The sequence below is a fragment of the Lepidochelys olivacea genome, assembly GCF_965140295.1.
Source record: "Lepidochelys olivacea isolate rLepOli2 genome assembly, chromosome: 2".
In the NCBI taxonomy this organism is placed as follows: domain Eukaryota; kingdom Metazoa; phylum Chordata; order Testudines; family Cheloniidae; genus Lepidochelys; species Lepidochelys olivacea.
The window spans coordinates 229,004,559-229,292,916 of record NC_140412.1 but is presented as its reverse complement, the minus strand read 5'-3'; the positions used below and the strand labels follow the sequence as shown (position 1 = coordinate 229,292,916).

Below are 288,358 nucleotides of genomic sequence, written 5' to 3'. Positions count from 1 at the left end.
TTTAGTCCCATCTATAGAAGAGAAGGAACTATTTGCTAACTTGCATATAAATGGCTAGAGTACTGCATTTTTTTGGTGGGAGACAGCTGCTTTTCATTTCAAATTTTGTAAGCAAGCTATTTTTGTTTGGTCGAGCCTGGTCTATGTATTTGAGGACTTTCCATTGCCGAGGTTTTTTACCCTAACTTGTAGAGGTCTAGATAAGGGGAAGGAGGGAAGCAAGGCAAACTCTGCCATTAAATGGACTGGCATTTTTTCTGGAGTTGTTCTATGAGGAGCTACAGCAGACTAGTGTTTCCCAGGATGCAGCTGCTGAGCTTGATTACAGCTAATACAATAGAAGGTGAACTTGGTTTGTCTCAGTACAAGAGACCTGACACCAGCTGAGGGTCTCAGAAGAAGAGTAGGGCCAGAATGGAGTTGCCTAGAGAAGTAGAACCAGAGCTGAGTTTGTCCTGAGATGAGCCTGGATAACCTCAAGGTGCTCATAACTTTCTCCAGAAACTTATCAGGAACCTTATGTCACCATAGTACCAACTCAGTGATGCAGTTTCTGGGGGAGTGTTTATATTCAGAGTCTGACATTTTGATATTTTTATTTGATCATGTTTGATAAATTATATTTTTTTATTAACCACACAGAGTTGTTTCAGAAAAACTTCGCTCTATGTATGGAATGGGTAAGAAGGAGAGATAATATTACTCCTTACAGTGTGTACAGTATATCAGAATTTGGTCTAGAGCAGGAAAATCTGTAATTAAGAGTTCAACATAGACCATGGGGGGGGTGAACGTTTCCCCCCTACATCCAAAATCCACTTGGTGCACGGCAGTAAGGACTGGAGGAGGAGGGGGGAATGACGACGACTGTCAGGGAGCTAGGTATGGTTCATTAATTTTGTAGGCTGCACTGCACCATGCTAGACCCCAGTGAGAGCATCCTAGGGGCCAATCTAACTTTTGACAGCAATCTATAGTACTTAAGGGACCTGTGACAGGGTGCTAGGCAAAGGGTTGCTGATTCAGCCCTCTCTCACGCCAGCTCCCATTTAGCAGGATAGATCTGAACTGGCTGGAGATTGCCTCCCAATTAGGGCCTGTTTGTTACAGCTGCCGCCTAATTAGCATGTGGCTGTATAAAAGCCTCAGGGGAAGGAAACCAAGGTGGGAGCAGAAAGAAAGGGAAAAGGTGGGGAGTGGAAGCAGGGAGGTAGTGCTTCCCGCCTGCCTGTAGATGGTGAAGGGCGAACTGTACATGGCGAAATGGTGGTGGGAACAAGACTGTAAATAAACTGCACCTGTGGTTACTAACCCCAGGGTCTCAGAATGACTTTGTGAACTTAGAAAAGGCAGGAGCCAAGGGGGCCCTGCTGCGCTCTGCTACAGGACACGCACCATTTGAGGATTGACAGAGCAGAACTCCAATTCCCCACTGCTTCCTACACCTCTTTCCCTCCACCAGTATATTCCCTTGTCCTAGGAGATGACTGGTTCAGATGCCAGTACTGCCAGTTTTATACTAGCTGAGAGCTCCTTCCTGCCAAGGGAATTCTTAGCTGACCAACTACAGTCAAAATCCTAGTAGATTGCCTGAGCACTAAGGAGTTTGATCAAACATAAGAATCTGGCCTTTGATGTTTCTACCCTTCCCATCCAAGCATTATAGGCTTCTTCCTGCTCACTGGAAAATGGGTTTTCCCCAGATCAGCCAGATGATATCCAAAACATAATTATCTCATACCCACTCACCGCTATACATCTCCCTCAGCTGCAATATATGTTCCCAAGTGAGAACATACAGGTTTGGGGATGAATAGATCAATGGTGAAGCTCTTTGTGAAGATGAAAGAAGGCGTTTGCTTTGACAGCCTAGACAGTCATTCATGAGGTGACTGAATTGTTACATTAAAACCTGGGACTGGCCCCTCTACGCTGTAGTAATACAACATATTCCCATGTTCAGGATCCATGTTGGAGACTAAAGATGGTAGGCATGTTTCCAGCTGAACACTTTTTCCTGTGAGAAACACTGGTTCGACCTAAATGAGTATTCCAGGGGAACATACAGATTTCATCAAAATTTTCAGTGGAACCTTAACATTCAGCCAACGTTTGTATTAAAAATGTGTTTCACGCCAGTATTCATGCTTTTATATAAAAAAATGTTCCACATTTGAGCCATTAGTCAAAAGACTTTGACGCACTGCATAAATAGGATGGAGGAGCAATGCTGGGTTTTATTTATAAATAATGTCAATCTTACATCAACATTCTTTATAAGGGAAAGTATCTTTAAAAATCTGCATATTTGGGGCTTTATCTCCTAAAACATGAATGTGTCTGGTTATTATAAGCTTGCAGTCATAAATACAGAACAGAGAGCTCAGGAACTGGTGTGAGCAATAAAGAATTCAGTTACTGAAACAATCCATTCCTTTGGAAATGTATGTAATAATTAGATGACTGAACTGTTTTATATAAGCAGTAAGGCTGCAGGAAGAATTTTAACTACGTAGGAAATTACAGTTTTTCTTTTACAGTCACTCTGTGTTGGGGATCCTTGCTTTGTTCCACAAAGCAATAAAAGAAAAGATTTAAAACACAGGATTTTAATCAATATTTTTATTTAAACATGAAACATAAACCTAAAGAGCTTGAGTTTTACAGGGATGTATTGTAGCTGGAAGATGTGGAGTCTAACACACACACAAACCACCTTCCTTTAAAAATTAAATTTCATCTTACAATTTCCACCTGCTTGTTGGAAAAAAAAGCAAACTGTGTTAAGATCCCGGCTCCGAGGCTCGGTGGCCAAAGACCTTTCACCAGGAAGTGGTGCATTTAACACCTCTCAGAGAAGATTTCCAGCTCCCTCATTGTAAACTATTAGGGGATTGACACTGAAATGACTCTGAATCTCTGAAAGTGAAATTCACTTCACCTGCATGAAGTCACGATCACTGAGCTTTAAACATGTAAAAAATGCAGCAGTGGGAGGGCCGGGGAGGTCAAATCTACTCTACAACTGTGGTGTCAGGCCCGGAGTTTCTGCACAGTCCCCTCCCCTTCCTGCAGCTGCTACTTCTCCAGATTATTGACTGGAATAGCAACTGCAGTCCCTCAACACAACTTGCATGAAAAGCTAGGGCCTCTGTATGCTTTTCCCCCCATCAGCCTACTCCTAATTCAACCCTGCTTGCTGGCCTGCGCAGGGCTGACACAAGGCATCCCACTGAGCAGCTGCTTCTGGAGGCCTAGTCACTAAGCCTCAGTGCTTGCTCCCCGCACCCCCCACCCCCAAAAAAATTAACATTTAGGCCCTAATCCTGCATCACAGAAATCAGTGAGAGCTTTGTCATTGAGTTCAAAAAGTGTTAGATCAGAGCTTTAATTTCTAGGTCAGAATTCATGTGAACGACAGCCCCTCAAGGTGGCAAGAAGAAGAGAGATGCTTACATAGAGCCATAATCATGCTAACCCCCCTTTCCTGGGGTTTGGCAGTGGGGATTGCTCAAATGAAGACCTGAGATTTTAACACAGTTAAACTTTAGAATGTACATTTTATTGGTGCACATTTTCCCACTGTCAAAGGAATGTTATCAAATGACAATGTTTTCAAAACACCAGGGGTTAAATTTTAGGCTTGTCTACCTTGATGGGTTTTATAAATGTTGGATCAAGATTTTATGCTCAAAAAGTACATCTTTTTTTAAGTGTCAGATTCCATTTGCAATTTTTAAACATTTAAGTCCTATTGAAATCAGTGTCAAAAATCCCTCTGCCAGGGTGTTGCCCTTATTCAGGATGAGCAACTATAGGCAATAGAGGCCTACACTGGGCTGTTACATAATTTGAAATAATTTGGGGAAGCTTCAAAATTTTTGTAAGCGGAGGGTATATTTTAACACACAATAATTGTAACAATTAAATGGCACGTTCTTAATGTGACATTAAAGCTGCATAAAATAAAAAAGTCAGGAAATGCTTAAACCTAAGCTTCCAGCAGATTCATTAACTCATTCAGCCACATTGCACAGAACTCGTTATCTAGTCCAAGGGTGGCCAACCTGTGGCTCTGGAGCCCCATGCGGCTCTTCAGAAGTTAATATGCGGCTCCTTGTACAGGCACCGACTCCGGGGCTGGAGCTGCCAACTTTCCAGTGTGCCGGGGGCTGCTCACTGCTCAACCTCTGGCTCTGCCACAGGCCCTGCCCCCGCTCCACCACTTCCCACTCCCTCCCCCGAGCCTGTCATGCCCTCGCTGCTCCCTCTCCACATCCCCAGAGCCTCCTGCACACCACGAAACATCTGATCGGGAGGTGTGGAGAGGAAGGGGGAGGTGCTGCTCAGTGGGGCTGCCAGTGGGCGGGAGGCACTGGGAGAGGAGGGCGGGGAGCTGATCGGGGGCTGCTGGCTACTGTGGCTCTTTGGCAATGTACATTGGTAAATTCTAGCTCCTTCTCAGGCTCAAGTTGGCCACCCCTGGTCTAGTCCTTTTTTTCCCTTGTTAAAGTCTGCTGGCTGTGCCATATTTAATGGTATATAGAAGCTCTTTAAGATCCCAGATCATTCATAATAATAAATTGTAGGCTTAAAATTAGACAGGTAAATAGTTGTAAAGATGTTCTCCTTTACTTACCAGATAAGATCTAAATTCAAGTTCTTCTGTTTTCTTTATCCAGATACACCTGATGTGAGAAACATCAAAAGTAATTGAAAGAGTATTGCCTCCTGCTCCAAACGTTAGTGACATCAGGTACTGTCAGAGAAATGATTAATCCTCAACTCTGGACTTGGCACTTAAAATATTTCTCAGTCCTACTTTAACAGCTCCATGATATTCTGGGTTTCCATGGAACTCTTCATCACTATGCTGTTCACGTGCAGTTTAATAGAAGCCAAAAGTCAGCTCCCAAAGTCAATATTATGAGGAATGTATGCGACTTTTGCACTAAGAAGAGCACTTCCTGCTCTGCTTCCCAAACGCAATCTACGGTTCAAAGACAATTTTAGTAAATACATTTGTGTGCACTTTCTAGCTGGATTCTTGACATTTAAACTTTGACACGATAGCCTCCAGACAAAGTTCAAGCAGTTGATGTGCAGCCGATTCATGAGTCCCTGGAATCTTTACAGAGAAAGCCAGGATTTTTTTCTTACGTATTAGATTTCAGTCTCAGGGCCATGATTTCCTCTCATACAGCCTTGTTTTCTACTTAGTTTTACTGCACAAGTTTCTATTAGCTTGGAGCTTTCATACAACCTTGCCCCCAAAATGTGGAAATCTGATGACTTAATTCTTCAAACATCAATACAAGAGTATATGTGCACGCACACACGTGCTAGCTAGCAACATGCCTGTGGTGTTTTTTCCCATTACAAATGCTATATTTTAAGGTTTTGAAGTGGTGTGGGAACCTAAAAATTCAGTGAGGTCCTGATCCAAACCTTTGGATCAGGCCTTTAGAACAGAACGCTGGCATGCAAATACTGTGTACAACAGCAAACTTATATAACTATAACTATAACTATATATATATATATATTAAATACTAAAATCTTTGTGGTTTTCTTTTGAAGAGGGGGCACAAATCATCTCAGGTGACCTGTTTTAAAAAGTTTTTAAATGCACACGTCTACTACATATTGCTGATATTTGTCAAATGAGATTTTTTTTAAAAGGTGATAATTAACCACTAATAACTGATGATTGTTGTCTACAAGCACAAAAGGGACATGGTCAAGGCTATGAATGATGGCAATATGTCGAAGCTAATTAGCCCCAAATTTGAGCTGTGTATATCCCTTGCCTGCCTTGTTTCTGAGAGGAAGGATAGTTCAGTGGCTAAACCAATAGCCTAGGATTTAGACAGCCTGGATTCATGTTCCTGTGTGACTTTAACCAAGTCATTTCCAATCTATCCCTCAGTTCCCCATCTGTAAAAAAGGGAAGATAATGCTTTCTGTATTAGGGTTTTATACTGCTACTCATAACCACATAAAATCAGTGGCAACTTTCCTACCTCACAGGGGTGTTGTGATGATAAACATACTAAAGATTGTGAGGCACTAGGATACTATGGTACTGGGGACCATATGAGTACCTAAGATAGATATATCTTCACATAGAACCCTCCCAGCTGTTGATGGGAGAACAATGTTTAGATCCAGGGCCCTATACTTACTGTAATTAATAACACTGATGTGTTCCAGTGCTCTTCACACAATGAATAATAATTGTGTGCCCATTTTATAAACATTTCTATGGCACTTATTATATGAATATCAGTGCTGTAATGTGTTACTAATTTAGCTACAGCTAATCAGGGGAAAGATCTTGGAGTCATCGTGGATAGTTCTCTGAAGACGTCCACGCAGTATGCAGCGGCAGTCAAAAAAACAAATGGGATGTTAAGAATCATTTAAAAAGGGATAGAGAATAAGATGGAGAATATCTTATTGCCCTTATATAAATCCATGGTACGCCCACATCTGGAATACTGCGTACAGATGTGGTCCCCTCATCTCAAAAAAGATATACTGGCATTAGAAAAGGTTCAGAAAAGGGCAACTAAAATGATTAGGGATTTGGAATGGGTCCCATATGAGGAGAGATTAAAGAGGCTAGGACTTTTCAACTTGGAAAAGAGGAGACTTAGGGGGGATATGATCGAGCAGTGTTTCCCTAACTTGGGACGCCGCCTGTTCAGGGAAAGCCCCTGGTGGGCCGGGCCGGTTTGTTTACCTGCCGCGTCCGCAGGTTTGGCCGATCGCGGCTCCCACTGGCTGCGGTTCGCCGCTGCAGGGACGTACCAGCCACCGCTTCCTGCAACCGCCATTGACCTGTAATGGCAAACAGCGGCCAGTGGGAGCTGCGATCAGCCGAACTGGTGGACGCGGCAGATAAATAAACTGGCCGGGCTCGCCAGGGGCTTTCCCTGAACAAGTGGTGTCCCAAGTTTGGGAAACACTGTGATAGAGGTATATAAAATCATGAGTGGTGTGGAGAAAGTGAATAAGGAAAAGTTATTTACTTGTTCCCATAATATAAGAACTAGGGGCCACCAAATGAAATTAATGGGTAGCAGGTTTAAAACAAATAAAAGGAAGTTCTTCTTCACTCAGCACACAGTCAACCTGTGGAACTCCTTGCCTGAAGCTAAGACTATAACAGGATTTAAAAGAGAACTGGATAAATTCATGGAGGTTAAGTCCATTAATGGCTATTAGCCAGGATGGATAAGGAATGGTGTCCCTAGCCTCTGTTTGTCAGAGGGTGGAGATGGATGGCAGGAGAGAGATCACTAGATCATTACCTGTTAAGTTCACTCCCTCTGGGGCACCTGGCATTGGCCACTGTTGGTAGACAGGATACTGGGCTGGATGGACCTTTGGTCTGACCCAGTATGGCCGTTCTTATGTTCTAGGCACTGTGGGATTATTTAAGAATTGAAATTCAGCTTTACATTGAAACTTCTTGCTAGACCACTAACGTGGGTCTTTTGTAGCTTAATTTCTTTGGGTTTTATTATTGCAATTAAATATAAGTTAACACAGCAAAAGAATGGGAGGGCAAATTTTCAGCATGTTGTGAATATGTACCATACTGCAGAAGTTTCAAATGAATTCATGATGAGATATACCCCCAGGGCTAAAATGCTTACAAACAATAGAGTGAGTCACAGGATCACTGTGAAGTAGTTTAGGCCCAATACTTAGATTGTGTAAAGAGAAAATTACAAACCCAGTGTTTAGAAATGTTTTCTTTTCTTTCTGAATTTCCATACCATGTAATATTGTAGTTGACCATCCATGCTGTTCTTTCTAGGCATTTATAACTTGCTCACTATAGTTGTATCTGAACATGTTAATTTTGACAATGTAATTTTGTAGTAACATTTTTTCTTAAACTACCATTTAAAAATAGATAATACTTTGGGGTGGAATTTTAAAGAGCACTTAAGTAATTTAGGAGCACATGTCCCATTGGAAGCAAGTGAAACTTCAACTCCTAAGCCACCTAGGCACTTCTGAAAAATCACACTCATAATCCATCGATCACTAGTCACTTAAGGCCTGATCCTGCACAAGTGGACTGAATTAATTGGCACTACACCCATGTGCTAGAATTCACCCAAAGGGATTCATTTCAGCAGGTCCTAAATCATCAGTCTGTTAAGATAATGATTGTTCATATAAAACTAAATGCAGGGAGACCTGCAGGGGGCCAAAATAATATGGCAGCCTGAGCTCTGAGGTGATAGCAAAGTACTTTGACTCCACTGACCCCACTAAACCTACTAAACTCACCCCACCCTCACCACCAGCCAGAAAAAAGCACAGAATTGCAGAGGATATATTCTCCAAAAATCCACAAATTTAACGAGATTCATAGTTCCAAAGTCAGAAGATGCCAAGGAGCTGCCGGGGCTGCCGCCTAAGGGATGGTCTGAACTCTCAGCCTCTGAGAAGCTCCCCCACAGAAGGCCCTAGAAGGGGAGAACCTGACAGGGGGGCCACCAAGTTGGGCAGAGCACACCCTGACAGCGCGCCTGCCTTGCCAGAGGATCCGGTCACTGAGGAAGACAGTGCCATGCCTCAGGCAGATGGGGGGAGCGCTAGCTGGGACGCAGCGATGAACTTTTGCCGAGACCAGAGAGATGACCCCACGTGGAGACATATGTATGAGCAACTGGCCTGCATGGACAGGGTCCTGGTAGATGTTCAGCAGGCCGACCAGTGGCCGTGATTTGAGCTCACACAGGATCTACTCTACCAGGTCAAACCCGCAAACCATGGTCCCAGCTAGTGGTCCCATGGTGTCAGAGATGGGCCATGTTGAACTTGGCCCACAGCATCCCAGCGGCCAGCCACCTGGGTCTGGAGAAAACCCTAGCTTGAATTTTATCCCGTTTCTGCTGGCCCAGCATGCACTGAGACCCTGAAGATTACTGTGCCTCCTGCCCTGAGTGCCAGCTGGTGGCACTGCCTGGAGTACCAAGAGCTGCCACGGTCCCTCTCCCAGTAATAGGTATGCCCTTTGAACGGGTAGCTATGGACTTTGTGGCCCCCCTCACAAAGAGAGCCGCCAGATTGTGGTATATCCTCATGATGTTGGACTATGCAACCATCACCTGAGGTCATCACCCTGAGGAGTGCTACAGCCTGGACTGTAGCCTCCAAAATCCTAATGATCTTCACTTGGGTGGGCCTGTCCTGGGACATCCTCAGGGAGCAGGGCACAAACTTTACCTTCCGGCTATTCCAGGAGGTTTGCAACCTTGTCGAGATCAAGAGGCTGAGAACATCCATGTACCATCCCCAGACAGATAGATTGGTTGAGAGGTTCAACTGGACCCTAATGAGCATGCTCTGGAAGTTTCCCCCGAAGGAACTCCGCCACTGGGACCAACTTCTCCCTCCCCTATTGCTGGCTATTCGGGAAGTGCTGCAGGCATCCACGAAATTTTTTCCATTCCAGCTCCTTTATGGCCGTCAACCTTCAGGGGTGCTGGACCTGGTGGTAGAGACATGGGAGCAGACCCCACTCCGGGCTGAGGGAATACTCCAGTATGTTTTACAGCTGTGAGAATGCCTAACAAAGACCGGGACCCTTGTGAAGGAGAATCTTCAAACTGCCCAGTGGGCCCAAGAACAAGGGTACTACCCGGTCACCCATGAGTGGATCTTTGAACCAGGGGATTAAGTGCTTCTCCTGCTCCCCTCTGCCAAATCCAAGCTGTTAGCCCGCTGGCAGGGTCCATATGAGATACTCTCCTGGACGGGCCACATCAATTATGAGATTTGACAGCCACACAGCTGGAAAAAGTGACAGATTTATCTTGTTAATCTGCTGAAGCCCTGGCATGAGCAGGAAGGTTTATTGATCACCCCATAACCCCCTCCCCAAGCCAGAGCTGGAACCACAGGTGCCTTTAGAAGCAGAACCCAAAACCCCACAGGTTGGGGATAACCTCTCAGAGGAGCAACTAAAACAGGCCTTCCCCAAGACTTCCATGGCCTTCCCCAAGACTCCCAGACAGACTACCCAGATGTACCACACCATCATCACCAATCCTGGAGAGTAGTATGGAGTGAGTGGCAGAGCCCTATTGTTCTTGTCCCACGCCAGACAGTACCTGCAGATTTTGTATCGACTTCTGGAGGGTCAATGCAATATCCCGGTTTGATGCAGATCTGATGCCCAGAGTAGACAGGCTACTCGACCAGCTGGGGGAAGGCTACTCGACCAGTATATCATGACTTTTGATTTGACCAAAGGGTACTGGAAGATCCTGCCAGAGGCCCAGTCAAAGGAAAAGGAAACCCAATCAGATTCTTCTTCAAGAAACGCATTTTTAGGAGGCGCAAGTTGTGGGCATGAAAAGTAGTTCGTTTCAGCAGACCTTTTTTTGTTTCAACCAAAGAAAAGAAGAGGAGTGGAAATAACATTTGCTAAATATGTACCTTTTCAGATTAAAGACCAAATAAGTATCAGGAGGGATGTTTTATTTTATTTTATTCAATTGCTGGATTATTAATAACAGTGCACGCTGTGTATGCGCCCAAGAAAAAGCAAAGAAAAAAATTTTTATAGGACTTCTTTAAAATAATGCATGACTTTGAGGAAGGGGAAATTATACTTGGAGGATATTTCAATTGCACATTCACTTCTTATGGGAACAGATCTGACAAAAAAGACAAGGCACAGGGAAGCAGGTACAGCATTGACTTCTCTGCGCCAACAAATCAGTCTCTCAGACTGGCAGAAAGAATTGCACCCAGGGATTACACATTTTAGTCACATCCTCATCATTTATGAGACCAGATTTAATGTTACTGTCTAGATCTTTAATGAAGAAGACAAGATCTGCAAAAATTGACACTATTGCAAGGTCAGATCATGCACCAGTGGAAGTAACATTTGATAGCTGTGTTCTGAGTCCCAAAGATCACTTTATTGGAAAACGAACGGCTTGCTTCTGCCAGACAAAGATCACACTGCAACAATTAAGGACATTTGTTCAATGCTTTCAAATAAATGAGGAAAACAATATACAAAGAGGCCCTCTCTAGGAGGCTGGTAAAGCAGTAATTAAGGACTAGTTGATAAGCAGAGCTTCTTGGCTGAAAAAAAAAAGAACTCCGGGGGAAAAAAATATAACTGAAACAGGAGCTACAAAGCAGACATTTTATGACAAAGGAAATAAATGTGGTAAGCTGCTGACTTGAAAGCTTAAAGGAAGTCAAGAGCAATGTATTATTCCACTAGTTAAAAACAATCAGAAAAGGATAGTTCCACACCCTAATGGGATAATATTATTATATATTATATTAATATAATATTTATAATGTTTATTATAAAACCTCTATACCTCAGATTCTCAAAGCTCTGAAGTCATTCAAAAATATCTGGAAATATCAGGCTTGCCAAAGATAAACAAAATTGATAAAGAAACTTCAGGTAAATAAGTTACAAAAGAAAAAGGGCAAAGGCTATTATGAAAAGTGGTAAAACTCCAGAACCTGATAGCTTTCCAGCTGAATTTTACAAAGTATTTACAGAGGTAAATCCTTGAAGTGGTGCCTTCAATGCCATTCTAATGAGGAGGAAATGCCACAATTTATGAAAAAAGCTATTTGTTTTTTTCCCTAAAGCTGAAAATGACTTTTTTCTTTATTCAGCTCGTATAGATTCATATCACCGCTGAATTATGACAAAGATTTGAGCAAAAATACTAGCTTGCCAATTGCAGTCCATGATATCAGTTTATATAAACCCAGAACAAAGTGGATTCATTAAAGATATACAATTGTCAGACAATATTCGAAGAGTAAGTGGAAGCATCCATAATGCCAGATAAAAAAAATATAGATTTCTTTTATCACTTGGTGCAGAGAAAGCTTGATAGGACAGTGCCACTTTGTTTCAAGTCCTGTCCCCTGTGGAGATTGGCCTCTGTCATAAATACAAAGGGAAGGGTAAACTCCTTTAAAATCCCTCCTGGCCAGAGGAAAAACCCTTTCACCTGTAAAGGGTTAAGAAGCTAGGCTAGCCTCGCTGGCACCAGACCAAAACAACTAATGAGGAGACAAGATACTTTCAAAGCTGGAGGGGGGAGAAACAAAGGCTCTCTCTGTCTGTGTGATGGTTTTGCCAGGAACAGAAAGGAATGGAGTCTTAGAACTTAGTAAGTAATCTAGCTAGATATGCATTAGATTCTGTTTGTTTAAATGGCTGAGAAAATAAGCTGTGCTGAATGGAATGGATATTCCTGTTTTTGTGTCTTTTTGTAACTTAAGGTTTTGCCTAGAGGGATTCTCTATGTTTTGAATCTAATTACCCTGTAAGGTATTTACCATCCTGATTTTACAGAGGTGATTCTTTTACTTTTTCTTCTATTAAAATTCTTCTTTTAAGAACCTGATTGCTTTTTCATTGTTCTTAAGATCCAAGGGTTTGGGTCTGTGTTCACCTTTGCAAATTGGTGAGGATTTTTATCAAGCCTTCCCCAGGAAGGGGGGTGTAGGGTTTGGGGAGGATTTGGGGGGGAAAGACATTTCTAAGCGGGCTCTTTCCTGGTTATATATTTGTTAGACGCTTGGTGGTGGCAGCAGTAAAGTCCAAGGGCAAAAGGTAAAATAGTTTGTACCTTGGGGAAGTTTTAACCTAAGCTGGTAAAAATAAGCTGAGGGGGTTTTCATGCATGTCCCCACATCTGAACCCTAGAGTTCAGAGTGGGGAAGGAACCTTGACAGCCTCCAATTCCTTAAATGAATAACTGCTCTTTCCACCAGTCCCAAAGACGGTATGGGGTTAAATCTCTCCTGTTTGAATTAGAGAGGGACTAGGCAGGGATCTCCATTGACTCCTTTACTTTTTGCCATGGCCATGGCACCTTTTGCACAGAGGATAAGAACAATGAATCTATCACAGGAATAAAAGTTGCAGGACCACATCAAAAATATATGTTTATGCAGAGAATGCCATACTATTTGTATCTAAAACAATTATTTCTCTAATGTTAGTATCTAAAGAAATCCATGAGTGTAGGAAAGCATCTGGATTTAAAGGAAACTATGCCAAATCTTAAATGCTAGCTATAAATTTACTAGACTCTGAGAAGTCATTCCTCCAGAAAACATTTTGGGTACAAATGGGCAACAAATTCCATGAGTTATCGGGGAATTCAAATCTCAAACAACCTAGAAGAGTGCTATGATTTAAATATCAAGTTCCTACTTCAGCAAATGAAAAAAAGATCAGGATCGTGGGGAGAAGTATGCAATTTCTTGGTTAGGAAGCATAGTGATGATCAAAATGAACATTTTTGCCAAGGATATCTTTCTTGTTTCAAAATCTTCCTGTAATCATCCAAGATAAAACCCTAGCAGGACTACAGAAGATGTTAGACTTTATATGGAATAAGAAGAGACCAAGAGTGAGTGCAGATACTTTGAACAAAAAAATTATGTTAAGTGTGAACATTACTAGGCTACCATGGATTAATACATAACAATAAAAATCATACCCTGCAGAAATTTATACACATCTCTTAGCAAAGGTTTGGGATAGAACTAGAGATAAAATAAGTTCTTGTCCCTTGACAATGACACCCATTGCAAACGATCCTGATAATTACCTGAATCACAAAGCTTTAGAGACTGGGAAAATCATGGAATACAAATGGCTGGCCAGTTATTCAGCAGAGAAAGTTTTCTAACTTATTTAGAAATCAAAACTAACTTTAACTGGCCCATTCACTCATGATACCAATACTTTCAAGTTAGGCTTTATGTTTATCATCTTTCTAGAAAAGCTATTTTATACAGAAAGCTAACGTTAGACAGCTGCAGTGGCACAGTGGGAGTTCTGTTGGAGGAGAAGGTATTTACTAACAGGACTTAGGTGAGAAGGCAATGACAGATACAGAGGCAGCAGTGGTCTTGACCCAAGCAGTGGAAGAGACAATGAAGATGATTGGATGTGGAATCTGTGGCATGTACATTATCCTAAAGGTGGTGCCTGAAAAGAGTTTCATCTGCATGAAGTGCCACCTGATAGAGCTGATCGAAGAAAAGATCTGAGGATTGGAGATACAGGTGGAAACTCTGGTTGAGTTTAGAAGGGGGTTCAAGCGGATGATGGAGCAAAGACATGAGGAGGCTGAAGGGAAAAGCTCAGACTTGCAGACGGAAGCAGGACCAAAGAATTCTGAGGGTGAGGAAAGTGGACAGTGGAATCATGTGATTAAGAGAACCAGGCAGAGGAAAAGACACACTAGTGAAGGAGAAATAGAGCTCAGAAACAGGTTTGCGGAGTTGGAAAATGAAGAGGGGGCACACCTGATGGTCACTGAAGGTGAGAGGGCAAGGAAGAAGAGAAGAGCAGCTAGTCCTATAGGAAGAAGGGAAGAGTCAATGGAGATAACAACACCAAATATGAGCCCCAGGAAGATACGGAATGGGTTGCAGAGGATTGCAAGGGACAATAGAAATCGAGAGGACTTGCAGCCAGAGGGAACAGGGGATAGACCGGAAAATTGCACCATCACCAGGAAAAGGCAGGTCTATGTGACTGTGGACTCCTTACTGAGAAGAATAGACAGGCCTGTAACCAGAGCTGATCCAGAGAACAGAAGGGTGTGCTGTCTGCTAGGTGCTAAGATACGGGATGTGGACCTGAGGCTGAAGAGGATCCTAACGGGAGCGGGAAAGAATCCACTGATTGTCCTTCATGTGGGAACAAATGATACGGCTAGATTCTTGCTGGAACGTATCAAGGGAGACTATGCCAGACTGGGGAAGATGCTTAAGGAAGTGGAGGATCAGGTGATCTTCAGTGGGATTCTGCCTGTTCCTAGAAAAGGGCAACAAAGGTGTGACAAGATTATGATGATCAACAGATGGCTCAGGCAGTAGTGCTATAAGGAGGGCTTTGGGATGTATGGCCACTGGGAAGCATTCATGGACAGAGGACTGTTCTCTCAGGATGGACTTCACCTGAGTAGGGAGGGAAATAGACTTCTAGGATGGAGGCTGGCACAACTGATTAAGAGAGCTTTAAATTAGAAATCTGGGGGAGATGGTTGGGAGATGTCCAGGTAATCTCCACGCTGGATTTTAACATTCAGAGGGAAGAAAACGAAGCAAGAAAGGATACAGCCGTGGGCAGAAGAATGGACACAGGGAGGAAAGATAGTGTAGATACTGGTCTAATAGGTGATACTGGCAGTAGAATGTCTGTGCCTAATCAGGCAAAGAATATGAGAGAAGCCAAACAGCAAAAATTAAGATGTTTGTACACCAATGCAAGGAGCGTAGGTAAAAAAAATGGAGGAACTAGAGCTATTGGTGCAGGAAGTGAAACCAGATATTATAGGGGTAACAGAAACATGGTGGAATAGTTGTCACGACTGGAGTACAGGTATTGAAGGGTATGTGCTGTTTAGGAAAGACAGAAATAAAGGCAAAGGTGGTGGAGTAGCATTGCATATCAATGATGAGGTAGACTGTAAAAAAATAAGAAGTGGTAGAATGGGTAAGACAGAGTCTGTCTGGGCAAAAATCACATTGGGAAAGAAAGCTACTACAGCCTCCTCTGGGGTAGTGCTTGGGGTGTGCTATAGACTGCCGGGATCCAATCTGGATATGGAGAAAGACCTCTTTTAATGAAGTAAATACTAATGGGAATTGTGTGATCATGGGAGACTTTAACTTCCCAGATATAGACTGGAGGACAAGTGCTAGTAATAATAATAGGGCTCAGATTTTCCTGGATGCAATAGCTGATGGATTCCTTCACCAAGTAGTTGCTGAACTAACAAGAGGGGATGCCATTTTACATTTGGTTTTGGTGAGTAGTGAGGACCTCATAAAAGAAATGGTTGTAGGGGACAACCTTGGTTCGAGCAATCGTGAGCTAATTCAGTTCAAACTAAATGGAAGGATAAACAAAAATAGACCTGTGACTAGGATTTTTGATTTCAAAAGGGCTAACTTTCAAAAATTAAGGAAATTAGTTAGGGCAGTGGATTGGACTGAAGAACTTGTGGATCTAACGGCAGAGAAGACCTGGAATTACTTCAAGTCAAGGTTACAGAAACTATCAGAAGCCTGCATCCCAAGAAAGGGGAAAAAATTCATAGGCAGGAGCTGTAGACCACCCTGGATGAGCAAGCATCTCAGAGAGGTGATTAAGAAAAAGCAGAAAGCCTAAAAGGAGTGGAAGATGGGAGGGATCAGCAAGGAAAGCTACCTTATTGTGGTCAGAACATGTAGGAATAAAGTGAGAAAGGCCAAAAGCCATGTAGAGTTGGACCTTGCAAAGGGAATTAAAACCAATAGTAAAAGGTTCTAGAGCCATATAAATAAGAAGAAAACAAAGAAAGAAGAAGTGGGACCGCTAAACACTGAGGATGGAGTGGAGGTTAAGGATAATTTAGGCATGGCCAAATATCTAAACAAATACTTTGCCTCAGTCTTTAATGAGGCTAATACGGAGCTTAGGAATAATGGTAGGATGACAAATGGGAATTAGGATATGGAGGTAAATATTACCACATCCGAGACAGAAGCCAAATGCAACTAAATTGGGGGGCCCGGATAATCTTCATCCAAGAATATTAAAGGAACTGGCACATGAAATTGTAAGCCCATTAGCAAAAAAATTTAATGAATCTGTAAACTCAGGGGTTGTACCATGTGCCTGGAGAAGTGCTAACATAGGTCCTATTTTTAAGAAAGGGGAAAAAAAGTGATCCGGGTAACTACAGGCCTGTTAGTTTGACATCTGTAGTATGCAAGGTCTTGGAAAAAATTTTGAAGGAGAAAGTAGTTAAGGACATTGAGGTCAATGGCAATTGGGACAAAATACAACGTGGTTTTACAAAAGGTAGTTCATGCCAAACCAACCCAATCTCCTTCTTTGAGAAGGTAACAGATTTTTTAGACAAAGGAAACGCAGTGGATAGTGAGTTTGTGTGTGTGGTTTTTGGGAGGGGGGTGAGGGGGTGAGAGAACCTGGATTTGTGCAGGAAATGGCCCAACTTGATTATCATGCACATTGTGTAGAGAGTTGTCACTTTGGATGGGCTATTACCAGCAGGAGAGTGAATTTGTGTGGGGGGGTGGAGGGTGAGAAAACCTGGATTTGTGCTGGAAGTGGCCCAACTTGATGATCACTTTAGATAAGCTATTACCAGCAGGACAGTGGGGTGGGAGGAGGTATTGTTTCATATTCTCTGTGTGTATATAAAGTCTGCTGCAGTTTCCACGCTATGCATCCGATGAAGTGAGCTGTAGCTCACGAAAGCTCATGCTCAAATAAATTGGTTAGTCTCTAAGGTGCCACAAGTACTCCTTTTCTTTTTGCAAATACAGACTAACACGGCTGTTACTCTGAAAGCAGTGGATCTAATTTACCTCAATTTCAGTAAGGCATTTGATACGGTTCCACATGGGGAATTACTAGCTAAATTGGAAAAGATGGGGATCAATATGAAAACTGAAAGGTGGATAAGGAACTGGTTAAAGGGGAGACTACAATGGGTCATACTGAAAGGTGAGCTGTCAGGCTGGAAGGAAGTTACTAGTGGAGTTCCTCAGGGATCGGTTTTGGGACCAATCTTATTTAATCTTTTTATTACTGACCTTGGCATAAAATGTGGGAATGTGCTAATAAAGTTTGTGGATGAAATGAAGTTGGGAGGTATTGCCAATACAGAGAGGGACCGGGATATCATACAGGAAGCTCTGGATGACCTTGTAAACTGGAGTAATAGTAATAGGATGAAATTTAATAGTGAAAAGTGCAAGGTCATGCATTTAGGGATTAATAACAAGAATTTTTGTTATAAACTGGGGACGCATCACTTGGAAGTAAGAGAGGAGGAGAAGGACCTCGGAGTATTGGTTGATCACAGGATGACTATGAGCCGCCAATGTGATATGGCTGTGAAAAAAGCTAAGGCGGTCTTGGGATGCATCAGGCAAGATATTTCCAGTAGAGATAAGTGTTAGTACCGTTATACAAGGCACTGGAGAGACCTCATCTGGAATACTGTGTGCAGTTCTGATCTACCATGTTTAAGAAGGATGAATTCAAACAGGTACAGAGATGGACTACTAGGATGATCCGAGAAATGGAAAACCTGTCTTATGAAAGGAGACTCAAAGAGCTTGGCTTGTTTAGCCTAACCAAAAGAAGGCTGAGAGGAGATATGATTGCTCTCTATAAATATATCAGAGGGATAAATACCAGGGAGAGAGAGGAATTATTTAAGCTCAGTACCAATGTGGACACAAGAACAAAAGGATATAAACTGGCCATCAGGAAGTTTAGATTTGAAATTAGACAAAGGTTTCTAACCATCAGAGGAGTGAAGTTCTGGAATAGCCTTCCAAAGGGAGCAGTGGAGGCAAAAGACATATCTGGCTTCAAGATTAAGCTTGATAAGTTTATGGAGGGGATGTTATGATGGGATAGCCTAATTTTGGCAATTAATTAATCTTTGACTATTACCAGTAAATATGCCCAATGGCCTGGGATGGGACACTAGATAGGGTGGGATCTGAGTTACTACAGAGAATTCTTTCCTGGGTGTCTGGCTGGTGAGTCTTGCCCACATGCTCAGGGTTTAGCTGATCGCCATATTTGGGGTCGGGAAGGAATTTTCCTCCAGGGCAGATTGGCAGAGGCCCTGTGGGTTTTTTGCCTTCCTCTGCAGCGTGGGGTACAGGTCACTTGCTGGAGGATTCTCTGCACCCTGAATTCTTTAAACCATGAGTTGAGGACTTCAATAGCTCAGACATAGGTCAGAGGTTTGTTACAGGAGAGGGTGGATGAGATTCTGTGGCCTGCGTTTTGCAGGAGGTCAGACTAGATGATCATAATGGTCCTTCTGACCTTAAAGTCTATGAGTCCATGAGTCTACATTCAAGTTAGGCATTATGTTTGTCATCTTTCTAGAAAAGCTATTTTATACAGAAAGCTAACATTAGTAGAAGTGATTGTGTCCAGTCAATTAGTAAATGAAACAATAACTAATTTTTATCAGTCTTTACAGACAACTTTCTTAACAAAAAAAGTCTATATATGAGCTACTAGGAAAAGATTATCCCAGAAGATTGGGGTTTGATCTGGAAAAGCAGATCAGCAATTTCAGTCTGTAGTGCAATTAAAGAAATGTTTTTAAGATACTGTTTCAATGGTACCTCACACAAATCATGTTAAAAATACAGAGAGAAGTTGAGCCAAAGCTCTAGTGTGATGCTGTGATGTAGATGTGTTAGACTCAGTTAACCCTGGAACAAGTAAGAATAAAAATGACCTGACCAATACAGTCATGTCAGTTGGTGTGCTGGGGTGATCTTTTTTTTAAATGCTGATGTTTTTATACTAGCAAAAGCCCTACTGTAGACTCAGTTATAAAGATGCTTCTGCTGGTATAGCTTACTTTGTTTGGTTCAATAGGTACAAGCTATACTGGCAAGAGCCCTCTTTTGCCAGAATAAGCTGTATGTACACTAGGAGGGTTTTGCTGGCATAGCTGAAACCTTTCCTAGCATAGACAAGGCCTAACAATTTCTTCAGCAACAGAATGACCATGAATTTCTCTGATCTCAAAAGCACCTTATGCAAGTTTTAAAGTCCCACTGATACTTCTTGGGAACAGATCCACTATGAAGGCAGCCCAAAAGGCAAATGTTCCCAGCTCTTTGAAGCACATTATTCTAATCCCAAAAGCAGAACTTCAGAAAACTGGCCTATGCAGAATGTGCTTGAACTTAAACTGCAAATTCCGGTACCTCTTTTCTGATTTGTCTACCCCATTCACAGCTCTCTTTGTAAATAGGTGTTCTATTTGGAGCCAGCATAGAAGGACATGCAGACACAGAGGAGCTCATTTAAGCACAGCTAGCTGCAGCAGAAATCTTTATTATTCTGGCAGCAAAACTGAAAACAACATGAAAGTGATGCTTTGCACTGGGGATGGGGGAGTGCTCAAACATTTAAAGGGATAGGTCAGCACAATAAGATTAGTGGTAAAACAAAGATTTAAAGGGGCAGGAGAGGCAGGGAATCAGATAAATGTGGCTGTGTCCAGGTCCATAAATATCACACTGAAGTTTATTCCAGAAATAAAAGATGTAAAAATTGAAATTAGTTTTGGAGTGAAACTGAAGCCAAACTAATATCTAAGAAAAGAATAATATTTATATTTTCTTCAAAATATCCCCAGTAGGAAGGTATCTCATATAAAAGAAACCACTAATTTCAGCAGAATGTCAAAGCACATCTAAAGACCAAAATAGGTGCTCCCTCTCTTGGCAAGAAATAGGTATTGATAAAATCCTGGCTAAAATACAATAAAACAGATTCCCTTCTGCAAAGCTCAGCCAGTGGTAATGTAAGACATACACAAAAGGGAGTGCTATGATCTCACATTGATAACTAAAGTTTTCACAATGGTTGAAGTATTTGGAACCTCACCCATTCCCCTTCCCCCAGTTTTTGCCTGAGGTTATACTTTCTCGATGCTCCCTACCCTGGCTGGGTGGGGTTGTTGTAGTATAGGGGCAGACAATTTAGTTTGAGCGCCATTTCATACAAACCACTGAGTCTCTGTCTGCACTGCATTACAGGTGTCTGCCATAAATTTATGCTTTGATTATTGCCTAAATATAAAATGGTTCAAAGTTCTAGGAATATGTGGTTACAGAAAATAAGTTGCAGTTTGTTGTTTTACTCTGTTAAGCCAGGCCTTTAATACTAGATGAAGGAGCAGAAAAGCTTAAACCATGTGACTTACTGTTAGGCTATTGAATCAAGTTGTCCAGCCATGTTAAACTGTGTTTGAGACATTTTAGCTTAAGTTCTGTTTCATACAAACCCCTAACTCACTCTCTGCTCTGCATTACAGGTGTTCGTACTGTCTGAAGTCATAAAGACTCCTATGCCTTCTGTCATAAATATAAAGAGAAGGGTAAACACCTTTAAAATCCCTCCTGGCCAGAGGAAAAACCCTTTCACCTGTAAAGGGTTAAGAAGCTAAGACAACTTCGCTGGCACCTGACCAAAAGGACCAATGAGGAGACAAGCTATTTTCAAAGCTGGAGGGGGGAGAAACAAAGGCTCTCTCTGTCTGTGTGATGCTTTTGCTGGGAACAGAAAAGGAATGGAGTCTTAGAACTTAGTAAGTAATCTAGCTAGATATGCGTTAGATTCTGTTTTGTTTAAATGGCTGATAAAATAGCGGTGCTGAATGGAATGGATATTCCTGTTTTTGTGTCTTTTTGTAACTTAAGGTTTTGCCTAGAGGGATTCTCTATGCTTTGAATCTGATTACCCTGTAAGGTATTTACCATCCTGATTTTACAGAGGTGATTCTTTTATTTTTTTTCTTTAATTATTCTTCTTTTAAGAACCTGATTGCTTTTTCATTGTTCTTAAGATCCAAGGGTTTGGGTCTGTGTTCACCTATGCAAATTGGTGAAGATTTTTATCAAGCCTTCCCCAGGAAAGGGGGTGTAGGGTTTGGGCAGGATTTTGGGGGGAGAGACATTTCCAAGTGTGCTCTTTTCCGGTTATATATCTGTTAGATGCTTGGTGGTGGCAGCAATAAAGTCCAAGAGCAAAAGGTAAAATAGTTTGTACCTTGGGGAAGTTTTAACCTAAGCTGGTAAAAATAAGCTGAGGGGGTTTTCATGCAGGTCCCCACATCTGTACCCTAGAGTTCAGAGCGGGGAAGGAACCTTGACACCTTCAATGAACAGAATTTGTGTTGCAAGTGTCACAGTAACTGTACGTCTGGCATCATGCACTAAGGGTTTGGCTACACTTGCGAGTTTCCGCGCAATAAAGGATCCCCGGGTGCACTAGCTCACCACCCACCCACACTGGCAAGGCACGTAGAACGCTCTGACTCCACGGCTACAGCACTGCTGGTACTCCACCTTGGCGAGTGGAATAACGTTTGCTGTGCCCTCGCTGGAGCGCCGCTGTGCCAGTGTGAACAAGGTGTTGGTTTACTGCGCTCTGATCAGCCTCCAGAAAAGTCCCATAATCCCCTTAAGTCAAGTAGCCACTCTTGTCATTGTTTGGAATTGGCTGTAGGAATGCGGAAATGCCCTTTGAAAGCTCCGTTTCTGACAGCCGGCTGCTTATCTGCTCCGAGTCAAAGCAACCATTAGTGTGGAATGCTGTGTGTGAGAGAGAGAGGCGGGGGGTAGCAAACTTGAATTAAACATGAAGGAGGTATCCTTAGTCCTGCTATGTGAAGTGGCATCGTCTAGTCACAAACAAAGGTTTGTCAGGAGCAATTTTATTTTATGAAGCATCAGAGAGCCAGTTTGTGGATTATCTCCAATTCCTTTCCCTCAAAACCAAACCAAACATACATGCACAAAGACCAGGCAGAGTAATAGGTAACATGCAAGCCAGCTGGAAGGGGAACATAAAAGGAAGTCCAGAAAATGTTTCTATGCTAAATTAAGGTATGTTTTTTAAATAACATTTTCCTCCTTCATTTAGAAATCCTCTTAAACCAAATTTTGCTGACTTTGAAAGAAAAGAGCAAGGCTTTCTATTTGTGTAAATACTTAAGCAGAAAAAATGCTTCACAGGGGAAAAAAGATTGTCATAGAAATCATAAATCTTTAAGAAACTTCTATATTGTACCGTGGTTAGAATGTTAAGTACCACCTGAGAATCTATAGGTCTCATTCTTCATCCCTACAGCTTTGCAGGCAAATTTCCCACCAATGTCAAAGTGTAAGGATTTTTTCCTTCTTCATAATGTTGGCTTCACTGAGCCACACTGTAGCAGTTGTATCTGGCCCCAAAGCTACAAAACTTTATTTTAAGCAGTGCTTGACAACTAAGGGATTGCACATCCTACTGACCAAGTGTATTAATCCCATACATAATTAATCATACATAATTAATCTGCACGGGAATCCCTCAGTGCTAAGCCCAGTCTATTCCCCACAACAGCTTCATGCAGTTGGTTGCAGTACAGTTTTCTCTAGAACCTTTATTCCTTCAACATTTTGCAGAGCGTGCCATAAATGACACAAAGCATTCAGCTCCGGGGAAACTCAGTGCCATCATTGGATCTGTGAGAGCCTCTTTCCAGCTGGAGCTGCACTCAGTTCTGTGAAACAATGATTCCATACCATTGAGCTGCTGCTCCTTCTAGAGAGCTTGACACTGGGAATGACTCAAGTCATCCCTTCACAGAAGACAGCCAGGGCAGATTTTCACAGGTGGTCTGGTTGTTAGGTACTTCCTGAACAGATAGCGGGGAATTGATCCTGCCTGTTCTGCTCCTGGCAGGCACCAAATAATATCAAAGCAGACAGTCAGAGTCAGGTCACCATGACTGGCCATTTTCAAGTACTGCTTTAAAAGATTTTATAGCCATGTAGCTAGGCACAGAGCTCCTACCGTGTGGCTCTGTGATGACCATAAGTTCAGCAAACAAGTATTACCATAACTTCCTCAGTTGGACAGCATCCCATACAAAAGAAACTACTAGTTTCAGGTGAACTGCAAAATGCAACTACTGAATCTGATAAGCATTTGCCCACCTGGACAAGAGACAAAGATAAACTTTATTAGAGACTTGATAAAATCCCAGTCTTGCCATCAGTGGGTGTATGGACTGCAGGCTCAGGCCTTATTATATAGTAGGTCTATAGCAGGGGTTTTCAATGTTTTTTAACTGGGAGAACAAAACCAGCCACTTTTTTCCCTTCTCTGCCCTGGTCTACACTAGGAGGGGGATTGATCTAAGTTACTCAACTTCAGCTACGTGAAGAACATAGCTGAAGTCAATGTACTTAGATCGACTTACTGTGGTGTCTTTACTGTGGTGAGTCGACTGCTGCCACTCCCCCATCGACTCTGCCTGCACCTCTCGCGGAGGTGGAGTACAGGTGTCGACAGGAGAGCACTCGGGGACATTTTATCGCGTCTAGATTAGACGCGATAAATCGATCCCTGCTCGATCGATTGCTGCCCGCCGATCCGGCGGGTGGTGAAGACATATCCTTTGTGCTGCTACAGCCAAGGGGGCCTCAAATGCCATCATACATAATGTTATGTATGTTAATTTAGTTAAAGTTTAATGTGACATATGTTGCCAAAGTAAACTTTTGCATTAAATGCATGTGTGTGATAATTTCATATTTTAACATACATCAGACTTTAAATTATAGATTCTTATTGAAACTTCCATGACTTGTGCTTTTCCCAATGCTATGCACTCTAATGTATCAAGTCACCACACAGGTATTTACATTTAGAAGGTTTTCTTCACTTTCAGCTGGGCTAGACTTTTTTTTTCATAGAAATTGTTGTGATCCCATGAAAAGGCCCAGCTTACCTAGGGCTCATGACACCAAGATGTAGAACCACTGGGCTATACGAATAATATACTATTATTAAGGAAGCACTGTCACAAACAATGGTTAAATTGTCTTTTTAATTACATTGGGTGATGAAACAACTATATTAAATAACTTAACTACTCACCCAGCTTTACTGGACAAAGTGCTATTAAGGAGATTAATTTCTGCCTTGAATTTTATTCAGCCAGAGAAATGCTTTCTCATTGACACATTAATAGAGCAAAATCAATTCCTTCTGGCCAGTCAGAGGTGAACTGTTGAATTCCTTTGTGTTTTAACATTATCCAGTTTTTAATATTTGAAAATATTTAACTAAATTGATTTGGTTTTCTCTGTTCTTTTTACCTATTAATTTGTTTCTTTATAAAGCTGCACAGATTTTTGTAAGACATAATACACAGGAACTCTGCTCAGCAAAAGACTGTTTTTATGGCTCTGTTTTCTCTGTTCAGTCCCATGAAGAAAGTGATATCAATGCGCCAGTTTTTTATGACACAAGTGGGAGAATATCAGGATGCATTCACATAGGCATTGCCCTCAAAAATGTCAAATTCTCAAGTTAAGCTTACTGACCAATAAATTATTGCCTTTCAAATCCAAAATGATGAGCATGGGAATTCCTCCTTATATTACCTCTTTAAACAAATATTTCCTGCATTTTCTGCGGGGCATAAAAAATTAGAGTGGAGAAAAAAAATGTGTGTTTTAGGTCACAGTAAGTGAAACATATATAAGATCCTTTTATGAGGCCACTAGCCTTGGGATACTTTTCTTCTCAGTTCCAGGATGCAGTTCTAGCTGACACCATTGAGGGGCAGAAACCATCTGGAAACAGAATTGAGACACACGAAGATGAGCCATAATTTTTCTGGAATGTATGGGGCACCTCTACACCCGTGACTGTACACATGTCCATGCTTGAGTTTGTGCCATAACCCTCCTATTCTCCACACCTAAATTCCAAAAGCATGTGTTGGAAGGCAAGCAGACGATGAGTAAGCTGGCATGCCTGAGGGGTGTGAGTAAGTACATGCCTCAGGCTGTGGCATGGCTTGGTACCCGTGCCAGTTTGCAGTGTGGATGGAGTAAAAGGTAGCAGTGAGTGGGGCTGACTACATTAGAACACTTTCTGTTGCATTGTTATAATCAATACAGGTGAGTACAACTCCTACTCTGAGAGCAGCCACCTGGCCCACCCAGTCACATCTGGGTGAAGATCAATGTGTTGTTGGAGTAAACTGTTATCCATGATGTCTCCTGGAGCGGCAGGCAGGTACACCTGTACTGTGATATGTCACAGAGTCTGGAGCAGGCAGACAGCAGACTCCGGCGCAGTGCCAGGAACGCATAAAGCACCCAAGGCTCTTGGACCAGAGGGCAAAAGATACCAAGAGTCACTCCAGGAGGACTCGTACATGCCCCTTCTACAGGAGTGCGACTGGGTGCTGTCAGGGACTCCCAGTACAGAGGCTGAAGTGGTTCATAATCCCCTCCTCAACCCTATCTTGTCTGATGGGATGCTGATGAGGGCTAGGGTGAGAAGGCAGCAGGGACCATAGAGGATGCCCCAGAAGACAAGGAGCATGTGATTCTGCACCTCAATGTGAAGGAGCTGGCTGAGGAAGCCCCCTGACAAACATGAGGAGGACCCTGAGCCATGGCAGGAACCAAAACCAGAGGCTGGTAGGTTACAATAGACCCCCCCACACACACACCCTCCCCTCCAATATCTCCTCTTGCTCTGAAGCTGCAGTCCTGATTTTACATCCCAAGGCATATGAAGTATTGTGTACTAACTCTTCCTCTGTGGGTAATATGCCATGCATTGCTATGGCTATATTTGAACTGCAATGCTGAAGCTACGGCACTGTCATGCCACATCCTCCTAAATTCCTCCAACTTCCCCCTCCCCCATCCAACTCTCACTTTGCTCCATCCTGAAATGCTCCCCAAACAAGACATGGCTATAAATCAATGGTTTTATTGATTTCTGATGAACCATTATTATGCATTTAGCTAAAGCTAGGTCTTAAAAACAGATTATTAATGAAAAATTATTGTGTCCCCATGTCTGTGCATTTCTCAGCCAGCAGTCAGGCAGAGATGGTCCCCATACAAACAGGATCCACGCAGAATGGAAGGAGGATTGGGGTGAAGGGAAGATTAGGTCCGGGAGGGGAACGCCTTGGCTGTCTGAGGAAGAGTTAGTCACAGCAATCATTCTCCTTTGGAAGATTACAAAAATGTTTACTGTCTCTGTCCCTGATGTCTGGCCTCTCTTTGCCTCAAGCTATGCAGTACAAGTTGGGGAAAACCGGTGTGAGAAGGTGGTCTGGTGGTTGGATAAACAGTGTGATGCCCCTTGGCAGTGGCAAGGTGAGGACCTTGTGGTGCTGATCTAAAACTTTAGGGAACCAAATAAAGTTGTGGTCTGTCTCTGTCTTTTCCTGTCTGTTTTACTGTTGTTAGGTGGGCAAAAGCACGATGTTCTGGTGATGCCAGAGAGAGGCAGGGGTGTGGGGTGGGGAGATTGTGGTTTGCAGCTCCCTTTGCACAGGAACGCTCTACGTTATCTGAGCATATAGTCAGTTTCCGGTGCAATTGTCTCCCAGTCTTGTAAGCATATTTCAGCAAATTTCTGGTGTAGCAGAAAACTCCAGCTGGAGCTTAAGATTCAACAGCAGTGCAAAACTACATGGTCCATCAGCCCGGCCCAGGGAAGTTAATGATCCAACCAGAGGACCAAATTTAGTGATGAGTCATGGTCACATGCCACCTGAGGCACATTGCACATATGCTAAGAAGAAGCTAACCAAACACCTCCATTCAGCAATTTGTAGAGAGGTGACCATTAGCAGAGACATTTCTCTGGCATCAATTGACAGATCTCCTCCACAGGACTGGAATGGCACTTCTTTTTTTCCATTCTGGTACCTTGAAAACCACTGTTTTCACCAAATGGTGGCTAGCCTTTAAAGAAGACATTTCAAACTGGTAACATAGCTCCAGGAAGAAACTGCTGCCTCCTCCTACCTCACCTTGAGACACTATGGACAGTTTACATTTTTTAAAACATGAGGGTTGGGGGGTTTGCTTTTGTAACCATTAGAAGCCTCTGCTCCTTCCTCATGGCTGCAAAAGCTGCCTGAGAACCACAGATAGTCTAATCGATGCATTCCTAGAATGCTGAAAAGTATCAAAATTGTGGCCTTCTACAACAAGGTTATGTTATGTGAGGAGATTCTCAGCTTCTTCAAAAGGAAAAAATATAGATATAATGCTCCTCTTCTCTTGGAATTGGCAGGACCCTCAGCTCCTAAGAGGGAAACCGTTTCACCAAGAGGGCAGTAGCAGCATCCTAGAGACAGGAGAGGCAGATGGAGAAGGACCCTGGAGAGCTGCTCATAGGGATGGACAGGAAAACCCAGGAGCAGTTTAAATTCCTCAAGGCATGGGAGGAGCGGGTTCTTCAGCAGGAAAAGACATTGGTGAACCGGTTCCTGGAGTAGGAGGCACGCCTTAGGGAATGGGAGTGTTTCCTAATGGAGAGGCACATTGAATTGGTGGCTGAACAAGTTTGAGGTCAGCCTGGGCTGAGGCCACCGAACCTGTCCATGAAACACCATGACCCTCGTCCTTCTGCTGCCATCTAGGGTGCTGCTAAGCCGGAAGATCCTCTTTCAAGGAATGCCCAAGTGACTGGGAGGAGAACAGGGAGCCTCTAGAGACTCCCAGGACCTCACCCTCCACCAGCATCTGGAAACCTCTCATAGAGGGACCCACCCAAGTATCCAGGAGGAGAACGATGAACCTGCCAGAGTCCCAGAGCCCCAGCAAGAGCCTGCCACAGGAGAAGTCCCCAGTTTTCCCCAAGAATGATTTTCCCCCTTCATTTCCCACCTTATCAGGAGGAATCATAGAATCATAGGTTCTACATCTTGGTGTCATGAGCCCTAGGTAAGCTGGGCCTTTTCATGGGATCAAGGTCACAGGAGGACAAGGACACGGGTGCAGAGACAGTAACATTTGGCCAGTGTTCACAGTTGCATTCCCTTAATATTTTGAAGATTTTTGGTTGACCTTTCTTTTTAAAGATATTTCAATTACATGTTCCATCTAGTACTTTTCATAAATGTTATCATTTCCTTGACCTGTGTGTGGCTCCTTCATCCTGAATGTGATGAACTGAAGATGTTTTCACATTCTGGATTGAGCCCCACAATACGCAGCACATGAAAGTGAATGGTGTATAACTGTGTGGTGCTATGATCTTCCAAACACCTTTCTGTCTGTCCCTCCCCCACCACCTACCAAGTTCAGAAATATATGAAGTCCCAAGGATACATGGTAGGGATGGGGAAAGTGCCATTAATGTTACATGCTAACAGAAAGCAAACTACTAGTTTTCAATGCAATGGAACTCTACAACACCGAAAAGAGGTAGATGATCTTCTTTAAGGCTTAGTTCACTTGCATAAAATTGAAACAGTACAGGCAATGACAGCATCTGCCACTATTCTGTGCACAAATGGCCCTTCCTTCCTCCTCCCCGCCCTCTGAAGCCTTAATCACGTTCAACCATAGTAGGGATTAGTGCCTTTAGGACTGCTGACAATTAATGGTTAAAAGGAAAAAGAGCTGCATACCCCCCACACAAACAAATCTTCATAAGGTCGTTAACAGAGACTGAGTACACCCGATAACAGGTTTGTAAACAAGTGTGAATAGTGAACTCAAAAAAGTGTTACAACTCAGCCACCACTTTCCACGGCACAAACCCCACCCTAAGGAGATAACCTAGTGGAGGTCCCCTGTCATAATTGTCTTTAATGTGTGCAATGTCACAGGAACAAGTGGCTAATGACCTTTGGCAACCTGGGAGCAAAACCCTCCCAAAGCTATGTTGCCTCACAAATATGTGCCAATGTTCCCTTGTGTTCATTTCCGCAGCTGCACAAGGTGTGGTGTCCCTCACATAGGCAGATGTTGTCCTATTCCTCACTGTGATTCCAAGATGTGTTCAGATAGGACAGCCCTGGATGGGTTCCAGCTGCCTGTACAGAGTTTGTGAGCCAGACTTGTCCTGAGTCCACTTAGAACGGAAGTACTCCGCTTAACCCTCACATAAATTATGCAGTGCACAGCAGGCTACAATTATGCAAATGGTATTTACCACATTGGTATCAAGACAGGTGCATAAGCAGTTCCAATGAGTCTACCAAGCACACGCTCCACAACCATTCTGCAGCTACTGGCCTTGTGACTGAATTCCCTTTTTCCAGGGTCATTGCTATCAGAGTACAGTTTCATGAGCTAAGTCAGGAGTGGGTATGCGGGGTCCCCCAAAATTACTGTTGGTACAGACACACTGTACAAAACAATGTAGTTTCTGTGGGGGGGGAAGTCCCTTCTTCCCCTTTTAGGTACAATTCTGATCTCCTTAGCACTGTTAAAACCTGCAGGACTGGAACATGAAACTATAGGTGTCTGCGTCACTACAGGAGGCTTAGTTTGGGCTCCCACAGGAGGATCCTGTGAGGCTGGGCTTGGCAGGAAGTACCACCCAGCAAGACCTGAGTGGTGGCCCCTCACTGCCCACTGATTGGCCAGTACCAGTACTTAAACCCAGAAGCCATAAAGGGGAGCTGTCTGAGCAACCACACAGACTGCCTGCCTGTCTCTACTCCAGACTGAGTTTGCATAAGACCCTAGACTCTGGCTTCCAGCCATGGTTTGTCCTTGACTGCAGTATTTGATTGCTGTCTGTAACCTGGTGCCTGATCCTGATCTCCTGATAACCTGACCCTGCCTGCCTCCCAGTTCATGCTCTGACCTTCCAGTAACCTGACCCTGCCAGCCTCCTGTTGCCTGATTCTTGGTCTGCCCACTGGCCCATCTCAGACGCTGACCTCCTGCTACCTGACTCCCATTCTGACCACTAGGTGTGACCACCCACATCTCGGTCATGACAAGCACCGTGGTGTGATGAACCTTTCAATGTTTCATGTTTGTATTCATAAATCTGCCTCTGTAGTCCATTAAGCCTTGCAGATGGCCTTCATGAACAGTAACCTTTCTGGTTCACATACTCGATTGCCCCTTGTGATGTGCAAAGTATTGGGCCATGGGTGCTGTTGATGGTCCCTGCAGTTTGGAAACCCCATCCTTTCAAACCCACTATTATTTCTGGAAAATATGGTATAGCAACCATCCATGGGTAGATCAGTGTTGATTGCCTCACAAACCTGCACAACCACAACCACAACAGTGGACTTTCTAACCCCAACGTGGGTTGCAATAAACCAATAGCTGTCTGCTGTTGCCGTCTTCTACAGAGCAATAGCAACTCACTCTGACCCAGCATGGCTTCCCTGAATCAAGTGAGCTGGTGCTAAAGGTGTGGTGCAAGGTCCTCACACAGCTCCATGAAGATCTACTTCCACATTCTCAAGCCATTACTAGTCATAGCCACCGCCCCCTCACCCCCACCAGGGGCTGCAGAGACGTGCCAGCAGCCAGCCACTTCCAGGAGCGGCATGGGGCCACAGCATGCAGGCAGCCTGCCTGAGCCCTGCTGCGCCGGTGCCCCCCCTTAGCCCAGGGCCCTGGGCTGCAGCCCCTAAAGACCATAGCTGTACATATGTAAAGAGAGGGTATTATAATAACCACAATGTGGGAGGGAGAGGAATTGTAACAAAAATATCTGAATATGAATGAAGATAACAATAATACAGAACAACCAATATATTAGCGCACAGAGAAAGATACTGTCTTATGAGTACACTGGAGCTCCCAGTGCAGTTCTGTTCCTCTGACGCTAATTTCTTAGCATCACAAGCTGAAACTAGGGTGCAGTAGAAGATTCTTGCTCTCAGGTTCCTGTATCCATTTAAATGATGGGTCCAACAAGTTGATTTATGCTTTTTCTGGCCTCATTGATAGCCAGGTTTCATGTCTGGGCCCAATTGGAATGACTATCTTGGCTTTGTTTGTGTACATGCATACAATCCCTACTGAGTGTGATTAAACTCTCTATGTACCCACTGTACTCCTACACATCCAGCCAACTGGGTAGCATAGTTGAAACTTTTGCTTATCTCTCAGAAGTTGTATAATTTATCCCATAATCAGAGATGAAAACCTATTCAATTGAAAAGCTATATGGAGGAAGGAGTGACGGAGATAAGTTGGTATCCTGGAACACACCCACACTGGAAAATTGTTATTTCTAAATCAAAACACCTGGTATCCAGAATTTGCAAGCTGAACAGAACGCTACTGGAGGTCTGAAAATAGTACAAGAACACGATTACATCGTAGAAAGAATTTTCCAGCTAAAATGGAATTCCATTCTTTGTAACATGCACAATTGGACTCTGAAAAAAGCTCTTCTGGATGCACTTGAGGGCAACCAAACGTCATAAAAGCAAAGGCACGTCAATGCATCTTCTCTGAGACTGCCCTAAAATCCAACCCTTATGACAGAGGTATCTACTAGAACTGCTTTAGTTTTACACAGGTATCCAGGTTCTTTCCATGGGAAAGTCCATCAATGGGAGCAGAAGCCCACGTCACCAAGGTCTATGCACCCCACACACACACACACACTTCACCAGGGGCTATGCACTGGCAGGTACAGCCTGTGGCAAGATTCGCTGGGGAAGGAGCTGGAGTAGGAAGGGTGGGCAATTGACCAGATCAGCTCTCTTCACCAGCAGGGCTCCTCTAGTGTTAAGATTTAAACATGTTTGTTTATTACATTAAAATATTCTAAACATCTGAAAGCTTGGACATATTTATTTTGTAACACCATCCTTAACTCTGCCCTCCATGCCCCAATCATTCTTCACAGGTTAGAACTTTTAAGGTCAAGCCACAGACCCCTATTATCCCAGAGAAAACTCTACATAGTGGCCTGTGCACAGCTAACATACCTGCTAACTGGAGATCAGATCTGTCCTGTATAGATCTGTCAGATCTGTATAGACCAGAGATCACAATATTTCATATATTACCCTCACCACATGAGCTACAGAAGACCCTTCTATAGTCCTTCAACTCCTCTATTAACTGGAAAGCCAACTCTGCTCTATTCTGTTGCCCAGTGTTGGTCAGAGACCATCACACTCCAAATATAGTCCCCAAAGAGCAACATTGTCCATATTTGCTATGAATATATCAGGCACAGACCCCTAATGTCATAAAGTTCTCTCTGCACTTGATATAGGGTGACAGGGTGTAAATTTCACCTATGCTCATGCATGAATCAGAGCTTGCAGTATGGATGGGTGAGCAGCCTTTCCAGGACTGCTGTTCCCTCTCCCACACAGATGGAGGAGGTGTGGGTGAAACCTTAGCTCCACTCCCACCTTCACCCAAAGGTACCAAACAGTACAGCTGAATCAACAAAGAGGTGGAAATAAGCTGGAAAGTAAGAAGGTTACAATCATTTCTGCGATTTGTCATCTGTATTTGTTTCTAAACTCCCTGCTTGACACTGCCATTTCACTTTGTACACTGAAAACAGCAAGAGTAAAAGGGTTTATTATATTTTATTTTTCACAATGTAGAAAAATGGGGGAGAAAAAAGGGAAGAACAAATAAAGTTTCCTGGTGCTCTAGAAAAGCCAAAGGAAATAATAGACATTTTTACAGTTATCCAAAGGAAGTAAATATGAAGCATTTCTGACTTAACTTGTGCAATAGGTTTTTAATGCACCAGAAATCTCAAGGATGGTTATTCACCATCAGTATAAATAAAGACAGAAACCAAATTCAGATATATACCTTGCCTCATTCAATTGAATGCTCTGAAAGTACACCATCACCATCTACTGTTCAGTGGGCTGAACTACTAGCAGAGGCCCCAGTTCAAGAAGGTGCTTTGGTAGTGCTTGACTTCAATGAAACTACTTACAGCCTTAAAGTTATGCAAATGTTTAAGTACCATCCCATATTGGGCCAGATTTACCCACATGTTGAATGTGTTTAAAAAGAGTGGTTCAGGGTAGCTATAGAGGACAGCAAAACACCTAGACTCACTAATAATTATCTTTCCTACTATCACATTTTTATTATTATGAAACTAGAAAACTTCATTATTTAAGTTCATCAGATGAAGTTGAGCTATCCCAGGAAATTAATAGATACAGGTTATTCAAATAACATTTTGCATACACATTACAAGTTATTCAAAACTTGTGATAATAGATTCTTTAAGAAAGAAACCCTGGTTAACATTACAGCTAGAAGATTTAAAAATGGGTTCTCAATTGTTAAGTAATAAAAACCCGGTCCAAAAATTTTTGTGTATAAAAGTATTGAAAGAATTTAGCTGTTAGAGGTAGAGTGTACCAACCACTGACCGGGTCAGTAGGGGTTAATGAGAGCCTGGGGCCTCAATCAGCCTTACCCTGCTACAGCTGCCCTAGGTGTCAAGCCTGTAGGGAGGAGTTAAAAGAGCTGAATCTGGCTCAGCTGGGGAGTGGCCAGGAAGGACAGTAGTTTGTTAATTCTTTGTGAGAGAAACCTGGCTGGAGCCAGGGAGTTGAGTTGGGCTACTGACAGACAGAGTTTCTCAGAAGGAAGATAGGCCTGCTTCAGGGAGCCCAAGGCAGTTGGGAAGGAAAGCTGGAGGAAGTAAATCTGCCCTGTATTCTCTATGGAGGTGTCTGCAGGGAGCAGGAAGGCTCCTGCTGAGTCAGGGACTGTCCTGTAGCAGAACCAGCTAGGTGACCAAATGTGCTGAGGAGCTTGGTGGTGACAGTGAACCTGGGGAGGAGGCTTGGCAGTAGCAGGGCTGACATGCTGTGAGCCTGGAAAGTGGCTGTGGCAAAGGCTCAAGACACAGCAAGGTAGGAAGTGGCCTAAGGATGCAGAAAGGGGTCTGTGTAGTTGGGTGTTGGCTGCTTATTAAGGGTCCCTGCACTAGAACCTTGTAGAGAGGGAAGGCTTAGGCTTCCCCCTTCTGCCCACTGAGGAAGGGGGTATAGAAATCCCCTGACAAGGGGTAAGGCCTTTTTAAATCCCTGAGAGCAAGGGTAAAGATGAGTGAGTTTGGAATTGAACTCAAGGCCCAATGGAAGGTCAACAGACTGTTAATTTGTTGGACTATTGGCTTACCCGAGAAAGGGGGAGAGATTAAGTAGGCTTGGAAGGATTTGATTTTAATCAATGACCTGTTGGTAAATGTCAGTTTCACCTAACACACTAAAATTGGTCTCAAAAAAATCTGTTGGTAACAATGTGACTGCAGGGATCAGGCATCGCCAGCCCTGGGGCAGCACAGGGAGCCCTCTATAGCCCTGTTGCAGTGGGAGGGAAGGAGAGCTCAGGTCAGTGACAGCAGCGCTGCAGAGGACTCCCTGTGCTGTCTCAGGGCCAGTGGACACCTGATCCCTCACAGGAACAATCTGCAGAGGGAGGCAATGGCCATTGTGGAAGGGCAGACCCCCAGCCAGCACGGTGAGGAAGGTGAGCCCCCGGCCACAGGGGAGGTCATTCCCTGCTGAATGGCTCTATCTCTAGGCAGGAATGGATCAGCAGTAGCATGATCTCCCCTGTGGCCAAGGGCTTGTTGTCTTCCTTACAGTCCTGGCTGAGGAGGGGTCTCTGCTCCACCAGGATAACTGTGGACTCCCCCGCACATTGTGCCCTGTGTCTTAGGCAACACAGGGAGCCCCCCTGCTGTCAGTACTACCGTAACATTAACCTCAATCCTACCCCCCACAGCTATAAAAACATAAAAATAGTCCATTTTTATTGTTAAGATATTTTTCCTCCAATTTTTGACTTCTGCCTAGCCTAACTCCATGTGACAGCCCTCCAGCTGGATCCCAGGAAGAAGCAGGACCAGAGTAGCTGTCAGCAGGTGCTGCCAAAGAACGAGGGCCTGTAATGTCATCCCCAGCCACAAGGAGGTGTGCGAGCTGGTGAGTCGCTTATTTAACTTAATCATTTAAGTGTGTATAAAACAAAAGTATATGTAATTTAGTTCAATGTTCCTGTATGTCGGTAGGTGTTAGGAGGATGGCTGATTTGGCAGTTAGAGCTAATTACATTTTGTTGAATTTGACCATATGAATAGTAAATCCTTTAATAGGCCATTTTCGTAGATATAAGGGGCTAAGTATATACATGATGCAACTTTATTTATTTAAATGGATTAATTGGGCCTGTAATCTTTATACGGTAGAATTGCTCAGGGGTTTTTGTTTACTTTTGAAATACACGTGAAATATTTAGATTGGCTCTTTTGGCTTTGGTTGAGAATTAACTCATCTACGCTTCCGTTCATGGGAAATTATTAATAAGAATGATACTGATGCTAAAAGCTTCGCACTGCTCTGCTAACTCTTCCTATTTCATGGAACACTTTGGGCCTTACTCTGATCTCAGTTGCACTGGAGCAAATCAGGGTAACTCCAGTGAAGTTATACTGGTTTAAAACTGGTACCGGAGGGATTAAAATCAAGCCTGCTGGGTATGATTGTGTGTTGCTCTGTAACTTCTACTGTCACTTACACCCAAGTAAACTGGGTGTAAAAAGCTATTGGATTGGAATGGTAGCATTTTACATGTACTTTGTATTAGTGTAAATGACAGCCCAAGGTGCAATACAACAGGGAATCAGGCCTGCAGTCATCCTGTCCTACTCAGGTCTCCCTAGCCTCGTTTTCAGGCTGCCTTTTATGCCTGTAATAGCCTCCCTGATCCATGTATCTTTTCTCTGTGTGCATGTATGTGTTTTAGAATATGCTAAGAAAACTATGTCAAACCTCAACAATACACAGGACCAAATTCTCCTAGTGTAAACTGACACAGTTCCCTTGACGCTAATGAAGCTATGCCATTTTACACCAGCAGATAATTCTGGCCCACGCTCTATTCATATGTCTTTGTTCATCCATTCCTCTCCCCCTACTGTGCTTGTGCATTGTCTAAGTTAGATTGTGAGGGCCAGGAATGTAGTAGTATTTTATTTGCCTTTGAGTACTGTGAACACCTCTGGGCCTGTAGATACAATAAATAATTACTTACTACCTTTTGAACAAACAAGCAGATACAAAGCAACCCACTTGTTCTGTCTTTGAATACAACCAGGAAACTTTACAAGTGTTTGCCACAGGAGGGCTCTCCTAAAGTGTCCTAAATTCAATAAGGAAATCAAACTGAATAAAGACCACATACAGCAGTTTAAAACAAACTTGACCCCTACCTGGTTTGTACCAAAAGCATATGCAACACTTATTGGAAAAAACTACAGAAGAATGACCATACTAGATCAGACAATTGGTCCATCTAACCCACTGTCTTCTGACAGTGGAGAGGCCAGATGCTTGAATAGCATGAATAAATCATGGCAATTTTGAGTGATCCTTCCCCTATTGTCCAGTTCCAGCTTCTGACAGTTGGAGGTTTAGGGACACCAGGAGCATGGGATTGTGTCCATGACCATCTTGGCTAATAGACATTGAAGCCATGAGCCTACTGGAGCCATTCCACCATAAACCCAGTTATGCTTTTGGCCTTGGCAACATCCCCAGGCAAGGAGTTCCACAGGTGTGTAAGGTACTTTCTTTTGTTTGTTTTAAACCTGCTGCCTATTAATTTCACTGGATGAACCCTGGTTCTTATGTTTAGGTGAAGGAGTAAATAACACTTCCCTATTCACTTTCTCCACACCATTAATAATATTAGAGACCTCTAACATATCCCTTCTTAGTTCTTTTTTTCTAAGTTGACTAGGTCCATTCTTTTACTCAAATCTGTTTCATACTGCTAATTTTAGTTGCCATTATCTTTTCCATTTTAACATATCCTTTTTGAGATGGGTCAAGCAAAACTGCATGCAGTATTCAAGGTGTGGATATACCAAGGATTTACATAGTGGTATTATGATATTTTCTGTTTTATTGTCAATCCCTTTCCTAATGGTTTCTAGCATTCTGTTAGCTTTTTTTAGACTGTTGCTGCACATTAAGCAGATGTTTTCAGAGAACTATCCACAATGACTCCAAGATCTTTCTTGAGTGGTAACTGCTAATTTAGACCCCACCATTTTGTATGTATAATTGGGATTATGTTTTCCAATGGACATTACTTTTCACTTATCAACATTGAATTTCATCTACCATTTTGTTGCCCAATCACTCAGACAAGATCCCTTTGTAACTCTTCACGCTTTCTTGAGCAATTTTGTATCTTCTGCAAATTTTGCTAACTCACTGTTCACCCGCTTTTCTAGATCATTTATGAATATGTTGAACAGCACAGGTTCCAAACAGATCCTTGGGGGACACCACTATTTACTTCTCTTTATTGTTTAAAACAGACCATTTATTCCTACCCTTTGTTTCCTATATTTTAACCAGTTAAACTACCAATGCATGAAAGGACCGTCCCTCTTCTCCCGTGATCACTTAGTTGCTTAAGAGAATTTTGCAAGGGACCTTGTCAAAGGCTTTCTGAACATCCAAGTACATTATATGGACTGGATCACCCTTTGTCAATGAACATGTGAACATCTCAAAGAATTCTAATAGATTAGTGAGGCATGATTTCTCTTTACAAAAGTCATGTTGATCTTCCCCCAACATAGTGTTCATCTATGTGTCTGATAATTCTGTTCTTTACTATAGTTTTAATCTATTTGCCTGGTCCTAAAACTAGGCAATCCTGGCAATTGCAGGCCAATAAGCCACAGGAGCCTTGTTTAAAAATCAGCGCTACATGGCTAATTTAATTTAAGTGATAGGTACTTACCACAGCTAATAGTTCTGCAATTTCATATTTGAGTTCCTTCCAAACTTGGGGCGGGAGGGGGAGAATACCATCTGATTCTGGTCACTTATTACTGATTAATATATCAATTTGTTCCAAAACCTCTTCTACTGACACCTCAGTCTGAGACAGTTCCTCAGATTTGTCACCTAAAAGGGATGGCTCAGATGTGGAGATTGCCCCCATATCCTCTACAGTGAAGACAATGCAGAGAATTCAGTTAGCTTCTCTACGACAGTTTTGTCTTCTATGAGTGCTCCCTTAGTGCCTCGATTGTCCAGTGACCCCACTGACTGTTTGGCAGACTGCCTGCTTGTGATGTACTTACAAAAACTAACCATTTTTTTCTTTAGTTGGTTGCTCATCAAACTTTCTTGGCCCGCCTTATACTTGACTTGGCAGAGTTTCTGCTCCTTTCTATTTTCCACACTAGACTATGACTTCCAATTTTTAATCAATGCCTTTTTGTCTTCAACGGTCTCTCTTTACTTTGGTGTTTTAGCAATGGTCACATTTTTTGGTCCTCTTTCTGTTTTGTTCACTCTATTCTGTTTTATTTCTTGAAAAGTTTCTTCTGGACTTAAAAATATAAACTATAAAAATCATCTGACCTCCTACATAACACAGGGCATATACTTTTACCCAGTTACTCCTGTTTTGTTTAAATGATTTCTCTAAATGCGGAGTGGCAATAGCTGGCTCATCCTTACACAAAGCAAGTTTCTGAAGCATGCCACTAATGAATAATTAGATTCAGTTAATTCTCTCTCATATTTCTTAAAATTTAAATATTTCCCAGTTTCCTAGAGTCAAATTTTTCTCTTTACTCATTTTGTATGCAACACTTTGCCTGACTTTTTTCAGAGGTGCTGAAGTCCTGCAACTTGATGCTGCAGCTCCTCAACAACCTGAAAGTCGGATAATGTCTCAGTCTGGCCAGAGGAAAAAACGGGTGCACACACAATTAGTGCACACTCTGAAAATGTGGCTGTAGCTCCTTTGGGAGCTGTCTGAGCCAGTATCATACTAACATAAGCTCCCTGGTAACCTCACCAAATATTGAGCTTTTACTGGCACCTCAGAGGAGTCTGACCAGGTTGTTGTGACTCATATACAAATACCCTTGTCTGATCATGCCTCTCACAGTAGACCGTGTCAGCATTATAGTGTACACAAAATAAGTTCATATCCTGCCCCGGCTTCTAAAAAGCAATTTAAAATTAATCATGCTCAATTTGCTGTGACAGTCCTTATTGCCTTTTATAAAACACATTGCAGTAGATTCATTTTAGTTGTCAGGTATGGTGAAACACAGTGTGTTCGTGGAAAACATGAACCTATCTGTTTCAGTGGTTGTATCATAGTTGCACTGTAATCAGTTTGGCAATGGCAACATTTTTGGTGAGGAATAAGTACAGTACTGGGATTGAGTCAGATAGCAGCCTGCATTATGGTGCCTTCATACAGCTCCAGCTGTGTACAGGGACTATAAAGGAACAGAGCAGCCCCTGAAGCAATTTCTGCAGTGCAGGGGCAGCACAGAGCTCATATATATTGTGGTTGTAGTTGAGAATGCTTAGTGACCACTCCTAGGTATAGTCCAAGGAGAGGAGGGTATGTATAACACTGTGACTTAAAAAACAAAACAAAACCTGTGGCATTATGTCTCAGAGCCCAGGTCAGCTGAGTTGGGCTCATGGGGCTAAAAATTGCAGTGTAGACATCCAGTAATGGGCTAGAGCCCAAGCTTTGAGACCCGCCCCCGTAGGAGTCTCAGAACCTGGGCCCCAGCCCAAGGCTGAATGTCTACACTGCAATTTTATAGCCCTGCAGACTGAGCCAGCTGACCTTGGCCAGACACAGCCATGCTGCTGGTCTTTTAGGCTATGTGTATACTGCATTAAGAATCTGGGGAAATAGGAAATAAAATGAGTCTTGCGTTCACTCCATCCATGGTGTGCTGGGTCTGTGGAATTTCTACAGTATACACCCTTCCATGTCTGTTGGATTCCGCTTGGCCTAGTCTTCATTAGGGAAAAAAACCTTTCCCTAGGTTTTCCCCATAGTGTTTACTTTGATCTGTTAGTGTGTTTAAAAACTCCAAACTTCCTTGTCTTCACTAGGATTTTGCCATGTGTTAGTTACCATGAGGTGAGAGCATAGGACTTTTCCCCCTAGTGTAAGAGCATGCTGGGAACAGCCACAAAGTGGGAATGGCTGGAGTGCTGGGTTGTGGAGCAAGCCACTGAAAGTAGGAGGGGAGGTTGCTGGAGGTTAGAGCAGATCCCCTATGCTGGCTTTCAGAGTGGTCCAGAGCCCAGTAACATAACAGTGATTTAAAATTACTTTTGCCCCACGTCTCCTGGGTTGTGCCTTCTGAGAGTCCCGAAAACTTCAGAAAAATAAACCAACTTCACGTCATATTTAGGCTCAGTTCTGATGAACAGCCTTAGCCACTGCTAAACTAGCAACTACCCTATTCTGTTTGTCATTATATCCTATTTCAGTATGTTTCTCTCATTTGTTACTTCAGCTCCATCCCTCTCAGCTGACTGTTAATTCAGGCACAACCCTAACATCTGTGCTTGCCACTCTTTCAGATAAACCAAATAAAAATGGGAAAAGCTGATTCTCAAGTAAGATCTGAAACAACCATTTCCACATCTTTTTATTTTCACATAAAGCAAAATGTCAGCTCCTTTGGCATGTCTGAAACAAGCCGTGCAGATGTCGGGTCTAGTTAGCAGTCAGTTACAGGTTCTGTATTCATGCTTCAGCCAGTATAATAAACTTTACATGAGGCACAGTGCAAACTTACAATGAGAATTATTGCAAAACAGGAGAAACATTGGCCATATCTGAATGCTTTATGCAAACACAAGAATGTAACTGAGAAAACCAGAACAGGTGTAGAGGGCTGTGTCTGCATTTCTAATGAATAAAAGGGAATGTAACAAGAGCTATGCAAACCCTGACCTATGTTCCCAATGGCAAATATATTTATGTATTTGCTAGGATGGTAATCAGCTTATTGGCTGAATCTAGCATCAAAGCAAAACTTTAGTCTCATTACATTCAGGAAAAATTAGCAACTGACAGTAAACCATAATTTCTATTGTCTAAAGAAAAGTAGTGTTGCCACCCATTCAGAAATTGAGATTCAGAGGGCAAAAATTTTGAAAGTGCATTTTGAGGTGTTTGCCTTCTGACTTCCTTGAATGCGGACATCTCCCTGGTTGCTAGGTGGGGGAACTCAATTTCTTCTCTCCTAAACCCCAGAGGAGAGAGTGTCATTCTCTCCCTTTTCCATCATCCTCCTTCCCCATATTCTCAGCCCCTCCCTGCCCAGTCTACTGCCCCTTCATATTTTAACTTGAGCTCTCCTTCACTTTTCCATCTGTCTTAGGTATCCCTCTCTGCTTCCCCCACCTTTTCTTTTCCACTGCCCAGCCCACTTCACCCACACACACATCTCCTTGTTTTCTTAACATTTTCACTATGCTATATATGGAGAACAGAGGGCTATCATCTTCACTGAGGGTAGCCTTGCTTCTGTCCCACTGAAAACAATAGAAGACAACTTCCATCTTTACTACCAGCACCTTTACTTCCATCTGAAAAGGTTGTAAGGCGCTACAATCATCTTAAGGGACTTTTGGTCACCTTAAAAGTAATGAGACAGGGCAGTGATTGTGAACAAGGGCAAGAGTGTATGAGATAAAAGCAGGAGATCACGAGCCACTTCATTAAAAAAAAAAAATTCTCAGTAACAGTAATGAGAACTGACAATTCAGTAAAAGTATTTATAAGGAGGTGTGAGAACGTAGCAGTTTCTTCTGAGCTGTTTCCATGTATTGATGCTGCAAATAAGGGGATTTTTTTTGTATTGTCTGTCAAAGCACAATTTTGTAGCAAGCTCTGGATGAACTTGGAACTACATATCGCAAGAGCATTTGAGTTTAGTGACAGTAAAAAAAAATCCCTTGAAAAATGCATCAACTTAATTGTGGTGGGAGTGGTGCTGTTTAACACTAGCTGATTTGAAAAGCTGGGCTCTAGGGAACTGAGAAACTTGTTGCACTGGCTGGCACAGCTGTAGCTATCTAAGATATTACTCAGCCATGATGGGATGTGTGAGGTAATCAGAGATTCAGCAGAGCAGTCATGTGAGTAGAATATCAATAATTGCCTAGAGACTTATTTCAGATAGTGATAAGACAGTCCAGAAAATTAATTCCAGAAGGAACAGATACTGCAACTAATGGCTGTATAACATGGTAAAACTAACTGAAGAAATGTTTAACAATTCCAGTTATGGTGCACCTTGTCAGAGACCCAGACTGGAAGGTTTTATCTTCCGACAGTGTTCTCTTCACAATGTGATTACATGGCCTTGTAAATTGTAAATTACCACATAAATGTGGATTGTTTTTCAGGTGCTATGTAATTGTTTCAGAATCTAAAGGTTTTTTTTAAAAGATAGTCTCTAGCTCTTATGAAGAAAACCTTAGAAAGGTGAACCAAATGTAAACCAATGCAGTAAATCAGTAGATCACTTGAAACAACACGCAAGAGAGGGCCACAGGATTGCCTCCCTCTTCTACTGATGGAACCATCTGCCTTTTGGCTAGGCTAAGAGGAAAAAGGATGAGACAGGAAGGCAGAGGAGAGGAGGCTGCAGTGCTCAAGATCAAGTGACCAACTTGAGAGATGGGAACTTGGATTTTAGCACATCAAGGAATGGAAGGATTTTAGGGATATTATGAAGGATGAAGTGACAGGACTTAGAAGGAGCCTATATATGGGGAGAAGAAAAGAAGGGGGGCAAAGAAGACACTGACTTTCTGAGCCTAGGTGACCCAATAATGGGGAGCTATCAGCAATGACAGAGGAGGGAGACATGGGAAAGGGTTCTGAAGGAAAAGTGAGAAGGTGAGATTTCAACATTGTTGCATTTGAGATGGAGGTGGGCCATCAGGAAGAGCTGTCAGAGGAAGACTCAAAGCTGGGAGGCTGAACAGAGAAAGGGGGAGAGCAGGGGCAGAGGGTAGACGTTGGTTAATGATTGGCATAGAAGGGGTAGCTGAAATCGTGGGAGCTGATGAGGTCTCCCAGAACAGAGAGATAAGGAGAACACAGAGGGATGCAGAAAGGTGAACCAATGAAAGATGACCTGGTTGAAAATTATACAAAATTTTCACACGTTTTGAAATTTCAGTGACAAGCTTTGCTGAGAAATTTTTAGAAACTTCCCATGAACAATTTTTGCTAGCTTTTGACCAGCTTACAGTGCTCCTTTTTTCCCAGAAAAGGCTTTTTCATTACACACTTGGGGGGGGGGTCTGCCTTTTGTTTGTTTGTTGATTCTGATCAGCTCTAATGATGAGGGACCGATCAGTGAGTTAGTAGGAGAAACGGAGTTCCAGATCTTCAGGAAGAAGTGGTTGGTGGAATCAATAGGGCTGGTAGCAGATGAAGGAGACTAGAGTAGAGACCCTTAGACATAGCCAAAAGGAGGTCGCTAGTGAAAAAGATTTCAGTAGAGCAAAGAGGCGAGAACCCAGAGAGGACTAAAAAGAGTTGGAGGACAGGAAGCAACGTAGCCGCCATTAGATGTTAGGGACCAACAAGAAGGGGGGTGGGGAGAGATGATATATGGTAGATCGCTGGGATGGTTCAAAGGAGTGTTTCTTAAGGTAGGGATTCAAGAGCTAGCTTGTATTCTAAGGGGGCAAGTCCTTTGTTTTTGCAATCCGTTTCAGCTTCACATTAAAATTTACTTTTGAAAAGTGACCAAGCTATTAGTGCCCATTTGCTATCACTTCTCCTGGTACAAGGTGAATTTTGTATCTTGTGGTCTGCCTTTAGTAGCACTTTTAATCATGTGAGAAACTCAAACTCTGCTGAATATCACTCATGGTGGGCCCATGTGATTGGCTGAGCTGCCACAAGGCTTTTGAATCTACTATTGTCTCCATCGAGTGTCAGACCATTGCTCCTAGTCATCCTTCCCCACAGTACTCCGGAGGTCCTTGCCCTATGGTTTTGAATATTGGATGTGATATAAACAAGTATTGGGAGAGGAAAATGAAATGCTGTTGGGCAACAGAGTGCAGTTTTTATGGTGGCTTTCCTTGATGTTTTTCTAGTTTGCAATGGTCCCTACTGTTGATATGCACTATAAAGCTAGTGGTGTCAACTTGTATCTTTTATCTTGAGTCTTGCAATATTTTGTTTTTCTTAAATCCCCAGCTCCTGAAGTCACATGACTACATAAGAATCTCAGCTGTCCTTTAAAAAAGTTTCAGCCTTCATGATTACAGAGAAAAACTTTAAAACATGAACCCTAAAACTCAAAACCAAGAATTGCAAACAACTTTCCCTAACCCAAAATGTATTTTTTTTAAAACCTCTCGTTTGGGGGGCCTGACTTATGATTTTTTGGGTGTTTAGGTAGTCAATGTGAAATAGTAAATGAATTAGAAACCTCAGTGGGGTTAGGATCCTTTATTTTCTTTGATTTATTGATTCTATGGCGTTACATTTTCAAGTATGCAAGGGCAGCCTTTAAAAGCAGGACATGCTAAGTGTGTTTACAGTATAAAAGTGCTCTAGTCTGAGGACTGCAATAAGAACTAGAGTGGGAGTCACCTGATTCTAAAATGAATCAGAACTGCAATGCTGATACTTTATTACTGACTCAAAGCACCAGCAGTCAAGTCCTGTCTGTATTCCTGTCAGTGCACTATAAGTTTTGGTTATGTTAGGTTTTGTTTTGTTCTGTTCAGTTAAATCAAAAGCACCCGAGCCTAGCATAATTTAGTTATAGTTCTTTTCTTGCTAGAAAACCATATGTACATCCACACTGAACTCCCTATTTTCCCTCGGTACCTTGTATAAACTCTTAGTTTATAAATTAATAGATCAATAATCCTGATTTAAGTAGAAGCCTCTCTTTTAGGGAGAGACTTCCACCTGCTCCACATTTTAGTACTTTTTGTCTTAATTCAGTAGACACAAACTGGAAGTATTAATATTTATCCCTGGAAACGATAGCTTAGAATTTGAATACCTAGGGTAGACTCTCTACAACTAGACTCAAATCTCAACAGGGTCAATCCAACCCCTTCTTCTTTCAAAGTAGATAAACTCTCATTCAGTTACCTGTATGAGGGTCCTTAAGAAGAAGCCTTAAAAGCAAAGAGCTAGACTCTATCTGGAAATTGAAGGTTTCATGGCAACTTTCATAACACTTAGTTTTTGCTACAGTGTTTTTGAGCAAAAATTCCTTTCCTACCTCTATGAAGAGTGTTGTGCACTGGTTGGCTTTCACTGTCTACCTCAGAGTGGTTGTGTTTAAGTATGTGTCTTATTTTTAAGCACTTTGAGATCTCTAGGATAATAGGTGGTTATATAAGTGTTAAAGTAGTCCCAAACATGGCTGCAGCAAGTTTTGCATCCAGGCTCAACATGATTATAAAGAAATCTATAGTCATGTTCAGAAACTATCACTGTTCTGTTAGCAAAACTTCTGCTCTCACCTACAAGAGACAGCACTAAATAGCTTTCACCATCTTCTCACAAAAAGGTAAATGCATCATAATCAGAATATTGCTGATACAGTTTGCTGGGGACATGGCTGTCATAAATATAAAGGGAAGGGTAAACCCCTTTGAAATCCCTCCTGGCCAGGGGAAAGCTCCTCTCACCTGTAAAGGGTTAAGAAGCTAAAGGTAACCTCGCTGGCACCTGACCAAAATGACCAATGAGGAGACAAGATACTTTCAAAAGCTGGGAGGAGGGAGAGAAACAAAGGGTCTGTGTCTGTCTGTAGTCGTCTTGGCCGGGGATAGACCAGGAATGGAGTCTTAGAACTTTTAGTAAGTAATCTAGCTAGGTATGTGTTAGATTATGATTTCTTTAAATGGCTGAGAAAAGAATGGTGCTGAATAGAATAACTATTTCTGTCTGTGTATCTTTTTTGTAACTTAAGGTTTTGCCTAGAGGGGTTCTCTATGTTTTTGAATCTAATTACCCTGTAAGATATCTACCATCCTGATTTTACAGGGGGGATTTCTTTATTTCTATTTACTTCTATTTTTTATTAAAAGTCTTCTTGTAAAACACTGAATGCTTTTTCATTGTTCTCAGATCCAAGGGTTTGGGTCTGTGGTCACCTATGCAAATTGGTGAGGCTTTTTACCAAACCTTGTCCAGGAAGTGGGGTGCAAGGTTTTGGGAAGTATTTTGGGGGGAAGGACGCGTCCAAACAGCTCTTCCCCAGTAACCAGTATTAGTTTGGTGGTGGTAGCGGCCAGTCCAAGGATAACGGGGGTAATATTTTGTACCTTGGGGAAGTTTTGACCTAAGCTGGTAAAGATAAGCTTAGGAGGTTTTTCATGCAGGTCCCCACATCTGTACCCTAGAGTTCAGAGTGGGGGAGGAACCGTGACAATGGCAAAGTAATGATCAGGACTGTATAGAAAGACATTGTGGTCTTTTCAATGGATTTTGTGCACAATCTTTCACAGGTGCAGGAATGTGCTCAGTGTGGAAGCCAATAACTATGCAAGAAATGATGCAAGTGCTTCAAGGCCAATCTCAAATGCACTGTGCTGTACTACTAATCAGCAAGGTAGGACAGCAACTTGCTTGTAGGTATGTTTATATTACAATTATTTGCATTTTTGGTTCCCTGTGTTCACTAGTTGTAACAGAGTTTAAGGCAGTATGGGTTTGGCGCTGATTACACAGAGCTTTGATGTGGCCTGATAATATTATGCCCGTATAGGTGGAGGTTGGGGGAAATGGATAGGAATGAATTGGGCTGAATAAAAGTTCCGTGTTTGGGGGTTTTTTTGAGTGATGTCCCTATGGGTGCTCCGTTCTAGGTGCAGCAGCACCCCCTGTGCCTGGGATTTGAGCTCTTCATCAGCAGTGCCTATTAGACCACACGTGCACACCTCCCACTTCTTGCGCTGTAAGCGGGATGTGTATATATAGTGCTGTGCAGTCTGACCGCCCACAAGTTCCTTCTCTACCACCTTTGGTCTGAGAGGGAATCTGCAGGAGAGCCTGCTTCTCCCTTTACCTTACTAGATAGTGACTTACCTATTTTTCATGTAGTATTGCTGCTTTTTCTTTCCTCTATCTAAAGAAAAACTCACTTTTTTTTGTGTTTTCACTCTACCTTTACTGTTTATTCCACAGCATAGGTTAATTTTCTACCTGTACAGAACTAAATCTCTTAGAAAATAACCATGTCTATTTCTTCACTGACTGAAAGATCCAAAGGTGCAGCCATCTCTAAGCAGTGCCTTTCCAAGTGGATCTCACAGTGTAGACACCTGACCTACCAACTCCACAATCAACAACTTCCTATTGTAATTAGAGCACATTCCACATGCTCACTTTCCACCTCCATTGCTTTTCTCAGTGTTCCCATCACTGACATTTGCAAAGCGGCCACATGGGTATCGGCAGATACTTGCCCATTGCTACTGCCCTAGCATCTGCAGTAAATGCCGCTCTGAAGCACTAGCCTTCCAGTCAGGGGCACCACTTTAAGTCCCCTACAGTGGACCACCCATAGGGACATCCCTCAAAGAAGAGAAGGTTACTCGCCCTGTTCAGTAACTGAGGCTCTTTGAGATGTGTGCCCCTCTATGGGTGTTCCACTACCTGACCTCCTCCCCCCTGCTTTGGAGCTGACAGTAAGCTCTGCCGCAGAGAAGAAACAGAGGGATGGTTGAACCACGCAGCATCATATATACATCCCACTCACAGCTCAAGATGGGGAGGTGCGCATGTGTGGTTCAATGGGCACGGCTGATGATCCCTGATCCCAGGCTCGGAGGGCATTGTCACTCCTACAGTGGAGCACCCATAGGGGGACACCTCTTGAAGGGTGAGTAACCATCTCTTTTGAATGCCACAACCTGAAAACTATGTTGAAACCATTCATGCTCAAAATGTTTGATAGACCCCAGAACGTTCGTAATAGACTCAAACTAAAAATGTTCATTATAGACATCCAAGCATGTTTTGAAGATGCATATACAAAACTCTTCAACAGAAGTAAATTTTATACTTTTCCAAATTTAGCACTAGGCTGTTCTGGCTTTTTCTTAATAATGTGTTTATTTCACTTTTTGTTTAATCTAGGAGGAAATCTTCTCTCCAGGGCTCAGGCTGAATAACTAGGATGGGCTCTGGGGAATTCCATGTGGGGAGTATAAAGTACTGCCAGGTTGGAATGGGAGAGGAGCTATTCCACAGCCACCTTTCCAGACTCCGCTTCTGTGGCCCTGCTTCCCCTTCTGAAGGGTGGAAGGGACAGAGGTTCCTCATGGTGGCAGCTCATTTTGCTTTGCCTCTTGAACCCCCTGCATGAGAGCATAGGTGATTGGTAACTGCTGTTGGGGGGTCACAATGGTAGGACCCCCCTCACTACCACAGTCAACTTCCTGGTGACTGCAAAGGCACCTGCCAGAAACACCCACTTTACCACAGTGCCCCCCTGACCATGGCACACTGGGCAGGAACCCATGTCGCTCACCCTTAAGGCCAGCTCTGCCAGGGTCAGTCCTACGGAAAATGGTGCCCCGGGCAAACTTGCATTTTGGCCTTGATCCCCACTGTCCCTCCAATCCTCTCTGGCTTCCCACTGCCTTCCCTGGCCTCTCTACCCATTGTTGCTGGTTCCCGCTGCCGCTCCTGGCTCCCCGCTGCCTCCCTGGACTCTAGGGTTGCCAGGCATCTGGTTTTCAACCAGAACGCTCAGTCAAAAAGGGACCCTGGCAGTTCTGGTCAGCACTGCCAAGTGAGCTGTTAAAATTTTGGTCAGTGGTGCAGTGCGGACCTGGTGCTGAGGCAGGCTCCCTGCCTACCCTAGCTCTGCACGGCTCTCAGAAGTGGGAGCCAGCTGAGGACACTCAATCAGCGTGAACTACAAACAGAACAGGGCGGACAAACACCAAAAGCTGGTGGATATTTCAATACTTAGATTTACCAAGCCAGCAGAAGACAGCTTCTATAGTACCTCACTGGTTACTCAGAAGTCCAAATAATGCAGTTCCCTTAAAGTACCCAGCCTCAGGCATCCATCCAGACACACATGTCAAACCTATGATGATAAATTCTGAAAATCTTCTTTTATCATATAAAAGAAAAGGTTCTCCTGATCCCAAAGGACCAAGCCCCAGACCCAGGTCAAATGATAACTCAGATCTTACCCAAAATACATGCTTATAGTCAATTCTTATCAATGAAACTAAAATTTATTCAAAAAGAAAAGTGTTGGTTAAAAGATCAAGATACATAATTCTTGAATTCAATTCTTGAAGTTCAGATAAATAGCGGAGATGAGCTTGTAGTTGCTCAGTCTTCTACAAATAGTCCATAGGTTATAGTCCAATGTCCATATTCAGGGTGACTCCAATCAGTGACTGGGGATCTCAATCCTTATGGCTCAAGGTTTTCCCCTTCTTGAAACCCAAAACAGATCTGAGATGAAGAAGGATCATGTCCCAGGGTTTTTATACATTTCCAGCAGCCTTTTGGCCTGAGAAAACAATAGGCTTAACTTTCCTTCTCCTAAACATCATGGCAATTAGCACAGGATAATTTATCCATTAAACGGTTCAGATACAGGTTACCACAACCTTCAAAGAGACAGAGACAATAATACTATTTCACTCAAGTGTCTTCATAAATGTTAATATTCCTTTTTTGATCTGTGAATCAAAGCTATAGTAATAGACAAGACTTGTTTGCTTACATCACAAGACCTGAGCAAACATCTACCCTTCTAGCTCTAACAATGCAGGCTGCATTTCAAAGCTCTATTCATTTACAACTCTTCCTAACCAGTTTCTAAAGTTTGGCCATGGGTCAGGTCAGTCTGAGTTAATTAACTCTTTCTGGCCCGGTCACCTTTCAATAAGATATTACACTCATCACATCACATGCCCCTTCTTCGGAAGTGGAAACACCCCCCTGTTCTACTGTATGTGGAACTCCACAATTATGAAGTTTCAATTTTCTCTTGAATAACTACAACAGTGGCCTAGGGGTTGGCAGACTACATCTAAAATTTCCAGAGGGGTCTACATCTCCATTAGAACTTCTTTAGGTGTCCACAAATGGAAAAAAGGTTGGAAAAACTACTGAATTACAGAATGCAAGGGGTGTGTGTGTGTGTGTGTGTGTGTGTGTGTGTACATGTACACACACACACCTCCCAGGATATGAATTGAGCCCTTACCCAGTGGTATGGTGCACTGTTACCCCTCCGAAGATGCTGCCTTGTCAGTGACTCAGCATTTTTTTAAACTGTTTCTAACTGTTAGAGTGGCAAAGAAAAGCTTGTAAAAATGACCTGACTGTAACTGTTGCAGCAATGATCACCTGAATTTGAATTTTAAAACAGATCTGAGGAGTGTGACTTGCCCCATTCATCTCAAAGGGTATTAACTTGGAGGCCAATCATACCTAAATGTCAGTGTACAACACTATTTTCCCCTGCTATTTCCTTTCTTCCATGCTTGGATGAGGAGGGGAGAGGAAGAATCATATGATGAAGAGCTACAGAGTCTATGGAATGACAGAGCAATTTGGTGCCAAGGATGGGTGGATGTGAGATTACCACTGCATTTTTTTTATTTAGTCAAGAGGCCAAACTCAAATTGCCTAGCACAGTCTGTATGTGTACAAAAATGAGGAAACTAGTTAAGCCAAAATTAAAATGTACAGTCACAAGTGAAATGCCTGCAAACTGCATGGAAACATTTTTAAAACACAATGCAGCTCAAATTAAATGTATACCCTAAATTAAAAAACATAGTAAGAGGACCAAAAATGTGCCACCATGGCTAAACAACAACATAAAAGAAGCAGTTAGCGGCAAAAAGACATCCTCTAAAAATTGGAAGTTAAAAGAGAAAGGACCACAAACTCTGGCAAGTCAAGTTTAAAATTATAATTAAGCAAGCCAAAAAGAGAATTTGAAGAGCAACTAGCAAAAGATGGAAATACTAGTAGCAAAAAATCCTGAAGTACAGCAGAGGCAGGAAGACTTCCAAACAATCCGTGGGGCCACTGGACGATCGAGATGCTAAAGGAGCACTCAAAGACAATAAGGTTATTGCAGAGAAACTGAATTCTTTGCATTGGTCTTTGCAGCTGAGGATGTGAGATTTTCAAACCTGAGCCAGTCTTTTTGGGTGACAAAGGTGAGGAACTGTCCCAGACTGAGGTGTCATTAGAGGAGGTTTTGGAACACACAGATCGATTTAACAGTAATAAATCACCAGGACCAGATGGTATTTCCCCCAAGAGTTCTTAACTCTAATAGGAAACTGCAGAACTACTATCTGTGGTATGTAACCTTTCACTTAAATCGGCTTCTATGCCAGATGCCTGGAGGATAGCTAATGTGGCACCAATTTTTTAAAACAGGCTCTCATGGTGATCCTGCCACTTACAGGCCAGTAAGCCTAATTGAATACCAGACAAATTGACTGAAACTATAGTAAAGAACAGAATTATCTGACACAAATGAACTTGATTTGTGGGGGAAGAGTCAACATGGCTGGTGAGGCATGATTTTCCTTTACAAAAATCTCCAAGAATTCTTGGGGTGTCAACAAATATGTGGACAAGAGTGATCCAGTGTATATGGTATTTTTTTGGACTTTCAGAAAGCCTTTGACAAGGTCCCTCACCAAAGGCTCATAAGCAAAATAAGCAGTCAGGGGATAAGAGGGACGGTCTTCTCATGGAACAGTAACTGCATATAAGACAGGAAACAAAGGATGGGAATAAATGGTCCGTTTTCACAATGGAGAGACACAGATACTGATGCCCCCCAGGGACCTGAACTGGGACCAGTGCTGTTCAACATATTTATAAATGATCTGGAAAAAGAGGTAAACAGCAAGGTGGCAAAATTTGCAGCTGATACAAAATTACTCAAGATAACTCAAAGCTGATTGCAAAGAGTTACAAAGGGAACTCACCAAACTGGGTGACTGGGCAACAAAATGGGAGATGAAATTCAATGGTGATAAATGCAAAGTAATGCACATTAGAAAACATGATCCCAATTATACATCCAAAATAATGGGACTTAATTAGCTGTTACCACTCAAAGATCTTGGAGTCATTGATCAGCTGTTACCACTCAAAGATCTTGGAGTCATTGATCAGATATTTTCACAGAATTATCCACAATGTGCACTGGTAGTCCAAAAAGCTAACAATGTTAGGAACCATTAGGAAAGGGATAGATAATAAGACAGAAAATATCATAATGCTACTATATAAAATCATGATATGCCCACAGCTTGAATACTGCATGCAGTTCTGGTCACCCCATCTCAAAAAAGATATATTAGAACTGGAAAAGATGCAGAGAAGGGCAACAAAGATGATTAGGGCAGTGGTTCTCAACCTTTCCAGACTACTGTACCCCTTTCAGGAGGCTGATTTGTCTTGTGTACCCCCAAGTTTCACCTCACTTAAAAACTACTTGCTTCCAAATTCGACATAAATACAAAAGTGTCACAGCATACTATTACTGAAAAATTGCTTACTTTCTCATTTTTACCATATAATTATAAAATAAATCAATTGGAATATAAATATTGTATTTACATTTCAGTGTACCGTATATAGAGCAGTATAAACAAATCATTGTCTGTGTATGAAATTTTAGTTTGTCCTGACTTTGCTAGTGCTTTTTATATAGCCTGTTGTAAAACTAGGCAAATATCTGGATGAGTTTATGTACCTACTGGAAGACCTCTGCATACCCCACATACCCCTGCCTGGATTAGGGATATGGAACAGCTTCCATATGAGGACAGATTAAAAAGACTGGGACTTTTCATCTTGGAAAAGAGACAACTAAGAGGGGATAGACTAGAGGTCTATAAAACCATCTACGGTGTGGAGAAAGTGAATAAGGAAGTGTTATTTACTCTTTTGCATAACATAAGAAATAATATATTAGGTGACCCCTAACACGCAGCAGGTTTAAAAGAAAAGGAAGTACTTCACACAAATGCATGGTCAACCTGTAGAACTCATTGCCAGGGGCTATTGAAAGGCCAAAATTATAACGGCATTCAAAAAAGTAGATGATAAATTCATGGAGACTTGATCAATCATGACTATAAGCTAAGGTGGCCAGGGATGCAACCCCATGCTCTGGGTGACTCTAGCATCTGCCTGCCAGAAGCTGGGAATGGATGACAGGGGATAGATCACTCGTATTGCCTGTTCTGCTCATGCCTTCTGAGGCACCTGGCATTGGTCACTGCTAAAAGACAGGATACTGGATTAGATCGGCCACTGACCTGACTCAGTATGGCCCTTCTTATGCTCTAATCCTAGTCCTGGTCTACGCTGGGGGGTGGAATCGATCTAAGTTACACAACTTCAGGTACATGAATAACGTAGCTGAAGTCGACGTACTTAGATCTACTCACCGCAGTGTCTTCACTGCGGTGAGCCAACAGCTTACACTCCCCCATCGACTCTGCCTGCGCCTCTTGCTCCGGTGGAGTACCAGAGTCGACAGGAGAGCGGTCAGTGGTCAATTTATCACATCTTCACTAGACACGATTTATCGACCCCCACTGGATAGATCGCTGCACGTCGATCCTGCGGGTAACGTAGACAAGCCCTTAGTGAGGGGTACCTAAGCCCAGGGAGGCCAGTGGAGCCCAGAGAGCATCTGCTTTGAAAATCTACTCAGAACGGCATCTCATTTTAGTGGGGTGGAGCTTAGAAAAATATCAACACACACTTTTCCAGTTTGGCCGCTTGATGATATAAACTAATACAACAAACCATAGTTTAAAAACAATAGCTAGAAAACAGACATTTACAGACAAGCTGTTATTCCCATTGTGTTTAATTATTTCATGAAGTGGTGGTAAATGATGACAGCATTCAGGTGTATCATTTCTGGGAAGATGCACTGCATATTTTCAGGACTTTTCCTGGCAAATGAAAGGGATTGCATTTCTCTGGCTGAAAGCAAACAAAAAGCCATGATTTTTGCATCCCTTCATCGATACATGAGTCTCCTTACTGCCTTATCTCCAATGCAACAATAAATAAATTTCTTAACTCCAGTTAGCTAACTTGAAGAAATATCCTAGTAAAAACAAGGGGGGAGCCTAGTTCTTAACCTGACTTACTAACTCATATGAAAACTACAAAGCACCTTGTCTTCACACAGATTTTATCTCAAGTTGGTTAACTCAAGTTAGCGGATTCAAGTTAAAAACACTTCTCTTGTCAGAGTGAAGACAAAACTTTGTAGTTAAGTAAGAGCACTGCAGGTTGCTATTTATACAGGGCAAAACTTGATGGAAAAATCTAATTCTGTACAGACCTATTCACCTTATAATTACTGTTGTATGTAATATTAAGTGTCCAATTCAAAGAAAAACAGTAGAATTCTCACTTTTTTTGTTGAAAAAGCAAAGTACAGCAAGTCAGACTTTTGTAAAGTTTTATGTGCCTTTAGAAATGTATGAATAAGGAAGTATCTTTTGTTTAAGCTATATAACTTCTGCATAAAAGGTTAGCAAATGAAATACAGCCAGAAGTTGGGTCCTGAAAAATCTGGTTTATTTACAATTAATGAAGCAGAACAGTCTTCAACAGAACAGTTTTGTTTTCACACAAACACAGACAAAATAAGAGCCCACATGATGGATCTTCCTATGCTATTTATAGCATAAGTGCTGGACGAGAACCAATTCACCATCATATTGCTTTTTCAGGCTTATCTGTTATGTGGCTCCAAACATCTGATGCCAATAGTGCTAGTTGAAGATAATTAGCTGTCAATTCTCACAATCTCTGTCTTGTTACAGTTCTATCTATATATTTTTATTTCTATGAGGCACAAAAAAGGAAGCATGACTTTTGGCCAGTGTTTCAAGTTGCTTTGGTGGGATTTTGCCTTATTTATTATTAAAGGTGGCTACAAACGTTTTCTTGATGTAATGCAGAAATAGGAAATTTGATTCCTTAGTTTCAGAGTAACAGCCGTATTAGTCTGTATTCGCAAAAAGAAAAGGAGTACTTGTGGCACCTTAGAGACTAGCCAATTTATTTGAGCATAAGCTTTCGTGAGCTACAGCTCACTTCATCGGATGCATACTGTGGAAAGTGTAGAAGATCTTTTTATATACACACAAAGCATGAAAAAATACCTCCTCCCACCCCACTCTCCTGCTGGTAATAGCTTATCTAAAGTGATCACTCTCCTTACAATGTGTATGATAATCAAGGTGGGCCATTTCCAGCACAAATCCAGGGTTTAACAAGAACGTCGGGGGGGGGGGGGGTAGGAAAAAACAAGGGGAAATAGGTTATTTTGCATAATGACTTAGCCACTTTCAGTCTCTATTCAAGCCTAAGTTAATTGTATCCAATTTGCAAATGAATTCCAATTCAACAGTTTCTCGCTGGAGTCTGGATTTGAAGTTTTTTTGTTGTAATATAGCAACTTTCATGTCTGTAATCGTGTGACAAGAGAGATTGAAGTGTTCTCCGCCTGGTTTATGAATGTTATAATTCTTGACATCTGATTTGTATCCATTTATTCCTTTACGTAGAGACTGTCCAGTTTGACCAATGTACATGGCAGAGGGGCATTGCTGGCACATGATGGCATATATCACATTGGTAGATGTGCAGGTGAACGAGCCTCTGATAGTGTGGCTGATGTTATTAGGCCCTGTGATGGTGTCCCCTGAATAGATATGTGGGCACAGTTGGCAACGGGCTTTGTTGCAAGGATAGGTTCCTGGGTTAGTGGTTCTGTTGTGTGGTATGTGGTTGCTGGTGAGTATTTGCTTCAGGTTGGGGGGCTGTCTGTAGGCAAGGACTGGCCTGTCTCCCAAGATTTGTGAGAGTGTTGGGTCATCCTTCAGGATAGGTTGTAGATCCTTAATAATGCATTGGAGGGGTTTTAGTTGGGGGCTGAAGGTGACGGCTAGTGGCGTTCTGTTATTTTCTTTGTTAGGCCTGTCCTGTAATAGGTGACTTCTGGGAACTCTTCCGGCTCTATCAGTCTCTTTCTTCACTTCCACAGGTGGGTATTGTAGTTGTAAGAATGCTTGATAGAGATCTTGTAGGTGTTTGTCTCTGTCTGAGGGGTTGGAGCAAATGCGGTTGTATTGCAGAGCTTGGCTGGAGACGATGGATCATGTGGTGTGGTCAGGGTGAAAGCTGGAGGCATGTAGGTAGGAATAGCGGTCGGTAGGTTTCCGGTATAGGGTGGTGTTTATGTGACCATTGTTTATTAGCACTGTAGTGTCCAGGAAGTGGATCTCTTGTGTGGACTGGACCAGGCTGAGGTTGATGGTGGGATGGAAATTGTTGAAATCATGGTGGAATTCCTCAAGGGCTTCTTTTCCATGGGTCCAGATGATGAAGATGTCATCAATATAGCGCAAGTAGAGTAGGGGCATTTAGGGGACGAGAGCTGAGGAAGCGTTGTTCTAAGTCAGCCATAAAAATGTTGGCATACTGTGGGGCCATGCGGGTACCCATAGCAGTGCCGCTGATCTGAAGTGCCCCCCCCCCCCCAGACGTTCTTGTTAAACCCTGGATTTGTGCTGGAAATGGCCCACTTTTATTATCATGCACATTGTAAGGAGAGTGATCACTTTAGATAAGCTATTACCAGCAGGAGAGTGGGGTGGGAGGAGGTATTTTTTCATGCTTTGTGTATATAAAAAGATCTTCTACACTTTCCACAGTATGCATCCAATGAGGTGAGCTGTAGCTCATGAAAGCTTATGCTCAAATAAATTGGTTAGTCTCTAAGGTGCCACAAGGATTCCTTAGTTGTTACAGATAGCCAAACATGCTGGACCAGAACTGAAGTAGCATATCTATAACATGATTATTTTTATTTGTTGCTTAGATTGATAGCTGTAAATTACTGAACATGCATGCATGGATTAGCACCCTTTTTGATTATATTAAAAATACACAGGCATGGAAAGGATAACTTTTACACAGCATATAGAGCTCCGAAAGCATTATTTTAAAATGTCAGTAATGCTTTGAATATTTTAGCTATTGATGTCTAAAATATATAAAATTAAAGATCTACAGTTGGACTGTAGTCAGGAAAAATGTACTGTATTTTGCTTTAGTTTTCCTCACTGACTAAAATATCCATTGTACTAGTTTAACTCCATTGACATCAGTTGAATTACTCCTGATTCACATAGAGGTAAAGGATGACAGAACCAAGCCCTCAAAATAGACTATAAAGTAGCACTGTGTCACTGCCTCTTGACCATTGTCTCTTGTAAGGTGCAAAACTCTTGACTACAGAAAAGCAGACCCTAAAACAGGGTATGAAGTTCTTCTCTGGCATGATTCCCTTGACTCTTGTGGATTCCAACTCTAGCTATGTGTTCTATCTTAACTAGAAGTTCATGCAGGGATTACTGAGTGAAATTTGTTGTGTTACACCTGAGGTTAGAATTGATTATCCTGACAATTCTTTCTTGCCTCAAAATCTGAGCTGGATTGTCTCCATGTATCTGCTACTATGGGTTCTTGGGGGGTTGGGGGGGTTGGTTTGTTTTGTTTTTTGTTTTTGTTTAAACAAAAAAGTCTTCCAGGGAGAGAGAGAGGAGGAGGGAGAAGACAGGAGTCCAATACCATACTTAAATACTTGATATGCAGCCTGTTTGTTTTTGTTAATCAAGTTTTCTTTACTATTAGGCTACACATGGACTGCACTGCAGAGAGCTGAATAATTTCAAGCAATTAACATTTACCACATGGCACCAAACTCAGAAAATTGATTTAAAATCAATTGAAGAAAAGACTCTTGAAGGGAAATGAGAAGTATGTTGCATTGCAAAACCACCGTTAAAAGTTTCTGGAAGACACGATCTTCAGAAAAATTTTGAAGAGGAACACTCCACAGTCTCTTACTACTAAGGAAAAGTAGTTCTGAACTGAAACTGAATACAGCTTCCTAAACGTAATAATATAATACACTGCATTTATAGCACTTTTTGTCTAAGCATAGTTTGAACAATAAATTGAGCTTCACCACACCACTGTGGGGTATTAACCTAGGGTTGCCAACTTTCTAATCAGACAAAACCAAACACCTCTGCTCTGAGGCAGAGGCCCTGCCCCTGCTCGCTCCATCCCGCCTCTCTCTCTCGCGTGCTCTCTCCCACCCTCACTCTTTCAGCAGAATGGGGCAGGGAGTTGGGGGGGGTGGGGGGGTGGGCTCTGGGGTGGGGCTGGGAGTGAGGGGTTTGGGGTGTCATGGGACTCTGGGCTGGGGTAGAGGCTTGGGGTGCAGAAAGGACTGTGGGGTTCCTGTTTGGTACTTTCCCCTCTCCCTGCACTTCCTGGGTTTCCCAGGAAGTGTCCACTAGGTCTCTGCAGCCCCATGGCACATGGGCAGCCAAGGAGGCGCCACATACTGCACTGCTCCTGCAGCTCCCCTTGGTCACAGTTCCCAGCCAATGGGAGCTGTGGAACTGGCACTGGGGGCGGGGGCAGCACCCGGAGCCTCCCTGGCCGTCCATGCACCTAGGGGGCCGCAAGGACCTGATGGCTGCTTCTGGGAGCCGTGTGGAGCTAGGGTAGGCAGGGAGCCTACCTTAGCCCCAGGGCCCTGCTGTGCCACCCACTGGACTTCTAATGGCCTGGTTGGCAGGTGTTCTGGTTGAAAACTGGATGCCTGGCAACCGTATATTGACCTTTCACAGGTATATAACCTTACATATAGGTAAACTGAATCAACTACTACTTAAGGCAGGGGTGGGCAAACTATGGCCCACCAGCTGTTTTAATCCGGCCCTCTAGCTTCCACTGGGGAGTGGGGTCTGGGTCTTGCCTCCATCTGCCCTTCCAGCTGGGGAGCAGGGTCAGAGGCCGTGCCATGCAGCTCCCGGAAGCAGCGGCATATCCCCCCTCTGGCTCCTGCCCTGTAGAGACAGCCAGGGGCCTCCACTCTGCAAACTGCCCCCGCCACAAGTGCTGCTCCTGTAGCTCCCGTTGGCCAGGAACGACAGCCAGTGGGAGCTGCAGGGGCGGTGCCTGCGGACAGGACAGTGTGCACAGCTGCTGGGCTGCACCTCGGCGTAGGAGCCATAGGGGGGACGTGCTGCTGCTTCTGGGAGGCGCTTGAGGTAAGTGTCACCTGGAGCCTGCACCCCTGAGCCCTGCTCTGCGCCCCAACCTCCTGCCCCAGCCCTGATCCCCTTCCTGCTCTCCAAACCCCTCGTTCCCAGCCCAGAGCACCCTCCTGCATCCCAAAACTCTCATCCCCAGCCCCACCAGAGAACCTGCACCCCCCGCTGGAGCCCTCACCCCTTGTTGTTCAGTGTGGGGTTTGTACACAGAGGCCTATGAGTGTATATGCTAGAAGCTCTCCTTCCCTAGCAGACCTGTACAAGGATGTCTCATATTAAGTCTGTCAATGGTAGGGAAGCAGATGCCAAAAAGGGGGTGGGCAAAAGGAGATGTTAGAGTCATGGCTTGGTACCCCCTTCACAGTGGCCCAGGGAGAAGGGCTGACATGTCAAGGGAAGCCCTTAAGGATGGATCCTGGAAGAAGTCTCAGGAGATACTCTGCCTGCCTTAGGCATAATCTCCTCAATGCTCCTCTTGTAGCCTCCTACATAGAACAGTGATGAAATGTTACTAGCTAGTCCTAAGTGACTTATCTAGGTCATACATTGAGTTTATGGCAGAAGTGGGTACAGAATCAAGGCCTCCTCTCTCCAAGGCCTGTGCTTTAACTGCTAGATGCTCCTGTTCATTAACAGTTTTATGGTGACATTTTTAGACAATTTCACACAAAGTTCAAACAGAACAGCTCAGGGGTCTGCCCCACAAACATAACAGAAGTAAATATTACATAAAAGGAGCAGGAGCAAAACTGACTCTCACTGAGCATTAAGGAGACCCAGTTGCTTGGGACTTGGGTTACAAGAAGCCATTTAAGGGTATTTTGTGTGACTTATCATATTTGATGTCTGTTCTTCGATCATCACATTCTTGTTTTCCTGCTGGATTGCAGATGGGAATGAGGAAAGATCTAATAATACTAGTCTTGAGCCAGTGGACAAGAAACAAGCATCACACAGGATGCATTTTTGTATCTATAAAGGGAAAAAAAAAGGGGGGGGGGGAGGTCCAAATACAGTGAGTGAGTGGAGAGTGGCTGGCAGGTAAATGCTCTAGCTCTTGGAGGTTGAGGGTGGGTGATAGGAGCTTTGCACGAACTCGCAAGCAGTAATATGTCTCGAAGGAGGATGAGCTCCTCGGGCGAAAGGGCTGGCAAAGCCGGGCTCCAGGCCTGTCGGACGCGTCTCCCCTGCCACAGGTTGCCCTGTTACTCTTTCTGGCAGCGCCCCGCTCTGTGCTAGGCATCTCCTGCTTTTCTGCTGGGGCGATGCGGGGCTGGCTGCCGCGGGCTGGCCTGCAGGTGGAGCCCCCTCCCGGCTCTGCGCGGCTGCTGAAGCGGGGCAGAAAGGGTTAATAGCCCGGCTGCCTCAGCCTTTGGGGACCCCTCACACAAATAAATAAATAAGCAGCGCCCTGCCGCCCCCTCCCGCTTTGCGAGGCGCCGGCCGCGGGGACGCAGCGGCGGGGCCAGGATGCGGCAGGGGATAGCAGGGGGGGCCGCAGCCGCTCTCGCCGCAGCGAAAGGCAACATGGAGGGAGGCGCGGAGCGGGCCAGCCCCTGATGCGGCGCTTTCTCCGCCTCCTCCGGGCAGCGGCGAGTCCCTTCCTCCCTCCCGGCGGTTGCGGCGGCGGCGGCGGGTGGAAATGAGCAGGTCGGCGGCGCTTCTCCTCTGCCTGCTGGGCTGCAACGTGTGGAAGGCGGTGACCAAAACCCTGGGGGCGCCCGGCGCCGCTCGAGGTGGGTGCGGGCCGGGCGCGCTTTGTGCTGCCGGGGGAGGGTCTCCAGGGGGGCCGCATTGTGTTGGGGGCGCTGCCCGGGCAGGCGCGGCCGGAGCCCCGCTCCCCCTCTCAGCGCTGCGGCCGCCGGCACCGCTCCGGGGGCTGTTGTTAAGAGCAGGGGCTGCTGGCCAGGCCCGCCTGCTCCCCTTGGCTCGCCCCCCCCCCCCCGAGCCCCGGCAGGTCCTGTCTGGCGCTGGCTGCTGAGCGCCCCGCTCCCCCGCCCCCCCCGACGCAGCGGTGATGGGCGGCTTCGTAAAACCTCGCTCGCCTGGGGCTGGCCGCCTTGCGCCTACCCCCTCCCTTGGCGAGCCCCGCTTGAGGCTGTTGTGTGGCGCCCCCCTCCCCCGCTCTTGCAGGTACCGCTTGGCGCTGGTTACCGTGCAGCCTCCCTCCGCTCGGCAGGTCCCGCTCGGTGCTTTCCCCTCTCCCTGCACGTCTGGCCGGGGGCTCATTGCACCCCTGTAAGCCCCACGTGCGGTCGCCTGCGTTGACCGTGGCTTCAGGTCCTGTTCCGTGACCCAGGCGGGAGGCCCTGGAGCAGCCCCCAAAAGTTTCCTGTCTCTTCCTGGCTGTATTCCGCGGGGGGAGCGCACTGCTGGCTTGGTGTTGCTGACCATCCTGTCTCTTCGCCTGCGCCTTTTGTTTGGAGAGGTGGCCAGTCCGACTCCCCATCCTTACTGCATGTCATACAAGCAGCGTGCCCCTTGCTAGCAATGCATGTGGCACTTCTGTTTGGGCGGGGGGGGGGGAGTGTTCTATTTTAACTTAGGAAAAATCTGCTTTAAATGACTGTCACACCTTTCCCCCAGCTGATTTCACAGCAATATAATCATGGACTTTAGAACCAATACCAGCCTCTTCAAAGGAAAGAATGGACAGCAGTGGGCAACTATTTTGGCATCTAAATTAACTTCGTGGTCCTTTTCACTTAATTTGAGCCCTTTCTACCTGAGTAGGATGGCTCTGCAGTAATCTTATAGTTACTTCCCTCATGTGATGTGGTTTCATCAGCAAAATGTGTCTGTACTGTAAAAATGTGACACTGCGAAGGAGATACTGTAGGTGGGAGATACTCAATCACAGATTAGTCATGCTTCCACACTGCATTTCTACCCTTTATTATTGCAGTAGTGTTCAGTTTCTCTCCAGGCTTCATTCTGCATAGCTCAGAAAGGGATCGTACATCTTGGCTTCTGGGAGCTCATAGGTATGTTAAACAGCAGAAAATGTAGCTTGCTGGTGGTAAATAGTTTGCTACAAGAGAATATATTTGCAGACTGGTTAGTATTTGCCTATTAGTTAACCTTGTGAAATAGCTAAGTATCAATGTCATTTCGTGTGGGAGAGGTTCTCTCCCCCGCCCCCCTTTAGCCTTCAGGAGAGCAGGTTAATTATATCCTTCCATAACAACTAAGGTGGATATGCAATACATCAGGGATACAATTGTACCCTATTTCCTCCCACATTCTCTGCCCCCCCTTTTCTATGTCTTTAAGGGTCAGTAGTCTCTAAGTGCCCCCCCCTTTTTTATACAAACAAAAATGACATTTAGGTTCTTAGAGGTCATTCTGTTTTTAATAAATTCTTTTGTTCTTTGATTCCCAATCATCATTTCTACAACATCCAGTAAAATACAAACTATAGTCCTGTGGTCTGATACTGAGTGATCAAAATTTTGGTATCTTGTTGCAAAATCTACTGTGTTAACAAGATCTTTTTTAACAAGATTGGAAAAGGGGCAGAGGATTTGACTTTGAAACTTGAGATTTCTTATTTCAAATCAACTATCAACTATTCTGCTAAACTTTGTGTTTGGGGCACTTGCAAAACACAGAATTTATACTGAATTAGTTCACAGATATGTCAACAAAAATATACACATCCTTTGAAGGTGACATTTGACAACAGAATTTGATTTTTATTTTGGTATATAATCAGTATAGTGATAAGGAGAATATTTACTGATTTCTGTCAAAATTCTTGATATGTTGGTGAAATTACAGTGCAGTTTGACTTTTTTTTTTTTCTTCATTCACTGTCAGCTCTTTTTAGAGGCAGCTCTTTCTAACTCATAGCAACTGGAAAAGTAATGGCTGTAGCAACAATATAACTTGATTTATTAAATTTATTTTTATGTAAATCATGAGGAAAGACAGGGAGTTGGCCATTATACAGTATCTATACTCAGGACTGTTTTTAAACTTGATAGTTTGACCTTTTTATTGCTTGCGGATATGTCATTCTTGAGTGAGCAGAGAATATTGATGTATGATGAATAAAATGATCAAATTCTGTCTTCAGTATTTGAACATCTGAGGTTTACTGATGTAGAGTAGACCGCTTTCTGGGCTTTCACTACTATTTTTCAGTTTTCCCCTCTATTCTAAGCTATCTATATGCATGCTTTGGAAGATAGACATGTGGAGGTTCATTTTAGTATTAAAAAGTATCCAGTTTAGCTCAGGTAAGTAGTGACCACAAGTTTTTCTGGAAGCTTATGAATTTGTGGTCATAGTAAAGTCTAGAGAATAGGTAGCTAAATCCCCCAAATAACCATTGCAGTTGATACTAATTGGGATTCCTTATTGGTAGACTCAAAATTGAAGGCAAGTGTTTGAATGGTTATGAAGACTGAAGTTACGCCCGCCCCTCTCTCCCCCACCCCCACTTCAGCACTTGTGTTGGTACTTCTAGGTCAAGGTTGAGGCATACTGGGATCAGGGGTTAGAAATCTTTGCAATTGTCCATGTTGTGTCTCTTGTGTGGATGAGGTATAAGATTGGTTTGGGAAGGATTAGAGAGGACCACAAACTGGATTGGATCAGGTTGGTGAAGAGAATGTAAAGTCCGGAACAGGAAGCAAGGAAAACGTTGACAGTGAGATACAACTAGACAGTTGAATAATTTTTGAAAGAGAAATGATGGATATCCCATCAATTGCAGTATTTAAATTGTAATTGGACAAAACACTAGAAAACTCTGTAGAGAATAGTTCTTGTTGATAGGGTTGGAGTAGATGAGATTTGATTAGATTCTTCTATATTCCTATAATCAGACTGGCTATGTGGAATTTGAACTTTGTGCCATATGAATGTGGGGTTATAGCTGGCACCTTTGTTAAGGAAGCGGTGAAGAGAGAATACAGCTCCAAAAAAAATCTCATGATTTGATATTTTTCCTCCTCCTCTGGCACCAGCTCTAGCCCCAAATATGAATGGCACCAAGTTCAAATTCTGCTCAGCCAGGCTGATTCCACAATTCAATGAATATGAAAGGTACTGATAATTAAGCTTCATCGTTTACACCCCATTAAAAAAATTGGGTAACATTGGCACTTGAGTTGTTTCAGTATGTCTGGCTCAGCATGTAAATGGATGGATGCAATGTTGCCTCTGAAGATGTGCCTCTGAACCACAAGGATTAGAAAATATTTTAAGAAATCCCCTAACTTCTGGAGTATACAGCGAAATCCGCACAGACGCTAGTTTTGTTTATTTTATGAATGTTGAGGCTTGGTGTCCCTGCGGATGAGGTAATTGTGAGCTCATTTAGATAAATTTAAGAATTAGTAGGATTATAAGTTTTCACCCTCTCCAAACTCTACTGCTTAAAATTGAATCAATATTTCAAATGAGGACTTAATTTCAGGTTTTAAATAAAACTATAAATGTCAGCTATTCTTCTATTTGAACATTTGTTGAAAGAATACTAACACTAACGTAAGCCAGTGTCATAAAGATAAACCAAACTACTTTGGCCTTATGTGCACTGGAAATTGTGTTGAAGAATCTAAATAAAACATAGGGCAATTTCCGATCATGTGAACCGATGTCTTCCAAATTTAGGAGGTTTGCCAGGCTTCTCAGTAGTAATTCATTTAAGCATTGCAGGAAGGACAGTACAAATCTGTGGAGACTTAGCAAGATCTGTTTAATTTCTGCAGGAATTTTTTTTATTTTTCTAGTTGGTGCATCCTATTTTAACAATGTGGGGCCATTCTAAATACTAGGTTTTTTTAAGATGAGATGCCATGGCTGCTCGAGGATCATGTTTTAGAGATATTCCAGACAATCTCTAATGGCACTGCAGGAGTCCAGCATGTTTTATGTGACATGATAGATGCTATTTATAATTTTTAAGGTAGTAGCAAACGTCTCATTTGTTCAGAATATTTCACTACAGTACTTAACCTGTTCAAAATCTGCAACCTTATTGGAATTGCTTCCAGTTGATGGAGGGAGTCACAGGATGTGTGCTAAGTATCTCCCCCTCACCCCCCATGATTATTAGTTGGATGTTTCTAGCATGACAGTAAGGAAAGGTAGACAGACAAGGTGGTGAGGTTGAGGTAATATCTTGTACTGGACCTATTTCTGTTGGTGCGAGACAAATTTTCGAGCTAAACAGAGCATACAGCAAGGAAAGGGTTAATAGTTGGGATTTAAATGGCCTTAATTAGCCTTCACAGTATCAGCTCACTTGGATAAATGGTGGTGGGGAAATCTGACACTTTTTGGTGCTGTTGTTTGTTTTTTACTGACTGGCTGCAGACTTGGACAACATTACATTAATTCACACTGTGCAAGCTAATGTCACAACTGTAAGGGCTTGGTAGTTCATGAACATGATTACTCTGAAGAATATGGTTAAAGCAACTGAGAAACCCTGAATTCTTGTTTTTATTGGGTTTTTCTGTTTGTTGTTTTTTTGGTGAGCCATTTCCCCAAACGGTCTGTTTTAACCTGGACAATAGGTAATGTTAGGGGGTGAGAAGTGCAACTAAGGACACTAACACTTTTTGCAATGCAGATTTTGGCCTCCACATTTGGACCATATCTACTTAATGAGCTACTAATTACTAAAAAAAACAGCCTCCGCCCCTCCTGCTAGTAATAGCTCGTTTTAAGTGATCACTCTCCTCACAGTGTGCATGATAAACACCCATTTTTTCGTGTTCTGTGTGTATATAAATCTCCTCACTGTATTTTCCACTGAATGCATCCGATGAAGTGAGCTGTAGCTCACGAAAGCTCATGCTCAAATAAATTGGTTAGTCTCTAAGGTGCCACAAGTACTCCTTTTCTTTTTGCGAATACAGACTAACACAGCTGCTACTCTGAAAGGAGTACTTGTGGCACTTTAGAGATTAACAAATTTATTTGAGCATAAGCTTCTGTGGGCTACAGCCCACTTCATTGGATGCATAGAATGGAACGGCACAGGAGCTAGCAAACAGAGCTGTAAACAGGGGAGTTTGAGTGGGAGTTCTGTTGGAGGAGAAGGTATTTGTATTTGGCTTTGTATTTGTAGTATTTGTACGTGTAGAGGCTTGTAGGGGCTTCGTGCTGGGAGAGAAGCTGAGCCCTGATTAGGAGGCGGGGCTTCTCTGACTAGGGGTCCTAAAAGGTAGCCAGCCAGTCAGGCAGCGGCACAGGAGCTAGCCAACAGAGCTGTAAACAGGGGCGTTTGAATGGGAATTTGTCTTGTGGTGCTTGTTTGGGGTTTGTTTGTGCTGTGGGTGGTGGTGTTTTGGTGGTGTTTGTGTTTCCCAGATTAACAGGGTTTAGGTGGGAAGGCTATGACAGATACAGAGGCAGCAGTGGGAGTGACCCATGTAGTGGAAGACGCAATGAAGATGACTGGATGTGGAAGCTGTGGTATGTACATGATCCTGGAGGGAGTACCTGGTAAAAGTTTTGTCTGTATGAAATGCCGTCTGATAGAGCTGATGGAGGAAAAGATGCAGGTGGAAAGTCTGGTTGAGTTTAGGAAGGGGTTTGAGCAGATTATGAGCAAAGATATGAGGTATCTGGAGGGAAAAGCTCAGACTTGCAGATGAAAGCAGGACTGGGGAATTCTGAGGGGAGACTGGGTGAGGAAAGTGGTCAGTGGAAACATGTGACTAAAAGAACCAGGCAGAGGAAAAGACGGGCTAGTGAAGGAGAAATAGAGCTCAAGAATAGGTTTGCAGAGTTGGAAAATGAAGAAGGGGCTCAGGTAATCACTGAAGATGGAAGGGCAAGGAAGAAGAGAAGAGCGGCTAGTCCTATAGGAAAAGGGGAAGAGTTAATGGAGACTACACCAAATATGAGCCCCAGGAGGATACAGGATGGGTTGAAGAGGATTACAAGGGAGAATAGGAATGGAAAGAACTTATAGCCAGAGGGAACAGGGGATAGACTGGAGAATAGCACCGTCACCAGGAAAAGGCAGGTCTATATGATCGGGGACTCTTTACTAAGAGGAATAGACAGGCCTGTAACCAGAGCTGATCCAGAGAATAGGAGGGTGTGCTGTCTTCCAGGTGCTAAGATACGGGATGTAGATGGGATGTAGAAAAGGATCCTAAAGGGAGCAGGAAAGAATCCCTTAATTATCCTTCATGTGGGAACAAATGATTCGGCTAGATTCTTGCTGGAAAGTATTAAGGAAGACTATGCTAGGCTGGAGAAGACGCTAAAGGAAATTGAGGATCAGGTGATCTTTAGTGGGATTTTGCCTGTTCCTAGAGAAGGGCAACAAAGGTGAAAAGATTATGACTGTCAACAGATGGCTTAGCCAGTGGTGCTATAAGGAGGGCTTTGGGATGTATGGCCACTGGGAAGCATTCATGGACAGAGAACAGATCTCTCGGGATGCACTTCATCTGAGTAGGGAAGGAAATAGACTTCTAGGATGGAGGCTGGCGCAACTGATTAAGAGAGCTTTAAACTAGGAATCTGGGGGAGGTGGTTGGGAGATGTCCAGATGATCTCCATGCTGGATTTTAGCATTGAGAGGAAAGAAAACGAAGTAAGAGAGGATACAGCTGTGGGTAGGAGAATGTATATAAGGAGGAAGGGCAGTGTAGATACCAGTCTAAAAGGTTATACTGGCTGTAGAATGACTGTGCCTAATCGGGTACAGAATGTGAGTGAGGCCAAACAGCAAAAATTAAGATGTTTGTACACCAATGCGAGGAGCCCAGGTAACAGAATGGAGGAACTAGAGCTACTGGTGCAGGAAGTGAAACCAGATATTATAGGGGTAACAGAAACATGGTGGGATAGTCGTCATGACTGGACTACAGGTATTGAAGGGTATGTGCTGTTTAGGAAAGACCGAAAGAAAGGTAAAGTTGGTGGAGTAGCATTGTATATCAATGATGAGGTAGAATGTAAATAAATAAGAAGCGATGGAATGGATAAGACAGAGTCTGTCTGGGCAAAAATTACATTGGGGAAGAAAGCTATTAGAGCCTCCCCTGGGATAGTGCTTGGGGTATGCTATAGACCGCTGGGATCTAATTTGGATATGGATAGAGCCCTTTTTCATGTTTTTAATAAAGTAAATAGTAATGGAAACTGCGTGATCATGGGAGACTTGAACTTCCCAGATACAGACTGGAGGACGAGTGCTAGTAATAATAATAGGGCTCAGATTTTCCTAGATGCGATAGCTGATGGATTCCTTCAGCAAGTAGTAGCTGAACCGACTAGAGGGGATGCCATTTTAGATTTGGTTTTCGTGAGTAGTGAGGACCTCACAGAAGAAATGGTTGTAGGGGATAATCTTGACTCAAGTGATCATGAGCTAATTCAGTTCAAATTGAACGGAAGGATTAACAAAAATAAATCTGCAGCTAGGGTTTTTGATTTCAAAAGGGCTGACTTTCAAACATTAAGGAAATTAGTTAGGGCAGTGGATTGGACTGAAGAATTTATGGATCTAAAGGTAGAGGAGGCCTGGGATTATTTTAAATCAAAGCTGCAGAAGCTATCAGAAGCCTGCATCCCAAGAAAGGGGAAAAATTCATAGGCAGGAGCTGTAGACCATGCTGGATGAGCAAGCATCTCAGGGAGGTGATTAAGAAAAAAGCAGAAAGCATACAGGGAGTGGAAGAAAGGAGGGATCAGCAAGGAAAGCTATCTTACTGAGGTCAGAACATGTAGAGATAAAGTGAGACAGGCTAAAAGTCAGGTAGAGTTGGACCTTGCAAAGGGAATTAAAACCAATAGTAAAAGGTTCTATAGCCACATAAATAAGAAGAAAACAAAGAAAGAAGAAGTGGGACCGCTAAACACTGAGGATGGAGTGGAGGTCAAGGATAATCTAGGCATGGCCCAATATTTAAACAAATACTTTGCCTCAGTCCTTAATAAGACTAAAGAGGATCTTAGGGATAATGGTAGCATGACAAATGGGAATGAGGATATGGAGGTAGATATTACCATATCAGAGGTAGAAGTGAAACTCAAACAGCTTAATGGGACTAAATCGGGGGGGCCCAGATAATCTTCATCCAAGAATATTAAAGGAATTGGCACATGAAATTGCAAGCCCATTAGCAAGACTTTTTAATGAATCTGTAAACTCAGGGGTTGTACCGTCTGACTGGAGAATTGCTAACATAGTTCCTATTTTTAAGAAAGGGAAAAAACGTGATCCGGGTAACTACAGGCCTGTTAGTTTGACATCTGTAGTATGCAAGGTCTTGGAAAAAATTTTGAAGGAGAAGATAGTTAAGGACATTGAAGTCAATAGTAAATGGGACAAAATACAACATGGTTTTACAAAAGGCAAATTGTGCCAATCCAACCTGATCTCCTTCTTTGAGAAAGTAACAGATTTTTTAGACAAAGGAAACGCAATGGATCTAATTTACCTAGATTTCAGTGAGGCGTTTGATACCGTGCCACATAGGGAATTATTAGTTAAATTGGATAAGATGGGGATCAATAGGAAAATTGAAAGGTGGATAAGGAATTGGTTAAAGGGAAGACTACAACAGGTCCTACTGAAAGGTGAACTGTCGGGCTGGAGGGAGGTTACCAGTGGAGTTCCTCAAGGATCGGTTTTGGGACCTTAAATCTTATTTAATCTTTTTATTACTGACTTTGTCACAAAAAGTGGGAGTGTGCTAATAAAGTTTGCGGATGATACAAAGCTGGGAGGTATTGCCAATTTAGAGAAGGACAGGGATATCCTACAGGAGGATCTGGATGACCTTGTAAACTGGACTAATAGTAATAGGATGAAATTTAATAGTGAGAAGTGTAAGGTCATGCATTTAGGGATTAATATAACAAGAATATTAGTTATAAACTGGGGATGTGTCAATTAGAAGTAACGGAGGAGGAGAAGGACCTTGGAGTATTGGTTGATCATAGGATGACTATGAACCGCCAATGTGATATGACCGTGAAAAAAGCTAATGCGGTCTTGGGATGCATCAGGAGAGGTATTTCCAGTAGGGATAAGGAGGTTTTAGTACTGTTCTACAAGGCATTGGTGAGGCCTCATCTGGAATACTGTGTGCAGTTCTGGTCTCCCATGTTTAAGAAGGATGAATTCAAACTGGAACAGGTACAGAGAGGGGCTACTAGGATGATCTGAGGAATGGAAAACTTGTCTTATGAAAGGAGACTCAAGGAGCTTGGCTTGTTTAGCCTAACTAAAAGAAGGTTGAGGGGAGATATGATTGCTCTCTATAAATATATCAGAGGGATAAATATCGGAGAGGGAGAGGAATTATTTAAGCTCAATACCAATGTGGACACAAGAACAAATGGATATAAACTGGCCACCAGGAAATTTAGACTTGAAATTAGACGAAGGTTTTTAACCATCAGAGGAGTGAAGTTTTGGAATAGCCTTCCAAGGGAAGCAGTGGGGGCAAAAGATCTATCTGGCTTTAAGATTAAACTCGATAAGTTTATGGAGGAGATGGTATGATGGGTTAACATGGTTTTGGTAATTAAATATTCATGGTAAATAGGCCCAATGGCCTGTGATGGGATATTAGATGGGGTGGGATCTGAGTTACCCAGGAAAGAATTTTCTGTAGTATCTGGCTGATGAATCTTGCCCATATGCTCAGGGTTTAGCTGATCGCCATATTTGGGGTTGGGAAGGAATTTTCTTCCAGGGCAGATGGGAAGAGGCCCTGGAGGTTTTTCACCTTCCTCTGTAGTATGGGGCACGGGTCACTTGCTGGAGGATTCTCTGCTTCTTGAAGTCTTTAAACCACGATTTGAGGACTTCAATAGCTCAGACATAGGTGAGAGGTTTTTTGCAGGAGTGGGTGGGTGAAGTTCTGTGGCCTGTGTTGTGCAGGAGGTCAGACTAGATGATCATAGTGGTCCTTCTGACCTAAATATCTATGAATTTATGAACAAGTAGTAAGAAGATATATATACACAAACACAGAGAACATGAAAAAGTGGAGTAAGAGGCTAATTAATTAAGATGAGCTGTTATCAGCAGGAGAAAAAACAACTTTTGTAGTGATAATCAAGATGGCCCATTTAGACAGTTGACAAGAAGGTTTGAGCATACTTAACATGGGGAAATAGATTCAATATGTGTAATGATCCAGCCACTCCCAGTCTCTATTAAAATCCAAGTTAATAGTATCTAGTTTGCATATTAATTCAAGCTCAGCAGTTTCTCGTTGGAGTCTATTTTTGAAGCTTTTTTGTTGCAAAATTGCCACCTTTAAGTCTATTACTGAGTGGCTACAGAGGTTGAAGTGTTCTCCTTCGGGTTTTTGAATGTTATGATTCCTGATGTCAGATTTGAGTCCATTTATTCTTTTGCATAGAGACTGTCCGGTTTGGCCAATGTACATGGCAGAGGGGCATTGCCTGCACATGATGGCATATATCACATTGGTAGATGTGCAGGTGAACGAGCCCCTGATGGCGTGGCTAATGTGATTAGGTCCTATGATGGTGTCACTTGAATAAATACGTGGACAGAGTTGGCATTGGGCTTTATTGCAAGGATAGGTTCCTGGGTTAGTGATTCTGTTGTGTGGTGTGTGGTTGCTGGTGAGTATTTGCTTCAGGTTGGGGGGCTGTCTGTAAGCGAGGACTGGTCTGTCTCCCAAGATCTGTAAGAGTGAGGGATCATTTTTCAGGATAGGTTGTAAATCTTTGATTATGCGCTGGAGAGGTTTTAGTTAGGGACTGAAGGTGACAGCTAGTGGCGTTCTGTTATTTTCTTTGTTGGGCCTGTCCTGTCCCATGGTAGGTGACTTCTGGGTCCAGACAATGAAGATGTCATCAATGTAGCACAAGTAGAGTAGGGGCATTAGGGGACGAGAGCTGAGGAAGCGTTGTTCTAAGTCAGCCATAAAAATGTTGGCATACTGGATTGGTCTAGGCTGAGGTTGATGGTGGGATGAAAATTGTTGAAATCATGGTGGAATCCCTCAAGGGTGGCTTTTTCATGGGTCCAGTGCTGTCAGTACAGTGCTGTTGTCATCATGAATAAGTTGGAATATGAACAAGAGGCTGCTAGGCAGCTCTCTAACTCCACATTCTGCAGGCCATTATCCTGGGCCAGATCCCACTGAGGATTACCAAAAGAAACAACACCATCTGCTCAAGAAACTCCCTGAAAAAGCACAGGAATAGATGTGCCACATGCCTAGAACCTTGACCAGGGTATTTTATCTGCTTCCCAAGATCCATAAACCTGGGAATCCTGGACGCCCCATCATCTCAGGCAGTGGCACCCTAACAGCAGGATTGTCTGACTATGTGGACTCTCCCCTTAGGCCCTACGCTACCAGCACTCCCAGCTATCTTCAAGACACCACTGACTTCCTGAGGAAACTACAATCCATCAGTGATCTTCCAGAAAACACCCTCCTGGCCACTATGGATGTAGAAGCCCTCTACACCAACATTACACAAGCTATCAGGAACAGTATCTCCGACAATGTCATGGCAAACCTGGCAAAATGTGACTGACCTTTGACTTTGTCCTCACCCACAACTATTTCACGTTTGGGGACAGTACATACCTTCAAGTCAGCGCCACTGCTATGGGTACCCGCATGGCCCCACACTATGCCAACATTTTTATGGCTGACTTAGAACAACGCTTCCTTAGGTCTTGTCCCCTAATGCCCCTACTCTACTTGCGCTACATTGATGACATCTTCATCATCTGGACCCATGGAAAAGAAGCCCTTGAGGAATTCCACCGTGACTTCAACAATTTCCATCCCACCATCAACCTCAGCCTAGACTAATCCACACAAGCGGCCCATTTCCTGGACCCTACTGTGCTAATAAGCGATGGTCACATAAACACCACCCTATACTGGAAACCTACTGACCGCTATACTTACCTACATGCCTCCAGCTTCCATCCAGGACACACCACATGATCCATTGTCTACTGCCAAGCTCTACGATACAACTGCATTTGCTCCAATCCCTCAGACAGAGACAAACACCTACAAGATCTCTATCAAGCATTCTTAAAACTACAATACCCACCTGCTGAAGTGAAAAAAACAGATTGACAGTGCCAGAAGAGTACCCAGAAGTCACTTATTACAGGACAGGCCCAACAAAGAAGAAAACAGAACGCCACTAGTTGTCACCTTCAGTCCCCAACTAAAATCTCTCCAGCGCATCATCAAAGATTTACAACCTATCCTGAAAAATGATCCCTCACTCTCACAGATCTTGGGAGACAGACCAGTCCTTGCTTACAGACAGCCCCCCAACTGAAGCAAATACTCTCCAGCAACCTCACACCACACAACAAAAACACTAACCCAGGAATCTATCCTTGCAACAAAGCCCGATGCCAACTGTGTCCGCATATTTATTCAAGTGATACCATCATAGGACCTAATCCTATTAGCCACGCCATCAGGGGCTCGTTCACCTGCACATCTACCAATGTGATATATGCCATCATTTGCCAGCAATGCCCCTCTTCCATGTACATTGGCCAAACCGGACAGTCTCTATGCAAAAGAATAAATGGACTCAAATCTGACATCAGGAATCATAACATTCAAAAACCCGAAGGAGAACACTTCAACCTCTGTAGCCACTCAGTAATAGACTTAAAGGTGGCAATTTTGCAACAAAAAAGCTTCAAAAATAGACTCCAATGAGAAACTGCTGAGCTTGAATTAATATGCAAACTAGATACCATTAACTTGGATTTTAATAGAGACTGGGAGCGGCTGGGTCATTACACATATTGAATCTATTTCCCCATGTTAAGTATGCTCAAACCTTCTTGTCAACTGTCTAAATGGGCCATCTTGATTATCACTAAAAAGTTTTTTTTTCTCCTGCTGATAACAGCTCATCTTAATTAGCCTCTTACTCTACTTTTTCATGTTTTCTCTGTGTGTGTGTGTGTGTGTGTGTATATATATATATACACACATCTTCCTATATGTTCCATTCTATGCATCCGATGAAGTGGGCTGTAGCCCACGAAAGCTTATGCTCAAATAAATTTGTTAGTCTCTAAGGTGCCACAAGTACTTCTGTTCTTTTTGATACAGACTAACATGGCTGCTACTCTGAAACCTACTAATTACTAGCATCCTTCAAACACAAACGTTTACCTTAGTGAGACTGTCAGGCTACTCACATGTAATTCAGGACTTTATCTAGGTAACTCTAAGGCCAAAATGTGTAGCTTTATTTTTATTTAAAAAAACATAGTGTTAGCTAACATATGGTAAAATCCTAGTGCGGATAAGGCAGTTGCAGTTTTCACACAGGCCAAAGTAAATCCTAGGCTTGCCCCCAGTATGTACTTCAACCTGCTAACACATGTGAAAACTACAAACTGTCTTGTTCATACTAAGAGTTAATCAGTGTTAACTGCCATTAACCAACAGATGGCGTAAATGCCCCCCTCCACACACTCACACTCACACTCACACTCACACTCACACTCACACTCACACTCACACTCACACTCTCACACTCACTTTTTTCCTGTTGGGATGCATCCTAAGGCAGGGGTCTGGAGCCCCATGCGGCTCTTCAGAAGTTAATATGCGGCTCCTTGTACAGGCACCGACTCCGGGGCTGGAGCTGCAGGTGCCAACTTTCCAATGTGCCGGGGGGTGCTCACTGCTCAACCCCTGACTCTGCCACAGGCCCTGCCCCCACTCCACCCCTTCCCACCCCCTCTCCTGAGCCTGCAGTGCCTTCACTCCTCCGCTCTCCCCCCGCAGAGCCTCTTGCACGCCACGAAACAGCTGATCCAAAGGTGCAGGGAAGGAAGGAGAGGCGCTGATCGGCTAAGCTGCCGGTGGGTGGGAGGTGCTGGGAGCGGGGTCGGGGAGCTGATGGGCTGCTGATGTATTACTGTGGCTCTTTGGCAATCTACATTGGTAAATTCTGGCTCCTTCTCAGGCTCAGGTTGTTCACCCCTGCCCTAAGGGGTGAGACTAGAACATGGTTCTTGGAATTTGTGGGACAAAGGACTGCCTTCTTTGCCAATTGCTGGCTAAATGGACAGCTTTGAACATAATCTAACTTACCGGAGAACACTATGTTTATTTGATAGGTTCCCAGTAAAAGCAGCTCTAGCATGTGCATGTCACCTTCCCTCAACCTCCCAGGGTAGAGGGGTGGGTGGGGGTGTGTGTGTGTATTGGAGAGAGGAGGTTTGTGCTGATCATGTTTGTTGCAAAACTGAAATATGCAGGACTTTTTGTGAAATTTCAAGGAGCCTTGTGCGTCAATGAATGCCTACTCATGTTTCTTAGGCATCAATGAGAGTAGGCACCTGTGCATCAAGGAGAGAGAGGTTTTACTATTGCAAGGTCTGTGCTAGGAAATTAGGTCAGTGTGTAACTTCGTCACTCAGGGATGTGAAAAATCCATGCTCCTGAGCAATGCAGTTAAACTGACCTAACCCCGGAGTAGACAGCATTAAGTTGACAGGAGAATTCTTCCATTGGCATAGCTACCACCTCCTGGGGAGGTGGAGTACCTATGCCAGTGAGAGAAGCCCTCCCATCAGCATAGGTAGATTCTTCACTGAAGCACTACAGCGGGCACAGGTGCAGTGTTTTAAGGGCCTTAGAGTTACCTGTATATAATAATGAGTCTGACATTAGTAATGTAGTGACATGAATAATAGTTAGCTGTGCTTATCGTTATACTGTCTATTGTTGCTTAAACCGTACAAAGGAGTCCATCCTCTCTATAACCAGGGGGAGGTGAGCATTCCCATAGCCAAGCCCTGCTCACAATTATCATGGAGTCTCCAGGAATTAAAGATTAATCTTGAACTAAAGATTATGTCGTGTGATGAAACCACCAGGAATACGTTCAACCAAAATTGGCAACCCTAGTTTCAGCTCACGTTACAACAGAGCCTGGGTTTCTTTCTCTCTCTCACATACACAAAATCAGTTGGCTGGGCCAGGCTTAAAACCCCTCTAAACCTGGGTCAGAAACTTGTAAGAGCCCAGCTAACTGCACAGAATAGACATACACCCAGATGTTAAAGTAAGGGGCTGTGGTGTGGAGCAGAAATTGTCCTCTGCTAGAAACAAAGCTGAACTGTCCCTGAGTTAGGTAAACAGTGATGGCTCCCTCTTGTTTCAATTTACTTTAATCGTTGTCTGCTTGCAATAGAATAAGGTCCTCTTTTGTTTCACATTTAAATGTATATATTAAAATTGCAACAAGTATTTCTCAAATGATGATTTGAATACTTTCTTGGCAATAGAAAAACTACAATGAATAAAGGTAACTTTTATGTACAAAACTTCCTTGGATCAACAGTTTTGCCCAGCCCGTCCAATTTACACCCATATCCGAGATACCAGAACTAAGGATAGTTGTGTGACAAACTGATGAATGTTAGGCAAAATAACTCGTTAATGAGGATGCCAGACACTTAACAATTTGTATATTTGTTTTGCATCAAGTAGTTTTTGTTACACAACTATAGTCCTGTTTTACCTAGTCAGGTTTTGCTAACATGGTATTGCAGTCTGGCCCTGTCTTTGTGAAGCTGGATATCCCGAATAACATCCATAAAATAAACTATGAAGTGTCAAAGATGTGAAGGCTTTCTACTGGTCAGGCTTGCAATTCATTAGGCTAAGCTACCTTGCCAAAGAGCCTGAACCAGGAGGATAACTTTTTTTTTCTTATGGCACTGTTTGCATGTCTAATGGTTCCTTGTTCATTTATACATAAATGTAAGGAAAGGCTTGGTGAAACAAGGCAGGGATTTGTGGAGCTATTTGGGCTTCTCCTCATGATTAATGAGGGTAGTTATACTGGTATTTATTCCTTTATGCTGGTACAACTACATCCACCCTAGGAGATTGCATCCCTTTAATTAAATTGTTGTGTAGACCACTTCTTAGTTGTCTTCCCCGTGTCCCCAAAATCTCCAGAAATGTTTTAAAGGAAATGGTCTATTTTGAAGAAGAAAATGGAGAAGGAATCAGAAGGGCAATACTGAGCAGCATAGTATTAACTACTGCATCAGAATATATTCCTCAAGAAGGTTCTGAGTGCTACTCCTGTTGACTGACATGAGCAACACTTTCTAGGGTGCACTAGTGTTGCTTGAGGTGGGCAAGTACTGTCTGGAAAATAAATGGGTTCAGGAGCTCTGGGGAGACCAGTGGTGCTGCAGGCTTTGAGACAGACAATGGAAAGTAAACACAGCTAAACAGTAGAAAAAACTCTTTATTCTTCACACTGTGTTCAGGGAAAAGGGGTGGCACAAACTCAAGATTGCTGTGGCAGTTGCTCTTTGCTCTACTGTAAATTATTCCCCTGGCAAGTTATGAAACTGAGTGGCACACTGTTCTGGACAAATCCTACACCAGCTTTAAAAGCTATTTGTGGTAATACTGATGAAAGCCACTGTGAAGTAATGTGGCATACTTGCCGCTGCCACTTCACTGTTAATACCCAGCTGTTTCCATACCAGAGCTTTTGTTTTGTTTTGGGCACGCATCTGGGTTTAGTGTCTTCTATTTTCTGTGATTTGCCAATCCTCATAGGTGAGAAACAGAGCTGCTGGAACAGAAATTGAATAAGCAATATGAACAATTGCAAAATTTAGCTCTTCACATTGAGGGAGATTTTTTTCAAAAGTGTGAATGGCAGTTAGGTACCAAATTCCCACAAAGTCAGTGGGTGCCTAACTGCCATTTGTACCTTTTGAAATCTGCCCCATCATGCTACGTTAATTTCCATCAAAAGTTAGCTCTCTCACAGTGGTGTGCAAGAAAATGTGTTCCTTTCTTTAGGATACCACTATGAACAAACATTGACTAGTGGCAGTTACTGTAGCTGACTTATTCCAAGTAAATACTATTGTTTGGGATCAAGATAAAAAGGATAAAATATTCTTGCGTTAAACTGACTGTAGTTTTAAGCACTAATCCCAACCTCTACTTTTTGCTCCCGGCTATTAGTTTAGCCACAATTGGAATATTTAACTCTTTTTTGAAAAAGTAAAAAATCAGACAGTGAGTAAAGAGGATTTGAAGTATTAAAGATCACTTTGAAAGCAATTAACTTTTCTAGAATACTGACTAGATAAGGACCTCCTTCTGCAAGTCACATATGAAAAGCCACCTGCTCCCTGAAATTTACTCAATAACATCCATGTGCCACTCTTTCTTAAATTGTTGTTAGATTGTGATCTCCCTGGAGTAAGGATATTGGTTTTGTCTAGAAATGTCACTTGTTAGATGTAATGTGTAGTTAGTGCTGTAATAAAACAGTTTTGCATTATAACACTACTAAATTTTATGAATATTCTATAACTTGCTTTGAGAAAGAGGGCATGGGCCATATAATTTTTTCTCATATTTCTCATGCAAGGGATGTTAGGAGCAGAAATCTTGCTTTTTTGAGGCCAAAGTCTGTTAGTGGAGGGGGGGTGAAGGCAATGTGACATCGCCCACTTGCCCTTCTGCACAGTAAGGTTTCTGAGTTTTTAACATCACCCACTTGCCCTTCTGCACAGTAAGGTTTCTGAGTTTTTATAGGGCCATACAGCATCCCTTGAGAAGCTAGTGAGTATTTTCATGAGTAAGTTAATGCACACACTTGAGTGAACTACTATATTCCTTCATAAATTCATCTGTATGGGGAAGAGTGTGGGGAGTGAGCCAAGCAAAGGTGGGATAGGTCATGGCAGCAAAGGCCCTTGAGGAGTTATGGAGAGGAATGGGGAGCCTTTGCTATACCATGGGTGGTATGGGCCTGAGATAAATGAGGAAATCCTATGTCTTTCAAGGCATCTGTGGGTTAGGAGTGTCCCATCCATTGCCCACTCTGAATGGGCAAACACTATACCCAGTCTCGGTGTGGTGGAGACTTCCAAGCCTCAAGTCCTTAGATTGTTCTGCCCAATGAGATGCTTTTCTGCAGCACATGCAATGCATGCCTAAAAGGTGTGTGTGAGAGGAGGGCAGTTTCAGAGACACAATATGCTTTATAAGGTTGTGATGAAGCAGAGAAACTGCCAGCCAGCACATGAAGTGTTAAAGAGAGCCTTTGGGCACAGGTAATCCCCTCCCTCCTCTCATCTTATACCTGCAGTTAATGCCAGGTGTGGAGGGGGAAGAAAAGGAGAGAGCCAGGCTCAAATTGGGGCTATCTGGCAAAGGGGCAGGAGCTAGTCGCCTCTATAACTGAGGGGAAGGATCACTAACTTGCCTGCCAAGGCAGCCACATGGAAGGAACCACTGTCTCCCCAGCCACGGGAGACTGTGGAGGAGACCTAGGAACCTCTGGCACTGTGGGCGACTGAATGGGCAAAGCCCAGGGACAGTGTGGGGCTTGACCTCACCAAAACTTTCAGCTGCCCCGCCCAAAGGAGCCTGGGACTGTGACAAGGCCCTGCTCAAGACCAACAAGAGGACCCTAGTGGAAGCAAGCTGCCCAACTAAATGGACTATCTGGGCCACGCCCAAACTGAACAGACACTGGTAGGAAGGGGCCCATGGCAATGGATTTAGACCAGGACTGGATTAACCCATAGGCTAATAAGGCTATAGCCTTAGGCCCGTCCACGTTTAGGCCCTACGTTAGGCCCTAATTTTTAGGCCCTATGTAGGCCCTTCTTCCATATTGAAGTAACAGCTGAGGAATGGTAGTGGGGCCACTGGAAATTTTCTGTCTCATTAGATATTGCTTTGAACGAATTAATCCATCAAGATTGTGAATTCAATTTACGATGGTTGTGATTTTGTCTTTGTGAGCTAAGTAAGTGTGTGTGGGCCCAAACAATATTAAACTTTGTACACAGTATGCCCACATTGGAAAATAGAAACCATGTCAAAGAAAGGAGGCTGGCAGAAATTGAAGGAGGCCAAAGAAAGACGGCAAAGACCAAATGTAGTGCTGAAAGGTACTCTTCTCTCCTAATGTTTTTTTCCTTCTACTAAGTCTGGTGGTGAGGAAGTCCAGACGAATACCAGCCCAAGTGAACCTGCTGTGCCTGCGCCTGATGAAAAGGAGCAGCCTCCTGCGGCTTCTCTAGCTGCAGTCTCGACCCACTCCTCTGAAGACTTTCCCAGTGATAGTAATACAAAAATATCCTCCTCCAATGATCCAGGCGAGTGGGACATGACTTCTCAAGATCTTATTGCATATTGAACTGAGAGAGGCCCACAGAAATGCCAGAATCTAGATGCTGATTTTTCATTGACTAAGCAAAAGTACACCAATCAGAATAGTTATCTGACCAAAGCAGTGTTTGAATATGTGAAGCCTAACAAACAGATTGGCAAGCAAGTTGTACTGTTTTTATTGCTGCCTGTTTTCTGATACCAAAAAGTGGGCAATGTTCTGCAAAGCCTTTGGTGATTGGAAGAATACTGCATACATTACCAATCATAAATGGGTGAGCAGCATACATTGTCAGTTAGCAGCTACCATGCCCCAAAGAAAGTTAGTGGCAGAATTGATACCCAAATGGAAAACTAGTTTTTTGGAAGCTCATGCTTATTGGAAGAACGTTCTCAGACGCGTAGTTGAAACCAGTTTTTCTTGCTGAGTGTGGTCTGCCATTCTGTTGCTCAGTCGAGACTGCTGAATCGAAACAGAGTGGCAATTACTATGGCGTTCTAGAGCTATTTGCTAAGTTCAACCCTTTCTTAGCTCAGCACATCAATAAACACACAAATCGTGGAAAAGGGCATACATCATATGATATCTATTAAAGACTATTTGTGATGAATTCATTGCACTGCTGGCAAAGAAGACCCTATCAGCCATTGTAGGTGAGATCAAAGATGTGGGATATTTTTCAGTGTCCGTTGATTCAACACCAGATGTGTCACGTGTAGATTAGCTGACTGTCATCTTGCATTATGTGCTACCCAGCGGACCAGTTGAGCATTTCACAACCTTCATAAACATCACCAACCATACAGGGGAGAAACTTGCCTCGTACCTGCTCAATTTCCTCACCAAAAACGGGATTGACTTCAGCCTTTGTTGTGGCCAAACCTATGACAATACAAGTAATATGAGTGGCAAATATTCAGGGATGCAGCAAAAATAAGAGTGCAATGCTTTGGTTGATTACATACCATGTGCTGCACCCTCACTTAACCTTGTTGGCCAGTCTGCCTTGGATTGTTGTGTTGAAGCAGTTTCTTTTTTTGGATTTGTCCAAGAATTGTACAGTTGTTTTTTTTTCTCTGCATCAACCAGTTGTTGGATGATTCTTAGAGATTCACTACCAAAGGAATGCTCAGTGCCCAAATCACTCTTAGGGACATGGAGTGCTAATGCTGAAGCTGTGAATGCAGTTGTTCTGGGATACCCAACGTCCTTGAAGCACTAGAGAGCATCAAGGATGATGAATCTCAAAAATCAGCACAAGAAAAGATGCGAAGATCCTATGATCCTGTGATGCAATGCACACTTTGGAAGCTGGTATTTTGTGTGAGGTCTGGAATGATATACTTGAGCCATTCAGACAAATCCAGCTTAGGTGCAGTCTAAGATTGCAAAGTGCTCAAATTGACCTTTCCACTGCTGTAAACCTACTGAGGAGTCTTGGAACTGTTCTTCAAGAAGTGCATGATAGTTTTGATGAGTATGCAATTCAGGGGCTCCAAGGACTGCTAACCATGAATATAAGTCAGCCAAATAAAAGACAGAAAACATGCGACAATGCAACTGCCCCCTCATTCAGTGACAAGGAGGCCTTCAGGAGTTAATATCTTCATCTCAATCATCGACAAACTGAAAAGTTCAATAGAACATCAGATCAAGACTTACAAAAATATCGTCAAAACCTTTAGCGTACTTACAGATTTTTTGCCTAACATTTCAAGTTCCAAAATCAGTGGAGGTATCAAACGTGTGTCAGAAGTACCCAGATGATCTCCCAGTAGATTTTACTAAAGAATTTCTTCAATTTGTTGAATTCACATCACTCTCAGATATAGAGAGAAAAGATGATGAAAGCAGATCTATTTGGATGTACCAAGTTACCAATGAATCCAATGTGATAGAATGTTTTCCCAAATGTTGAAAATGCATTATGGCTGTATTTGTCACTAAGATCACTAACTGTGGTAGAGAACATTCCTTCTCTCTTCTAATAAGGGTAAAAAATGTCCTCCGATCCGCCATGACTCAAGAGCATCTCAGTGCTTTGTCCCTCTGAGCATTGAGAATGAAATCATCAGGTCTTTGAATTACGATGACATCATTCATGACTCTTTTTTTCCCCTAGCTTTAGCTGTGGCAACGTATTTGAAGAATTGAGTGTAATGAGAGTAGAATACATTTGTTAATTTTACATAAATTATTATGTAAATATGTATGTAGATGTTTGACTTCATAATTTTTTTTGCAATATGTAATTCATACTTGAGCCCTTCCTGCCTATTAGCCTTAGGCCCCTCATAACCTTAATCCGGCCCTGATTTAGACTCCCGGCCAGGAGGGTGATCCCTGTTCATGGTCTGACAAACACAGCACCCTGGGCTGGGACCCAGTACAGAAGGAGGGCCTGGGTCCATCTACCTGCCCCGCACCTTAAAGATTGAGACCTTGCAACCAAGCATGGGAGTGAAAGCCACATGCTCTAACTATTAGGCTGTCCAGCCTTCCAGGCTGCCTGTTACAAAGAAATATGGTGCTAAAATACCTAGTTACAGCTCTGCCCCCATACTATTTATTTATTGGGTCACAACAGGCCATAAACTTTTACAAATGAGTCCTGAGCCCAAAAAGGTTGAGAACCGCTTGACTAGATGACCTCTCGTGGTTCCTTACAGCCCTATATTTCTGATTTCCTGTTGTTTCAGAGTTGGTTACCATTTATTAATTTTATTCTAGTAATAGCTAGAAGCCCTAGGCAAGAACATGGCCCTGTTGTGTTTGCACATCGGTGATCACATAGTAAGAAACAGAAAAGGAGTTCTTGTGGCACCTTAGAGACTAACCAATTTATTTGAGCATAAGCTTTCGTGAGCTACAGCTCACTTCACAAAAGCTTATGCTCAAATAAATTGGTTAGTCTCTAAGGTGCCACAAGTACTCCTTTTCTTTTTGCAAATACAGACTAACACGGCTGTTACTCTGAAACCTGATAGTAAGAAACAGTCACTCCCCTGAAGAGCTTGCTCTTTCATTAGACAAGATGGTCAAAGCATGTGGGGAAAGTACTATGACTCCCATTTTACACATGAGAAACTAAGGAACATGACATGCCCATGGTAACACACACAATATGGGGCAGACCTGGGAGTTGAACCAGATCACCTGATTCAGTCCTGTGCATTACCTTCAAGACCATCCTTCCCCTCTGCCATTTTTCATTTAATAACCAGGAGCCTGTTTAGTGGCATTGCTTAGCTGCAGCTGTCACAATTACTTCCAAGGATGCTCTTGAAGTACTACTATACAGCTATTTTAATGGCTAATGGACACTCTTTTTTCCTCTTACCATTTGCCTTAGTTTTATATACTGCATGCGTGGATGAGCAGATGGACAAAGGATGGAAGACAGGGCTGCAGCCAGAATGTTCAGCTGGTAGGGGATAGAAGGCTGTACTTCAGCAGTCTGGTCTAGCTTTCCAGACAGGTTGAAAACCGGCAACTGTCACCTTAAAGATTAGCCTAGGCTATATCAAGCCTGGAGTCTGAAATTGTCAGACTGTCTCTGAACATTAGTGTTTCTGTTTACAAAAAAGTATTTACTATTGTTTTGACACTAAGATAGATAAAAGTTTGGTTTGTGAATTTGCATATGTAGCTTTTTTTTTTTTTTAAATAGCTGGCAGAAAGATGGTATCCTGGCATAAAAGCCTTCCCATTTTCTGATGTAGGAAATTACATTTTGGGTAGGTTCCAGGCTAATTCACCTCATACAAGTACTGTAGTGCAATCTCTTTACCATGAAAGTTGAACTTACAGATATAGAATTATGTACAAAAAACTGTTTTATTTTTGAATGTAATCTAAAACTTTAGAGCCTACAAATCCACTACCCGGTACTACTACTTGGTCAGCCAATCACTCAGACAAACAAGGCTGGTTACAATTTGCAGGAGATATGTCCCTTCATGTTTCAACCACCATTCCGGAGGACACACTTCCATGCTGATGACGGGTTCCACTTGAAAGCGATCCAAAACAGTGTGGACTGACACGTGTTCATTTTCATCATCTGAGTCAGAGGCCACCAGCAGAAGGTTGATTTTTCTTTTTTGGTGGTTTGGGTTCTGTAGTTTCTGCCTTGGAGTGTTGCTCTTTTAAGATCTCTAAAAGTATGCTGCACACCTCGTCCCTCTCAGATTTTGGATGGCCCTTCAGATTCTTAAACCTTGGGTCTAGTGCAGTAGCTATTTTTAGAAATTGCACATTGGTACCTTCTTTGTGTTTTGTGAAATCTGCTGTGAAAGTGTTCTTAAACGAATATGTGTTGGGTCATCATCCGAGACTGCTATAACATGAAATATACACAGAATATGGGTGACACAGAGCAGGAGACATACAATTCTCCCCACAAGGAGTAGTTACAAATTTAATTGATGCGTTGTTGTTAGTTTTTGTTTTTGTTTTTTTTTTAACGAGCAACATCAGCATGCAAGCATGTCCTCTGGAATGGTGGCCAAAGCATGAAGGGGCATAGGAATGTTTAGCATATCTGGAATGTAAATACCTTGCAACGCCGGCTACAAAAGTGCCATGCAAACACCTGTTCTTTCAGGTGACACTGTAAATAAAAAGCAGGCAGCAGTATCTCCTGCCAATGTAAACAAACTTGTTTGTCTTAGCAATTGGCAGAATAAGAAGTAGGACTGAGTGGACTTCTAGCTTCTAAAGTTTTACACTGTTTTGTTTTTGAGTGTAGTTATATAACCCCAAAAAATCTGCATTTGTAAGTTACACTTTCACAATAAAGGGATTGCACTTCAGTACTTGTATGAGGTGAACTGAAAAATACTATTTCTTTTATCATTTTTACAGTGCATATATTTGTAATCAAAAATAATATAAAATGAGTACTGTGCACTTTGTATTCTGTATTGTAATTGAAATCAATATTGAAAATGTAGAAAAAAAATCCAAAAATTAATAAATTTCAATTGCTATTCTATTGTTATAAGTGCGATTAATCGTGATTAATTTTTTTGAGTTAATCACATGAGTTAACTGCAATTAATTGACAGCCCTAAGAAAAAACGAAACCCAGGGCAGCTTCTTGCAGTAGACTCATTTTAATAATTGACTTCAGTTTGAGTTAATAAGCTTCTGAGACAAAGCTGTGGACCCACTACGATTAACTTTCCTAAAGAAATATGAGAATGTGCTTTCACCCAAACAAGCCCTTCAACTCTTCACCTCTAGTATGAAAGTGATAGATAAAACCCTAGATCTGACACAAACAATAACTACGCAAACATACAAATCATAAACTTGCGTGCCTTGTAGGGGTATTTTGGATGTGTCCAGCTGCTATCACAGTTTTGCTCCTGTGATATACTGTCTATCATTTTTACCTTAATTTTTGAGGGTGCTTCCATAGTATGCTTTTCAGTACTGTGTACAGTTTATACTAGTGTATTTTGATGATGATCATGACCATTATTCCATTAAATTTCTTGTCCTTGATGCTTTAAATAGATATCTTGGGTCAAAATCTGTCCTCATGCTCATCCAGCTGTTGTAGTTACACCATGATTTGGCCTCTTTATGTTTTGCCAATCAGTTGGTTTGTGAAAGAAGCTTTGGCTTGGAAATGTTTTGTTTGTTTTTTTTCTCTCCAAGCTTTGGCAATAGATTGTATATAGAACCAAGGATTTATTTCCAAGGCATGTGAATTAACTGCAAAAGTATGTACTTTTTTTATTTTTTTCCCCTTAAGTAATCTGTTGTGGTCTGTTGTTAAGATTAACTTTCACCAGCTTCTTGTCTTGTATTTCTGCAGTTTGCATGATATTTGAAGACTATTATTGGGACTCTATATATACAATTAGGAAATTTTAAATTTCCAACTTTCTCAGATTTCAGTTTAAATGTTGTAACCAAACCTGCAGCATTGTGGATCTGGATTTTTTTTGTGTGTGTCAGATTGTTCTATTGCTTTATACGTATGTCATATCTAATGGCAGTTGACACCTGCACCTGTAATTAATGAACAGGTTACAGCATTTTATTTGTATTAATGTCTTTGGCAATTTACAAAAATCCATAATTTTCTTTATTTTAAAACGTCGACATTTATATTTATTTTAAATTTACCGATGAAGAGAAACTGGCCTTCAGTGTGTTGTTACATCTTTGCTAAAATCAGTATGATTCAGGAGCTAATAAAGTTACCCTGAAAATGAACATGATTTTAAAGAAAATACACGATCATAGAAATAAATGTGATTCATTAGCACTGCTTCCAATTTGGAAGTCAGTTTTGCTTTCTACTAAATATCATCTGATCCAGTACATATGCGTTGCAAGGAAAAAAGGAAATTCACATTTCCAAGGTTATATTACATATACACTGTTATTGCTACATAGATGTAAGATGAGTCAATTAACCGCTACAGTGCCTTGTAAGAAGAGAATGCTGCTTTAAGAACATATTCAGTCACCTTTATCCACATAGAATAATACCTTACTCTGCAAATAATGCTATTGGAAATCAATAGGCCTATTTGCACGGTAAGCTGCCATTCAGAGTCAGTAAGGGTGGCAGAATTGGGTCCTTGGTGTTTAAGTATGTCTGCATTTTCACTACACCAGTCTGGGCTAATGGGCTGCTCTTCATCTTGTCTTTGTCAGCATAAACCTCCAATTTGTAATACAGTATGTTCTGTTTGGTGCCCTCTGGTAGCATCCCACTCTGCCCCCCCCACCCCCCTCCCAGGTCTTGTTTGGTTTGTCTTGCAGAAAGGTATAGAAACCCCAAGTCAGAAATCTTTTAAATATTCCTATCCTGGCTGAATCTTCTGCCTCTCTGACATTTTGGCAGAAAATACTTCTCTCTTAAGCTATTGCAGTAGGCTTTGTGTATAAATGGGGTTAACATTGCTGCTCAACTCTGGCCTTGGCAGAACAGCTAGGATTTTAAGCAACAGCCTCACCCGGTCATGCAAATGTAAGGCTGATTTTTGGCCCCCTGAGTATACTCCTTCCCAGTATGTCCTTGTAGCCCACTGAAAACATGGAGCGTGGCCAAACCAGCCAACGCCCGCTTACAGGAGGTAAGAGAGATTGGTGGGTGAGGTAATATCTTTTATTGGACCAACTTACAGAAGGTTAGTGGTGCTGGGGCAGTTTGTATAGTGGGGGTATACTGTAAACCCTGTGTAGGATGGAAACCACTTTGAGCTAAGGGGGAGCTGCCACACCCCCAGCACCTCTAGTTCCAGCACTTCTGCAGGAGGTAATCATTTTTGGTGACCTGGGATTCAGCTAAGGCTGTGTTTTATTTAGTTAGTCAGTTAGTCAACCCTGCTCCTTATTTTAGTGGTGACACTTCTGGAGGCATTTATGCAGCATTGAACTCTCTTCAACCTACCTCCAGCTAGCAGTGCAAGCTCTGGGCTATTTGCTACCCCAAATAAGATGAGGAAATACAAGCTTCCTCCCAGCCTGCAGTAGCTCTTGCAGTAAACGTTTTGTTGCTTTGGGCATTTGCTTCATTTAACTATGAGGTAGTTGGCCCTGACAACTGCTAGTTATGTCTCTCATGCAGCCCTTATGGTTCTTATAGCGCCTGCTGTGTCACCAGCTCTGGTCACTTTGTCCCATCTATGCCTTGTCTTAACCATTCCTTTTCTTCCTTGCTCTCAACCCTCAGCTGAAGTGAAAAGGGTTGAGAAGGACTTGTGTGATTGCTACTCTCCTGAGGGAGACCACGACCATTTAGAACTAATAAGTGGGATAAGACCTCTAGACTGCCTTCTTTAGTGCACACAGAAGTGTGTCAGAGTACAAGACAGTAGCTATTTTATTTACACAGCTAGAAGGAATAGACACTTTTTTTTTAATGGAAGCTTGGTTGCTGTAGAAAACTTTTCTTGGCAGCGTACCGGTCGCTTGGTGACCTCCCGTCATTAAGAACCACTGTGGTATTGGCTTTGGGATCCTGAGCTCATGGGAAGTCACAGTTTGACATGAGTTCTGGTTGCTGTTCATCATAAAGAAGATGAACAACCCATCAATCCTGGATTGGTCTGGTGAGATTCAGAAAACCAAGTAGCAGGTAACTACATTTCTGTTTCTTCTTTGAGGTTGTGACAAATGTGAAGAGTAATTTTTTTTTAAAGTGACCTATAGGCCCAGGTTTATTTCTGGTATCATTCAGATCCACATAAAGAAATAAGAACGAGGCTTTCTATTGTCTTTGTACAGAATTTTAAAATAAACAAAACTTAATTGTTCCATCCTGGCTAAGTGCTGTAAGAACAAATGCACAATTTTGTGCTCTTAGTACTTGAGGTAGGCAGGTGTTGGACTATACAGTGTATCAGCACTTTTATTGTTCTACTTTATTATTAATTATTATATTGCAGTAGTGCCTAGAGGCCCCAATGACAGACCATGGCTCCATTGTGCTAGACATTGGCAGGTGATTCTGCTCTGTGTTAATAGCAGAGAGAAATGAACAAAATTCCTTAGCTTTGTAGTGCTTCAGAGATCAAGAATCTTGTAAATTTCACTTCGCTTCATGCATGGGGTGCTAAGCAGCAGGAGTGTGGTGTTAAGGAGAGAGAACAAAAGTGGAAGGCTCTGGGGTAGGAAAATCATATAGGATGGTTGATTAGTGGAATAACAAAGAAACAGAAAGGAGGGGGATGAGATAACAAGTAGCAGGTAAAGCTAAACTGCGGGCTTGTCTTCACTTTCCAGTGGATCGATTTAGCAGGTCTAGCCAATTTCTCTCCCATGACTCCATTACTCCACTGGAATGAGAAGGGTAAGGGAAGGCAATGGGAGAGCGTCTCCCGTCGAAATCACATAATGTGGACCCCGCGGTAAGTAGATCCAGGCTATGTCAATTTGAGTTGCACTACTAATGTAACTCAAATTGGATAGTTTAGATCGACTTTCCCCTGTAGTGTAGACCTCCCGTGTAGACCTGAATGGGAGTGAAGGACATAGTGAGACATGTATGTCTTCCTACTACTGGATGTTTATTCCAATCAGGAAAGAAAAAAGCAGGGAATAAATCTACCACTCACAATCTGTTCATTCACACTTGCTAATATCTATGTCTATATTTAATAATAAGGTAACTTGCTCAAGGTTGTGGAGTCAGTGTTACGTACTGCCAAGCAGGAGACCCAGGGTAGATTGCTATCCATGCACTCTTGCAGCAGGATTGGGAGTGGGAGTGATGGACTTTTAGAAGCAGAGTATTAAGGTTATAGACATGGTAGGAGAGGGCAGTATTGTAACTTGTTTAAGATACACCTCTCTATTGAGGTAAGCAGGGGCACTCTTGGATTCTAAAAGGTGTCCTATCTGCTTTACTGGGAGGATGGATGTAGTGATATCGATGGCAGGAATCTTCAGCATCTGGATGGCACGAGGAAGACCCTCAGAGCAGTTTTCTATGGGATTGTAACAGTTCAGGATATCACATTAATTGTCACTAGATTTATCTTGCTTGTTAACCACAATATGGTTGTTTTTTTAATCTTGTTTTTTTTCAGCAAGGTTTTAGAGAAAACCATCTCATCACCTCTCCCAACACAATCTCTTATTTTTAAAATATATTTATAGTGACTTTCACAGCACAAAGTCTTCCCTTCAGTTATTCTAATGCTGACCTCCTTGCCTCTGATTCTCTCTCTTATACTCCGATTTCAGTGTGGCTGGCTTTCCGTGTATCAATCACTCATTGCTCCTTCAGCTTCTTGTTAGAGGAGCTTGTGTCTGAAGCACTTGAGTCGCACCTCTCTAACTACTCCTTTTTTTTATCATTGTATGCAGTTTCAGAGTAGCAGCCGTGTTAGTCTGTATTCGCAAAAAGAAAAGGAGGACTTGTGGCACCTTAGACTAACAAATTTATTTGAGCATAAGCTTTTGTGAGCTACAGCTCATTTCATCAAATGCATCCGATGAAGTGAGCTGTAGCTCACGAAAGCTTATGCTCAAATAAATTTGTTAGTCTCTAAGGTGCCAAAAGTACTCCTTTTCTCATTGTATGCAGTGCTACCCTAGCCAGTTTATGTTCCTTTTGTCCCTTTCACCGGGTCTCTAGGCTCTGTCCTTGGCTCTTCTTTCCACATATTTTCTCCCTCTAGGAAATCTTATTTCTGTGTTCAACCTTATGTATCACTTTCTTATAGGTCATGCCCAACTCTACACATTCTTTTAACTCTGATTTCTCTGTCTGCCTTTTGGGTTTCTGTCAGCTCCAGGCTACATCATAATTTTCTGCTGTTGAATGGTTCAAATAATGAAGTTCTCCTTTTCCCCATGTCCTGCCTTATACTTATGCAGAGTGATCATGCTGTGGCATTCTTCTGCTTGGGAGTGCAAGGGTGTAGGATGCCTGCACACACCATGAAATGACAAAAGCAAAGGAGTTCAAAGTAACAGCTGCTATTCTGGCCTTAACTTGCAGCCTTATGCCTTATTTCATGTCATGGGTGAAGAAGAACAATGTTGGCGTTAATTTTGTTTAAATATTTTAGACTATACCAGAAAATGTTAAAAAGGCCAAATGAAGTTGGGCTTTTTAAAATTAATTTGTTGCTTGATTGACTGAAGTGTTAAGAATGATTGAAATGGTGAAAATCTAGCTGGTATTGTGTGTCTTTGTCGTGTGTCAAGCTTGAACAGACGCTGATGTTTTTAATAAAAAGCCAGACATTTAATTTCAAGAAATATACAGGTCATATGCAAAAACATTTGCAGTTTGTGACTTTTGGTTGATTTGTAGAATTATTTCCTTGGGCGTCTGTTGTTGCCCTTGAGACTTGTACTGAAAGTTATAAAAGTGTTCCAAGTTTTTGTGAATTACATAAACTTTAGTTTTCCTTGCTAGCAATGTGCATTTTTGACATATTGAAAGTTATCGTAGGCACTAGCAGTAGCCTACACTTGATTTCTTGGATTAGTTTTTTCCAGTTCTCTGGTTTAATGGTGCAGGCTGCTGCTTATTCTTTCCCTTTGGACCAGAGCAAGATAACTGTTAAATGTAGAACTTGGAAAGCAAATTTAAGCTAGATTTAAAGGGACTTAAATCTTAAAAAGTCCCTTTTTTATTTTTCATTTTTAGTGTGTATAATTGTGGTCACACTTAATTTTCTGAGTAAATTGCCGGGTACATATGGCTGCAACTGGAACTTGTGGATGGGGGTGAAAAATGTGAACGAGGTGAAATTCTTTGGCCTATGCTATACAAGAGGTCAGACTAGATGATCATAATGGTCCCTTCTAGCCTCAAACTATTAATGTGTAACTGCAGAAATGATGGGAGAGACCTATAAAACCTGCTTTTTAGAAACTTACTATCGGTTTATAGAGCCAAGTATGATAAACTTAGATATGTAGCCAAGATATGTAGGCATGATGTTTATCATTTTGTTCAGTCTGCACACACATTAAGGTGGCCATTGCTGCAGCCCACACTCACATGAGTTTGAATTTGGGTCCTGAGAATAGCGCAATAAAATTAAGCACAGTGTCTGTCTTTTGACCCTGGCTGATCAAGCCCTTCCCATGCTGCTATAACATATACTTGCCTACACTAGGAAATGGAAAAGCCACAGTCTCGTAGCCATTCATGGAGCTCTGCCTCCTAGCTTCTCCTACTTGCCCCAGCTTTGCAAGGAGAGTCAATAGGACAAAGCTAGAGGAGAAGCTGAGATGCAGAATACCCTGAGGAGCTGATATGCCTTTTGCCTGCCCAGCAGCAGGTGGGAAGTGCATTTACCAGAAGTGAAGACTTTAAATGGGAATAATTTCAGGTAGTTGGTGTGATGATAAACCCCATATTCTTCATAGAAATATGGTTGATATGAATACGGCATAACTAAGATATACTTTATGCAAGATGGCTCATGTAAGATATCATTGGAAAGGTTATGACTTACTGAATGTGATTATCCAATTTGTATGCATGTATCATTTCTGTATATAAAGTTAAGAATACTGACTATGTAACAATTTAAACTGTGTGTGTACTTGGGGGGGGGGGAACGCCCACCAGACAATAGGCAATCCTCCTGAATGACCCATTTAAGGAGGACAATAGAACTCTGAAGACACTAATCTCTTCTTCCTGAGAGGCGTCCTGGGACATAGCTGTGACACTACAAGGTCAGGTGATAATGTCACCTGATGCAAAATACCCCCTTGGACACTGCTGGTACTTTTCCACTATAGGGGGTTGGGTATCAAAGGATTCCTGCCTTAAGTAAATCCTTCTAAGTCTGGGGAGGGGGTTGATCTGGACTCTTCTCCACTGCCTTCCCCCAAAAAGAAAGACTGCTAAAAACACCTGAAGAGATAAAGGCAAGGGCTGAGTCCAGACTGAGACACAGGAGTTTAGTCTGTAAAGAGAAATAACTGGAACTCGAATCTATAGAAACTCGCATCCTCCCTAAGTCAACATTTAAGGTGAGAAATTCTATTTTGTAACCAGTTTCTTTAAGATCTTAAGCTTAGTATGCATGTTTTTTGTTTTATTTGCTTGGTAATCTGCTTTGTTCTATTACTATCCTTGTAGTCACTTAAAATCTACCTTTTCTAGTTAATAAACTTGTTTTTGTTTGTTATTAAACCCAGTTTGTGCAATCCATATCTTGGGGGTGGGGCAAGAAGCTGTGCATATCTCTCTTCACATTGAGGGAGTGGGCAAATTTTTATGAACTTGCGCTGTGCAGATCTTTCTATACAGTGCAAGACAGTATTATTTTGGGTTTATTCCCTAAAGGGGGTGTGCACCTGAGTGCTGGGGTAAGTCCCTTAAGCAGAGTCTTCCCAGAGCTGATCTCAGTGTCTGTGTCTTTCTGCAGCTGGGTGCTAGAGGAGGCTTAAGAGCCTGGCTGAGCAAGACATGGTAAAGGGGGGTTCAGGCTGGTGGAACAGGTGGGCTCAGTGGTATCCCAGTACATCAGGTGGCACTTTAAAGTGGGGCAACCCATCACAGTTGGCCAGAAAACTGGGAGGGGGAGAAGCTTAGAAGAAGAGCCAAAGCCAGGCATTCTTGTGCTATACCTATGCGCAATCCTCTACAATAGTGGTTCTTAATTTATGTCCGGCTGGACAGAGAGACCCTTCCACAGACGTCATTAGTCTTCTCTAAAAGTTCTACAATGCCTGATGTGCCTCAGGGGAAGGGCTACAGCTTCCCTTGAGGTGCTCTAGTTTGGTCGTGGGGCTCCCTGACCAGCTGAGATGTACCTGGAAACTAGGGATAGCACTGTCTGTAGCAAGAGAGTCTGCAGAGCTCTTTCACCGGAGCGTCTCCCAGAAATAACACCAAATATAAGTAATGAAAAATATAAGACAAAAAGAGCGCACCGTACCAGCGTGCAACACTGACACATTCCAGCCAGCTTCAAACATGGGCTGTAGTCCATTAGGAAAAGCTTGCTTTGACCAGGCATCAGACTGTGATCCATGTTCAGCATGGGACAGTCCATTACCGTTTGCTGCCCAGAGCTCTAAGTAAGAGAGGAGGTGCTCCCACAAAGAGGTAAGCTTGGTTATGAGAGCTAGACAGGCTATTTCTAACAGAAGACTTTGCCTTCCTTAGAGAAGGCATGCCCAAAATCCTAGATCTGTTCTCCCATTAGCACACAAGTCTCTAGGAAGAAGTTCTTCAAGTCTTCGGAGAAAAAATTTTCTGTTTCCCATTCTACGTAGATAAGCCTGCTACTCTCCCTGCTGTCTCCAAGGCAATTCTGTCTGCTTCCTACATACTATGAGACTTTAGGATCCCTGCCATGCACCATTGTGGCAATTACCTTGTTGCTGAAAAAGCTCACCTTTTACAGTGGGGTATTTGCCCTGAAGTATGTTTGTTAGAAAATTTTAAGACTAATTTCTGGAGGACACATGAGCTGGACCCCAACTTAATTTCAGCTGGCTCTGTAATGGCTCTTTATATTGGGGGACTGGTGGCTTCAGCCAGGTATCCCCTCCTGTGGATTTTCTTTATGCTGCTTTTGTGGCTGTGGACAGTTCTTTGCTTCCTCTTCTCCTCGTTAGTCACCTTGGTGGTGGGAGAGCCCTATGATTTTTGGTCCTCGAATGAGACGTTTCAAGCCATACAGAAATTCATGACTACCCCCTTTAACAATGAGAAACTGATCAGTGAAGCTTTTGTTTGGGATCTGCATGAGGAGAACTGCCCTGATGGAGCCAAGGAAATTCCGCTCCCTTCTCCTCCTCTGGCCCCTGCCAGTTTCCTTCAGACCCCAGAAACATCTCTGGAAAGGAGGCTTGTATCAGGTCAGGGCCCTCAGAAATAGTCAAGTTGGGTGAAGTCTTCCTGGCTGGCTAAGGAATGCTTTTCACACCAAGGAAGGATTTTTCTTCCAGTACCAATGTGGGGAGGTCTGAGGATTGCTGGATAGTCTGTGAGCTCACTGGGATACCTCAAGACCCTCCCATAGAAATGCAGCCCTCTCCTCCTTCCAGTAAAGATGGAGCCTGTGTAAGGCTTGAATCACAATCTCTTGAATATCCATGCGCAATGAGCGAGGATAATAAATGAATATCTTAATTTTAGTTATTGTTTCTTTTAATTTTATTAGACTCCAGCTTCTAGTGATGGAATGCCTTTGTGCCTTTTTAATGTTGTTGTATCCCAACACTAACTGAAAAGCTCTTAATTTTATCTTCCAAAAGAGATTTCCTAAGTATCATTAATAAACATTTTTTCTTCAGTTGAAAAAGTCTCTCCAGTTTTGTTTTGGTGTTTTCATCAGATTCCTATTCAAACAGGAGCTCCAGAGTACTGCTTAGTTCTTTTATTCCTTGATATACTGTCATGCCTCCCCATCCACTGATGTCAAGCTAGTCCTCCTCCTCTTCAAAACCTTCTCATCCTGTGACTTCTTCAAACTCTTCTGCTTGCCTTGCTGACCTTGCCAGAACACTCATCCTATTTTATTTATTTTAAAAACAACAACAAACAACTAGCATGGTGGCAGATAGAAAATGATCTGATCGAAGTTCATTGTCATGGCTGTCTGTGCTCCCAGCAATGGAATCTTCACTGTGACAGATGTAAAATGAATCTAACAAGCTTAAAATTAACAGGATAAATGCATCCAGTCACATCTGTCCCATTCACTTAATGTGCACATTAATGGTCTTGAAATAAATTATTTCATGATGTAGTAGACTACTAATGTGGAAGAGCCACCATATTGGTCAGGATTGCTGAACAGTTTTATTTCATGTGTTTAAAAATCTTTTTGAGCTTGTGTGTGTGTGTGCTGTTTTCATACATCCTACTCACTCTCCCATTTGCCTAGTAAATGCCTTTATACGTATTTTGGTTTTCAGAACTGAGCTGGAATTTTGGTAAGGGAGACTGTTAAATGTTTTTAACTCTCTCTCCTCACCTTCTGGAGTAGAGGGAAGATACAGAAGGTAGTTACGATGGGGAACACTTAGACTACTTTTCTAGTTGTTGCAGATTTTAGTTTTGCAATAATGGCTCTGACAAAAGTGATTTTGGGCCTTTCTAGATGGCATATTAATATGGACCCTTCTCCCAAGAATTTCCTTAACTGATGCTTGCTGTTTACAGGTTGACAAGAAATTCAAGGCATTACATACTGTTACACCCCACCCCCAAAAAGCTTATAAGATGTTTTATAAGATGACAAATGTGCAGGCTTTCACTAAGTAAAGCTTAAAATGACCAAGATGCTGACTTACTGTGTTGGTACTAGCATTTTTGACAACTCTTCCATAACCATCTTGATACACATTTGGCATCGCAAAGACATTCCTGTATAAGCCATGACAGTGTAGCCTGTAAATGCACGTTAAATATATTACTATTGGATTTTTTTTACTAAATCCTTTATTCGCAAAACTCATAAAGATTTATCCAGGTCCTCTGATAATTTTTCAAATAATATATGTTTCCTGTAAGCAATATTTTTAATTGCCTTGTATATCAGAAATAAACTAAAAGAAAATTGTATATTAATTTAGGTTTTTGTGGTTTAATTTCCATCTAAAATGTTCTGTAGTTTAATTTCCTGTCCATTTTTTAGTAGTAGTTTTTTTTTTAATTACCTTAAACATGCTATGTGGACCAAAAATTACATAAAATAACCCAATATTTAAAATAAAACGAGCAAACAAATATCCTACAGTAGGAAGGGAATGGGGGGGAAGGGGGTCACAATATTGTTTTATTTGTAAAAATGAGTTTCCTTGCTCTTTTGGGTTCACATTTATATGCATTAAGGATTAGCCTGTTGTTCCTGGATATTTTTTTTACAGTTTAATTTTTATTTTTATTGTATTCTACTTTAATGTAAAGTGGTTTAACAAAATAATAATTCTTCCCTTGCCTTTTTGCACTGAAATTGAATTAGTCACTGTGTTTAAAACCTCGGTACACACACAAAGCACATTATTATTGAGAGGAAATAGATGCATGCACGTATATTAAGAAGAGAATATTTTATATCCAGATTTCAAGTCTATCCATTAACACTGCCTTGAGCACGTGAGGAATTTGTTTGGGTTTACTATTAATACAAGAAAACAAACTTTACTCCATTTGATAGTGGAGGGATTATAAAGGGAATACCAACCATGTAAATGAGCATTAAGCTGTCCTAAAAGTATTAACTACACAAGAATTTTTTTTATATATTACTAATACAAGCATAGTGTATCTTTAGTAGATGATTTAAAAAAAAAAAAAAAAACCCCTGGGCACCTGGCAATCCTAAATGGCGCCTGGACACAGAAACCAAAAACTGGAATATCTGGGTAAAATACAGAGAGGTGGCAACCCTAAACTTGAAATAGGTTACCCAGATGTTCCAAACTTCTTTGTTCTTACTGGACTAGTGCAGTAAATACAGAGGTGGTTGTATAGTATTTCGCTATATATTGATAGCTCCACCCGTAGCTGGTGTAAATTTTAGAAACAGTAGGTATCTTGTGTATTTGGTCAATTATTACTTATTTATTGAGTAATACACATTAAAATCTTTCTGGTGACAAAAGTGATCTGACCTGTCAGCAAAGCTCTTCTCCACGATCTACTCCTTGGTACTCGCAGTTCAAAAGAAGAAAGGTCAAGGACAGCTAGTATTGGATTTGAAGTGTTTCATTTCCTGTTTTAAGCTACAGGTATTGTAAATGGTGCTTACTCAGTATTGGTTGCATTCACAGTAGAGTTGTGGGATTATCTAGCGTCCATGGATTTAAGGTTCTAACCTATCACACTCTCTCAAAGATTACTCTGATTTTTTTTCTGGGGCTTCATGCCTTGCTCTTTGACCTCATCACTGCATTAAAGCCTTTATCTTAGGGTATGTCTGCACTGCAGGTAGGAGTGTGCGTCCCAGCTTGGGTAGACAGCTGTGCGCTAGCTCTGCTTGAACTAGTGCACTAAAAATAGCAGTGTAGCTCGGAGTGGCATGGGCAGCAGTTCAGGCTTAGCTGCCTGAGTACAAATCTGCCTGGACCCCCCGGCTATGTATTTAGGTGGCTAGCCTGAGTTGCCACCTGTGCTGCGCCTGGTTATGCTGCTATTTTTAGCATGCTAGCATGAGCAGAGCTAGTGTGTGTCTGTGTTCTAAAGATGAGAAGCACGCTCCCAGCTTCTAGTGTAGATGTAGCCTTTGTGTCAGGCTGTTCTAATATGATTTAGTGGGACTGGCCTTTGGAGAGTTGCAGCATGAGCCTGTGTGCTCTGGCATCTGGCCTACCATTTTTAAGTTAATCTCCTATATTGTAAATCAAACTACCTTCACAAAATACTCTCCCCAGGCAATTTATAAATGATGTCCTAATATCCAAATGCTGGAGAACCCATCTGGTTTTTTGTTTGTTGTTGTTGTTTTGACCCAGTTCCTTTGGAATTGCTCTACCCGTTTCACTTGGATGGAACAATCACTTTTGTCAAACCAAATCTAAGAGAAACCAGTAGAACAATTCCAGTAGAACGGAGTCCCAAAACCAGATGAGTTATCCAGTTTCTAGATATCAGGATATCCTTCTAAACAGGTTGGACTAGATGACCTCCTGAGGTCCCTTCCAACCCTGATATTCTATGATTCTATGATTGTATGAAAGTCTTGCCTCCTGCTATGGGTGTTGCATTCAATTTTAGGCTAGTATGAATTGTCTATAGGCAGGTCTATCACTGGGCATCTCAGTTAGACAGTTTCCTCTTATTGTAGAAGAGTGCAGAGAACTTTGAAAAGGGGGATGCCCTGTGGGAGTCTTGCTGGAAGGTGATCCCCTCTGATGTCCTCAAACACGAATTGGTGGAATGGAAGGAGACCCCCTGCTCAACCGCTCAGCTCTGTTTTTCTGCCTTGTTCAGACACCCATATTCTCTTTCACTAAGTAATGAAACATTTTGCTTCAAGAACGTAATGCAGCGATAGTTAGTCCTTATTGGAATATACAACACTTTCCATGGCACTTGTCTGCCTTGCTTGTAGATATACACCAGGAGCAAGCTCTGTACAGGGGGAGCCTTAATCCTGAGGAAATGGGCAGAGAGTCATCTGTTGGTTAACAAGATGATGCACCTGACAGTTTTCAATTAGCACTTCAGTTGCCTGATTTGACAGTCTGTCAACCTGTGGAATAGACAGGTAAAGCCAAAATGATAGGAATGGTCTGTTTTATACCATTCTTTCAGTGTATTCCATCTATCTAGCCAAGTATTCCAGATACTTCAGCTTTTTTTTTTAAATAAAGTTCAGGCTCTGTAACCCAGTTCTTTCTTGGTGAGTGATACAACATCTGAAATCATTCATGCCATCAGGCCCTCGTCTGAATTCCATCACAGTGTGATACATAAAATGCACAAGAACAAAGAATATGCAGAAATTTATTTTGTGAGGCATACAAGGATCATCTTTAGGAGCAATTTCCAAGAGCACAGTTTGTGTATCCAGAGGGGAATTTTCCCAACAATCCTATTTTTAAAATCCCTTTATCAAATGTGCATTTTTGACAGAATGGAGCTCAATATGTCACACCACCACCACACCACATAAATGAGACAATAGATTTTTATCTGTTGCATTTGTAAATATACTTTTTTCTTTGGCTGGCATGCACACTTATAACCCTTAGTCTTTAAAGATGAACTGTAGAATCAGGCTTCAGGGTATAATCTAATTTGTGTTAAGGGGTTAGGTAAAAATTACTTTTTCCTTGTCCTTCTCCCTTTTCAAACTTCCTACCTGTGTGGTGTGCAAATGGTCCGGTTTAATTAGTCTCTTTTTTTAAATCCCTTTTCCTTGAAACCTCAGGTTTGACACTGCCAAAGGCAGAATATCATACTAGATGAATTAGTGGTCTGATCTGGTTTGGCAAATCCTATTTACCATTCTTGTCTTGTCGTGATGTTTTTAAAAATGCAAGCCAAGTCACTATGAAATGTTGCCGATACTCCTCTTCTGTGAATTGTGTATATTTTGGATTCAACCATAAATTAAATTAGGTCTAAAGCATAAAAGAATACAGTCCTAGGGAATGTCAATGCAATGTTTTAAGTAGTCAGGTGAATAGCTTTAAGTTCAGTAGACAAATCAGTAAAATGCACTATGATGAGAGCCCCACAAAAGATAATGTAATCACAATGTATAGGATCATTGCTTCAAGTTCAACCCATATACATCGTTCAATAGTCCCGAACTGTAAAGTAATATTTGCTGCTACCATAAAAGAAACTGCCAGAAGGCACATTCTAATGGTTCGACATCATTTCCTGACTTCGATGTTTCCAGTCAAGGCAGTGACTGAATTCTGTCACAGGGGATCTATCAGGTGGACTGTGCCTACCCTCTGGCTCTGTATAACCCTAAATTTGTAAAGTTAAATCCATCTCAAACACTTGAGCAGAAATCAATGTATTACTCAATTCTCTGTTATGTTTGCTGTCTGTTAAAGGGCACTGTACTCTGCTTTGTAGTAAACCTGTAGTTAGCAAACATACGTTGTCTTGAAATTACACATTTCCCAATTTAAAAAAAACACCTTCATTCAACACCCCATGTGACCTGTTTCTAACTATCCTTCCCTTCTACTACTTTACATTCATTTTTTTTGTCTTAAAAGATGCACACTTTAGGACAATGTTCTTCACTGCAAGGCTTGCGAGCCAGTGGTGGCTCCCATGGACTCTAAGTGTGGCTCCCTATTGATCGTGCTCTCTGGCAGTGCAGTGGGGCTGCAGCGAAGGCAGGCTTCCTGCCTGCCCCGGCCATTGGCCGGGAACAGGAAACTGGGGCCAATGGGAGTTGCGGGGCTGGTGCCTGCAGAGAGGGGCAGTGCGCAGAGCCACGTGTCTTCCCACCCTTCCCCCTGGGGCCACAGGGGCACGTTGGCCCCTTCCAGGAACAGCATGGGGCTGGGGCTGCCCAAAGTAATTGCCGCCCCCTTCAATGGGCAGGTTCTGAATAGCTCTTCCACCACCCAACCTGCAGCCTCCCAGAGCCAGCCCCTGCCCCAGCCCTGAGACCCTTATGAGAGCCTGTACCCCCTCCTGGAGCCATCACCCCATACTTCCTCCTGCACCCAAACACTCTGCCCCAACCTGCAGTCCCCTCTTGCACCCAAACTCCCTCCCAGAGCTTGCACCCCTCACCCCCTCCCAGAGCCAGCCCCCTCATACCCTCTCCTGCACCCCAAGCAGTATTACCAATAATGGTAATATTACCATATCAACCAACAAAGAACTTGGAGTGTTCAACTGTGTATGTCGGGTATGTGTTCAACTGTCCGATGTGGCGCTTACATTGAAAGTTTTTTGCCAAAGTGGCCCCCACTTCAAAAATAGTGAAGAGCACTGCTTTAGGATAATCAGGGTATTATGGGAATAATTTACAGTCAGTTTAGAGGATCTTCTTTCTCTTAAGACATAACTTCGGTCATAAATTATCTCATGGGTTAGTGATATAAACTGAACATGGCTTCACACAGTAGCTTGAGAACTGCACAAAGGAAGTTATGTTTTATCCATAATTATCAGAGCTATAGTGTGGTATGGCTTAATGGTCAAAGAATCAGGTTTGGAATAGCAGTACTTTGGAACCACAGGCAGAGTGAAGATTCAGGCGGACCACATCTTCCCAGAAGCAAGATTATTGCTGAAGAAGGGCTCATTTCACTACCTCTGACTTTAGTGTGTTTGAACTGCCTTGCCTGTTGTGAGGGCACTTTCGCTTGCAGGGGTTTTGCATCACTCTTAACGGTTATCAGTGATTAAGCCATTAAGTACATGTCTTTTTTTCATCATGTTGCTCTTATTAATCCACCGCTGAAAAGAATTTAAGATGTTCTGGGGGATTTTGAGAAGCGGAATTCCAGGCAGTTCATATGGTAAAGAATCACCTATTGGAGTGGGAGTAAGAGAGAGACTTGGTTGAAGAGCACTAAGTATATGCAGGACACATTAAAGACTTGCAGATTCCTCATGCAGCAGACCATCTTCCATACTGATACAGCTAGGGTCATGGAGATCAGTTTCGTCACTTTTATGGAAACAGAATGGCTAGGCATGTATCTACCTGAGCAAATGAGCAATGTTTTAAGGAATCACTTTTCCTGTTGGTAACTACGCAGAATCTCTAACCCACAAATTACTGCAGTCTTGGTTTAGCTTTATGAACTTTCACACAAATACTCTTGTGTTTTGGGCACTGGAGAGATGTATATTGTAGATGTTACAATAGTTTAAGCCTTCTCTTGAGTGTTGGGTTGCATAAATTTGTACTTGAGGTATAAAATTCTCTGGACCTTCTGTGTGTGTGGTTTTAGGGTCTAAAAAGTAGTTTGAATAAAAGCCAGGAAGAGTGTGTGGGATTTAGGGTTGCCAACTCCAACTTTGGTTGGACCTATTCCTGGAGGTTTCATCAGATGACCTAATCTTTAATTTAAGATAAATCTTTAATTCCTGGAGACTCCAGGACAATCCTGGAGGGTTGGCAATCCTAGTGGGATTCCCTCCTCCCCAACCAAAGAGGGTTGGGGTTTTTTGTAGTTATACAGTAAGCAATACACTTGGGTCTTGTTTGGACGTAAAAAGAGATACGAAATTACAAATCTTGGACAGAGAAGAAAGAGACCTTTTTTTTTTTTTTAACCTGAGACCAGAATAATGTTTAGACTTGTGTTAGTATCTCAACTGGAACCTCTAGAGGGTTCAGCACTGTACATTTACATACATTAGGGGGAGGTTTAGGTTGGATATTAGGAAAAACTTTTTCACTAGGAGGGTGGTGAAACGCTGGAATGTGCTACCTAGGGAAGTGGTAGAATCTCCTTCCTTAGAAGTTTTTAAGGTCAGGCTTGACAAAGCCCTGGATGGGATGGTTTAGTTGGGGATTGGTCCTGCTTTGAGCAGGGGGTTGGACTCCTGAGGTCCCTTCCAACCCTGATATTCTATGATTCTATGATTAGGAGCTACTATTTTTCTAACTTTTTTCAACAGACCAGAGCCTGGAAAAAGCAGTGATCAGCATTCCAGAATCTGAGTTCTAATGCTCTCCTGCAATGTTCCCTCTAATTTTTGACAGGCTGTGTGCGCAAAAATTTTTTCTGTGCAAATTTTTGAAGCAGAGTTCAAATTTGTGTGCCATGAGGCAAATGTGCCCAAGCGAGTAAAATGCTTATACATTTAAAAAGTTTTAATTTGAAATTTGTGATAATAGTTTTACACCGTTATTTTATAAATGTCATTTTTAAATACTTAGAAAAGGGAAATTTAACCATTCGTCATGAAGCAGAAGCTAGTTTTAAGCATTACGCTTTATGATCTTTTTTTATAGACAATCATGAGCATATATCAATCATGATCATTCAGTCCATAGGCTTCTGCCCATTGGTTTTCATTCTGTACACATATCCGAAAAGATTTTGATAAACATATAATAAAGACAATTTAATAAGTATGCCATTATGTCAATTTATATGGGTTTTCAGATAGACATCATAAGTAAAAAAACCAACAAAAAAAACAAACAAAGAGTTTGTTTTTAAATTTAAAATTTTCCTAAAAAATATCAATAAATGGTTATCAGCCAAGAATAAGATATGTAATTGCAAATGCATTTTAATTTCCTTGGTGGTCGAAATGTCAAAGACTGCTAAACTAACCCTACTGTTTTTCCCTGTGATCTTTTTCATTTGCCCTTTCAATATAAACTCTGTCCAGATCTACCAGTCCTCCATCCAGCTGGTAACTCTTAATACATATCAGCATGGCCAAATGATCTACTTTACTTGTAAACGATTCCATCGTTTGTTTTTTAGAGTGTTCATTAAGCTAAAGCCATGCTCACCGTCTGCACTTGATGCTAGGAATGTTCCTCCAGTATCCATCAACTTTGCAAGATCCTGAAACTGTTCGTTCTGGTGAGTAAATGTCACCATATCCGGGAAACTTAAAACCAATTGGCTTTTGATACTTTCGGCTACTGCAAACTTGAAGTCCATTGTACTGGCTGACTATAACAATCTCTTCAGCAAGGAACTCTTTGTATTTTGAACATAGGGATTTGACAGATGACGCTTTAAGAAATCCAACTTCCATACATCGTTCCACATTCTTCCTGTTGAAAATTCTCCTGAAGCTCTGGCATCTCGACAGTATACACAAACCACTCCATTGTCCTCATATGTGAATATTTCACAAAGTTTAACATGCATTACACTCGGTGACATCGATGTAACCGTCTCTATAGCCTCATCCAGCCATCCAAATTTAAATGAAGTTGCTGTTCTTTTACGCTTTAGACCTCTAGACAGTGACATTTTGGGATTGATTTTTTACCAGATTGGTTTATTTTAAATTAATACTTTCCTTATATGGCTACTACTTCAATGCACTTATCAGCGTGACTCGACAAAAGGGCAAATGGGAGATCATTCCAGGATATCGGAAGTTTGTGCATAGCTCCGATCACGTCCATGCATCTGCGGAAAAAAAACATGGGAAAAAGGAGATGTGTGGGTCCCTAGTGTCCTTACGTGATCAACTTTCCACGTTCTAAATGCTGGCGGGGAGAGGTACGATTCATTGCCCTACTTTCCCTTCCCCCCATTGCCAGCTAATAGAATCTGGCTGTGTTGATAGATGGTGGGCGAACAATGTCAGAAGTCACCCGTAAACGATATTTTGGCCTGGCTCCTATGTAGTATTTCATTTTTTGTGTGCACGGTGTTTAGGATCTGTGTGCACATGCACACGTGCGCACAGCTTAGAGGGAACAGTGCTCTCCTGGTAACATTACTTCCTCTAAGATTGGGGAATAGCTTAATAGAATCAAGAGTTACATCTGATAGAAAAGTCAGTGCCTAAGGAGTTTTAATACTCCTGTGTGGTTTAACTGAGAGGTGATCTTTGATACCTATCCCAACATTAGTAGCTCTGGCTACATAGGCAACCCAGAGATATGGAGCTGCTAGAGCAGTGGTTTTCAACCTGCAGCCCAATTTAGCACACAGCTGTGGTCCAGCTGTGTGCTAAAGGCTGCCAGCCCCATGCAGCGGGGGTCCGGGACCAGCTGGCCCCGCACAGAGAGAGTCCAGGGTCTTGCTCTGCCACCCACTCCCATGCGGCAGGATCCAGCAGGTCGGGGCTGCCACTCAGCCCCCTACCCAGGGCTCTGCTCCTGGCCTCACTCTGTGGAGGAGTCTCTGGGCAGGAGGCACTGAGCACAGCGATCTGTGGGGGGCGGGACACTGTGCCCTGTGGCCCAGGTAACACATTGTGTGCCACATATGCAGCCCACAATGATAAGTAGGTTGAGAACCACTGTGGTAGAGGAATGATAGATTGATTATTTGAGCATTCGCTTCCTATCTTTTTGCCCAGAGATTCATCAGGGAACAACCTCCAAGACAATATTTTCTTTGACAGTAATCTTTTTAATTTGTACAGCACGTAGCACAAAGTGACCCTTAACGAAATGGCCTCCAGATGCTGCCACAAGATCAGTGTTGAATAATAATTATGGTTTCAGAGTAACAGCCGTGTTAGTCTGTATTCGCAAAAAGAAAAGGAGTACTTGTGGCACCTTAGATACTAATCATCCGATGAAGTGAGCTGTAGCTCACGAAAGCTCATGCTCAAATAAATCAGTTAGTCTCTAACGTGCCACAAGTACTCCTTTTCTTTTTGCGAATAATTATGGTGGGATTGAATGCAGGGTCCTGTCCATTACTAGGTATTGTGCTTAAAATGTTAATTGGGTTTTTATTAAGTTGTTGCAAACCCTGAAGGAGGAAGAAATGACAAATTACATATTGATAAAACAAATTGAGAAATATACCCCCAAAACACAGAATAAGCCTGTATTCATTTACATGATTAATTTCATCTGTGTACTTTTTCATTTGTACATGCCAAAAGGAGGCTTCTGTTCACCGGAAAAGGAAGCACTGTATGTTTCCCTTCCCTTCTCCCCCGCTCCCTGGGGTGAGGGAGAGAGGATCATGGAAGTTATATCCAAGTGTGTGGAGAATCTTTCTGAAAAAGAAACTACTTTGCCAAATGCAGACACTCCAAGCAAAGCCTGAAGGCAATTAGTGAAGAATATATTTGCCAACTTTCTTTCCAAAAAATAAATAGCCTAACAGTCATGTGAAATTTATAACTTAAAGACAGAGCAGTGTAGTTGGTAAGTGGTACTGAGTTTACAGCAGGAAAAGTCTAATGCCAGGCCTCAATCCAAAACTTTCCATAAATATTTACAATAATTATGAAAATTCTAGTCATTAATAGCATGACTCTTAATCAGCTAAGTCTTTTTTTTTAAAGCAACAGCGAGCTAAGCCAATTTAAGTTGGCTAAATTTGAAAGATTGTGTGCAGTATTTGGAAAACAGTTACTGTTAAACAGTTAACAGTTAATTAACAGTTAAGTAATGAGGGTTTGATTTATGTTGTTCCTGGCAATTAACTGGTGTTTGTCATTTAACCATATTGCTTTTTCACATAGCTATTGTATTGCACTGACTTGAGAGCAAACATTTAGCTTTTCTTGAAAGTGAATGTTGCACTGCTAGTTAAACTCTATTTGTACAATACACATTTGTAACAAGCGCACACATTTAACTGTAACAGATTGAAAACAGGAGGACTCTTAAGAGTAGAAGAATTTGTGTTTTGAAAGCTTGCCCACTACTATCCTTTGTTTCTGAAGTTATAGTAAACTAATGTAATCTTACAGCTCTAGCTTCTGCTGTTTTGGAGACAATAGGTGTGATTTAAGGGAATATATTCCTTCTACTTGGTCCAAAGGTGTAAAAGCTCAAGATGAGCATTTACCCTGAATAAACAAAATATATGTTAAATGTTAAACTCAGTTGTAATTAAGGTGTGATGGCAACAATTTTGCTGAAAAACCATTTCATTTGAGAGGCATTGGTAGTGACAGCGCCTTAAAGGAGATTGAAGCCAGTTCCCAATTTACAAAGTGGCTTAATCATAAATTTATAATTTATTAATTATATTAATAAGTCTACTGAGCATATAAAAAAAAACAGATTGTTTAAAACCATTTTTTTCAGCCTGCTTTAATGTTTCTTCAAGTCTTTTCCAGGAGGCACTCTCTAATGCTTTCTCTAATGAGCCCTTTTCAGCAGGATTGGCATGTTCTAAACTAGAATCAGAAAAAAGTCTTGAATTTCTTTACAATTTGAGGGTCAAGAATATTTTACCATGTGAAGTTTTAGATGGTAAGCAAAACTGGTGGCACATCTCCTAGGAACAAAGGCTGACTACATCTTTAAAGATTGGCAGAGGCATGTGGATGCAAGATAAGTTCTTGCAGACTAAAATTTTAACACTGTGTGCCTTTCAGGGTATAACTGAAAGGAGACAGGAACATATAATGCACAAGATTCCATGTTTCATAGACAAACATGCTTTGATCAGCCCATTTGTAGGTTGCCCTAATGAAGATTCTAAGCAAAGGTCAGTTCGAGGCAAGGTAGAATTGCAGAGTCTCAAATTGACATGTTGTAGGGTACACTGCTTTACTTATCCTTTATTGATTACAGAAAGAGATTTACATATGAAGTTGTACCATAGGGTGTTTTTACTGATAAGTATAAAAAGGATATCATTCCACCAACCTGTGTTTCTTTGTCCCCTACCTGTGGAACCAGGATTGATTAAAAGGCTTATTTATTGCATGGTTTAAGAACTCTACAATGATCAGATGTGGTGAGAAAAATACCACTGAGGGTTAAGAACTGTTCTGTGAAATTGTTCTAAATTGGCAAATAATGCTTTGCTTTCTTTGACATCTGTTAAATAACTGAATATAGCTGAATTCAAATCAACCACGAGGGAGTTCTATTCTGTTCATCAGTTCTGTTTCCCTTTGCTTAGCAAGTACTTTTGGGAAGACTGTTTTATAGAAGAACTCTATAAAAGGATTACCATGTTACTTATTTTGCAGCAGTTGCCTTTATGTAGATACATTGTGCCTTCAGTGGTCTAAAATCTAGGATTTTTATAATCTTAGACGTGTATCTGAGTATTTTGTAAGACTAGTTGAGTTTTGTTTTTAAGAAGAAATCAACTTAAGGGTGGTGGGCTAGCTGCCAGGGTCTCACTACACTGCAGATGATTCTGCTGCTACTCTCTGAAGGCCAATCTCTGGAGTCTTATTAGAAGACCCTGAGGGGCTGTTCCAATTTGTGCAAAGCAGTACCAGCCCCAACAGACCTAAAATGTAGCCAAGGATCAGTGTGGCATAATCATCCTGCCCATGTCCCCTTTCCTCCAGTTGTGCCTCATCATTCCTGCTATACCAGCAGCAAATGCGGTGGGGAAGTGGTGTAAAAGTATTGTTGCTGTCATTGGAAGGTTATTTTATACTGGGTGTGATCCTCCCTGGACCTGTTTTAGGGTTAGCTTGCACTGACAATGTGGTACAAAACAGTCGCACTGCACTGAAAGTTACTACCTAGAGTGTTCTTGTATGCCATTTTCATCTGCAAAGAAATCAAGTGTTACCTTGTACTAAACAAATATGCTGAACTCAAGATATAACTTTGAGAATCTTCTGAAATCCAAAATTATTTGGTAAGCAAAGTTTTATTCAAGTGATCAGATCAAATGAGATTAGAGTTTTGGACCAAAATTGCTTAAAATCATTATCTGTACCTTCCTACTGATGTTTATTAGCCCTGCACTAATTCCATATGGTGAAGGGCTGGGACAAAAACTAAATGAACTGGAAATCATGATTTCTTGGCACAACTGCAAAATAGCACAGTCCTCCCACATGCCTGCCCTTGTTGTATCTGAGTCAAATACTTCCGTCTAAGATCCTCTTGCTAGCCCACGTGATAACTACTCAGTGCCCCCTTTCACCCTCTTCTCTTTTATAAAAGAACACTCCTAGATCTTTCCTTCTTCTGAACTGTTTTTTTTCCCAGGCAATATTGATAAATGCACAAGGTTTTTAAAACAACAACAAAAAGCCCTCATGCTCTAATTTACCTCTCAAATCATAATAAACCACGACAGGATGTAGGAGACTATTGGTGAACTCCTATGGTTGTTGAATGTACTCTGCCTTTAGCCTAGTACCTCACAAAGCACTTGGTGTGCAACAATGGACTATTAGTGCACCTCCTGCTCTGGCTTACTGCTTAATTCTCCTCAGTGTAGCTCAAGAGATACAGCCGTAACCACTCAAAAGTGAAGCTGCCATTTCTGAGAGGCCATCCACTGATTGAATTTGATATGTGACAGAATTCTACCAGCTATTATCTATTTCACTGACTGCCAAGTTATCGACCGTAAAAGTTTTTAATGCAAAAGTGAAAACTATCCATAGTCTTATAGACATGTCAGAAGCCACAAATCTGCTACTGATAAAGCAAACCGCAACTTGGTGTATCGGTAATCCAGACAATACCTTTTTTCATTTTCAGAGTAAAATGTCTTGCTAATCCTGTTTAAGCAAGTCCCTGCATGCATCCAGGGCCACACATTAAAGTCAACACAATGGATCTGAGCTCTGAGGCAGTAGAGTATTGGAATGCACAAAGGCTGTTGGTTCAGCTTTGTTATACATATTGGAACTAACTTGTTCTGTGATGTAGCAAGGGGTGTCCCTCTTCACCTGTCAGACACAGTCCAGGTAAAGAACTTTCATGCCTAGACATATCCTCCCCCCTGTTGTGGAAGTCATGAGAGGAAGAGCAGGTTCCAAAAATGAAGCCCCCATCCCAGAGAGTGCCCTGGTGCCAAGTCCTTTTTGTTTTCATCACTATCAAAGGGTTCCATATCGAGCACCCCATCCCCCAAATGCTTTTGCACTGCTATGGCAGCAAGGCAGGGGAGAGAGATTCTTACAGATAGGCCGGTCCAAAGCCACTTTGAGATTTATAGGTGAACACCTATAGGCGGCTAGGACAGAAAGCAGTAACTTCCCAATTTCCAGTCTCTTCCCCACAAGGAATTTCGTTCCTCCTCATCAAACCACTCACCAAAAGGTAAAAGCCTCTCAGGCTTGCTCTGCTTAAGAGTCTTCCCCTAGGAGGATAATCATGAACACCTCTCTGCTACTGTGGCTGAGCTTGGTGGATAAGGCTCCCCTCAAGAAAAAGAACAAATCTCTTATCATGGATTCCACATAGTTCATACAAATATCAAGTCCTTATCAATCTCCCTCCCCCACATACTGTAAAACAGAGGTTCCCAAACTTCTTCGTAGTGTGGATCACCTCTTAATAGAGAAAAAGAATGAGGAGTCTGGTGGCACCTTAAAGACAAACGGCTTTATTTGGGCATAAGCTTTTGTGGGTAAAAAACTCACTTCTTCAGATGCCTGGAGTGAAAATTAGATACAGGCATAAATATACTGGCACATGAAGAGAAGGGAGTTGTCTTCCAAGTGGAGAACCAGTGTTGACCAGGCCAGTTCAGTCAGGGTATATCACATTGGTAGATATGCAGGTGAACGAGCCCCTGATGGTGTGGCTGATGTGGTTGGGTCCTCTGATGGTGTTGCTAGAGTAGACATGGGGACAGAGTAGACAACAGTGATTGCTTCTTAGGTTAGTGTTTCTGTGGTGTGGTATGCAGTTGCTGGTGAGTATTTGCTTCAAGTTCGGGGGCTGTCTGTAAGCAAGGACTGGCCTGCCTCCCAAGGTCTGAGTGAGGGATTGTTTTCCAGGACAGGTTGTAGATCGTTGATGTGCTGGAGAGGTTTTAGCTGGGGGCTGTACGTGACAGCTGGTGGTGTTCTGTTATTTTCCTTGTTGGGCCTCTCCTGTAGTAGGAGATTTCTGGGTACCTGTCTCACTCTGTCAAAAACAGATTTCAAAGAGAAACTGCAGAGCTACACTTCATTTGCAAACTTAACACCATTAATTTGGGCTTGAATAGGGACTGTGCGTGGCTGGCTCACTACAAGAACAATTTTCCATCTCTTGGTATTGACACCTCCTCATCAATTATTGGGAGTGGACCACATCCACCCTGACTGAATTGGCCTTGTCAACACTGGTTCTCCACTTGTAAGGTTACTCCCTTCTCTTCCTGTGCCAGTATACTTATGCCTATATCTGTAATTTTCACTCCAGGCATCTGAAGAAGTGGGTTATTTACCCACAAGTTTTTCCCAAATAAAGCTGTTAGTTTTTAAGGTGTCACCAGACTCCTCATTGTTTTTGTGGATACGGACTAACATGGCTATCCCTCTGATTCTTAATAGAAAGTCTCACGGACTCCTCCTTTCCTGTTCTCAGTCACTTGGATTTAGCGAGAGCTTTTATTTGTATTTGGCATTGAATACCCTGAAAACAAAACAAACACCTGTAAACTAAGTAAATATAAAGAATAATATATCTATATCCCAAATATCCTTAGTTTCCTTTGTAATGTCTTCCAGTTTCTAAGTAAACTGACTTGGCAGCTGCCTTGCATGCATTACAATTTCCTTCAGAGCTCTGTCTGCTTCTAGAATTAATATTCATAAACTTTAGTTAAAATTTTTCTGTGAAGGACAACACTTCAGCTATTTTTGTTTAAGCATTTGTAAAGCATTTGCAGCATCCAGGGCTGAAACTGTATGTCTTTTAAAATTTTAAAGATTTTTAAAATATGTCTTGGTGGCATAAAATCTGTCATGTCACAACAAAATTGCATCCGTGTTAACAGCGAAAAGCTACTTAAATTTTTAAAAAGCTGTTGTGAATGTTTTTACACACACAGGTCAACATTTTCAAAAATAGCTGAAGCTTAAACTTCTAATGGTGGGATTTTTTAAAGTACCTCATTGCTTTAAGAGCAAAAGTCCCATTGACTTCACGTTGAAAACCGTAACGGAAGAGTATAGCGTAGTCAGTACATTTAAATTTTCTTAACTTGTTGTAATTCATTGTGTCAGAAGAGGAAGTTGGTTGCAAATATAACCTGGCTCTACTTATCAATTTTGTGTTTGTTTGGGCAGGTCTCACAGTATGGCTGTTGAGTCCCTCGACTTGCATCTTTGAACACAGATGACCACCGTAAGTGGTAAACCTCTTAGAAAATATGTATGTAAAAGCTGAACTTTTCCTAAGAATTAGGAAGCTAATTAAAGGAAACGAGTGCAAAATATGGTGTTTAGCAATTTACTCCCCCCCTCCCTTTTTACAATCAAAGAACTAGTAACATCTAATTAAAAAATCAGATTTAAATAAAAAATATTGTTTTAAATATTTGTAATCCGGTTTTTTTGCACCCTGGTTCTATGAAAATGGAGTGAATAGGCCTCAGTAGAGGATGGCCATGAAAATAGCTGAGATCTGGATGACTTCTGTACACCTAATGTTATGCACAGCATTTTTTTAGACTAGCTGCACAATTTAAATGTTGCATTACAAAACAGACCGGCATTGTCTATTACTGATGTATTCCACAGAAACACACAGGCTTGTAGCTGCCAGCTATAATCCTTTGCCATATTACATAATGTTTAATTTGTTTTTCCATAAAGCAGTTTATGGATCATCTTTTAGTTTGCACTCAGCTACTTAACCCACAGTTTGCTAAAAGAGGTGCACAACATCAAAATTGTAGTACTTGAATCAATTGGTGTTTTGTTTTTTGTTTTGTTTTTGGTGTTATAGCCTACAAATTGCAGCAAGTGTTCAAGAAACTGAAGTCTGTCACGTAGACCACAATTAGAATTGTTACATAAATCTGTCTGCCTCAAGCCATGCTACCTGACACACTTCTCCCCCCACTCCCCAGCTTAAAATGTTTTGCCTTGAGGTTTGTAGTTAGCCCTTCTGTTTGTTATGGGCCAGGCTGTGTGACCAGTGCTATGCACCCATGGGGCGGGGGTAATAAGGTACTCCGCTTGAGTAGCTACCAATCTAATCACAGTGCATGAGAGAGAGCAGCCTTTACAGGGCTTCTACTTCTGTTCTGTGCAGGTGTCAGGGCGTCAGCAGAGCCTTGATTTCTCTCCCTTTCCTCTGGTCACTAGCTATTGACGCTGAGCTGACATGGCGCGGGGAGAGTAATCTGTACGAGGTATGGGGCTGACTGAAACTATTTCCCCTTTCCTCTGGCCCTGCTGGAGCAAGGGGGAAGCTAGGGACAATGTAAAGATGAGGAAACCCAGAATCATATTATGACATGTTTAAAAAGGGGGGAAAGGAGGAGCTGGGGAACTATAGGCCAGTCAGCCTGACCTCAATAGCTGGGAAGCTACTAGAGCAATATATAAAACATTCAATTTGCAAATACCTAGAGGATGAAGGGGTGATCATTAGCAGACAGCATGGATTTACCAAGAACAAATCATGCCAAACCAGCTTGATTCCCTTCTTTGACTGGGTAACTGGTTTGGTGGTTAGGGGGAATGTGGTGGACATAATATATCTGAACTTTAGCAAGACTTTCAGCAGTCCCACATGACATTCTCATAAGTAAGCTGGAGAAATTCAGGGTTAGTAGAGCTACCATTAACTGGATACATAATTGGCTAAACAACTTCAAACAAAGAGTAATTATTAATGAAATGATGTCAGAAGTAAGGGGCTCTCAAGTGGGGTTCCACAGGAATCTGTTCTGGGTCTGGTGTTATTTAACATCTTTATTAATGACCTGAGTGTAGGAATAGAGAGCCTACTGATCAAATTTGTACAGGACACAAAGCTGGGGAAGGGGTTGCAAACACTCTTGAGGATAGAATTAAAATCCAAAGGGATCTTGATAAATTGGAGAACGGGCTATAGACAACAAAATGAAATTTAGCAAGTCAAATGTAAGATGCTACACTTAGGAAAGAAAAACCAAATGCACAAATACAGAATGGGGGATAACTGGCTTGGCAGCAGCACTGCTGAGAAGGATCTGAGAGTTATGGTGGATTACAGCATCAACGTGAGTTGTCTGTGCAATGCTGTTGCAAAAAAAAAAAAAAGACAAATGCAATTTTTGGTTGCATTAACAGAGGTATAGCATGCAAGTCATGGGAGATGATAGAACCACTGTGGATGGCGCTGGTTAGGCCTCAGCTGGAGTAGTATGTCCAATTGTGGTCACTGCTGTATAAAAAGGATGTAGAGAAACTGGAAAGAATCCAGAAGTGAGTGATGAAAATGATCAAAGGGAGGGAATGTAAGCCATATGAGCAAAGGCTGAAGGAACTGGGTATGTTTAGTTTGGAAAGGAGGAGATTAAGGGGGGACATGATGGCTGTCTTCAGATACTTGAAAGGCTGCCATGAGAAAAGTTGTTCTCTTTTGCCACAGAGGCAGGACAAGAGGCAATAAATTCAAAGTACAGCATGGCAGATCTAGATTAAATCTCAGGAAAACATTGTAACTTGTAAGATCAACAGGACAATGGAACAAACTGTCTAGGGAAGTCGTGAAATCTCCTTCACTGGTGGTTTTCAAAAAGAGGCTGGATAGCCATCTGTCTTGGATGGTTTAGACACAGCAAATCCTACATCTTGGCAGGGGTTTAGACTAGATGACCCTGGCAGTCCCTTCTAACTCTGATTCTATGACACCAGATGGTTACTGGTCTGTGCCTAGAGCAGCACAAGTGCATACTGCCCATTACTGTGGGGTTTAGCTCTATATAATCAAGGCTAACAGCCTGAAATACATTACTTTTTTGTAATGCTCCCATCTCTAGGGAGGGAGGATACTGTGTGAAAATTAAACACAGAAAGAGCGAACGCCAAACCAGCCATTTTAACAAATAAAACTAGACACAGGGGAGATAATCCCAAAGAACACAAAGCACAATAATCAGATGTTCTGACCCATGAAAGGTCTTCAGAGAGTGACTGCTGGGTGTACTCAAGGAGGGAGTTATGTCGATAAAGTCCATGAAATGAGTAGGCCTAATGCCTACTAGCCTGATCAAGGCAAAACCTTGCAACAGAGAAACATCAGCTGGGCGTCCCCAGCCCCTCCTCTCCCCCCTCCCCCAGCAGTGATTTATCTTTCCTGTGGCTGCTCCAGGTGCCCGAAATGATACACCTGCACTGCTGGGAAGGCGTTTGTGACTGCTCTTGTGGCTTCCCTTTGCTTCCCGGTCAGAAAGTCATTTTTCTGCAGGGAAACAAATCTGTGGGGGACATGAATTCTGCATAGGCACAGTGGTGCAAAATTCCCCCAGGAGTAAATTTTTCCTCAAACACCTCTGCCTCATTTTGTTGCATTCTGCCCAGTCCAAGAGGAAGGACAACCCATGTGGCAGTTAGCCAGATTGATTCCCATTTGTTTTTTGCAAAAAGAAAAGGAGTACTTGTGGCACCTTAGAGACTAACAAATTTATTTGAGCATAAGCTTTCGTGTAGCTCACGAAAGCTTATGCTCAAATAAATTTGTTAGTCTTTAAGGTGCCACAAGTACTCCTTTTCTTTTTGCGGATACAGACTAACATGGCTGCTACTCTGAAACCTGTCATTTGTTTTTGGTATCTCTGCCCTTTCTGTGGTGGCACCCCTCTTTGGTGAGTCAGCTCTTATCTTCACTGTATTTTCCACTGAATGCATCCGATGAAGTGAGCTGTAGCTCACGAAAGCTTATGCTCAAATAAATTGGTTAGTCTCTAAGGTGCCACAAGTACTCCTTTTCTTTTTGCGAATACAGACTAACACGGTTGCTACTGTGAAACCAGTGAAGACAAGGTGATTTGTAGTTTTCATATAAGTTAGCAAGCTGAGTTAAAGACTGGGCTCCTTTATAGTCTTTTTAATTTGACTTGCTAACTCATGTGAAACATACAAACTGCCTTCTCTTCACTAGGATTTTACCATGTGTTAGGTAACTCAAGTTAACATACCGCTTTTGCTGAGAGAGGATGCACCCTAAGGGCTATGCATACCACTGGAAAACAGTGGTAGAGAAGGGTACGTGAGCATTTATCCCTTCCTGACACACCCAAACTAAAAAACAAAACCTGTGAGCAGTCCCACTTGTGTCATCTCATCAGGCTGCTTTTCTCATAGAATCAACAAACAGGTGGTTACCATAGTCAGATTAATGAACAGAATCGGGGTGAATCCAATAACCAGCGCCAAGCGTTGCAAATGGGTGACACCCAGAATTAACTTGGGCTGTGCACACAAAGTGAGAAAAAGATACTACTGTTATTCAGGAGGCTGCTGGAACCTGTAACTTCCTTTACCTAGAAGTAGTAGTAGCAGCCTCCCTAATCAGGTAGGGCTAGGATTCAGCTTTTAGTTTACAGGTTCCAGATGTATTCAGTGGCCCTCCCTATGTTCTGAATTTCATGCCCGTATTCCAAAAGTGCAATATTAACATGAAGTTCAGAAGATGGAATTCTGTATATTTGGGTGGATGCTAGATGCAGAGAAAGTAAGAATATAGACCAGCTTTAGTGAACCATTAACATTGTTCATGGAACGTGAAGATGTTCAAGCACTTGTTTAATTACTCTAATCTTAGAATGCTGTGTACACACACACACACACACTTTATTTTTTTTAAATGTTATGTCTTTACAGTTTTAACTCTTGTCATAATTTTTTTCTCATACTTCAAGATTAACTTTTTTCAAGAAAAAAAAGTATAAAGATTTGTGAAAGCTTGATATAGATGGATCATCTACAATTTTAAATACAGTCCCTACACTATTAATTTTATAAAGCTGCTTGGAGACGACCACTAAATATTTTTTCACTGTCTTGAATATGGGCTTCTTACATTTTTTGCAGTAGGACTTGTGGATTTCATAAATTCTGGATTTCATTATTTCAGAACATATGTAGCTGATAACTTCAAAATTAAGCTACCATGTTTTTCAGGAACAATAAAAAGCCTCAGTCTTATTGAAGCTAACAGTATAAAATTAATATGAATTTTGAAAGAGCAGGCCTTTTTGGAGGTGAGGTGACAAGGAAGGGTAGGAAATTTGTTTTTAAAAAGCTGTTTATTTTTTCAATCTCCTTTCCTAATACCTTTTGTGATGACCTTCTAAACTTTCCAAAACCTGTTCTGTTGTCAGATGAAATTGGTTTAGCCTTTTGCAAAGAAAGGTAAGTAGGAATTGTGACTTTAAGCTAAGTAAGGAGAGACTGTTGTACCTCCATAATTATTGTTTAAGCAAATACAATGAACAAAAAGTGCTGCTCCTCTTTTGTAACTTGATACAATTGCAGTTACTGCATGGTTACAAAGCGAGGTTTGTAAACATACTTCTGTTTCCAGGCGTTGATATTCAAGGGTTTCCCCCCTAAACATGAAGTCTGGCATACAGTTTTGGAGTTTATAGATGTGGCACTTTATAGTATACACAGGGTTATCTGAATTACTCCAGTAGTCGCTCACCAGATCAGAGAAGCAATTATTTTAAACTAAAACAACTTCAAGAAAAAAACCCTCCCAAACTTATTGGGTGAGACACTCACCCTGCTCTGTCCTTCCTACACTGTGTAAAAGACCTGGAACAGCATAAAGGGGCCCTAACAACCCCCTTTCAGGCAGAGGGAGGATTCCCCTGATGTATGTGTGGTAGGAGACCACCTTACACTTTCACCGCTGATTTGATATGGGGTTAACAGCCAGAAGATGAACTTCACTGTGCAAAGATTAAATACTTTAATACATTCAATATTAAACAACAAAGTTTTTATATTACATTTGAATGGAATACCCATTATCTTCCTCAATCAGGCATATTTTCCATTCACTCAAATGAGAGAATCCAACATAATTATCTCTTTTGTTGAATCTGAGTGGTGCCAGGTTCATAGCACCTTTTCAGTACCCGTTGTTCTGACATTGCCTCGGATTTTATGATATTAGAATAAAAACTCTTGCTGCCAGGAAAGTTCTGCTATGCAAAAGCATTAGCATAATTGGACAGCAATTTTTAAGGCTGCTGGAAAGCTCTACTCTCTCTCCATTGAAGGCAATAAAAGGAGAAAGTACAATGAGAAAAATAGGGGGAAGAGTGACTGATGGAAACCAAGGAACTGTAAAGAACTGATAGGGTAGGGAGAAAATTGAACAAGACACAGACAGAATTAGCAAAAAGGAGAGGGGATTTATTCTGTTGGCTGAAATAAAACTCCTCCCCATATTGTGTTTCTTGCGCGTGCACCTTCCCCCCCGCCCCCATCCCATGTGATTTTCTTCATATTTTGGGCCAACTCTACATGAAAAAGTTGCACCAGCATTTTTTCAGGCAGTAACTACGATGTGTTGATACTCAAATTGTCTTGCATTGCCACTTGCATCAAAATAACTAACCATTTTCATGTCAACATAATTCCATTTTGGCAGGAGTTATTAGTGCAGAGCTATGTGGCTGAATCATTCATATTGGTACAACTACACTGATTCAATCAGGCCATGTCTACACTAGGAGTGCATTGCCAGTATACTATACCAGCAGACTCCTAGTGTGGATGCAGCTTATACTGACAAAGCTGTGCTTTTACTGACGCAGCTTATTGTCACCTCGAAGAGAAACCACATATACCTTTAAAACAGTTTTGCCAATATTACTGTCTCTGCATTAGCTGCTTTTGCCAGTATATCTGTATTGTTCAGGGATCACACTCTTCATACCCCTGGCTGATGTAACTTTGCCAGCAGAATTCTGTAGACATAGCTTAAATCCTTCTATTGGTGTCCCTCTCTGCCATCGGTTTACACTTGCACTGACCTGTCTGGTTTCCTGTCTGCACTTCACTGCTTCAGGGCTATCTGCACCAGATGTCACTTTCTCTTTAAATGGCACTTGCAGATGCTCCAGGGTCTCTGTTTATAAAGCCCAGACCAAGTTCCTGGGACTGACTTTGTACAGTAACAGTAGGCAAGCAGGCACAGCCTATCAATAATATTCCCTTAAGTAAATAATTTTGAAGACTAAAGAGATTGACTGACCAGTTAGGTTATTAGATCAGTTGCTGTTGAAACTAATAGAGCAGCTTTCCTGTGAAATAACTTGCCAGACATTACTAATGTATGTGTATGTAAATTTCAGACGGTGCATTTTGTTTTCACTTTGTTAAGGATTTAGGTGGAAAAAGATGGGAAACTGTATTTATCTTGTGACTTAAGACATGAATGTGTAAAAGAAGAAGAGTATGGGGGGTAGCCGTGTTAGTCTGTATCCACAAAAACAACAAGGAGTCCGGAGAGGAGACTAAAAACAACAAGGAGACTAACTATCTGTTAGTTTTTAAGGTGCCACTGGACTCCTTGTTGCTTTTAAAAGAAGAAGAGTTGTCTTATTTTGATCTTGATGAATCTTAATGCCGCAAATCAGGAGCCTATAAACTATTTATTTTTTTAAAAATTAAATCTATAATAGTAATGCTGGCAAACTGAACATCAAATAAAAAATAACTTTTTAGATGTCAGTGTGCAAGAATAGGTAAAACCTGGAGTAGAAAAATAACATAAAAGGATAATGGCCTTCTAGGTATTTAAAAAAACAAACAAACAAAAAAACTAGACAGCTTTGTAAGGAAAGATCAGGTTTTCATCTTATTTTGTTTTACATACTTACAAATCAAGGGCCTGATTAGTACTTGTCCAGGAGTCAGTGGAGCTACTTGCATGAGGAAAGGTGGTAGCCTTCCATGTTTACTGGCTTAATTTACTGTGCCAATTTAAAAAAAAAATTGCTGAGACTATTGGTCTATCATAACTGCCCATTTCTTTTTATAAGTATGAAAGAGAATTGCATGGCAAGCAACAAAGATATAGATTATTCCAGGTCTGAAATATATTATCCTCTTCCCCTCTTCCTCCCCCCCCCCCCCGGTCTTCTATTTATATCTGGGAAACTGGTACTCAAGAACTTTATTTTTTGCCCCAGAAAATGCAGAAAAGAGTAGTAACATGAAAAAAAAAAAGGTGAGTAAACTTCTAATAATTGTGTTTTTAAAGTTGTGGCAGGGCGTGTATACCCTTTCACACCTGTAAGGAAGAGTTAAGCAGCTGCTTTGGGCCCAGGCAGCCCCACCCTGCCACATCTGCAAAGCATACATAGTTTGGCAGAGGGGCTCAGCACGAGAGTAGGGCAGCACACAGTGGAGGTGAAGTGACCTACACCTAGGAAGGAGCTCTGGACTAACTATAGCAACATGGCCAAACCCTAAGGAAGAGACCTGGCATTCTCAGAAGGTCTAAGACTTTATCTTGATTTCTAGTTATGTAATGACTTTTTTTTTTAAACCCATTGGGAAAGAGAGAACTGGTAGGAAGTGATGCAGAGGCAGCAGTATAGCATTTTGACAGTGCAGGACTTAGCTGCTTACACTGGGCCCTGGATTAGAACATGGTGGAGAAGGTGGGACGGGGTTCTTCTACTAAGTACTAAAGGGTGCTGAAGGTAGAAGTTGACCCCTGATCTGGATAGTTCAGGGGAGAGAAGGCCCTTAGGATTGAAGGGTCAAGACCCCGAGACCTCAACCCAGGGGGAGATCTGGAGACCCTTGTCTAACCTAGAGGGCTACTCCATTGATGGACTCTATACCTGGAAAGGGGCAGACATAAAACATGTGACTGGCCCAAGGGTTGAGTCGTGGAAGGGACAGAGCACTGCTGGATTAGAATGGCTGTCAACAGGGGGACTGGGAAAGATGACCTGCCATGTCCTGCCTAACCACTGGGTGGTGCTTGCAGTGAGTAATCCCCTTCAGCATGGGCTGACAAAATCAGGCAAACTTCAAAATATGTCTTGTCCTTTATTCCTCTTGTGCCTAGGTATACCCTATATCCTTTTTGCGTAGTAAGCTGCCCTCATAGAATCATAGAATATCAGGGTTGGAAGGGACCCCAGAAGGTCATCTAGTCCAACCCCCTGCTCAAAGCAGGACCAATTCCCAGTTAAATCATCCCAGCCAGGGCTTTGTCAAGCCTGACCTTAAAAACCTCTAAGGAAGGAGATTCTACCACCTCCCTAGGTAACGCATTCCAGTATTTCACCACCCTCTTAGTGAAAAAGTTTTTCCTAATATCCAATCTAAACCTCCCCCACTGCAACTTGAGACCATTACTCCTCGTTCTGTCATCTGCTACCATTGAGAACAGTCTAGAGCCATCCTCTTTGGAACCCCCTTTCAGGTAGGTGGAACCCCCTCTCCTTTACTCAAGTATACATGAAGCACTGATTTGTGATACCTGGAAACACCACGTAAATGTGTGTTTCACTTTTTCAGATGCTGATTTTTGACATCACTGTCTGCATGCCATTTCAGCTGTTTTGAATTCCTTCAAACCTATCCTGTGAATACAGCTGCCATTTATGAGTTCAGTGTCTGCATGATTTAATTATTCAGATACTCTCCCATTCTCTCCTTCTCCTTTTAAAAAAAAAAAAAAAAAGTACATGCACAGTAAAGGATTTTCCAAACAAAACAGCTGTTTGTTTAACCTAATTCAATGCTTAAAGGTGCTAACCTACAATATAGACATAATGTTCTTGCCAACACCAGAAAAACAATAAAAATATATTGGTATATTATAGATGTGTATGTTTCTGTTTATTAATGACTGAATGGATTTGTCTGTCAAGTTACAAATGCCTATAATCCTCGATGACCTATCCTTGATTTAAATGGATGTGTGTTTGCAGTGCTGGTATCCTAAACAGAGGGCTGAGATGGGACGCTATTTAGAATTCGCAAAAAGAAAAGGAGGACTTGTGGCACCTTAGAGACTAACCAATTTATTTGAGCATAAGCTTTCGTGAGCTACAGCTCACTTCAACTGATTGCATCCGATGAAGTGAGCTGTAGCTCACGAAAGCTTATGCTCAAATAAATTGGTTAGTCTCTAAGGTGCCACAAGTACTCCTTTTCTTTTTGCGAATACAGACTAACACGGCTGCTACTCTGAATTCTGAATAGGTTTCAGTACTCATTCAGAATCAAACTGAGAACCTTCTTAAGGGGAATGGTTCATAGGTCATGACATAAATTTTCTGCCGATCTTCACAGCATAAGTAATGATCCCTCTTTTCATCGCCACATGATCTATATAACAAGTCGGTAAATACAATAGTTCAGTTTTATGTTGAGATCAGTGTATAAAGAGAGCAAACAAGGACCCCGGCATTCACTCTGACACCTTGGTGCTGTGGTGATGGGGATATGACAAGTGCCGTAGGTGGACAGAATTGTAATACTACCACCAGCTAATTAGGTATGCCCCGTTTTCAAGCTGTGCCAAAAGTAGCAATATAAACTGGACTGGTGGCTTGGCAGCACCCTGTTAAATATATTTTGAAACTGACAAGTAGCTATCAAAGAAGGTGCAAAGCAAGATGTAGATGCAACCACATGATTCCCATTAAGGGTTATGGAGTGTGTGGAACACATGAGCCAATAAGTTCAGAGACATTGAATCCTGCTTAAAGTGTATCGCTAAGTGACTGCTATATAAGATCACTTTATATTAGGATGGATTAGAAATAAATTTTGAAAAAAGATCAGATTTTAATAGTCACTTGATATTCTTAAATTTGAATTTAGATATATGTAGCTTTAAAATTAAGATCACTATAAACTATTATAGTAATTTAAATAGCGCAAGTTTTGTTTGCTGATCAGTTGTCATGCACTGAATATTTAGGCAGTCATCACAGCTGAAATTTACATGGTACAACAGCCTTCATGAAAACATTAATTGAAAAATTAATTCAAATTGACTTGGATAAGAATGGTACTACATGCATTGGAAACTGGATGAAGGCGCATACAAATGGTAATGACAAGTGGCTGTCTGTCAGACTGGTGAAGTTTTATAGTAGGATGCTATAGGAATCTGCATTGCGTTCCATCTTGTTTAACATCTTCATTAATTATCTGGAAGATGGGATAAACTGTAGGTTAATTAAATCTGCAAATGATTTTAAACAGGACAACAAACATTGATGAGGGAAGAAATAACACAGAGGCCTGGAGATATTGGAAGTACTGGCAGGAAATAAGATCGGATTCAGTATGGACAAATTCATGTTAATGCATGAAGAGGAAAAATAATCAAAATACAGATATTGAATAGTAAGGAGACCTTAAAAAGAAGTAAAGGAAAGTAACTCTAGAAATAATAGAAATTTTTAAAACAAATTAGATATGATTTTTCAGTGTGATATGGCAACAAGAAAAGCTTAACATGACTTACGATGCTTTTATGTATTCAGCCCAGTTTGCAAGTACTGTATATGCCTAGATAGCTCCAAGTCAAGCTTTGTCCCAACCACTGTCATGAACACTGTAGCATCTATTGTCTGTATAATAACAAGTAAATTGGACCACAGAGAAACACAATCACTGCCATGATAGGTGGGAGACTTAGGGCATGGCTAAACTTGCAGATGTAGAGCGCTTTGAGTTAAACCAGCCTTCGGAGAGCGCAGTAGGGAAAGTGCTGCAGTCTGTCAACACTGACAGCTTCAAGCGCACCAGCGTGGCCACGTTTTCGGCACTTGCAGCGGCATTGGGAGCAGTGCATTATGGGCAGCTATACCAGCATGCAAGTGACTTTTCAAATGGGGATGGGGTGGAGTGTGACAGGGAGTGTGTTGTGTGTATGTGGGGGGAGAGAGAGTGGGTTTTTAGGGGGCTGAGAGTATGTCAGCATGCTGTCTTGTAAGTTCAGACAGCAGCAGATCCCTCCCCCCCGGCCCCTCTCTCTCACACAAGTATTCCACACTAATGGTTGCTTTGTCTCAGAGCAGATAAGCAGCCGGCTGTCAGAAACGGAGCTTTCAAAGGGCATATCCGCATTCCTGCAGCAATTCAAAAACAATGACAAGAGTGGCCACTTGACTTAAGGAGATTATGGGATGTTTCCGGAGGCTGATCAGAGCGCAGTAAAGCAACACCTTGTTCACACTGGTGCGGGGGCGCAGCAAACATTATTCCACTTGCCGAGGTGGAGTGCCAACAGCGCTGTAGCCGCGGAATCAGAGCACTCTACGTGCCTTGCCAGTGTGGACGGGTAGTGAACTAGTGTGCCCGTGGCTCCTTTATTGTGCTGTAACTCTCAAGTGTAGCCAAGCCCTTAATAAGTACATACGAGTCATGCAAGAATAGCAAGCCTCTACCCAACTGGAACCAACTAAAAATATCCCATTACTATTGTTTATTTCAACTATAGACATCAAAACATGGCTTGTCAAAGAAGGGGAGAAAAATTGGTGTTGACTGTAAGCCAGAATAATCACAGAGATGTGGTTATGTTTTGAAGAGTCTTAACCATAAGACCAGGAACTGGAGTAGGACTTGGGAGATGTGAGTTCTGTTACCAACTCTGTCCCAAACTTCCTGTGTGACTTTGACTATTCCAGTTGATCTTTTTGTGCTTCAGTTCCCCAACGGGAGTGTAATACCTCAGAGGGATGGTGTGAGGGTAAATTCACTGCTCAGTTGCTTCAATTATGGGAGCGTGTAAGTGCTTAGATAGAGTTCAAATACACACAATCTGAGTCAGCACTGCAGCCTTGACTCTGTGGGAGTCAATGGGACTACTCATGCAGCTTGAGTAAGGGTTATAGAATCATGCTTGCTTCAGCAATCACATCCCACTTTTGCTTTCAAAACTGAGCTTTACTGATTTCAGAAATATGAAGTAATGATTCAAAAATACTCTGGAATAAGTAAAATTAATGCATGCCTGCTTTCCCTGCCCTAGCATGTGTATCCAGTTTCAATTAAATTGAATAGTTAATAATGTGTGTCTGATGTATTCTTACGGTCGTGTGTATTGATTTATTTAACATAATTGCCGCTTTGAGACTCCATTCCAAGAAAAATTAATACGTATAGCAAAGGATTCTTGAAGATTAAGGTTTCTAAGTAGGCTATTGGTGCATTACATGCAATTTTGGCCTAATATCCTTGTGAGCTGTGCAGCGTTTTCAGCTCATCTGTGTGTTGTCGTTCTAGAACCATCTCATAGGTGGTGATGCAAAATCAGCAGTGATTTTAACCTGAAGCAGTAGAGAATTAATGCTCAGCAGCTGAAAAATATTAATGCATAACTTTACTCTTGTATTGATTTCTCACCTGTGTTTCGAAAGAATACATTGGTAAAGAGTAGATTTTTTTTTTTTTAAAGCAGGATTACTTTTTCACGTCTAGTAAAGAGTGCATATGTAGACTGATCTATAGATTATGAATAAAAATTCCCAGTTATCACTTTGAGCATTGACAGGTTCTTATCCCAAGATCAGGCCCAGTAGTATTAAAATTATTATATACAGTAGTTGGGAACCCCAACGTGCACAGGTGCAACACTCACATGATAGGAACTCTTTTATATTTACAAATAATTTATAGTACATTTAGCAAAGTCCCACACACTCTAACTCAGTAAAGTAGATAGCAATAATACAGAAAGTACATCTGAACATCCATACTCTCACCATCCCTTGCAGAACAACCTGAAATGTTAGCCATTATCTTCAGCACCGTCACCTTCCTTATCTTCACCAGTGGCCATCTCTGGCCCCTCCCAAGAGCTACATCTCTCTTCCCTACTGCCCTGGGATTCTACTTTTATAATATGTTACGCTGGCATTACCATGCCTAATGCATATTCAATAGGGGTTTCTCCCCCTTCCTTATCTGCATTTCCTCCCCTTATCAATGTTAAGGTATCCATTTTCTATAGGTTAGTGTATTTATGATTTCACCTATTATCATATATGTCAGTTCGTTGTCATGGCACTCTTGAGGTCAGATGTTCCATCCAAAATCTTCCAGAAGCTGGTGTCAGTTCATGTTCTGTGGTTGGCTGAAGTCATTATGGACAGAATTACCCCCTACATTCTACTTCCAGTTCCCCAAAACTTATGAGTTACCTAAGTTTATCTTTGTCAAAGTTCATGGGCCTCAAGCCTCATGCTAACTGCTGAAGCCAACGTCTTACAGGATACAAGCCTGTAGGTTCTTTGCATTACTGCTGAATATAATAAAGTAGAATTTAATGCAAAGCAGTGAATATAATAGAGGTAAGCTGGCCCACTGGGCTACAATTACATGTGTGGCAAGCTAAAGCCTTCAAACAGCAAAAAAAATACAAGTTTTGTAAATGAAATTACTGAGTGTCACACACAGTTCCTATAAAGATCAAAGCTGGGGCTGTTAATATAACTATTGCTATTCATGAGTTTCATAGTCATGCAAGTTTCAGGTTAATTATAAACGCTTGTTTAATCACTTTACAATAGGGCATCAGAGTCTCATCTAGGAATTATGCATATAGCTCTCTTGCTTTTAAATTAAAGCAAATTCCTACCATTTTTACAAGAAATTAATTTGTAGTAGCTCGGGATTTGCAAATCCCCTTTTATACATGGAACAGTCAAGGGATGAAGATTTTCAAATGATCCCTCACCCACCCAAGTACATGCTTCTGCAGTAGCCTGGCTGTCACTGGAAATGGCATAGGAGTACTCTAGTTTACCTTCTGCTCAATTAGTTTTTTGTGCCTCTGGTTTAGAATACACATTTGCGTATTGTTAATATACAGATATATAAATTGGGCTAAATTAATGTACTTTTACTTTGATTTATAAGGTGCCAGATTACTGCAGGAAGCACATACACAACTTAATACAGCAGAGTATTTTTTGTGGGGGGGAATTCCACCACAAGACAAAATTGCATTTCCCTTTAGACAAAAGCCTTAGAGATAGGCCTTGCACTGTGCCCTAAACACAAACTCTGTCAGACTAGCAAAGGGACTCAATGTAGGGCTTAGATTTCAAGCAGTAGTGAGGCTAGGCACTACACCTTATTTTGCCTTTGAGTTCCTAGGAATGCAGACTCCTAACAGGTGACTCTTCATCCTCATTATGGGGCTTGCAGGCAACTCTAGTGTGCTGCTGATCCATGCCCATGAAATCAAACTGCAGAAGTATAGGGTCCCCAGATATATTTACCTGCTAGCCTGTGAGCTTTGATAGAAAATTTTCCCTGTCTTTCTTTTCTAAGGCTGGCCAGCTATTCCATTTTATTACCTCTTTGTCTGCAAGGGACTCTTTTCACACTATTGCTCAGGGGAGTACAATTTATTAGGTGTGGGGTGAGAATGCCCCCGACATAGTTGTGTGGACCAGGATTCAAACGGTGTGTGAATCCTTGCTGGCTTTGTTTGTTGTTTTTTCTTTGACATAAACTTCTTCAGATTCTCTTCTCTAAAAGACCTGGGTCGTCTTAATTACACATCTAGCTGCATCCAGTCCAGAGATATGGAAAAACCCCAAGTTACTCCAAACAAAACTGTCTGCATTTAGCACTGTAAAAGGAGGGAGTTTTAAGTACAAGGTCTCAAGAGAACTTTCCATTGGCTATAAAAGCCTGCCTGGCAAGCTGAACGAGTGAGTGGTCAGCAAACAGGTGCTTATAGTTGCCTGCTTAATACATTAAACTGTACTTGTATGATATCAGTTACCTAGTTTTAACCAGGATTTGTTTAGCTGCTGCTTTTGTTTTGGTTTGTTTCTCAAATTTTGTTAATAAATTGCCTGTTTTGGCACCTGACACTTTTATTGGTAGAAGTTCTGTTCAGTCATTGCCACGCAGGAGCATTGTGACAAGTCACTGTGAGGTTTGCTTTTGCTGTTTCATGTGCTTGCATATTGCTCTTTACTAGATAAAGTTAACAATTGAGAATTATAAAGAAGTTGATGACAGCATCAGAGATCGTACAGATTCAGAGATCAGATGCAGACCTTTCGAGCTAGATCCTCTGCTATTGTAAATTGGCACAGCTCCACCTAAGTTGATGCCAATTTAGAACTAGCTGAGGTCTGGCCCAGGTGTTAGCAATCATGTCTTGTGACCCACAAAGTATACCTCCATTTTCCTTTCCTCTTTTGATTCATAGATTCCATGGCTAGAAGGGACCCCTTGGATAATTCAATCTGACCTCCTGTATAACACAGGCCGTAGAACTTCCCCAACATAATTCTTACAAAACCAAAATAATTCCATGTGTCAGATACCCCTATAGCAGGATCGGTCCCTGTTTTGTACATGTTTTTCTGGTTTTGATGTGGATTCTTCACAGGCTTGCTTGATTCACTATTTGATGTGGTTCATGTAAATGCAGCCTACCAAAACCACTTTCATTAGCCAATTCAAAGTCCATATGTTACTGGCTGTTGGATACATTTTTTTATACACACTCTTCCTTTCACCACACACAGCCACTTGCATACTCTTACTCTATTATTTTAAAACCTCAATTGTCGGTAAAAAAAGACTTCTTGCTACTACATGTTTAAATGAGATGGCAGTATTAAATACTTGAGCTGGCATTTGTGACAAGAGGGTGTGGAGCATTTCTTTATCTATAAAATATTTCCCCCCAGATAGATGGAAATCCTATTGTTCAGAAAGGATGACCTTACAAATGGACCAAAGGTTTAAAACAAAAAGGAAAAACTTACCCATTTGTCATGTAGGTATCAAAACCAAGTGTGTTGTTAGTAAACTTAAGATGTGTGGAGGAAGTAGCTTTAAATAGGGTTCATAACTGCGTTGTTGGTTTTGTTCTTTGTTTTTTTTTTAAATGAGCAGACTGTTTTCCTTTCCTTTCTTTTTCTTTAATAACAATGTAGGAATTTAAACAGTTTTTAATTTTGTAATGTCCTGAGTTTGTCCCTGCTTAGGAAAGTCCCAGAGGAAAAATTCTGCTGTAACTAAGATGCGTAATAATTACTGCCTTGATTCTGTAAAGCTTATCAGAAGCAGACCTCTGCCCAGTTGACATTGGTTGGACTTTGCACAGATATAGAAGTGTGTTCTCACAGATCAGTTTGTAGGATTGGGGCCTAAATCCAATAGGAAGCTACAGTTCTTCAGTGACTTAAAGTTACAACTTCATTCCATTGTTGTTTTTTCTTTTATTTTCAGTAGAAGTTCCGACACTTAGCATTTCTCAGGATCAGGCCTTTCAGTTGTATTTGCCATTATTTACTTATGTCAATAAAACCCAATAATTTTCAAGAGGCTGGTTTGGGAGACTACACTGACTGGACTCAGTTCTTGAGGAAACTGGTATCTGATAAAGGAAAAAGATGGTTCATGAAACATGGCATTGAGTGGGTTCTTCACATGAACTTTAGATTTAGTAAAAACTCTTAAAAAGATTGAAAAACCAGGTAGGATTTTAGGTTTGAATGTCAGTGTTTTGATTTGGCTATCCCAAATGATAACCTTGGGGATACTGGTTTTCTTTATATAGCTGAGAATAAATTTAGTTCAGGAAATGGAGAGTTATAGTTAAGGGACTGCTTTCACTCAGACTAGTAGTTTTTGGTTTGTCCTTGTTCTTGTAAAAACAGATAGGATGTGATTACTCAGGAGCACAAAGGAGTAGAACTGTAAAGGAGACACTGTCTAGTGGCGCTTGCTTGAGTGCACAACTGCAGTGGCTCTGATCCCATCTCATGGATTAACTCCATATCTACCGCATTACTAATTTTCTGGTTGTTATCTGTAGTCCCCGTTTCCCTTTTAAATTTTTGAGTCCTAAGTCATAAGATTTTTCCACAGGTCTCTCTTAACATTCTATTGTTTGTAAGCAAAACATTTACAACTGCCAGATTTGCCACCCATCAGTTTTCAGATCTATTTAAACAGGAGTCTGCAAAGCCGAAAACAGAAGCTCTCTTACTCTGCTGTTTTATAACATATAGAGAAGACCTGAAAGGAGAGTGGCTGTTTTTTCAAAGAGGGTGGGTTGGGGATTTGGGTCTCATCTCTTTTATTTTTTCCTGGAAGAGCTTATGGATGACTGGAGAGCTGGTAGGACTATGTCACCCACACGTATTAAAGAAGCTACACCTGAGTGCATGAGAGAGTAAGGGACTTTTAAAGCTTAAAACTTTTTAAATTAACCACTATTTTACTGACAAACTGAGTGAAAATATCTTTTCCAAAGCTCCTCCAATTAATGGCTGTGAAAGCTCCCACTCCAGTTCTTTAATCCTCCAGATAGACCTCTAGCAATATCCAGGGAGTCAAGCCTTGATGATATTCCTGAAATGTGAAAGTTTTTTTTTTTTTTTTTTTTAAAAAAGCCTGAAAAAAAGATAGCTCTGCTTCCTTTGTATGAGCGAAGGTAAAAACTCAATCCCAGCACCCCAGCACGCCCCTTTGACTCATGTGGTGCTGGATCTATTCTTTTAGAGTATTTTTTTTTGTCCTTGCTGTGATCTGGCAAACCAGGTACCAGCTTATGCCAAGGCCCCACTGAACACTGAGAGATGCTGGAAACCATCCTGGTTCACCTGTGTTAGTATTGGAAGGATAGATATTAGAGTTGTAAGAAACTTCTTGGTGTCTAGACCTTATGAATAGCTTGTAGGATGCTGCATGTATTAGTTTCACTTATCTGTACGCTATGTTTTAAACCAATAGCAAATGTTTACATTGTAACCCTCGGTAACTCATCAAATCGGAAAGAATACTTCTGTAATTCAAATGCCGGCTTCCTACACAAGGTGTTAGGTTCTGCCCAACCAGAAAGCTTTTGAAACCAAATGCACCATTACAAGATACCAAAAGAATAAAGACTTTAATTGCACTCCTCACCCCCTCCATGAAGAGGAGACCTGCACATGATGAACTCATCCCATCGGCTTGGACTCTGGGAAGAAGGGGATAAAAATCCCTGACCCGGATAAGCTAGGTACTTTTTTGCTGTTTGGACTCTAAAGGGCCAAGAATCATTAAGGATAAGGAAAAGACACCCCCTCCCCAGATGTTTTACCAGATTTAGCCCTAGAGGACATATGACGTTTGCTTATTATAGAATTGTTTATTATCTTTTGGAATCTACAACTGTAACTCATTTGTATGTGTTATATTATCTGCTTTAATCATGTACATAACTCTCACTTCTTTTTCCTAGTTAGTAAATTTAGTTTATTACAGGATAGACTACAAGTGTAGTCTTTGGTGAGAGATCTATGGTACAACTGACCTGGGGAAAGTGACTGACTGGTCCTTTGGGGAATAGTGTTATGATTTCTGATGTAAGGGACCATCAGTCACAAACACCAGCTTGCCTGGGTGGCAGAATAGACCAGAATGTCCAAGTGGACGGGCTGACTGTGACTCCATGTTAAGGCTGTTATAGTGCTAGAGGAGTTCACCCTTGATACTGGGTTGATAATATCTAATTCTAGAACATACAACCAGTTTGGGGAGTTTTTCTCTGCTTCTTAACAGTCTGCCCTGAGGTTGGCACTTACACTTGTGACTTGTTCATGACAATTGCATTCCATCATTCACCTCTATTTTTATTATATAAATATATGTATTACTTCCTTTTTCTCAGTATTCAATGATATTTTGGGTTGCTGTGTAAGGTGTTGTCTTTGTACACCTGCAAAATTTCCTCAGAGACCAATAGAAACTATTGCTTATGGAGGTGCCATTTCAGCACAGGGAAATTAGCAGTAGCAGTTGCAGATAGTTCAGCATTTTGGTACTACTACCATAATTTATCATCGATGGCTCTGTCTTGATGGGCAAAAATGGTGTATTTTTCAATCATGTTAACTCCCAACTAGAGTACACCTGGGCCTGCTAACTGCTCCCTACTAGGCTGCCATGTGGCCAGCTAATATGGTTTGAAACCTATTGGCTAGCATCTTAATGAGCATTAGGACTACAGTCCTGTTAAGCTAACTGAAGTGAACTAATGTGGATGAAAAACAGGCATTGTTACACACAAGTTGCATTGCTTTATCTTAAATTGGTTTAGAATCACACCTTAAGCTAAACCAGTACAACTTTCTCATGTAGACAAGCCTACCTGTCCTTTTTGCCCATCCAGACAGTGCCCCTGGGAGCATCTGAAAGAAAGGAGTTAGTATATAGCTGGGTCTCAGACTTGCTTTGGGCGTATAGCATTGCTAAGGCACTGTAATTGCAGATGCTGTGAACCTTAATTTTTCCCGCCCTTCCTCCAAGACCTTACCTATAGAATCAATAGACACTTCGTTTTCTGCTAGTTTTAATGAATGAACATAACTTTTGTAAATAAAAAAGCACAACACTAATATAGTTTTTCAGAAGACTGCTACTGACTCTTCTTCCTTAGAGCATATTCTCTGAGTACGTCTTTCCCCTCTACCCCACCCCCACCCCGTGGACTCTGCTTTCTGCTCTTCATCCGATTTTCCAACCATGTTGGAGTCTTCCTTTGAGTCCCATGTGTGTTTAATTCTAACGTGGCTCTCTGCTATGGTATTCTGGTAAAATAGAGAATAATTCATTTGCTACATCTCCTCTGTCTGTCTGCTTGATATTTCCAACTGACAGCTTTGCCAAATGTTTTAAATACTGTCTCTTCCTGAGTTTATACTGATTCTTCTAAAGCAGCTTTTACTAATTAAACACTCCTTTTTGGTGTATCTAATAATTCACTCTAAAACCTCACTATTAACTGGAGGTCAGACTATCTGATCTAGAATTGCTTACTGTCTTTATCCTTCTCTCTCCCCACCCTCCTTAAATCTCTCACTTCCGATCTCGTCCTTAAATAGAATTTACTCTAGTATTTCAGTTCTGGCTGTGATCTCTGTGCACCAGTTAGATTTCCTCTGACTTTTGCATTTTTGTAGAGATGATCTTGCTACGGGACCTCATTCTTAACACCATTTTGTTTTGAGAAAGCGTTTTCTGCAGCAGTCTCTCTCCTGGCTGAAGTTTGTAATCAGTCTGTTGCTGTGGAAATTATTGTGATGCTGCAGGTTCAGCATTCCTGACTTCACTGTTGGATTAGATAAGAAGCAAAAAGGAGCTGTGGGGGAGAGAGAGCCCTTGTTTAAGTAGGTCTTTGACCGTTCACAATGTGTCAGTTAAGATAAACAAGGGAAGAGGAACTGGATGTGTTTCAGTCTACAAGAGTTTTTCTTCCTCCAGTACAAAATAAATCAAATTAAAAAAAATCTATTGAAAAAAGAGGAAGGAATAGATAAAATCTGGGTGGGTGATCCAATGACATTGACTTGGAACAGCATTTCCGGTATATTTTCCTAACTTCCCAGAAGTGCTGTCCAATGGCCTTTATCGTACCAGACTGATAGCAGTATTCCCGGACGTGGACAGTCAGATCTAGCCCACCTTACTGGAGAGAAAGTTGCCTTGACACAGGGCTTTGTGTGGAAAAGAAACGGGGAGAGGAAAATCTGAATGGGGTGTCCTGGAGGAGAGGACCCATAGTCCCCCCACTCTTTTAGGAAAGAGAAAAAGATTTACATGTAGATATTTTTATTACTATCTTCATCACTTGTTCAATTCTAGTAGCAATCTCTATTCCAAAATTATAAATTTTGAGAAAAAAATCAATATGTATGACATTTTGTAAGTTTTCACTTCTGGTCTCCTCCCCTATTCCATTCTAGATCTCTCTTAGCACGTTATTAGTTCTAGTTGTTTAGAACTTTGCTTCTTACGTTACCGATGTTTCTTGTTACCATAATATTCAGTTAGCCTTGTTTCCTTGCTCTCCTTCTTTATGCATGCCTCATTATCCTTTGCTGCACTTGTTCTTCTAGCTTTTGTTAGCATTTCTTTTCCTTTTGACTTGCCTAACAACTTGCCTGTCTCACTTCAGATCTAAGAGCACTTGTTTTCTGCAGATTTCAAAAATAAAAGCACATTTCCCTCCTTGCCTTTCTGCTTCTTAAATACATGTAGAAAAATAGTCTGTCTGTGACTAGTGTGTAAGGTGGGACTCCTTATGAGGCTGTTTGTACCATACATTAGTGTCCAGGTCTACTGCAGTACATATGTATGTACATTTTTTTCAATATATGTTGGGATTTTTAACTATTAAATGTAAAACTGGGAACTAAATCCAGAATATACTTCATGCTGATTTACTTTAAACTGACACCCTTGGTTGCCAAGTTACAAAAGGAGGTGTTGTGGTGATGATGAATTAGAATGGGATTTTTGTTTAGGGCTGTCTGGCACTTATCATTCTTGTGCTTGTAAGTGTAGTCTTTGACTATGTATACATGACCCCACAGTTCAGACTACAGGGGTGTGAATTGCAGTACGCACTAGGGTGCTGCGCCCTCACTGCTCCTGTGGACGCTGCTGGCACAAACTAAAAGGTATCTAGTATGCATTAATATGCTACATTAACACAAACTAATTGTGACAGATACGGTAATTTCCTGCAGTATCCTTGGGAGACCTTATTGAATTAAGTTTACATGACTTTGGGGTCCATTGTATTAAATGAATAGTTTATGTATTATTGCATGTAACAATCGTATGTAACTTCTCAAGGGGGGAGATGTGAGACCTAGGGATGCAAAGGACTATATTGAACAATATGCCAGACAAGAATGTGCCAAAGGGCTCAGTGGTTTTCCTGGGGAATATCTAGGGAGGAGTTAATGCAAATTCCCCACCTCTGGTTGTCCCAAAACCCAGCCTTTCGAAGCTATGCCCTGATGAGTGGACCATTGTCTGCTGATCACCTGTTGCATGAGGCTTCTATCAAAGGCCCAAACTTTACAAAAGAAAGACTCAACTATTCATGGTTGTTCTGGTTCAGAATCGGAGACAGTTTTTTGAATTTGTAATCATGGGGAAAATCCTGTTGTGGGTTTTAAAGGACTGACACCTACCACAGCCTGAGGCTGGAGTTGGGATGGCCTCAGGTAAACATTTTTTTTTTCATGAACGTAGGTTCTTTTATTGTTTTTAGTTGTTTGCTCTGTAATGCCTTCACCTTGAGAATAAATGTGCTTGCTCAGAAAGAGCTGTGTGGTAACTTGTGACTACAGCAATTATGCCATTCATAGACTCTGGAGAGAAAGCAAAGAGCATCTGCTGGCCTTTTAGGCGGTCTGGCTTGCTGGGGATAACATTGTGTAGGCAGAGAACTGTGAAGCCTTGGAAAAACTCCAGTCGGGAGGGAGGGAGGGAGATGCGGGCCTCTACCCATGAAAGGTGAAGGCTGAGGAACCGGGAGCCTACAGTGGGTGCCATCGAGGGACCACAGAGGAGGAATGCAGGTGCAATTACCTTGGATTGTGACTTCTTAGGTACCTTCTGATTTGCACCTTCAGGATCCACACAGGGGAGTTACAGTGCAGCACAGCACTCTAGTACATGCTGCAGTTCACACCCCTGTAATCCGAATTGTGTGGCCATGTAGACAAGCCTCTTGGGTCTAAATTTCTGAAGGGACCTAATATTTTCTTGCTGATGCAGGGCCCATAAGGAGAGGTGCTGTTACTTGAAGGATTTCATTACACAATGAAATCCTTCTATAAGTGTTCACCTTCACTAGCATACTCAGTATTATTTAACCACTGAAATTTTACAGCAATTTTACTTGTTCCCCTCTTGGCTTTGTTACTTGATATTATTTCTTGCTGCTTTAGTGTCTGTATGTACAGTTTGAAATAAAATGTATAATACTACAAAATATTTATACGTGCAACAGAACTCAATCCCACTTACTGTTTTATATAAAAGAATTGGTGCTTATTTATAAATATAGTTGAAGTGAAAATGAGGTCATGCTCTGTTCCTTCTGCAGCACACGAAGAAATTAGTTGCATTTGGAGCACAAGCAATGTGCTTGTCAGTGAGGAGTCTGGCTGAATTCCCATGAACAGGAAGGCAAGGGTTGCATCCGATTATCTCAGTGCTTTGGGGAATCGGGTATGTGGAGATAGCGGCAGCGAGTGGGAGAGCAGCAGATTTGCGTAAAATGGGAGAGTGGGAGGGATGGGTCAGGCCCGTACTTTGGGGAATGGAAGGGAAAGGATAACAGACTGTGAAGGGGAAGCCTGAATAGTGCTTTAGTGAATGGGTAGAACCATTGCTAGCACTTTGAGCACTGTTCTGAACCTAGGGCGTGACCGTTGAAGATAGCTGCTGCTGCTGTGGTAGTGGCTATTGGGGTGGGGTCAGTTGGGGACTATTGTAGGGAGAGGAAACTATCCTGGAAATAGAGGAACTTGGTAGCACCAGCCACACAGTGTGTGTCTGGCTTCTTATTCATCAAATGCAATATGACATAGCACATATTTTAAAGGCATAAGAGTGCCTCTAATTTGGACAAATAAATTGTACATCTGAAGGCACTTGCAGGAGTAGTTAGTTTCTGGAATAAGGACAAATTAAGCCACTCCCCCACCCCCCAGTAAAATGCACCATCGTGGCTGTTTCTGAAGTTCTAGTGTGGATAAAGTTGTTCTGCCTTGGACCATTGCTTTTTGCTGCTTATACTGACTGGTTGTCTTGTGCCCAGATACCAAGGTGATGTGTGCAGTATAAGCACCTCGATAGTCTGTGCTAACAGCAGAGTAAAGATCAGGGGAGCATGGCCAGCATCCTGCAGTGTATGACGGCACCCATACCTATAAATGATATATGTGAAACATTGTGCCTGGGCATGCAGTACTGCCAGGTGGCAGCTCTGTAGAGTTAACAAACCTCTCTAGAGGGCCATGACCTAAAATAGAGAATCATAGGTAGGGAAGATCAATAGCAACATACATCTGTGTGTCAGTGATTAGCATTGAGCCCTGTATCTCTTACTGTTAGCATCCTAGTTTGTTCTAACTACTACATATAACAGAAGTTTTCCAAAGGCTAATCATTGTGGTTGTCTGTCATTACAGAAGTGACGCTGAAGGTCCACGTAAGCGATGCCAGCACGCATCAGCCAGTAACTGAAGCCTTCATTGAGATTTTTACCAACCAGATTCCCATTGCCTCTGGAACCTCAGGAGCAGGTGGCACTGCCTTCATCAAGTTTCAGTATAAGCTGGGCAGTCAGCTGATTGTTACTGCTACTAAACATGCTTATGTGCCAAATTCTGCACCATGGAAACCCACAAGATTGCCTGGTAAGAGACGTTTATTTTTGTTCTGAGGTAAGACTTTGCATCTAAAGGAAGTTACAGAATTACGTGTGACTGACTTAACGCTTAGGATTGTAACCCTGGGTGGTTGTTGGGAGAAAAATATTAGAGGGGCACACCAACACCTCGCATCTGGACATCTTTGTAAAAGTTGATCTTTCTAAGTCCTCTAAAATCAGCACGCTTAGTCAGATTTCTTTTGAAATTTGGTGTGCTTCAGGAGGGTGAAGGGTAGAATTAGTGACTCAAATTTGGAGTCATTTGAGCCAATGGTTCCAGAGAGAGAAGCTCTGAAACAGGCACTTTAAAAAAAATGTTTGTAGGTTGGGGGAGAGGGGGTATAGCTAAAGAGCAAACTATTTGAGATACCGGTCACTGTGGTCTCAATCTGTTGAGTTTTACCCAAGGCAGAGTGTGGCACCCACTAAATCTTTGGAGGACCCAAACTGAGAAAAATATTTTTAAAAATGTACTTTTTTATTTTTTTACACTGTGCATTTGCTAATGCAGAAAAATGGCTAACAGATTTTCATTCCCATCATTTTATGTGGTTTAAAGTGTGACTTTTGTAAGTGCTCTAAAATCCAAATGGTTAATCAGATTGCTTTGAAACTTGGTATGCCTCATGGAGAGGCAGGGTATTGTTAGTGACCAAATTTAAGGTCAATTGGCTGAAGGGTTCCCAAGTTACATGCCCCCAGAAAACCCAGTTTCCATCCGCTTCTTTGTGCTGTTAAACTGAGGGGTACTAATCACTGGGTGAATCGCAGACCTTGTTGAGTTTGACAATAAACTCACCTTGGATGGCTTTGAACTGACCCTTCTATTAACATAACTACAGATCAATTAATCACAAGCCCCCACCTAAGACAAAAGGAGATTTGCACTAAGTGGCTGGCGGTTGCTACAATTTGTGAGTCAAGGGTGGTGGTTTGATTTTGGGAGGAATGTGTGGTGGAAATTATACATGTGAATGCTTCCTGGGAGGGGAAGAGTATTAGGGGGTAGAGAAGTGGGGGGCGGGGAATTGAGGGGAGAGAGGTTTGGGGCTGCAGCGAGGGGAGGGGGGGTTATAGAGGGGCATAAATGGGGACAAATGAGAGAGGTTGGTATGGTTGGATCAGGGGTTTTCAAACTTAATTGCATTGCAACCCCCTTCTGACAACAAAAATTACTACATGACCCCGGGAGGGGGGACAGAAGCCTGAGTCTGCGCAAGCCACACTGCTCCAGGTGTGGGGGAGGGCAAAGCTGAAGCCTAAGGGCTTCAGCCCCAAGCAGCAGGCCTGTAACCTCAGCCCCACTGTGGAAGGCTGAAGCCTTTGGGCTTCGGCTTTGGCCCCAGGTGATGGAGCTTGGGCTTCAGCCCTGGACCCTAGCAAATCTAAGACAGCCCTGGTGGCCCAATTAAAATGGGGTCACGAACCACTTTGGGGTCCCGACCCACAGGTTGAGAACCACTGGATTAGATGTTTGGCTGTGTTTGTGTGTGTAGTTTTGTGTGCTGTCCCAGCTCTGCGCAGAAAGCTGGCACAGCAGACCTTGAGCAAACCACCCAATGACCACAAGATCCGTTAAGGTACAAAGGCGCCCAGCCAAGTTTATTGTTGATGAAGCATGGTACTAGTATCCTGCAGACTCTACCGGACCACTAATACATGTATTCCTGTAACAATGGAACAGCTCAGTGAATGGCAGGACTTTCCGTTCTTCCCCAGGCTAGACAAATACATTTCTGGGATACATTTTTATACCCAATACAAACAAGTTATGTACTGCCCCACTGATGTAGTTAGTTACTGCCCCCTGACGTGGCTAGTTATCACCCATAACCTTGTACATATTGCTTCGATTAAAACATCTCTATTATGTACTCTCATCCTGACCTTATCTTTTTGGGGGAGTGAGTGTGTTCCTGTTATTCTTGGGGAATGCTTTTGTACCATCCTTGATATCGGGGTGTGTTTTCATGAGTACTCTGTGCACATCTTAGGAATGTGTATATCTGTAATAACATCCTTCTTGACAGATTCTGTGAGCAGGTTCTGCCTCTTGCTCACAGCTTGTCTTAGCTAAAGTAGTAGTCAAAGCTTTACTAATATAAAGCACAGGCCTCATACCAGGCCTCTGATACAAGAGCTTACGTCTCGAGTTCTCTTCCTACTACAGTTGAGGGCTCAGATGAGGGAGGCATGGCACTTCCCAGCTCTGTCAGTGCACCCCAACCTTCCTAAATCTTTACTCCACAGCTCTGCCAGGGGACCCAACCCCTCTCCTCCTATCCCCCACTCCTCTGCCCCCCAACACCTCCTCCCTTTCCAAGAAGTATTCACATGTCTGATTTTCCCCCCAAAGACTTTGGGTGGTACATGGGTGTTGGGGTGCACTGGCAGAGCTGTGGGGTGCAGGAGTGTTGGGGTGAATTGGTCGAGCTGTAGAGTGTGAAAGCTTGGAACTGACATCACTGCCTTCTTGACCACTGAGGGAAAAGAAATGTGCGTGCTGCCAGGCTTGCTAGCATGTTGACTCTGGGAGATTCTTAGTACACGAGGCTGCAGAAGTTTGTGGGGAAGCAAGGAGTACACCATGGCATAGGGATTGTTGACTATGGGCTGATTTGGTTCAGTATTCAAATTGCAGGACATGATGTACACAGCTGCCTAAATAACATCTTAAGTCCTATCAACAACATACCTTTTTTTTTTCTTGTTCAAAAGAGTAGGAAATTCAGTGGCAAAATACTACACTAATGCAGAGTCAAAGTTGCTTGGGGGTATGTCGTCCACTTGCAGAACGCTGAGCTCAGCAAAACTCAAACTTCTGAAAACCCAGATATGCAGAGTTAAGGTTTCCCACGCAACCTTAACTCTGTCCTCTTTCAGCAGAGATCCAGTATGCCCATTAATACACACAGATTTACTCTGCCAGCACTACCTGAGAGCCCGAGTTCCAACCTGAGTCTCAATGTCAAAGCAGTGTCTACACAGCTATTTTTAGCGAGCTACCCAAAAGTCCCCCTAGCACAATTCTGTTTACCTTGGCTGGGCTTGCTCTGAGATGCAGTGTAGACATACCTGGAGAGGTTAAGTGACTTTCCCAAGGTCACACAGCTGGTCTGTGCCTCTTCCAAAACTGAAAACTGCTTTGGTGATTATCCTTTTTGTGTAAACTCCTTTAGTTCTACCAGTCACTGAAGTCTCAGCTTCTTTAACATTCTTCTTCTATTTCCTCAAGACACAACTGACCTATCATTAGTCCATGCATTGCCAATAGGCTCTTAAATGTTTTTCATTTTTCTCTTCCCTCTCCTGTTTCTTTTGAATAAAGCGTGCCTTTACATGGCATGTTTTCTTCTGATGTTAACCTTGGGAGAGGGCAATCAAATGTGATGCTATTGTTTTGATAAACCATTGGAATCTGATAAGGAATAGCTTTGTATACACTTTTATCAAGATTTTTTTCTAGACAGCTGAACATTTTGGAAAAACAAAGATTTCTTTGGTTCTGGTCCTTCTCCCATTGAAGTCAATAGGCAATTTGCCATTGACTTCAGTGGGAGCAAGGATGCACCCTTTGTCTTCTTTACCTTGAACTTAATCCCTTTCCTGATTAAATGGCCACACAAAACATTGCAACTAGATATATGTAATGCAGATTCAGTATGGCCAAGTTGAAAACTTTCTGTACTTTGTCCCTTTTAGAGAACACCATTATTCAGTAGTGCAGGTCCAAAATATGTAGGTTTTATGGAGGATTTTTTTAATTACAAAACTGAATATTAAATATTTGATTTTTTTCTTAAATATAAAGAACATTTTTTAATTTAAACATTCATGTTGGTGTTTACAACCCAGAGGTTGCAGCACTCTCCTAGTTCATGAGAACCAGAAAGTGAAGTGGACTAAAAATAGAAATGAAATTGATCAGTCCAAGCTGCCTGACATACCAAAAGTGAACAAACCGCATATTTAGGCTCTGATCTTGCATCACATGCTACACCTGCAGAGCCCAGCACCCAAATGGAGCTTAATGTTGGGCCACAGTTTAAGTGACTTCTCAATTAAGTTCCTAAAACTTATGTAGTAGTAATACCTAGTATATTGGGCAGGATCTGCTGTGTGCTTTGCCCCACAGACCAGGTATACCATTCCAGGAATCAATCAAGCGTGTTCATCTTATATTGGGGAGAGGGGTGGGAAAATTCACTAATAAAACATAACACTGAAAAGCTATGCAGCCACTGATCTAGTGATGCTCCTATAATAACTTAAGGTGCATGTGTCAGGGGTTGGTGGTTTTTTCATAATTTGGGCACAAAGTAACTTGGTCTAAATATCAACAAAAATATTTACCATGATTTTGCCACTTAGTTGGAACTTCTGCTTAAATTGCTTAGCTGGAAGATGCAGGAGAGAAAGGTTTGGGGAGGGAGTTGGGGAGAACTCTTTAAAAAAATTATTTTATGAACACAGCAAAATTCCCTCTCTAATTAAAGATAAATTTAAACACTGTTTGAACTATTTATAAGTGCATAATAGAAGAGACACTACTTATACTGCTTGTGTATCATTCATGTTTGGTTTTTTTAATGACTTTGGGAATTACCTTGAGTGTGAAAGGTGCTGTGTAATCAAATGCAGTGTATATGTATAATAGATCCCTCTGTCTGATGAGCCAACTCTTTACACTTCAAAAATTTTATGTTGTTCTAATAGAACTCTCCCAAGAACACAGTAGGAGGGACTCAGATTACCCAAAATAAAGGGAAGGTGTTGCCATTGATGTCTTCATTTTGGTTCCCCAAATGTTTCCAGACTACTTGATTTTATCCTGGGCTTCTAATGTAAAGGACATACTAGAATTTACATCTTGGGAGAAAGAGCTCAGGGCACCTCATTTGTCATGCTGAGAAAAAGCCCAAGGGAAGTTCAAAGGTTATCTATGCTCAGCATGTGATGAGAAAGACATTGGCACGTATTCTTGTATTCAGCTCTCCAGGGTGCTTGAATTACATTGGCTTTCACTCCTACAAATTAAATTACTGGAGTAAGAGCAAACAGTTTTTCTAATTGTGTGGCTTTTATACTACCTTCTCTATAGCTCTTCTTTTCATGTGCCTGATGTGTAAATCCACTTTGACATGTGGAATATTAAAAAGAAAGTTCTTATTATGAAATAGCTGCAATTTGAGTTATATTCAGTTTTATTCTGTGATGTCACCAATGCTCACGTGAGCTAATGAGGAGTTAAGTTTTATTAAGCAGACATGGTCAATGTATTTCTCCTAATTTAAAAATAACATTTAATCTTTTAAAAAATATTTTGACACATTGGATTTCTGTTTCAAGCTATGAACTTTTGGTTACAACAGGGTCTTTATTGGTGCTGTGGTAAAAGAAAATATTAATTCAGAGGAAGATTTTCTAAAGCTCCTAAAAGTAAATGGGCCCAGTGCTCCTAAATTACTTAGGGTCTTTTAAAAAATCTCCTCCTCAGTTTGTGGTAGCATACAAAATATTCTAGGCACTTTCCAAATGCAGATTAAGAGAAAACACCTGCATCAAAGAACATACCATCCATAAGGAATTCCTCCTCTTTCCCTCCTCCCATCCCTAAGGCACTGGAGCGGATGCAGAGCTGCTCCTTGCTGTTGCTACAGTCGCAGGGTGAAGTATGCTCAAGGACTGCTGTGTATGGAGCAAGGGATATGTACCACAGAGATCTGACATTCAGGTGTCTAGTGCCCACCCACACAATTCCCCTAAGAAACTCATGTGTGCTAAGGCAGATGAAACCTTTGTTTCACACTGGGCGAATCCATTACTGCAGACTTTCTGCATCCTAGCCATTTTCTATACCACATAGTAGAATCTGACTGGTTCTGCTGAATATAGGACCTTCTGTACTGGTCTGGTGGTGGGTGGGCAGGATCAGTTCTGTAAAAACTCTGGAGTATTTTGCAAATAATAAAAGGTCAGCACAAAAGCTTAACTCATGTTGATACAGAATCACCACAATACTTTTCACTTTTATAGTGCATTTCATCTAAGTACCTCAAAATACTTCATAATTAAGCCTTATTACACCTTTCTGAGGTAAGTAAAATCATTTTAAAGACTCATAGACTTAGGCACAGGTGGATTCCAGGTTTCGCCTAAGATTACGTATTAAGTCATTAGTGGAGCTGGAAATAGAAGCCAAGAGTCCTGACTCTGAATTTTCTGTTTTGTACTCTACTTCCTCTCAAGTGCGTTCACCTTCACTAGAGGCAGAAGGTGAAATATGTTGTTTGGATCAATAACAAATTACTCTGTCAACCTAGTTACTTGGTTTATAAAACACACTGGAGCAATTTTGTGTATACAAAATATTTGCTTTTCAGTCTTTTTATAGTAGGTTGAACTGACTGTCCTTCTAAGGGTAACAGAGGGGAAAAAAATGTTTGTATTCAAGAGAATTGCTAACAAAATTGAGAGAATCTTGGATTTAGGCATTTTTTTTAATGAACTTTTTTTAAAAAAAAGAATTCAAATATATCCCACTCAAACCACTTTCCTTCTACAGTGTTTTCTTCTCTGAGCCTTGGACTTCTTCCTGAACGATCGGCAACTCTGATGGTCTATGATGACGTAGTCCAGATAGTCTCGGGATTTCAAGGTACGTTTGTAGATTTGTAAAAGTTGGAAGTGGAATTTAAAAAACAGTGGATGAAATCCTGGCCCTTCTTACCTTTTGGTATATTAAATAGAGCTAGAGATGAAAGTTCTAAAATCTTTATTGGCTTCTTATTCTGTCATCTAACGTCATGGAACCATCTTTAGTTATAAAACTTCTGTCTGCTATTCAGTCTAATTTGTTTCCTGCTTACTGCTGTGATTATTGTGGTTGGATTTAAAGAATAAAAGTATGAGGCATAGAGACCTCCTCACATGACCCAAAAATGCAAACTAATATAGGGGCAATAACAGTCAGGTGGACATACTGTTGCGACTTCTGAATGTACAGCTGAATAGCAGAATTGAAGGTAATTCACCCAGCTCTTTATCTGTCACTCAAGTACTGTAAATTAGACCCAGGTCTAATTTCATTAGAATGATTTGATTGACTGAGGTTAGTTGGTTAATGAAGCTCTTACAGATGCTTTGATAACCTTTAAATTAAAGCCAGGACCTCTTTCTGCCTCTTATCTTACCTGTGCATGCTGGTAGGAAACCGTGCAGTAGTTTTTTGTCTAATTTTTAAATATTCTCTTATCAGAAAATTAATGAAAAACTATGGCTGTTACTTTTCTTTACTGCTTTGTAATCCTGTAAAATGGCTATGCTCTGTGGAATATTAATAGAATAAGGATTTCCTAACATTTTTTATGGGCAGAAATCAGCCAGACAAAATAGGCTTTTCATAAGTGAAAACTCCACTGTGGAAGAATCACTAAACAGTTTATATAACTGATGGGACACTGTTAAAGAGGGCTGTATAACAACCCAGCTATAGTACATGCATTCTGCAGTTTGGGAGCTGAGGTTATGAATTTAATTAATAAAAGGTGGAGATTGGAGAAGACCTTGAACCCCAAGAGCCTTCATCAGATAAACAATGAAACAAGGGTTACAGCATTATTCTATTAGCGTACCGGTGTTAGAGATTCTCATTCTTCTGCAGGTTTGCTAACAAATCTCACAATTCACTGTACAACAAAAATCTTTTCATGGAAAATTGAGGCTAACAGCTTCCTTACAGCTTTCCTTGCTTTGCCACTTTGAATAAAATACCTGTCACACCCACCTGGTTGCCACCCCCACTTTTTCTCTTCTTCAGACATTCTGATTCAAGAAAAGAGGCAGGAACACAAGTATCCAAAATGCTATTAACTATGGAAACTGGCTGATACCTAGACTCCCATCTTCTCAAAGTAAAAACCGCTCACAGGACCTATGCTCTCTTCTTGACTTAAGAATTCTTATTTTTCTGTAAAAACCAACAGTGGACATCTGTATTTCTGTTGTGTTGAAACATGAATGGGGAACAACATAGGCATTTCATCAAGAGCTGGGAGGGCTCTCCCTAATCCCTACCCAAAACTTTTATGGTTTGATTCTTCACTCACTTACACTGAAGTAAAACTGGTATAGATTCAGTTACTTCAGAGGAATTAATCAGCATTTTCCCCAATGTAAACATAAGAGCTGAATTGGGCTTACTCAAGCCCCCGAGATGCTATACAGATTGGGAACTCTACGGCGCACTGATCAAAGGTACAGAAGAGCCTGCCCAGCACAGAAGTTACTAGTTGTCATTGAATAATTAATAAGATGAACACCTAAATATGCCTTTGAGACGTTTGTTTTCAAGTTTGCTTCCAACCTCATTCTCATGCTGAAGGTACAATCCACTGCTGCACTCTGGAAGTAGTTGCGCAGATGGAGTTTGTCAAGCATAGGCTCTTTAAGGTTATGCAGAGGAGTGATGCCATCTAAAAATGTGCTAAAATACCAGTTTATCAACAAGCAGGGTTGAGTACTCAGTTTGTGGGAGCTATAGATATCTTCTCTCTCCACTAATACATAAAAGTAATGTCAGGCATTCTTTACAATATCTTCCCTACACTTGCACTAGGCCAACCATGCTTCGAACGGTTATTTTGCACACATTGAAACACAAACAGCAGAGTGACTCCACACTGCATACCCTGAGCTGGATTATGGTTTGACCTGGCATTCACACTAAGGGCTGCCTTAAACCATTTCCGAGGAGGGGATAATAGCATGTGAGGAGGTGCAGAGAGGTGACTCTCGGCTGACGAAATAAGGAATGTTGCCAGCTTAAGGAGTTGTAAGCTCTGACAGCTGACTAAAGCGATGGCTATGAAAGTTGACAACCCGCTGTTTGTGCCAGTGTGTTACATCAACACTGGCACTTGATCTACAGAGCCTCTTCAAAGATTGGGAGAAACTTGCGCCCATTGCTGGTCCTCTGAGCCATTGGTTGTGGTGCTTTTTGTACTTAGAACCAAAAGTGCAGTTCAGTTAATTAGAGAGACAAGTTTTTCACCTTGATACATTTCTCCAGTGTAGAGAAGGCCTTAGCAATATGCGTATCTTGCACTAATAATATGTATTGACTCTTTTCACTAAAGAATTTCAAAGCATCTTACTTACAGAATTAAGCTGCATTTGAATGGTACAGATTGGTAAATATTACCATATTCATTTTACGGATTGCGGGGGGGACGGGGACGAGGCACAAAGATCTTAGGTGATTTACCGAAGGTCACATAACCAGTCTGTCATCAAGAACTGAGTTTTGTCAGTCCTGTGGTTTAGCTAGAAGACACAGTTTGTACCAACTGTATAATCTATAGTATTTGAGGAAACTGAGATTGACTTTAAATTTTTTGCCCCTTTGTAAAAATATTTTCAGTAACAAGTTGGCAGCACTCAGCTCTCACAGGCTGTGCTATATCGGGTTTCCATAAAAGATAATTTATTATTCTCAGTAAATTATTGTTAACAGGCTCAACAAAGAATTACTTTGTTTTTTAATTCTTAATTATGTGAACCTTCAGAAATATAATACTGGTACTTGGCAACTTGACTGATTAATCTTAATTATATCCATACACTGCAGCCTAAAATCCTGCAATTTTTGCATTGAACTGTTATAGAGATAATCCTAATTCTGCTTTCTTTTTTGTTGTTGTTGTTGTTTGTGGATGCTTGTCCATATGGAACATATACATATACAAAGCAGTGCAGGCAGAGATTGTTGAATGTTTGAACAGATCTGTCCCTGAGGTGCAGCAACTATTATCATATTGCACAGCACTGGGGAGATAAGTTTTTTGTTTTTGTTTTTGTTTTTTTTTTCCCTTGAATTCATTGAAGTGAATGTCTTTCGTCTGTAATGTTGCAGTTTTCCATTTAGGCCTGGAAACTGGCTAAGAGAGATTTCTTCCTGTTTCAGAAATGTGTTTAATTGCTGTATTAACCATTTAAAAGTAGTATTAGTTTTAAGAAACTGGTACAATTATTTCAAAAACATTCCAGTGATTAAAGGCCCCCCCCCTTTTTTTTTACTCAGCGTTTCCTTGCAAAATTATCAACTTTCAAAATGTTGCTTTTTAAAAAAAAAAAAAAAAAAAAGGTTCAATACAGTTGTGTTGGACAAATAAAGCTTTGTGCATGTGATCGGTGTTTGCTTCGTAGGCGGATGAAATTAAAGCTAAACTGTTTAGATCCATCTGTGTACAGATGCTGCAGTCTTTGCTCGGTGGCAACGCTTGAATTGTGTGAAATTCTGTGTTTTGTTGTAACAATAACTCATGTCTGGAAACTAATTAAAGAAAACTGAGAGGAGGGACTAATCTCCTGGTTAGTGGCTTAAGCAATTGTGAAAATAAGGCGCCTGACTTACCACTCGTACATTAGTTATCCTGTGAAGTAACTTGGTTGACTTCAGTGAAGTGACATGTATAAAACTGGTGTAACAGAGCAGCAGAACAAGCCCATCCATGTTATGGTTTGGGCATCTTAGAACGGTCATAATTTACAGTCAGAGCGGAGCATTGTTTGGCTCTTGATCCTGTGTCACTTAGGGAGCATCCTTTGAATATGGAAAAGAGCTCTTGGGAATAGAGTAGCTTTGCCTTCAACAGCTGTTTTAAATCTCCATTTGCTTGTTGTCTTAGAGCTTGCAGATGGGGCCTTGCTGTGTGCTGCAAAACAGTGTGAATGGTGAGAAGCCATTGAAAAAGGCTATTGGTTTCCTAAAGTGGATGTTTAAAGAAGACTATAATGTAAAATACTACATGGAGTTGTCTTAAATCCTGGTGCATTGGAAAACCTGCAGTTCATGTGTATTGATTTTGAATAAATGCAGATGAGTGTCTAATAATGCACACAATGGGATAACAATAAGGATGAAATCTTGAACGCAGAGTCTAAGGAATCTAGTTTTATATGGGTGGCATCTTAAGGATCTGGGGAAACCAATCTTCTCCTAACCCTGGGCAAGTGAATTGGGCTGGTATAGTAACTGTAGCTCTTCCTTGTCCGTGGGCTGGAGTGTAAGAGCCAAAAGATCTATGTACATTTTTCACTTCATCTGTCATAGAATCATAGAATATCAGGGTTGGAAGGGACCTCAGGAGGTCATCTAGTCCACCCCCCTGCTCAAAGCAGGACCAATCCCCAGTTTTTGCCCCAGATCCCTAAATGGCCCCCTCAAGGATTGAACTCACAGCCCTGGGTTTAGCAGGCCAATGCTCAAACCACTGAGCTATCCCTCCCCCTCCCTGTCCCCTCACTGCAGCCGTGTGCGGTGGCTGTGTAGGTCTGATGCGTACACCCTTACTCCCCTCCAGCAGCAGTGCCCAAAAGGAGTCCTTATGCAAGATTTAAGTGGTGTGGAGGTGTTTGCACTAGAACCATAGAAACGTAGAGTGGGAAGGAACTTCGTGAGGTCATCAAGTCCAGCCCCTGCACTGAGGCAGGACAAAGCAAACCTAGACTATCCCTGAGATGTTTGTCCACTCGGTTCTTAAAAACCTCCAATGATAGGGATTCCACAACCTCTCTTAGAAGCCTGCCCTTATAGTTAGAAAGTTTTTCCTAATATCTAATCTAAATCTCCCTTGCTGCATATTAAGCCCATTACTTCTTATCCTACCTTCAGTAAACATGGCGAACAACTGACCACCATCTTCTTTATAACTGCCCTTAACATATTTGATGACTGTTATCAGGTTTCCCCCCACCGTTCTTTTCATAAAACTAAACATACCCCAGTTTTTTAACCTTTTCCTCATAGATCAGGTTTTCTAACCCTTTTATTCTTCGAGTGTTTGCTCATGTCCGTTCCACATGTTGCCAATTTAGCTACTTTCTCACTAGATTTAGCGACTTCTTGGTTTCTCTAGCAAAATAAGTGTCAAATCTGGTGACTTTCATTGCCAATTACAGTGACATTCAGAGAAAGAAGTCACCAATATCTATAGTCACAAAATCATTCACAAGCAGCTCAATAGTGTTCATAAAATCCATTCCATGCTCCTCTTACTACATTCTTTTGCACGCCAAGTATATATGTCATTACGTGTCAATTGAGCATGTCCTCGGAAGGAATCCCATTCCAGGGCTTCTTGGACTGAGATCACCATAATCTGCAGGCGAGGAAAAGAAGTTTGTGGAGGCTAATTAGATACTTTGCTAAAGCGAGGTGCACTTTGGAGAGAGCAGCACATTAGCCAGGGTTTGTTTTTAACCCAGATATGTTCTTTCTTGCTGTTCTGTAGTAGGTGGCGAACCCTGTGATGCAGCAGAAGATGGCTAATGAAGCAGGCAGCGTGGGGGAAGCAGGTTAGCCAGCAAGGAGAGCCACATGGATGGAAGGTGGGGTGGGATGAGACAAGGCCATGTGCCCCAATGGGACTAGGGGCACTGTGCCTCCAGGGATGAAGCCCTTACTACAGGATCAAAGGTGGAGCTAGCTTGATTTCAGCTCCCCTTTACTCCTTCCCCAGTCTTGGCCTGGGGTTAGCTGCCCAGCTGTTTTCAGAAATCAAACCCTGGAAGCACAGGGTTGGGAAAGGGTCTGGCTAGCGGATTTTTATTTTTAAATCTACTTTCTTGGCTCCCTGCAGTTCTGAGTTCAAGCCACGTGAATGTCCTCTTCCTCCTGACTCTCTGGCTTTCACTTTCACTAACCTTGTGGCTCAAATCCTGAGCTTGCCTGGGTGCATACACATATATATAATTCTCTGGAAATTTTGTTTAGTGACATTTTTTACTCATTTAGAGTGCTTAAACAGCTACATCTAGCGACTTTTCAGGGTTTGTCTGGTGACTTCCTGTCATGTGGAGTTGGCAACACTTAGTGTGTGCGCCCCATGCACAGTCGCTGGAAATTTTCCCCTCGTTGGTAGTACCTGTGTGGTCCGCTCTCGTGCCTTCTGGTGCCACGTGCCTATGGCGCAGTATAGAGGGTCCAGCTGACCCAGCACCCTCTCTGTTCCTTTTGCTTTGGCAGGCTGTTCTCAGTAGCTCTCATTTGTCACTCCGTCCCTTCTTTTTCTTCTTCCCAGTAGTTATTTCTCAGTTTGGACTTTAGTTAGTAGTTGTAAATAGTTAGTTGGACTTTCACTGCATTAGCGGAGCTTCCTCTGCTCCCGGAGCCGGGCATGCCTGGGTCTCCAGGCATCAAGCCTTGCGCTTCCTGTGGCAAGGCCATGCCTTTGAGCAACCCGCACTCCAGTTGTCTTTAGTACTTGGGTGAAACTCAAATCAAGGATCGCTGTCAGATCTGCCACCTGTTCAGATAACGTATGAAGAAAGACTGGGAGACAAGGTTAAAGTGACTCCTGATGGTGGTGGTGCTCAGACCCTACTCGGAGCTGAACCGGTCAGACTCAGCACCCAGTACCTCTGCATCAGTATGGAGTGCTCTGCTCGTTGTAAGGGACTCTCGGCACCATTCCCAGTCACTGGCCGATGGGGGCGTTCCCCCCCCTCTAAAAAAGGCCAAGCATGGGGAAAGCAGTGGAGTGCAACCTGAGTCTGGCCACTCCTCTGCCACCACTCAACAGGCTGCATGGTTGACACCATCCTGTTTGCAGATTCCATTGAGTTTGGTCCTGGATTAGCCATCGTAGGGATAGCGTAGCACTAACGAGATAGCAGTGCTGTCTACTCCGGAGGCATTTGTTGTGGCCAGAGACTTGCTGGCACTGTCGGTACCAGCATTGCCGGCAGTCCAAAAGTCAGCATCCTCGGTCAGTGAGCAGAAGGGAGCATGTTGCCCTGAGCTCCTGTTCAGTACTGGGGCCATTGGTACCATCTAGAGGTACCAACCTCTAGCTAGCATCTAGAGGTACCATCCCTACTAGTGTCAATGCGGGATTCCCCACCTTGGCATCAATCCCTAGATCCTCAGCACCGACCCCTGGAATTGATGGGTACCACACCTCCGTGATCCCTAGAGGAAGGCTCAGAGTCAAAGTTGTGCACCCAGTTGAGGAATCCCTACCAATAACCTCCTCTTCTCCCCCCCCCAAGTCCTACATGATGCAGGATCTCGGTGTGGGGGTATCTACACATGGGCACTGGCCTATGCAATTGCAATGGTTGTTCTGGAACGTGGGGGGCTTCCCCCCACTACAAGCCCCTCCTCCCCCCGCAGATGCTCTTACTTGGTGGTGTCTGAGAGAAGGGCTCCTCCATCAGACTGAACGGCACCTGATCCAGACTCCGGTAATTACCTTGATACCAACATTCAGGACCTAGACCCGCAGGATCAGCATGGTGCAGAGGAAGAAGAGGAGGAACCCCTGCTTGTGCAGGCCGCCTCCTCCTCCACGCCAGACGAGGTAGTGTCAGGGCCAGGCGCATCACCCCCTATCCCCTTGAATGACTTTAAAGCTCATCAGGAGCTGTTGAAGAGGGTGTCCTCAAACCTAGGACTGGAAATGGAGGTAGTAAGGGTCCTCCCACAGCCTAGTATAGCCTAGCAGACCTCTTGGCTGCGGTGGCCCTATCAAAGATGGCTCTCCCTCCTTAGTTAAAACCCTTTGGCAAACCCCATCCTCTCTGCCCCCTACTTTGAAGAGGGCAGAAAAGTAGTACTTTGTCCCCACCAAAGGTTATGAGTACTTATACTTCCTAGCCCCCCTCCCCGGGGTCTCTGCTGGTGTCAGCAGCCAATGAAAGGGACAGGCAGGTGCTGCAAGGGTTGATCCCCCCCCAAGGCAAAAGACTCAAAGAAAGTAGACCTCTTTGATAGAAAAGTTTATTCTATTGTCAGTTTATAGTTTCACATCTCTGACCAACAAGGCGTTACGACTTCAACATCTGGGAGTCGATGTCAAAATTTAAGGACTCTCTCCCTCAGGAATCCAGGCAGGATTTTTCTGGAAGAAGAGGAAGTGATGGTCAGGGCTTCCTTGTAAGTTGCCCTGGATGTAGCAGATAGATCTATGGTGTCTGTAGTGGCCATGCTCTTGGTCCCAGTCCTCTGGCCTACTGGCAGAGGTCCAGCAGTCCCTTCAGGACCTCCTGTTTGAAGGGTCGTTACTCTTTTCAGAACAAACAGATGTGAGCTCCATGACCTGAAGGACTCCAGAGCCATGATCAAGTCCCTGGGTCTATATACCCTGGTACCTTCAAGGAAACATTTCAAACCCAACAGTCCACCTGTTCCTCAGCTCTGCCACCCTGTCAGGACCCACACAAGAAGTGAAGTAGTGTCTTTAGTCACAGGCAACTTCCCCCATCCTCATCAGCATTGCTGCCTGGCCCTCCCAGACATGCGGGGGGCGGGGGCCCAAAGAGATCTTTTGATTGGGGGCCCAAGGGCATTGTACCAGTTCCCATACCAGATCCTGCCCCCTATTTTCAAACCATTTATCCCACTTCAGCTCGGCATGGTCGCGTATCACTACAGATAGTCAGGTCCTGAGCATGGTGGAAGAGGGGTTTACCCTCCAGTTTGTTTCCACCTCACCCTCCCTCCCGATCTCACTTCAGGGACCCTTCTCACAAGCAACTTTTAGTCCAGGAGGTGCAAGCCCTCCTCCAGCTAGGAGCAGTGGAGGAGGTTCCTCAGGACTTAAGAGGGAAGGGGTTTTACTCCCGTTATTTCCTATTATAAAGGCCAAAAGTGGTTTCCGAACCATTTTAGTCCTCTGCGACCTCAAAAGCTATCTGAAAAAGCTGAAGTTCTGCATGTTCTCCCTGGCCTCCAACATTTACTCCCTGGATCCCAGGGACTGGTACACTGCCCTCAGTTTGAGAGACGCCTATTTCCATATCTCCATTTTCTGAGTCCACAGAAGGTTTCTCAAGTTCTTTGTGAACCAGACCCTCTGCCAGTTTGCTGTCCTCCTATTCGACCTGTCAGCAGCCCCATGGGTCTTTATGAAATGCACGGCAGTAGTGGTGGCCTTCCTGAAAAGGCGAAGGGTGCAGGTTAACCCGTATCTTGACAACTGGCTGATTAAAGGCCAGCCTGAGACCCAGATGAAGTCCAGTATCCACCTCATTCAGGCAACCTTTCGAGCACTGGGCCTGCTGGTAAACAATCGGAAGTCAACCTTCATCCCTGTACACAGGATAGAGTTTACTGGCGTGGTGCTCAGTTTTACACAAGCCAGGGCTATCCTCCCAGAAGCATGCTTCCAGACAACGGTGTCACTGATGGCACACGTCAAGGCCCACCCTGTCATGACAGCCCATTTTTGCCTCAGATTTTTAGATCACAAGGCCATATGCACATATTTAATGCAGCATGTGAGACTGTGCCTCAGACTCCTTTAGACTTGGCAGTTTGGTGAGTACATCAAGGCCAGCATCATTTGGATTCTGTGCTCACAGTACCCACTCTGGTCCTCACCTCCTTCGACTGGTGGAGGGACCCTTGGTTGGTGGGTTCAGGTGTTCCCTTTGTCAGGCCCCAGTCCTTGATATTCCTAGTTTCGGATGCTTCAGAGCTATGTTGCGGGGCTCACCTAGGACACCCCAGAACTCAAGGTCTGGAGCCCTAGAGAGCTCTCTCTTTACATATAGATGTCACAGAGCTCAGAGCAGTCCATCTAGCATGTTAGGTGTTCTTACCCCACATTGCAAACAAGGACATAAGGGTACTTACAGACAACACGGCCGCCAAGTTCTGTCTTAGGCAGGGAGGGGCTCGCTCTTCCCCCCTGTGTCAGGTGGCTATTCGCTTGTGGGAGTTTCGCATAAAGCACTCAAAGCTTCTCACCTTCCGGGAGCCCAGAATGAGCTGGCAGATCACCTCAGCAGGTCTTTCTTCACTCCTTGTAGAGCTGTTCGGAACCAGGCAGAACAGAAAATGTCACTGGTTTTGTTCTCTGCACAGCCACAGCCTGGGTTCGCTCATGGACGCCTTCCGCCTTCTTGCTCCCTTGGACAAAGCTTCTGTTGTACGCCTTTCCCCCCATTCCACTCATGCACAAAGTCCTGCTGAAGGTCAGGCTGGACAGAGTGAGGGTTATTCTTATAGCCCCATCCTGGCCACATCAGCACTGGTTCAGCACACTGGTAGACCTATCAGTAGTGACTCTGATGCCGCTCCCTCCTCTCCTCTCCCAGACCTTCTCTCTCAGGAGCACAGCCAAATGTTCAACCTAACATAATGGAAGCTCCTTGGTTAAATCCTGCGGAGCTGGCCTGTTTGGAGCATGTCTGCCAGGTCTTGCTAGGCAGTGGAAAACCAACCACTAGAGCTACATACCTTGCTAAGTGGAAGCATTTTTCTGTTTGGTCATCGCAACATGGCCTCTCAGTCATCTCTTCAGACAGTGCTGGAGTATCTGCTTCATCTGAAACAGCAAGGTCAAGCAATTTCATTGGTTAAAGAGGATCTCACAGTGATTTCAGCATTCTACCCCCTGGTGGATGGCCTATTATTTTTCTTGCACAAAATGACCATTCATTTTGTCAAGTGTTTAGAAAGGCCATACCCGCAGATATGGGAGCCCGTCCCTTGTGAGACCTAAAATTGGACTTATCAAAGCTCATGGGCCCTCCCTTTGAGCCCCTGGCATCATGCCCCCTGTCATATCTTTCCTGGAAGGTAGCTTTTCTAGTAGCAATTACCTTGGCCAAGAGGGTCTCAGAGGTCAGGGTCCTTACTTCAGAAAGCCTGAACATGATCTTCTTTAAGGACAAGGGACAACTCTGCCCTCACACTGCATTCCTCTTGAAAGTAGCTTTGCAATTTCACAATAATCAGGCTATTTTTCTGCTGGTTTTCTTCCCAAAACCTCACATGAATAGAGAGCAGCGTCACCACGAATGGGACATTGGACGCACCCTAGAGTCCTACATAGATTCACGTTCTGTAGATCCACGCAGCTCTTTGTGGTGATATCAGACAGAATGAAAGGCCTACCCATTTTGGCTCAGAGGATTTCATCCTAGATCACATCTATCACAGCTATGAGCAGGCAGATGTCCCTTCACCAACCATTTGGGCCTCCCATTCCATGAGGGCACAAGCTGCTTCTTCAGTGGTGTTCGTGGCCCAGGTACCGATCCACGACATTTGTAGAGTGGCAACCTGGTCATCGGTGCATACATTTTCTTGCCACTATGCCATCATCCAGCAAGCTAGTTTTGGTCGCTGGGTTGCAATCTGCATGTCCATGATCTCCAATCCCTCCTCCAACAGTTATGCGTGGGAGTCACCTAATGGGAATGGACATGTGCAAGCACTCAAAGAAAAAATGGTTACTAACCTTTCCGTAACTGTTGTTCTTCAAGATGTGTTGCACATGTCCATTCCACGACCCACCTTCCTACCCCTCTGTCAAAGTTGGCCTGCAAGAAGGAACTGAGAGGGTGTAGGGTTGGCCAGACTCCTTATACTGCATCATAGGCACACGGTACCAGAGGGCCACAGAGCTGACCCAACAGATACCACTGAGGGAGAAATCTCTGGCAACTGTGCATGGGGTGCACACACCCCTAACTTGAAATGGACATATGCAGCATTATCTCAAAGAACAACAGTTACAGAAAGGTTAGTAACTGTTTTGGGGGGGGATTTTTGCTCTCCTGTGGCTCACACCACTGGTGAACTTGAGCGTGAGTGAACATATGATGTTTTAATTAATAAATCATTGGTTAAGTAACTTGACCTTTTTGAGAGGTAGGGGGACAACTTTTTATAAAATCACCCAGTTTCCAGATTCTCTTCTCTAGAAAGAATAGTGACCCACTGCCTGCAGGGCTGCCCAAGGTTACAAGTGTCCCACATCCATCATATCCTCCCTTAGTTAGCTACAGCTATACACTTGTGAAACTCTCCTTCCATGGAAGATTGCTTGGGCTTTTTTGGGTAGGAAGGATGAATGGTAGCTTGGGACACATGTTTATCGGAAATTAAGGAGGATTCCTGATACTGAAGAATTGAGCAGAGTCTAGGGCTTGATGAAGATTCTTCATTTGAATTTTGTTTATTTGTTCAGTCATTCTCTACACTTTCTGACCTGCCGCTTACAGAGTAGCACCTCAGATGATAGGTGTGTAATCTGTTGGTGTGTATTTTGTTAGCCTTGGCCTTTGATTTTACCCAGGTTGTTTTTAGTGAAGCTATCCCATATGACATTTACTTTTGTTACATATAGTATAATCCTGGTTTTTCCTTAAATTATATTTAGCAGTGTTTTGCACTATGATTTAAATAGTCGTTTTACTGTACATGCAGTGAGGTGATGATTGGACCAAGCCATTATAATCCAAGCAAAGTAAGGAATTATGGAACAAATTAATTGGAACTACAGATAGAGTATTAGTTTATTAAACTATTACCTAGAAGACTTTAGGTGAAGTTAACTTTTCTATTTCAAGTGAAATCATAAGAAATAAAGCATAGATAGTAAATTACAAACTTTCCTTAGACTTTACATGCATTACCTCTATATTTAATTTTAGTTTTACCAGTATTCATTACTGGAGGTGTGCAAGGAAACTTAAAGTAAGACGAGGAAGTATTTTCAAAAACCCCTAATGTATTTAGGTATCATTGTACATTTTACCTAGTAACACTTTGTGACAAAATATCACCCATTGCAAAGTTAATTAAAAAATTTGGTATTATCTTCACCTTCATAGTAGTTCATTGTTGCATCTATCCATCACAGAAAGATTTTAATTTGTAATGGAAATTTTAAATGCACTTTTAAAGGGCAGTTCAAAATAAATATAAGCTCCTAAACAATCTACCCTCCTTGGATAATGTCACCTTTAATTTTCACAGGTGCACGGATTCAACCTCGAGTTCATTTTCAAAGAAGAGCCCTAAAGTTGCCTGAGAACACCAGCTACAGTGATCTGACAGCATTTCTAACTGCAGCCAGTTCACCTTGGGAAGTGGACAGTTTTCCTTATTTACAAGGATTAGATGGAAATGGAACTGGTAATTTTGAGTCTCTAACTTTGTTTTTGTTCTGAGCTGATATTTGTTGGAAAGTAGTTTTGGGTTTTTTGGTTTCTTTTTTACGCTCTCTCTCGCGCTCTGTCATTTTCTCCTTCTCCCCACAACATATCTTTTTAATTTCGAAAATATAGATTCAGCTCTCTGATCAAAATACTGTTCCAAAAAAAGCAATAGGGCCACATGACAACATTCCTGTGCAACTGGCACGAATAGTTCTTCATGTTGGCAATCGTTAGATAAGAGCCCTGGGTTGAATCAGCACGGAGACTGAATGTCCTTCTTGTCCCTTATTTATGGTCCCTGCAGGACAAAGTTGGAGGCTCATTGACATTGGTGGGTGAATAGCTTTCTTATGTTGCACCTGTCATTTGAAGACTAGCTTTCTAGCACATCAGTTTGGGTATCTTTTACAAATGCTACGTTTATCTTCAATTAAAAAATTGAGAGATGTGGGGAGGGGAAAAGATTTAACCTTTTGAGATTCTGCAGCATTCGTCTTCTCTAATTATTCCTGTGCCTGGCAATCTGTACAATGTCCACATTCTAAGAATGTAATGTTTTGCAGCATTGTGCTGTGCCAACAAAGAATTGTTTCAGCAGTCTTGTTAAATGCACAGTAATTTTGGATCCTGCTTTGGCCAAAAATGTTCAGATTCTTTTGAAACAAAGAAGAAAGCTGTGAAGAACTTTTAATAGAAACAGCCTCCAGTGGACTTTGAACTTTGAGTTTTGAGTTATTTTGTCTACATTCTTACATCTTGGGATGGCAGCAGGTGAGGCAATTTAACTCTTCTAATTTAGTCTTCTCTGGATGCACTTATTTCTCCTAGTTAATTTAAGTTATTTCAAATATATGCTCAAGTGTATAAGGTGTGTGTTAGTGGATTTTGTGAATTTCTTCCAAGAGAAAATGGTGTGACTTCCCCCTCCTCTCTGTTTTCCTTTCTTTCTCATCTAACAACTCTCTCCTCATTCACAGATGCAGATGCCTGCTCTCCTCCTCTAACCCCTTCATTTGCCGCAGTGATCCTGTCCTGTACCATCCCTGGATCTCTCTCTCACCCACGCTCATCTCCTCCTCTTACTCATTTGCAAAACCTCTCAGTCTCCTCTCCTTTCACAATATCAAGCATGGGGTAGTCTCTCCCTTCTTAACCCCACCTTTGACCTCACTCTCCTCTTCAACTACTGCCCTATCGCCTTTTTCCCTTTTAAGCTCATTGAACAGGGACTACAGTTGCTGTCTGGAGCTCCTCTTGTCCAGTTCCAGCCTAGACCCTCTTCAAATCAGCCTCTGCTCCCTGCATTACACTGAAAATATTCTCACCAAAATCTCTAATGATCTCTTTCTAGTCAGAGCCCAGAACCAGTACTCCATCCTCATCCTCCTTGGCCTGTCAATTGCCTTTAACACAGTTGACCATCTTCCTCGTCTCAAAATCTTGTCCTCCCTTGGCTTACACGTCTCTGTCCTCTCCTGGTTCTTCTTCTACCTCTCATCACTCCTTCAGTGTGTCCTTCGGATGATCTTCGTCATCCCACCTCCAACTTTCCCTGAGGGCTCCATGGGGCTCTGTCATTGGTCCCTTTTTCTTCCTCCTCTACACCTTATCTCTGAGTAATCTCATCCACAAACACAAATTCTGCTCTATTCTCTATGCTGATGACTTTCAGGTCTCCCTCTCTACTCTGACTTGTCTCTTGTCCAACATAAAATCTCAGTCTGTCTCTATTACATGGCTTTATGGGTGTCTACCTGTCAGCTCAAGCTCAACATGGCTCTTAATCTCTCCTCCTCCAAGTCTCTCCTCCCCGCAACCTCCTTTCTCAATCATTGCGCACAACACAACCAGCCTGCCTGTCACTCAGGCCCCTAAACTGAGCATCGTGTAGACTCAGACCTCTCTATAGGTCCTTTCATCCAGGCTATGACTAAATCTTGCAGATTCTTGCATAACGTATCTAAGGTACTTCCTTTCCCATCCATCCAGACAGCTACAACTCTCATTCAGGCTCTCATCAACTCATCTGTTGATTTAGTGCAACATCCTTCTCTCTGAATTGACAAATGTAATCTTGCCCTACTCATATCCATTCAGAATGGTGCTGCAAAGATGGTTTCCTAGCCAGTCACTTGTCATCCCTCTCTTTACATTTGTCCTTTGGCTCCCCTTTCTCCATCACATCAAACCTAAGCTGTTTGTCTTCATTTTCAAGACACTTGATGGCCTATCCCCACCCTACCAATCAGCTCTCATTCACTCAGCCCATTATGGTAGCCTACGTTGCCCACTTGTTAAATTTCAAACCAGCATCGCTGTGCTCTCTCCCATGCTGCCCCTCACACTTGGGAGGAATTACCCATAAATATCTACAAAGCTACCTCATTACCCTCCTCCACATCCCTTCTCAAAACTCTTCCTTGCCACAAGGCCTACAAAAAACTTAACAATGGTTAGGCTTCTGATGCACTGGGAACACTGCCTGTCACGCTTACCAGTATTGTCTTACTGTTTCCTTGTACCCTCCGAATGATCTCTCTGCATCCATCAGTTGTCTCTTGTCTTTTACTTAGTCTTTGCTTTACAGAACTTCCAATCTATCTTTTTGTTCTGTCTGTACAGAGTCTAGCATAATAGGATCTTGGTCCAATACTAGGGCTTTTAGGCATGATGATGATACAAATGATTATTATAAATAATAAAAAGGAGGTGGTTGTATGAATGCTATTTGCTGGGAATGTAAAGTGCCTGAAATAGTCTCCACAGGCTTTTAAGTAGCCCCACTGTATGAGAAGACCCAAGTAGAGTACATTCTTTGGACTCCCTCCTGGGTGTCAAACTGGGCATGGCTTTGTGAATACACACTTGCTCTACCCACCTACCCTATGCCACACACACTTATACTCTCATATGTAGACCTTCCATTCAGGGGAACAGCTGTGGTTGAGGAGGTGGGAGATGTATTTGGCCTTTATTAACCATCATGCAAAAGTATCCATATCACTTTAAAAGAAAAAAAATGAAAAGAGGTTGGAGTTCTGAGAAAGAGACTTTGATACAGAATTACAGTGCAGGCAAGTTGCCTTCTACTCATACTACTGCTTCTCTTGAAGAAATGTTCGACTATCAAACCTTAGGCTTGGATAGGCTACTTTGTTATTTAAAGTTCACCAGATATAATCTCTGTCAGTAGACCCTTCTTCCAATAGCTGTTGAATAGAAGATCACCACCAGCTGGTGGCGATTGTTGATTTTTTTTTTCATGTTTCCGTTTGAGAAAGGGAACAAAAATGGTACCTGCAAATTATAATTTTCACTTACCTGAGCATAAACCGATAATTTGCATGGGAGGAAGGGATTCTTGTTGAATAGAGCTTGCTCTCTTTGTCTGTGTCTCTGCTAAATTTCTGTCATGTGTACAGTGAACTCAGGAGCATAGCAATCTGGTCCTCCCATTGTTTAAATGTGTTACACCTGATAGTGAGTGTTTATCCATTGTAACTTTGTAGTAGTTTAGCTAGAAACTTTCCCTTTGCATTCAATAGTACTTTCCAAGGAGTTCTAACAATGTACAGTTAGGAGCAGTACAATTAAAACCCAATACGTTAATCAGCCTATTCTAAACATAAAAATATAAAGCACTTTGTATGCAAATAATAAGTATGTAATAAGCCTGTTGTGTCTTGGCTTATTGCTTGTATTAGTAGCATATTGTGGAACACGAGGCTGGTTTCTTAAACACAAAAACATCTGTATTCTACAGTAATGGATCAAAACCCTATATCAGGCAATAATGTTATCTCAGCATTTGGGGCTATTGCTGAGTAATATTGGCTTATTTATAAAGGGTGAATTCAAAGTCACTAAAAGCATGTATTTTCCTCATAGATTTGTGGTCACCAGGTGTCAAAACATAAGCTTGTGGCACCTTAGAGACTAACCAATTTATTTGAGCATAAGCTTTCATGAGCTACAGCTCACTTCCACAGTATGCGTCCGATGAAGTGAGCTGTAGCTCACGAAAGCTTATGCTCAAATAAATTGGTTAGTCTCTAAGGTGCCACAAGTACTCCTTTTCTTTTTGCGAATACAGACTAACACGGCTGTTGCTCTAAAACATAAGCTGACATTTATTGCAGTCATTTAATATATGCATATACTTACCAACCCCCCAGCATCTGTTTCACGAGCATTCAGTTAACTTCTGTGTGTTGTGTTGTGAAGGTAAGCCAGAAACTTAATTTTTAAATGAAAGTTTAGATTCTATGGAAATAGATATCCTAGGCCTTTCTTATGAGCCAGTGGACTTTAGAAATCTGCCTGCTTTCTTAGAAAGTAAGCTCTTCAGCCTGGGACTGTTTGACCATAGTGTCAGAAGGAGTCACGTTGCTTTAAATAGAATAGAGGCAAACAAAGCTCCACTAGAACTCTCTTTTTTTTTGTCCCCCCCCCCCCGAGCTAATTATTGATTTTTCCAGTCATACGCACAAATATAAGCAAAATTCAAAACAAGGAGAAATAGTCAAGTAAAATGTATTACATAATTTATTTTCAGATATTAATATTGCATTTTATAAACCTTTAGCTGATAACATGCTTCATTAGGGATTTGAATTTGAAAAAACTGACCAGGTCATGACCTCCTTTAGCAATTAGAAGTTATTTCTCTATCAAATGTTGACAGCTCATGTCTTCCTGAGGAAGCAATGCATTCTGTGCTAACGCAGATAACATATGTGGTTATTGTAAATTAAAATGCTCAGATATGGTTTCTCGTAATGTGACTGTTGCTCAGTAAAACCCAGTCTCTATCTTACAGTAAGCTCTCTGCCAAGGGAAAATTCGCATAGTTGTCTCTCGTATTTCAACAAACAGCTCATGTAAATACATTCTTCTTGACAAATTAATCTGTAGTACTGTGATATTTCACAATTACTTAGGCTTGGTCTACATTACAGCATTCGGCCGATGTAAGGCAGTTTATGTCGACGTAATTATGTTAGTGTATATGCTGCACCCTTGTTCCTGCCAATATAAGTGCCCTACTACACCAACATCATAGCTCCACCTCCATGAGAGGCGTAGGGCTTATGTCAATGTAGTTAGAGCAACGCAGGGTCAGTGTGGGTACTGCAGGCTACTTATGGCGCTGCTGACTCATTTTTATCAATTTTACAGCTCCAGCCTAGGGCATGAAATTGACAAGAAAGCCTGATGCGTGGAGGGCTCCAGCTACAAGCCTGCTGCCCACAGACTGTCTGCCAGGCTCCTGCCTGGGCTCCCCACTCCCCAGTGGGAGCCCAGGTGCTACCCCGAGGCTCCTGGGTCCTTGCTTCCGCAAGGCACCTGGGGCTCTCTGCTCCCCACCAGGAGCATGGGAGCTGAGAGCTGGGTGGGGAAGGCAGCTGTGCTTCTGGCGGGAAGCCGAGAGCCCCTGCAGCTGCTGTGCTCCCTGCGAGGGGCAGGGAGCAAAGAGCAGAGGGAGGCAGTCCCCCGAGCGGGGAGCCAGAATCCTCAAGGCAACTCCAAGGCAGGCAATGGGGAATCAGGAGCCTCATGGCAGCACCCAGGCTCCCCAGTGGGGAACCAAGAGCCCAGGGACAGAGTTGTGTGCAGAGCTGAGAGCCCAGGCTATCAGTCCCCCACGACGCCCCGCTTAAGTCGGCGGAAGTGCTCCTGGTGAGGACACGTACCACTAACAGAAGAAGGGCAGTGTGGATATGAACCACTGCAGTAATTACGGTGGTGGCTGTAAGTTGACCTAATATAGATTGACTTAAGTTTTTAGTGTAGACATGCCCTTACTGTTGTGTTTAAGGTGCAGAATGGATGATTTAGGAAAATGACATGTGTGGCCTTATGTTTTTAGGTCACTGGTTTTTATATGGTCTAGGTCAGTAGTGATTGAAAGTCATTTCCCTTGTGTGTCTGTGTGATGGCCTGTGTGAAACAAGGTGATGGTCTGAGTCCGGTTACTAATGGACACAGGCCTACATGACAGAAACTACCACTGAGGTAGGCACCTTTACAAGCTTATTGGAGAGGCCAGAGTCTGAGCCAGTATGTAGAAAGGAACAACCTACTCTCCCTCTTAAGGTTTTCCTTCAAGGGCAAGTTGAAACTTTGCATCAAGGCAATGTGAGGGTTGTCTTTCACTACCGAAGCCTATGCTGTCAGTGTGTCTGGAGAAATGGTGGTGTCGTGCAGTGTCCGGTACAGCCAGGCATATATCTAGGCCAGGGGTGGCCAACCTGAGCCTGAGAAGGAACCAGAATTTACCAATGTACATTGCCAGAGAGCCACAGTAATACGTCAGCAGCCCCCCATCAGCTCTCCCCCGCCCTGCTCCCAGCGCCTCCCACACACCAGCAACCCCACCGATCAGCGTCTCCCCCTCCCTCCTCACACCTCCAGATCAGCTGTTTCGTGGTGTGCAGGAGGCTCTGGGTGGGAGGGAGAGGAGCAAGGGCATGGCAGGCTCAGGAGAGGGGTCAGGAAGGGGTGGAGCGGGGGCAGGGCCTGTGGCAGAGCCAGGGGTTGAGCAGTGAGCACCCCCCGGCACATTGGAAAGTTGGCGCCTGCAGCTCCAGCCCCGGAGTCGGTGCCTGTACAAGGAGCCGCATATTAACTTCTGAAGAGCCGCATGGGGCTCCAGAGCCACAGGTTGGCCACCCCGATCTAGGCCATTCCAAGAGTCCTAGACCATTCTGATATCAGATCACCAATCACCACCCTTATTCTACAGCTAACTTGCAGGCAACAGTTTTGTTGTTTGTATGAGACTGCACTGACAGATAGTGGATTACTTGGCCTAGCTGCCACAGCTGTGCACCCAATTGCCACCCACACAAAGCAACACATATCTCCTAGACACAAATCAACACCACAAATAGCACACACAGCCCCTCCCCACAGCATAGCCCCATCCACCAGCTGCACAAATCCACACAGCCCAACTCGCACACAAATCAACACAGCCACACACACAATACAACAAGCACATACCATAACCCCAGACATCACTCTGAGGCCTAAAAGGACTGTAAAGTCAGTGTGAAGCAATGGAAACAGCTACAGCATGGTTGAAAGCTCTTCATGTTTAGAATATCACCAGGTTCAGTTATCATGGGAATTCATGGTCTGTGACCAGTTTTTAAGTTTTCAGCCTTTTTTTTTGGCTTTTTAATAAACAACTTTTTGAGCTCTATCTGTGCAAAAGCACAGGCTTTCAGGTACTAGTAAATAACCAAAAAGGAACATCTCAGATCATGGGAGTTCTCAGTCTGGCATCTTTTGTAAATGCTATATTTTTATTTATTTTTGGTAAGGCCTTGACTTTGGTCAGCTGACTCTGTCAGTGAGATAAACAGTGTTCAGTAAAGGCCATCCATGAAGTCTTATTGACTTAGGAGTCATAGTAAAAATCGTGTATGCCTATTTGTAAGCCCTGGCTATACTGAAACCTCATCCTAACAGATACCTGCATTGTGATACCACCCATTGTCTTGAGATCCCATTTCATGTCTTAGATTAGTAGGTGATCATGTCTGTGCTCTGGCAGTCTCTAAGTTTAGTGTTTTTGAGATGCTCACTTAATCTCATACCTCCCTGTAAAACTTTTATTTCCCAAAGGCGCTGCCCTCTCTTGTTCTTTCCTTTTCATTAGTAGCTCTTTTCCACTTTCTTCTCTATGGTCATAGAAGCATGGGTTTATAGTGTTTTTTAAAAAAATCAAATTTTCATTAGTAATTTGGTGGGTGATCATTTTTAAACATAAACTATCTCTCATTGTGTCTAATAAATTCTCTTAATATACATGGATCTAAGAAAAATATTATTACAGATCATAAAAATATATATGGTTTGGCTTTTAATTTCAGTGAAGAAGCAAAGCAAAATCATTCTTGAATTTTAAAACAATAGTTAACGTTGTCCTCTCTTATACTATTGCAAATGTTGGCCATTAGTGCATATACAGTATAGTCTATATGCATTTGCACTGTGCTTGTGCAAATATTCTTAAAGAAGAATGGAAAGAAGAAAATGTATTTTAAAAAAATATAAAATACTTCTTGCAAATCAAAGCTTTTCTAGATTATCAGGTGGAAAATTAAGAAATTTAAATGAGTTTTCTGGCAATATTAACAGGTTAGCTTTAATTTCACCTTCCCTTGATAACAGATAATATAATGTATAATAATGAATACAAATATGTAACATACCATTATCCTTTCACTTGATAGGAAATAGCACCAGGTATGACCTTACCCCTGTCACTGCAGTCAGTGTTCATTTGCTCAACAGTGATGGGACTGCAATCCCAGTGAATGGCCCCATCTACGTAACAGTGCCTCTGCCAACAAACAGCAACCTGAAGCACAATGGCCATGTTCCAGCATGGAGGTTTGACCAAAAATTTGGTAAGCAACACTTTTTGTAGTGATCCTGCAATCATTTTCATTCCTCTGAAGCTTGCTTCTCACTGTTTTTTCATTTAATGTCTCTTCTAGAGAGTATAAATCTGTTTTCTCGCTGTGTCTAAAAGTAGAATTTGTATTAATAAAGCTACATGATTAGATATTAAAAGCTAAACAGTTATGTATGATGTATATTGTTTCCATATACAACTTTTTTGTGTAATATTCAGTGTTTCGAATAAAAAATTAATCTGCTTTTAAGTTATCTAACGTAGATTTCAACATCTGGAAGGGTTTTGTACATCTAGATTAACAAAAATCAGTTGTGAGCAAATGAGAGCCACTGAACACTTTGAAAGGATGAGGAATGCCATGTACCTACACTGTCAAACAAAATGCACTGAATTGTCTGTTGCTCCATGAAATTCATCCCTTGACAGAAAGCCAGCAGAAGGCATATACATTATGCAAACCATACTTAAGATTTGTACCGCTTCAAACTATGAGAGTTTATGTGCTTTGTGCTGGACCTTTGTACAGGGGTGAATTTCACCTTGAATTATTTAATTGGCTCCTGAATGGTTTATCTGATTGAGAAGCAATTTCAGGATGAGGAGAAAGAGGAATGGAAGAGGAGAAAAGTAGAGATTAGAAAGAAAGAAAAGTGGGAAGTCAGAAGTATGGATTTCTGGAGAGAGATAAATATGTGCTGGGACCCAGACATCTTAAAGCTGCCTATTTCTGTGTGACCAAATAGATCCAGTATAACCAAAATAGATTGGCCCAGTCAACTTCTGTACAGGTAGAGTGCATTGTGGGATGGGTGCCCAATGTCCTGTCTGAGTTGGAGGGACTGTAAAAGTGTTTAGGTGCTCCTGGCAGGTGAGAGATTTGTCTTAAATTATGATATCTTGTAGATTTCAGAAATAGAAGAACAAGCATGAAACCATTTTTAACTCAAATGAGCATTTGGCTTATCTCCTGCCTCTATTAACTGAAGGTGGATCTTGGGTTTTCAAGTGTCGTTCCTAATAGAAAAAAATCAGTTAGAGAAGATCTGTTAGGAAAAAAATTAAGAGGATTTATTTAGAAAAGACTCTGAACAACCTGTAGAACTTACTACAGAAGGCATATCATTCTTTATTATGTTCAGATCAAATGCAAAGAATGTAATGGAGAAGACTTTGAGATTTTTACACAAGGTGTGGAATAGCTAGTTTTCTGTTTACCCCCAGCTAATTTGAAAATCCTTCTCTTAACTCCTACTTGACCTGCTTTTTATGGCACAGTTAGCAGTAGTAAAACACATTCAGGTTCTTCCTGAAATTGGTTTTGATTTGTGATTCTAGAAACTGTTCTGTTTTTCACTTGTTCAAAAGAAGAATGGGAAGACTGACTCATTCACTTTCCGCACAAGAAGCTGTCCATCCCTAATCCTTCCTGTCTGCTGCATTATAACTATAGCATGGCTCACTGCTAGTTACTGTAAAAGATTATGATTTTGATTTTAAAGGTGACTGCTGATTTATGACTAAACTTCCATGTCTCAATAGTGGTTCAGTAAAAACTCTTTGTTTTTCACTATTGCATATAAAGGACTAAATACCCACAAAACTGGTGACTGGCCAACAAAGTGGCAGATGAAACTTATTGTTGATAAATGCAAAGTAGTGTGCCTTGGAAAACATAATCTCAACTATACATACAAAATGATGGGGTCTAAATTAGCTGATACCACTCAAGAAAGAGATCATGGAGTCATTGGGGATAGTTCTCTGAAAACATTCACTCAGTGTGCAGTGGCAGTCAAAAAAAAAGCTAATAGACAGTTAGGAACCACTAGTAAAGGGATAGATAATAAGATAGAAAATGTCATAATGCCACTATATAAATCCATGGTACGCACACACATTCAACCCTGCATGCAATTCTAGTCACCCCATCTCAAAAAAAGATATATTAGAATTGGAAAAAGTACAGAGAAGGGCAACAAAAATGAATGGGGATATGGAAAAGCTTCCATATGAGGAGGAATTAAAAAGACTGAGATTGTTCAGCTTGGAAAAGAGACAACTATGAGCGAATATGCTAGATGTCTGTCAAATAATGAATGGTGTGGAGAAAGTGAATACACAAAGAACCAGGGGTTGCCCAATGAAATTAATAGGCAGCAGGTTTAAAACAACAGGAAGTATTTCTCTACACAACACACACAGTCAGTCTCTGGAACTCATTGTCAGGGATGTTGTCAAGGCCAAAAGTATAACTGGGTTCCACCAAGAATTAGATAAATTCATGGAGGATAGGTCTATCAGTGGTTTTTAGGCAAGATGGTCAGAGATGGAATCCAATGCTCTTGGTGTCCCTGTACCTCTGACTGCCAGAAGCTGGGACTGGACAACAGAGGATGAATCACTTGATAACTGCCTTGTTCTGTTTATTCCCTCGGAAGCACCTGGTACCAGATGCTATCGGAAGACAGGGTACTGGGCTAGCGGGATCATTGGTCTGACCTAGTATGGCCATTCTTATGTTCAGCTGAGTCCAGTGTGCACTGGATGTAATTGAATGGGGGTAACTTGTGCCACAAAAAGGGGCTCACGAAAGCTTATGCTCAAATAAATTGGTTAGTCTCTAAGGTGCCACAAGTACTCCCTTTTATAAAGCAGATTGTTATCAGAATGGTTTTTCTGACTTCCCATTCCACCAGTGTCACTGGAACAGCTTTCACTTAACTATGCTCTGTTTTCCCCCGAATCCCTCCACAGGGTAGAGCTTATGTTAACAAAAATGCAGACTGCCCATGGCAAACAACCTAAAAAACTGTCAATTTTGGCCATTGCGATATGTAGAGAGTCATCTCTCCAATCTCCACTCTGAAGAAGCCATGAAAATTCCTGTGTTTCGAGTCTAGAAGCCACTGGATTTGTATTAGGACAACGTTTTCCCAGCAAAATTTATTGAATCCAGAGGATGAAACATGTCTAATATTTCTCTCCCCCTGCCAGAGAAGTGAGAAGTATTTAAGCTTTTTAGAGTCAACTATATTGCATACAGTAATAATGCAAAACACATGAATGTGGAACAAAAACTAAGCCTTGCCCTAGCAAATTTTTGCTGTTTTCTTCTATTGAGAATGTCAGGAAAGGACCATTTAAATTATTGTATTGTAATATATTTAATAATTTTCATTTCTGGCATATACCCCAATTTCCAAATCACAGTGTGAAAATAATTAGCTACTGAAAATTTTCCAAAGAGAGTCTATAACACAAACTACTGCTGGGTGCCTGAAACTAAAGACAAGAACAAAAATCCATCTCCTGAATTTAGAGGGTCAGATCCTGGCCTTTGCTACAGGCCCTTTGTTCATTATGGCTCTGGTGATGCAAAGGGGCTGTCAAGCCAGCTCACTTGGCCAGCTGAGGGATTCCACCAGCATGAGGGAAAACCTAGATGGCAGAGAGCCAGTTGAGCCTGTCTTTGCAGCCTGTAGCAGGAGTGGAGGAAAGGGGTATGACAGAGTGCTGCTGTGCTTCTATGATCTATGGCCCTTGGGGGCCAATGCAGCCAGCACAAGTTAGGGCAGGCTTGAGCCTACTTGTGGGGAAGGGGCCAAAGAGGACCCCAGCCCGTACTAGGACTGAAAAGTTGCAAAGAGGGCTTAGAGCCACCTTTTATTCCCTCAGCCCAGGTGCGCAGAGCAGATCTTTGCCTCAGCTGAGGAGTGAGCCTAAAGTATTTGTGCGAGATCTGTAACCCTGCCTCCTCTTGCTTTATGCTGGTACTCTTCTACCTGAGGAATCCCTAGGTTGTGTAGTGATCTGAACATCATCCCCCTTCCAGCTTCACAGTGCTCCAGCAATACCCTGCTAACCTAATGGCACAGCTGTGGCAATAGGCAGCCAACACAGAACCAGCTAAAGGACTGGGCGGCTCAAACACCACTTTTGTGTCACCAGTTACTCCCAGTCGGTTATATCCAGTGCATACTGGACACGGTTGGGACCCTACTTCCAAATGGTGGCATGGTATCCTCTTGCACTGAGGATACCCCAGTTATTGGGAAGAGACCGGTAATAGCAATGGGTGATTCAGTTATTAGAAATATAGATAGTTGGGTTTGTGATGACTGTGAGAACAGCATGGTAAATTGCCTAGCGGGTGTAAAGGTTGCAGATTTCATGAGATATTTAGACAGGTTATATGCAGTGCTGGGGAGGAGCTGGTGGTCATGGTACATGTAGGTACAAATGACAGGAAAAAGGTAGGAGAAAGGCCAAATTTAGGCTGCTACTTAAGAGATTAAAGTCCAAGGCCTCCATGTTAGCATTCTCTGAAAAGCTTCCAGTTCCACACACAGGGAGAGAGAGACAGGCAGAACTGTAGGGGGCCACTGGAGATCGGAACACTAACAGGAGAACTCAAGGAAGACAGGCCATTGCAAAGAAGCTAAGTGAATTCTTTGCATCAGTCTTCACCGCAGCTGATGCTAGAGAGGTCACCACATGTGAGAAATTCTTTTTAGTGACAAATGTGAGGAACTGTCCAGATTGAGGTGTCCATAGAGGAGGTTTTGGAACAAATTGATAAATTCACAGTAATAAGTCAGCACGGCCAGATGATATCCACCCAAGAGTTTTGAAAGAACTCAAACATGAAATTGCAGAACTACAAACTGTGGTATGTAACTTATTGCTTGAATCAGCCTCTGCCCCGGATGACTGGAGGGTAGGTAATGTAATACTGACTTTTTTTTTTTTAAATGTTCCCATGGTGATCTTGGCAATTAAAAGCCAGTAAGCTTAACTTCAGAACCAGGCAAATTGGTTGAAACTATAATAAAGAACAGAATTGTCACACACCTGAATACCAATATGTTGACGAGTCAACACCGCTTTTGTAAAGGGAAATCATGCCTCACCAATTTATTAGAATTCTTTGAGGATGTCAACAAGCATGTGGACAAAGATGATGCAGTTGATCTAGTGTATTTGGACTTTCAGAAAGCCTTTTAACAAGGTCCCTCACCAAAGGCTCTTAAGCAAACTAAGCAGTCATGGGATAAGAGGAAAGGTCTTCTGATGGATTAGTAACTGGTTAAAAGGCAGGAAACAAAGGATAGGAATAAATTATTGGTTTCATAATGAAGTGAGGTAAATAGCGAGATCCCCAAGAATCTGTACTGGGACCTGTGCTGTTATCATAAATGATCTGGAAAAGAGGGTGAACAGTGGCAAAACTTGAAGATGACACAAAATTACTCAAGATAATTAAGTCCAAAGCTGACTGAGAAGAATTACAAAGGGATCTCATTAAATAGGATGGCTGGGCAGCCAAACGGCGGATGAAATTCAGTGAAAGTAATGCACTATACGTACAAAATGATGGGGTCTAAATTAGCTGCTACCACTCAGAGATCTTGGAGTCATTGTGGATAGTTCTCTGAAAATATCTGCTCAATGTGCAATGGAACTATTAGGAAAGTGATGGATAATAAAACAAAATATCGTAGTGTCACTATATAAATCCATGGTACTGCATGAAGTTCTGATTGCCCCATTAAAAAAGAATAGGAAAAGATACTGAGAAGGGCAACTACAATGATTAGGGGTATGGAACAACTTCCAGAGGAGAGATTAAAAAGACTGGGACTGTTGGGCTTAGAAAAGAGACGACTAAGGGGGGATATGATAGAGGTCTATAAAATCATGATGGTGTGGAGAAGGTGAATAAGGAAGTGTTATTTACCCTTTCACCTAACACAAGATCTGGGGATCACCTAATGACATTAATAGGCAGCAGGTTTCAAACAAAAAGAAGTACTTCTTCACAGAATGCACAGTTAACCTATGGAACTCATTGCCAGATGATGTTGAGAAGGCCAAAAGTATAATTGGGTTCATGGAGAATAGCTCTATCAATGGCTATTAGCCAGGATGGTCAGGGACGCAACCCCTTTCTCTGGGTATCCCTAAAGCTAGACATGGATGACGGGATGGATCACTTGAAATTGCCCTGGTCCATTCATTCCCTGTGAAGCCTCTAGCATTGTCCATTCTCAGACAACAGGATACTGGGTTAGGTGGACAAGTGGTCTGACCCAGTATGGCCACTTTTATGTTCTTACCATTTGACTGGCTTCTGCTTCACTTTTTGGTTTTTATTTGTTTCAGTGAGGAATCCTTGGGGTCAATCAGTTTACTTTTCAAGTACTAAGTCAGGGTGGGCAAACTTTTTGGCGTGAGGGCCACATTGGGGAATAGAAATTGTATGGCAGGCCATGAATGCTCACAGAATCGGGGTTGGGGTGCGGGAGAGGGTGAGTGCTCTTGGGGGTGCGAGCTCTGGGGTGGGGCTGGGGATGAGAAGTTTGGGATGTAGGAGGGTGCTCTGGGCTGGGACTGAGGGGTTCGGAGGGTGGGAGAGGGATCAGGGCTGGGGCAGAGGTGTGGGTTCCGACTGGGGGTGCAGGCTCCGGGGTGGGGCTGGGGATAAGAGGTTTGGGGTGTAGGAGGGTGCTCTGTGCTGGGATCGAGGGGTTTGGAGAGCAGGAGGGGGATCAGGGCAGGGGGTTGGGGCGTGGGGAGAGGCTCAGCAGTGCAGGTTCAGAGCGGTGTTTACTTCAAGTGGCTCCTGGAAGCAGTGACATTTCCCTTCTTTGGCTCCCATGCATCAAGTGGCCCCTGACCCTGCTAGAGCGCCGGAGCGGGGGCATGCTGCTTCTGAGAGCCGCGTAGTGCAGCCCCCGACCCTGCGCCCTGGAGCGGGGCCATGCCGCAGCTTCCAGAAGCCGTGTGGTGTGGCCCCTGCCCTGGCGCCCCGGCTGGAGCACCGGAACAGGGCCAAGCTGTGTGGTGTAGCCCCCGACCCGGCGCCCTGGCTGGAGCACCAGAGCGGGGCAAGCCCCAGACCCCACTCCCCAGCGGGAGCTCGCGGGCCAGCTTAAAACAGCTCACAGGCTGTAGTTTGCCCCACCCTGTACTAAGTCCTATTCTCTGTTTGTAATGTGAAAGTGCTTGTAAATGTGTGTTTGGTGTCTAATTTTTCCAAGTATGTGGCAATGCATAAGTAGATATCCCAGAGTTCATAATGTAGATATCAGGATTGGTCCCTCAGTGAAGTTTTTGGTACATCCAATTAACACCTTAACCCCAAATTGTCACATGTGGCTGTCCTGGATGTAATGGCAAAGGATTCAGGGGTGAGGAGGTTAAAACTTTTTTTCCTTTTTTCCCTTAGTAAAATATTTGTGTTCTCTCATGCACTAATGTTTAAATGAAACTGAATGTATCTCAGTGTCATGTTTCAGTGTATTTCCTTTTCCCTGAACACTTAACATACATCTTGGACATAACCTTGTTGTCTTTAACTTACCAGCTTCTACGCAGAGAACAGAACGCATTCCCTGATGAATGAAAACTCAACCATGCATTAATGTAAAGGATAGCAATGTGAAAGGAAGAAAAATATCTTGGGGATGTTTTATACACTGGTATGGTGCTTAGTGCTTTGACTGCATATGATCCTGCTAGGTGCTTATCTGCATCTTCATATGCCTAAATACCTTTGAAAATCTCACCCCAGTTAAGTCATTGGCAAAATGTCTATTGATTTCAGTGGGGTCAGGGTTTCATCGTGTCTTGATTCCTCATCTGTAAAATGAGGATAATACTTCCTACCCTCAAATGGGTGTTATGCTGATAAATACATGAATGCACAGACACTGGTGTTATGAGTGCCACAGAAAAGCTCATTAAATATAAATATGAAGTAGGCCTTTATTTGTTTTTACTAAGTAAAGTAATTCTTACTTTTTATTTACTGTGAACACTGTCACATGCTGAGGAAGATTCTAGAGCACTGAAGAATTAAAATAGCTTATTGTAGATTCCAGCTGTCTGTTATACTGCAAATTATTCTAAAGCAATCAACTGGTGAATCCCCTGATTAAACATCTTATGGGGAGTCTAGGAGATTCAGCTGGACTGAGAGGAGACTTGCTGCATTCACATGTTCTGTGACAGGTATAGGCAAATCACACTGTCCACATAAGGTCTTACGTATTTGGCAGGTTTATTTACTGTGATACTGACCAATCAAAAATTATCTTAGTGAGAGCTGTGGTGGATGCAGTGAGCTTTTGGTGTGATAAGTGACTGGGAGAGGAACAACTGGGAGCATCTGGTGAGGCATAGGTCCTGGGGGAATATTTTAGAAAATATCTCAGACATTAAGATAGGAATCTAGAATTTTTTTCTCTTAAAGTGAATTGTTTGCAATCTTTGGTGGGATTGATAATTTACAGTTCTCTGGAAAGTCTGTTGATTTTATATGAATAGTCTTGAAAGGTATGTCTATATAGCAGTGGTCCCCAAAACCATGGTGCCCGCCGGGGCCTTTATATGTGCCCGCCTACTGAGAAGGGAGCGCTTCCGCTGGACGACCTGCTGTCGAGGAGTGCTGCCACCGGACAACCAGCCGCCGAAATGCCGCCGTTTCTCAGCGGCATTTCGGCGGCGGCACTTCTTGATGCCGCCGCATCTCGGCGGTATTTTGGCGGCTGGTAGTTGGGCACCCGTCATGGTCTTCTGGGAACATGAATATGCTATAGCAACAGAAAGGTTGGGGACCACTGCTGTATAGCAAAGAAAAACGTGCGGCTGGCCTATAACAGCTGACTTGGGCCAGACTTGTGAGAGACTGGCTGCAGGGTTGTTTCATTGCTGCGTAAACCTCCAGGTTCTGCACGAGATCTGGGATACTCCCACCTCACAGATTCTAGAGCCTGGGCTCCAGCCCAAGTCCGGAAGTCTGCACAGCAATGAAACATCCCTGCGAGCCTGAGTCGGATGGTTCGGGGCCAGCCACGGGTGTGTAGTTGCTATGTAGACGTACTGTAAATCAAGGATAATTGGACTGCAAGAGGTAATTACTGCACATACAGTGGTTTACTTCCTATGGGATTTCACACACTTTGGTCTTTCAGCATCCCAACAAAACCCACTGAATACCAAAACCTCTCTGTATGTGATTATAATATAGTCCACTTATTATGGTAACTATTTGTATTATAGTAGTGCCCAAAGGCCCGAGCCAGGATTAGAGCACCATGGTGCTGGGTACTGCACGCACACACAAGAAGACCTGTTCCCTACCCCAAATATCTTATAAGCTAAACCAGTCTGTATAACCAGATTCAAAATTCTGGCTACTGTATCGCCAGGAACTGTCAGGTTAGCTGAGCATATGGAAATTCTCTTGCAAATTGTGAAGAGGAAATCAGCCTCTATAAAGTTCCTAGCTTACACTGTGTATTACTTCTGTAGTTTACAAGCTCTTTGACAACTTGATTTTGACTTTCTTTTTAATCTCAAAACTGTCAAGGTTAAATTCCTCTTTTAAAGATTAAATACACTAAGGAATACAGTTTAACTGCTTTCAAAGAATTCTGTTCTTTCTGAGTGTTGCCATAGAAATGGCAGTTACCAAAAACAGCTTTTTAATCGTGTAAGAAGCCTACATAATATAATAGATGCAAATATAATTGCAGAGTAGTAGACAGATCTCTGCTTCAGTGGGGGAAGAGGGGAGAAGTTCTTTGCTGATGCCTCACATGTTTAGCTCTCTGAGGGAGGTTTTGGCTAGCATGATCCCTTTGGAGGAGTGTAATTAAGACCATGGGTCATAGGCATTTGTGGTTGTGTTTTATTAACATGCAATGTGTGTTTTATTGTACTTTCTAAAGTACAGAGTAGAGCTTTCAAAACTAGAAGTGATATGAAAGGTCCCCCCCCCCCCCGATATACCATATATATTGCTGGAACAATAGTGACCGCGATTTTGTGGCATAGCAAATGAGTCAGAAGCATGAATGTTATGGTGATGTATAGCGAAGGAGGGATGAGAAAGAAGACAGACAAGGAACAAAGTTGATGCTAAAATATATTAATATGCCCAAACAATGTGGTGGTAAAGTTGGTGAACACAACCTATCTAATGCAAAACTGCAAAAGCAAGGAAATAAACTTTAAGACCAGGAATGTCATATACACTATTCCTCCATACAGCAATACTGATTTCACTAATGCACAACCGCTATACACTGCAGCCAGTACACAGCAATAATAGGTCTGCCCCTTTCAGGATGCCAGACTTCCAGTTTCCCTATTCCCTAGTTGCCTCCCAACACAAATGTGTGTGGTATAGAGGGGAGATAGACATTGGATTTGAGACTGGGAGAGGGGGGTGGTGCCGGGGGCAGAGGTGTTATGTTGTGGGGAGGTATTGGAAGCTGTAAGGGTGGGAAGGGAGTGGAGCTGAGTAGCGGAGCTGCCTGAGGATAGAAGCTGGGGAAGTGTCGAGGGTAAAGCTGGAAGGGTCTCAGAGTATGAGGACATTCTTCCTGTGTCACATAGGCTAACTATCAGTTAATAATTCTAAGTGAAATAGTACTCTAGTCAATGGTACTACAAACTCTAGGCCTGATCCTGAAACCACTGATCACCTGCAACTCAAACTGACATCAAAGGGAGTTTCAGGTGCTAATCATCTCTTAATGTGTTTCTGCCTCAGTTTCCAAATCTGTAAAATAAAGATAATGCATAACTACCTCACAGGTGTGGTGTGAAGCTGAATGGATTAAAGGATGTAAAGTGCTTTGAGGTCTTTGGACTGGAGGAGTTAGAGTTTCAGGGGTTTATGGATTTACTTAATATTATTTATATAATAATGTATTTATTGAAATTAGTCAATAACATGTGATAAAGCAAATGTTAAAGGGACTGTTTCATATAAACCCAGAATCAGACATTGAGATGGGGAAGGCAGAGCCAAGCTTTCCCATTTGAAATATAACTGATTTATGTGTAATAGAGATTTTCTTTAATAAGCCTTTTCTGTTCTGGGTTTCAGGGGTGAAAAGAAACGATGGAAATAACTTTTGTATACAATGTGCCCCTCCCCACCTCAGATGCTGTTAAAATTATTAAGTAAAGAAAAATGGTATGTGCTTTTGTTAAATATTAGGCAGGTAATTTTATTCAGTTTCTCCCTTATATAATTAAGACAAAAGTAACAAAGGAAAACCACAGCACTCTGTTCAAACTTCAGTCATGCATTGAACAATAACATTTGGGATGCTGGGGTTTGTTTGGTTGGGGGGTTTTTTTTGGCAGAAATATTATAGATTCCATGTAATAAAATGTGTATTTTTCTGATAGTCAGTGGTCTGAAACAAACCAAATTGTTTTCTCTTTGCCAAATACTGATGATGTTACTAAAATAGTGGCAAGATTTAACTACGCTACTTCTGAATGCCATACAACAAATGCTGTAAGAGTGGAAGAGTAATGAAGGTATGATCTCAGAGCATGGACATTCAATTATTGGTGTTGCCTAGCAACTTCAAAACCAGTATTGTAATATTCACTTATTCCTAAGAATTGTTAAACTCCTGTGTATTTGTGGCAAGAAAAAATAGCATTTCTGTATTATAGAGTGGCACTTCTGATGTTATATTGATTGTCAAATAGGAATTTTCTAAGTTGTATTTTCATGGCTTATGGCTTTTCCTTTTAAAAAAAAACAAAACAAAACACCACCTTCTTGTTAGACTTAAATTTCTTATGCTGGTTGCAGCCTAGTAATTTTTGCTGCCAGTTTCAAGAAAATCCTATAGTTTTTCACTTATCAGAATAAAAAGTGGCCATTTACACACTTGAAGAAAATTGGGGCTTCTTTACTCAGAAGAAGAATGTAAAGGTTAATTTCATAAGTGTGCTGTGGACTTAATTCTCAGTGAGAGCAAGTGCCTTTTAAAGTGTCTAAAGAAATTAGTTTTAGAAATAACCATGTTAGCTATATTTGAATATCACATACAGCACATTTATAGTTTAATAGCTTAATGTCCTATCCCATTCTCTCTAACACATGCTTTTGCTTTTGGACCCTACATCTTCATTTATAGACAGTGCCATCCTGTGTGAAATCACAGCCACTGCAGAAGAAATCATTAGCTGAATGAAAACTAATTTTTATTAGGAATGGTATTTATTACAACTAGGCTATTTGAGTGGTAATTTTAAAAATCATCCCCATTTTATTTCCAAGAGTCTGTCCAGTGCGGATAATCTTATGCATAAAAAGTAAATCAGGATAGTGGGCTTAATTTGATTTCTGTTTCATTAAATCGTCCATTTTATTTGTTCATAACAAGGGAAACAAATCATCTGCATTTTAAGTAGCACAACTTTGATCCTCTTACTTAGATTGCCTTCAGCAGATCTGGTTGGATAATTTCATCACTGGTCATTTAAAAAATAATTTCTAATTAATTATTAGGGAGTGCTTCCTGTAGAAAGGTCATGTAGAAAAGTAATTGAGGAGGAAAAAATGGGTTTCTCTGAGGAGGAAAAAAAACACCTAAACTTCAGATTGAGGGTGAAAAAGAGGAAGATCCAAGACAAAAATGTATCTAGCTACATTCAAACTAAATGTTTGTGTAGTTTGGACATTCCTTTTTTATATTAAAGAGTGCTACTTCGCTGCATACAAGCTATAGTAAAAGCCTTGTGAAATTTTTTATTTTTTATTATTTTTCATTTGATTTGGGGGGAATTTTGTGGTGTTTTGTTTTAGTCATTAAAAATTTTGTTTCATTTTTTTAAGTACATTTAGATTAATAAAATACCTCAATGACCATATATAAATAAGAATAGTGTATAAATTCCAGTCTGTCTATACACATCATTCTATTAAGAATTATTCCATGGTATTGAAAGGTTTTAGGAATTAAAAGCAAGCACAGAACAATAGCTCTTGAATATACCCCTCTCCAACTGAACCCAACCACCCAATAGTCCCCCTGGGGGTAGCCCTGGGGAGGGTCAGGATGTCCCCCTGGCGGGAGGAGGGTTACATGATGATGGAGGGGTGACCAGGCCAAATCTGAGCAGCGCTTGGATCCCAGGCACTAGTTTGCAATGCCTGTCGCTGGGAGCCAGGCCCATACCATGGGGTCAGAAGCTGCTGCTGGGGGGTGAGGCTTTTGTTTTGTGATTTTATTTTTATTTTTATCTTTTTACATTTTTTTTTTTTTTGGTTTATGATATTTTTCCTTTGCAAAATACGTAGGGCTCTAGTGATAGTGTACTCCAGTGGTCTCCAAACTTTTTGGCTCACGCACCCCAGGGTGAAGACTGGAAGACCAGCCACAGGCGCACCGCCGATGGAAGAAGAACGGAAGACCTGCTGCAGATGCGCTACCGATGGAAGAAGAACGGAAGACTTACTGCAGGCAGGCTGCCGGAGGGGAACACCAGCCGTGGACGTGCAGAGCTGCTGCAGAAGAAAAAAAACGGCAGAGTGCTGTCCGGCGGCACTCCTGGTGCCGCACACCCCCTGGGATCATCTCGTGCAGCCCCTAGGGGGTGTGCACCCCAGTTTGGAGACCACTGGTATACTCCTCTTACAGTCACATACCTGGATGTTTTGATCAGTGATAAGAAGAAAACTTAATCAACAAAAGTCAGGGTGTATCCTAGGACACAATGAAATGGTCAGATGAGAATGCTTAATACAATATAACCAGAATTAAAAATTCTCCATTATGGCTGAGCTCAACTCTCAAATGTTGCTGTGCAACTCCCCTTGAAGTCAGAGTGCATGCAGCTAAGAATGGAATTTATCTCCTCTATTCTTGACTCAGAGTACTAAGACTACATGCATTACTCCTGGGGGAATTCTGCTCCGCTGCCCAATGCAGAATTTGTGCAGAATTAATGTTCTGCACAGAATTTCTTTTTTCCCTGCAGCATTGATGCTGCTGGCTGCCATTAGGGTCTGCTGGACCCAGCAGAGCCCCATTGTCCAGCTCGCAAATACAGGACACTGCCAGGGGAAAGGGGGAATTGAAGGGTTCCGGGCAGCTGCAGTTCCCAACATGTCCTGAATGAAAGAGGTGGGATGCAGGAAACTCCGTAAAGCTCAGGAGCCTGCATCAGGCTGTTTCTCTCGATCCCTCTGTTGTGAGGGGTAGGGGACGTGAGTGTCTGAGCCAGTTGGGCGCTCCATGGCTCGGCTCTTGCGGGGAGATGGTGTGGGTGTCTGAGACCAGAGGGGCAAAGTTTTGCCCCAAGATGTGCCCAGCTGGCACGTGACACACCCAGATTCAGGTGCCCAACAAAAGCATAATGGAAAAACAGGAATTAGGTTGTCGTAGGGGTTTCTTTAGCTCTCTACTCTTGGAGGGAATCTTTTTTGTTGTCAGACATACTTTCTGACAGGTATTTTGAAATAAGTTACCAGAATAATTGAAACTGGTGTGATTATACTGTGTTGTCTTGACAAATAAAATACGCAGAATTTTTAAATATTGTATGCGGCATTTTTAATTTTTGGCGCAGGAGTAATGAGTACACCTGTGAGCAGAAGTCCTTTTGCCTGTATGGACACAATCTGCATTATTGAAGCCATTGACTTCAATGGGAGCATGATCTAGCCTCGTGTAATTGTGAGCCTGTGTATATGCGTGCATGCATGCACACAGACTCTGCCGGGGCTTAGATTGGCTTGTGTTTCACTCTGAATGCATCTAAAATAGGGTTTGGGGCTTTTTGAAAAACCATAAATAATGTATGCACATCTTCCCTGTAAAAGCAGAACCCGCCCTAAGGGCCAGGACCTGTCAACACCTTTATGTTAATAGTGCCTTCAAAGTCATACTTGAAGACTAGCCATGCAAGTAGGTGGTTGCAGTATGAAGCCCACAGTTTGTCTGGAATAAGTGAGCACATTCCCCAAAATCCAAGTAATGCAATGTAGTGTCATGTTTTCTGCCTAGCAGAACTTTTTCTGCTGCTTTCTTGAAGTCTTTGTCTGGCCTCTGACATTGTGTCCAAGGTTTTGTTTGGCAGTCACTTGATCCTCAATTTGTGCTTCCCCCTCTCCGCCATATGTAGTTTATATTTAAATATTTTATCAAACTATTTAGGTTTACCTTTAAAAGAAAGTCTTTTTTGTGTTTACTGCCTAATACAATTTTCTTTTTATTCAGAGCGTGAGTGAGTACCATTGACAACTGTGAAATCTTGGTGAGGGAAGAGTTATAAGAAAACTATAACTTTCCCTCTAACTGCTCATTTGAGCCAACATGGTTTAATCCTGGATCAGCATATTGGCTCCATGGAACAGTAATGGGGGGAAACGACAAAGAGAGACTCCATACAATAGTAGTGGGGGGAAAAGACAAAGAATTCTCTCCATATAGAAGTTTTCCATGAAACACCAGCTGGTCTTTATAGATTTAATGGCAATGGTGAATTGGCCCAAACCATACGCTACTCACATACTATATAAAACTTACTGTTTCTGCTTAAAAGATACACACCGGCACTGTGAAATATTCTTTTGAGCAGTAGGACCAGAGCCTTAAAAATTGTCAACTTTTTATCCAACAAATTCTCATCTATCTATGCATACTAGTGGCTAACAACTGTAGCACTTCATCTAAAGTTTACTTAGTGGTGTGGGTGATTTGTGATTGTCTTTGTTCTATGGTTTTGTGAAGGGAGGGAGAAAGTTGGGTGCAATGGACTAGTTTTTCATAACCCTCACTCAGCCAGAGCCCTGGCTCCATTGCACTCCAACTCCCTGTTCGCAGGCCAGAGTATCTAGCTGGGCATGCTTAAAGACAGTGGCCTGCTCTATGAAAAGGAATGAAGTAAGTTGTTCCACATCCCATCCTCATGCAAGGAAGAGGGAGCATGGGGCTGGGATGGGGACTAATTATCTGTGCAGTTCCTGGTCCAGCACAATTATAACCAATGCTTATCCAGTGCAGAATGAAAAGTTGAAATCTAGAATAGAGAGATTTTTTTCCTTTGGGTAATTATTACAGCTGTCAATTAATTGCAGTTAACTCAAGTGATTAACGCAAAACAAATTAACTAGAGTTAAAAGGTCACAATTGCGGTTTTAATTGCACTGTTAAACAATAATAGAATACCAATTTAAATTTATTATAAATATTTTGGATGTTTTCTACATTTTCCAATATTGATTTCAATTACAATACAGAATACAAAGTGTACAGTGCTCACTTTGTTATTTTTATTACAAATGTTTGAACTGTAAAGATAAAAGAAATAGTATTTTTCAATTCACCTCATGCAAGCACTGTAGTGCAATCTCTTTATTGTGACAGTGCAACTTACAAATGTAGAAATTTTTTTCCCCATAACTGCACTCAAAACCAAAACAATATAAAACTTTAGAGCCTATAAGTCCACTCGGTCCTACCTTTTGTTCAGCCAATCACTAAGACAAGTTTTTTTTTATATTTACGCAATATAATGCTGCCCACTTCTTATTTACAATGTAATCTGAAAGTGAAAACAGGTGTTCCCATGCCATTGATGTAGCCAGTGTTGCAAGGTATTTACATGCCAGATATGCTAAACATTGGTATGCCCCTTCATGCTTTGACTTGTAGATTGTACGATCTCTTTTTAATCTTTTTACAGTATATTATTTTTATTACAAATATTTGCAAAGTGAGCACTGTACTAGTAGTGAAAATATTATAATGCAGTGTGACAAAGTTCCTCCTCTACCTTGGTGGGTCTTGCGCTTATTGGCGGATTTTCTCGCCTTGGAGCTTCACGGCAGCCCTCAGTTTGGCCATTTTCGTGAACCCACAGTCCAGTTCAACTCCTCCTGTGTCTGACTAGGAGTTGGGAGGTTTGGGGGGAACCCAGGCCCGCCCTCTACTCCGGGTTCCAGCCCAGGGCCCTGTGGAATGCAGCTGTCTAGAGTGCCTCCTGGAACAGCTGTGTGACAGCTACAACTCCCTGGGCTACTTCCTCATGGCCTCCTCCCAACACCTTCTTTATCTTCACCATAGGACCTTCCTCCTGGTGTCTGATAATGCTTGTACTCCTCAGTCCTCCAATAGTATGCATTCTCACTCTCCACTCCTAGTGCCTCTTGCTCCCAGCTCCTTACACGCACACCACAAACTGAAGTGAGCTCCTTTTTAAACCCAGGTGCCCTGATTAGCCTGCCTTAACTGTTTCTAGCAACTTCTTGATTGGCTGCAGATGTTCTAATCAGCCTGTCTGTCTTAATTGTCTCCAGAAGGTTCCTGATTGTTCTGGAACCTTCCCTGTTACCATACCCAGGGAAAAGGGACCTACTTAACCTGGGGCTAATATATCTGCCTCCTATTACTCTCCTGTAGCCATCCGGCCCGACCCTGTCACAGCAGTTATATACATTGATGGTGCTCCCTTGCTGGGAATACTGTATACATTTGTGGCTAGCTTATCACAAGAAAAAAAATAGATGACTTTGACCAGTAGAAGAACTGACACAATCTATTGCTGCTGCTATGGAAGGTGGGAGTACTTCACTCTTTGGCCACTGCTTGGGGGAGAGACTCAAATGTGTCGAATACCTATTAGTGAGAAATGACAGATAGATATAAAAGATGAGAGGGACCTTTAGCACAGTCTTGGAGCAGGGAGGGGTACGCACGGGGCTTCCCATCAGGGCCCTGGAGGAACCCATCCTTGTTATTGGCTTGAGGCAATGTATTTCATTCTCTGAGGATAGTGATCTCCATTAAAAACTCAGCATTTTCCGGTTGTCACCACATAGTTTTGGTACATCAGATACCACTTTCTCTGTATTTAAAATAAGAAATAAGTGTATAACTGTCCAGTGGTGACCCATGTGTTAGGTACCTGGAACATTTCTAGAGCTCTGGCCCTCTCTTAAGAGAGAGAGCGCTAGCTTTTCCTGCTGGTGTTTTGTGTTATGCTGACCAGTTAGTGTTCTGAAGGATAGCCAGCAGATAGCAAAAACTGGTGGGTGAGCTAACTGAGTGGAGGACAGGCAAGAAGGCTGGCTAGCCTTATGCTTTGTATGCCCTTTTGTTTGCTTTCTCTACAAGTACAGAGCTTCCTTTTGTTGGAAAAATGTGAGCAATCTTGTTCTGCTGGAATGAAAAGTGAGCTTTGAGTGCAGTCTGTTAGCTTCTTGATCACTGTGCTGTGCAGGCACATAATTAGCAGAAGAGCTTTTTAAAGAGGCACTACAAGGATTCCATTTGTTCCAGAGCAGTGTGAGTAAGGCAAGCTGGACACATGTTCCCCCTAGTGAATAACTGCAATGATGTCTCCTGCCATAAACGTGGATTTGGCTGCAGATATAAAATTCCTCATTCTCTATAGTTATCCAGTAATGATGTGATGAGGGGTTCATGTATAAACTTGAAGATCCTGATTCTCAGAAGTGCTGAGCACTCAGACCCACTGAAGTCTATGAGAACTACAGGACCTCAGCTGCTAGATTTTTTGTAACTCTTTGACTCCTCTTAAACTTGCCTTGTTGCAAAGATTGAAATAAATGGCATTTTAAGGAATTTCTTGAGCAGTCAGACCTAGTAATTTTTGAATCACAAAACTTGTGTCACACTTTTGCCTGTGTGAAATATATTTTAAAATAAACTCACACCAGAAAGGATGATGATACTTTCTGCCCTAGTTTGTGTCTCAAGCCCTAAGAGAACAGGCGTCTGCTCCTCTCTTCTTCTATTGTCTTAGATATTAGTCCTGAAAGCCTCCCTGCCGTTTCCTTTAACTTGATCCAAAGTAATGGTAAATTAATCCATTTATGTTAATGTCCAAATGTCTCCCACTGCTATTGTGTAACCTATAAAATACCAAAGATGTCAGCCTTGCTACAAGGTAGGAATGTGCTTGTGTCTTCCGGGGGTATTGCGATTGTAAAAGAAGCTTGGCTTGAAGAATAAGTCTACTCATCACCCCTACCACACAGACTCTCTCTCTCTCTCCTGTTCGGTTTCTGTTTTTCTATCTGCCCTTTTAGACCTGCAGCACACTCTCCAAATTCTCTTTTATGTTGTACTTTTTAATAATATTTATTCATTTTGCATTGAGCATCGTGTCTTTGAAACAGGGCTTTGTCCAAGCCGAGGTGGTTTTATTATCAAGGCTGATCCTGCTGAGGATAGTAGAAAACTGGGGTTTCAGCTGTGGACATTGTTCATGCTGATTGTCATGTCAGTCACAGACAGCAGTCACGTACTAAAAGTTGATGGAATAAGGACATTCCCTGTGAGATTGTTGGCTATGTTCTCAGCTTCTCATTCAAGGCTATTGGAGGGACAAATTTTTGCTACTAGAAAATTACCTGGTGGAAGATCTAGAGGAAAAATGGCTGTTTGGGAGTTCTTGATTCATTTTATTCCTTGGGCCTACTAGAAACTTATTTTGTGACCTCAGCCAAGTCATTTCAGCATCTCTGCCTCTGATAATACTTCCCTACTTTGTAGGCTTGTTCTGTAGATAAATTCATTACAGTAGATGAGGTGCTCAAATTACAATGTTGATACTGATGTTGTGTGAAATGACACATTATACCTATTGGATATCTCCCCTTACAACATAAAAAATACTTTCCTCTCCACCCCCTACACCCCACATCAATACTGAATGTGATTACTGGCTACACGTTCAACCAGGTTTCAAATGCCAAGTCAGTATATGTCGATGGTTTTCACCTCTATGTAGCCGTCTGTCAAATATTATGTGTCATGCAAAAAACTTACTATATCAACACAAGCTCTATGCTGAGACAAAAAATTATAGTTTACAAGGATTTGATTATGTAGGAGAAAAAAATAAATGAATATTAAAATATGTTCTTTAAAAGAAGCCATGCATCTTACACTTCCATGATTTGCTCATGTGGATAATTTAAGAACTACAGTGGAAATCATCAGAATCTTGAGGTTAATTTTGTGATATTACATATAACTAATAAAAATCTCTTTAATGTGTTTTACAGTCATTTTCAGATTTTCACCTTTCCTCCACCACCACTTCCTCCTCTAATTAATTAGTGACATCGTAAAAAGGGCTTAGTTTCAGCCCAAAGTCCCTGCTGACCGTTTGGAAGGAGGGCTTGTCAGAATACAATACTGTACTGTATATAGCTTTCTTGAAAACATGTTAGGTAATTTCAGCTTCTCCTTTGTAGCAGAAATTTATATCTAACCTTTGAGAATGGCAGATGTTTATCCGTTGAAGTACATGGGATACTATGTATACTAATTTGATATATTTTTGATAGTAGCGAAGTGTATGAAGAACTCCAATTTTATTTAGGTTTTTTTATTTGTTGTCTAGTTTGGCACCCACTGGTGGAAGTAAAACAGAAGTGCTAGAGCATCCGATGAAGTGAGCTGTAGCTCACGAAAGCTTATGCTCAAATAAATTGGTTAGTCTCTAAGGTGCCACAAGTCCTCCTTTTCTTTTTGCGAATACAGACTAACACGGCTGCTACTCTGAAACCTGTCATAAATTTAAACATGTCTTTTGGGAGCCTTACTGTTCCGAGAGGCATTCTAAAATTACTGCAAAACTCTTAAATTTTCTGTATGAACTGCAACAGTTTATTTCTAAGGAATATTAGCTGCACCACAGCATACAGCAATTTCCTCTACTTGCAATAGCCCTTCAGAAGCCTGAGAACATCCTGTTACAATGTTTTAATTTTCAGTAGTCTGAAGCACAGTAACCCAGTACGTCATTCAAGGAGAATGGAGTAGTCTACGAGCATTCGTAAGATGCTTTGGCTCAGAAGTTAAACTAATTTTTTATTTGGCCCCAGAGTTGGAACCTTAATGTGTAACAAAATGCAATTAATTATCTAATTTTAAAGCTTTCTCATAAACCTGTGGTTTACAATGCACTGTATCTTTTGAAAATAGAAGCACCATTTTTTTTTAAAGTTCGTACTCTGCATACTTCAGGATGAAAGCCTGACCAATTTAATTTCCTTTGGATTATCAAAACCTGTTTAAAATATATATCCACCCATTTCCCCTGAAAAGCATGTTTTAAAAATATTCTGCACTGTTACCTAGTAAACACTAGTCACAAAACTATGTACATTTCGACTGACCCTCTGATGGTGCTGCTGAAACAAATTGCTAAACACCAAATAGTTTCCTCTCTGTTGGAAACACAGGAGTTAACGAATCAAAGTTTTCTAGATGAAAAAACAAGACTCTCTGTAGGGAAATAAAAATGTTTACGCTTCTAAAAGGCGATTGCAAGTAAGGGAGATGGGAATGTGTTATGCTGAATACATGTGTGCATACAGTATATGTATATCCATGTTCCTTCAAAGGAAATCTTTGCAGCCAAAATAGAAGCTTGGAGAGAGTTGCTATAATTCCATAATGCCTCTTCAAACAGCGAGAATTCTAAAAGGGGCTTTATAAATTTTAAAACAATATATTTGAAGTCACTATGTAGTAGCTTCAGGAATAACCTCCTCCAACAAAGGGAATCCAGGATGGCAACCACGATTTCCCACATCCATTTTAGAAGCTTTAATCGCTTTACTTTATTTTAAACAGCTTCTTATTAGTACAAAGCTTCTCAAATGACTTCTCATGGAAGGACTCAGTGATGACAGTCAAAGAGAGATGTGTTAAAGACCTGCAAGTTCCCCATGTCTTTAGAGTGATGTGTGACTTATCATGCTCAATGATAAGTTTTGAGGCAAAAGTTTTGTTACAGTTTATTTTTTTCCCACTAGTTATATACTGATTTCATATTAAAAAATAAGATGCCCTATTTTGGATCTTGTATTTTACAGGGACATGGTTGAAGAGTAGTTTAGGGTTTGTACAACAAGAAGGAAATCAGCTGACCTGGACATACATTGCTCCGCAGTTAGGTTATTGGGTTGCAGCCATGTCTCCTACTAACCTAGGTAAGACTGAATTGAAATGTATTAGTATTTCCAACGATAAATATTAATGTATTCATATATAACACTTTTATATTTTTCAGGATGACCTCATCTGAGATGCCCCATCTTGATCAATAATGGATTATTAGAAAAGAGAAATCTGAAAGTAAAGGGTTAAAATCTTTTGGGGAGTGGGGAGGAATCCCTGTACTCAAAACCACTTATACATGAAACATTATCAGGAAGTATTCCTTGCACTGATGTCACTTGTCACCACTATCTGGTGAATTAATCCTAGAAAGTGAGGGGAGTAATGATGTCAATGTACTTGTCAGTTCCAACAATTACTAAAACATCTGTTATGAAGTTTCTGAAATGGATTCACCTGAAACTAATACAATCACAATTTAGAGTAGTCTTAATTATTCTTTTGATAGCTTTTGAAAGCTTGCATTTTGAAGTTTTGTCCGGATACCTGCTATAATCTCATTGATTTCACTGAGCTTGCACCAGGTGTAATTTAGGGTGGAATTTGGCCCTAATAAACAACATTCCAGATTCTGTACTGGTTGACTGCCCTTTTTAGATTGTCATTGGGTGGTATTCAGGAAGCTATTTAAATAATACAGAAATCAATGTAAACTAGCTGTGATGTGTACCTGTACTCCTGTTGAGACTATTCATGATGTGGCTTGATAGGTTTTTCTTTTCCTTTGGCCAGCTCTTTTGTTCTGGTTCCCCAGCTTCAAATAAACACAGGCTTCTTTGTTTAAACCAAACAAAAACCACCTCCTCAGAGAGTCTTCAGTCATTAGGTTTTGATACGTTCATAAGAGAGAGAGTGTGATGAAAATGCCTTGCCCTGACTACACAAACAAACCAAACAATTTCTAACACATAAACAAAGCAGCCGACTGTGTAAGGATTAGTTCTCAAGTCTGCCCAAATAGATTTCACTGAGCTTCCTCAGTATATGGAGAAAGATTCCTTCTGGCAGCTTTCTTAAACTATTTATTTAAGTTCATGCTACAAAAAAATACAATTGCTGAAAGATCCAGCTTGACCCAGGGCTGAAACAAGGGTTAGTTATGGGTGTAGATAAGGACAAACTGTGGTTTGAATTCAAAATAATCTTGTAAAATTAATTGTACTTTAAAAAAGGGGGGCAGATGTTTTGCTTGTGTGACTTTCTTGTCTCTGACTTTAATGGTGTTACACCAGTCTTGAATTTGGCCCCATATGTCTAAAATATTTCACCTTATCAGGAGTTTTGATTGTTCTTGTAGTTCTTCCTTTAGGGTAGAGACTCTGCTTGTGCTCTGACTTTCCTTTTTTAAGTCAAGGCCAGCGTTTCTCAGACTGTGTCACAGTGGAACCACTCTTTAATTGAGATTTTCATGGGCCATCTCCTCTTCCATTCACATAACATCTTGTAGCAACTAAAGCAGTAGTTTACATGGAAAAGTAACATTAGGAAAGAAAGAACGAATGTGTGTTTAGCTCTCTTTAATACAATATGTTTTTTCCTTTATTTATTTTTAGAACAGGTTAATCGCACTTTCTATTTTTGTTCTTCATTTCATCTCCCCATCCCCTCTCTGTTTCACATCTGGAAACAGGGAGACTCAGCACCGTGTTCCCAGCCAGGTCTCCAAGGACCACCAACAGTGGCTCTTGAAGCACAAGTGGTTCATAGACCACTGTTTAGAAACCTCTAGGTTAGATCCTTAACATTGTTCAAACAAACAGGCAAAATTCTGTTTAGTCACAGTACATACCCATGTAACCCTGTCACTGGGAGTTGCACCTTTCTATCTGAAAACAAAATTTGGCTCTGTATTTCAAACTGTGAGAAGGATCTGATAAACCAATGGGATTACACATACATAACGGAGTGGAAATTGTATACATGTCTCTTTCTCTGTGAGTAAAGTGTTTATCAGCAGTTCTTAAAATCTTTAGTTTTTGCTCTACTGCATTTAGCACCTGGCTTTCAGAGGTGCTTCAAACCCACAGTTGCTATTGACTCAAACTGGAAATCTGTGCAACCAGTACCTCTAAAGATGAAGCCCTTAGTGTGCCACATCTGCTATTTCTTGCAAAGTCATCAAATTATGGTTAAAAAGAAATCTCAAAACAGGCAGCAGAGTTCTGCGGCATTCATGCCACTGGCTGAAGACATTGCAGTGGCTTCTGCACTTCAGCTGTGTGAGGTTCATAGAATCAGAGAATATCAGGGTTGGAAGGGACCTCAGGAGGTCATCTAGTTCAACCCCCGATCAAAGCAGGACCAATCCCCAACTAAATCATCCCAGCCAGGGCTTTGTCAAGCCTGACCTTAAAAACCTCAAAAGAAGGAGATTCCACCACCTCCCTAGGTAACACATTCCAGTGCTTCACCACCCTTCTAGTGAAAAAGTTTTTCCTAATATCCAACCTAAACCTCCCCCACTGCAACTTGAGACCATTAATCCTTGTTCTGTCATCTGCTACCACTGAGAACAGTCTAGATCCATCCTCTTTGGAACCCCCTTTCACGTAGTTGAAAGCAGCTATCAAATCCCCCCTCATTCTCCTCTTCTGCAGACTAAACAATCCCAGTTCCCTCAGCCTCTCCTCATAAGTTATGTGTTCCAGTCCCCTAATCATTTTTGTTGCCCTCCGCCCGACGCTTTGCAATTTTTCCACATCCTTCTTGTAGTGTGGGGCCCAAAACTGGACGCAGTACTCCAGATGAGGCCTCACCAATGTCGAACAGAGGGGAATGATCATGTCCCTCGATCTGCTGGCAATGTTCCTACGTATACATCCCAAAATGCCATTGGCCTTCTTGGCAACAAGAGCACACTGTTGACTCATATCCAGCTTCTCATCCACTGTAACCCCTAGGTCCTTCTCTGCAGAACTGCTATCAAGCCATTCGGTCCCTAGTCTGTAGCGGTGCATGGGATTCTTCCGTCCTAAGTGCAGGATTCTACACTTGTCTTTGTTGAACCTCATCAGATTTCTTTTGGCCCAATCCTCTAATTTGTCTAGGTTGGGGCACTGTGGTATTGGATGGAGCCAGGAAGCAATGCTTAGCATGGCATGCTGTTCTTGCAGTCAGATGGATTTCCACGGAACAAACTGGAGTTGTTACCAGCAGAACCATCAGTCACTCTCGCCACATCTTTCTCAGATATGGCATAAGCAGGCACTGCAGGTGGGGAGCACCTAATGGCAGTTTTGCTCATTTAGCATCCTGACAACATGGAAGAAGGTGTCATGACTGTCAGCTAATTTGCCTCTCTTTGTTTAAAGGTTGTCACAAGTCTAAACTCTGTTTTCTTGCCTTCTAGGTCCCATAGTAACACAGGACATTACCACCTATCACACAATGTTCCTTTTGGCAATTCTAGGAGGGATGGCTCTCATACTTATGGTTTTGCTGTGTCTTCTTTTGTATTATTGCAGGTAAAGTTTACCATTTTGGTCATTCAGTTTGCATTTAGAATGTAAACATCCCTGCTTGCATGATACTGAAATTATGTACAATTTTCTATTAAAAAAATTTTACATTTAAAAAACCAAGAATTAAGTACCTCACTGGACTTCAAAAGGAAAGAGACAATGAGATAAAGTCCTTCCTCATGTTGCTGGTTGCACATAGTGCAAGCTGTATTCCCCTTGTTTGTTAGGAAAGGGATTGTGTGAAGCATGGCACCTTTATAACTTACAAATTTTCTGTAGAAGATGTTTTAGTACTGTAGATGAAAGAGAAGATGTGTATACCTTGAGCCATAACTCTACTTGTTTCAGTGCTGTATGTGATCAGTTTTCAACAATTCCTATATTGTAGGCCTTTGTCAGTGAATACATGCTATTGGCTCTCATTAGGTTTTCCTGTTCCAAACGCTAGCCCAGTTTAAAATTAAGTGCTTGGGGTGTTTCCCTAATGCTTACTTAATTCACACAGATTCCTTTTGAATTGAACTTTGCTACTGAGAGTTGAGCTTTCAGTCATTGCTTGAAAATCCCATTATTTCATGCCTGATCTTATTTATGTACAAACAGTCATAAACATATGTAACTCTTTTTGTTATGGCATACTATAGGAGGAAGTGTTTGAAACCACGTCAGCACCATAAGAAACTGCAGCTTTCTACAGCATTGGATGGTTCTAAGAAGGATCAATCAACCTCCATGTCCCACATCAATTTAATATTTTCCCGACGGGAGTCAGAATTTCCTGGTGGGATGTCTGTTGCCAGCAATGGGCACACTGAAAACTCAGGCGTTAATGAGTTAATCAGTGCTGTCCACATGGAGATGATATCTTCTAGTGGAGAAGCAGATTTGCACACTCCTATGCTCAAACATTCGTACAGTACCTCACAGGAGTTTAGCTCCCGGGAGGAACTGCTTTCTCATAAGGAGAAAGACAAGAGCCGAATCTCCTTGGAGAAACTTACTCCTAGTGGGACTTTAAGAAAAGACTACCATAAGTCAGTGGATAGTTTTCCTTCAAAATTAAGAAATTCCATGGAAACATCAGAAGGATATGAGTCCCCTATAAAAGAAGATTACAGGAGCAGTTACAATGCTATGCTGTCTCAGCCTTTATTTGAAAAGCAAGAGAGAGAGATTCAAGCATCCATAAACCGTATTTCTTCAGGAAGTAAATACAATATTCAGGAACAAATGTACCCCTCCCCATCAGCCCCTGAAAAAGAGCTGCTAGATTGCAGACCTTCTGAATGTATGATGTCTCGTTCTGTCGATCACCTTGAACGACCTACATCTTTTCCTCAACCAGGTCAGTTGATTTGCTGCAATTCTGTTGACCAAGTTAATGACAGTGTTTATAGAAAAGTATTGCCTACATTGGTCATCCCAGGTCATTACATGAAGTTACCAGGAGAACATCCTTTTGTTAGCCAACCGCTGGTTGTCCCAGCTGACCAGCAGATTGATATTGAAAGACTTCAGGCTGAGCTTTCTAACCCTCATGTGCAGCTTTTTCCACATCCTCAGCAGCAGATACAACCCCAACAGTTACCATCACAAGCAATATCTCAGCAACATTTGCAAGATGCAGGTGCAAGTGAATGGAGTCCACAAAATGCTTCTATGTCGGAGTCCATATCCATTCCTGCCTCACTTAATGATGCATCTCTGGCTCAAATGAATAGTGAAGTGCAGCTCCTTACAGAAAAAGCTCTGATGGAGCTAGGAGGTGGAAAGCCATTGCCTCATCCTCGGGCATGGTTTGTTTCTCTAGACGGACGTTCAAATGCTCATGTTAGACATTCATATATTGATCTCCAAAGAGCTGGAAGGAATGGAAGTAATGATGCCAGTTTGGATTCTGGTGTTGATATGAATGAACCAAAATCTGCCCGAAGGGGAAGAGGAGATCATTTGTCCCTGCAACAGACTCACCAGCCACAGCAGGCGAACAATCAAAGAGAGCAGAAAGTTTCAGATAGCACAGCTTACACACAGCTTGTGTATTTGGATGATATGGACCAAAGTGGCAGTGAATGTGGAACAGCAGTTTGCAGCCCTGAGGACAGTACCCTAAGAAGCCTATTGGATGGAGCTAGCAGGAGAAGTGGTGTCCAGTTGCCCAGCCTGCAGGAGGAAACATTAAAAAGAACTGTAGAAACCACACCTGACCCACTAACTAGTCCCGGACGTGGAACATCCATCCATGATGAAGATGACGACGACGATGAAGATGACCAAGAAGAAGATAAAAAGAGCCCTTGGCAAAAACGAGAGGAAAGACCACTGATGGCTTTCAATATAAAGTGAGCTATTGCAAATCCACCTTTCTGTGGAGTATGAAATTGCCAAATATTCTTTCTGTGGAAGTGCTTAATTGTTTATGGAAGAGAAAAGGAAAATCTGTGGTGGGCAACATTGAAAGAACTTTAAATGCATTACTGTGTAAATGTGAGAGAAGAATTTAAATCATTACTCTGAAAAGTGATTTAATGGATGCCTCCGATGAGACAGCTGTAAGAAGAGTGTGATTGGTATTCCATTTACTTGATGTTCATCATCAAGGATGTTGAAAATATTGACATTGTTTTGGCAGGTTTAAATCTCCTTTACACAGGAGCAGGTGAAACTTGGTTGCATTTTCTTAAGCCAATTTTATCATGATAATGCTACTGAAAGGGTGTCTTAAACACAAGAATCTGACACTTGGTGTCTAAAGTTATGCATTATCTCAAAGGAAGGCTATGCATTGCTGCTTTTTAATATTTTGCTTATACTATGCTTTTCTTTATTTTTACAAGTTGGTTGTAAACATTTATGTCTATTATAATCTGTCCAGCAATTTGTTTTAATGTAAAACTGCAGGAAACTTGAGTAGCATTCCTTGGTATTGGAATCTTTTTATGAAACAAAATTGAACTTTGTGTCAGCTGCAAGCCCTCCAGTTCTGGTCTCATTAACTCCAAGTGCCTTTTTTACAGTAACAATGAACAGTCCCTTCTTTTTCTAATTGCTTTTAATTGATCTATTTGGATTTTATAAATTTCTGAAATTATTCCTTTTATTTTAAACTGCATGCCACCAAGTGTCCCATTTGTGCTGAGCATTTCTCATTTCAATACAGTGTATTCTCTAGTTATCATGTGTACTGTGGATTCTGTTTAGCTAAGGTAGACTAGAGGACGTTTTAAAGGCCCAGCCCTGATGAAGCCAAGAAGATAGTTTCATTGACTGTATATGTGGTTACTTTCCTCTGGAATCCTATGAGTGAATCTAGCTCATATAACATGGACTATGGACCGAGCAAGTGGACTGAATGTGCTTTAAATTTTTTGGGGAAAATGATGTACTATCCAAAAGTGCCAGAATTACTCTTCTGTGCTTTCTCTTTACAGAGCTGCTTGGTTATCCAAAAATTATAATTGAAAATAAACTTCAAAAAATTAACTTTGTGGGGGTTTTTCTCTATCGGGAGTCTTCATGTTGTTGAGCAGGCAAAACTATTTTGGTTCACTTTTTGTAGTACAAAACTTCCTATGGGATTAAATTTTTTTTTAAAAATCTCTAACTATTAATTTACCACACATTTAGGCCCCCATTCAGGAAAGCATCCCTATCCAGAAAAACACTTAAGCATGTGTTTAAGTCTCATTGAGGGCAAGTGGGGTGAAATCCTGGCCCCACAGTTGGGCCAGGATTTCACCCCAGGACTTCAGTATGTTCTTAAAGTTAAGTGTGTGCTTAATTGCTTTTCTGAACTAGCTCCTAAGGGTAAGGGTAAAGGTAAAGAAAAGACAATACAGTAAACAGAATGTAGTGGAATAAATCCACAAAAGTGGAGGATGTGTATGTATTTAGTTCAATCATTTCCCATAGCATTAGCAGCAAATCTTAGCAGTTATGCATTATGTAATCTCTTGAGGCCTTTAGAGAAACTTTATATTAAATATTTCACATTGAATGCTCTTGTTATGCTTCAAGCCTGGAGATTAACTATAATATACTGTACCAGAAATCTAAACTACAGTTTATACCATGCATTGAATATGTAAAGCACTATGTAAGTGCTAAGATATTATTAATCACATTCTAGGCCCATCCTGTTCATTTTGATGTTTGTGGAAGTTCTGCCACTGACTTCAAGGGAAGCAAGATTGGGGCCTATGAGATATATTGTGTGGCCAGGTCACCACAGTTTTAGGAATAATTCTGTTTAAATCAGTGGGCATTTATAGGATTTCTAAAGCCACTGGTAACATCTGATGATTAATTTGATTACTATGTAAAATAGATTTTGATTAAACCTACATTGAGCTTATTAGAATTACTATGGTAATTATTTTTCAGATAGCGGTTTTCTTAAAACTTTATCAATTCTTTTTTTGGAGTACATGCTTATTTAGATTTAATCTTTTCAAAAATTCTATTACATTATCTTGTAAAGACAAAGGCAAGCATTACTAAACTAAATTGCAGAAATTTATTTCTAAAACTGACTTTAAATTTGTGCTGCTTTTACATTTAAAGGAAAAGCATATTGATGGTTAACAATTTTTTTATAGTATTGTATTGTATAAAAATTCTACTTGAAGTGAACTAAGCCAAGATGGATATTTGCACTTGCAGACCTCTTTAAAAATAGTGTTTAATGTTTTTAATATGGCGATCACTTGTGGTAATATAATATTTTGATTGTCAAAATATGTATAAAATATGAGCCTTAGTAAATCAGATGTCTGAACTACATAAGTGAAATTAGAAAAGAATAATACAAATCAGACGACAGGTAGGGTTCTTGGTTACCGGCTGGCTTGTCATGACATTTCCATTATAAAAAGTTATCCCTTCGCATAATCTCACAGGCAAGTGACACTAACCCTGTGCTGACTTTCTTTAATACTCAAACCCACACTAACCCAGATCTGGTAAAATGTGAAGTCACTTGCTTATATTTTGCACAGTGATACAGAGACAGATTAAAAGTCCTAAAATCTGTAGAACCACACTGAAATTAAAGAATATGACTTGACATCTGCAGATTGAAGCAATTCTAGTCCAAGTAGCAGATGACTGAGAAGATTAGTGTAAGATTGTGATTTTTTCATTAAAAGACTGTAGTAATGACAAAGTGAAAAAGTAATGAAAAAATACAATAATTGAAAAATATGGCCATCGTTTTGCACCCAATATAACCATTTTTACTATTGTACAGACATCAAGGTATCTAGAATATAGGGAGCTGATAGGTGGATAAAGATGGCAACTCCTCAGTTTTATATGTGCATGACATATAACCTAGTTTAGGATCAAGGAAACCTCATGATCATGCTTGGAATTAATGTTCTCACTGAGTGTGCACTGATCTCATGGTTTGCCCATAAATTCCCACTCCCTTAACATTCTGCTGTTCAGCTCTCAAACTTATTTAAATTGTTCATAAATGAAGTTAAGATTGTGTCATGGTTACTTTTAATAAGTCACAGACAGGTCACAGGCAATAACAAAAATTCACAAAGCTCATGACCTGTCCCTGGTTTTTACTAAAAATAACTGTGACAATGTGGGGCTGATTGTGGGGGTAATGAGAGCCCAAGTCCTGCTGTGGGAGGAAGGGTGGGGTCCAGCACCTACCATCCACAGTGGCTGGGAGCTGTGGGGTCCCCCTGTTGCCTTGGGGCTGAAGCGGAAAAATGTCACTGAGTCTGTGACTGCAGTTGGTTAATAATAAAGTAAAAGCATCTTGATTGGTTAATAACTGATTAATAATTAAATCATACACTTTTAATATCATGTGCTGCAAAGCGTCACAGGAGACATATTAGAGACACTTGCGACTCGTGAGCCTCAGTCTGTATGTCACTGTTCAAGGTGCAGTAGAAACATGAAACCAAAAGACAGTCCCTGCCCCAAGGAGCTTGCAGTCTGACACACATTCTAGAAGTAAAAGATATTCTGGTAACAAGTGCAGTTGGTTTGCAAAAAAAAAAAATTTTTTTTAAATAGTTGAGATAAAGCTGTGACCCTCTTTATCAGGGCAGTAACAGAGTTGACCAGTATTGGAAAGTGAGTCAAGCAAATGACATAGTTAAAATAGCCTTGGGCATGTTTTCTGTCTTAAGGAGTCCTCAAATTTTCTCCTACCCTTAGCTTCTTCTTTTAATTTATCCTCGAAGGCTACATGTCACAGGCATCAATCTTACTGAACTAGCAGGTACAGATTTCACCATGCAAGATAATGGAGATGGATGTGGAACCCTTTCCTCGTGTAAATGGATCAGATGATGATAGTCACTGTTTCTGCTGCAGTCCCTGGTGGAACTGGAGGGTGAGATTTGTAACCAGCTAACATTCACTTGAACAACGTAGGCAGCTCCCTTCCCTCCATGGCAGCTCAGTATTGTCTGTATAGATTAGACTAAATCTTGCTATAACATAGTCCCAATTAAACTGCATACACAGGCTCTAGCCCTGACTGTGTTAACCAGCCAAGTAATTTTGAGAATATCCTTAGACGTGTTTGAATGAGGAAAAGAATATAACCTTGTTTTTCTAACAGTAATGTACAATAGATTGGTAATCTTGAGTCAGTGGGGGATCAAAAGTATCCACAAACTACAGTGCTCTCAAAAATAAAGTTGGATGCCTGCCACCTAGTGGCAAACAGTTTTATCGACTAGTGAGACTAAAGAATTTAGGAGGTGAAGAAATCTAAGCAGATAAACCTATATAGACACAGCAAATCTGTCCTTTCAGAGCAGCAGATATTTAACAGAAACCCTGTCAAAACTGATTGTTGACAGCCAAACCAAGCACAGAGCTACTGTCAGTTAAAAGAAAAGGAGTACTTATGGCACCTTCGAGACTAACAAAAAGGTGCCACAAGTCCTCCTTTTCTTTTTGAGGATACAGGCTAACACGGCTGCTACTCTGAAACCTGGCAGTTAAAGTGATTCCTGCTGAATAGCTGGGATACAGTCCAACCTGCTCACTTTCCATTTTAATCACTAACAGCATTTTAATGCATTAAAGCGAATTTTTCTGCACTTTCCTCTCTCAGCTTGTTACGTTAATCCTATTTTAATTTTCAGCTTTCTTTCCTTCGGTAAATATAGCTACTCATTTTCCAAGATCAGTTTAGAGAAAACATTGTAATCTCTGTTCTTTTCCAGTTCTGTTGCCTGCTGTCACTTTAAACCTGACGTGTTCAGCACTAGCCAGCTCATCATTTTCTTGATCTTGTCACCTCAGAGCTGCAAAGCCCTAGGAATTGTTTGAACTTGACACTTGGCTGAAGACAAGTGCTAATGTAAGAATAAAGAAGTGGTTATATTGTTTGATTTCATGCTGACCTAGAAACTGTGATCAGGGACATCATTTGTAGTTAATGATAGGATGGGAGCCCAGTTTTCTTCGGCAGTGACCTTCAGTTGTCCACCTAGAACCAGGTTATTATCTTGTAAAATGTGGCACTTGCTCTATTATCCCTTAATTAAGGTACATCTTGATTTATTGCCATGATTTCCTTTTGATTTAGTGATAGTATGATTAGTCACTAAATATCCCCAGATGCCTTGAACATTTACACAATCAGGGGAATAGAATTTCGTAGAATCATAGAAATGGTGGGCTGGGCTTAACCTCCATAATAAAGGCAGGTGTAAATTAATTTCTTTGTTATGAGTTTCTCTAATTATGGTAGAGAGACTGTATGTAAGGAAAGGTGGCTGCACACACAGTGCTGACTTGAGCCTTGTTGAGGGGTGGGGATGCCTGTATAGCACCATAAAGGTGGGGAATGGTACTCAAAAGTCTGCTGTGGATGTTGAGTTCTTCTCCCAAAATGATCAGCTGGTCCTTACCCATGAGATGTTCAGCACCTTGGATGATTGAAGCTGGAGGAAACTATTTGACAGGACTCATTTTTAAGAATTGTTTTTAAATGGTTTGTCAGTAATATAGATGTGCACGGTCATGACAAGACCCAGATATAGCAGTGACCCCTACATGACAGATGCAATCTCAAATTCAATCACTTATGGTATGAACTGTCCCAAGGAGGTTACCAAAGAAAAGATGTTATAGAAACCCTCTCAAACTCAAAGCCATGTGACATGCCCTAGCAACTGAAAGAAGCAGTTGTCACTGAACCTTGTTAGTTTGGGATCAAGTTTCCTGATAAAATTATAACAGAGTTAGAGTTCATAATTTCAGATTCAGTTGCTATATGTAAATCTGTAACAATAAATCTGTAGTTACTATGTAACTATGTTTTACAATATAAAGTTTCTGCCCTACAGAATTAATTGGTATGAGATTTCTTGTTTTTCAAGTATGTGTCACTGTGGATCCTTTGGTAGATGTGCATTCACTTTGTGTACAAAAGATTGGATTCTTCTCAACAGAACTGGCTGAGGCTGTGTATATACTATGTGCCTCCACATGGTCCCATGCAATGGCATAAAGGGCAGAATGGCTGTGTTTCTGCTTACCATCCATGGCAGAGACAGAACCTGGTGCGTGTTTGTCTCACTAATCTTGAACTCTAGATAAAACTCTTCATAAGGTAAAACAGAAGAGTTCTGAAGACTTTTGAAGACTGCAGTGAACAAACTAGATCTGCCTGAACTGATTTCTGACTCAGATTCCCCCAGACACCCTCTCCCCCTCCATACATACCCATCTGTTCAGGGAATTTTCATAAAATCATAGAAATGTAGGGCTGGAAAGGACTTTGAGAAGTCATCAAACCTATCAAGCTGTGCTATGGCAGGACAAAGTAAACCTACACCATCCCTGACAGGTATTTGTCCAACCTGTTCTTAAACCCCTCCAATGTTGGGGATGCCACAACTGCCCTGGGAAGCCTATTTCAGAGCTTAACTGTCCTTAAAGTTTTTCCTAATATCTAACCTAAATCTCCCTTGCTGCAGATTAGGCCCATTACTTCTTATACTACCTTCAGTGGACATGGAGAATAATTGATTCCCATTCTCTTATAAGCCCTTAGCATATCAGGTCTCCCTTCAGTCTTTTCTCAAGACTAAACATGCCTAGTTTTTAAACCTTTTCTTCATAGGTTTTTAACCTTTTATCATGGTGGACTCTCAGCCTGCAGGCTTCAACTTTACCCTTCCTACAGCGGGATTCTCATTAAAGGATGGGCATAGCAGATTATTCTTGCCTAAACAGAAGAGGCATCTACCAGATAACTGATATATTGAGCATCTCTCATTGAGAACTATCGAGTCATGGGCCACTTGACTGCTTCACTTGCTGGATCATCTATAAAGGTCTCACCTCCAACCAGCAGAAAACCCGCTTCCCTAAGATCCATGGGCAAGCCAGCAGAAAAAACAAGTGGCTCTCCTTATAGAGCTTAACTGCAACCCATCAGGAATGACATTGGGCTGGCCAATATCAGACAAGCCAGCCATACATTTATTGAGCTAACTGGGGTCTGCCTTCACACACGTCTGGGAGCCAATACCTGTGCAATTCCTGGAAGAGGTTGCGCTCCCCGGGGACATCCCTGGCCAGACCACTGACAATTGACAGGAAAGAATGCCCAGAAGATCTGGCTATGGCACCTGAGAAGCATCAGTAGCATCTTGCTTCACCACCCAGGTCTTTCCATCTTCATCATCTGATGAAGTGGGTGGTCCTGCAATGATACCAATGACTGACTTAAAGTCATTTCAGGAATTGCTTGTGAGCATTGAAAATGCTCTAGAAATAGAGATGCCTCTCAGACAAAGGACGTTGCATAAGCTGTTTGACATGTTTAACTTCAGACCCAGCCAGGATTGCCCTCCCAATAAATGAAGGACTGTTTGTCCCTAAGGGCACGTGTCAAGCACCAACCACTACAAAGAGGTTACAGAAGCAGTACCAAATCCCTCCAAAAAGGGTCTGATTACTTCTATGCCCATCCCAACCCGTGTTCTGTGGTTGCCTCAATGGTGTAAGTGAAATCCACGTCCAACAAAAGCACCTAAAAAGACAAGGACCTAAAGAAGTTCGACCTGTTCAGAAGGAAATTCTACTCCTCCACTGCCTCCAACTACAAGTGGCAAATCACCAGGCCCAGCTGGTCAAATATAATTTTTTGACCTGGGACAGAGTGACACCCTTTCTGCCACAGATTATGCCTGAGAACAGGGAAGCTCTCAAGGAGATAGTTGGTGAAACACCCCTACAAGCAGCAATAGATACCTCAGACACCATGGCTGGATCCAACTAGGATGCCTTGTGAACTAGAAGAAATCCTCTCTTATCCAGTCACAGACTGAGGTAACAGGAGTATTGATCAGCAGGAGCCTATCTCCCAGATGACAGATTCCAGTCTCTCGAGTCCATGGCAAAGATGTAAAATCAAACCCAATGACAAGTGTGTACCTATTTAGAGCTACTGGGTCATGTGTGGACATTTACATGAGAGAGGCTGCTTGCCAGACTTTTCCTGTGGCTGCTACAGCAATGGCTGAGGTGGGTGTACACCCCATCCAGACACCACAAGAGCAGGAGAGTCTGCAACCCCAAGTCATCTGAAGTCAGTGGCTGGACCCAGAGAACATGCAAAAAGGGGTTCCATTCCTTGCCCCACCCCAACAATGACACTTGTCACAACCACGTCAGGGTATATTGGAGAGCCCACCTGCAGAAACACTGATGAAAAGACGACAGATTCAAATCACATGAAATATTTTAGCAAAAATATTGAAAAGAGCTGATGTATTTGTGAAAACTAGTATTAGAATATGTATGGACAGTTATTAAATGAAAGGAGCTTATGACCTGTATCTGATATACCATATTAAATGTGAAGCAGCATCACTGCTCTTTGTGAGTAGGCTCCCTACTGGCTGCATCTCTAAATCTACCTCTGAACTCTTCACCTCCATGGATTGTAACCTCCTCAGTCTTCCATGCTCTTCTGTCCTGTGTTGGTGGTAGGTTTTTAGCTGGTGTAGCAGCAATCTGAAACACTCCCACTGACCCTCAATTGTGTATTAAAATGCAGCTCACAACCCATCTCTTCTATGTTATCTTCAGCCATGAAGCGGTCATCTACTGCCCCACACCAGTGCCTGCATTCGCTACTGCCAAGAACTTAGGAGGGCTCGGAAAGGGGTTATACACTTAATGCACAGTGAGAACATTCACAGTTACATGAGATAGGATTAAGAAGAAGTGTATTAAGAATATAAACCCTTATCCTTCAGGATATAAGACAACCATTGAGTGTAACAGGGCTAGGGAAGGCTTTTCCTCTATGGGCAGATTATCACATTCAGGAATTTCTTGACCCTTTTTTTTTGAAGCATCTAGTACTGGTTACTGTTGGAGACAGGATACAAAACTAGATGAAATATAGACAGTCTAGCTCCAGTATGAAAATTCCTGTGTTCTTAAAACCTTCACCACTCTCAAAGCATTCTGTCTTGTAAAATCTTGAGCAGATGCACTTGACATGGTCCCAGGATAACGTGAAACACCATATGAAACTCAGAGTTCAGGCTTATCAGATAGGAATTCTGTGCAAGCCAATCTGTTCAGCAGAACACATCAGTAATGTGCTGCAAACAAACAAGGAGGTGCTCATTCTTGCCGTGTCTGCAAGGAAACTATCACATGATGGAGAGGGCAATCACACTGGCTTGGTACCTTCCAGGTGCTAGCAACAATTTACTGGATTTCTTAAGCAGACATGCAGTAGCCAGCCATAAGTGGTCACTGCAGACATCCATCATAGAGCTGATACACCATCCAATGGGGGATTCCCACAATAGACCTATTTGCCACAGAGGAAAACACTAAATGTTCAAACTTCTGCTGCAAAGGGAACACGAGCCCAGGCTCCTTGTCAGACACATTCCTGCTACAATGGACTTAATGCCACTTATATGCTGTCCCACAGATTCTCTTGATCCCTAAGGAAATATCCAAAATCAGGTGGGATGGGGCCACGCTGATCCTGATAGTTCCTTACTGGTCAGGGCAATTTTGGCTGTTGGACCTATTGCAAATATCCAATCAGCCTCCCATCCATGCACTGATACAGTTGTGCTCAGTCTTCGCACATCCAACGGTATCAAAGTTCCTCAAGGGCCACTTCCATACTTACCCACCTGCTAAAGACCAGATTCCTACATGGCATCTCAGCATTGTCCTCCAGAAACTCATGGAGCCTCCTTTTGAGCCCCTGATTGCTCAAGACATTTTTCTGGTTGCTATCATTTCAGCTTTGTGCATCAATGAGCTACAAGCTCTTGTGGTATCTCCTTATGTTCCTATGAAAAGGGGTAAGATGGTGCTGAGCACAGACGCCAGCTTCCAATTTTCCCCCAGGGTGTTCAATTTCTGCTCATCCCCAGACCCCACTTCACCCCTTCCCCCAAGTTCCACCCCACCTTTTCCCACCTCTTCCCTGCCTCTTTCAGTCCCCTTCCCCAGAATGCACCCCCCTCCCTCCTGCATGCCACAGAACTGCTGATCTGTGGCAGGCTGGAGTAGCTGGGAGGGAGGGGGAGGAGTTGATCAGCAGGGCTGCCAGCAGGCAGGAGGTACTGGGGGAAGGAGGAGCTCACTGCCAGTGGGTGCTAAACACCTAATTTTTCCCCCCCATGGGTGCTCCAGCCCTGGAGCCACCCACTGAGTCAGTGCCTATGGTGCTGAGACTCGCACCCTAAGTTCATTGTTAAGGTGATATCAGAATTTCACCCGAATCAATTAACCTGCCAGTCTTCTTCCTGAAACCACATTTGGTGCTGGGAGAAAAGAAGCTACATACTTTAGATCTAGTTCCAAGAGGTTGCTCTATTACTTGGCAGGACCGAGCTTTTTAGGTTGTCTCCCCACCTCTTTGTGCACACATACAAAATGGGAAATGACTGCCTACATGGAGTACTGCGGAAAGGGATCTGGGGGTCATATAGATCACAAGCTAAATATGAGTCAACAGTAACCCTGTTGCAAAAAAAAAAAGGCAAACATCAATCTGGATGTATTAGCAGGAGTATTGTAAGCAAGACGTGAAGTAATTCTTCTGCTCTACTCTGATGAGGCCTCAACTGGAGTATTGTGTCCAGCTCTGGACACTACATTTCAGGAAAGATGGACAAATTGGAGAAAGTCCAGAGAAGAGCAACAAATGATTAAAGGTCTAGAAAATATGACCAATTAGGGAAGGTTGAAAAAAAATGGGGATGTTTCTAGTGAGGTATCCCAGGTATTGGTACCAAGCCTGATGCTATTCAACTTTTTCATCTATGATCTGAAAGTAATGACTGCCTCGGAAAGAGTTTTGCAGCATGGGATCTGGGAGTCAGTGGATCACAAATTAAATAGGAGTCAACAGGCTAACACTGTTGCAAAAAAAAAAAAAAAAAAAAACCAACACCACCACAATTCTGGGATGTATTACCTGGAGTGTTCTAAGACAGACAAGTAATAATTCTTCCGCTCAACTCCATGCTAATTAGGCCTCAACTGGAGTATTGTGTTCCGTTCTAAGTGTCACATTTCAGGAAAGAGGTGGACAAATTGAAGAAAGTCCAGAGAAGAGCAACAAAAATGTTTAAAGGTCTACAAAACATGATCGATTAGGGAAGGTGGGAAAAAAAAATTGGGTTTGTTTAGTCTGGAGACGAGAAGATTGAGAGGAGACATAAGTTTTCAAGTACATAAAGTTGTTAAAAGGAGGAAAGAGGTGAATTGTTCTCTTTAACCTCTGAGGATAGCACAAGAAGCAATGGGCTTAAATTGCAACAAGGGAAGTTTAGGTTTAGACATTCGGAAAAACTTCCTAATTGTCAGGGTGTTCAAGCACAGGAATAAATTGCTTAGGGAGATTGTGGAATTTCCATCATTGGAGATTTTTTAAGAGCAGGTTAGACCTGTCAAGGATGGTCTAGATCAGTGGTTCCCAAACGGGGGTTTGCAAAATGTTACAGGGGGTTCTCAGGAAAAAATTCCCGAAGGGCGGACAGAGTTGTCCCTAGGAACCCTGGGGAGCATGGGGCCAGCAGCTCGGAGCCCTGGGCTTCCAAGAGCTAAGCAGATCAAAGCAAGCATATCTATCACACTAAGGAGATTTAAACTTCAAGACTCCTTATAAGAAATGGAAAGGGAGGTGGATATTTTTTGCTGTTTTTAAAATTATTATGAAGAACAAGTTTAATCTTTGTTTGTTTGCCGGGACTGCTCAAGACCTGAATGCTTGTAGGAGGAACTCTTTGAGTTGGCTTCTTAAATACCTTCATGCTGTTTCACATCTGATACTCCTGGATGAAACACAGGAGCCTTGTCTTATAACAGGCTTATTCAAAGTGATACAAGATACGAAAATGAGATCTTGGAAGAGTGTTGCTGTTTTCATAATGTAATAAAAATACTGTAATGATAAAAATATAGCGTGTAATAAACCTGTCATAAAAACAAATTTTATATTTCCAAGATCACTGCTTTTATAATTTATACTCAGGTAAAGGAGAAAATCCCTGGAAATACTCATTTTTAGGAAGGGGTTTGCAAGACTTGACATTTGAGTGAAAGGGGTTCACAGTTCTTAAAGTTTGGGAACTGCTGGTCTAGATAATACTTATTTCTGCCATGAGTGCTGGGGACTGAACTAGATGACTTTGAGGTCCCTTCCAGTCCTAAGATTCTATGAAGTAAATCTAAAATCACTGCTGATAAAATTTGTGAATGTCCCAAAAGATTGGTGCAGTGGTAAATGACGATGAGCACAGGGCCACCACAAGAGTTATTTTGATCATTTGGTAAGATGTATCCAGTCAAACAAAATGTTTTTAAATACAACCAGATGCAAAGTTATACATCCAAGAATAAGGAATGCAGATCAACAGAATGTGTGACTATCCTGGAAAGCAGTGACTCTGATAAGGATTTAGGGATCCTGGTGCACGAACAACTCAACATAAGCTCCCAGCTAAATGCTGTACGAAAAGGGCTAATATGATCCTTGGCTGTATAAACAGGGGAGTAGAGAGTAGGAAGGTGATTTTACCTTTGTATGCAGCATTGGTGACACAGATACTGGAATGCTGCCTGCAGGGATGGTTTGTTTTCACATTTTAAAAAGGATGTTGAACAATTGGAGACGCATAACAAGAACATATAGCTGGAAGCTGAAGTCAGACAAATTTAAATAGTAAATAAGGTATTTTTAACAGTGAAGTGGCTTAACTATCTATGGGGTAAACAGCCTATGGGACTCAGGTTTGGGGTGTGCTGAGGAGCACAGGCCTTCTGGCCTATGGAGAGGGAGCACTGCCACCCCAGGAGTGGGATGGCAGGGGGGGAGACATAGGCCCACCCAACTCCACCACATTCCAACCCAGGGCCCTAACAATGGTGTAGTAGTCTGCCAGTACTCAGGGGTCAGCAGCACACCCACAACACACTGACCTGATTTCAGGCTCTCTCTCCACCAGATTATTGCCTGGTTCCCCTGGATTGCTTCCTTAACTACTCGGGCATACCAGGATACAGGGTCATCCTCCATATCCCTGGGGTACACTGCCAAGGGTAGCAGTTCCTTCACATCAAGAGCATCAGGGCTCCCTGGAAGCTCACGTTGGTCCCTGGGGCAACAGCAGTTCTCCTTGGGACTCCACTCAAGCAGCAGGGAAGAAGCATCTGTCTCCAGCAGCTTCCTCCCAACTGAGCGGCTGGGCTGGCCTTTTATATTTCCCCTTCCTGCCCCGCCCCTCTGCTTCTGGCATGCGGGGCATGTCCCTCCTGGCTCCACCCACCCGGTGACTTGCTGTGTTCCCTCTGTGTTTGCATCTGAGGGAGGCTACGCTGCCTCGCTACACCTTCTCTGTAACTTTTCCAATTCTCATATAGCCTTTTTGACATGGGGCAACCAGAACTGCATGCGGTATTCATGATGTGGGCGTGCCATGGCTTTCTATACTGGCATTATGATACTTATTGTCTTATCTCTCTCTTTCCTAATGGTTCCTAACATTGTTAGCTTTTTTGACTAATGCTGCACATTGAGCAGATGTTTTCACAGAACTATCCACAATGACTCCTAGATCTCCTTCTTGAGTGATAACAGCTAATTTAGACCCCATTATTTTATATGTATAGTTGGGATTATTTTCCAAGTGCATTACTTTGCATTTATCAACCCTGAATTTCATCTCCTTCTTTGTTGCCCAGTCACCCAGTTTGGTGAGATCCTTTTGTAATACTTCACAGTCTGCTTTGGACTTAACTATCATTAGTAATTTTATATTATCTGTGAACTTTGCCACCTCCCTATTTACCCCTTTTCCCAGATCATTTATGACTATGTTGAATAGCACTTGTCCCAGTACAGATCCCTTGGGGACCCCACTATTTACCTCTTTCCACTGTAAAAATTGACCATTTATTTCTACACTTTGTTTCCTGTCTTTTAAGTAGATACTGATCTATGAGAAGACCTTCCCTATTATCCCATGACTATTTACTTTCCTTATGAGCCTTTGGTGAAGGACCTTGCCAAATGCTTTATGAAAGTCCAAGAACACCATATTCACTGGATCATCCTTGTCCACTTTTGACACCTCAGAGAATTCTAATAGAGTGATGAGGCATGATTTCCCTTTACAAAAGCCATGTTGACTCTTCTCCCCACAAATCAAGTTCATTTATGTGTCAGATAATTCTGTTCTTTACTATAGTTTCAATCAATTTCCCTAGTACTGATGTTACTCTCACTAGCTTATAATTGTCAGAATTGCTTTGGGAGTCTTTTTTTAAAATTGGCATTACATTAGCTGTCCTCCAGTCGTATAGTATAGAGGCTGATTTAAGTGATAGGTTACATACCATAGTTAGTTTTTCTGCAATTTCATATTTGAGTTCCTTCAGAACTCTTGGGTGAATACCATCTGGTCCTGCTGACTTATTACTATTTAATGTATCTATTTGTTCCAAAACCTCCTATAGTGACAATAAGAAAACAAAGGAAAGAAGGGGGACTGCTAAGCACTAAGGATGGAGCAAAGTGGAGATTAAAGATTATCTAAGCATGACCCAACGCCTAAACAAATACTTTGCCCATTTTTTAATAAGCCTAATGCAGAGCTTAGGAGTAGTGACAGAGTGACTAATGGCAATGAAGATATGGAGGTAGAAATTGCCACATCCAAGGTGGAAGTCAAATACAAACATCTTAATAGGATTAAATTGGGGACCCTGGATAATCTCCATCCAAGAATATTAAAGGAACGGGCACATGAAATTGCAAGTCCAATAGCAAGGCTTTTAATGAATCTGTAAACCCAGGAGGTCGTACTCTATGACTGGAGAATTGCTAATATGATTCCTATTTTTAAGAAAGGAGAGGAAAAGTGATCCAGGAAACTACAGGACTGAGTTTGACCTGGAGTGTATGCAAGGTCTTGGAACAAATTTTGAAAGAGAAAGTAGTTAAGATCATATAGATGAATGGTAACTGGGATAAAATACAACATAATTTTACAAAAGGTAGAGCATGCCAGACCAACCTGATCTCCTTCTTTGAGAAGATTAACTGATTTTTAGACAAAGAAAATGCAGTAGATCTAATCTACCTGGATACGGTTTCACATGGGAAATTATTAATTAAATTGGAGAAGATGTGGATTAACATGAGAATTAAAACATGGATAAGGAACTTGTTAAAGAGGAGACTACAGAGGGTCATACTGAAATGGAGAACTGTCAGGCTGGAGGGAGATTACTAATGGAGTTTCTCAGGGATCAGTCTTGGGACCAGTCTTATTTAACATTTTTAGTACTGACTTTGGCACAAAAAGAGAGTGCTAATAAAATTTGCAGATGACACAAAGTTGGGAGGTATTGCCAATACAGAGGAAAACTGAATATCGTACAAGAAAATCTGGATAATCTTGTAAACTGGAGTAATAGAAATAAGATGAAATTTAATAGTGCAAAGTGCAAGGTCATGCGTTTAGGGACTAACAACAAGAATTTTTGCTATAAAATGGGGACATATCAGTTGGAAGAGAGAGAGGAGAATAAAGACCTGAGCATATTGGTTGATCACAGAACGACTGAGGCATCAGTGTGATTTTGCCGAGAAAAAGGCTAATGCTGTCCTAGGATGCATCAGGCGAAGTATTTCCAGTAGAGACAGTGAAGTGTTAGTACCATTATATAAGGCACTGTTAAGACCTCATCTGGAATACTGTGTGCAATTCTGGTCTCCCATGTTTAAGAAAGATTAATTCAAACTGGAACAGGTGCAGAAAAGGATTACTAGGATGATCTGAGGAATGGAAAACCTATCTTATAAGAGGAGACTCAAAGAGCTTGGCTTGTTTAGCCTAACCAAAAGAAGGATGAGGAGAGAGATGATTGCTCTCTATAAATACATCAGAGGGATAAATTTCAGGGAGGGAAAGGAGTTATTTCAGTTAAGCACCAGTGTGGACACAAGAACAAATGGATATGAACTGTCCATCAACAAGTCTAAGCTTGAAATTAAGCAAAGGTTTCTAACCATCAGAGGAGCGAAATTCTGGAACAGCCTTCCAAGACTGAGCTTGATAAATTTATGGAGGGGATGGTGTTAGGGGCTTATTCCTTCACCCACTTACTTCCCTGGTCCTTCTCGCATGAACAGAGAGCAACAATACCAGAAGTCCAAAGGTGCAAACAATTCAATGTTTATTGGGGTGAACTTCCAGCAAGCATGATTCCAGTTTCCTTCCTTAGTGTCCCCCTTCTCAGCTCTGACACCACAGAGCCTTACACCTGTGTCCCTGTTCCCATTCCTGCCCTTAGCCAAACATGATTCCAATTTCCTTACCCCCATTCCCTGTTCCCATTTCCCCCTTTAGCAAAACATGATTCCAATTTCCCCACCCCCATTCCCTGTTCCCATTTTCCCCACACACACACACCCACTCACTTCCTGATTGACTGTAGACTATATAGTAAAACTTGAGTTCTGCTTAGCTATACCTTAACCAATCATTTTCCTGAAATTTAACTAACCAATCCTAACATATTGTAACATGATTATGTAACCAATTATATCCCACCACCTTAATTAGTTTACACCCAGCAAAATTAATTATACAGCAGACAGAAACAATCACAGAACCCGACAGAGATTATACAGACAAACAATAGCAAAGTGGGAACTATAATGACAAAACAATACAGAAGTGAGGATTTCACATCCCAGCTATTGATAAGTGAGTTCTTGCCAGACAGGATGCTATCAAACTAAGTTTCCTTTTACATGTTCTAGGCACTTCCCTTTCTCTGGAGGTGATAGGCACTATCAGGACAGGATTGTATTCCTAACAGCCCAATAGCACCTTATTTCAATGTGACTAGTTTGGAATGTGAGGATGTGACCGGTCACTTCCCAGCTTATGGCTGCCTCTGTTGCTTAGCCAAAGGCCTTAATCTAAGAACAGGGCCTCAGACTGTCACAGTAAGAGAAAGACCTTACACTGGCAGACAGTGATTTTGATTCTTTCTTTTATACCTCTAACTAGCCAAGTGATAATAATACACCTAAATTCTTCGAGTACAGGCCTTTACCGACAGGCCTGAATATCTATATCCTAACAGATGGTATGATGGGACTGCCTACAGTGGCATGTGGCTCATAGTTAACTGCCAGTAGCAAAAATCCCCAATGGCCAGAGACGGGACACTAAATGGAGAAACTCTGAGTTACTACAGTGAATTCTTTCCCAGGTATCTGCCTGGTGGGTTTTGCCCACATGCCCAGAGTCTAACTGATCACCATATTTGGGTCTGGGAAGGAATTTTCCCCTGGGTCAGATTGGCAAAGACCCTGTGCGATTTTTTTTTCCTTCCCCTGCAACATGGGGAAGGGGTTATTTGCATGTATAAAGTAGTGTAAATGATAGATTCTCTGTAATGTGAAGTCTTTAACCCATGATTTGAGGAATTCAGTAATGGTTAGGGGTCTATTACAGGGTGAGGTTCTGTGGCCTGCAATGCACGAGTCAGACTAGATGATCACAATGGTTCCTTCTGACCTTAAAGTCTGAGACATATCAATCTGAGACAGTTCCTCAAATTTGTCACCTAAAAAGAATGACTCAGGTGTGAGACTCTCCCTCACATCCAGTGAATACAATCAGAAAAAAATAATTTAGTCTCTCTGCACCGGCCTTGTCTTCCTTGAGTACTCCTTTAGCACTTCACTTGGCTTACAGAGTTTGTTTCTTTCTATTTTCCTCAGGATTTGACTTCCAATTTTTAAAGGATGCCTTTTTGCCTCTAATCGCCTCACTACTCTATTGTTTAGCCACAGTAGAATTTTTTTGGTCCTCTTTTATTTTTATTTATTTGGGAATACATTTAATTTGAGCCTCTATTATGGTGTTTCTAAAAGTATCCATGCAGCTTGCAAGTATTTCATTCTTGTGACTGTACCTTTAAATTTCTATTTAACTAACTTCCTCATTTTTGTGTAGTTCCTTTTTTTGAAGTTAAATGCTATTCCTGGGGTGAGCTGCTTTGGTATTTCCCCTCTTTCCCCCCCCTCCATTATGTTAAATTTAATTATATTATAGTTGCTATTACCGAGCAGTTCAGCTACATTCACCTCTTGGACTACATCTAGTGTGGTACTTAGCACTAAATCAAGAATTGCCTCTCCCCTTGTGGGTTCCAGGACTAGCTGCTCCAAGAAGCAGTCATTAATGGTGTCTAGAAATGTTATCTCTGCATCCCATCCTGAGGTGACATGTACCCAGTCAATATGAAGATAGTTGAAATCCTTTATTATTAATTTCTATTTTTATAGCCTCTCTAATCTCCCTAAGCATTTCATAATCACCATCACTATCCTGGAGTGCAGGTTCCCTTTTGTGTACTTTTTTAATCATACTGCTGCACTCCGGGTGGGAAGCATCTGTAATTGTGCCAGCTACAAAGCATGAAGGCCAAGCTGCAACTAATTTAAACTGATGCAGCACCACTGAAGTAAATGGAGCCAGTTTACACAAGATAGGATCCTGCATCATCAGAAACCATCACTGTGGATGAGAAACGTACCATTGACTAGTCTGCCCAACTTCATGTTTCTCTAAGGTAAATTTCATCTGCCATCATGCTGTTTCTTATAGCCTCCTGCTCTGCAAAACCCTGATTAAACCCAGCTGGAGTGTCTGATTCCTCCCCAATTGTAAATTATTAGAAAAGACCTGCCTATGGTATATTCAAATGTCATGGATTCATCAAACACAACAGTCCGTTCGTAGCTACAGAATTTCCTTAGTTCAGCCTTACAGCTGGACCTGAGTTTATGCTGTGCCTCTCAGGAGACAAGTCAGAGCACCCCAGGACAGCCTCCATGCAGCTGCTCTGCTGCCTAGAATAGCAGGAGCACAAAGCACTGCAGCTGCACTCCCTCCGGTCCCCCTCTCCAACATGGCCTTAAGCTCAGTACTGCAAGGGATGACAGCACAGGGATTCATCCCAGCTTCTTTATGGACCCTGTATGCTGCTGGAGTCACATGTGGGGTCAGTATCTGGGCCGCCTGTTGGCAAAATCCACAGTGTCCTAGCTAAGGATCTACATGGCTGTAGTATTTACCTGCACTCCCGTTTTCTATGTGAAGTGGAGAAAATCATGTGGAAGCGTAGAAAAATCAGACCTAACAGAAGATGGTTAGAACCAGGGGTATTTTTACCAAATGACTCACCTACAGTTTTTCACTTCCTCCCACTCAGCATTAGTAAACATAATGAATAAAACTGGTCTATTACTAACCATGGGGTGAACTTCTTTCCACTCTGAGGTGAAGCTGTTCACTAGAACCTGCCTCCTGTTGTTTAACTAGTTTTTAATTCACAACAGGGTTTTGTCCTTTTATCCTGTACTTATTTTCCCTTCTCTCTCATACAGGATCTTTTAAAAAAATACAAATAAATAACGTTAAGAGGATCACCTCTGTATAGTCTGACTTTTCCAAAGAATGCTAGCAGGTTAGTGAGGCATATTTTCCCCTTACAGCAGCAGTGATGCTTTGACTCTGTCAGGTTATACTTGTCCAAGTGTTAATTACACACTTCATCGGTTTTGCTGGAAGTATTAAATCCTCTGTCGATAATTCTCTGGATCGCTCTCAATTCCTTTTTAGAAGATAAGCACCACATGAACAACTTCCCCATATTCAGGAATAGTTGATTTTTCTAAAGATATATTCCTTGTCAATATCGCTGCTATTTCCCACTTCCTCTTTAGAAGCCTTGGATGAATACTTTCTAGTACTGGTGATTTATTATGACTTTTTCCAGTTGTTCTGGAGGAGTTACAAGATGAAGAGATGGAGAAGACCTAGACTATTAAGTGCAGCTTCCTGCAAGCATAGGATGTAGTCCCTCACAGGTGATTTTACCAGAGTTTACTGTTCGTAATACTCTATTTGATCATAAGTGTACTAAAGCCACACGTCATTTTTCCATTAAAAAATGTTTTTAGAACATAAATTTTTTCATTATCCTCAAGGGAGATGGAAAATGTCAATGCCAAAAAAAGCAAAAGCTCCCACACCTTCTTTGCTGCCTCCCTTTCTTCTTTAATTGCCCTCCTAGCAACCTGGAATGAGCTACAGTCACACATTATGGTAAAATTAAGATTTACCAGCAAAGCAAGGACATGGTGCACACATTCATAGGACAGTGAAAGAAGTCGCAGAGGTTCTTTTTCTGAGCTCCTCCCTTCAGAGGTCTTTTAAATCAATTGTTTTCTCATCATTAAAGTGAGGGAATGGGAGTCAGAAGATGCAGAAATCTTAGACAAAAGTCAAAATTTAGAATCAGAGTAATTCATTAAGAACATGTAACTCCAAATTGGTTTGGTTTGATAAGTTTGCCTCAGACTTTGCTGGAACGTTCACCTTCAGTTTTAGAGCAAGTTTGGCAATTTTCCAGCACACCAATTTTCTAAGACAAGATTGGCAGTAAGGGGGTCCTAAAACAGGGCTGCTATAATGAAAGCTGCTTCTATCCTTACCACTTCTTCATAATAATATTACTACCTCAGCTAAGTATTTTGAGGCTTACTTCAGCAGTGTTTGTAAAGTGTTTTGAGAACCTGAGATGCAAGGTGCTATAAAATTGCAAAATACTATTATAATGCTTGTGACAATAACCATCAAGAATGATACTCCTGGTGGAGGCTGAGAAAAGCCCCGTGCCCAGAGTACCTATGGAAAATGGCTCCCTCTGCAGGAGGAAGAGAGGATCTGCCAGAGGCCTTTTAGGGGCAGACTGGAGATGAAGCCCCATTTGAACCATTGCACCTCCACCACACACCCACACACTCATTTTCTATCTGGGAGAAACAGAGAGGAGCAATCAGAGGACAATCTGTTATAAAGAGGAGCGTGATAAATTATTCTCCACATTCACTGAGGACAAGACAAATAATGTTGCAACAAAGGAGATTTAGGTTAGACATTAGGAAAACTTCCTAACTATAAGTCTAGTTAAGCACTGAAACAAATTACTGAGGGGAGTTGTAGAATCTTTGTCACTGGAGGTTTTTAAGAACAGGTTAGATACACATCTGTCAGGGGTGGTCTAGATAATACTTAATCCTGCCTGAGTGCAGGGGATTGGACTAGATAACCTATCGAGGTCCCTTCCAGTCCTCCATTTCTATGATTCTATAAGGCAACTGGCAACATTGCCAAACCTGAGTATTCAAATATCACAAGTCAGCCTCCCCAAAATTATGATGTGGATTAAAAATCAAGAGGTTTTTAAAAAATCAATAAAGGTTGAGGGTTTTTTTATGTGCTTTCTGGTTTCTGAACTTTAGAATGCACTAGCTTCTCATTTTCAAGCTTTTCTCTACAACCACTAGGACTAGAAACTTACTTTAAAAAAAAATCTGAGATTCTGATTTAATCACATGAATTCAGGAGCTGGGGATTTCTGAAATACATCAACTATTGCAAAAATTAGCAACGCCGAGTTGGAGAGCAGTAAGTGGTGAAGCTCTTGTGAAGGCACAGCTGGACTTTGGAAGAAAAAAAGGAGGGACAAAGGGCTTAAGTGGGTCAAAGACCCTAAAATATAATAAACATCAAACATATTCCATATAGGGTAGGGCAATGGTGTTTAAAGCCTTTTTCATGCTATTTTTTCTAAGAACTCCTTTTCCTACTGAAAAGCTGAAAAGTAAATATCCCCAAATAGCTTATGTTCCTGCATGGGTCATGGGGAGGATTTCCTGCATTTCACTCAACATGCTCATAACACTTGTAGTTCTGCATTAGGTAATGATAACTATAATCAAATCTCAGACTTTTCTGGTCACCTACAGGGTCAGGAAGGAATATTTTCCTTGATGCACAATTGGCCAGTTATAGTCTTTCCCCCTCCCTTCATCTTCCTCTTAAGCTTCAGAGGTTGGCTGTAGCTGAAGACAGGGACACTGGATGGGGTGAACCAGTGGTCTGAGGAGGTAGAGATGCCTGACTGGTGTGTCTTGCTCACATATTCAGGATCATACTGATCACCATATTTGGGGTCATAAAGAAACTTTTCCTCAAGTCAGATTGGCAGGGACCTTGGGGGCAGGGGAGTTTCCTTCCTCTGTAGCATGGGGCATGGTTCGCCTGCTAGGATCATCTGGACATATCAATTCCCTGCCATTTCCCTATTACAGTGGTTTTCAACCTTTTTTTCATTTATGGACCCTTAAAATTTTTTGAATGGAGGTGTGGACCCCTTTGGAAATCTTAGATATAATCTGCAGAGCCCTGTGGGCTGAAAAACCACTGTTCTATTGTAACAACAATCTTTTGGGGACACCCATTCTGTTACCTGTTCTGTTCATTCCCTCTGAAGGACCTGGCATTGGCCACTATCAGAAGACAGGATACTGGGCTAGATGGACCATTGGTCTGACCCAGTATGGCCATTCTTATGTTCTTATGACCCCTTAGACAGAGTCTGTGGACCCCAAATTGAAAACTGCTGTCCTAATGAATTCTCTGCCATTGCAGGGCCTTGAATGCCACATGCAGTTCATCATCTCATCTCAAAAAAAATATATTAGAATTGGAAAAGGTTCAGAAAAGGGCAACAGAAATGATTAAGGGTATGGAACAGCTTCCATATGAGGAGAGATGAAAGACTGGGACTGTTCAGCTAATAAAAGAAAAGATTAAGGGCAGGGCTGTCCCTAGCCATTTTGGTGTCCTACGCAGCCCTCCCATGGGGGGGGGGGCAGGGTTGTGTGGGGCCCCAGGCCTCTGCGAGAGGGCAGGAGCAGGCTTGGGGGGCAGTGGGGAAACTGCCCCCCAGCATGAGCGAGCGGAGCGGGTTGGGGCCAGGTCGCTCCACTTCCTGCCACCCGGTGAGTGCAGGGCAGGTCCGACCCCGCACTCACGAGGCGGCAGGAAGTGGAGTGCCCCGACCCAGCCCGCTCCGCTCTGCTCCCCTGGTTCCCAGGCTTTGGGTCAGGGGGGAACCACCCGCCCAGCACTCACTGGTGGCACAGAACGGGCTGGGGCCAGGTCACTCTACTTACCGCTGTTGGTGAGTGCAGGCCCATCCCCTGCTGCAGTCTTTAGGGGAGTAGGGGCAAGGCTGGGGCGGAGCAAAGGTGGGAAGAGGTGGGGATGGGGCGGAGGCCATGGGGAAGAGGCAAAGCAGGGGCTGGAGCAGCACGCAGCTGCGTAGGGCACCAGGAAATTTGGCGGCCCATTCGTAATGCCCTACGCAGCTGCGTACTTTGCATATGGGTAGGGATGGCCCTGATTAAGGGGGGATATTATAGAGGTGTTTCAAATCATGAATAGTATGAAGAAAGTGAATAGGAAAGTGTTATTTATGTCTTCACCAAACACAAGAACTAGGGAACACCCGCTAAATTAATAGGCAGCAGGTTTAAAACAAACAAAAGGAAGTACGTTTTCACACAATGCACAATCTGTGGTATTCGTTGCCAGGGAATGTTGTGAAGGCCAAAAGTATAAGTAGGTTAGAAAAAGAATTCGATAAATTCATGGAAGATAGGTCCTTCAAAGGCTATTAGCCAAGATGGTTAGGGATGCAACCCCATGCTCCAGGTGTCCCTAAACTTCTGACTGCAAGAAGGGGTGAACACTCAAAATTGCCCTGTTCTGTTTATTCCCTCTGGAGCATCTGGCACTGCCATTGTCAAAGACAGGATATTGGGCTAGATGGACCATTGGTCTGACCCAATATGGCTGTTCTTATGTTCTTAGGGGCACCTTGGTCTCCCCTGTTCTTTTTCAGTGACACACAACAGTTTAGCCCTGGTCTACATTTAAATTTAAATCAATCTAGTTATGTTGCTCAGGAATGTGTAAAATTCACACCCAAGAGCTGTAGCTAAACCAATCTAACCCCAGGTGTGGAATGCAGCTAGACTGACAGAAGAATCTGTCTATTGACTTAGCTGTTGTAGCTTGGGGAGGTAGATTACTTACATCAATGGAAAAAACACTTCTGTCAACGTAGGAAGCATCTACAGTAAGGTGCTACAGTATCATAGCCTCTAGTGTAGACATACCCTTAGTCTCCTGAGGACTGAAAAGTCTTAACTAAAGACTTTGGGCTTAGTATAGGGGTATTTGGGTTGATTTTATTAAAACAGAACTATAAAATTCATGAGCCACTATGATAGCACTAAGCCATATCAGACAGTATATCATTCAGGCATTGGGGCACTTCTTGGATGGCTGTAGGCAGCAAGACTCCAATCCTTCTGTGACCCTAAGAGTCCTTAATGCCCACTGGCATAGGCCATACTGTCTCTGATCAGACCCAACCAACTCACTACATCCAACACTGTGTTAAGTATCATATGAAAGCTAATAACACGCTGGTTATTAATATCATTGCCAAATACATGTTAACTTTATATGTGAAGTTATGAACTTCCTCTGTATGATGTTTCTAAACACATTTACAACCAAACAGTCTAGCCTAGATAAAGGTGATGATAAGGTGTCCTAGACAAGGGAATGTGGGTTTCTAGAAAGCTAATAGGTTGGAGTGCTTTACTGTCTCTGTAGAGGCACCTAACATAACACTTTCTCTGTGAGTGCCAGGGAGAGGGACTGGTCCCTGCAGTAGGAAGATTTGGAGGCAAATTCAGGGCTGGAAAGGTACTAAGGTCAGCCTGCAAGGAGTAACCAGGCTGGGCAAAGCCAGGGTGAGGCTGTGGGCTCCCAGCAGGCAGTTAGGGTCAGATCGCTGGGCCCAAGCTGCACAAGTTACAAGATGCTGACTGAACCCTTTACTGGCCTGAGTGAACCCCAAAATGTCACACATGCAATGAGCTCCATAGGGGCAGAACACTGCTCCCCTGCCTGAGTTTGCTGCAGGACTGAGGCCCAGCTACCACTGACCCTCAGGCTGGTACATTTCAAACAGTCAGAGCAGCCAGGTGCAGTATGCAGCCCCTTCGATGCAAGGGGGGCAGGTAGAGCCAGGCCAAGTGGCCAACCTCAAGATCCCGATTCCCAGCTCTCCCAGCAGTTTGGAGGTGTTCGGTGCGGCCAGCTCAGGTCAGTCTGAATTCCAGCTCCAGCCTGAGGTTTGGCTGCCATCCGCCCCCAACTGGCAGGGGCCTGCGTCCAGCTCAGGCCCCCCTCTGAGGGCTGCTGTGGGGCTGAATCAGCTATTTAGGAAGTGGCACCAGCGGTGAGGGCTCCATGAGTCAGCAGGGCTCGTGCGGCCGTTACCTGCCGGCCAGGGAAGCGGGGGTGGCAGCCGGGCTGGGGGCTCCCGCTCCCCGAGCAGGGGGAGGACAGCAGCTAGAGGGAGCTCCTCCGGGCCGCCTCTGCCTGTGCGCCCCGGTTCCTTTCATAGGCTTCCAGTCCCTCCTCCCCGCCCTCCTTCCCCCGTGATGGCGGAGGACAGCGAGTCTGCGGCCAGCCAGCAGAGCCTGGAGCTGGATGACCAGGACACCTGCGGCATCGACGGCGACAATGAGGAGGAGGCCGAGCACGCCAAGGGGTAGGCGGCAGCGCTCGCGGCTGAGCCGGCGCGTCCGGCCCCGGCTGTAGCACGGCCCCGGGCGCGGGGGCAAGGAAAAGCGCTGGGCTCCCTCCGGCCCGGCCCCTTGCTGCAGCGGGGCCCGGGGCCGCTCCGGCGGGGCGGGGAAGGCAGCGCGGGGCCAGGCTGAGCGGTGGCCCAGGTGCGGAGAGGGGCCCTGCGGCTGGCTGGGCTGGAGCAGCGCGGGATCGCCGTAGCTGTTGTGCAGGGCGCTGGGAGGCGGGAGGCAGCCGTTCGCCCCGCGCCTCCTGGGAGCCTGAAGCGGGGCCTTCCTGCAGGGGGCGGCGGCGTGGGGCGGGGAGCTGTCAGCGGGCAGGTTGCGCGCTGCGGGGCCTCCAGGGAGGTGACAGGAATCGGAGCCTAGCCCCCCTCTGCTGCCCTGCTCGGCGATGCTTGCTACCGCGCCAGCGTGTGAGCCTGGCTGTGGGAGCGCCCCTACCCCCAGCTTCCTCTGGGGCCGGGCCGGTCTTCTGTGGGCATCGCGTCCGGCCGGCTGAGCCCCTTGGCGGGAGGTTGGCTCTGTTCCTGTCCCAGCCCTCAGTGGAGGCACGAAGGGCTTGTGCTTGGAGATCAATCGCCCTGTTTGCAGCTGGCGGCAGCGTCTCCTGAGTTAGGTGAGCTGCAGTTTTTGTGTGTATGTAAGCCCCGACTCACCCAGCGCGGTGAGATGCCCTTGTTTCCAGCGAGAGGAGGCCTTGAGTAGAGGGTGTAGCCAGCAGCGTGTCTGTGAAGAAGCATTGTCCCTAGGATAACTCTCGGGGGAAGGAGGTCACATACTGGCAAATCCGTACTTACACGCGACCCCCCATTAAAAATCAACCTGATACCACAGACATTTCCCCATATATACAAGAGCCCTGTGAGAGAAACAGAGCGGTAAAAGGTGGCATTTTATTGCCTTCCTGTTTAGGAAGGAATAGGATAGCATCTATTGTGTTTTTATTTACCATGATTTTTCTACTTAGGACCTCTCCAAAGCTCTTCTAATTCACTGTATTTCTGTGAAGTTAAAAGATGCCCCTCTATTTTCCCTTAAGTCTTTTTGTTTATAGCTTTCAAACGAATGGCAAATATACAGATCTCCTGAATGATCAGGATAGACTCTATGGAGAAAATAGGAAGATATTTTAAGGACTCTTGAATTATCCACCTCAATCTTGTCATTCATTAAATGAAAATATTCCTCCTCTCAACACCACCTACTGTCCAAAAAGAAACGTGTATAAATCTACTTGTAATTGGAGTAGGGCATGAGTGTCTCAAGTCATTAATACAACAAGTATATTTTAGTAGTAGTCCCTTCTCCTTATTATTCTTAATCACTTTCTAAAAACTCATTTTACTGTAGATTAAACTTTGTCTCCTGTTTCTGGATGAGAAACGAAACAGGACAGTCTGTCTACTTATATACAGACTTGATCTTGCAAAGGGATCCAAATGTGTGACCCCCTTACGCATGCTCAGAGTCCCATTGATTTCAGTGGGTCTCAGTGTGGACATAAAGGACCACTTGTGGATCTCGCTGCTGGATTGAGGCACTGGGGGGAAACAATGTTTTAAGAGTTAATTACATTCAAATTTATATTCTTATCTTTAGGGTTAGAAATATGTTAGCAAAGGGAAAATAGGGTGGCAACTAGGAGTGGCCATGGTGACCTAAAATAGAAATAGGTTAGCTTATAAACAACTATATAAATATCTTCTTAGTCATTAATTTCTTATTCATTAGGGAGACTTATTCACTTCCATAGGTGATTATGTTTGAGAATGTATGCTGTTTATTGTCTGCTGTCCCCCAGGACTTGCTTGGCAACAAACTGCTCTGTACCTTAAGTGTGATGTAAAAAGTCTTTAATTTAAGATTTACAAAGACCGACTCCAGTTTTTCTTGTACTGCAACTTCCTCAGCATATTCATGCCTTGCATACTAAAATAGCTGTGTCGAAAATAATTATAGTAATATAAATTTGGAATATTTAAAAAAGGAAGAAATTGTGCTGTGCTAACTTGGAGCTTTAATTTTGTTTGTTTGAAAGAAAATTCCAGCATTTCTTAATTTCTAAATACATTAAATTAGTACCACTGAAAATACAGTATGATTTTACATTATTGTCACCAATGGGTCACACTGACATTCCAAGCCAATTCAATAGCCTGCTAATGGTTGTCTAGAATTTATGCTTGGTAACTTAACTGTTTGAAGTCCAATTTCTCTTCTTTTCTTCTGTTTTTATTACTTTTCCTTGATTGATCTATTTCTGCCTTATAATAGAAGTCCAGCCTTCCAAGCCATTGAACTAGGCTTCTTCATAGGCATAGTGAGTGCAAGAAGCAGTGTTTAAGAAGGAGCAAGGGTACAATTACGCATCCCTACATGGTGATACATAACTTGCAGCAATACTTGCAAAGCAAGGTAACTGCAGTCTTTAAATGAGAAGTAATATGGTCATGGGCTATACACAATTCTTTTTGCAATCTGTTAAGTATTATGATGAGTTCTCCACAGAAGCCAGTTTTTATGGGTGAGCAATAAATGAAAAATAGGATACTTTCAGATACTATAAAGTTTAACAAAATGAGTGGCTAGATCACTCCAGTAAATCCAGATCACTCCAGACAAACAAGTGATGGGTGTTGTTAGTTTCATAGGACTTGTAATATACAAAGTCAGGTATGAAATTCTGAGTTACTGCTGTGTTTTATCATCTTTTTTTGGCACAGTATCTGCTATTAATTGGAAGTTTTGTGTAACATTGGCACTTTTTGTCAGTTGAGGTACTCAATCAAAAATTCCAACAGTTATTATTGAAAAGCCATGTCAGAAACTAGTAACTGAAAACCCATGCTGTTGCATAGATGTAATTTGTAAAGTCATGTATGTAAAACAATCTGAAAATGGCTCAGAACTTAAAAATTGGAGAGTAACAAACAGTGATTTCCAGTGATAATTAAACCTGGTGATATTCTAAACGGAGCTGTCAACCATGCTTGTAGCTGTTTCCTTTGCCTCACTGATTCAACAGACATTCTGTGCTTCAGAGCAATGTTCTGGGTTGTTGTGTTGATTTGTGTACGGATTGTGTTGTGCTGGGAGATTTATGTGAGTGGTGAATGACACGTGAGGCACTACATTCATTTGGGGTTTTTGTATGTGCTGGTTGTACTGTTGTGTGGGTGGTTTTGAAGAATTGTGGCAGTTGGGCCATCTGGGCAATGTCACTCAGACAACCAATGACACTCTTGCATGCAAATTAGCTGTAGAGTAAGGGTGATAGTTGGTTGAGTTACCTCTGATATCACAAAGGTCTAGGATTCCCGGCATGGCATAGATACATGTCTTACTGTCACATGGATGTAATTTGTAAAGTCAAAATGGCAGAGAACTTAAAAATTGGACAGTAACATATCATGAATCCCACTAATTGAACCTGGTGATATTCTGAACAAAAAGAGCTAATAGCCATGCTTGTAGCTCTTTCCATTGCATCACACTGACTCTACAGAATGTATAGGATTCAGAATGACAATCCTGGAATATTATTAAGTAGATTACAGCAAAACATAACAGCATTTTAGCATTCTGCTCCAGAACTGAAAAATTCAACATCCCCGTACAAATTCCCTCCTCTGCTCCCATTGTGATGTGTTTGCTTTTGATGTTACTTTAAAATTTTCTTTGAGATTTCAGATTAGTTCCTATTGCACAGATATGCCATGGAGTATTTACAGGCTAACTTGGTGCTTTAAAATATGGTCATGGCAAGTGTCTTGCTGAGGTTGGAATAGTCTGCATTAGTGGTACTGAATATTTAATTTTATTCTGTCTCAGGCTTTACTTTTCTTATAGGGAGAGGTATTGTTTATCGTGTGTCAGTCTTTGGTGTGAATACTATGGAAATTAAATCACTTCTTCAAACTGTAGCTTGACATTTAAAATTGGGTCATACACTGTTGACCATAAATAGTGCTGTGACATAGTGATGGTGGATTGTGTGTGTGCATGCGTGTGTGTTTAATATGCTGTGGACAGCAGACCACAGGATAAGTATTCAATAGAAAATAATACAGAACTCTCTAGGATGCAAGTGTCTGTGCCCTACACATCTGGTCCCATTTTCAGGATGCAAGATCATGTATATTTTGTGATTCTCATGTGCTAGTCTCCTTTTTCTCCCTCATCTCTGAAATTTGTTCCTGTTAAGTTTGCTGTCTGCTACACTCTGTTCCACTTCATAGGAAAAGACTGTTTCCAAAACAGCTCCATTAGTAAATGTACTTTAAAATAGGATTAAATAAATTAACTCAGTGTTTTTAAATACAGTTTACTTGACACCGCATTTCCCTTTCTCTGTAGGGTCTTTCAGTCAATTCTCAATGGCTCTTTGCATAGGAATTCTGTGATAGAAAGGGCACAGAATTTTCAATAGACAGCTTCAGAAAGATTGTAAACATCAATATGAAATGCTTGTATGAGTTTTTTTTAAAAACACTGTAATAGAACACTAAGATATAGCATTGTTGAATGGCAGCTTTATAAACATGTTTTTGTCTAAGAATTTTTTCAAATTTGTTTTTAAAGAAATGTGTAACTGTTTTAGTCCAGAACTTGGCATACAAAGTCTGAGTCCTGAAGTGCATTCTTAAAAAGAGATTTGTAGAGCAAAGGGACAGAAGAAACACATTAGTTAAACATTCTGAATGTTGGCATGCTGTAAGTATGGCACTTTTGGTTTATTACTAAACTATAATTCTTGAAGAAAGCAGTGTGTTTCCAAAAATTAGCCCCAAAATGTTCACCTAGCTACTGTTGTGTTAACAGTGAACTTCAAAGGACGTTATCAAGGCTTTCTGGTTCAAAATATTTTCTCTCTTGATATAGTTATGATCTAATAGGAGAGGGGAAACGTCCAGAATCTTAATATTGATTTTTTAAAAATATAGAAACTCTGAGCCAAATATAGCCCTGGTGTAAATATTATAACTCCTGAGTTCCATGAAATCAAACCCATTTACATCAGATCTGAATTTGGTCTTATATCGCAGAAACCATTTAAAAAAAATCTTTGTGGTCCCTCGAAAAAATGCTTTTGTACACTGTTATTGACAGATGCAGAGCCAAAAACCACTGTTCGGAAGAGCTGTGCAGGTAAAGAGCTTGGCAGCCAAAATGACCTTAAACACCTGAAAGATGGGCTTGTTTCTGAAGTTCAGAATTTTTTTACTTAAATTTATGGGTAGTGGCAAGTTTTAATAGAGATGTTGGTGTTTGAAAAAGCTGGTTTTGTTCAAGGGATACTGGGTATTCAGCAATACAGTTTAAAATAACACTCAATGATGTGCTTTGGGAAAGATGTTAAGATCCATTCAAACACAAAAGGAAAAACAGCAACTGCCGCACTGGGGATAATATATAATACTTTGCACTTCTTTAGCCTCTTCCATCTGAGAATCTGATTTGCACATATTTTAATGAATTAATCTTCTCAACAGCCATATAGGGAAAGTAAATCTGTTTCTGAGAGGATGGAACAGAAGCTCAGAGAGGCTAAGACCCACCCTTATAAAAATGTGAATGCACTTTTTCACACTCATGTAAAACAGCAGATGTGCGTCCACAAGTAGAAAGGAATGTGTGGGTGGAATTACAGATTTACATGCATAACTGTTGTAGACATTTGTAAAAATGTAGGCCTAAATAACTTGCCCAAGGTCACACACATAGTCTGTTTCTGTGGCAAAGTTAGTCTATCTTGAGGCAGAGCCAGGTCTCTTGACTCTGCTTTTACTTTAAGTAAGGCCTGGTCTGCACAGTTTTTGTAGCAGTATAAATATTTTGGTTAGGGATACCATTTTTTTTTAACTGATATGCCAGTACAACCCACTATGTGGATGTAGTTAATGGTGTCTTATACCAGAATTGCTATTTCCCCTTCCCCTTTATATCTGTATAGCTGTGTCCACACAGTTGTACTTCTTTAACTATGCAGGTACAGTATGGAGGGGCAACCAGGTCAAATTTCACTGCTGTTGTGACTATGTACCTGGAGCAGTGCTCTGGCAGCAGGACCCCTGTTTAAAAGTGGTCAGGGCCATGGCTGCCTGTCTCTGTAGCCTATGGAACCTTAAGCAAGTGCAAAAACCTTGGGAGGGGGGGATTTACCCCCTGCAACTCCTCCTAATTGGTGTCTCAGTTGAATGGGTGCAGAATCAAGCCCTACGAGACTACAAAAACTGGACAGTTAAACATGGTGTGTAAATGACCAATTGTTCAGGTACAAATATGTTGTGTATGTAGCATGCCCTTTGAACGTCTGCCTTATAGGATATTCTTCCTTCTTATGCCCACATGCAGCTACTACAATCTGAAAGTGATTTATGTGCTGGACTAGTGAAGGAAAGTCTAATATTCTCCCCATTGCCAACCCCAGCTGTAAAACTCCTATAGTCCTTTCAGTTCAGTAGTTTTGAAGAGAGTTAGAAATATTGAAGGTTGGGGCTTGTCTTTTATTGCTTTTGCCCTCAGCTCTGCACAGTCACTGTTTCTAATTTGACTCCATAGTCAATAAAAGTCGCTGACCACTGCTGAATCTTTCTGCCGCAAACATGCCTAAAGAAAAGTGAAGCGAAGGACAAACAGATCTGTCTTTTAAAATGTTTCATATTCTGTGACATGTAATAGTAATGAAAGGCCGATTTAAGCAGCTGACTCTACAGAGCATCTCTGCTTCTGAACATTCCTGTTGAGTGGACACCCTGTCAAAGAGAGAAAAATATTTCTTTTGGACCAAGCATTGTGAACATTTTAAAATTGAAGGTTGTGAACCAAAACTGGGATTTGAGTAGAGGCATACTTTAGAAATGGTAGGGAGAGGGATTATTCAAACAAAAAGTGTTAGCACTTTTAATGTTGCTGATCTGCTTTATTTTCCCTTCAGCTGAAATCATAAACAAAATCAGAAGTAGTTTTAAAAAGATGGGTCTGAACACCACCAAAAAGTATTGTTCTCAGCTGTCTAACTTTTCATATGGAGTCACACATGTTTAAGAAGAAAAAAAGCAACCCTCTCCTGGCCAAAAACCAAATTGAGTATGATCTCCGTGTGTATATAATGTCTGCTGCAGTTTCCACGGTATGCATCCGATGGAAGTGAGCTGTAGCTCACGAAAGCTCATGCTCAAATAAATTGGTTAGTCTCTAAGGTGCCACAAGTACTCCTTTTCTTTCTGGTATAAACATGATTTCACAGGGAGAACATTAGTTAGACTTGACAAAGCACCATTCTTTCCCATCATTACCAAAGTGACATTTTTGAAATGTAGTAATTTCATTATTTAACTAAACCAAATAAAGTTTAGTTAATAAATTTAACTAAACCAAATAAAACATTGACCTTTTAACGATCTTAATGAGCAAAATTCCACCGTGGTGTAAGTCAGAGTAGCTCCCATTGAAAAGTATGTGAGTTGCACCCACTTATCCCAGAGTGAATTGGGATAAGTGGGCCCAGTGGAAGTGCATGTTAGAAGAACAGTGTTTGTAGTCCCACGTACCAGAGCTATATTCAGGGGTAATGCCACTTTTGCAGTTCAGCTTAGGGATCAACTAGCATCATTCTTCTGTCATCAGTAAGATGCTGAGGGGAAAATCAAAGTTTAGTGGAAAAGATCAAACCAACAGAAACATTAGATTTAGTTGAGTGTGTTTATTAATATAAACAATATAGAAAATGACTTAATTTTGTTTAAAACTGTAAGGCACTCAAATGTTTTGCTTTTGCCATAGTTTGTGAAGTCCTTGAAAACTTAGGTCTGCTTGCACACATTTCAACTGACTCATAGCTATAACCTCTATGTGGACCTTTAGGGCTGTTCTTTTATTATAGCGTACACGTACCAACAACTTAGCACCCAGGCATACTAAGTAATTTTAAGTGTGATTCTTTTAAACAAGTATATCTTTTAACTGTCTAGGCTGGTGCAGGTTATAAACATGATTCCAGAACTAAAAATTCTCTCTGTGCCTCACTTATGCAGCTCAAATTCCTGTTTCTTCTTTGAGTAGATGCAGCCGTGTATTACATGTAGGTGTGTGTATGGCTCGGGCACTGGAGATGGTGAATTTTGCCAAGGAGTACCCATAGAGGGGCAGCATTTGCACCTTGTGGCCACAGCCCCTCCCCTGGTTGTATGAGGCGGTGGCACTGTCCTGACCCTCCTCAGTTCCTTCTTTCCACCTGTAGCAGGAGTCAGAACTCTGTGTGGTCTTAACTTCATAACTTCTCACTATTTTAGTGTCTTCTAGTTGTATATAGTTAGTAATACCATTAGTGTTAGGTTAGTGTTAGTTGCACTTAGTTAAGTGCAAGCCCTCACTGGGATTTATACATTGTATGCCCTGTGCGGGAGCGACCCCTAGCAACGATCCCCACACACGGTGCTTGCTGTGCTTGGCGAGGGTCAAGGAGTGGTGTGTGATCTGTAGATTGTTCATGAAACTGACTCAGGTGGCTAGGGACTTTCACCTAAAGCAGCACCTGCTCAAATAGGCTTTGTAGCCGGCTTCGGCACAAGGCCTTTGTTGGATCAGAGGTCACCCTCAGGTTCTGGGGGTGGTGCCGCTTTGCACTCTGGAGCAGGTGCCTCTCCAAAGAGATGGAGAAGCTGTTCCCTGTTGAGTGTGCCGAGGAAAAGGTTGCATAAGACCAACTGAGACCACTCCAGGTCTTGTGGGGTCTCTTCCAACTTCCCCAGGAAGAGCGTGGACCGGCATGAGGCTAGTGCCAGTTCTCAGGATGTGCCTAGTATCCAGTAGGGAGGTAGAGACCCTGCACCATCTACTCTGGTTCTGGCTCTGGGGGTCCATTGGGTCTGGTACTGACAAGGGTGATGCTGACACCAACTCGTTCCACATCAGCAGTGTACCAGGCAGCTACAGACTTCCTCTCCCTTGGCCCAGGACTTTGCCAAATCTGTATTGTTTATAACCCAGTTGGCTGGGCAGGCTTCTAAACTCTTGGGTCTGCTGGCACTGCACCCCAATGTTCCCTTCCACAGCCTGTGGAAGAAGGACCGGTACCAGACTCGGTATAAGGAACCTCCTTGGCACCAGAAAACTCCTTGGCATCGGTGCATGTTACCATGGCGGCTCTCACCTCTCTCCACTTGGGCACCATCATCTGCTTCGGTACTGCCACTGACTTTGGGGTTGACACCACTTCTGGCACTGGTGTATTTGGTGCCAGCAGTAGTGCTTCTATCATCAGTCCTGGTCCCTGCCTCGTTCTGGGTGATGGACGAGTCAGACCAGTTACTTGCTCCCTCAAGACCAGATCCACCTTTGTGCCTGGAAACCTGAGGTGCCTCGGCATTGGGATCAGGTTCTTTCTCCTCCCATTCTTCATCACCTGACCCGCTTCGGAGACCATTTATGGAGTACTATGGGCACTGGGATTGGCACTCATCTCACAGTTGGGAAGGGGTGACTACTGGCCACCAATGCCCTATCCTTACCCGTGGTCTCTATGGAATCCATGGGACACTCCTGGATTGTGGAGGTCATGCTTCTCGGCTTGCTCTAAGACAAGGTCGCCAGCCAGATCGGTGGTGGGAACTGTGGACCCACCGCAGATTCAGGCACCAGTGAGCCTTCCCTGTATGGAGCTGCCCCTTCCAGCTCCACCAGTCCTGGAATGAGAGCCCATTAACCACCTTCTCTTCGTCCCCAGGTGATTCAGTCTGGCTCTTCTTCTTCTCCAGTACCAGAAGATTTCAAGGCCTATCAAGACCTTTTGCAGCAGACCCTTTGCAGCATTTGTCTGCTTCCCTGGGCATTCAGGCAGAATTCCTGCAGGAGGAAACCCATAAATTAGTGGATATCCTGCAGCCGTCTGCTCCTGGGAGAGTAGCTCTCCCTGTCAACGATGTGCTCCTAGAGCTGCAAAGATCCTCTGGAGTACGCCATCTTTGGTTGAGAGCTTTTACTCCCATCCAGACCCAAATTCCCTAGTTGCAACTGCAGTGAACAATAGGGCCTGGCAGGGCAGGTTTAAGACCACTCCTAAGCACAAAGGATTCCAAAAGGATGGATTTAATGGTCAGGAAGATTTACACCTCCTCCTTCTCTGCAAATGCAGATTGGGAACCAGCAAGCATTCTTGTATGATTTTTTAAATTGGACAGCTATGTCTTAGTTTGTGGACCAGCTGTCCTGAAACCTCCAGAGAGGAACTTCGGGCATTTATCAATGAAGGCTGCTTAGTGGTCAAGATGTCACTGCAGTCTATGCTGGATATCACAGACATTTCGGCCAGAGTGATGGCTTCTGCAGTGACCATGAGAAGGGTGTCCTGGCTGCAGAATTCAGGCATTGCTTTCAGTGTGCAGCAGGCCATAGAGGATTTACCCTTTGATGGCTGGGTGTTGTTTTCAGACAAGACAGATGAGACCCTGGATTTCTTCAAGAATTCTAGGTCCACCCTATGTTCCTTGGGGGTGTATACACTGGCAGTGCAGAGGCGCCACTTCGTTGGCCAGCAGCAGCAGCAACAATACCATTCATAACGCATCTTTGGGTAGCCTTTTCTTCCCTTGAGACAGTGGGATTACCCCAGACAAGGACATGGATCCTAGAGGAGGAGGCAGTCAGGTCTGGCTGGTCACCCTGCCCACAAGCAGCGTTTTTGACTCCTTGGTCCAGAGTGGTGGTCTGATCATTACTTCCTTGACCCATCTCTGTTCAGGGACAGGCTCACTGGCTTTTATGATGCTTGTGGCTTGATTACAACTGACACCTGGGTCCTAAACACTGTCAGATTGGGCTATGCTGCCCAGTTCCTTTCTACTCTTCCCCCCGCAACCTCCCTCCCTGTCCCTCTTTAGGGATCCCCTCCTTGAGCAGGTCTACTCATTACTGGCCAAAGGAGCAGTGTCCTTTGCCACGCCCTTACCAACCAGGACTGTTTTTACCTTCAGAACACCGGGGTCAGGCTTCGATTCCTGGTATTTCCTGGTTCCCAAATCCAAGAGAAGGATAAGACCTATTTTCCACCTCCGCATCATCAACAAATATATCATATCCATGATGTTATATAGGGTCACCCTATCAGCTAACCTCCTCATGTTGTCTGGACGACTGGGGTGCTGCTCTGGACTTTAAGGACACTTACTTCTATGCAGTGATTCACCTCAGCCACAGAAGATTTCTCCAGTTTGTTGTGGCAGACTGTCATTTTCAGGAGGCAGACCTTCCCTTCTGTCTTGTGTCTCCTGGGTTTTTACCAAATGCATGGTCATGGTGACTGCGTACCTCAGAAAGAATGGAATCCATGTCTTCCCAGATCTGGACGACTGGCTACTCAAGGGTAGGCCCAGGGAAGAAGTCCTTTTTTGTTTATGCATTACACTGTGTTTATTCAACCATCTGGGTCTCATCCTAAATTCCAGAAAGTACCATTCAATAAATGGAGCTCATTGGGGCCCTAATAGACTCTACGAGTTAGAGAGCGTTTCTGCCAGCCGACCATTTCCAGACATCTTGCTGTCTTTGTCTCGGTCTGCTGTCTTTGTCTCAACCTTCCATGACAGTTTGCATATGCCTGAGGCTCTTAGGCCACATATCTACATGTATGCAGGTGGTTCAGTTCACGAGTTTACACTTTTGCCCTCTTCATATGTGGCTCAGGACTGTTCACTATCCAACTCTTCACCCCCTAGACAAGTTGGTCTGCCTTCCTCCATTGATCCTGGACTCCTTGCAGTGGTGCCTGGTTCAGGGCAATGTATATCAAGGTGTTCCCTTTTCCCAGCCCTTACCAACCAGGACTTGTCACCAATGCCTCCCTGATAGGTTGAGGAGCACATATGGGGTCACTGAAAGTTCACGGCCTGTGGTCAGAGCAGGAAGCTCCACTGTACATCAGTGTCCTGGAGTTTTGAGCCATCTATAATGCCTGTTTCACTTTCATAGACCACATCAAGGGGTTGGTAGTTCACATATTTACCAACAATACCACCATAATTTATTATGTGAACAGGCAAGGGCGAGCATGCTCAGGGATCTCTGCCAAGAAGCGATCAGGTTGTGGCAGTTCTTCATTGACGAGAGTATTTTCCACTGAATGCATCCGATGAAGTGAGCTGTAGCTCACGAAAGCTTATGCTCAAATAAATTTGTTAGTCTCTAAGGTGCCACAATATTCCTTTTCTTTTTGCGGATACAGACTAACACGGCTGGTACTCTGAAACCTGTCATTGACTAAAGTATCACTCCAATAGCCATTCACTTGCCAGGATCCAGAATCATCTCGTGGGCCACCTAGCAGGAATTTTTCACTGAGCCACAAATGGTCTCTGAAGCCCAGCATTCTGCAAGTCATCTTTGCAGCGTGGTGCATCCCAATGATCAATCTGTTCGCTATAAGGGACAACAGGGAATGCCATCTCTTTTGCTCTCAAGAGGGCTTCAGTCCAGGTTCCCTGACTGATGCCTTCCATCTCAGCTGGCAGTCGGTTTTCCTGTACGCTTTTCCTCTGATCCTGATCATTCCCCAGATCATCCTCAAGCTGAAAACTCATCCTCGTTGCCCCAGCATGGCTGAAGGAGGGTTGGCTTTCTGACCTTTTTGTGCTGTCAGTTCAACCTCCCATATCACTTTCTCTCCATCCCAACCAGCTCACACAGAATCACAGACGTACTTTGCACCTCGCACTCAGCTCCCTGCATCTCACAGTGTGGTTGCTCCATGGTTGAATGATGCAGAGTGATGTTCGGCAGCTGTTTGATGGGTCCTACTCACTAGTAGAAAACCCTTTACCGGGATGGCCTATGCAGCAAAGTGGAAGCATTTTTTAGTGTGGTCATTGGCCCACGGAGGTCAACTCACACTAGCTAGTATCTGAGACATCTTGGAGTATTTGCTGCATCTTCAATCATCGGGCCTTATGCTTAGCTGGTTGAGGGTGCATCTAGTGGCAGTCTCATGTGTCGACCCCATTCATGGAAGACTGGTGTTTTCCAATGCCATGATGGTGAGATCCTTGAAAGGAACCCTTTGTCTTCAGCCTCCAGTGTGGGAACCAGAGGTTGGGACCTTAACACGGTCTTAGTGGCTCACATGGGACCTCCATCCTGCCCTTTTCCTCTGTTTTTAAAAAAAAAAACTGCATTCCTTGTGGTGATAATATCTTTAAGATGAGTGTGAGAGCTGCAGGCTCTGATGGCAGAGCCTCCTTACACACAATTCTCCAAAGACAAAGTGATGTTGCAGCCCCACCTGAAATGTATGTCTAAAGTGGTCTCTCGTTTCATTTAAACAAGGCAGTATATTTATCTGTATATTTTCCTAAGCCTCATTCCTCTCTAGAGGAGAAGTGTCTTTACATGTTGGACATCAGACAATGGCCTTTTATCTGGACAGGACTAAGCTTTTTTAGGCTTTGCCTTGTCTGTTTGTCTTGTATGCAGAGTGTATGAAGGGACAGGCAGTCTCTTCACAGATGATCTCTAAGTACGTCACTTCCTGCATCAAGACTGCATACGAAACAGCTTCGACTACACCTCCTCTACAGGTTTGAGCTCATTCTACGAGAGTGCAAGCTACATCAATAGCATTCTTAAGTGATGTATCAATATTGAATATTTGCAGGGCAGCCATGTGGTCATAGATACATACGTTCACAAACCATTATGCAGTTACTGTGGCATACAAAGCAGATGCAAACTTTGGGAAGGCCGTCCTGTAGCCCTTATTTAAATAGACTTTGAGCCCCACCTCCTGTGAGTATTGCTTACGAATCACCTAAGTGGAATACACGGCTGCATCTACTCGAAGAAGAAGAAATGGTTACTTACTGTAATTGGTTCTTCAAGATGTGATGCAGACATATTCCAAGACCTGACCTTTGTCGCTTCTGCATTGGTGTCTAGTCTCTGGTTGTTCGGTGCGAAGGAATTGAGGGGGGCGTCAGCCTCAGGAGAAGGGGTTGTGGCCACGAAGTGCAAGCTCTGTCCCTCTCCAAGTACTGCTATGCAAAATTCTCCAGCTAGGTATATGTGTGTCCAGCGCATCATAAGAGGAATACACATCTGTATCACATCTCAAAGAACCACAGTTAAAGTAAATAACTGTTTCATTTGCAGAGCTCAAGGAAACATTCCACTTTCTCTCATCTCCCCCTTTTCTCTCAGCTCTCTATGCCCATGTCTGTCATAGTTATTGAGACCTAATCCATAGAGGGTGCTGAGCACCACCCCTGTACTTCTTCCTTCTCTTCTTCTGTTGCAACTTCCATTGAACTCCTGTGGAGTTGTAGGGTTCAGTGCTTCTCAGCATTGATCTTTCATATAAGGATGGATTTAGAGAACAATGATATTACCATAGAGATGAGTGTTTACAGTGACTGGTTGGTACTTGCTTAAACACAGGCTTTCAGCATTCAATTTGGGCATGTGGAGCTTTCTCAGGCTTTGGGGACCCAAGAATTGACCAGCAATGCAATTGCCAAGACTGTGGACACTATAACCTTTGAAATTAGAGTGCAGTAAAGATGACAATGGATTTTATATACTTTTCATAAGGATTCATGATGGTTGCAACTCTCTATGCTAATCCACTTGTTCCCATGACCTGACTTTGCTAGAATAGCCAAATGATGTCTCTTGTATGCTTGTCAATGTCCCTCACGATCAAAGCTGTTTCTCGTGTAGAAATAAAATAAGCAAAGTTTTTATTTTGCCCAGTGCAAAAAGGCATCTAACATCTGCTGTGGAGCCCATGATGTACATATGGTTTTTCCTGACTGTTAACTTCTCTTGGAGAGTATTCAGCTTGTGTTCTAGAGTCTCTCTCTTTTTGTTTTTTTTCCTGTTTGTCTGGTCGCTGTTACTACCATCCATTGGTGAGCTCTCCCTTAATATCTACAGGCTCTACTCTTGTATTTGGTCATTTGCTAATTGACTGCTCCCTTTACTTCAGGAAAAAAGGGTTCACTGTGTCATCAGCTAAAATGTTTGGAGTCAGCAAGTGTAGGCTGCAGTTGGTTGGGTTTTATGTGTTTTCCATTAAACTTGATCCAGTAATAGTCATTGATAGTAACTCTCCTTTTATTCAGCGAGATTTGAGCAAGATACATATCATATGTTAAAAACAAAGTTCCCTGAAAAATTGCACAGAGTGTTTTCTGGTTGGAACCTTCCCTCTAATTCATTCTTCCCAAATCCTTTTGTGGGCTATTGATAAACATCAAGAGTATCTGAGGGCATGGGGAAAGATTTTCAAAAGCATTTAAGGTATTTAGGAACAGAAGTCCCATTGACTTTCAGTGTAGCCTGTGCACCTAAATCCCAAAGGCACTTTAGAAAATCCCACCCATGATTCATTGCTGGAAATATCAGAAATGTTCATGTTGTGTTTGTGGTTATAGTGTTTCTAGTTCAATGCAGAGTTATATTCTGAAATTTCAATTATTACTTCTGCAGACATACATAAGGCAAGTTTTAGCTCTAGTGCATTACAGTACTATATTTCTCTTTCTCCCTGAAGTCTCCTGCCCCTTTCTTTCTGCAAAATGACTCCTGCTAAATAAAATTGTTCAGCGAGACATTACAACTTCTGCTGTATATGTAAAAACTGCCACTTCATGTTTCTGCGAAATAAAAGCCATGGGGATGGCATTGACTGTTATATGGTGCCCAAATGCCCTGTAAATTAGGGGACTGAATGGAAAGCAAATGATCAAGTTAACATAGAGAACTTTTCTGCAATTTACTCCTTTTGTTTGTCCTGATTTTTTTCCCTCCTTGTGTCATGTCTGACTGTTATTAGTTTTCATATGTAGGAATAGTGGTTTTTCTAAATTTAACTTTCATGTACTTCAAGCTTTGTGGTATTGATTTTTCTCATTTTACCTTCTCTGAATTTCCTGACAGAAGTCCTGGAGGGGATTTGGGAGCTAAAAAGAAAAAAAAGAAACAGAAGAGAAAAAAGGAGAAACCAAACTCCGGTGGCACCAAATCAGATTCTGCATCTGACTCCCAGGAGATTAAAATTCAACAGCCTTCAAAAGTGAGAGCCTTGTTTTATTTTAACTTCTGTGGTTTCCTGTGAAAGTGCGTAGTGCTGCCTTAACACTCATTTGAATCGGGCATGGGTAGTTTGGGTTATTGTCATGATTAGAAACGAAAGGACAAGGAACTATATGAGAAGGTGAATATGTTCAGTAGTTGGCAGCCTTTAAAAAGCTGCCTTTGGTATGCTGGTGATTACCAGGGAGATGTGTTCTGTGGAGGGAGGAGGGAACAGCTTTTTTAGTCGGTTAACATTCAGGTTGGTGGTGGCCTTGTAGCAGAGAATTTTAATCTGCACTTGTAATGTTTTAGTAGCATATTTTGTGTTTGATAAATTGCCTCTAATTTAGCCTCATTCTAACTTGTCCGGATTTATACCCAATTTTTTGAACAGTACAGTGCCATCTGGTAGTGGATTTCAGAGCAGGGAGGCAAGTCTATGCTGACTGCTGCACTTTGAATTGGATCTGTCTTCAGCAGCTGCTGCTGAAGAGGTTGTGGAATCTCCATAATTGGAGATTTTTAAGAGCAGGTTAGACAAACACCTGTCAGGGATGGTCTAGATAATAATTAGTCCTGCCATGAATGCAGGGGACTGGACTAAATGACCTCTCGAGGTGTCTTCCAGTCTTATGATTCTATGATTTTATTTTTGAGAGGAAATACCAAACAAAAGGTCTGAGGAAACTTCTGTGTCATGGGCATCCACACTTTGATAATGCAAGCCTCAGGTGTGGAAACAAGCAGCCTGTTACCTTGAAGTCCACACCTAATTAGCGTAAAATGGAGCAAGTTGCACTTGGCCTCTTTAGTACTGAGATACTGTCTGGGGAGGCTCCAGATCCATCCAGATCTGTGCCCAGGGCCCAATTTGGGGGCCCCCAGCAGGAGCCCGTAACTTGGGTAGAAGTGTGGGGGCCACCGGTGCTGTAACTGTGGCCCTGCCCCCTGCTCCTCCTCTTCCCCCGGGGCACTGCCCCTGGCCAGGCCGAAAGCCAGTGCTGGACAGTGGTAGGAGCCTTCCAGGGAACCTGGGCTGCTGTAGGGGGAACCCTGGATCCTCCGCCTGCTCTGTGTCGGGCCCAGGGTACCCAAGAGCAGCTCCCAATCCGTGTCCCCACCCTCCAGGGCACGCTGCTGCCGGTGGGACCCAGAGGAAGGGACTCTGGTCTGGCCTCCTGCCCCCTCCCTTCCCAATGTCAGGCTGCTCCTGTTGCTTTCCTCCTGCTTCCGGTGGCAGGTTGCCCCTGCAGACACCTGGGCTTTGAGCCCAAGGCAGCAATCATGTGTGGCACTGCTCCTCCTATTGCCTCTGGCCCAAGGCTTGCAGTTTGGGGGGACAGTGCCCTCCTGCCCTTCCCAAACTGCGCCCATGCCGCTGCCATGCCATGCCTGCCCGAGGCTACTATGCCGATGTTAAAAAGTGGGCAAGCATGGCCCTCCCATTTTTAAAAAGTTCCCAGTTCTGGCACTCCTAGGCCCCCATGGTATGGGGCACCAAATGTTCTTTGTGCCCAAGGCCCCAATACATCTTAATCCGCCTCTGATGTGATGGTCCATTTTCACCTGAAAGTCTTCTGCTTTAAATCAGAATGTCCCATCACACAATGGGATATGTATCCTCCAGACGCTCTGTGTTAAATATGATATTGGCTGTGAGGCACATTTGGGCTATCGACCATGCTTTGACCACCTTATTCTAAGTAAACAGGGAAAAACATGACTCTTAAAAATATGTGGCTTCAATTAAGAATTCCAAGTGATACAACTTAGAAACCTTACGCTGAGGAGTGAGCTTCATAGCACGACCATTGATTGTGCCCAAGTAGGGAGGTTGTCTCATCTGATTAATGCAGAGAAACTCATCCTCATGCCATTAGTCCCCCTGTAAGATCTGTCAAGTGTAATAGTGTAAGCTGTTTATTTCAGGGGAGAAATTGTGTTCTGTTTTGCTGGCATGCTGATACATTATGTATTATCCACTCTCTAGGGCAGTGGTTCTCAAACTCTGGGCCGGGACCCCAAAGTGGGTCCCCACCCCATTTTAATGGGGTTGCCAGGTCTGGCTTAGACTTTCTGGGGCCCAGAGCTGAAGCCTGGGGCTGAGCTGAAGCCCGGGACCAAGCTGAAGCCTAAGCCCCACTTTCCAGGCCAAAGCCCACTGACTGGGGCTGAAGCCCTTGGGCTCAGGCTTCAGTTCCCCCTTCTGGGGTCATGTAGTAATTTGTATTCTTATAAGGGGGTCGTGGTGCAATGAAGTTTGAGAACCCCTGATCTAGGGCTTTTTCAGTGTCACCTCCAGTGCTATGTGTGTACTGCTTTTGCATTAGGTCACGTTTTTAAATGTGTAGCAAGAACATACAGTCTGACCAAGAGTGATCACTTTTTAGACTTCTCATGCTCTTTAATTTTGCTTTTCTTTAAAGAATATGGGCTATTTGGCATGGATCTGCAATATAATAGACAGTAAACAGATTTGAAGTTAGTTGCTTATAGTAAGGTCAGCTAAAAGGATGTTAGAATTTTTACTACCTTTCTGAAGTAAAGATGTAGTTCCTTTTTATTATGTTTTGAACTGTGTATTTTAGAATACATAAAGTTTTAAATCCCTTTTTGATGAATTACAATAATACTTTGTTAATCCAAATTAATGTATAGAGTTTTTTCCCTCAAGAAAGAGAATCTCTAGCCAATCATTAATACTCCTATTTTGGTAAGTCTGGCCAGCCGTTAATTTTTCAGCTACTCCAAGCAGGGTTTAATGGTTGTGTTAATGTGAAAATGCTTTATTTTTTCTCGTTCAGTTGACTCTTCCAGGAGTATCTTCCTTTAAAACTATTTTAAGTACATTTCAGTGCATACAAAATATTTTTTAAATGTCAACTAAGTAAAAATTGCTCTCTACCTCAAATGAGGAAATGGATACCACAGAAGTAACTGAAAGATTTAACACTTTTTATAATAAAATGATATTGGGGAGAGTAATCTGATTCAAAACCAGGGAGTATGAGTTGTCATTGACACTGTAACCCATGGATCAGAATTCGTTTGTTAAACTATAAAATAAAGATTCTGTAAATTCACTAATCTTGGCAGCCTCACTTTTAGGATGTCAGGAAGTAGTTGGCCTTTGACCTCATGTTACATAGATTCTCGTTCCACTTTCTAGGGAAACTAACTTTAATCAGAATAGCCAGATGCTAGGTGTCCATCAAATCTGTAGCACCATGTTTCACAAATTGGTTTATATCAGCAGCAAACACAGTTAAGCCCTGTGTATGATGGCCAGGGAAAGTGGATAATTGCCTTTCTGCCAAGAATTATGTTTGCTCACTATTCACCAGAGACTGGATGGATCATGCAAAGTGCTGATGAATACCTTCAACTTTTCTTGAAGTTCATGGGGATTGGGGGTGCTCAGCACTTGCAGTTTTGTATGCACTCTTTTTCTGGCAAATGTAACAGGGTCACATTATACTGCAGGTGCGATATACACACCTCTGTCATATGTTGTTTACTTACGCTCACTGAAACACCTGATGATATGATGGTCACCACAGGCACAAAGCCTCACTAATTCCACTATGTTTGTAGCCATTTTTATTGTAGCTCACATGTGAGATTTTATTTTTATTTTTATTTAAATATATATGCTAATAAAAAGCCCCTCTCCAAACCTCTAGTGATTAAAACAAGAGGCCTTAATTTCAGATTCAAATACAGGTACCCAGTTCACTTGCCTTTGCATTCACCAGCTCTGTTCCTGTCCACACAAGTACTAAGTAAATGGAGCTTTTCTAACTAGATTTCTGAGCTGTTTTGGACTGTCAAGCTGGTCAAGTGCTGAGCAATATTAATTTTCTTTACTAGTCATGGAAAATGTGTGTTTCTCCTTATTTGTGATTCTTGAGTTTTATAAATTATACTGTGACCTTTGGCATTTGTTTCACTCTTAAGTGAAGGGAGTTTGCAGGTATTTTAGCTGAGATGGGTATTGTGTGTCTTTCCTCGAAGATAAACATACAGGATCATCTGAGAGTGCTGTTGGGTGTAGGTGAGGGTGGGGGCTGAAGGTGGATGATGAGGTGGGACAGCGATGTAAGCAGCTTCAGCTGTCAGAAGACCACAGGAATACAAGACTTCTGAGTCTCATATGACTTTTTCCTCTTTTGTCTGACACATTTGACCTTTTGAACATTTTGATGCAGGTGGGTTCCCAGCAGTAATGATTGGCAGTAGTAACATGTTTGAGGCTGGCAACATTTAGGTGCCCAACTCACATTGGTTTTCTATTGAAGGTGGGTGCCTAACTCCCATAGGTGTGTTTGAAATTTTCTGCCTGAAAATAAATGTGAATAAGCTTTGAATATCAGTACATGCAGGTTCTTGAATTCAGTACATTCTTTATGTAAGGAATAATGCATAGCAAGGCATGTGGTCATGATATAACTACTCATCTCAGGCATGTAATGAAGCTGATGGCCATTTCTAGGATCTGAGAAGTACCATTATCTTAGAACTGTGATGTTTTTTCACTTACAGGAAGGTACTGCTGTCATTTTTAACTTGGAAAAATGTTTAGGTTAAGTAATTGTGTCAGATGGTTGGTGTCCCATAATCACAGGGGGATAAACTGCAGATAAACTCAGATTTCTCCTTCCATTCTCCCTGTTTTATAAATGCATTAATAAATATTCCAGTGAACTTTAAAAGTTTTTAAAGGACCAGAGATACAGATGGCTTCAGTTTTAATATACTACTTAAAAATTGCAGATTAACATGCAAGGGTTGCAACATCGTCTACATTTAAAAATTAGACTTCAGGTGAAACTAGTAAAACCAAAATAACTCCGCTCCCCCCTAGCATTATATTAGTTTTTTGTGACCTAAAGTGTACATCTAGCACTTCCCTGTTCACTCTCACTGTGCCTGCTTTCGCTGTTCTCATGAGCAAACAGGGTGTTGACATTTACAGGAATCCTATTCTGCTAGGCATTTGTATTTGTGAATACATGAATACAAAGACAGCTACAGCCAAGGGGGACTTGAAGACAGACTGAGATTATTGAGCTACCGGCATGGACCATGGCTTTTAAGAGCAAATAATATAATTTATGTAGGGCTAACAGCAATTCTGAATAGGTCTAATCAGTACAATCTAGATTATGTATGACAGAAACGAAGACATTGCTGCCAGTTTTCCCCAAAATCAGAAAACTCTTTCCTGTCCTGTAGATAATGAGAATTAAGTTTCCAAGTTCTGAACTGATCTTGCATAACTACTTAGGTGAAGCTCTGACTGGTTTTAGTTGGAGATTTGCCTAAGTAAAATATGTGGTGGATCTGGCAATATTTTATTTCACTGGGACTTTGGGACTCTTGGGGTATGTCTGCATTGCAAAAAAAACAAAAAACCTGCAGCACCAAGTCTCAGACCCAGGCATTATTTTTGCAGCTCTTTTCTACACCCTTTCCAACTTTTCAACCTCCTTTTTAAAATATGGGCACCAGAACTCCATGCAGTTTTGTATTATCAGTCTCACCAGTGCTGTAAACAGAGGTAATATAACCTCCCTATCCCTACTTACTAGTTCCCTGTTTATAGACCCAAGGATTACATTAGCCCTTTTTGTACAGTATCACACTGGGAGCTCATGTTAAGTTGCATGTCCACTGTGACCTCTAAATCCTTTTCAGAGTCACAATTTTCTGTGATACAGTTCCCCCTTCCCCATTCTGTAGGTATGGCCTGCATTCCTTGTTCCTAGATGTATAACTTTGCATTTGGCTATATTCAAAGGGTTTGGCTACACTTGCAAGTTAGAGCACATGAAAGCCTCCCTGAGTGCCCTAACTCCCAATGTGTCCACACTAGCAAGGCGCGTAGAGCGCCTGGACTCTGCAGCTGGAGCGCTCCTGGTAATCCACCTCCAAGACAAGCATAAAGCTTGCTGCGCCCTGGCTGAAACGCCCGGACGTCAGTGTGAATGGGGTGTTGCATTACTGCGCTGCGATTGGTCTCCGGAAATGTCCCATAATCCCCTGAAGTCAAGTGGCCACATTGTTTTGAGGGGCGGGGGGATGTCCTGCTGCTGTCTTAACTTACAAGACAGCATGCTGACATGCTCTCAGCCCCCCAAAAACCCACTCTCTCTCCCCCCACATACACACAACATGCTCCCTGTCACACTCCACCCCCCAACTCCCATTTGAAAAGCACTTTGCAGCCACTTACACACTGGGATAGCTACTACAATGCACTGCTCTTTATGGCATTGCAAGAGCTGCTAATGTGGCCACGCCAGTGCAGCGTTTTCCCTGCTGCAGTCTCCGAAGGCTGGTTTAACTCCAAGCGCTCTACATCTGCAAGTGTAGCCATGCCCGTAGATTCCAACACCAGAAGGGACCATTGTGATCATGTAGTCTGACCTCTTGTGTAACACAAGGCCATAGAACTCCCTGAAAATAATTACTATTAATATTAAAAATGTGTTTTGTCCAATTTACAGAGAAAACTGGAGCACTTGGTATGACTGCCCTATCCTCATCATTATTTACCACTCCACCAATCTATGCATTGCCCACAAGTATTAATCAGCAGTGATTTTTACATTTACTTCCAGATCATTGACGAAAATGTTGAATAGGAAAGTATAAAACCCCTATAACTGGATAATTAAGCAATAACATGCCTGTGGGGTGAGTTTCTTTCTAACCCCAGGCAGCTAATGATTCGGTTATATCTTAAAGTTTGAGTCAGTCTGTGTTTGTAAATATTTTTGAATGCTCTGGTCTCTCATTTGTAGTATGAATTAATTCTGTAAACAACTATGTGACGTGGACAATATCTTGTTTAATATCCTATTGGTGCAAATACATACAGGGAAGGGCATGTGTGCATGAAACTCAGTTTTCAAACTCTCTGAATTGACAGAATATTGTCAGTTCCATCTGGGAACTTTTGTACAGCAGAGACATTTTCCCAGCAGTTGCTGTCTAGGCATATATGTAGCAATCCTTACACAGCTTGCCTTGCTTTCTGAAATGTCATTTTTGCATTTTGCCTCTCTAACCTACAAACAGTGTGTCTATCGTTGTACTCTGTGTCTGTTGCAGGCTACAATGTGAAATTAACTTTGTAGTCTTTTATTTTTCAGTCTGCAGTATGTGCGAACACATAGAAACAAAGCAGCAGGAGGAAATATCATAGAACACAGACAAGGAGCATGGCAAAAGGCAGTCTTTTCCCCCTTCCCCCCCAACAGACAAATGGAGAGCCACAAAGAACTAATACATGTGTGAGCAAAGGCAAAAAAACAAAAATATCTGTTTTGAAGTGTAAACGTAAAGTATAGTGTGTATATTCTGTATTGGTAATTCCACTCCATGGTCTACATCTTTGTTCTGTCTTCACTTGCCAAGCAAAATTGGACATAGTCTCTTTGCTGTAAGTAAGCCCTGTCCATGTTCTAGTCCAGGATGGTCTTTGTCTTAAACTGTTTGTCTTAAAGTATTATCAATGTTTGTTCTAATCACAGACATTTCCACAGCTGTTTTCTGTGTTTTAAAATGTCAGACTTGAGGATAATGGCATTTGAACAACTATCTAGATAGTAAGTAGTTAGAGGCCTTTTCTAAATGATGGAACACCTTAAATTGAATAGTCAGGTAACTGAACTTACGATTACAGCTGCCTTGTGGTAGCCCTCTTCCAATTTTGGCCCATTTATTCCATCAGTGACAGGTGGCTACTTGGATTTTGGATAATGCATAAACTTCCCCCTGGTAACAGTCTTGCCAAAAAAAGCCATTACGGATCAAAAGGAAGTGTGATATCAATATTCTTTAAAATGTCTCTGGTTCCCTATTCTTTCCAACTAGTCCCTCATCTGTTCAGCATATCTGCACATGTAACAGAATGAACTTCCTCCACAACTCCTCCTGTGACGTAAGAGAGGACTCTAGGCACTGACAAAGCTTCACTTTATGCAGAAAAGGCCACCAGCTCCCTCTATACATCAGATAAATTTCCCTTGGATCACATAAAATTGTACATTTTGTATTTATTCTTTCAGTCTTTGTGCCATTCCTCCAGAGGGTTTAGCCAGTCCCTCTTAACTGCAGGAACTCCCTCTAAATTGAGAAAGCAAATATTGCTTTCCAGCTTACGTGTGTTTCTTCAGAAAATTTTCCTCCTCTTTTTGGAGAAATAAAAAGGAACTGAAAACAAATTTCATACCACATACCTATCTCTGAATTAGTTGCAAGGAATGAAGAACCCTTCTCCCTCAGGAAGAAGGACCATCATCCATAGACTAGTCATGGTTAACGTCAGAATAATATATACCTTTTCCCCTTTTCTTCTATATTCTGTGGACAGATGCCTTATTTATAATGGTCATTTGTTATTGGCATAGAAATAGAATAATATTTTGATCCCCTATTCACAAGCTGGCTAGCCTGTCAAGAGGAGTTGGGCTCAGCCTTGCCTGTGACTTTAGCAGGTAACCCCCCGCTGATCCTGATCTGGTAGCTCAATTACAATTAGAGATCTAAGCTGTGAAAGGCTCAGAGAGAACTACACAGAGAGGGATGAGAACTCAGTGAAAGAAGAAACCCAGGAGAGAGGATCCTGGGGAACCCCCTCTTTCTGGAAAGGGCCTAATGAAGGCAGGCTGGAGAAAACCATGAGGAGCAGGTTAGATTCTTGTGAGAGGCCCTGAGATAGAGCTTGTAAGAAGCAGGGAAGACCCTGAAAGAAGCTGCTAGAGTAGGAAGGGAAGCAGAGGGGAAGGACTAGGAAGAAGGGCTTCCAGGTGAAGAGACCTGGGAGGCAGTGCTCAGCCAAAGGAGCAAAGAAAGAAATCTGCAGTCCCCAGGAGTACGAGTGAAGAATAGGGAACTTCAGTGAAGCCTGAGAGGAGCAGGAGGATCTTTTGCTTGGATAATGGTGTATATTCTGTAGTTGGACTTTATTACCCCATAATGGGACAGAACTGAACTTAAGAGATCACCTGGCCAGAGAGCTAGGCCATCACAAGGCTAAAGCAGTGGTTAAGAGGAGGCCGCCACTGCACACAGTAGCAGTTTCTGATACCAAAGGGGTGCTACAGTGGTGAGTGGAACTGCTTACACTGCTAAAATTAAAAATATTCAAAATACTAATATTGACACATCAGAATTAATATTTGATTAGTCCATGTACTGGTAAGCATTAAAAATCTCTCTACTTCCTTAGAATCCTTCATACTAGACCAATGGGAACTATATGTATTGATTTTTAGTTGAGAACACTGACCCGTGTCACCATGATTTGGATCTAGAAATAGGCTATTTTTTTTCTTGCTGTAACAGTGTTGACATAACTGGGTGAACCAAAGCCCATAAGTAAATAAATGTTAATGCACTGACCTCTCAGGCCAGAGAACAGTTTTATTAATATGTTCATAGTATTATATTTATAGGGAAATCTTGCAATACTTTAGTTAACTAGAGAAACTGCATAATGTTTAGAGAATAAAAATATATATTAAATGATAAGACATGCAGACTTCTTTGAAGTTGAAAGTTCTTAAACTACATGCAGTAGATCTGCCTTTGAGATGGATGGTACTGAAGCCTGCTGCTTGTCCATATTAGTTGTAGTTTGTGGTGTTTTCTCTAGATGAGTCCTAGAAAGGAAGTGAAATAATCAAAGGATGACAAATTAATATGGAACTAAGAAGCAGGGAGCTTGTGTATTCAACAGTTGGGATAGAACACTTCAAATAATATATGTAATATAATGTAGTCTAAAGAATGTATCTGTTGCTTTGGAGAAAACCTAGGGTGAAATCCTGGCCTCCTGAAGTTGATGGCAAAACTCCCAAATCTGCTCCAGGATGGGACTTTTCTTAAGAAACAAAAATAGAAATATCCCTTCAGATTTATGACTCACTGTGCCTATCACTGGTTTGCAGTCTGTATACACTACACAGACAAAATTCTTATTGAAGCTGTGGGTGCTCAGCTTTATCTCTGAAATGAGGGTTTATATGCCTACCTTTAGCCACCAAAGTTGGGAAAGTTTAGCCCTAACTTTTAGGCTGTCTGGATGGGGAGATGGTTCTGTAAAAGTCTCTTTCCTCTTTAAGTAGAGTTTTAGCTTATTTTATCTTTACTCTTAAATGCTCTCTTCATTTTGAAACTTTGCTAACATCTGCAAAACAACATTAGCTATAGCACTTGGCAGAATGGACTTATAACATGCATTTTCTGTACACTGAAAAGTAAAGCAAGAATTAATAAAAACAACATCTGATAGAACTTCAGTAAACATTGCAATATGTGGCAAAATAGCATAACAAATACGGAATAGTGCTGACTTTTTAAAGTGATGTTTTACAGTATGTATTTTATACATCTATATCTATATATACTTTAACTACCCTTATGTGCATTACTAATAACACCTTAGATTGTTAAACCTGAAGGAATTTTAAAAGTCATCTTTCCTTTTAGCGGTTTACTCTGTTTTACCATTTCAGCTTTGTTCAGATGGAGCAGTGGGGAAAAAAGAATGGTTACCTTCACGCTGTGGTCCTCCTACAGTAGCGTAATGATGCAGTATTTGTGTTACAAACACTGCAAGTTCATTATTAAATGTAAACAAACTATTTTGAGGAAGTTTAAAAATAATTAAACTACTTCTAAAACAGTGGAAGTTTATAAAACTGTTTTTCCCCTAACAAAACCTACATGTTGGGCCTGAACTCCCTGGCAGTGCCTTGCTTAAGGTGGGAGCAAATATACAAAATACTATCAAAATATCGTTGAAGCAAGTGACGTGAATGTGGTGTATGCACTACTTTTTCAGTGTGCATGTAGTAAACAAGCCTCTCTCCCCTATTGTCTCTCTGTACAGAATCCAGCCATTCCAATGCAGAAGCTGCAAGACATTCAGAGAGCTATGGAGCTGCTGTCTGCATGCCAGGGACCAGCAAAGAACATTGATGAAGCGACCAAACGTAAATACCAGTTTTGGGATACGCAACCTGTACCCAAACTTAGTAAGTTTAACTGAGCCTATGTACAAAATTGACCTTAACAGTAGCTAAAAGGAGCATGTTGACATTTTACTGAGTGTTCTGTAACACAGATATAAATTGGACTGCTTGGATATATTCTTTATCAAAATGTGTTAGGATTCAGTAGTCACTTCTGTTCTTTGCCATCTGAAAATTACTGATAAACTACTGAGGTGGGTGGTTTGGGGGAAAAAAAGGTATGTCATGAAATGAAATCTCAGAATGAGTTTCATGTATGAAAACAGGAAATGTGCTATTACAATGATCCCACTTGGGCTAACTGGGGTTTGAACATGAGAACTACAGGAAAGAAAGGTCTCTACCACTTCAGTGAAAGGGATAACTTTATTAGTTGGTAGCAGTAGTAGACTTTTAAACTGTTATGAGCCAGGTGTCCAAGAGGAACAAAAACCCACACTATGCTGGTGTGAGATGCACTGTTTTTGCATAAATTGATGCTAATTACACATCTCTCCCATGCATAACTATTTTTGTTCCTATTTGTTCACCTGCTTCCTCCACTGCATACAATTCATGCATTCCTTCAGTGCATACAGTTCTTATCCGTAGTCCATCCTATATATTACAGTGTTTCCCTTCCTCATGGTTTTGGAGACAGTTTGATTGAAGACTTCTTTAAACTGATCCAGTGTCTGTCTTCTGCACAGGTGTTGCCTGTCTCCAGCACCCACTCAATGCTGCCGTGGGTGAGTGCAGTTGCTGACTCCTCCACCCTTGGAGGAAAGCCCTATTTCATTAGTCTCCTGTAAGACAATACTGGTAATACCAGGAACTCTTCAGTGGCAGGGAAGCTTGGGGACCTTGCAAGTGAAGCAGTCCCTACCATCTCTTTCAGCAGTGGTTTCCACTGACTATTTTCCTGCTCTTGAGCCTGGTTCCCCATTCCAGCACTCTTGAGGGATTGAACTGCACCACCTCAGCACCTCTCCAGCCAGATCCCCTCCAGGCAGCAGTGCAGTAAGTTAATGTCACCAGTCCTGGCTACCAGGCTCCCACAGGCATGGAGTGGAACCCCCGCAAAAAGGTTAGTGCCTGAGGCAGGAAGGGTTTTTCTCTAACCCCTATGCCACAGGTTAAATGAGTTCTCCTCACACACTGTTCTCCCTCTTCCCCAATAGTTCATTATTTCAATAGCCTTGTTATTTTGACTGGTATTTTGACCCTTTTCTCCTTCCGAATGGCATGATGCAGAAGACCCCTCTTAAAATTACTACTTATTGTAACACTTAGGGGTTCAACCCAGACCAGTAAGGGGTTGTATCACTGCCTGCCCTGCAACTCTGCATGCCTTAAATGCTATGCTGCTGTGTCTCAGAGTCCTGACACCACCAGCCAGCCTTACAAGCATGCAGGTCACACCCTGGCTTCTGCCACCCACTTACTTTTTTGCAGAGTGAACCCAACATCCTTCCAGTCCTAAATTTCTCCAAAACTGTCAGCCAGTTGGACAATCTGCAGAGGTTCCCAGAATTGTGAGTTCTTCTTCAAGCGCTTGCTCATGTCAGTTCCATTCTAGGTGCATGCGCGTCCATGTGCGCGGTCATTGGAGATATTTGCCTTAGCGGTATCCATAGGGCCAGCTGTGGCATCCCCTTGAATGCCACACTCATGCATCGGTATATCGGGCACTGCTGGCCCTATGCCCTCTCAGTTCCTTCTTACCACTTGTGGTGTTTAGTTGGAGTGCCTCTCCTTGAATAGCAAGGTCTAGAGGTTTCGTCTCTTCTGACTTTGAGACTTAGGGCCTTGTAAATAGTTTGTTTATTGTAGTTAGTGGTAAGTAGTTTTTAAGTGTAGTTAGAAGTTAGAGTGCCAGAGGGGACTTTGCCCCAGGCAGGGCATGCCTCGGTCTCCGGGGTTTATGCTCTGTGTGGACTATAACAGGCCTATGCCTATAAGTGACCCCCACAGTAGCTGCCTCAAGTGCTTGGGAGAATCACAAGTGCACAACAAGTGTTGTATTTGTAAAAATTTTCAACCCAGGACTCAGAAAGAATGGGATATTAGTTTGCAGGCTTTCCTCATGGAGGCTGCCCTCTATCTGGCTTCCAAGCTGTCCCGCCAAGACTCGCCTAGTACTTCAGCCTCGCTGCACAGCGCACCCCTGGCACTGATGCCCAAAAAGAAAACAAAATGTACACAGACTAAAAGGACTCAAATATTTGAATCTTTAATCTAGCACCATGTCTGAATTCGGAGGCCTTGGATCCTAGGAAGTATGGAAGACCTTTCTTCTTTGGGATAACATCTCCCTCATAAACCTAAACAGAATTTTCTAGACTTCTTACACTGAATGAGTCTCCTTCCCAAACTGAGTTTTTTAGGATCTCTCATCACAGACTGCGATCCAGGGAAGTCACCTCACATTTGGAGAAGGAACCAAGCACCTCTCTTCTCCCTGCTGCTGCACCCAGGAAAAATTAATCCAACAGAAACTAGAAGTGGCAAGAGGCCACATCACCATCCTTTAGGATTCCCACTCCTCTGTGGGGCCACCTCTGGCATACCAGGGGTGCCTCATCCCTTAAGAAGGGCAAAATCTCCCAGAATCGCACGACTTAAGAAGACATTTTAACTCCAGTAAAATGGATGTGTTAAATTGACCTGGTCCACACTACCATAGAAATTGAAGAATTTGTTTGCCCTCAGACTAAGAAAAATCTACTCAGGATGAAGCATCATAACATCTGAGTCCTTTTAGAAAATAGTCTACTCCACATGGACTCATGGTGGTCACAAACATCTAAGTAGCAGAGCATCAAAAAACACTGCACTAAAGCAAAGCTGACAAACTCTTTCCTGTCCTCAAGCTCAGTTCCTCCTTTCTGGTGCTTAACTCTAGATGGTTGTGAGCAAAAAAAAATTTACTGTTAAGAAAATAAGGCTTTGAATTAGTCTCCAATGGCCTCTGAGCCTCTTGGCCCCAATAGCCACAGTCCAAACACCTGCTCTCATGGTCTGCTCAAGTTGTGCACTCCAAAAATGGGAAGTTAAGGAGAGAATCAGGAAAGGTGAAGAAACACCCAGGAACTCTTTTATTTATGATTATCCATGTGACAATACAAAATTCACTGCACTTTCCAAGTTAAACTAATAGCTTACTTAGGGTGCTGGTTATAGGCCTTGTCTACACTACAGAATTAGGTTGATGTAAGGCAGCTTATGTTGACCTAACACTGTAGTTGTTTACACTATAATAGTGTTCCCACCAATGTCAGTCGCCCACTACATCGACCTAATAACTCCACCTCTGCAAAAGGCATCACGCTTAGGTCAATGTAGTTAGGGTGATGCAGTATCTATGTAGACACTGCGTTACTGATATCGCCTGTTGTCTGTAAGACCTGCATGGGACTGACAGCCCGGAGTCCTGCTGCTGCCTCCCAGTGAAGGATTGAGAAGGGGGAGAGCCTGAGCCTGGCCACCGTCTAGGCCTGGGCTCTTCTCCCTGGCCTCTCCCCTCACTGGGAGGCAGCTGGGCCTGGGCTCACCTCCTCTCCTGGCAGGACTCTGGACTGTCAGCCATGGTGGTGGGGAGGCTCCAGCTGTCAATGCCCCACTTCACTCAGTGGAAGCGCAAATGGTGATGATGCATACCGCCGACAGAAGGAGCTAGTGTGGACATGGAAAAACTACAATAATTACTGTGGTGGCTCTATGTCGACATAACTTTGGTCAACTTAATTCTGTAGTGTAGACAAGTCCATAGACTTCATCCCCAAAGTGCTGTTTGATGGCTCCAAGTAGCGTTCTATGTAAAGCTCTCCAGCATTCTTGAAAACTTAACAAGATAGTGTCACACGTTGTTCCCCAAGGGACTCTAAATCCAGCCTTTGGAATTTTAGCCATCTTTTCAGAACACCTCCTACTACTAGTCCTTTTACTCTACATGCGCCACGGGAATGTATTTTGCTAGGCAGCAGTTAGTGAGGTCATACCTTGACGGTCCTTCAGCACCAGCTGAGAGATGAGAGCTTGCTGGTCCTGTCACTCACCAGTCTAGGAGGATGAGGAAAAAAATGTGTGGGCAACTACCAACAAATAGAATCTAGAAGAGATTCTGAACGGCTGCTTAATAGAAATGGGGTTTGTAGAATATGAGTGGTCTTTGAATATTCTGTTAAGCAGCCTGTCTGAATCATTTCTACTTCCTATTTGTGAGAAGTGGAAATAGCCTACACCTTTACATTTTTCAGCTTCCTCCTGAGGTGCTGAGTGAGTGGACTGGGGAAGGAAGCTCTTTCTTCAATGTGTTGAAGATTATGACTTCAGATAGAAGCATTTAGTCTTTCTGCTTCAAGAAATAGTTGCAGGAATCTTTGCGTTCATAAACTTCAAAATTTTCCCTCCTTGTACGAGACTGCCAGCAGCAGTCCTATAGGTAGTATACCATAATGGATCAAGACTATTATTTTGTAGCAATGGTAGCTGGAGGGTTCTCTGTACCCAGAGTCTTCATGGAGCTGCTGGTGATTTTGGCCTTCCAACCTGGACAGCAGGCAATACTAACTTACCACTATTGACAGGTTTCAGAGTAGTAGCCGTGTTCGTCTGTAGCCGCAAAAAGAACAGGAGTATTTGTGGTACCTTAGAGACTAACAAATTTATTAGAGCATAAGCTTTCGTGGGCTACACCCCACTTCATCGGATGCATAGAATGGAACGCATAGATATAGATACATATATACAGATAAGTTGGAAGTTACCATACAAACTGTGAGAGGCTAATTAGTTAAGATGAGCTATTATCAGCAGGAGAAAAAAACTTTTGTAGTGATAATCAATCCACACAGGCGGTTTATTTCCTGGACACTACTGTGCTAATAAGTGATGGTCACATAAAACCCTCCCTATATTGGAAACCTACTGACCGCTATACTTACCTACATGCCTCCAGATTCCATCCAGGACACACCACATGATCCATTGTCTACAGCCAAGCTCTAAGATACAACCGCATTTGCTCCAATCCCTCAGGCAGAGACAAACGCCTACAAGATCTCTATCAAGCATTCTTAAAACTGCAATACCCACTTGCTAAAGTGAAAAAACAGATTGATAGAGCCAGAAGAGTACCCAGAAGTCACCTACTACAGGACAGGCCCATCAAAGAAAATAACAGAACGCCACTAGCCGTCACCTTCAGCCCCCAACTAAAACCTCTCCAGCATATCATCAAAGATTTACAACCTATCCTGAAAAATGATCCCTCACTCTCACAGATCTTGGGAGACAGGCCAGTCCTCACTTACAGACAGCCCCCCAGCCTGAAGCAAATACTCACCACACACCACACAACAAAACCACTAACCCAGGAACCTATCCTTTCAACAAAGCCCAATGCCAACTCAGTCCACATATTTACTCAAGTGACACAATCATAGGACCTAATCACATTAGCCACGCCATCAGGGGCTCGTTCACCTGCACATCTACCAATGTGATATATGCCATCATTTGCCAGCAATGCCCCTCTGCCATGTACATTGGCCAAACCGGACAGTCTCTGTGCAAAAGAATAAATGGACTCAAATCTGACATCAGGAATCATAACATTCAAAAACCAGAAGGAGAACACTTCAACCTGTCTGGCCACTCAGTAAAAGATTTAAGGGTAGCAATATTGCAACAGAAATGCTTCAAAAACAGACTCCAAGGAGAAACTGCTGAGCTTGAATTAATATGCAAACTAGATACCATTAACTTGGGTTTGAATAGAGACTGGGAGCGGCTGGGTCATTACACATATTGAATCTATTTTCTTAAGTTAAGTATCCTCACACCTTCTTGTCAACTGTCTAAATGGGCCTTCTTGATTATCACTACAAAAGTTTTTTCTCCTGCTAATAGCTCATCTTAACTAATTAGCCTCTCACAGTTTGTATGGTAACTTCCAACTTATCTGTATGTGTGTGAAAAATATATATAATCTATCTCTTACAATATGTTCCATTCTTTGCATTCAATGAAGTGGGCTGTAGCCCATGAAAGCTTATGCTCTAATAAATTTGTTTGTCTCTAAGATGCCACAAGTCCTCCTGTTCTGTTTACCACTATTGAGCAATCTCCTGGCAGAAGCTCTTTTTGCAAAAGAAGCTGCATAGTGCACCCTACTGGTCATTCAGGTGTATTAATGAGAACTAAGATTGCAATAGTCTTGACATGCTATCAATAATTTGTGCAAACATGATTAACGTGTTCTAATATATTTCCTAATGTTGTTCAGCTTTGGAAGCCTCTTGTGGGGCTGGTTGGCTGCTGTGTAATAGCCGTCCAACAGAGGAAGAGTGAGTGGCTCCTGTTTATATTTTTAAAAGTATCTTTAGTCTACCTGCTTCTGAAGTTGTGAAGAAAGACAAGATTATCCAACAGCGAGTCTAGAACTATAGATGTGACCACAATTTTAATTTAAAATTTACAAATGAAAGTTTTTTCGTTTCATCAGCAGCCATTCTGTAAAATGCCCTGATCCTGCAAACGCTGATGCATGTGAGTTGTGCCATTGAGTTCATATAAGTCAGTGTTTGCAAGATCAGCACCATAGCTTGTGAATCTCACTGCTGAACTGCAGAACTCCTCCCCAGACATAGCTTTCAGTAGTTGACTAAGTGATACATACATGCTGATAATTTGCGATTCAATTGTGCTCTGTTATGAAATGTTAAGATATAAACTGCAGTAGAATAGCTCTGAGCCTCTGTACAATAGCTCTGCTGAAGTATTAGCTGACTTGAGTGAGTTGTAAAACAGAAAAATAATGTAAGCAAACAAAAGCTTATTTTCAACATTTTAAAAAGGCTTCAGATTCTGATTTCATAATTGTACATTACACCTTGTGTAAAGTGACTTCAAAAATGATTAATTTTAAAATTAGCTAGCAATGTAATTTTTTTCTCCCTTTCTATAACAGATGAGGTTATAACTTCTCATGGTGCAATTGAACCAGATAAGGACAATGTCCGCCTAGAGCCATACTCTTTGCCACAGGGTTTTATGTGGGACACTTTGGACCTGAGCAATGCTGAAGTTGTAAGTAAAACCGTGTGCGTGTACGCACAGTCCTTGATGAAACATTCTGGCTGATATGTGTGAGATAAAATTCTTCCTTTTTTGTTGTGTGTTTTCAGCTAAAGGAACTGTACACGTTATTAAATGAGAATTACGTAGAAGATGATGATAACATGTTTAGGTTTGACTACTCACCTGAGTTTCTTATGTGGTGAGTAGCAATTTCTGCGTTGGATTGCAAAGAAGGGGTGTTTTGATCACATTCTTTTGGGCACTAATCTGTGATTGTTTCTGCCACTGATTCTAGGGCACTACGTCCTCCAGGCTGGCTACCCCAGTGGCACTGTGGAGTTAGAGTAACTTCAAACAAAAAACTGGTAGGGTTCATTAGCGCCATCCCTGCACACATTCGGATTTATGACAGGTAAATATAAATAGATAAATATAAAGATAAATAAAAACAAATGATAAATATTGAACTGTCTTTCGTGGTGGGGATTGTCTGATTGAAGACCTGAGTGCTAGGCCTCATTGACTGTAGAGGGAGAAGAAACCTTACACGGGTCTGAAATTTTTCACAAGGCTTTTGGAAGTTTCCAATTAAAACTAATGGCAAACAAATGTCCACCTCAGAAACATTCTATTGATAGAAGGTGTGGAGAGCTGCTTGATGTTATCTGGCCTATTGGAAAGTGTAAAGTGGATATTCAGTCAGTTAGACTGGTTACCAGGGCTCTCTCAGTAGGGTTGGAGCACTGGAATAATTAATCAGTGAATATGAGCTGTGGAACCTTTTGATACGTCTTTCCTCCTGCTTTGATTGCTTTCCAGGCTCTTAAATCCAGGCCACAATTCAGGTCATGGTGCGGATCTAAAGGGTATTAAAAGCAATTTCTCCAACCTAGGCATCTTGCCAGATGCAGTACAGAATATTTAATAATTTGTTGCATACTTTGAGGATGCAACTTAAGGCAGCCAGGTTAAAAATTTGGATCTATATGCTCAGAAGTATGTAAAATACAAAGAGCGTATACCAACACTGGATAAGAAATCTCAATGGTTTATCTGAGTCCTTTGTTACATAATTGAGTCCTTCTACTGAAGACTTTAAAATGAGCATTATTTATGTTTTTGAGAAGCTATCTTGTATAACCTGAAATTCTACTACCAACATGGAAAATAAAACTATATAAATAAGACTATACTACGTTTTAGTGGGTTTTCTAATTGTTTTGTTATTTAAATTGCTTTTAGTGTGAAGAAAATGGTAGAAATCAATTTTCTTTGTGTCCACAAGAAATTGAGATCTAAACGAGTAGCACCTGTACTGATTCGGGAAATAACCAGAAGAGTAAACCTGGAAGGGATTTTTCAGGCAGTTTACACTGCAGGAGTGGTACTCCCCAAGCCTGTGGCCACATGCAGGTAACCTAGGTGGTATTCATAGTAACATTGCTCCCAAGAATGATCATTTTAAAGAGGATTCCTTGTCATTTTCACAAACTAGCTAATAAAAATGTTCATTTTTCTGCTGTAAACTTCTGGTAAACATTGTGGACTTGATTCTAATGCAGAGGACATGACCAACTTCTTTGTGATGCCTTGGACAAAGACATTTTTTGCAGTAACATGTAGTTCTGTTTGGGGCACTGCCTGCACTGTGCTAGCATTGACAAGGTTGTATACTTGGTACATACATTTTTCAAGTGACCTATTTCTTGACTGGTGGGGTGAACAGAGTTTCTGGGAATAATATGGTACTACTTTTTAAACACCTTCTGTAGGGTCTGTTCTCTGCAGAAAGGGAGGCTTGTTGTGCATCTTACAGTGATGGGAAAACTGTACTGTCAGAAAAGTTTTGTGTGAAGTTCAGTATAAATTTGTTTGCGTGGAGTGGATTTAATATTGCTTATGCTGCCACAAGTTCAAATCACTGTAGGGTTGGCTCAGCCCTTAATCCTTCTGGTAGATAACCGAGCTCTGTGCAGTTCGCTGAATCTTTGGATTAAATATTAAAAGCTGAAATCTTGTTTGCAGTTTATGGACATCAGAAATACCATGAGTCTTTTTCGGGGGAAGAGTAGGTATAGGTTTTTCTATCCCTCACCATAATTTTCCCTCCTTTAATGCTGGGTATCTAAGGATGTTCTATCACAGAGACAGCTGGCAGGAGAAGGCTGTCCCAAAAAACTATTTACACAGACAAGCAGAGGGTCTTGTCCATATAGCAAAATGAGTGTTGTGAAGACAGCCAAGGCTATGACAAGGGTGAAGTACAGTTGCCTTGATTACTAATCTAAATATTAAAAATGTGTGTGGGTACAAACTATGATAGCCAACCATATCATAGTCAGTAACAAATTTACAAGGTGTAGTGTCAACATTTTATTGGCCTGTTTAGTTACTGCTCAAGCCCCCTATAGATAGCAGTATAGGATTGCTCCTTAGATGCAATTATTTAATTTTGGGAGGCAGGATTGAATGAAATATTTATAAAACATATATTATTAAAATTAGTAATTATATTAACGTATTTTAAATTGTATTTCCAGGTATTGGCATCGATCACTGAACCCCAGAAAATTGGTAGAGGTGAAATTTTCACATTTGAGTAGAAATATGACTTTACAAAGAACAATGAAGCTCTACAGACTTCCCGATGTAAGCAATGTATCTGCCTAGAGAACCCTCGCAGTTATTGTGAGGCCCAAAATACCCTTCCATCTGTCTCTGACAAGGCAAGCTTTTCATTTTGGAAGGAAAGCATTTACATGATGTAAAAACATATTTGTTGGTTGGGAAGGGGATTACAAGAGTGTAGATGAGTTTATTTAGAAATACCAGAGACCTTAAAAAACTCACAAAACTCCCCAAGTAAACTTCAACTCAATCCCATTCAACCACAAACTGAAGAGACACACTTTTTACAATTGTATACAGTTAATTTTTTATCCAATTAATGTATCATTTTTAATGGAGTAGGAAATTCACAGTTTATGACCTTTCTTACAAAGAAGGCATCCTAAAATGTTGATAAGGCAATGCCGAGAAGCATTTTAACCCAGTTTGCCAGAGAACGTTTTCTCCATACGGTGACCTGCTTCAGCAAATTGTAGCTCAGGAAATGCTATGTATTGTGCATGTCTTTTATTCAGATAAAAATCTGCCCCCCCTTCCCTCCCTTCAAGTTTTTCCATAATGACTTACCTGCCTTTGGACAGCTATGTCCGCTATCGTTGTTTGGTCTGATGTCTCAGATGCTCGTTATCTTTATAGCTTCAACACCATACTAGATGCTCCCCTGCACAGCACAGTCCATTGTTTGTGTCTCAGTACGGAATGCTATCCGTGTGACCCACTTCCCATGCTGCACACACATGCTCTCTCACTTGTATACTGTGCAGTAGTTGGCAGAGCCTAAAATGAATAACTAAATTAATTTAGTTTTTAGGCCCAAAGAACTAAGTCTACCTTTAATCAAATTTGAAATAATTTTTAGATCCTAAAAACTAGTAGATAATTCAGATATAGGGTTCTGTTCTGTCTCATAGAGCCAATACAGGAAAAGAAAATTTGCCATCTCTACCTAGTACGATTTAAAGCACAAGGTTCATAAATGAACTGGGTTTATTAGAAAATATACAACTCTTATTCTAACCAATCTTTGCTAATTCATAAGTTACAGACTACAGTAGAAGAAAAATAAAGTATGGGGAAGGGGAAAATAAGCCCCAGAAACACACCTAGGAAGAGAGTAGGACTTGTATGCAGCATTGTACACAATAACTTCTGAGTAAAATTTCCAAAGCACCTAAGTGACAGAAGCACTTAGGAGCCTATGTTTCTCAGAAAGTCAAGAGACCTTAAGATCCTTGTACCTAAAGGTGTATGTCTATGCTGTAATTGGACATCTGATTGCAGCTCAGATAGGCCTAGCACTAGCTTTAATCTAACTAGTGCAGCTAAAATGAGTGGTGAAGATGAGGTGGTGGCCTAGACCTCAGCATAGTTAGCAACACAACTCTTGAAAATTCTTGCTGTCTACTCTGAAGATCTATTTGAAATCATATAAGAATATTGTGATTATATTAACAAAATGTTACTCTGAACAAAGCTTCTTGGGTATTTTTCACTTTCCAAGTATATAGTTACTTAATAGGGGACTTTTAAGACAAATTTAACTGAGGAAAAAGTATACCAAAAGGAACGTATCTTGCCAACCTGTTGTTGTTTCAGACATTTGTTTTCATACATTCTTCTGCCTGATCCTGCCAGGAGATCAAAATCCTGGGCTAGAGCTGCTGCTTGACCTGGGATACGCTCAGAGCAGCTTGATTGGGGTAGGAGGCAAGTGGCTTTAAGCCAGAAATTGTTCCCTAGTCCTGGAATTGGCTGTGTACTGGACTGTTCCCCAGCATGTCCAAACTGCCTCAGGCTATTCTGGCAGCTCAGGATTTCTGGGACTTAAGGATGCCCCAGCCAGGCTTCCTTCCCCCCAGCCACACTCCCTATATGGGCAGCTGCACTAGTTCTACACCACCCAGTGATCCATCTTCCACAAGGGGCATCCTCAGGGATCCGGTAAGCTAGTTTTCTGACTACTTTGCTTGAATTGGGCAAAGCTGTCAGAGCCAGCCTGAAAATTGGGGACCCCTGTATTTGACCTTGCCACATTACCATGAAAATGATTAACATGTTAAACAAATTCATTATATGACTTCATTGAATGGTGAAGCAGATAAGCTCTGAAAGAGAATGAACCTTTGTTTAATGAAGAAATATACTGGATAATCAACAAAAATGTGCTGGAGAAAATAAGATTCAGTTGCTTTCCACATATCTAAATGTTAATTACAATATATTAGAAATATTTTTTCTCCATTGTATAAAGTCCCTCTGTAAAATATGTTATTTTCTAAAATATATTTAGCTTAGTAATTCCAGGGTGGCCTTAATTTATATGAGAGGGGCTTTCTCATGAGTAGAAAAATGGTTATGTCTGCATAGAAAATTTAGACAACAAGCTAGTTTGGAGGGGTAAAAGTAGCTGGAAATTTTCATGTTAAATATTTGCTGACCAAATATAAACACACCCGAGAAAATGATTTTTACTTGGTATCCAACATATTTTTGTCTTCTGGTCAGTTTCTGATGATCAGGGTTTTTTCTGGGCCCTAAGTAATTTAGAAGAAAAGAAATGATCAAATTAAAAAAGGAACACACAATGTTTGAAGTCTAGGCTACAGGCAACAGTGTCTGATTCCCTGGAGAAATGAAGTAGTATTAGTATGTAAAGCTTGAAGTGCCCCAGACTGTCTCAGTAATTAGAAGGTAGTAAATATTGATTGAAGGCAGTTTGTAAAGTGGCATAATGAATTATAATGCTAGAGTAAAGTAGGCTAATAATGAATATTCTATGGAGTGTACTTTGTAACCTACTTTCACATATTTTGTAAATTAAATTCTTCCTTTCAACATCTTTTTTTTTTTTTCTTTTTGTTATAACAAAGGCCACAAAGACTTTAGGTTTGAGACCAATGGAACAAAAAGACATTAAAGCAGTGCAAGAACTGATCAACAGTTACTTGAAGCAATTTAATCTTGCTCCTGTAATGGATGAAGAAGAGGTAGCCCACTGGTTCCTGCCTCAGGATCATATTATTGACACCTTTGTAGTTGAGGTAAAAACATTGGTTAACAATGTAAATAAGATATATGTAAATTCCACCCTTGCCTCCCCAGTAATATTACACAAGTAATTCAGTGTAAGGCTATATTGACATTAGGGTTTTGATGGCATCAAGATAACTACCATGAGAAGCAAGAGGGCTTTCTAGTGCACTCAGAGCCATGATCTATACTTAATCTTGCATTGTAGCATTTGTGGAGCTTGACATAGTTTCTCCATTTTGCTCTTTATATTAAACAGAGAACAGTAAACATTATTGTACATTCTAATATTCTAATCGCATGATAAGAAAACACTTATTTTTGGAGTCTGTATGGACTGCAGTGGTAATGTAACAAGTTGATTAAATAAGAATTCTAAAACTCTGAAAGTGATGACCATCTGGGAGGCACTCTACATTTTTAAAAATCTTGTTTGCTTTTCACCACCCCTTTTTGGAAGAAAACAATTTGATTACAAGTATTAATATTTGAATCTGCTTTTCCAGAAAGAAAGGAGCTGCTAAAATGACTGACATGAGGAAATGAGAATCTGATTGGGGTCTGATGTCATTCCTTCAGATGTCAAATAGGAACTCCATAGCAGGCCAGCACAAAATTTAAATCCCGCTTAACTGGTTTCAGGTGCACCTATTTATGTGGAGAGTCCCAGTATTGGATAAACCTGCTTCAAATGTAATCTGATACTCAATTTAATAGTTTAAGTTCACACCTCTTGGTGCTATTATTTGTGGGTAAAATTTTAAAAATGACCCATGTAGCTTAGGAACCTACATTCCATTGAAAGCTGCTAGTCACTATGTTAAATTTGTTTGCTCGTGCTTAGAAATCCTTTTAGGATGAAAGAAACTACAGAAAAGTTAGATTGCAATTACGTTAAGAAGGCTGCCTTCACAGCACAAATGGCCAAAGGCTTTGTTTTGTTTTCAGTTCAAAATGCTGGTACTAAAGACCATAGCAAAATGAAAGGGGAGACCTTAATAAAGCTCATAATCCCTGAATTAACATTTCTAGCATCCTTAATGGTGAACGTGCAGAGTCATTGGAGGTGTTTTCTTAAGGTCCATAATTAATTCACCTCTGTGATACAGAGCTCAGCAGAGACATCCTCATGTTTGATATTTGAACTTTACATCAGAGGTCCTTAAAAAAGACATCCCCCTTATCACACTTCAAGTACCCTTTTGAGCTACTCTGGTACAATTTGGTATACTCATTCAACGTGAATCACTAGAGCTGATCTAAATATGCTACATATTTTCCACAAAAAAATTGCTGTCAAAAAGCAAAAAAATTCCTTTTTCAAAGAACTGGAAAAATGTTGAGAAAAAAAGACTGAGGGGGGACTGATAAGTCTTCAGATATGTTAAGGACTGTTACAAAAGAAGACAGTGATCAGTTGTTCGGAGGAAGGTAGGACAAGAAGTAATTGTCTTTACAGCAGGTAATATTTAGATGAAATATTAGAAAAACTTTCTAACTACAAGGGTAGTTCAGTACTGGAACAGATTACCAAGGGAGGTTGTGGAATCCCCATCATTGAAGGTTTTTAAGAACAGGTTAGACAAAAACCTGCAAGGGAAGATCAAGGCATACTTGGTCGGTCCTGCCTTAGTATGGGGGGGATGGACTAGATGACCTCTCAAGGTCCCCTCCAGCCCTGCCTTTCTGTTTATGAAATTAAGATGTTCCGAGGGCATCAATTCTGTGCATCTGATTTTAACCAAGATTTTAACCATTTTTGAAGTTGTGATGAATGCGCTGTATAGAGACCAGTGCTGATAGCCATGCCCACTTGAAGGGTAGGCTTCTGGCAGCTAGTATTTGTAATTTCCCAAAATATCTGCTGCTCAGGGAGGTGGCTAAAACTGTAGCTAATTAATTACAAGTTGATTCTTCATTCAATGACTTTTTTCTTCCCCAGAGTTCAAATGGCATTTTAACTGATTTCCTGAGTTTCTACACGTTACCTTCAACAGTTATGCATCATCCTGTACATAAAAGCCTCAAAGCTGCCTATTCCTTCTACAATATTCATACAGAGACTCCTCTCTTGGATCTAATGAATGATGCACTCATTATAGCTAAATTGGTAAGTAACTTACTTTCCCTGTCTACTTTTCTCAAAAAAGTAGGGTAATTAAAAAAAAAATGAAAGGAAGTATTTAATGTGTAACATTCCATTTTCTTTTACTTTTAAAAGGGATTTTTAAGGCACTTGCAGAACTTAAAAAAATCTATACTAGCTTTTCTCTTCACTTTGAACAGACTAGAGAAAAAGGAAAAAATTCCCATAAGCCTGCACTATTTTTACAAAATATATTTTGAATAGTGCTGTTGATTAATCACAGTTAATTCATGTGATAAACTCAAAAAAATTAATCGCGATAAATTGCACTGTTAAACAATAGAATACCAATTTAAATTTATTAAATATTTTTGACGCTTTTCTACATTTTCAAATATATTGATTTCAGTTACAACACAGAATACGTGTACAGTGCTCACTTTATATTATTTTTATTACAAATATTTGCACTGTAAAAATGATAACAAAAGAAGTAGTATTTTTCAATTCACCTCATAGAAGTACCATAATGCAATCTCTTTGTCATGAAAGTGCAACTTACAAATTTTTTTTGTTACTTAACTGCACTCAAAAACAAAACAATGTAAAACTTTAGCGTCTACAAGTTCAACTTTAGAGCCTACAAGCCCACTACTTCTTGTTCAGCCAGTCGCTAAGAGACACAAGTTTGTTTATATTTATGGGACATAAGGCTGCCCATTTCTTAATTACAATGTCACCTGAAAGCAAGAACGGGCATTCGCATGGCACTGTTGTAGCTGGCGTCGCAAGATATTTATGTGCCAGATGTTCTAAAGAGTCATCTGCCTCTTCATGCTTCGGCCATTGTTCCTGAGGACATGCTTCCGTGTAGATGACGCTGGTTAAAAAAATAATGCATTAATTAAATTTGTAACTAAACTCCTTGGGGGAGAATTCTGTGTCTCCTGTTTACCTGCATTCTGCCATATATTTCATGTTATAGCAGTCTCTGATGATGACCCAGCACACGTTGTTTGTTTTAAGAACACTATCACTGCAAATTTGACAAAATGCAAAGAAGATACCAATGTGAAATTTCTAAAGATAGCTACAGCACTCGACCCAAGATTTAAGAATCTGAAGTGCCTTCCAAAATCTGAGAGGGACGAGGTGTGGAGCATGCTTTCAGACATCTTAACAACACTCTGATGTGGAAACTACAGAACCAGTACCACTAAAAAAGAAAATCAGTCTTCTGCTCGTGGCATCTGACTCAGATGATGAAAATTAACATGCATTGGTGCGCACTGCATTGGATCGTTATTGAGCAGAACCCATCATCAGCATGGATGCATGTCCTCTGGAATGGTGGTTGAAGCAGGCAGCATTATCTTCTGAAAACGTAAACAAACTTGTTTGTCTGAGCTATTGGCTGAACAAGAAGTAGGACTCATTGGACTTTTAGGCTCTAAAGTTTTACATTGTTTTATTTTTGAATGCAGGGGTTTTTTGGTACATAATTCTACATTTGTAAGTTCAACTTCCATGATAAAGAGATTACACTGCAGTATTTGTATTAGGTGAATTGAAAAATACTATTTTTGTTTTTTTTTTACAGTGCAAATATTTGGAATTAAAAAAATATATAAAACTGCGCGCTGTACACTTTGCATTCTGTGTTTGTAATTGAAATCAATATATTTGAAAATGTAAGAAACATCCAAAATATTTAAATAAGTGGTATTCTATTATTGTTTAGCAGTGCAATTAATCGCATGATTAATCACAATTAATTTTTTAATCACGCGATTCATCACAATTAATCACTGTTAATTTTTACATCACTTGACAGCACTAATTTTGAACAATGTTCTGTTATCAGTAAGTTCAAAGCAAGTGGTTTATTACCCTGTTTGGTAATGTGATAACTGAAACCCACAGTTTGAGTGTTGCTAAAGCCATGCAAAGCATCTGGAGCAGTGGTAGGCAACCTGCGGCCTGTCAGGATAATCCACTGGAGGGCTGCCAATCAGTTTGTTTACATTTGCATGGCCATCCGCAGCTCCCAGTGGCCGCGGTTAGCCGTTCCCGGCCAGTGGAACCTGTGGGAAGTGGCAGCCAGCATGTCCCTGCGGCCTGTGCCGCTTCCCGCATCTCCCATTGTCCAGGAACAGCAAACCACAGCCATTGGGAGCTGCGGGCTGCGTGGAAATGTAAACAAACTGTCTGGCGGCCCGCCAGTGGATTACCCTGACAGGCTGTGAGTGGGCCGCAGGTTGCCCGCCACTGATCTGGAGCATACTAGTGAAAATCTGGCCCTTAGTATCCAAATTAACAGTAAGCACTGGATATTCAATGTTAGATGAGTGTATAGTATAATTAAAATGGTGACTCATTGATGGGCTTGGACAACTTATCAAGGTTTGCAGAAATAATTTAGTTTGTATTTGTTTAGTAAAATGGAAGGGTTTATTTTGTGTTGGGAATTAGTTGAAATTACAGCTAGTAATTAACTGTTTTTGCCTTTTTAAAGCTACAAAAGTGGTATTGTATATGGAAGCAAAGAAAAGATGTGAAGTGTTTAAATAATGTATTTTCAAATTCTAATTTTTAAACACACTTTCTCACACAGAGAGAAAAACATTAATGACGCAGTTTGGGAAAATGGAGGGGAAGCCATTACAAATGAAGGGTTCAGAAGTAAATTTAACATATTCTCATGGGTTCAATGCCATCTAGCGCTAAAAGTAGTAGACACCGTGCATTACCCTTGTAAAATGTTTGTAAGTGATTGATATAGATGTATCTGGTGATATAGACCTACAGAATCAATACTCACATACTTACTTTCATTTTTAAAAAGGTGAACAATTCAGAAGTAATATAGAGTACAAATCAGCTCTGTGAACTGAAAGCAATGTGTAGTATTTTTGCTCTTCTTCCATGCATGAAGTTTTAAGACTATAACAAAATAAGGTTGGCTAAGGTGAAAAGTGAAATGGAAATTTAACAACTTATATATATACCTTTTCAAAGAACAGATGGTCTGGTTTTAATTAGTGCCCTGTTCAAATTGCTGACAGCAAAAGAAAGGGGGGAAAAGCTGTAGATAAGTATTGAGCACTGTATAATATGTTCCTTTGTAGAGACTGATGATAAACTTCCTTGAAACATGCAAATATTTCTTTCTGCTGAGAAGCCAGTGGCACATTTAATGAACAAAGTGGGTAAACTTGCTTTAGTTTTATAAATTATACTCATTCAGAAAAACACTTAGTACCTTCTTAAAATAGAATGTTATATAGATTTATATGCAAGTGGAGTACCTTTATTTACTTGAAGCTAAGACAGAGGTCTCCAGTAGTATGTACAGTTACTTAATATTTTACATTGTGTATATAAATCAGAAACAACTCACAAAGACAGATTTATGGTAACAGAAGGACTAACTATGTATCATGATCATTCTAATATTTTTTAATCATATGAGGTATTGTACCTTGATCATGGTCCTGATGGATTTCTTAAACTAAAGAGGATTGGGCTGGGTTGGAACTTGAATGGGAGATACCCATCAGATGCAGGAAGTAGTGTTTATGATCCAAGTCAATACTGTACGTCCCAGCATGGTGTTCAGGGGCCAGCATGCTACTGGAGGTTCAGGGTCAGATTTTCAAAAGTATTTAAGCACCTGGGGATTCAGATAGGTGCCTAATGTGACTTTCAAAAGCATCTAGGTGTCCAGATCCCATTGAAAGTTGATTCCCGGGCAATTTTGAAAATCCCACTAGGTGTCTGTCTGCATCTTTAGGTGCCTAAATACCTTTACAAATCTGGTCCCCAGTGTTTAGATGAAGGGGGAGAGAGGGAATGTAAAATATCAGCTAATCACGAGCTAATTACAACAAAAATCACTCTTAAATAAAAGGAAAACAGGAAGCTGTCCTTTTGTCGGTAATTTGTGGTACAGGAAGTGCAACTCTTTATTATCTGAGGAAGTGAGCTGTAGCTCACGAAAGCTTATGCTCTAATAAATTGGTTAGTCTCTAAGGTGCCACAAGTCCTCCTTTTCTTTTTGCGAATACAGACTAACACGGCTGCTACTCTGAAACCTGTCTTTATTAAATGGCATGAGACTTTCAAAATTGTAAGTTCAGTGTTCATTTAACAGTGGTTTTAATATGAATTGTTCTAAATACATATATTCATGTAGACCAGGAGCTTCAAACTTGGATGTGTAAAGTTAAATACCTAAATCTATGTTTAAGCAAGTGGCCAGACTTTTTCAGAGGTACAGAGCACTTTTCAGCTTCTATTGAAGTCAGTGGCTTAAATCAACAAAAATATACTGGACTATACATCATTCTAATAAAAATGGAATAAATATTCAAGAATGAAGAATTACAAGTTGCTACATGTGTGTATCTAAAATTATAAAAAAAATTCTATATCTTGTGAAATGATGTGATAATTAGATTACAGTGTACGGTGTAGCGTTAAGGTTGTATGTGCAGATTTAACTTCGTCATTTCCTGACTTTTGAGAGCTTAACTGTGCAGCTTTACTGTTCTTTTCTCTTAGTTCTGATGAAATTTCTGCAGGAGAAAGGCTCTGTGCTGCTAATTTTGAAGTAGTTCAGCTTTTACTTTCCCTGATGCAGAGGCCTTGCCTCTTTTTTTGTGTACTTCCTGTACATTTTTTCATAGCACATCTAACTTAGATATGTATGCATGGCAAGAACTTCTTTAGTAGCCTAACGTAGTGAGAAGTCTGTGCAAAATGTACATATGGTATGTGTCTGTGTTGTTTTTTTTTTAAAGGGGCAGTAACTTGGTCAAAACAAAAATATTTTTACCAAAATATTTAAAGGTACTTATTATGGCAGAAGTCTGTTTGCATGCCAAATTTCAGCTTTATGCTTCCTGCTATTCCAGCATTAATCTGTTTTGTTTTGTTTTTTTAATCACTTTCTTTATAATGGGGAAATGGGGTTTTTTGGGGGGGGGCTTCAGTCTCTTCTTGCTCAAACAGTTGAACATTGTTGCTGCTGTTACTAATAAGTTGTATTACAGTTGCGCCTAATGGTGTGCTCCACTCACACAGAGGGGAGCCCCAGTGAATTCAGTGGAGCATGACAAAAGGGCAGCAAGTGTGTGACAAACTGGAATATCAGAGCCTAATTCAAGACAACGGCTCCTAGGCACTACAGTAATACAAATAATAATAATGAGTCAGTTTAACGAAGAGTGGAAAGGAATTGGGTGGATGGGGATGTGAAAAGGCCAGTTTACAGTAGAAACTCAAGAGTACTCAGTTTCTGTGGCATCTTGATGGTAAAGAGACTTCTGTAATGGCAATGGATTTGGGGGAGGGAGGAAGGAGACAGTTGGCAGAGGGCAAGTGAGCAAGAGAGGCGCACATGCAATGAAGACATAGATGGAGATCAAATTCTTGCATCACTTTTAGGAAGGGACCAAACTTGAACAAATTAAATCCTGAAAATATAAAAAATATAAATGACTGAAAACAGGTTAGGATTGATGTGTTTATGCAGCCTCAATTATAGCAGCTAGTACTGTGCATGCTCAAATGCAGTTTAATGTAGACTAAAAACTAAGATCAATCTTGACTATTGTGCAAAGAAACAAACCTATAACATTGAAACTGCATTAGGATTATTTTGATGTTTTACCCCGGAATGTCACCTGACAGTGTCCTACCTCCTAGAGCAGTGGTTCTCACCCCGTGGGCCACTTGAAGACCAATCAGCACACAGCTGCGGCCCATGTTGTGACATTCTCAGGGCTCTAACTATGGCAGGAGCATATGTCCCAGGCACAGGCCAGCAGGGGGGTGCAAAAATGGGGCAGCACAGGATCAGGCCTAGCAGCATCAGCAGGAAACCAGGGTGCTGAGTGCCCCTCCCCCCACTCCACCCTTACCCCATGGGTCCAGTGACCCTGGCTGGAGCTGGCTCCCTGGCACTAGGACTGCAGGCGGGCAGGGCAAGCTGCATGGCTAAGCTATGTGTAACCAAGGTAGGAGACCAGTGGGCAAGGGAAGTGGGGTTCTGGGGGCTAGGGCCCTAGGGAGGGGGTGCAGGGGGCTGGGGCGTGGGAAGGCGGGTGCAGCCAGTGTATGGGGGACAGACTGTAGGTGTGTGGACTGGTGGCAGTCCCTGGATGGAGGGGTTGAGGGCTGGGAGAAGATACTGGTGGGGGAGTCTCTGGGTGGAGGACTGGATGCTGGAGGGGGCAGTCCCTGCGGTGCTGTTCTGCCCTGGACCAGGCACCCTGTCTCTGCAGGGCAGGCACGTGTGCCAGACCAGTGTTGGGGGGGGGGTCCTGGATGCTGGGGGGACAGTTCCAGGAGTATTCCCTGGGTGGTGGGGCTGGGTGCCTGGAGGACAGTCCCTGGCTGGGGTGAGCACCCCACACCGGGCAGGGCTCCACAGCCATGCTCTCCAGGCACCAAGCCCAGCCACACCACCAGCAGCAGCGTGTCATGTCATGCCACCCCTCCAATAAATTAATGGTAAGTTAATGTTTTGACTTATTTTGCTAATTTAAAATGCTCTTGGTAGACATTTGCCAGTATTGAAATGAAAGGTGCTAAATTGATTTGAATTGTATTGCTGTCATATAACAAATACTAAATCTTTTTTTTTTTTTTTTTTTTTTGGTAGCTGTATTGCAGCAGTTCTCAAACTCTGGGTCGGGACCCCAAAGTGGGTCACGACCCTGTTTTAATGGGGTCACCAGGGCTGGTGTTAAACTTGCTGGGTCCTGGGGCTGAAGCCGAAGCCTGAGCTTTGGCTTCCATTAAGCTTCAGCTTCCATTTAGCTTCACACCCACACAGGGCAGCAGGGTTTATGCTGTGGCCCCCCTGCCCAGGGCAGCAGGGCTTGAGGGGGGCTCAGGCGTCTGTCCCCCAGCTGGGGTCGTGTAGTAATTTTTGTTGTCAGAAGGGGGTCTCGATGCAAAGAAGTTTGAGAATCCCTGTTGTGGATGGGGCCCACGTAACACAGAGAGAGCTATATGCGGCCCACAGTGGTAAGTAGGTTAAGAACCACTGTTCTAGAGATATAACCTTCAGTCTAAATTCCTCTGTGTGATATGCAGACAGAATTACTTCCTATTGGAAAAATCTTCTATTCTGCATGCATATCAGAATGCAGGATCAGATCTAATGTCTATTTAGTGAAAATTGTTAGACTCTTGGACACATTTATACCCATTATGTGTATATATAAAGTATCATTTGAAAATCAAAATAAAATTTCAAAAATGTTTTGATATTTCCAGAAAGGATTTGATGTGTTCAATGCACTAGACTTGATGGAAAACAAAACATTCCTGGAAAAACTCAAGTTTGGGATAGGAGATGGGAACTTGCAGTATTATTTGTACAACTGGCGGTGTCCTGGTATGGAATCCGAAAAGGTAAGAGAAAAAAGAGCTTCTGTGCACACTTAACAATAAAAATAAATTAACTTAAGAATGTCAAAACAGACAAAACTTTTAAATATTTGTTTTAAATTGAACATCTAAGATTCATAATTAAGTTCAAAAAGCCAGTATTTGTTGCTATAGTTGCATTAACTAGTGCATTTTGCCCCTTCCTTTAGGTTGGTCTTGTATTACAATAAGGAGTACCCTTGTGTTTCTAGAACTCTGAAGTTGTCATTTGGATTGATTTAATCTACATAACCGTTCTTGGAACAGTATTGTTCAAGAGGAGTACAAGCACAACGTCGGTGAAATTGAAATAATCCATCAAACCTAAAATAATGAAGAAATCCATATCTGACCTTTTACACATTTTCAGATGGAATGGAAAAAGTTCATGAAACTTTTATTGTCCATAAAAAGAATAAAAGCACATTCATTTAATTTTCAAAGCTTAGCTCGCACCTTGATAAAAAGAAGGTATTTTTTCCACTCTGTAGAAAAGACTGTTTTGTACAAACTGAACTGCAGTGGTGGATTAGGGTACAAAAATCTTGCTATTATGTGAATGAACTGCTGCATTTCTATTTATTAAGTGGTGGTGTATGTTTGTCAGTGTAACAGAATGAAGGATCCAAACGGAGTATCTTTGCTTATAAAATTCACATGGATGTCATCATTTGGGGTAAAATAATGGAGTTATGATACATTTGTAGCTAATATGAAAGTCTTCGATGTTTTTGTAACTGGCGCAGTATGAAAATGTGCTGGTTTGACTAGTGCATTTGTTTCTCCATAAGCAACGCTGCCAAATCAATAAAAATACAGATTTGTACTTTGATCTTCAATAGATCAGTGGATTGATTCAGTAGTATTGCACTGTTCAGTGCAGATACCTATGTTGCCAGAAAGATTATAAATTACTGTACTTAATTTACAGTTGTGGCACAAAACCTTAGTTTTTCTGCAGTAGATCAACATCAGCCTGTGTGTAAAACTAAGAATTTTGGTAATGCTATCAAAATATTTATAATTTTGAATGTTTTCAATGCTTCTGCAAAATTGCACATATTCCTTTGTTTACTTTGAAGTCTGTAATTCTAACGAAAAGTATCTTGTGTAAATAAGTATTCATAAATTGTTACTGGTAGTGTTTTTATCCTGAATTTTGAACAATAGGTTTCACTGTACATAGTGCCAGTAATCGAGAGAGATACATGCTTCTCCTTCTCCCCTGGAAAGACTATGTACTGGCCTTAACTTAAATGCAACAACCTGATTTTTATTTCCTCATGAATGCTCTGCAACCAGAAGCATTTGGTATACACTCCATAATGCCATACTCACAGCTTAAACTGTGATGGCAGTTCTTAAGAGTTTAGGTATGCTACAGTCACATGAGCAGCAAAATCTACAGTTCTAGCTGAAAGTGCCAAATACCGGTGAAGGTTACATGCTGTGCAGGTATTTTGGACATTACTTGAATATTTGGTGAAATATTTATGGATAAACTTGGCTTTAACACCCCCATAATTCTAAATGTGAGATCAAATTTTGCTCAACATTAGGAGCTGTCTGAAATTAGCCATGTAGATAGAGATATTTAGTTGTACCTCTTTATCACTGGACTTAACATGTCTTGTAAGGCAGCTTATTTCACAAAAGTCATTCTTTTATAATGGAAGGGGACTCTACCCCATATGTACAGGGCTAACAGGCTCTCAGGCTTTGTCTAAACTGTGACTTAAAGGTATATTGCTAGCTAAATGTGTTCTAACCCATACTAATACACAGTTACTCGAGTGTGCACCGTGCAGTCTGCTTCAATATGTGCTCAAGTTAAAGCACACTGCCCTTGTCTACATTAGACTTTGAAAGGTAGTACATTCCAACACCCCATAGTTAGCTTCCAATTATCTACAGTAGAATTTTATTGGCCACTTATGTTGTTAAAGCTAAAATAGTTTGTAACTTAGAGTCAGTGAGGGCCTATTGCTGGCCTGAAGAACACAAGGCTGTCTACACAGGCACATCCCGGAAAGTTGACAAATCAACTTAACCTTGCATTGATGTGCATAAGTTAAAGCCTATTAATCACTCACATAGATGCTCTCATGCAAGAATAAAGCAGCCTTAATCCGCTAGTTTAATTCTCTGCTAAAGATTGAGGATTAAACCAGTGGTTCCTGAACTTATTAATGTGAGCCACAAACTGCATTTTGTCTTTTTTTGGACCTACCATTGCCCTCAGCCCCAGCACTGCAACCCTATATCCCATCTAGGTCCAGAGGAGGTGAGGGGAGGGTTTGGAGAGTTGAGCTCACCCTGGACTCACCCCACAGTGGCAGTTCCTGTCCTGGGGGGATGGGGAGGGTTGGCCCCAGCTGTGAGCATTGCAATGTGGTGCATGAGGATGCAGCACCACTCAGGTTTGCATGCCCCCCAAGTTTGACAGAGGGATGGCCAGGCTAAATTTGAGTGAATGGGGTTGCAGTACCACTTTGGTAGGCAAGCAAATTTGAGTGGCACTGCATCATGGCACACAGGGTTGCAATGCCACTCATGTTTGGCCCTTCTAATCCTCTATCATGATAGAGTAGCTGCACCGAACTTGAGTGCCACTGTAACCACAAGGATCAAGTTGCAACACCCAGCATGGGGAACTGGACCAAGTCCCACAGGACAAGAGCTGGGCAGGTTTTCCCTCCAACACCCCTACCATATTGGGGCCTCCCATCTGCACCAAACTGGGAAAAGTGTATATTAGCCTAAATCTGGGCTCAGCAATGGGTTATTCTGACCCTGGACACGGCAACCCACTGCTTGGGAAACACGGTCTTAAACTACAAGGCCATTTTATTCCTGAATGAGAACAGCTATTGGGGGAAGGGTGGTAATGTGCTTTAATATAGTTGATTCACCTTAACTTTCCTGAGTGACAAGCCTCAAGAACACACATAGCAAGGCTAAAAATTAGTATCTGCCTTTTTTTTTTTTCTCCCAGACAGGGGCCTGTGGGCATTTTGCTATTAGAAGCCTCTGCTACATTTAAGCTTCCAATAGCCTCATTACAATGGAATCACTGCTTTTGACCTTTTTAATTTGTTCCCTTAACTTGTACATGAGTGGAGGGTGAAGCGGAATCCAGAATACAGGTAGCCTAGATAATCTTTGACCTGGAACATGGAAGTTTCTCCCCTATTTAAAAAAAAATAAACACAGGCTCACTTAAAGAAAGAGGTTTTTGCTAGCTTTCTTCCTGAAGGAGAAGAGTAGCTTTTGAGTAAAATGTGAGCTCTAAGTAAACTACATTTTGTTGAGATTAGTTACACACTTTTTTTTATTGGAGTCTGAGCTGCTTCACTGTTCCCTGCTTCTAAACATCCTTACACAATTTCCTGCAAAATATCTGGTGTGCGCACTTACTAATTTTACTGTTTACTGTGGCAGTTTCTTAAAGTGCATTTCCCTTCAAGAGTTAAGTATCATACCATTTTCAGCTACTTGGAATTATTACTTTAAGGTCAGGCTTGACAAAGCCCTGGCTGGGATGATTTAGTTGGGATTAGTCCTGCTTTGAGCAGGGGGTTGGACTAGATGACCTCCTGAAGTCCCTTCCAAACCTGATATTCTATGATTGTATGATTACAATTCTTACCTGCCATTTTACATACAACAGTACATAAAATATATCTGAAGTTAATGGAAATAGTTTCTAAACTCTCCCTTTATGAAATAGTTTTGACACTTAACTTCGACTTTGTATTATGTGGATTGTGTGAGAGAATGTCACGGTTTGCATACAGCAGTCTTTTTTTTAAATGCATTTTTCCTGCAACAGAAGTATTTAATTATTCATGATGATGATCAAGACTAATGTTTTCCTTTAGCATATCAGAGACCAAATATATCTGGAAACCAGTTTAGCTTGCATCTCTTGACCAAAACCAACCTCGTAGAGCAGAGTATTGACATTCAAAAACAGAGCCTGTGTGTGTGCCTACCAGTTACAGATGTTTGCTTGAAACATCTTATAGACGACCAGCTTTTAAAAAACAAAGTTTATACCAGCATGGACACTTGTTTGAATAAACTTTCAATTTTGATATTCATTTGTTTGAATAGTTACATTTAATTTTAGAGTTTTGTTCTAAGTATATTGATTCCCTAAAAACAAAAGAATTTGCTTGATGCTTTTCATTAATAGCAGGTGCACATTCTAGAACTATACCACATACCTTTAAGCCCAGGCTCTCTAAACACTAATTAAGCACATCTTAGGAAAGTGACAGGTTTCAGAGTAACAGCCGTGTTAGTCTGTGGTTACACTTACGCACACTTTTATAGATTGCATGCTTTAATGTCAGAATAAAATAAATCTGAGTTCATCTTCTGTTGGTCAATTGACTTTACATGTGAAGCCATGACATTTAAAAGCATCTAACTTAGTTACATCGGGCAGTTTCCAATACTGCATAATAATCACTTTACTCCACTGTAAAGACCTGTACTAAACTAAGTTATTTTGAAGCAGCTTTTTTCTTTTTGGGGAGTTTCCGTATCTTATTTGGATTTGGAACAAGCTTTTTAATTCTGAGAGCTTGTAAAGTTACATTTGAAGAATCCAACTTATTGCTTTCAGTACATTTCCACTTACGGCTTTGGGAGAACTCCTCCACTGAGGTCTCCATAAGCTCGGTATCTTGAATTTCCAAAGGATCAGTATATGCCTCCGCCATAGGTTGCTCACTTCTATGGTGAATCCAGGGCACATCCAACCTAGGTATCCGTGGAATTATAGCTTCTACTACTTCAGTAAAAGTATCAGAATTCTTTTTAAAACCCAGTGCTAGAACAGATGTTAAGCCAAGCATAGGTGCTATGCTTTCACTAAGACGTGGAACCTGGCCAGCTGGGACTGCTCGACTGGCACTGAGCTGAATAAGGTGCATGGTGATCATAGTAGGTTTTGCAGATTTACACACCAGCACTAGAAGTAGTTCATTTTTTTCCAAAGATCTAGTAACCTCATTAATTCCAATAGCAAGCTGATTTCTGATGTTTAAGTCAGTCCATCCTTGTTCTTGTTGAATATGGTCTGTTTCCTTCTCCTGTGGAAGTACACTACAATCACTAGCATCACATTTTTCTTTAATTTGCCTTTTTGCAATAGAACGCTTTTTCCTCCTTCGAGTCTCAATCTTTTTAAATCCAATATGTTTAATCCTTTCTTCCAAGGTCTGGAGTATAAAGTGCATATCATCTCCTTCTAGGGTATTCCACTTGATATCATATGGGTTATTTAAAGATGTTTTTACAGTAATTTTCCTTGCTTTACGGACTGATCCACCTCTGGCCTGAGTAACTGACATCTTGATGCTTTTCTCTGTGTTTTGACACTTCAGCTATGAATCAGAGAAAAGAGGAAACTACTAGTTAATATTTTAAAGATACCCAAAGTGAACAGTCTTTAAAAAGTGCCTCTCTTGGGCGTGCAAGTCAAACTCTTTCTATTGCAACAGATCTGTGTTTCTCAGTACTTTTCCTAATGTTTTAAGAGATTTAGAGCCTGTTTCACACCAGCGCAGTACCACTTTTAAAAAAATCTTTACAAAAAGTACATTCAGGAATCACCAATGAAATTAATAGGCAGCAGCTTTAAAACAAAAGGAAGTACTTTTTCCACAACACAGAGTCAACCTGTGAACTCATTGCCAGGGGATGCTGTGAAGATCAAAATCATAACTGGGTTCAAAAAAAGAACAAGATTGTCAGGGATGCAACTCCATGCTTTAAGTGTTCCAAGTCTCTGATTGCCAGAAGCTGTTCTATTCATTGCCTCTGAAGCACCTGGCATTGGCTGCTGTCGGAAGACAGGATACTGGGCTAGATGGATTAGTCTGACCCAGTGTGGCTGTTCTTATGTAGTATCAGACTTCAGGAATTACTTGGCACCATAGCACCTGCTCCATTCATTAATGAAAAAGCAACAAGTCAAGACTTGTGCCAAAAGTGATGCATCTGAAACTGCACAGAGGCTGCTAGAGGCTCTACAGATTGAAAAACTAAGTCAAAGCAAACTGCTGAAGTTGTAAGAAACAAATACATTTAATTTTTACTGCTGCACATCTCTATTTTGGAAACACTATCAAGAGAACAATGCTCTGAACCTATAGTATCTCAACTGTAGCAAATTATTTTATATTCTTGAATTCATGAAGTATCTTTACTTTGATTAGCAGTCCTCAATCTTTCCCCTTTTGTGATGTAATTCACATTAGCAGGTGTTCTTGTTTATTGGCGTTTAGAAGATATAATTTTTTAAAACTAATTAAGTTGTAAGATGTAAGATAAAAGGAGCAACCTAAAGGCTGAAGCAACTACAAAACAGAAAGGTAAGTATATGCTACTGCTGGAGAGGCTGAATGTGTTTCCCAAGGGCACAGCCTAAGACGAGAAATGGCAGCCTATGATGGAGTGGGGCAAAATGAGAATTACCTTTTGGATTTTCTTCATCTGAAGACTTTGAATGAGGGACCTTATGGCATATGCATACCCTTCATACTGGACAGAGACCAAGAAAGAAGACAGCAGTAGTGTAGTTCACAAAAACTAGTAGGACAGAAAAGAGAGATTAGCCAGGCTCAGATCTCATTGTGTGGAAGGGGTTTTGCTCCATGAGATTTGATTTCTCTTCTCTCCTTCCCAAATAATCAGATTAAGGGAGAGGGATAGTAAAAGTAAATTTCCTATGGGTTCTCTACATTGTGTGTACTTTGTACCACAATTTTATGTAATACAGGTGCATTGTTTTTGTTCAGGTCTCATTTAATATTGGGCCCCTGGTCCTAAGATCATCCTAGATGTTATAAAGATGAATATTTTAAAAGCGAGTACATACATGGGGCTTAAAAATACACTTGTGAGCGGGAAGCCTTTCCTGGGGAATGTGCGGGTTATGGCTTCAATTTTTGTAGAATTGTTTAAAATAAGTTTTCAGCCCTTATGCATGCAAATGTAATATCACAAACATGAACCACGTATAACATGTGCTGAAAGACACCTTCAACACTTCTGCTGTTAGGTAAAGCTATAAGCAACAGCAATAGAATGAAATTAGCAAGTATCTAGTTAGTTTTGCAAGATCTTTCTAAGAAACTTGTTGACAACAGTGACGCTGTGAGTAATGATGCATTTTCACGTTTGCTGCCCTGGAAAGATCTGAGCAGAAGAGGCAGACACTGAAATTATTCACTGGATAAGGTGATCAAAAAAAAGGAAGATAGGATGACTGCCATAGCTAAAGGAGGAATATAGTGGTAATCACCAGGAGTAACAGACTAGGATTATATCCCTGGACTAATCTGGTGGAGACCCTCACGTATCACCTATAGCTTTTATATTTACCTCTGACTAGTAGGTTTAGTTGTCCAAACAGTAGATGTTCTGGTAAATATCTGAAGCCCTGTAGATACCTCAGAACATCAAACCTAAGAAATAATGGTAAACTGTGATTATGGACAAAATATCAACATTTAGCCTTGCTTATCTGCTCCCCATTGGACTAATGTTTAAAACCTGCCACTTCTCTATTCAGAAACGAAGACCAACATCCAACTCCAGTGACAGACCTGGAACCATGCAGCAGGTGGCCAATCCCAACCCATCTTAACTTATCCCCACCTGACCCAGAACCTCCCCTCCGCCCGGCCACCTCCTGAGCCGCAATCCCTCTCCCCCAAACTCCCGCCCCCACCTGACCCAGAACCCCCCCACCCCCCGGCCACCTCCTGAGCCGCAATCCCTCTGCCCCAAACTCCCGCCCCCACCTGACCCAGAACCCCCCCTCCCCCCAGCCACCTTCTGAGCCGCAATCCCTCTGCCCCAAACTCCCGCCCCCACCTGACCCAGAACCCCCCCCTCCGCCCGGCCACCTCCTGAGCCGCAATCCCTCTCCCCCAAACTCCCGCCCCCACCTGACCCAGAACCCCCCCACCCCCCGGCCACCTCCTGAGCCGCAATCCCTCTGCCCCAAACTCCCGCCCCCACCTGACCCAGAACCCCCCTCCCCCCGGCCACCTCCTGAGCCGCAATCCCTCTGCCCCAAACTCCCGCCCCCACCTGACCCAGAACCTCCCAAGCCCCCTCTAGCCCGCAGAGGGGCGGGAACCCTTTACCCCCCCCCGTCATGACCCAGAACTGCACCCCAACTCCTCCTCCCGCCTCGCACCGGGCCCTCTCCTCACCCTCGGACCAAACCGCCGGCCCCAGTCACGTGCCTCAACCGCTGCCTGATCCAGCCTCCGAGGGCCCCGCCGCCTCTGGCCGACACCGCGCCGCGGGCAGGCCGGGCCTCTCGGCAGGGACAACGCCGCGAGACTCGCCCCCTCCCACCAGGCCACGGCGCGCCCGGCTGCCGGCGCTGAGAGCCTCGCAGGCCGCGGTGCGCCCGCAACGTGCCGCCGGGGGGCGCTGCAAGAGCGGCCGGGCCCCGGTAGGCCTCGCCCTCTCGCTCCGCTTTTCGGCGCGTCTCAAGCGCGTGTCACGTCTTCCGGGCCCGGGGTACCCGTGGCAGCCTCCGGGCCCGGAGTAGCGACGTCTGAGGGGCGGGGGTGTCACGATTTGCTGCCCCTGGACCTTTCGCATCTTCTGCTCCAGGTCTTCCAGGGGCTAGCGATTTGCCGGTGGGGCTGTGCTGTGAGCCCTCTGCTTTTTGATAGCTCGTGGTGTACGCTGTATGCCCCTGGGCACCGATAGAGAGAGGTATTTTTAAACCTTTCAAACACTTTGCTATTTTAAGCTGGCGTATGAACAGAAACAGTTTGCTTTTTGTTCCGAGGTGTTTTCAAAAACAAGCATCTAAACGTATGTATAGATACAGAGTTATGAACCCCTTTTTGTCTGTACCGAAATGGACAGTAAAACTTAACGTCTCGATTACTCGTTTATATTCCAGCTGTGTTATTCCGGGAAAAACAAAAATATTTTTGAAAACCATAACACAATGTAAATTTTTTGTAAACTGTGCACACTTTTTGCACTTATGCTTTCTCCTCATCAGTTATTTTTTTCTTCATTTGTCCCATCTGGAATGCAGGGAATATGTGCCCACCTCTTAAAAGTAACAGATGAGAAAATGAAATCACAGAATTAATAATGCTACACATAATTTTTATTCACTGATAAAATGCTATTCCTTCCACATTAAGCATTACCTAAGATTTGACTATCAGCATTGGTGAAAATGTTTTCTGCTGTGGAATTATTACAAGAATCCTGATCCTTAGGCAGGTTATTGCATTGGATCTGTATTCAACTGGCTAGATGTTGGGCTGTGACTTCAGTTCTTTTTACTACACACAAGCATATTCTGCTTGCTTATCTGCTCCAACATATGGTGTGTGGTTCTTATACAATTCTGTGTTTCATGCCGTCATGCAATCTTCACTTTTTTGCACAAGTGACAAAGTTGCAGTATATGCAGTACTCTTCCGCGCTCTCTGAAAAATCAATATAATGTACTCAAATGAGGATTACGTTATGACCAAATCTCTAAACAGAAATCTTGATTTATTACTGTCAATTATTTCAGTTCAGTTACTGGTTTGTAAATGTTTTTTCTTTCTGTGGGTCATATTTTAAATTATACTGGGTACTGTAGACTATGTTTCTCAAACTTTTACTTTACTGCTGCTGGATATAAAGATATCTAATTTCATCTCATTACGTTATTAATAGCACCCATTCACCCCACTCACATATTTTTTATACTTAAAGACGTTATTCATACAGAAAGGAAAGGAGTACTTGTGGCACCTTAGAGACTAACCAATTTATTTGAGCATGAGCTTTCGTGAGCTACAGCTCACTTCATCGGATGCATACCGTGGAAACTGCAGAACCAAACCTGTGACATACCCCTCTGTAGGGGTATTAAGATAACTATCTATGATTTGTTATGTGGCATAATTCCACTCTTCCTGTTATCTTCACGTATACCTAATGAACCCATAGTATATGGGACAAAGTCATAGCGTCTTGTGTGGTTTCCACAGTACTGATGTCTTTATGCTGCAAATATGTTTCTGCAAACTGCTCTTCAGAAAACACATCATAATTACACATAAGTAACAAACGATAATGACAATTTGGTATTCAGTACCTTTAAGATGAGTGGTCTGCAATTGTGGCCATCAATTTGTCTCTTATGTTCAACAATTTTAGTTCTCCAACACTTTGCGGATTTTCCAGTTACTCGGGAGATGAAGGATATGAAATTTGTAAGGAGTACAGTAGCTGATTGTATAAATGGGTTTTTGCTTTTTCTTACAGTTTCTGAGCATGTTTAGTAATCCTTTCCTTCTCTATTTAATTAATGGTTGCAACGACTTAGTGCTCATATATATACACTTGGTTTGATATTATTGTCTCATTCTTCTGCTAGATATCACCTGATTTGCTGTCCTGTGTTGCTAATAACACCTTCTCACTCATGCTACATCTTGCTGTTTTGTGTCCACATTCTATGAAGTACTTAGCCATGCTCAAATCACACAAGTTCACTCAATGTCCATTAGTAAGTATAGTCAGTACAAGTACATGCTGTTTCCATTTTTCTTGGTAGCAATCAGGAATGTATTTGCCTCATTATTGTTACATCTATTGAATATAGTTTCACAGTAACACTACATGTAAACTGGAAAAATAAGTATCTAAAAAATCACCTCCAGTTCCTCAGGAATTTTCTTTCATATGTCATCTCACAACACAAGGGTCAATTATTAACAATTCTTTTGTATCCATCAATGCTATCTGCAAGAGTAAATATATATACAAATATTATTGGTAATATGATGATTTCAACAATTTTATATGATTTCTCAAAACATTCCATTAATTTGTAATGTCTCACTAACACAAGAGAAAAGCATATTGTGAATTCCTTGATCAAATCACTAGACTATATTCTTCAAATTTAAATTAACAACATAATAGTCTTCACACTAGCATTTTATTTTTTAAAACCCAGTCCTCAAAATGTCAAGAGTTACATTAAAATTCCATTTCCCTTTCTGTGCATTGAACTTACTGAAAACCCACAATACAGGAAATTATATCACTGCTATACAGCTGTGTTTGAAACTGTTATGTAATGCCACATTTAGTGCCCACAATCCCAAAGTACAATTGAAAACATCTTACCACAATAGCCCAATGACCTGGTACATTGTAAGGAAGCAATAATATATCACATTGCAGAAATCTACACTGTGTTCATCAGGAAAAAAATGTAGAAATGCAGTTATAGTTGCCAGTGAAGCAAACCATGCAACACAGATTATACCGTATTTCACAATGTCATTACATGGTAAATATTATTCCTTTCCCACCGAACATAGCATTGTATTTGCTGTTTCACACTGTGTTTAACTGACTGAATGAAAATGTGCTTTGCCCATGTTGGGTATGAAAGCTTGTTAGCATTTACCTTCTTCACTTTCGTTTGTGTTGCTCTGTCTGCCAGAATGACAGTGGAAACTGCCGACAAGACCGCTTGTATGTGTTCACAGTCAAGCAAGTTTTTAATGGATTAATCATTCTGGCACATAAAAAACACAATGCACTTCATATATACATACATAAAAGGGATCCTTAGTGTTACAAATAAGATCTGTAAGATGGATTACACACCTTTATGGTTTTTTTTTAAGAGTTCATGTGCTCTGTCTTTCTTGCTTTAAAAACTGACTAACCTGTGCACATACTTGTGTTTAAGTCATGGCTCCACTGAGCTATATAGCAAAACTAATGTGGCCCTCAACATGTCAAGGATTGTGTCAGTTATACACCTCAAAATATGTTTCAATACATGTTTGGCAGCAGCAAATACAGTGAAATGTTGCAATTACAGGTTTATATTGACATTTCAAGGCTATTCGGACTTCAATATGTTGTACCACATATTCATCGGATGGTTTACTTACTGATATAATTGATACTTTCATGTACCATCATAATAAGTGGCCTATCTTTCCACCTGCTTTCTTGACCACACAGCTCAAATACTCATCAATAACCTACAACACATGATGAAAGAATGGGTACAATTTAAATAATATTTGATGAATCAATCCAGTCACCATCCATGTTTACTGCTACTTAAATGCACCTCATCACTCAGCCATCCTCTTGGTTTTAGGCGACGAAATAAAGAGCCATACAATTCGATTTTTCTCACTTTAGCCTCCAGTCTCTTTTTGTGCTTGGGAGTCATTGCAAATTTGACTAGGAAAAAAAAGTAACACATATTACATGCATGGTAATACAGTTTCCTTTTTCTCTGTTTTACTGTTGTGAATGCTGCCACTTTTTACATGAAACCTTTAACATTTCAAAAATGGAAGTATGTTAACAAACTGTTTCGTTTTGGTTTTTTGAAACAAGGTGTGATAAGCACTTACCTTTCGGAAACCATTCTTTGTCTTCCCCATCCTCCATAAGCATGTCATCAACATCACTTGGATCATTGCTTTCAACTTCTTCTTCTATGCACTCCTCTTCTTCCATTGCTGTGAGCTCCATGTTTATCACTGTGCTGTCATGAGACTTGTGAGATACATCACCACCCATTTTTCCAATCTCTTCTGAGGGTGATTTTTTTTCAGTGTCACCCACAGCAATTTCCATTTCAATGTTTTACTCTGATCTGCTTTCAGTACCTAATGTTGATGGCACTGAGGGAAACGTGATGATGAAATCAAATGTTGCACTTAAGGTATTACCAGTTACTTTCCAAGCCATTGATTAATTATAAGGCATAAGCATATCAAAGTTATCTGTATACTGTAAGGGTCAGAATGTCTTGAGTACAAGGGGGGGAATTTCAGTGTATGGTTAGAACTAGATGTTGATTTTTTTTTTAAACAAAAGTAGAAATCATTGCTCAGTGAACATATAGTGATTGTTGTTGCTGCTCGCAGGATACCCTGGATAACCTACTTGAGAAACGAAGCAAAATTATAGGGGTTTTTGGTAACATTTATAATTTATACTCATTTCTCATATAACTGACAAATTTGTTTGTTGCACCACCTACATAGGTAGCAAAGGAGATTTTTCTGGAAAATTTGAATAAAACCAGTGATCCTAATCCCGGTCCCATTGAAGGTAAGGTTAACACTCCAGTGTTGGGACATTCGGACCATCATTTATATACTGAAGATTCCAGTGTAATGTATCTGTATTATATGAAAAAAAAATATTCCTTGCCTTCCAAAGAAAAGTTGACATTAAATCGATGCAGGTTCAGTCTGCCTGCTTTATTCATTCCTTCGGGATATGTGTTACTCTTCATATATGGAAAAACATTTTGCAATTTTTTCCTCAAAAGATTTCCCTGAGTATTGTTCACAGAAAAAAACAGTTATGTAAGTGCAAACATGTAGTTTCAATAATATATATTATATTAATATATAATAATCACATTTCAGTTAGTAGCTGTGACATATACATTGCAGACATATAAACAGGGTAAGCCAAAATCAACAAGAGGTTCATCAATGGCTATTAGCCAGGATGGGCAGGAATGGTGTCCCTAACCTCTGTTTGCCAGAAGCTGGGATTGGGTGACAGGACATGGATCACTTGATGATAACCTGTCTGTTCATTCCCTTTGGGGCACCGGCCATTGGCCACTGTCAAAGGATAGGATACTGGGCTTGATGGACCTTAGGTCTGACCCAGTATGGCTGTTCTTATATTCTTATGTTCTATTCATAGGCCAATCACAAGAGAGACATAAGTAAATTGGAGCTATGTGCATAATTTTGATGTATTTGTGGTTTACAAAATCTGGCTGTAGTAGATCGATGCAGATCAAATGTCGTTTGAGATAATCACCTACAATATCAAAACCCACCAGCAGGGGTGCTTGAAGATGATGTGTTCAGAAAACAACAGAACAGATATGGAAACCCTCTCCTTACCTGCCATAATGATTTGTAGTAAAGTTAATTTTTTGCCTAGTACAGCGCTTTTGGAGAAAATAGTTTTCTACAATTCTGAAGAATCTGAAATAAAGAAACCTTATAATGTACACATTTCAGTATCACCATGATCATAGGCATGTTACCAGATTTACCTGTTACTTTGGGGTATGCTCACTTGTTAGGGTTACTGTTCTGAGGGGCGGGGTGCTGTAATTCTATCAATGAACTGCTTGTGTCACTTGTGTTTTCATACGGAGCTCTGCTTCTCCCTTCTGCAAGTTCCCTCTCAATGGAGCTATCCTGTAGGACGTAGGTGCCCCAGGGTTGGGTTCCTCCAGCCCCGGAATCAGATGAACACACACACACGCACACGTTGACAGAGCGCGTCTGAATGGACAGGTCAATCAGCACTCCCAAGCTGACCCCTTATAGGTCCCTGGACTCAGCAGGCTGAGTCGAACTGCACTTCCGAGCTGCCACCCTCCTATGCCACAGGTTCAGCACGTCCCTATCCCCACTTTCATGTTACAATTGTTCTGGTAGTAACCCACTTGACGAGCAAACCCCACAGGACGAGGAAACCCCATAGGTAAGAGGAGCCAAAAACACAAAAAAGGGAGGGAGGCAACCAGCCTAACCATAAAAGTTATTTATTGCCAGGTAATAACAAACAGTTACAATATTAAATCTAGCTTAAATTTGGTTACAAAAGTCAGGTTTAGAAAACTATACCCGATCACACAAGTCAGAGTTAAAAAGTTTATACCTAGAGTAGGGGGAAAAAAACAGAGAGAGAGAGTTGGCTTCTCACCACTCTGAGAAGCTTGAACCGGTTGGGGTTCCCAGGTGGTGGTGGAAGCTGAGGGTCTGGAATGCTGGAGACAGGCAGAGCCCCCAACGCAGTCAGGAGAAGATGAAGTCCCAATGGAACTGATACGGGGGGGGGGGGGGGGCATTTCCAGCAGTTGACAAGAAAGTCTGAGGAACAATGGGGGCGGGGGTGGGAATAAACAGACTGGACTTCTACATAGAGTGCTTCCACCGATGTGCACGGGCTGAAATTGTGGAAAAGTAGCATCACTTGCCCCATAAACTCAGCCTTGCAGAACACAATGCCATCCACAATGCCATCCACAGCCTCAGAAACAACTCTGACATCATAATCAAAAAGGCTGACAAAGGAGGTGCTGTCGTCACCATGAATAGGTTGGAATATGAACAAGAGGCTGCAAGGCAGCTCTCCAACACCACTTTCTACAAGCCATTACCCTCTGATCCCACTGAGGGTTATCGACAGAAGCTAAACCATTTGCTCAAGAAACTCCCTGAAAAAGCACAAGAACAAATCTGCACAGACACACCCCTGAACTCCAACCAGGAGTATTCTATCTGCTACCTGGAAATCCTGGATGCCCCATCATCTCAGGCATTGGCACCCTGACAGCAGGATTGTCTGGCTATGTAGTCTCCCTCCTCAGGCCCTATGCTACCAGCACTCCCAGCTATTTTCGAGACACCACTGACTTCCTGAGAAAACTACAATCCATCGGTGATCTTCCTGAAAACACCATCCTAGCCACTATGGATGCAGAAGCCCTCTACGCCAACATTCCACACAAAGATGGACTACAAGCTGTCAGGAACAGTATCCCCATTAATGTCACAGCAAACCTGGTGGCTGAACTTTGTGACTTTGTCCTCACCCATAACTATTTCACATTTGGGGACAATGTATACCTTCAAATCAGCAGCACTGCTATGGGTACCCGCATGGCTCCACAGTATGCCAACATTTTTATGGCTGACTTAGAACAATGCTTCCTCAGCTCTCATCCCCTCATGCCCCTACTCTACTTGCGCTACATTGATGACATCTTCGTCATCTGGACCCATGGAAAAGAAGCCCTTGAGGAATTCCACCATGATTTCAACAATTTCCATCCCACCATCAACCTCAGCCTGGATCAGTTCACACAAGAGATCCACTTCCTGGACACTACGGTGCTAATATGCGATGGTCACATAAACACCACCCTATATCGGAAACCTACTGACCGCTATGCCTAACTACATGTCTCCAGCTTTCATCCAGACCACACCACACGATCCATTGTCTACAGCCAAGCTCTACAATACAACCGCATTTGCTCCAACCCCTCAGACAGAGACAAACACCTACAAGATCTCTATCAAGCGTTCTTACAACTACAGTACCCACCTGCTGAAGTGAAGAAACAGATTGACAGAGCCAGAAGAGTACCCAGAAGTTACCTACTACAGGACAGGCCCAACAAAGAAAATAACAGAACGCCACTAGCCATCACCTTCAGCCCCCAACTAAAAGCTCTCCAACGCATCATCAAGGATCTACAACCTATCCTGAAGGACGACCCATCACTCTCACAGATCTTGGGAGACAGGTCCTTGCTTACAGACACCCCCCAACATGAAGCAAATACTCACCAGCAACCACACAACAGAACCACTAACCCAGGAACCTATCCTTGCAACAAAGCCCATTGCCAACTGTGTCCACATATCTATTCAGGAGACACCATCATAGGGCCTAATCACATCAGCCACACTATCAGAGGCTCCAGAGTAACAGCTGTGTTCGTCTGTATTTGCAAAAAGAAAAGGAGTACTTGTGGCACCTTAGAGACTAACAAACAAATTTATTCGAGCATAAGCTTTCATGAGCATCCGATGAAGTGAGCTGTAGCTCACGAAAGCTTATGCTCAAATAAATTTGTTTGTTAGTCTCTAAGGTGCCACAAGTACTCCTTTTCTTTTATCAGAGGCTCGTTCACCTGCACATCTACCAATGTGATATATGCCATCATGTGCCAGCAATGCCCCTCTGCCATGTACATTGGCCAAACTGGACAGTTTCTACATAAAAGAATAAATGGTCACAAATCAGACGTCAAGAATTATAACATTCAAAAACCAGTCGGAGAACACTTCAATCTCTTTGGTCACTCGATTACAGACCTAAAAGTGGCAATTCTTCAACAAAAAACTTCAAAAACAGACTCCAATGAGAGACTGCTGAATTGGAATTAACTTGCAAACTGGATACAATTAACTTAGGCTTGAATAAAGACTGGGAGTGGATGGGTCATTACACAAAGTAAAACTATTTCCCCATGTTTATTCCCTCCCCCACCCCCCCGCGCTGTTCCTCAGACGTTCTTATCAACTGCTGGAAATGGCCCACCTTGATTATCACTACAAAAGCATTTCTTCCCCCTCCTCCCCTCCACACCCCCCCCCCCCGCTCTCCTGCTGGTAATAGCTCACCTTACCTGATCACTCTCATTACAGTGTGTATGTAAACACCCATTGTTTCATGTTCTCTGTGTATATAAATCTCCCCACTGTATTTTCCACTGAATGCATCCAATGAAGTGAGCTGTAGCTCACGAAAGCTTATGCTCAGATAAATTTGTTAGTCTCTAAGGTGCCACTAGTACTCCTTTTCTTTTTGCGGATACAGACTAACACGGCTGCTACTCTGAAACCAATCATGTTACAGTGTCCACCCTCCATAAGCTTCATTCTGGACTGGGTGACTTGCTTCCATTGCCTGGCAAATTCTAAATGCTTTGTCAAGGGTTAATTCTGGATCTTCCATTAGTCTTGCTCTGAGTATTTTGTTCCAGATTCCATTAATCTGGTCTCTTATTAGAGACTCTTAGCCCCCCTAATATCTCAAGATTGGCTCTCCAGCTTCAGATCAGTCAGAAACTTGTACCTTCCTTTTGTACCCTGGAATTATAAACATCTTTCATGTGTCTCATTCTCATGTATAGTGCAGTATTCTTCACATTTCTGTACTACAGTTTTATAGTTAGAGGCTCTGCCTGAGTTAACTGAAAACTATTAAAGGACTTCAGGTGCTTCAGAACCAGCCACTGTCAAAAACAAGGCAACCTGCTAAATGTTTCTATTTTGCTCACACCCATTACTTAAAGATACAGAGTGAAGCAGTCTCTAAACTTCCTCCAGTTGTCTTCCACATTCCCAGAGAGTTTCAGCTCTGGTGGAGCTTTCAACTGTTCCATTCTTCCACTCAGGGTATTTTCTTAATTTCTTTTTACTCTTTGTACCATGCAGTGTTCAGTGATCAGTCAGCATTGAAGGTGCTTGCAGGAGATCTGATTTATTCAGTTCTCAGTGTTATTAGATGTTCGGTGTGTGTGTGTTCATGTTCTCCCTGTGTGCTACCCCAGCTCTGCGCAGGCAGCCAGCACAACACACCTCGAGCAAACCGCCCAATGATCACAAGATCCGTTAAAGTACGAAGGCACCGGACCAGGTTTATTGTCGACAAAGCACGGTAATAGCACCTGACAGACTCTGCGAGGATACTAAGACATGGACGCAGCTCAGTGAATGGTGGGACTTTCCATTCCCCCCTCAGCTGGACAAAGATACTCCCTCTGAGATGCATCTTTATACCGATACAAACAAGTTACCTACTGTCTCTGACAGTGGCTAGTTATTACCCGTCACCTTGTACACGTTGGTTCAATTAAATCATCTTTATTATGTACTGTTATCCTAACCTTATCTTTTAGGAGGGGTCAGTATGTTCTGATTATCTTTGGTGAATATTTTTGTACCATTCTTGATATCGGGATATTCTGGAACCACTTGATATCTGGATGTGTTTGCGTGAGTACTCTGTGCTTAGCACTTCTTAGGAATGTGTATTTCTGCAATATCAGCCCTGTTCTTGCCAGATTCTGGGAGCAGGTCCTGCCTCATACCAGACCTCTGATACAAGGGCTTAAGTCTCAGGCTTTCTTCCTACTACATTTCCCCCCCCCCCTTTTTGTCTTTTTATGGGGAGGATGTTTACCCACCGTCCTGGAAAAGCATAATGCATGGACTGAAGATTGTCCAGTGAGCTAAACACTGTTGTGTGCCCCCTTACTTTTCCATCCACACATTCATGCCCCATTTGTCCCTTAGTTTGCACAGAGCATTCAAGTATACAGATGCTCAACAGTCCTTACAAACTGTATAAGTACAAACATTTGCTTTTAAAACATAAATAAGCATTTGATTATTCCTTATAGTGAGTATTCATTACTGTTTCAGAGTAACAGCCATGTTAGTCTGTATTCGCAAAAAGAAAAGGAGTACTTGTGGCACCTTAGAGACTAACCAATTTATTTGAGCATGAGCTTTCGTGAGCTACAGCAGCTCACGAAAGCTCATGCTCAAATAAATTGGTTAGTCTCTAAGGTGCCACAAGTCCTCCTATTCATTACTGTGGCAGTGTTGCTAGCTAGTTCCATTCCTTTCTGAACCCAGTGTTCTAATTTGGCTTTTTTTTTTAATTTGATGTTGCATGTAGCAACACATTCCCATTAGTGCAATTACTGTTATGGCTTGTATTCCCATTAGTATTACACTAAGCGTTTGGGTGTAGAGTAACATTCTCTGGGATTGGCCACCAAGGTGTTTTTAGCTCTCTTCGCACACTTTCTGCTTCTTTATTTGTTGTTCGATAAAATGAGCTGTGGGTATTAAGACTTCCTTAGTTTTTGCCACCAGCTTATGTATGTTCAATTGTAATTTCTCCACTGGGGGAAACAATTCAATCAAAATAAATCTTGTAGGTTGCCAGGAAGAGTAATAATTTCAGCGACAGTGCTGACACTACTTGTTGGCCAAAAGACATAGGTGTGACTGTGCCTCCCGTAAGGCTTTATGGAAATATGCTTATGAATATATGACATAACTGGAATATGTTCTATGCTACATATGCCATGTAACATATCTATGTAAAGGTTATGATCTACTGAATCTATTCATCCTATTTGTATGCATATATCATTTTTGTATTCAAAATTATGAATATTGGCGTGTACTGGCTTGATTTCTAAATAACCTTAGTAGAGCATTTGGTCAGTTCCTGGAGAAAGGAATTTGCAAAGTTAAGTACCCAATCAAGAAGCACTTAAGGAACAATGCATCTTGGAATGCTCCAATTCACATAAGAAGTATTCCTGGAGACAGTCAGGATACCATGTGGGCAATGGCTTCTGCCTGTAAAAACTGTGAGTCATGCATGGACATGTGACTTGCCCAGGGGACTCCAGAACTCCATCTTGGAGCTGGACTTTGCATAGGCGAGAGGAGGGGGTCTCCACCCACAAGAGAAAGTCTATTTAAGCTCATGGGAGACCCCTCCATTTTGTCTTCAGCTGGCTAAGGAGGTAGCCTTTCCACCCCCAGGGATATCTGAAAGAAACTGGAACAAAAGACAGTAACTACAGGGGATGTGAGTGATTGCTGGACCCAGACTAGACTTCCTTCTCAGTAAAAGGAA

The 288,358-nt window shown here is 41.9% G+C and overlaps 3 protein-coding genes and 1 long non-coding RNA gene across 10 annotated transcripts in view; 3 read left to right on the top strand and 1 right to left on the bottom strand.

Annotated features, from left to right (window-relative positions):
* LOC311516728 overlaps positions 1-21,007 on the top strand; it is a 22,574-nt gene extending 1,567 nt beyond the window's left edge. The window contains exons 2-3 of the long non-coding RNA XR_014710495.1: positions 4,683-4,756; positions 20,925-21,007. This is a non-coding gene — a long non-coding RNA (uncharacterized lncRNA). The remainder of the gene's footprint in view (positions 1-4,682; positions 4,757-20,924) is intronic.
* Positions 21,008-60,751: 39,744 nt separating this feature from the next.
* FAM171A1 (family with sequence similarity 171 member A1) lies at positions 60,752-194,067 on the top strand. Of its 2 annotated transcripts, XM_084619201.1 has the most exons (8): positions 60,754-61,138; positions 136,731-136,958; positions 143,538-143,630; positions 156,747-156,905; positions 165,172-165,348; positions 187,039-187,155; positions 190,473-190,587; positions 191,229-194,067. In XM_084619201.1, exons 1-8 carry the CDS (start codon positions 61,045-61,047, stop codon positions 192,928-192,930), a joined length of 2,685 nt encoding a protein of 894 aa, XP_084475327.1. In that variant the 5' UTR covers positions 60,754-61,044; the 3' UTR covers positions 192,931-194,067. The 2 variants fall into 2 exon arrangements, with proteins under 2 accessions (XP_084475328.1, XP_084475327.1); XM_084619202.1 differs by lacking the exon at positions 156,747-156,905 and having other exon boundaries at positions 60,752-61,138.
* Positions 194,068-218,480: 24,413 nt separating this feature from the next.
* Positions 218,481-272,136, top strand: NMT2 (N-myristoyltransferase 2). Of its 2 annotated transcripts, XM_084618445.1 has the most exons (12): positions 218,482-218,640; positions 234,605-234,740; positions 245,646-245,790; positions 252,740-252,858; positions 252,957-253,048; positions 253,145-253,261; positions 254,092-254,262; positions 255,390-255,498; positions 258,348-258,518; positions 260,450-260,617; positions 267,881-268,018; positions 268,204-272,136. In XM_084618445.1, exons 1-12 carry the CDS (start codon positions 218,531-218,533, stop codon positions 268,222-268,224), a joined length of 1,497 nt encoding a protein of 498 aa, XP_084474571.1. In that variant the 5' UTR covers positions 218,482-218,530; the 3' UTR covers positions 268,225-272,136. The 2 variants fall into 2 exon arrangements, with proteins under 2 accessions (XP_084474572.1, XP_084474571.1); XM_084618446.1 differs by lacking the exons at positions 267,881-268,018; positions 268,204-272,136 and adding an exon at positions 261,579-262,046 and having other exon boundaries at positions 218,481-218,640.
* RPP38 (ribonuclease P/MRP subunit p38) lies at positions 256,028-276,457 on the bottom strand. 5 transcript variants are annotated; one of them, XM_084618447.1, is made up of 6 exons: positions 276,271-276,457; positions 275,432-275,514; positions 274,523-274,636; positions 272,682-273,429; positions 257,931-258,011; positions 256,028-256,254 (listed from the first exon to the last, which is right to left on the bottom strand). In XM_084618447.1, exons 3-6 carry the CDS (start codon positions 274,538-274,540, stop codon positions 256,223-256,225), a joined length of 879 nt encoding a protein of 292 aa, XP_084474573.1. In that variant the 5' UTR covers positions 274,541-274,636; positions 275,432-275,514; positions 276,271-276,457; the 3' UTR covers positions 256,028-256,222. The 5 variants fall into 5 exon arrangements, with proteins under 5 accessions (XP_084474573.1, XP_084474577.1, XP_084474576.1 ...); XM_084618451.1 differs by lacking the exon at positions 257,931-258,011 and having other exon boundaries at positions 256,029-256,254; positions 276,271-276,454; XM_084618450.1 differs by lacking the exons at positions 256,028-256,254; positions 257,931-258,011 and adding an exon at positions 261,127-261,473 and having other exon boundaries at positions 276,271-276,455.
* Positions 276,458-288,358: the final 11,901 nt, after the last annotated feature.

Coding starts and splice junctions, on each gene's coding strand:
- RPP38 (XM_084618447.1), bottom strand. Junction 258,012..272,681: donor GGAGGAGTTCTCCCAAAGCC/GTAAGTGGAAAT, acceptor TAAATTACTTAG/GGCCCAGAAAAAACCCTGAT. Junction 256,255..257,930: donor AGTAAAAATCATTTTCTCGG/GTGTGTTTATAT, acceptor TATTCATTTTAG/GCTCTGCCAACTACTGCACA.
- FAM171A1 (XM_084619201.1), top strand. CDS start 61,045: ATGAGCAGGTCGGCGGCGCTTCTCCTCTGCCTGCTGGGCTGCAACGTG. Junction 136,959..143,537: donor GAAACCCACAAGATTGCCTG/GTAAGAGACGTT, acceptor TTCCTTCTACAG/TGTTTTCTTCTCTGAGCCTT. Junction 156,906..165,171: donor ATTAGATGGAAATGGAACTG/GTAATTTTGAGT, acceptor TTCACTTGATAG/GAAATAGCACCAGGTATGAC.
- NMT2 (XM_084618445.1), top strand. CDS start 218,531: ATGGCGGAGGACAGCGAGTCTGCGGCCAGCCAGCAGAGCCTGGAGCTG. Junction 253,262..254,091: donor CACATTCGGATTTATGACAG/GTAAATATAAAT, acceptor AATTGCTTTTAG/TGTGAAGAAAATGGTAGAAA. Junction 260,618..267,880: donor CACTCATTATAGCTAAATTG/GTAAGTAACTTA, acceptor TGATATTTCCAG/AAAGGATTTGATGTGTTCAA.